Below are 288,358 nucleotides of genomic sequence, written 5' to 3'. Positions count from 1 at the left end.
AGCACATGGACCAACTGTTTTCAGTAGTGCTAACCGTGCCGCTCCAATATTGAACTATTTTTAAAATCTGTCTTTTTCATTCTTTGTCATTTTTCATTTACACTGTGATCTTACTACAGATGCTTTCTTCTCTGCTTGTGTGCTAGTCTATCATTTTCATTATAAACTACACAAACACATCTTGAGAAGGAGACACTTTTGACCTTTCAAAATTTATTCACCCACAAATAAATCATTCCCCATTGCAGCAGCTAGCTGCTTCTAAAATGACTTTTGGCTTTTAGTGCACTGCCCTCTGCCATGGAGGTCTTGGAGGAAAAAGAGCAGAATCTGAACATACCACTAACTCTCGATGGGTTGATTAAGTCCATCGCATCCTTTGAGAAAAGTAAAACTCCTTGAAGCGGTGTTGTACAAAAACAGAAAATGCTGCAAAATATCAGCAGGTCTGTCGGCATCTTTGGAGAGAGAATGGAGCTGATGATTTGACACTGGATGACCCTTTGTCAGAGCTTAAAACAAAAGAAAATAGGACAAGATTTATTTACTGAAGGTTGGGGTGGGGTGGCATGGGCTGTAATTGATAGGAAAACCATAGACAAAAGGCAATGGGAATGTAAATGATGATGATAAAGGCTAGCAATGGTACTAAGAGCATCCATTGGGAGATCCAATGATCATTTCGGTCTATAGCAGAGATATCGACAACAGTCAATATCTCCGCTATAGGTGCCACTTTGTCTAGCTGTTGATTCTGCAGATGCATATTTGATCTCATTTGCTGGAATATTTGTTTAATCTGGGCAAATCAGTTTCTTAGTTTAATGTTTCCCCTGGGGATTTTCTAAGTAGGACCTGATTAGATTGTTTGACAAGAAAAATCATGTGACTTTGTGGGACTAGGCTTGCAAAGAGAAATAAGCTCCGTTGCTGCTTGGAATTATTAGAAACAAGTGTCTCTGTCTGTCTGGATTTGGAGACTGGGATCCACCAGGAAATAAGTTTTTTCCCTGGAGGCTGCTGTATGGGAATCAGAAGACACACATCTTTCTGTATTTGTCCAGAGGAATTAAAAGGCTAGAAATCTGGCATCCACATGAACTGATTTTATTTTGGTGCTAACCTGTACTGAAGAAATATTTATGTCTGTGGGGATATTGCTTACATTGGAACTACTGAGATAGTTAGCTGTACCTTGTACCTTGTCATATTTAAGTATTTCAATTGGCAAAAGTTATCCTAATTATTTTTGTTATACTTTAAATGTGTTGTTAAATAAGGTTGGTTTTAGTAAAAACATTCTAGTGGGTCAATCGAATCATACCTGGAACAAAACATCTTACGCTTGCCATAATGTCAAAATCAAAAAAGTCGAGGCTAACTTAATAATATCCCTTGGAGTTTCTGAGCTGGTCCCTAACAGGAGCTTTTCAGTGTATTTTTGCTGAGATATTTGTTTTGCTCTATGGGCACTATATTATCATTTTGATTATAAGTGTTGGGTAGTCTTGAAACTGGGAGTGTTTCAGATCTGACTTTAAGACCTGTCCTGAGGTGCCCCCATACTCTGAAAAAAAATCAGCGAGCCTGAATTGCACTGCGTAAGCCCGTGGGCCTGAAATCCTGCAGCTCTGAATGGCACCTCCAACTGCGCATGTGCAGACAAAAATGATAGAGTGTCGCTTCCCTGCCAGTTGCTCCTGGGCCAGATAATGCCTCTCCTGGTTCTCACAGACATTGCCCCACCCCCACAACTTTACCGACTCTGGTATCCCCCCCCACTCCCTCGTCACCCAGACCGATCGTGTGCCACTCCCCCTTCCCCTCTACTGATCACGGGCAGAGTGGCAGTGGACCCCCTCCCTTCACACCCCCCACGATCTCAAGCAGAGAGCCATCACACGCTGGGCGCTTACCTCCTCACTAATTCTCATTGTTGGAGTGCCCGAATTGGACATATATGGAACATGTCTGTTTCCCGCCGATTCTGGATGGGCGAATGTGATGATAAAGGGGGAAGTGCTGGTAAAGTTGGGCATGCAGCCCATCCAGTCAATTTAAATGCATGCAAATGCATTTAAATGGCCACTGCCTATGTTTCAGGCGCAGTCCCAAACATGACCATTTTGGGGTCTTGATAAAGAGGGAACTAGTGCGGAGGTGGACGCAGATCGCGTTACTCGCCTCACGCCCGACTTTACCAAGGTTTTCCATCTTGAAGCGAGTGCAACGCAATGTTACAGTTGGGCCTTGTACGTTTTTGTTCCTTGATAAATGTCAGTTAAACTTACAGAATAGGTTTGCAAAACTTCCAATGTTTCAGCAATTGCACAAAGTCTATATGAAATACGTACCAGTGCTTGAAAGCTAGCGACATGTTTCCCTTATGTATGTGGGATGCATAGCCCTTTAAGGAAGCAACACATGTGACCCTTTGGAGGATGCTGCATTAAGGTGTGCATAGATCCTCGTTACACAAACATCAAATGTCACTTTGTACTGTGGTTCTACCTGTCTCCGGTATTGTGAAGGATGGGTCTGGCTACACTGCTACAGAATGCTCCAAGGAGTTGTACAATGCCTCCCACCTGTTCTCTGTGGAAAAATGTACATGGAAAAATACCTTTGACCACAAGTTCTAGAGGATCTACGGGGAAAGAAGGTGGTGGATCCTGTTGGATGGTTCCCTGAGCAGACAGTCAGAGTAATCTGGCAAATGCCTCATCGTCAGAACTTTCAAACATGCACCAAGATCTAGCTTGGCTGGTGGTGCGAAAAACCCTCCCCATCAGATTCTTCCACAATGCCCGGAGTATCATTCTTCCTTTGCCCTAGAGGTGACTGTGGTGTGGAATGAGCCTTTGCAAAGAAGGTCTGGAGAGACATGGGGTATTTTAGTGGAAGTTCATCCTGAACAGCTCTGTGATGCAGAACTCTGTTATCTACAGGCCATTCCCAGGGATGCACACCAAAACAAACATCTGATGTTGCTGGAAGGTCATCAACCTGGTGAAAAATGCTTTTTGACCTGCCTGAAGCCTGATGGTCTTCCAGTAAAAGCAGTTGTTCCTGACTGAGTGTTGCAGACTGGCACATTCCAAAGCCAAAGACCACGTGCTGAGGGACACACTAAAGCTTGGGGCAGCTGCTGCAGAGACGCAATGAAGGTCACTGTCTAAGACCTTTCAACCACCATGAACTGAGGGGCGCAGAACCTCCTTGGACCAAATGACTCACTGAATGCATGCAGTAAATATTACATGTCGTAAAGCACCTTGGAGTGCAACTTTTTCTATGTAGACATTCTTTAAAATAACTGCAACATTTCAAAGACCATTGTGAAATGTCAGAAGCATTTTCTTTAATGTATTGAAGCATCTCAGAATGTTACTTGATGTATGTAAAGAACCTGAATATTATTGCTTCTTGTGTGATTTTGGAATACAAAGAACAAAGGAAATTACAGTGCAGGGACAGGCCCTTTGGCCCGCCAAGCCTGCACCATGCTACCCGATTTAACTAAACCACCTTCCCTTCCAGGAACCATATCCCTCTATTCTCATACTATTCATATATATGTCAAGATGCTCCTTAAAAGTCACTATCGTATCCGCTTCCAGTTCTCCCCTGGCAGCGAGTTCCAGGCATCCACCACCCTTTCTGTAAAAAGTCTGGCTTGTACATCTCCTTTAAATCTTGCCCCTTGCATCTTAAATCTGTGCCCCCTAGTAATTGACTTTTCCATCCTGGGAAAGATCTTCTGACTATCCACTCTATCTGTGCCTCTCATAACCTTGTAGATTTCTATCAGATCACCCCTCAACCTCCATCGTTCCAGTGAGAGCAAACTAAGTTTCTCCCACCTCTTCTCATAGTTAATGTCCTTCATACCAGGCAACATCCTGGTAAATCTTTTCTGGTAGTGTGGTGACCAGAATTGAACATTATATCCCAAATGTGGCCTAACTAAGGTTCTATAAAGCTGCAATATGACTCACCAATTTTTAAACTCAATGCCCTGGCCGATGAAGGCAAGCATGCCACATGCCTTCTTGACTACCTTCTCCACCTGCATTGCCACTTTCAATGATCTGTGTACCTGTACACCTTTGCCTATCAATACTCTTAAGGGTTCTGCCATTTACTGTATATTTCTTATTTGTGTTAGCCCTTTGAAAATGCATTGCTTCACATTTGTTCGGATTAAACTCCATCTGCCATCTCTCCACCCAAGCCTCCAATTGACCTATATCCTGCTGTATCCTCTGATGGTCCTCATTGCTATCTGCAAATCCACCAACCTTTGTGTCGTCCGCAAACTTACTAATCAATCCAGTCACATTTTCCTCCAAATCATTTCTATATATTACAAACAGCAAAGATCCCAGCACTGATCCCTGAGGAACGCCACTTGTCACAGCCCTCCATTCAGAAATGCATCCTTCCACTGCTATCTTCTGTCTTCTTTGACTGATCCAGTTTTGTGTCACCTCTAATCCCATCGACTTCACCTTCTGCACCAGTCTGCCATGAGGGGCCTTGTCAAAGGCCTTACTAAGTCCACGTAGACAACATCCACTGCCCGACCCTCATCAATCATCTTTGTCACTTCCTTGAAAAACTCGATCAAGTTAGTGAGATACGACTTTCCCTTCACAAAACCATATTGTCTTTCACCAATACATCCACTTACTGTGATGATGATGGTGATTATGTTTCACTTATTCTGATAATGATTGTAATGTTTTCACAGATTTATGAATAAAGTATATTTTTGGAAAGAAAATGTGCCCAGGGACTGCCCTGGAGCAGCGGAGTTGGAGTGTGAAGCCTGCAAGACAAATAAAGTACTTGCTGCATTTTCCTGCTGTCTGGCTAGAGATTAAGTTCTATGAGTCCAAGGAAGGAGTCCAAGAATACATTAAAAAAGCGACAAAGATGGTAAGCAACGGTTTGTAGGATCACGGACTGTGTGCCGTGATCCACTGTAAGGGAATAACAAACCCCAAGAAGATCAGTACCATTAAAAGAAAACAGACTGATCGCTATTAACATTTGCAGGGTCCTGTCTCCACGGTTGGGGCTGTCAGGTCTCATGCTTAGTTTCTTGGAGTGGGAGAAACCCTGCCGGCGGCAAAAACAAAATATCTGGGTAAATGAACTGGGCACCATCAACATTTACAATGTCTTGCCTCCATTGTTGCCACAGGCAGGCTTTGGGCCTAGGTATTTGAGAGCCAGAGAAACCCTGCTGGCAGCAAAAGTAAAGGAAAATGGCAGGCCAGTTCAGCTCAATGGGTGCATTGAATGGGGAAGCCGAGTCAAGGACAGACTTTACGTTTTTACAAGTGGGACCAGGGCAAGAAAAGACTAGAGTATTTTGAAATTGGGACCTTCTTTCAGGATATCCTGCGGGATAGGCTTGTATTGTTTCAAACAGGAAGCAATTCAGTGAAGACTACTGGCAGAGGTGTAACTGGTTTTCAAAAAGGCTCTGGAAATTGTGATCTCAATGGAATGCACTACTCACGGGGCAGCACAGGTAAGAACTAGCATGAGAGTACACAAGTTGATGGAAACTCCAAAGAGGCAATCATGGCCTGAGAAATGCCACCATGTGGCCGTGTGGCTCACAGCAGGCCAGTTGTTGGATGTGGGATGCTCAGTGTTGGAACTGTAGCAAAGTGGGCCATATTGCCCAGAACTGCAAAGTGCTAGTGCCCTAGGAGTAGGGGAACTCAAAGCGTCCAGTGTGGAAACTGAGGAAGAAATGGCAAGTGGCAGGTGCAATTGAGGACAAGGAATCCTTGGGATCTGCAGATGAAACAGAGCAGATTGAGAAGATGCAGTTTTGAATGTGCATGGAGAAGCAAACTATTTCTGGACGATAGTTTGCTGGAGCAGACGAGTGAAGGAGCAGAGAGCCAGATAAGAAATTACCTGTTAAAAACCTGTTTAAATAAGTTTAAAGCATTTTCGTAGTAAGAACTTACCTTGTAGAACAGTTTAAATCATTTAAAAGCATTTTTGCGGGCTTTTTGTATCTACCGCTTTAAGAATTCTAAGGGAGTGGATAGTAGGGATTTGTGGGGGAGCAGGCTTTAAAACAGCGCCAGGTTTAAAAGGAGGCCTGGTGTAGACAGAGGGCAGCGTCGGAGCGGGCAGCGGAGTGAGTGGGAAGCAGAGTGAGCTATTAGGGCTTAGGATCAAAAGGGCTTGGGAGAAAAAGGGCCAGGTAAGTTCGTGTTGAAATTTTCAATACTACTACAGTGAATAATGGAGGGGCATGTGATGTGTTGTTTCTGTATGATGTGGGAGCTGGTGGACCCCAGGGTCCTTCCCAGTGCCATGTCTGCATTATGTGCAGGTTGCTGGAGGAGCTCCAGCTCAAGGTAGATGAGCTGGCCTCTGAGCTACAGACACTGAGGCTCATCAGGGGGAGAGAGGGTGCCATTGTCAATGGGGTGCAAGTGACATCCAGCCCCCCTAGACTGGCTAACTCTAAGGGTCAGGAACAAGAGGGGGCTGCTGAGAGGAGGAAGGAGGGTGGGGAGCAGAGGAAGGAGGGTGGGGAGCGGAGGAAGGAGGGTGGGGAGAGGATGCCTCAGCCTCTCAATCTGCATAACAGGTTTGAGGTTCTTGCTTCCAGTCTGGACGAGAACGAGGGAGGTGAGGTTGGTGAGCAAACTGCACACAGTACAGTGATGCAACAGGACATAGGCAAAGAGAAGGTGAAAAGGAATGTAGTAGTAATTGGGGATAGTGGGGTTAAGGGTATTGACACTGTCCTTTGTCACAATGACAAAGTGCACAGAAGGGTGTGTTGTCTGCCTGGTGCTCGGGTCCAGGATGTCGCATCTGGGCTGCAGAGGAACCTGGAGTGGGAGAGTGAGAATCTGGTCGTTGTGGTACATGTGGGTGCCAACGACGTAGGCAAAATGCGAACTGAGGACCTGGGGAGGGAGTATGAAAAGCTGGGAATGGAATTAAAAAGTAGAACCGACAAGGTGGTTATCTCTGGGCTACTGCCTGAACTGAGTGCAGACGGACGTAAGGTTGATAAGATTAAGGAAGTGAATGGGTGGCTCAGGGATTGTGTGGGAGGAATGGGTTTGAATTTATGGGGTGTTTATAGGGGATGGGGTAGTATTGGGGTAGGTGGGACCTGTTCGGGTGGGATGGGATTGGTCTGAACCGTGCTGGGACCAGAGTCCTGGTGAATTGTGTAAATAGGACTGGAGACAGGGCTTTCAACTAATTAGTGGGGGAGAGGGTGCGAGGGTAGGTGACATTACGGGGTCTAAAGTTAAGGAGAGGGTACAGGTAAGGGAAGAGGCCGAGGATGTCCCAATAATAAAGGGAGTAGGGGGCGTGAGTATGGTTGGTGGCATTCTGGCAAATAGGGTCCAGGTGAAGGCTGGGATGAAGGCAGTTTATCTGAATGCACAAAGCATTCGGAATAAAGTGGATGAGCTGGTGGCGCAGATCAGCACAAATGGATATGATCTGGTGGCCATTACAGAGACGTGGCTGTAAGGTGACAGGGACTGGGAGCTGAATGTCCAGGGGTATCAAGTGTTTAGGAAGGATAGGCGGGAGGAAAAAAGGGGGTGCGTAGCTCTGCTGATTAAGGATAGCATCAGGGTGGTAGCAAGGGATGATATAGGAACCAAAGAGCAGAACGTGGAATCGTTGTGGGTGGACATTAGGAACAGCAAAGGGAGGAAGACGCTGGTGGGTGTCATCTATAGGCCCCCAAATAATGATCTGGAGGTTGGGCGGGCTGTTAACGCGCAAATAAGTGCGGCGTGCAGGAACGGAACGGCCATAATTATGGGAGATTTCAATCTACATATTGATCGGTCGATCCATGTTGGACGCGGTGGGCTCGAGGAGGAGTTCTTGGAATGCTGCCAGGATAGTTTCCTTGAGCAGTGTGTGTTGGAGCTGACGAGGGAGCGAGCTATCTTGGATCTGGTGTTATGTAATGAGGCGGGTAGAATTAGGGACCTTGCGGTGAAGGATCCTCTTGGGGAGAGTGATCATTGTATGGTGGAGTTTCTGGTGCAGATGGAGGAGGAGAAAGTGGGTTCCCGGACACGCGTCCTTTGTTTGAACAGAGGGGAGTATGGTAGGATGAGAGAAGAATTGGCGAATGTTGACTGGGGGAGCACGTTGGAAGGTAGGTCTGCTGAGGAGCAGTGGAGGATCTTTAAGGAGATCTTTCTTGGTGCTCAGCAGAAATTTATTCCGATGGTTAAAAAGGACCGTAGGAGGAGAGGTAATAAGCCGTGGATAACGAAGGAGGTGAAGGAAAGTGTTAAATTAAAAGCGGAGGTGTTTAGAGTAGCAAAGAGTAGTGGGCGAGAAGAGGATTGGGAGAGGTTTAAATGTCAACAAAGATTGACAAAGAAGTTGATAAAGAAGAGTAGGAGAAACTATGAAGCTGGGCTAGCGCTTAATATAAAAAAGAATAGCAAGAGTTTTTATAAATATATAAAAAGGAAGAGGCTGGCTAGGGTGAACGTTGGACCCTTAGAGGATGAGAGGGGGGACTTAGTGGTAGGGGATGGGGAAATGGCTGAGCTCTTGAATAACTTTTTTGTTTCTGTCTTCACTGAGGAAGACGTGAATGATTTGCCGGGTGTTAGCGATGGAAAGGTGGTAGGACTGGAGGGTCTCAATGACATTATTGTTACTAGAGAGGCGGTGCTCGACAGACTGGAGGGACTGATTGTGGACAAGTCCTCAGGACCGGATGGAATGCATCCGAGGGTTCTGAAAGAAATGGCGGAGGTGATAGTGGATGCCTTGGTGGTTATTTTCCAAACGTCGCTGGATTCCGGGGAAGTGCCAGAAGATTGGAAAACGGCTAATGTCACGTCATTGTTTAAGAAGGGTGGCAGGCAAAAGGCGGGGAATTATAGGCCTGTTAGTTTAACGTCTGTTGTAGGTAAAATGTTAGAATCCGTCATCAAGGAGGAAATAGCGAGGCATCTTGAGGGGAATTGCTTGATAGAGCAGACGCAGCACGGTTTTGTTAAGGGGAAGTCGTGTCTGACAAATTTACTGGAGTTCTATGAGGATGTGTCTAGGGCGGTGGATAGAGGAGAGCCAGTGGATGTGGTCTTTCTTGATTTTCAGAAGGCGTTTGACAAGGTGCCTCACAAGAGGTTATTGCAGAAGGTTAGGGGGCATGGAGTTGGGGGTAGGGTGTTAGCGTGGATAGAGGATTGGTTGTCAAATAGGAGGCAGAGAGTGGGGGTTAATGGTTGCTATTCGGATTGGCGGTTGGTGACTAGTGGAGTGCCCCAGGGGTCGGTGCTGGGGCCTCAGCTATTTACCATTTATATAGATGATCTGGAGGAGGGAACCGAGTGTAGGGCGTCGAAATTTGCTGATGACACCAAGATTGGGGGAACGGCAAATTGCGTGGAGGGTGTGGAGAGTCTACAGAAGGATCTAGATAGGCTGGGCGAATGGGCCAGGAACTGGCAAATGGAATTTAATGTTGGCAAGTGCAAGGTGGTCCACTTTGGTAGGAATAATGGTAGGAAGGACTATTACTTACATGGCGAAAAACTGCAGCAGGCGACGGTGCAGAGGGACCTCGGGGTCCCTGTGCATGAGTCGCAAAAACCCAGGCTGCAGGTGCAGCAGGTGGTCAGGAAGGCGAATGGGATGCTGGCCTTCATAGCGAGGGAGATTGAATATAAAAGTAGGGAGGTCTTGCTGCGGCTGTATAGGGCATTGGTGAGGCCGCAGCTGGAGTACTGTGTGCAGTTTTGGTCACCGTAGTTACGCAAGGATATTTTGGCCTTGGAGGTAGTGCAGAGGAGGTTTACTTGGCTGATACCAGAGTTGAGGAGGTTGAGCTATGAGGAGAGGCTGAATAAACTAGGCTTGTACTTGTTAGAGTGTAGAAGAATGAGGGGAGATCTCATTGAGACGTATAAGATGATGAATGGGATTGGTAGGATAGAGGTGGAGAGACTCTTCCCGCTCAGAAAGGACAGTAGGACAAGGGGGCACAGCCTCAAGATAAGGGGGGGCGGTTTAGAACGGAATTGAGGAGGAACTTCTTCACTCATAGGGTGGTGAATCTCTGGAATTCTCTGCCCATTGAGGTGGTGGAGGCTGCCTTGCTAAATATTTTTAAGACGCAGGTTGATGGGCTTTTGATAAGCGAGGGGATTAAGGGTTATGGGGAGAGGGCGGGAATGTGGAACTGAGCCACCACAGATCAGCCATGATCTTATTGAATGGCGGGGCAGGCTCGAAGGGCTAGATGGCCTACTCCTGCTCCTATTTCTTATGTTCTTATGACTAAAGTGAAAGGGAAACTGGTGAAGATGGAGATAGACATGGATGTGGCAGTATCGCTGATCCCAGAATCCTTATATAGAAAAACGTTGAGTCATCTACTCCTGAAGCCAGCAGACATCACTCTGAGGACATACATGGAACAATGGTCACTCTTAAAGACTAAGACTTGGCCAAGATGCAGCTGAAAGCCCAGTGCACTGAATTATTTTTGTTGTAAAAGGTGAATATCCCATTTTGTTCGGATGATCCTGGCTGAAAATGTTGAAATTGACCTGGGAGGTAGTTAGTTAACATGGGTCTCAATCAATGGGTCTGAGGCTTGGGAACAGATCCATTTTGATTTCGCAGGTGCACCATAAAGCCATTTACTGCTGGTGGCTGTTGACCCATACTCAAAGTGGCCGGAAGTGATTTGCCTGAGGTGGATGACCACAGAAAGGAGCCTTGATAAGCTTGATGACATGTTCATCATGCCCCAGGTTTGGATATCCAGACCAGGTTGTAAGCAACAAGAGATGAGGTGGTTTTTGTTGAAGTCCAGCCCAAATAGCTCCATGGTGTAGGATCTGTGTACTCTACGGGGCTGATCCCAGGGACGCACGCACTCCAAGACAAATATCAGATGTTGCTGGAGGTTCATCGACTCGGTGAAAGATGCAATGGGCTAGCCTGAGCCTGGGCAAACTAGTTTTTTTTTGAGAAGAGTGGTGGACAATTAAAAAACTAAGTTGAGAATGAGGCAGCATGAACATTCCATCCTTAACTGACAGGGAAGCCTAGCAGATTTGCAATTATACAAGCTTGAAAAATTTGTAACCATTTTCAGCCAGAAGTGCCAAATGAATGATTAACCTCAGTCTTCTTCTGATACTCCCAGCATCAGAGATCTCCATCTTACATCAATTCAATTTACTCTACAATATATCAAGAAACAGCTGAAGATACTGGGTATAACAAAGGCTATGGACTCTGACAACATTCCAGCAATAGTATTGAAGACTTGGCTCAAAACCTAGCCATGATTTCAACTAAGCTGCTCCAGTACAACTATAACACTGGCATCTAGCCAACAATGTGGAAACCTGATCAGATATGTCTTGTCCAAAAGAAGCAGGACAATCCAGTCCAGCCAGTTGAACCCTTCCAGATGCCTGGAGGCAGGACTTGGGTAGTGCCCCTTGGGAACCCAGCACCAGGAGCAATCAACGGCAGAACCCCATGTCTGTAGGGGAGAGGTGGGACAGTGACAGGAGATCTCTAAGTGCCATGTACATGTGGACACAGTACACTGGGAGATTGCAGTGCCTGTGCAGCGGCATCCGTAAAGCTCAGCAGCCGACTTCCTGGTGAGATTAGGCTCTGCTCCGTCTCCCTGCTTTTTTTTTGAAACTAAGTGCCATAAGATTGCATTTCTCAACTCACTGAAAAACAAGTCTGAAATTCTTCTGTTTTTCGCTTGTCCAGGACTTAGAATTTTTTTGGTAAGGTTGTCCCTGAAAGAGGACCTTTGGCCCATCATGTCTGCCCTGACCATCACTAATTCTATTTGCAGCACTTGACTGTCACTTTGTATGCTGTAGAGTTTCTAAATAGTTCTTAAATGTTGTGAGGGTTCCCGCCTCCACCAACATTTCAAGAAGTGAGTTCCAGATTCCCACCGCATTCTGGGTGAAAAAGTTTTCCCTCAAATTCCATTACCCTTCCTGTTTATTTTCTGTACCTGTTCATGATATTTTAATGATCTATACATCCTCAAGTCTCTTTGGACTTCCACTTTGTTTATTTTTACTATTTAGAATACACCCTTGTCTATTATTTTTAAGCCCAAAGTGAATAACCTCACATTTACCTTCATTGAATTCCTTTTGTCACATTTTGCCCATTCACTAAACCCATCAACATATCTTTGTAATTTTATATTTGCATTTGCTCCTTACAATTCTGTCTTCTCTGTCATTAGCAAAATTGGGCAAGTGGGCTATTTCATCATCTAAATCATTAATAAAAACAATGAACATTTGTAGAAATGTAACAGGCGCAAATATTATGGTATATGGGGTATAGAACTAAGACATTTTATCACTTTGAATATTGTATCACACAGTAATAATCAGACTCATTGGCAAACTTAAGATTTGAGGTTCATAAAATAAGTGCATACAGTGTAAGTCTCTGCGCATTAAAATAAATGCACTCACAGTTCAATGCTGAACAAACCTTCTTGGTTTCTGCTGTTGTTAACACTGTGAGTTTAGCACTTTCTGCTGGAAGACACTCACAGGAATGACTGCCCTGAAGTGATTATTCAAAACAAAACTTGGTTCCCATAACAAATCTTTATTGCAAAGAAATGAAACTTGTTGGGCTATAACTTTCGTAAAGTGGCACTTAATGTCGAATTTGGTGGTGGTGGTTGGGGAGGGAGTGAGGGGGGTAAGTAGGGAGGAGGGTCCGGTGCAGCGCTTGGGACAGAGGGGTGCAGATAGTGTTACACAACATCGCTTGGGGGCTTGGAGGAGAGGGGGAGGCGTGGGAAGGGGGTGTGGTGCAGGCTCATGTTCTCAATTTTGATATAAAAATTCTACGCTGTGCCCTACTGTCCCAAGTATTCATTACTACTCCCCATTTATTTTTCCATCAGTGATAAATGAGTGCAAGGACCAGAACAACACAGTAAGGGGAGTGACCTGGACACGCATTCACATTTGATACAAGTTCTGCTGAGGATAGCTCGTACGTTGTATTAGCAGATGTGAATAAATTGAACCTAACTCCTCAGCATGACCCTTCACTCCTGTTGTGACCAGAACTTGGAGCCTAGTCTCTCTCTTGCTTCTTACGCAAAGTTTTTATTAGCTCTGTTTTTAGCATTTTTGTTAGTGATTTTTTTTAATTGATCAATTTGTTGCTTTGACATTGAATTTTTTTTGATCATCAAGCTCATAGTTAATTTTTTTTTAGGAAAGTCGTTTTTAATATTGTGCCAGTCTGGATCTGAGGCTGCTAAGTATCTTGCTGAGAGGAGTGGCACGGTGGTTAGCACTGCCGCCTCACAGCGCCTGGGACCTGGATTTAATTCCAGCCTTGGAGTTTGCATGTTCTCCCCGTGCCTGCATGGGTTTCCTCCCACAGTCCAAAGATATGTGGGTTAGGTGGATTGGCCATGTTAAATTGCCCCTTAGTGGCAGAGGGGATTAGCTAGGGTAAAAGCTTGGAGTTATGAGGATAGGGCCTGGCTAGATTGTGGTCAGTGCAGAGTTGATGGGCTGAATGGCCTCCTTCTGCACTCTAGGTTTCTATGATTCTAGAATGAAAGGCTCATTGGAGTCTGCTTGCTGTTAGAGACGAGCAAAATGTGTTATTTTTGTTCGTGTAGAAACAGGAAGTATTAGAAATGCTCAGCACATCTTTTGACATCTGTGCAGAGAGAAAAAGGTCAGTGGCCCTTCGTTGGAACTAGTAAGGGGAGTGAAACCTGGACCTGAAACACTGAAACATTGGCTGGGAGTTTAGAAGCTCGCTCTGCTTATCGATGGGCAGAGCAAGCCAGTAAAATTGTGCAGGAGCTGAGAATCATGAATGATGCTTTGGAGAAATTCAAGAGTGTGTTCATTGGACCTTTGTTGAGATGAAGGGAGTGAAATTGAGTCTGCAGCTGAAGCCAAATGCATACCCATAAGCATGAAGGCAGGTCTCGACAAGCCTGATGACATGTTAGCTAGGTTTGAATTTCCAAACCAGTTTGGATTTCTTTCTAGAACAGGTTGAAAGCGACAATGGACTGCATTTCAGTTTGCAGGACTTTGCGGGTTGCTTGAATGGAACTGCATGGAATTTGTCATGTTCTGTCTGTGCCCTAACATCCAGAGCCCAATGGCTTAGCAGAGTGCTGTATACAGTTTGTTAAACCCTCCCTGAAGTTCTCATGTGCAGATATGTGACACTTTTTTAAATGGCTATAGCAACACTCACCACGCAACCAAATGCTCCCTAATAGCATTAATGTTTGGAAGTCACTTGCATACAGACGCTAGATGAGACAAGAAGAGTAGCGAGAGGAGCAAAGAGGCACAGATGTCCTGTCGACCTGAGCATGCCAAAATGAGGGAATCCCAGAAGGGCAAGTTGGTACTTGCCAGGAACTACTTTTTCGAGGTAAAAGTGTGTTCCCACCACAGTTATTGCCAAGAAAAGGCCATTGTCCTATAGTGAAAACACGGAATGAGTTGGTTTGGCGACGGCATTTGGATCAGCTGCTTTCAGCCCCACATTAAATGGTAGAAACCTCACCAACTATTTCAGAGGCGATCAGGATGGTGTCAGCAAGAGTTCCAGAAGAGGGAGGCATGGAGCCCATAGTCACCAATTTGATGTCCCTACCTCTTCAAGAAGACAACCATCTTCCCTGTACCAAAGAAAATCGAGGCTGCATGCTTTACTGACTATCACCCAGTGGCTGTGACATCCATCTTTGAAAGGTTAGTCATGGCATTGGATCAATTTCAACCTCCCAGCTTGCCTGGATCCACTATAGTTCGCCTATCGCTGCAATAAGTCCACAGCAGGCACAATCTCCCTGGCCCTACACTCTATCCTGGAACACCTGGATAACAAAGACACTTAGATTGGACTCCTACTTATTGACCAGCTCAGCCGTGTACACCATTATTTCTATGAAACTCATCGCCAAACTCCATGACAGAGGAGTCGGCTTCTCGTTCTCTGACTGCATCCTAGATTTCCTAACCCACAGACCGCAATCAGTAGGAAAGCAACATGCCTCCTCCCTGATTGTCCTCAACATTGGCACCTCTCCATGCCATCGTTCAGCCCTTACTATTCTCCTTATAAACCTCTGACTGTGACCAAATTCCCCTCCAACTAGATTTTCAAGTTTGCTGATGACACCGCCGTAGGGGTTGGATCTCAAACAGTGATGAGACAGAGTACAGGAAAGAGATAAGAGAATCTGATTAAATAGTGTGATGAAGATAACCTCTGCCTCAGTGTCAGTAAAATGAAGCCGACAGTCATCAACCTCAGGAAGCATAGTGGAGGACATGCTTGTATGGTAACAGATAAATAGAAATAGTCGAGAACTTCAAGTTTCTAGGTATCCAGATCACGAACAACCTGTCCACCGATGCTATAGTTAAGGAAGCCCACCACCTCTACTATCTCAAGCAGCTCACGAAATTCAGCATGTTTGCTATGACTTTCACCAACTTTTACAGATGCACCATCCTTACTGGATGTATCATAGCTTGGTATGGCTCTTGCTGTGACCAAGAATGCAAGAAACTACAAAGGGTCATGAATGAATCCCAGTCCATCATGCAAACCAGCCTCCATTGACTCTGTCTACACTTTCCGCTACCTTGGAAAACCAGCCAGCATAGTCAAAGACCCATGTATCCTGGACATACTCTCTTCTACCCTCTGTTGGGAAAAAGATACAAAAGTCTGAGGTTATGTCCAAACCGACTCAAGAACAGTTTCTTCCTTGCTGCCATCAGACTTTTGAAATGGACCTACCTCACACTAAGTTGATCTATCTCTACTACCTCACACCCTAGCTATGACTGTAGCACTACATTCTGCACTCTGTCCTTTCCTTCGCTAAGAATGGTATGTTTTGTCAGTACAGCACGCAAGAAACAATGCTTTTTATTGTATACTAATATATATGACAATAATAAATCAAACTAAAGACCTACTCATGAATCTCTGTCTTTCTCCTAACGTTAATCAATCTGGGGGCGCTATATCAACTTTTTTCTTACTAAAGGGGACAAATATTTTTCAGAATCATATAGAATGATTGCCGAGTCATGGATGGCCTACATTGAACGATTTGTTATCTTTGTGAGAGCAAAGTAACACTCTTTTTCACTGGATTTGGAGACTGGGACCCACCAGGAAATGAGTATTTTCTCTGGAGCTGCTGTATGGGATTCAGAAGACAGGTGTCCGTCTGCAACTATCTAGAGGAACTAAAAGGCTGGAAATGTAGCATCCACGTCAGCCGATTTTTAAAAAAATTCTAACTTCTGAAGAAGGATTTATGTTTGGGGATATTGCTTACATTGGAACTACAGAGATAGCTAGCTGTTAAGAACTACACATTGTCATCTTTAAGTATTTCAATTGGTAGAAGTTATGCTAATTCTTTTTGTTATATTTTAAATGTGTTGTTAAATAAAGTGTGCTTTAATAAAAGCATTCTAATGGGTAAATCGAATCATACCTGGAGCAAAACATCTTATGATCGCCTGAATGCCAAAATCAAAAAAGTCTAGGCTAACTTAATAATATCTCCTGGAATTCCTGATCTCGTCCCTGACAAGATAACTTTGTTGAAACAGGAGCTTTTTAATGTGTTTTTGCTGAGATATTTGTTTCACTCTTTATGTTTTTGTTGCTTTCTATTAGTCAATTAAACTTACAGAATAAGTTTGCAAAAATTACAATGTTATAGCAATTGCATAAAGTCAAATACACATCAATGCTTGAAAGCTACCAACTCAAAGATCATGAAATCGAGTGGCTTCCCTTATGATATGTATATGGGGCGCATAGACCGTTAAGAGAGCAACTCGTGACCCTTCGGGGGGGTGCTGCATTTAGTTCTTGTATTTGCCGATAAGGAATGATCAATAAAAATTCATTTATTTTGAAAGTGGGGAATTATTTTATGAGGCCTTGCCCCAATGCATTAATTTCACAAAGTATTATACTTGACTATTATACTTGACTATTTCAAATATAAGGTGCAAGCTGCTGCATCAAGGTGTGCCTAAATATGCAAACATCAAATGTCACTACGTACTGAGGCTTTACCTGCCCCAGTGTTGTGAAGGATGGGTCTGGCTACACTGCTGCAGAATGCTCCAAGGAGTTGCACAATGCCTTCCCACTGTCCCACTTGTGGAAAGATTTACATGGAAAAATAGCATTGACCACAAGTCTTCTCATAATGTCTCAGAGGACTTATGGGGAAAGAAGTTGGTGATCATGTCAGATGGCTCCCTGAGCTGACTAAGTTATCTGGCAAAATCCCTCATCATCAGAGCTTTCAAACAAGCTTCAAGACCTAACTTCGCTGGTGATGAGAAAAGCCCTCCTGTCAGATCCTTCCTACACGTCTGGAGTATCATCCCATTTGCAAGCTGCCCTAATGGTGGGGAAGAGACTGTTGTTTACCTCCTTGTGCAATGAACGTCTGGAGAGAGATGAGGTAGTTTTTGTGGAAGTTCATCCTGAACAGCTCTGTGACGCAGGACTCTGTGCTCTATGGACTGTTCCCAGGGATGCACACCAAGACAAACATCTCATGTTGCTGGATGGTCATCAACCTGGTGAAAGACGCTATGTGGTCTGCCCCAAACCTGCTAGTTCTCCATACAAGGCGTTGTCCCCGACTAAGTGTTGCAGACTGGCACATTCCAAAGCCCAGAACTAATTGCTGAGGGACATATCAAAGCTTGGGGCAACTGTTGCAGAGGCTCAATGGAGAAGGTTGCTGTCTTTCAACCACCATGAACTGAAGGGAGCAGAACCTCTTTGGGCCAAATGATTCACTGAATGCATACACTAAATATTGCATGTATCTTAGTTGTACTAAAGCATCTTGGAGTGCAACCTTTTCTACGTAGACAACCTTGAAATAACTGCAACATTTCTAAAACCACTGTGGAATGACTGAACCGTTTTTTTTTACTTGTACTGAAGTATCTCAGAATGTTACTTAATGTATGTAAAGAACCTAAATATTATTGCTTTTTGTGTGATGGTTCTTTTGGAATGATTGTAATGTTCTCACAAATTTATGAATAAATTTTGGAAAAAGAAATCTGTCCAGGAACTACCCTGAGGCAGTGGTGTTGGAGTTTGAAGCCTGCAAGACATAATAAGTAAAATACCTGCTGAATTTTCCCACTGTCAGGCTGCAGATTGAGTTCTATGAGTCCAAGGAAGCAGAATGCATAAAACTGGCGACAAAAATGATGCCCAGCGGTTTGTAGGATCATGGACTATCTGTTGAGACCCACATTACACAAAGAAGAAGATCTCTAGAAGGGCAGATAAGACCACTAAAATAAACCCGGGGCAGTCGCCATCAGCATTTAACGGTTCCGTCTCCATGGTCAGGAAGTGAGGTCTCATCTAGCTTTTCAGAGGTGGGAGAAACCATGTTGGCAGCAAAAGCTGGACCAACAGCTAGTTAAATGAACCAGGCGCCGTCAATATTTACAAGGTCCTGTCTCCACTGTTTGGGAAGGTAGCTGCGGGCTTAGGTATTCGGGGGCTGGCAAAACCCTGTTGGCAGCAAAAGTGAAGGAAAATTGCGGCCAATTCAGCTCAATGGGCGCATTGAATGGAGAAGGCAAGTCATGGATGGCCTACGTTGAACAATTTGTTATCCTTCTGAGAGCAAATCAGGTGGCGGACAACCTCATTGTGCCAGTTTCTTTGAGCACGGTTGGGAGCAAAAGATTCGGCGTTCTGAGGAGTTTAATGCAGGCGGAGAAACCAGCTGAGAAATCTTTTCAGGAGCTGTGTCGTGATGTACCAGTATGGCATTTCACACCAAGACAACTTATGATCACGGAGCATTTCTGTTTTTACAAGTGGGACCAGGATGAGACCATTATCCAAGTAACAAACAAAGATCAACCCAGCACGGGAAACAGGCCCTTTGGCCCAACGAGCCTGCGCCGCCGCATCCTCCTACACCTACCCTGCCCTGCGTGTATGCGAGTGGAACCCCTAACTTAGCCAGATTCAGGGGAGAATAGTGTCAATTTGGTATACCAGTCAGCCTAAGAGCACATCTTTGGGGTGTGGGAGGAAACCGGAGCGTCCGGAGGAAACCCACGCAACTACAGGGAGAATGCGCAAACTCCCACAGACACAGGCCCAAATCCATGTATCTGCACAGCTAGCAGTGCTGGTCACTGAGCTGTTGCGGCGCCCGTCTACTGGTCCAGGATCAAGCACACACACCGACACGAAGTACTAGGCCACTCCCGGAACCTCCAAGAGCAGCCCACGCACGACCCACCGTGTGCATGCTTCTTGTTTGACAAGAAGGTGGACCGCCACCTGCGGAATAAAAAGACAAAAACGTTAACATGTAAGTCTGCATTTCCGGTGTCTCCCGAGGCTCTGACCCTATTTAATACTCCCTACTATAACCCTACATCCTTGTTTCGCTCATGTGTCTATCTAAGTAAACCTTAAACAAGTCCAACGTGCCTGCCTCCACCACCCTACTCGGTAGCGCGTTCCATACCCCCACGACCCTCTGCGTGAAGAACCTTCCTCTCATATCCAAATTATACATAGAACATAGAACATTAGAACATAGAACATTACAGCGCAGAACAGGCCCTTCGGCCCACGATGTTGCGCCGACCAGTTAAAAAAAAACAACAACAATGACCCACTAACCTAAACCAATCCCTTATCGTCCATAAACCTGTCCACAGACCTCTTAAACGCCCCCAAACTAGGCGCATTTACAACTTCTCCTTCCTCACCCTTAGATCATGACCTCTCGTAATTGTACCCAATTTAGGGAGCCGCCTATCACTATTGACTCTTATCTATTCCCTTCAGTATCTTATATACCTCTATCATGTCTCCCCTTAATCTCCGTCTTTCCAAGGAGAAAAGTCCCAGTTTCTCCGACCTTTCCTCGTAACTCAGTCCTTCCATGCCAGGCAACATTCTGGTAAACCTCCTCTGCACCCTCTCCAGAGTCTCCACGTCCTTCCGGTAGTAAGGTGACCAGAACTGGACGCAGTACTCCAAATGCGGTCTAACCAACGTTCTGTACAACTGAAGCATTAGACGGCAGCTCCTATACTCTAGACCCCTTCTATAAAGGCTAGCATTCCATAAGCTTTCCTCACAACCTTCTCTACTTGTGTCGCAGCCTTCATAGACTTGTGAACCTGCACTCACAGGTCCCTCTGTATTTCTATACTCCTAATCGGTCTACCTTTTATCACATAGCTCCTCTCTGCATTATTCCTTCCAAAATGCATCACCTCGCATTTGTCAGGATTAAATTCCATCTGCCACCTATCTGCCCAATGTACCAACCTATCTATATCCTGCTGTATCACCTGACATTCCACTTCAGTATCCGCCAATCCTGCCATCTTGGTGTCATCCGCAAACTTGCTGATCACACCACGTACGCTCTCTTCGAAGTCGTTTATGTATACTACAAAGAGGAGAGGTCCCAGTATTGAGCCCTGCGGCACACCACTGGTCACTGGCCTCCAGCCCGAAAAGGTCCCCTCAACAACTACCCTCTGTCTCCTATTGCCCAGGCAGTTCTCAATCCACCTAGCTACCTGCCCTTGTAGCCCATGTGCCTTAACCTTTTCTACCAGCCTACCATGAGGGACTTTGTCAAATGCCTTACTGAAATCCATATAGATGACATCAACAGCTCGCCCATCGTCAACCGTTTTTGTCACCTCCTCAAAGAATTCTACCAGATTCGTAAGGCAAGACCTCCCTCTAATAAAGCCACGTTGCATATCCCTAATCAGATCGCAATGCTCCAAATGCTCATACATCCTACCCCTAAGTATTTTTTCCATTAATTTTCCTACCACTGATGTCAAACTCACTGGTCTATAATTTCCAGGGTTATCCCTACTACCTTTTTTAAACAGCGGTACTTCATTAGCTACCCTCCAGTCTTCTGGGACCTCACCTGTGTCCAAAGAAGAGACAAAGATTTGCGCCAGAGGCCCAGCAATTTCATCTTTCACCTCCCTAAGCAGCCTGGGATAAATACCATCAGGCCCCGGAGCTTTATCCGTCTTTACGCTACCTAAAAGCCTTAGCACTTCCTCCCTAGTAATGGATATTTCCTGCCACTGATCTACAGCTCCCTCCAAGACACTGCACGACACCGATCCCCTCTCCTTCGTGAATACCGGCACAAAGTATTCATTCAGGATCTCCCCCATTCCCTCCGACTCAGTACATAACTCCCCTCCTTTGTCCCTAAGAGGACCAATTTTCCCTCTAACTACTCTCTTGCTCCTAATATAGGAGTAAAATGTCTTTGGATTTTCCTTAATCCTATCAGCCAAAGCCATTTCATGCCCTCTCTTCACCCTTCTAATTCCTCTTTTTAGCTCCCTCCTACTCTCTCTATATTCCTCCAGTGCACTCTCCGTACCCAGTTGTTTTGACCTAACATATGCCTCCCTCTTCTTCCTAACCAAGTCTTCGATACCCCCTGTAATCCACAGCTCTCTAATCCTACCTTTCCCATCCTTCCGCTTAACCGGCACATGCCTTTCCTGCAACATTTTCAGTTTGCCCTTAAAAGCCTCCCACTTGCCAACCGTGGACTTGCCAGCTAACAGTCCCTCCCAATCAGTGTCCTTCAGCTCCCTCCTAATCTGGCCATAGCGCGCCTTCCCCCAGTTCAGCACCCTCCCCTTCGGACGGCACTCATCCCTTTCCATTTTTATCCTAAAGTAGGCGGACTTGTGGTCACTGTTAGCCACATGTTCGCCTATCTCAACCTCAACCACCTGCCCCAGCTCATTACCCAACACTAAATCCAGTATAGAGTAGTGGAGATTGTACAAAGACTAGAGGAGTATTGTGCCTCCAGAAGCGGTGCAGCCACCCTTCTTTGGGGAATAAGAATGTCAAAAGCAGAACATGTGGCAGTATCTGCCTCATGGCCAGCAGGTGTCGGGGGCAAGGCACGCACACCATGACCCCTGTTGCATTTCACTGCAACTGCACCACTTGGTCAGGGTGATTGTTATGACGTGCGCAGCAAGATGCATGTGAAAGATGGTGGCTAAGGAAGTGAGGGTAGCCAAGTGGAAGTTTAGGGGCTATTGCTTCTGGACCTTTTAGTTAAGATCAAATGTATGGTCAAAGCCAAGAGCTGAGATTTTGCAAAGAGCTATCGAATTTTGATGGGGACTGTGGATTGAAGAAGCAGATGGCATATGACCTACTACACAGAAGAAGACAACACTTGAGCTCTGCTGATACTGGTAGATCTTTATGCTGGTTTCAAGCCCCTGGCTTGGACCTGATGCCGATACAGTTAGACTCAGTGTTTTCGAGCTATGGCTGCAGTTGCTCCGAGAGCTACAGGCCAAGGGTTGTCCAACACCATCCAGGTTAAAGCCTTCAGGAGGAGGCTCACCTGTGAGTTGTGATTACCTCGTGAAAATGTTGTTTCCAAGCAGCAGATTTCTAAGGTGTGGCTGAGGACAACAACCAGCCGTATGTGGATGTCAGCTTCAGAAGCCTGTCAGGATGTGTCAAGTTCCTGACAGTGTTGAAAGAGGAAGGCAAAGAGGGAAGCCTCTCTATCCTGATGGCGGAGCCCCTGTTCACGATGCCATTGCAGCGGAACCAGGTTATCACATTCCAAATGTATAAACCCTACGTCCCTGCGGCTGATGTGCTGATGTTCCTCTCTGGGTATGTGGAGGTGAAGGGAGAGAACGTGGACGTGGTAGACAAATAGAGAGTCTGGACTTGTAAAAGGCAGGTGTGAGTCATCCTGAAACAGACCGTAAGGGAGGCCTTCTGTATCCGCTCTCCAATATTGCCATCAGAGGAAATCAAGGCTTCCTGTATTACACAGAACAGCCACGAATGTGCCGCATGTGCGGGAAAACTGGCCATTTTGCCGCAAGCTGCAGCACCACCTACTGCAGAAATTGCTTGAAGGACAGGCGCTCGACCAATGACTGCAAAGAGAGCAAATATTGCAACCTGTGCGGGGAGGCTGGCCATGTCTACAAAGTCTACCCCAAGCAAATGGTAACCTATGCCCAGATCACCAATGATGGAGCGAGGAAGGCAAGTACTCCTGTCGCCTCCAAGAACAAGAAATCCACCGCAAAAGAAGCTGGCACAGAGAAGGCTTCTGACATAAAGGTGGATTCCCCAGCACAGCAGGATAACACATCTGCACCACCAGCAGAGGACGCAGAGGCCATGGAGCAGGAGGGTGGAGATCCCGAGGGCCCCTGACAAGACATAACCTCCCAAGAAAAACACCCGCAAAAGAAAGTCCCTCGTAGCTAGAGCCTCCAGTGGCGACACGTCCTCAGGTAAGGAAAAAAAAATTGGCAGCCGATAGAACATCAAGAGGCTTAACATAAAAGTGGCACGGGAACCACAGCAGGCACAGACCACGGACATCGAAACAGCCAGGGACCATCCAGCTGATGGATGCAGCAGTGCGGCCAAGGCTCCTCTGAACCCGGAAAATAGAAACGAGGACACTAACAGCAGCAGCAGCGTCCAAGGTGGAGGCCGGCCTGCAACCGTGGCACTAACTGAGGGCTGCACAACACCGCCGATGTCACCCAGTCGCAGTCAGGTATCTGAGGCAGTGTTGGACTGCTACCTCAGCCCTGCAGCCCTGCAGAACTTTATCAGCACCACTGGCATGCAGCAACTGGAACATGCTGACTGAAAGACGTATAAGAACTGTCAAATCTTTTAAATTTTAAAATGTCTGAAGTTTGCATCCATAAATGCACGCAGCATTAAAGATGGTTTGAGATGTGCGGCCAACTTATCCTATCTGGCCAATTTCAAGGCTGACCTGCAGGAGTGTGGGATACCTCACCTCAGCAGCTAAGGTGTTTGTTGAGTGTGTGGTCCCACGGACTGTCCAGCTGGTCAGGTGGGAACGACTGCCGTTCCTCCGGCCCAGGCATTCTGCTGTGAAGAAGCAACTTCACCATCTCCGAAGTTAAGGAGGTGGTGGGAGGACGCCTCCTCTTAGCAGACATCACCTACAAGAACTGCCCTCTCAGGCTGATCAACGTGTATGCCCCTACTGTCAAGAGCGAGCAGCTGGCAGTTTTTGAACAGCTGCCACTGTTGTTCGCCATCTCCAGGCCAGTCATTTTGGGTAGGGACTTTAACTGCATTATAGACATGGCTGGCTGAATCAGCTGAAAACAAACTGGACGCTATGTCCAGACTCCTGCTGGAAACAGTCAAAGATGCCAAGTTGCATGACATCTTCAGCAACACTGCAGACGGAGCACAGTGCAGATACACATGGTCGTGGCCAGACGGGTCTGTCTGCTGCAGGATTGACTTCACATTTGTATCCCGCGCGCTCACGGTCAGGTCCACCGATGTCAAGCGGTGTTTTTTTCTGACCAGTGCTGCCTGACTGTCAGCTAGAGGAAAACCAGAAAGTGGCAGGAGGTCCTGGAAGCTAAATGTAGAACTGTTGACTCCAGAGAATCTTGAGGTTGGAGAACCATGAAACCCTTCTTTGAGCTTCCATCGCTCTGGTGGGAAACCATCAAGGATAACATCAAGAGATTCTTCATTCGCAAAGGGGTTCAGAAGGCCAGGGAGAGAAAGGGGAAATGTCCTGACTCCAGAAAAGCATGCAGAATCTCCTCCAACTGCAGTCAGTGGGGGTTGATGCAAAGGAGGATCTCTGGGAGGTAAAGAACCAGCCAGCCTCGCTGCAAGGTCATCTTCCGATCCAGGTTCCACTCCATGGAGCAGGATGGAACATGCTCGCAGAGAAATCTCTGTGATCAGCAGGCTGAAGGAAGAAGATGGCTCTGTAACGTCATCGCAGTCTGACATTCTGAGGATCTGCAAATCCTTCTATGCCGGAATGTATGACCTGAAGCCAACAGACAGCACAGCCTCCCAGTCTGTCCTGTTGTCGATCACGCAGGTTTTAAACAACGGCTAGCGGGAGAGTCTGAACAGACTATTATCTCTGGATGAGCTGACAGAGGCCATCGAGTCCTTTCAGAGGGGTAAAACTCCTGGAAGCAATGGCTTACCGGCTGAGATTTACTTACTGTCGTGGAACTTGACGAGCCCGGTTCAGCTGGAAGTATATGAGAGCATGCTTCTGAAAGGCAGCATGTCAGAATCCATGAGGAAAAGCATCATTATTCTCATCTATAAGCAGAAGGGGGAAAGGGAAGAAATTAGAAATTGGCCACCCATTTCACTATTGAACGTGCACTATAAAATCCAAGCCAAGGTCGTTGCCAACCGGGTTAAGTCTGCTCTGGGGTCAGTGATCCATACTGATCAAATCTGTGCTGTATCCGGCAGGAAGATCTCTGATAGCCTTGCGCTACTCAGGGATATGTTCGCCTACGTGCAGAACAGCCAGGTGGATATCTGCCTCATCAGCCTAGTGAAAAGTCTGACAACACCAGGTTTTAGTCCAACCTATTTATTTGATAATATACTCACAAGCTTTCGGGTTAGTCCCTTCGTCAGGTGAATGGAGAGTTCTGGCCTCAGACAGAGCATATAAAGCACAGACAGTTTAGAGATTACTGATTAGAATGCGAATCCTTACACCTAACCTGATGTTCAAGACCTGAAGTGGCTGATAATGTGAGTGGAAGGAGCACTGATCACAGTTTAAAGAGATGTGTATTGTCTCCAGACAGTACAGTAAGTGAGGTTTTGCAAACCCAGGCAAGTCACGGGGGTTACAGATAGTGCGACATGAACCCAAGATCCCTGTTGAGACCGTCCTCATGTGTGCGGAACTTGGCTATCAGTCTCTGTTCAGCGACTCTGCGCTGTCGTGTGTCGTGAAGGCCGCCTTGGAGAATGCTTACCCGAAGGTCAGAGGCTGAATGCCCGTGACCACTGAAGTGTTCGCCAACAGGAAGGGAACAGTCTTGCCTGGTGACTGTCGAGCGATGTTCATTCATCCGTTGTCGTAGCGTCTGCATGGTCTCCCCAATGTACCATGCTTCGGGACATCCTTTCTTGCAACGTATCAGGTAGACAATGTTGGCCGAGTTGCAAGAGTATTTACCATGTACCTGGTGGACGGTATTCTCACGTGTGATGATGGTATCCATGTCGATGATCCGGCATGTCTTGCAGAGGTTGCTGTGGCAGGGTTGTGTGGTATTGTGGTCACTGTTCTCCTGAAGGCTGGGTAGTTTGCTGCGAACAATGGTCTGTTTGAGGTTGTGTGGTTGTCTGAAAGCAAGAAGTGGGGGTGTGGGAATAGCCCTGGCGAGATGTTCGTCTTCATCAATGATATATTGAAGACTCCGGAGAAGATGTCGTAGCTTCTCCGCTCCGGGGAAGTACTGGACGACGAAGGGTACTCTGTCCACTGTGTCACGTGTTTGCCTTCTGAGGAGATTGGTGCGGTTTTTCGCTGTGGCGCATCGGAACTGCCGATCTATGAGCCGAGCACCATATCCTGTTCTTATGAGGGCATCTTTCAGGGTCTGGAGGTGTCTGTCACGATCCTCCTCATCTGAGCAAATCCTGTGTATACGGAGGGCTTGTCCATAGGGAATGGCTTCTTTAACATGTTTAGGGTGGAAACTGGAGAAGTGGAGCATTGTGAGATTGTCTATGGGCTTGTGGTGCAGTGAGGTGCTGAGGTGACCGTCCTTAATGGAGATGCGTGTGTCCAAGAATGCAACTGATTCTGGGGAATAGTCCGTGGTGAGTCTGATGGTGGGGTGGAATTTGTTGATATCATCATATAGTTGTTTCAGTGATTGTTCACCATGAGGCCAAAGGAAGAAAATGTCATCGATGTATCTAGTGTATAGCATCGGTTGAAGATTCTGTGCAGTGAAGAAGTCTTGTTCGAACCTGTGCATGAAGATGTTGGCATATTGAGGTGCAAATTTGGTCCCCATGGCTGTTCCGTGTGTCTGGATGAAAAACTGGCTGTTGAAGGTGAAGACATTGTGGTCCAGGATAAAGCGGATGAGTTGTAAAATTGCATCAGGAAACTGGCAGTTGTCAGCATTGAGTACTGAGGCAGTTGCAGCAGTGCCATCGTTGTGGGGGATGTTGGTGTAGAGCGCTGAGACATCCATTGTGACGAGGAGTGTCCCTGGTTCAACTGCTCCGTGTGTGCTGAGTTTCAGTAGGAAGTCCGTAGTGTTGCGACAAAAGCTGGGGGTTCTTTGTACAATGGGTTTCAGGATGCCCTCGACGTAGCCGGAGAGGTTCTCAAACAGAGTTCCATTGCCCGATACGATGGGACGGCCAGGTGTGTTTGCCTTGTGTATCTTTGGGAGGCAGTAGAGATCTCCAATGCGGGGAGTACGTGGAATGAGAGCACAGAGGGTGCTCTGAAGGTCCAGATCAAAGGTCTTGATCAGATTGTTGAGTTGACGAGTGTGTTCTTTGGTCGGATCTGTGGGTAATTGTCTGTAGTGTTCCTCATTGTTTAGTTGTCGGTACACTTCTTTACAGTAATCCGTTCTGTTCAGTATGACGATGGCCCCTCCTTTGTCTGCTGGTTTGATGACAATGTTGCGGTTTGTCTTGAGAGCGTGGATGGCGTTGCGTTGTGCTTGGGTGATGTTTGGGGCTGTCTTGTGAGTGCGGCTGATGAATCTGGTGTTAACGCACCTCCTGATGGTTTGGGCATACAAGTCCAGTCGAGGGCAGCGGTCTTCCGGAGGAGTCCAATTGGATTCCTTCCTCTTAGGCTGTTGCACTGCGGATCTCTCTGTCGGCTGTTCTGGTTCATCGACTGTCTCATTGTGTTTGTTGCTGGCTTCTTGGGGTTTGTGGAAAAACTCCCGCAGCCTCATTCGCCTGATGAATTCCTCTGTGTCTGCTGCGAGACTGATGGGGTCCATTTTGGTGGTGGGGCAGAAATTGAGCCCTCGGCTGAGAACTTCGATTTCATCTGGTTGAAGTGTGTAGTCCGACAAGTTGACAATAGACCTCCCTGCGGTAGTGCTGTTTTCTACTGTGGTGCCGGGGGAGGCTTGGTTGTTGCTGGCGGCGATGCTGAGTTTCTCTAGTTTCCTATTCTTGGTGTGCATGTAGGTGGTGTAGTTTCTTTGTCTCATCTGCTTGGCAGAGTTTCGCAGTTGGTCTGCATCCTGAGCACAAGTTGAGAAAATGTATTCCATTTTAGTTTCCAGGGTGCGGCGTTTGCTGTAAAGCTGGTGTATGAGGTGGTTGAGAAGTGTGAGAGAGGTGCGACGGCACAGTCTCTCAGCGTAGTCTGTGTTATAGGTTGCCCTGAGTGGGTTCGTGATCTGTAGTCCTTTTGGTATTTTGTCTGCTTTCTTGCATCTCTGTAAAAACTTGATGTCTGTGTCGATATGCGCAATCTTCTTGGAGATCCCCTCCACTTGGATCCGGCAGTTTGTGGTGTCGATAGTAGTCATGATGTGGGTATGCCGGCGTCGGACTGGCGTAAACACAGTGAAAAGTCTGACAACACCAGGTTTTAGTCCAACCTATTTATTTGATAATATACTCACAAGCTTTCGGGTTAGTCCCTTCGTCAGGTGAATGGAGAGTTCTGGCCTCAGACAGAGCATATAAAGCACAGACAGTTTAGAGATTACTGATTAGAATGCGAATCCTTACACCTAACCTGCTGTTCAAGACCTGAAGTGGCTGATAATGTGAGTGGAAGGAGCACTGGGGCGGTTTAGAACGGAGTTGAGGAGGAACTTCTTCACTCAAAGGGTGGTGAATCTCTGGAATTCTCTGCCCGTTGAAGTGGTGGAGGCTACCTCGCTAAATATTTTTAAGACGCGGGTTGATGGGTTTTTGATAAGAGAGGGGATTAAGGGTTATGGGGAGAGGGCGGGAATGTGGAACTGAGCCACGACAGATCAGTCATGATCTTATTGAATGGCGGGGCAGGCTCGAAGGGCTAGATGGCCTACTCCTGCTCCTATTTCTTATGTTCTTATGTACACGATGGATGTGCTCTCTAAAATGGGCTTGGGGAGGGAATCCACAATCGGATCCAACTGCTCTGCACAGACATCAGTAGTGCAGTTTCAATCAATGGGTGGAATCAGATAGGTTTCACATCAGGTCTGGAGTCAGGCAGTCCTGCCCTTTTTCTTCTGTCCTTTTTGTGTGTTGCATTGAACACTTTGCTGAGGCCCTCAGAAGGGACCCAAGTATCAACGGGGTTACAATCCTAGGCAGCAGAGGCACGCAGGTCAAAGCTTCCCTGTACGTGGATGATGTGGCTGTCTTCTGTTTGGACCTGTTGTCTGTTTACAGGCTCTTCCAAGCCTGTGAGCAGTTCGAGCTGGCCTTGGGAGCCAAAGTCAAGCCGGGCAAGAGCGAGGTTCTTTGGGAACTGGCTGACAGATCCTTTATCCCGTTCACCGTCAGGGCAGACTACCTTAAAGAGCTGGGGATATGGTTTGGAGCGGCAGGGGGCATGTGCCAAAAACTGAGAAGAACGCATCGCCAATGCAAGGCAAAAATTGGGCTTGTGGGAGCAACGTTTCCTGCCTATCACCGGAAAAAACCTGATCATCCAGTGCGAGGTACTGTCCGCATTATTGTATGTGGCGCAGGTATGGCCTATCCCCAAATCCTGCGCAGTAGCAGTGACCCAGGCCATCTTCAAATTTATCTGGAGATCAAAGCTGGATTGTGTCCTGAGGGAAGCGATGCACAAATCTCTAGAGGACGAAGGGAAAAATGTTCCGAATGCTGCCCTCATCCTGACGGCCACCTTTATGTGCGGCTGCATCAAGCTGTATGTAGATCCTTGGTACGCTAACAGCAAGTGCCACTACTTTTAGAGGTTCTACCTGTCCCAAGTGTTGCAGAGGACGGGTGTGGCCACACTGCCATGGAACGCTCCAAGTAGTTGGATCGTACTACAGCACTTGTCCTTTGTGGAGGAATTTTTCCGGAAACACACCTTTAACCATATGGCGATCAAGCAGTGGTTAGCACGTAACGCCCTTGAGGCACTGAGAAAATGGAGATGATGGATCCTATTGGATGGTTCCCTGAGCAGACTGTCAGTGTCATCTGGCAGAATGCTTCATCACCAGAACTTACAAACAAGCACCAAGACCTGGCTTGGCTGGTGGTGACGGCACTTCCGGTCAGATCCTTCATGCATGCTCGAGGTCTTAACACCACCGCATGCTGCTGTTGATGTGGTTGCAGGGATGATGAGAAGGCCGCACACCTCCTTGCGGCATGTGCCTTTGCAAAGAAGGTCTGGAGTGTGGTGCAGTGGTATTTGTCGAGGTTTATCCTGAGCAGCTCGGTGAAACTCTGTCTCTACAAGCTGTTTCAAGGGACGGGCACTGAGACACACGTCACTTGCTGCTGGAGGGTCATCAGCTAGGTGAAGGATGCACTTTGGTCCGCCTGAAATTTGCTGATCTTCCAGTGTAAAGATTTGTCCTCGACCAATTTTTTTTTTAAACTTTATTCCAATCCAATCAAGTCAAATTAAAGCCAATTCAGAGTCCCAACAAGTTGAGACATTCCCGATCCAAGCTGACAAGACAGGGCTCTCACCTCCTGTCTTGGGCTTGACCTACATGATCCCAGCTGATTGAAGGAGGTGTAGCTCCACCTCCAAGGCTTGATCTAATTTGCATCTTAGCCAAAAGGCCGAAATGCCGCTTTAAAAAATTGCTTCAAATGAAGTTGAAATGTAACCTAATGACTTCAACCAAGTACAGCATGTCGATACTACATTTGATCTGCAGACTGGCACATTCCAAGGTCCAGGACTACGGGCTGAGGGACGCGCTGAAGTTTGGGGCAGCTGCCGCAAAGACACAATAGGGAAAGGCCACCATGTGAAGCCTTTCAACTGAGGCAGACCGAGGACCTGGTAAGTGCAGAACACCCTCAGACTGCGTAACTGTGTCCTAACCTGAAAAAACGACAGAACACAGAGAAATCTGACAAATGTATATAGTTTAAAGAACTGAAATGTAATAAACATAATGTCTTGTAACTAAGCATTGTGTAGTATTGTAAAAATGAATTTTTTCGCACTGTAATTATCCGATATGTCATTTGCAATAATTTATTTTGGAGTTTTTTTTATGAATAAAGTGTGTATTTTTGAAGTAAGTGCAGTATCAACATGCTGCACTTGGTTGAAGTCATTAGGTTTCATTTTAGCTTCATTTGAAGCAATTTTTAAAAGCGGCATCTTGGCCTTTTGGCTAAGATGCAAATGAGATCAAGCCTTGAAGGAGGTACAATGCGTACTCCAATTAGCTTGGATGATGTAGATCAAGCCCAAGACAGGAGATGAGAGCCCCGTCTTCTCAGCTTGGATCGGGAATGTCTCACTTGTTGAGAATTGGACTTGATTGGATTGAATTGGATTAAAAAAAAGGTGGTTTGCCCAGGATGAGGCTAGCCCACTGCACTTCGGTGCTGATGCCACGATGTTCCCACATTCGGGATATTCGACTGCAAAATTTTTGTTAGTGGGGGACTGTGTTCAACTCTCCCCTGATTTGCAAATCAAAAATAGAAGTTGTCTTTTTGCTTGTTCCTGAAGAGGGTGCTACTGCTTTGTTCAGCAGTTTTTATGTAGTCCTATGTGTGGAGGGGCACTTTTCAGTCTAGTGTGGCCCTTTCTTTGCTTCACGAGGTCATTAAAATATGCAGTAGTTTATTTTCATTTTAATATTCAATATTCTTTCATGTTCTGTCTTTTGCACTCTGTCATTTTTCATTGTTTGATTTATTTGTGTCACACGTATTCGTATACAATGAAAAGCATTGTTTCTTGCATGCTAAACAGACAAAAAAAATACTGTACATAGGGAAGGAAAGGAGATAGTGCAGAATGTGGTGTTGCAGTCACAGCTGAGGTGTAGAGAAAGATCAGATAAGATAGGTGCATTCAAAAGTTTGATGTCAACATTAGAAGAAACTGTTTTTGACTCGCTTGGTATGTATCCTCAGACTTTTGTATTTTTTTCCTGGCGGAAAAAGGTGCAAGAGAGTATGTCTGGGTGCGTTAGGTCCTTGATTATGCTGGTTGCTTCTCTGAGGCAACGGGAATGTTGACAGTGTCAATGGATGGGAGGCTTGTTTGAGCGATGGATTGGGCTTCATTCGCAGCACTTTGTAGTTTATTGCATTGATGGACAGAGCAGGAGCCATACCAAGCTGTGATACACCTAGAAAGAATGTTTTCCATGTACATCTGCAGAAGTTGGTGAGAGTTGTAACAGAATGCGAAATTTCCTTCGTCTCCTGAGAAAGTAGAGGCGTCAGCTTGCTTTCTTAGCTGTAGAGTCCAAATGGAGGGACCAGAATGGGTTGTTGGTGATCTGGACACCTAAAAATCCGAAGTTCTCGACCATTTCAAGTTTGTCCCCATTGATGTAGACAGTGGCATGCCCTCCACTATGCTCCACTATGACTATCTCCTTCACTTTGATGAAATTGAAGGAGCAAGTATTGTCATAGCACCAGTCTACCATGTTCTCTATCTCTTTCCTGTACTATGTTTCCTCTCTAATCCACAATGGTGGTGTCATTAACAAACTTAAAATTCCAATTGAAAGAGACACACAATCAGAGATATAACAGGAGTATAGTAAGGGGTTGAGGACACAGCTTTGAGGAGCAGCGGTGTTGAGGATGATCATTGAGGAGGTGTTGTTGCCTAGCCATGCTGACTGTGGTTTGTGAGTTTGAAGCCTAGGATCCAGTTGCAGAGGGGGGAGCAAAGCCCCAGGCTATGAAGCTTGGAGATGTGTTTTGTAGGAATACTAATGTTAAAGGCTATGCTTCAGTCTATGAATAGGAGTCTGACATCAGTGTTTTTGTTATCTAGGTATTTCAGAGCTGAGTGTAGGGCCAGGGATACGGTATCTGCTGTGTACCTGTTGTGGCGATAGGTAACTGTAGTGGATCCAGGCAGTCTGGGAGGCAGGAATTAATTTGTGCCATGACTAACCTTTCGAAGCACTTCATGGCTGTCAGAGCCACCAGATGATAGTCAATAAGGCATGCTGCCTGGCTTTTCATTGATACTGGGATGATGGTTGTCTTCTTGAAGCAGCTGGTGAACTCAGATTGCTGTAAAGAGACGTTGCAGATTCTGCGAATACTCCGTCACCTGATCCACACAATACCTAAGTGCTCATCTGGGTACCCAACCTAGGTCAATTGCATTCCCTGGGTTGACGTTTGAGAAGGCTGCTTTGACGTCAGCAATGGTTTCCTTGGATACAGGTTCATCCAAGACCAAGAAAATAGGACAAGATTTATACAGTGAAGGATGTGTTGTGGCTGGGGGGAAGTGGAGGAGGGGAGGGGGACAGTGATAATTGATAGAAAAATCATTGACAACAGTACAAAGGGAATGTAAATGTGATTATGATGGCTAGCAATGGTGCTTGGAGCATCTATTAAGTGATCCTATGGTCATGTGGTTCTATAGCAACGGTATTAACGATAGTGTGCCTTTAATAATGTATTTGTGGATTTATCTTAGCAATATGTTCTATTCATCCAGTGAGACTTTGTCTGTGACCAGCAGCCTGGATGTTGTTTTGGTAGATGCATAATTCTTTTCAATTGCTGTAATATTTGTTTTAATCTGGGCAAATCAGTTTGTTATTTTAGCGTTTTCTCCTGGGAGTTTTCTGAGTAGGAGTTAGAAACATAGAAAAACTACAGTACAAACAGGCCCTTCGGCCCATAGGTTGCGCTGAACATGTCCCTACCTACTAGGCTTACCTATAACCCTCTATCTTACTAAGTTCCATGTACTTATCCAAAAGTCTCTTAAAAGACCCTATTGAATCCATCTTCACCACCACTGCCGGCAGCCGATTCCACGCACCCACCACCCTCTGAGTGAAAAACTTACTCTTGACATCTCCTCTATACCTACTCCCCAGCACCCTAAACCTGTCTCCTCTCGTGGTAACCATTTCAGCCCTGGGAAAAAGCCTCTGAGAATCCACTCGATCAATGCCTCATCATCTCATACACCTCTATCAGGTCACCCCTCATCTTTCGTTTCTTCAAGGAGAAAAGACCGAGCTCTTTCAACCTATCCTCATAAGGCATGCCACGCAATCTCCTGTGCACCCTTTCTATGACTTCCACATCCTTTCTGTAATGAGGCAACCAGAACCAAGTGCAGTCCTCCAATTTGGGTCTGACCAGGGTCTTATACAGCTGCAGCATTATCTCCCGACTCCTAAACTCAATTCCTCGATTGATGAATGCCTGTACACCATACGCCTTCCTAACCACAGCCTCTACCTGTGAAGCTGCTTTGAGCGACCTGTGAACCCGGACCCCAAGATCCTTCTGATCTTCTACACTGCCAAGAGTCTTGCCCTTAATATTATAATCTGTCATCCTATTTGACCTGCCAAAATGAACCACCACACACTTATCTGGGTTGAAGTCCATCTGCCACTTCTCTGCCCAGTCTTGCATCCTGTCAATGTCTTGTTGCAACTTCTGACATCCCTCCACACTATCCACAACATCTCCAACCTTTGTGTCATCAGCAAACTTACCAACCCATCCCACTACTTCCTCATCCAGGTCATTTATAAAAATCACAAAGAGCAAGGGTCCCAGAACAGATCCCTGGGGCACTCCACTGGTGACCGACCTCCATGCAAAAAAAGACCCATCTACAACCACTCTTTGCCTTCTGTGGGCAAACCAGTTCTGAATCCACAAAGCAATGTCCCCTTGGATCCCATGCCCCCTCACTTTCTCAATAAGCCTTGCATGGGGCACCTTATCAAACACCTTGCTGAAATCCATTTCAACTGTATCTACTGCTCTCCCTTCGTCAATGTGTTTAGACACATTCTGAAAACATTCAATCAAGCTCATAAGGCATGATCTGCTTTTGACAAAGCCGTGCTGACTATTCTTGATAACACTGTACCTCTCCAAATGTTCATAAATCCTGCCTCTCAAGATCTTCAGCAACTTACCAACTACTGAGGTCAGACTCACTGATCTATAATTTCCTGGGCTATCTCTTCTCCCTTTCTTGAGTAAACGAACCACATCTGCAAACCTCAGGAACCTCTCCCGTCTCCACTGATGATGCAAAGATATCGCCAGAGGCTCAGCAATCTCTTCCCTCACCTCCCACAGTAACCTGGGGTACGTCTCATCCGGTCCCAGCAACTTATCTAATGATGCTTTTCAAAAGCTCCAACACATCCTCTTTCTTAATGTCTACATGCTCAAGCTTTTCAGTCTGCTGCAAGTCTGCACTACAACCACCAAGATTTTTTTCCACTGTGAATACTGAAGTAAAGTATCCACTGAGTACCTCTGCTATTTCTACCGGTTCTATACACACAGGTCCTATTCTTTCATGTCTTAGCCTCTTGCTCTTCACATACTTGTAGAATGCCTTGGGGTTTTCCTTAATCTTGCCTGCCAAGGCCTTCTCATGACCCCTTCTGGCTCTCCTAATTTCCTTATGTTCCTTCCTACTAGTGTATACTCTTCTAGATTTCTAACATTACCGAGCTCCCTGAACCTTTTGTAAGCTTTTCTTTTCTTCTTGACTAAATTCATTACAGCTTTTGTGCACCATGGTTCCTGTAACCTACCATAACTTCCCTGTCTCATTGGAACGTTGCTTTGCAGAACTCCAGACAAATATTCCTTGAAAATTTGCCACATTTCTTCTGTATATTTCCCTGAGAAAACCTCTTTCCAATTTATGACTCTAATTTCCTGTCTGATAGCCTCATAATTCCCCTTACTCAATTAAACACTTTCTTAGCTTATTTGATCCTATCTCTCTCCAATGCTAATGTAAAGGAGATAGAGTTATGATCACTGTCCCCAAAATGCTATCCCACTGAGAGATCTGACACCTGTCCAGGTTCATTTCCCAATATCAAATCAAGTACAGCCTTTCCTCTTGTAGGCTTGCAATTTTTTTTGTTGTAACTTGTTCTGAACTTGTCTTGCAACATGACATCCTGACTCTTGTACTCAATGCCCTGACCAGTAAAGGCAAATATGTCACTTCTAGAGAGCTATGGACTTGGATCCCAAGATCCATCTGTATATAAATGCTGTTAAGGGTTCTGCCACTAACTATACTTATCCTTAACCTTTGATCTCCTGAAATGTAGCACCTCACACTTGCCCGGATTAAACTCCATCTGCCATTTCTCCACCCGTATCCTTGTGTCATCTACAAACTTACTAACCCACCCATCTACATTTTCATCCAAGTCACTTACATATACCACAAACATCATCATATATTTGTTGTATCTGCCAGTCCTTGGCATAAGTCAATTAAATTAACAGTATATATTGCAAAACTCCCAATGTTATAGTAGTTACACAAACTATATAACATCAATGCTTGAAAGTTAAAAAATCAAAGATGGTTAATTACTGTGAAATAAAGTGACTTCCCTTTTGTTTTGTATGTGGGCTGTATAGTCCTTTAAGGGAGCAACTCATGACCCTCCTGGGGGTGTTGCATCAAGCAGTGCATAGTTGGAGTTTTATGTTTAAGTTTGTTTATTAGTGTCACAAGTAGGTTATATTAACAATTACGTGAAGTTACTGTGAAAATCCCAGGTCGCCACACTCCAGCACCTGTTCTGGTACATTCAGGGAGAATTTATCATGGTAAATGCAACTAATCAACACATTTTTTGGACTGGGAAGAAATTGGAGCACCCGGAGGAAACTCAGGCAGACACAAGGAGAATGTGCAAATTCTGCACAGTCACTCAAATCTGGAATTCAATCAGGGTCCCTGGCGCTGTAAGACAGTCATGCTAAAGCCTGCAAAACATAAGCCAAATACCTGCTGCATTTTCCCAACGTCTGGCTGGAGATTGGGTTCTGTGAGACCAAGAGGTCAGTATACATCAAACTAGCAACCAAGTTGGCAACTGGCGATTTATAGAATCACAGACCGTCTGCCAAGTCCCACAGAAATAGAAACTCCTAGGAGGAGAGGTAGGACCACTACAAAAAAGATGTTATGGCCTGTGGTCAGGGGCAGGGCTGGCATTGCCCCTCAGGCAGTGCCAGCCTGGCAGTGCCCATCAGGCATTCTGGCACTTCACAGTAGCACCCTGGCAGCCAATGGGGCCTGAGAAAGCCGAGAGCAATGATGGGGGGGAAGGAGTGAAGAGTGGGTTGATCAGTTGGAATGGCAGTTGGGGGAGGTGGAGTGAATTCTGCAGGGGTGGTGATCGGGTGGTGGAGGGAGTGAGGGCAATGTCTGGGGAGGCTGTCAGCTTTCGCAGGTAATCTGAGGTAGCCACACATCGCACAGTGGATTTAACATTTATGCACATTAATGGAACCGATCTTTGTCCCCATTTTAACATGTTTTATTGCTTACTAGATCTGTTATTGTTGACAGTTTCCGTCCTTTGGTGAGCTCATCCATGTCCATAGCATCTGCAAATTGTTTCACTGTGGATGGTCCAAGGAATCTGCCCTGAAACCTCACATTGGGGTTGTTCCATCTTGGTGGTGTCACTTCCTCTCTGGGATCTCTCTCCTATCCGTCTCTCTCCAGGAGGATTTCTGTTCCCGATTTCTGGAATTGGGATGTGCGGTTGCCTTCATTTTGGGGTTGGTATGGCTCCTGGTCTGCTCATGACCACAAGGAACTACAAAAGATCATGAATGTAGCCCAATCCATCACACAAACCAGCCTCCCATCCATTGACGCTGTCTACACTTCCTGCTGCCTTGGCAAAGCAGTCAGCATAATTAAGGACCCCATGCATCCAGGACATTCTCTCTTCCATCTTCTTCCTTCCGGAAAAAGATACAAAAATCTGAGGTCATGTACCAACTGACTCAAGAGCAGCTTTTTTCCCTGCTGCTGTCACACTTCTGAATGGACTTACCTTGCATTAAGTTAACCTTTCTCTACACCCTAGCTATGACTGTAACAGTACATTCTACACTCTCTCGTTTTCTTCTCTATGATCAGTATGTTTTGTCTGCATAGTGCACGAGAAACAATACTTTTTACTATATGTTAATACATGTGACAATAATAAATCAAATCAAAATAACCACTGAAACATCCAAGGATAACGCAAAACTGGAAGACCTTTCCAATCGATAAGGGGATCAATAAGTTGATTCCTCCTTTACAAGTTATGCTTTGAAATTGTTTATAGCCTCAGTGTAGTCCATTGTAATTGTTTCACCCCACCCAGTAATTGTAACTAAAATCTCTTACGTGCTGCCACCCGACATCATCCACTAGTTTTCACAGTTGCACACACTTGATTTGTGATTGCTCAAACTCTGCTGCTGTTTGAAATTATTGTATGTTGGCCGAAAATGCTGCTTGGATAAAGTCCATAGTGCTCATTTACATTTTTCCCTTGGAAGAAAACGAAGCCTACCGTTTTTCTTCAAACTGTGGGTCCAAAGATGTGTGGGCTTAAGTTTATTGGCCATCTAAATTGATCCTAGTGTCAGGGGAATTAGCAAGGTAAATGTGTGGAGTTATGGGAGTAGAGCCTGGATGGGATTGTGGTCAGTACAGACTTGATGGGCCGAATGATGTCCTTCTGTACTGTAAGGATTCTGTTTTTTTTGTTCCAGAATTAGCTGTGCATCTCTGTTTGAAACACCCTTCAGAATTTCATGTGTTTGAAAAAAATAGCACTTTGAAAGATTTCATTTGTTTGAATCATTTCACCAATTTCCCAGCAATTATCCCACAGAACAAAGCAAAACTTCCTCTGTATAACTATGGCTCCCAGAGGGAAAACTCAGTAAAGCTTGGAAATAGCTGGTACTGTTCTGCTGCAGTCTTTGCAGGAGGGTCATTTCCTCATTAGTGACATAAGAGAAAGCCACATTAAAAGATGTTAAGTGATAGTTATTTCTCGTCAGCTTTTAACATGACTTCTCAAAGAACAAAGAACAGTACGGGACAAAAAGAGGCCCTTTGGCCCTCCAAGCCTACACTGATCGCGTTGTCCTATTAGACCAGCCGCCTGTATCCCTCTATTCCCCGTCTGTTCATTTGTCTAACCAGACAAATTGTAAAGGTTGCTAACATTTCTGCCTCTACCACCTCCCTTGGCAGTGCATTCCAGGCCACCACCACCCTCCGTGTAAAAAAACTTCCCCAACATATCTCCATTGAACCTTCCCCCCCATGTCATTTCTGCCCTGGGAAAAAGCTTCCAACTGTTCACCCTATCTATACCCCTCATAATTTTATGAACTTCTATCAGTGTCCGTCTTTCCAGGGAGAACGATCCCAGTTTATTCAATTTCTGTCAGAGGTAATGCCCTCCATACCAGGCAACATCCTAGTAAACCTTTTCTGTAATCTCTCTCCAAAGCCCCCACATCCTTCTGGTAGTGTGGTGACCAGAATTGGACACAATGTGGTGTAACCAGTGTGTTATATAACTTTAACATAATTTGCCAACTTTAATACTCAATGCCCCATCCGATGAAGGCAGCAGGCCACATGCTTTCTTCACTATCTTTTCCAGCTGTGCTGCCACTTTTAAGGATAGATGGATTTGCATGCCCACATCTGTGTGTGTGTGTTCATAGCTAGTTCATCCCTGATCCCCTGTGATTTAATCTTTTGCACAAGCTTGCCATAAGGGACCTTGTCAAATGCTTTACTAAAGTCCATGTAGACAACATCCACAGCCCTTTCCTCATCAATCATTTTTGTCATCTGCTCAAAAACTCAATTAAATTAATGAGACATGACCTCCCTCATACAAAACCATGCTGCCTGACACTAATAAGTTCATTCAGTTCCAAATGTGTATAAATCCTATCTCGAAGAATCTTCTCCAGGAGTTAGCTAAGAATGTTGGAAGTAACTTTTTAATGTACAAGAAATCTGGGGTCTGTTCGGGTACACTGAGGGAGAATTTAGCATGGCCAATGCACCTAACCATTATGTATTTTGTTCTGTGGGAGGAAACTGGAGCACCCGAAGGAAACCCACACAGACATGTAATGTAAGCTGCCTTGCATTCCTAATAAATAAACTTTAAAGTGAAAGGGAGATGATTTGGACATGGTCATGTCTAACACTTGAGTGGCACTAATGTTGCTTTACAAACTTTACATGGACATAGGTATGCTCACCCAGAGGCGACATGACAGAATTAACACTGATTCACTCCAGGTCTGTCACTGAAACACTCTACTCCCAAATTACTACTCATCTAACCAGCTCACAGATACTACCTCCTGAAATCAACCTTCCCCAGGCATGAGACATCAAGATTAATGTATGTGAAACTGGGGGAGAAATCTTGTCATGTGCCAGGGCAGCACTGTGGTACAGTGGTTAGCACTGCTGTCTCACAGCGCCAGGGACCCAGGTTTGATTCCCAGCTTGGGTCACTGCGAAGTTTGCACATTCTCCCTATGTCTGCGTGAGTTTTCTCTGGTGCTCCGGTTTCCCCCCACAGTCCAAAATATATGCTGGTTAGGTGCATCGGCAATGCTAAATTCTCAGCATACCCAAAACAGGTGTTGGAGTGTGGCGACTAGGGGATTTTCACAGTATCTTCATTTCAGTGTTAACGTAAGCCTTCCTGTGTCACCAATAAATAAATAAGGCTTTCTCTCTCTCTTCCTTCCCTTATCCCAGATCATTGACAATGGAATGCAGAAAAGCTGCAATTTCAAAATGTCGGCAGCCCAATTAGTCTTTGGAGACAGCTGGGTTTGTATCAGGATTACCAGTTGAACTAAGAAGGCTGCACTGCAAGTTTGACCGATAATGTTAAATTGGTTTTCAGTGTAATTCTTAGCACAATCAGGATTGCTTAGCAAGTGCTGTCCACTTGCAGTGTGGCTCACTTATGCAAGCTAGAAGTTGCACATATTCACACATAGGGCCCTCTCCTTTGCAAAGAGAAGGAACTTTTCCACACACTTTATTCATTTAACTAAAGCTTGGGGTCAGCCATTCCCTGATACATTCCCCACATCAATGCCCCGACCAATCAGAAACTACTTGCCTGATTTGATCTTGAACAAGGGTTTGGAAGTTAACTGTTCCCTGGTACATCCTCAGTCTCAGTGCCTCTAGCAATCGGGAGTCCACTTGCTTACCAATTAGCATTCTCTTCTCATGCAGTATTAAGTGTTGTTCCCTTGACTTGGCATCCTTGCAAAATGTTCCGCTGAGTGCAAGATGGAAAACTTTTTGACAGTGAGTCTCTTTTTTTCCCTGCAACCCTCAAATTTCTATGCAACTAAAACAACCATTTTACAAGATATTTAAATGGACTGTTCTTCCCACAACTGAGGAACATACCTGTGGCTCAATAAATCAGGCAGCTTGACTCTCTCCGCTTGGACAGGCAGGATTTTGAGGAGGTTTCTGTTGGGTGGTGAGATGGTTGAAGACAAGCCTCTTTTTTTAATCTCCCAAAAATATACTTTATTCATTAAAAAATCATAAAGTACACAACATGACCATTCAAACTTTACATTACATCAGGGGAAACAAACAGGTCAGTTTCCTCCAATACTCACTAACATTTACAGTTAATGTTGGACAAGACAAATCATTGTCTATCAAAGAGCTGAGTAACACCATGACAAGGATTCTATGCCCCTGCTGCCCAACTATATTACAGACCGGCCAAACTGAATGGAAAATTAAATAGATCACTGTGTTGGCTGGTGAGAGGGTGGTGGATGGGGTGGTAAACACACCAAACCAGACAGATGCCACAACAATGACATTTCTAACCATCCCAATCATGGTGTCCACAGGAAGGATGCTTGTCTGCATAAATGTTTGGGTGCGTTCCCTTGAAATTGGTCATTGTTTTGATGCATCAGCCTAGCTGCTTTCCAAAATTCTTCCCACTGTGAGTCTCCCATTTTTAAAGGCTCAGATGTTCTGTGGCTCCACAAAAGCAATTGAACTGAGTCCCTGAATTGCTCATCCAGTGACATTATTGCTACACCACTATCTTAGAAATTTGTATCAATGCGGACCGTTTCAATATGGGCAAAATACTGCAGGATGCTGGAATCGGAAACAAGAACAGAGGAGGCTGGAAAAACTCAGCAGGTCTGCAGGGAGACAGAAGAGTTAACATTTCGAGCCCGTTTGACTCTTCATCAGAACCTCTTTTAATCCACAGGTGTGTCGGTCCTCCTTGTTATCAAACGAGGGGCATGCATACGGTGGGTTGTGCGTGGGCTGCTCTTGGATGTTTCAAGTGGCCTAGTACTTTGCGTCGTGGTGTGTGCTTAAACCTGGACCAGCAGACGGCTGGACCAACAGCTCAGTGACTATCACTGCTAGCTGTGTAGATACATGGATTTGGGCCAGTGTCTGTGGGAGTTTGTGCATTCTCCCTGTGGTTGTGTGGGTTTCCTCCAGGTGCTCCGGTTTCCTCCCACACCCCAAAGATGTGCCCTTAGGGTGATTGGTGTACCAAATTGACCCTACACTATTCTCCCCTGAATCTGGTTACAATAGGGGTACCATTCGCATACACACGGGGCAAGGTAGGTGTAGGAAAATGCTTTGTTAAGATGGTGGCATGGGCTCGTTGGGCCGAAGGGCCTGTTTCCCATGCTGGGTTGTTCTTTGTTCAAACAGAGGGAATGTCTTGGATATTTTACTGTGACTGGTAGAGATTGCAACCAAGATGCAACAAAATTCGGAACAAGAGACAGATGGCCCATTGTGGGAAGGGTGAGAAAGGGTTTTTACATCAAGACAAAAAATGTATGGGATCTATTAAAAAAGGGCAGTTAAGATGAGAGGAAAGTTCACAGTCTAAAGTTGTCAAACTTAATGTTAAAGTTTATTTATTAGTCACAAGTAAGGCTTACATTAACACTGCAGTGAAGTTACTGTGAAATTCCCCTAGTTGCCACAATCTGGTGCCTGTTTCTGTCAATGTATCTAACCAGCATGTCTTTCAGACTGTGGGAGGAAACCAGAGCACCCGGAGGAAACCCAAGCAGACACAGGGAGAACTTGCAAACTCCACACAGATAGTGACCCACGCTGGGAAGCGAACCCAGGTCCCTAGAGCTGTGAAGCAGCAGTGCTAACCACTGTGCCACCCAGTGTTGAGTCCTGAGGGATGTAATGTGCTAAATTGGAAGATGAGATGCTACTCCTCCAGTTTGCTTGATTGAACATTGCAGTAGGCCAAGGATGGACACATGGGCATTAGAGCAAGATGCTGAGATGAAATGACATATGACAGGAAGGTTGTAATTAAGGCTGGGGACTGAATGAAGATGTTCCACAAACCGGTCACCCAGTCTGCGTTTAGTGTCCCCAGTGTAGAAACAACACTGGGAGGAGTGAGTACAGTGGGCCAAATCGAAGGAGGTGCAAGTGAAATGCTGCTGCACCTGAAATGAGTGTTTGGGCTCTTGAGCAGTGAGGATGTAAAGGGGGATCCTTCTACAATGGTAAGAGAAGGTGCCATGAGAAGGAAATGAGGGATTGGGGCTGGCGGAGGAATTGACCAGGTTGTCACTGAGAACTGGTCCCTGTGGAATGCTGGGTGAATGAATTAAGAAAGGGTCAGATCAGATCGTCTCTCCCTCATCTCTATCTCTGGCTTGTGATTAAAATGATGTGATCCCACCCTTTGCTGGAGGACATGCACTACTATATGTAGAGGAAATCAATCAGGAATTCAAGAGGAGGACAAGGAGCAAAATCTGAAAAGGACAGCAACATAGTCACAAGTTCCACATGGAGGTAGCGGTGAACTATGAAAACAACTTGTAAACACTTTGATCAAAACTTTCTGGAGGAGCGGATTGGTCAGTCTGCAAAAAAAACTGAGGAAAGCAAAATAAAAAGTTTTTAAATAACAGATAAAGCACGAAGTAATGAACCAAACAGTAAAAAAAAATGGGGTAAGTGAGAGGAGATGTTACACAAGATTAGGGATGATGGCCTCAACCCACTCCTCAATGAGGTGGTGGTGAAGCATCTGCAGATTGTCGTCCATACGATATTGCAAACAGCGTGGGAGGTGATATGGGCTGAGTGTGCTAACAGTGTCCCCACTACCGAGCGCAGATCACTGCCAGTGTAAATCCAATGATTTGATATACAAGCTGCTTGGGATCCTCACACAGATCTTTTAACACCTTCAATTTCGGGGTTCTTGAAATGATCCTGATGAAATGAGTAGAGGTTGCTTTGTGGCTGGTGTGTTCAGGACCAAGTGAGCTCAAACACATTCTTAGCTTTGCTGCGTGGAGTCCAAGATGTGAGATTGCTTCCAGAGAATGTTACCCAGTCTCCAAAATCACCTGACACATCCCTCTCGCATCTACCCTTCCAGTAATCCCTTACTCCCTTATCTATCAGAAATCTATCTAACCCTGCCTTGTATATATTCAATGACCAAGCCTCCACTGCTCTCTGGGAGAGAGAATTCCACAGACCAACAACCCTCATTGACAGAGGAAAAAAATCTCATCGCAGTCTTAATAGGGAGACCTCATTCTTAAACTGTGTCCCCTAGTTCTGCATTTTCCCACAAGGGGGGGAACTTCTTCCTGGTATCCATCTGATCCAAGTCCCCTCAGGGTTTTATATGTTTCGATAAGGTTGCTTCTCATTCTTCCAAATTCCAGTGGGTATAGACTCAACCTTTCTTTATAAGCCTTTCATCCCAGCAAACAGTTGAGTGAACTTCTCTGAACTGCTTCTAAGACATTTTATTTTCAAATAAGGAGACCAAAACTGTACATAGTACTCCAGATGTGGTTTCACCAACCCTATACAGCAGCAGTAAACATTCCATTACCCTTGTAGTAAACACCATTCTATAAATCTTCCTAATGGCTTGTAGTATTCATGTACTAACTTGTTGTGATTCATGCATCAAGACACCCAGATCCCTCTGTAGCACTGAGTTCTGCAGTCTTCCTTCATTTAAGTAGTATACTGCTTTTCTAGTCTTTCTGCCAAAGTGGATGAGTTCTCATTTTCTAACTTCAGTTGCAAATATTTGCCCACACACTTTCTCCTGTCTACATCGCTTTGCAAATATAATAAATCTCTTGGGAACTTACTTTTCTACCTATCTTGGTGTCATTGGCAAATTTAGCTACCATACATTTGGTTCTTTCATTCAAATCATTGATGTAGATTGTAACTGAGGCACAAGCATTGATCCGTTTGCTGCAGCTTGCAAACCCAAAATAAAGACACTTAGCCCCACTCTTAGTTTCCTGATAGATAACCAATTTGTTATCCATGTTAATATTAGTCCTCCACCCCATACTCTCTTACCTCATGATTAATCTTTGATATGGCACTTTATCAAATCCAAGTACACCACATCTACAGGTTCTCCTTTACCCACATTGCTGAACAAAGTAGCATTTGTTCCATGCTGGTCTTGTTCAATCCAGAGCGTGGGGAGCTATCTTAATCATCAGATACCAAAACTGCCTCACCTTCAGTTCTCCTGGTATCCTGTCCAAAATATATCCCTCAATCAAAATCACTAAAATCTATAATCTGATCATTTGCACTGGTTATTTGGGAGTTTGCCATGCACAAATTGGCTGCCCCCTTCCCTTCATTACAACAGTGACTACAATTGGCTATTGAGTGTTAGGGAACCTCCTGAGGTCAGGAACGGACCATTAGACTTTCCTCAATACATCAATCCTTAGTATTACAAAGTGTGCATGTCGAAGATTAATATAGGAAAGGCTTATACAAGTGCTTGGAGCCATCATTCTGCACAAGATGTGAATGCTATTCTAGTGTTTCTCCCAGTTTCAACAGGAGGAGTGTAGGGTCTGCAGCTGTCAGTCGGGTTTGAAGAAATGTTCATGGTCTGCGATCTCTCAGAGGTCGAGCTTTGAGGGGCTTAGCTGCATGCTGCACAATCATTGCTGTCATGTCCGCAGGCTGGTCTTGCTGTCTGCCTGGTCGTGAGGCAGGTGCTGGTTGAGGAATGGCCTTGGGAATCAACGTGCCATCACCCTGGGAGAGGGCAGAATCTGCCACCCTTTCAGTGTCATCCCTAGAGCATGGATGTGGCTGGGCACTGGCCAGCGGGGTTGTGGACTGCAGGAGGTGGACAACACGGCCAAATCCCCTTTCAATATGCATCCCCAACCTTTCCAAACTGGAGGAGACAGTGCAGGCCAGAGCCTGAATGGCACCTGTCTGAGCTTCAATCAAAGGCGCCAGTGCAACTGGCTCCTGAGCAGAGGTTGCTGTGGCAGCATCAGCCGAGTTGACCATGCGCTCCATGGTGGTCTGCAGAGTGCCGAGGCCTTGTGGCAGGAGGTCACCCAGACTGGCAACAGACTCCTCCATCCTCTCGGATAGAGTGAGGCAGCTCCGGGACAGGCTGTCCAACGCCTCGAGCAACTGGTGGTGCACATGGAAGATCTTCCTCTTGAAGGCTGGCCCGCTGAACTCCACGTCCTCCGTCACCCCATCTGCGGTGCTTGAGTCCGAGCTGCCCCTGCGACTGACCCTGCCCGCTGCTGTCCTTCCCAGCAGACTCGGCTTCTGGTCACTGTCTATGAATGGATCGCCCTGGGTGAACCCCATCGAATGGCCAATCCGGTCGCCATCAAAGCCCCCATCGACGTATTGAAAGGCCACAGCGGGAGGCAGTGCATTTTCTGCGAGGTGAGGATCACCTTCCATCTCTGGCATGCTGGAGCCCATAAAATGGTACAAACCTGGAACAGAGAGAGGGGGTAGATGAGGCAAGCATCAGTGCATAAGGGGAAGGTTAGGCAGCTAGCAAAAAAAACAGCAAGGGGGAAGAGGGAGCATACCACCCTGTGTGATTGGTTTTAGGAAGAGAGGAGATAAAAATAGATCCCCACCAGGCACTAATGGCCCTCCAGCAATATCACTCTGTGCCCGTCTCCTGCTGCCTGTCCACATGATCTCCAAAGCTTCCTGCTCCATCTGGGTGAGATCTTGAATGCAGCTCTTCTTTCTTGGTTTGTGGGCCAGCTTGTCCTGTGGGGGAAGAGGGTGAAGAGGGAGTTAGTGCCTCATTTATGGAGGTGGCATAAAGCAAGAGATTCACAAATGAACTGTGTGGACAGCAATTTACAATGCCCCCCCTCCCCCCGGGCTGGTAGGTTTGCAGGCTAGGTAGGGGTGCAAAGGGTAGGTGGGAGGGGCATGAAGTTCTCTAGATGGTGCATCAGGTGCTTAGAGACAAATAGCATGCTGGCTTTCATTCTTTGAGTATTTAATTAATAGAGTTGACTGAAGACAACCGGTGTGACAAGAGGCTAGAGAAGCTAGTCTTTTCTTCTGCTGGGCAGATCAGGATGAGTAGAGGTTTAATAGAGGCTGTCATTCAAAATTATTCATTAGGAGATGAGCAAATCTAAAGGGAAAATATTTATCCTGCTCCTCTTCAAAACTGGCAAGGGGATATTTCTCACATCCTGGTGATTTGTTTTAATGGGTCATGAGGAAAATGCACTTCAGACTTTGTGACACTCCCTCGGTGGGGGAATATTTAAAAAAAAATTTGTTCATGAGGTATGGGTGTCACTAGTTATGCCAGTGTTCACTGCCCACCCCTAATTGCGCTTGATAAGTGGTGGCTAGGCACCTTCTTGATCTGCTGAGCACCACAGTGCTGTTAGAGAAATTCTAGGATTCTGACCCAGCCACAATGAAGAAATGGCTTCCTAAGGGAAGGGGGAGAGGTAAATTTTCCAGTCCTGCTTGCCACAAGAATCATCGCAGGTAGGACTGGAAAATCTGACAAACCATTTAAAGGTCTGCCAGAGGCAGGACCAGAAAATCTGACAGACTGGTTAAAGATCCACTGCTGGCAGAAGAGGAAAATCTTACAAATCATTTAAAAGGTCTGCCGCGGGCGGGATCGGAAAATCTGACAGACCATTTAAATTCCGCTGCGGGCGGACCGGAAAATCCCAGCCACTTGGCAGGGAGTCACACAGCTCGGTGTCACTTACCCTCGCTGTCCTGGTAAGGTCATTGAACTTCTTGCGGCACTGCAGTCCCGTCCTGATGATCTCGGTCCTGGCATTCACGTTGAGGGCGACCTCGTCCCAAGCCTGGCGGAGGGTCTGCCGGGGCATCCTTCTCCCGTCCGAGGGATAAAAGATCTCCTGCCTCGACCTGACTTGCTGTACTAAAATTTCCACCGCCTCATCACTGAATCGCGGAGCTTTGGCTTCGGACATTGCCAATTTCCTGCGGGCGGGATGCGGAGAGACAAGATGGCCAAAAATTGCAATTACCTCCGACTGAAAGGAGCGCGAGAGAGAAAGTGGTTTAAAGAGCGTCCTGGCCGCCGGAAATCCCAAAGCCGCCGGAAATTCCCAGCCTTTTGCAGAGCCGGGCGAGCGGCCCGCCCGTCAGCGCACCGCTCGCCCCGCCCGCCCAATCCGGCCGCCACGCCGCCCGCCACTCAATGCCGTCCCTGCCAATGGGTAGACGTTTCCGACGCTACCGCCCGATATCCGCCCGCAGTGAAAATGTTCCCTTTTAGGCAGGCGGTGGGTGTAGCCGCTGTCGTTGAGATTGGAAGCTTTACAACAACACACCACGCTTGCAAAATTGTAAAACAAAAATAGAATAATCTCTCCCCGTTTTTGTTGTAATGTTCCACACCAGCATTGATGTTAAAATGCAAAAAAAACTCTCCCCGTTCTGGCTGAAATGTTCCACACCAGCGCTAATGTTAAAATGCAAAAAATAAATCTCCCAGTTTTTACTGAAATGTTCCACACGGGTGCTCATATCAAAACGCAAAAAAGAAATCTCTCCCAGTTTTTACTGATATGTTCCAGAATTAGCTTAAAATCCCTCCCAAGTTCTTCTGAAATGTTCCACGCTAGCACTCATGTGAAAATGCAAAAACTCCCGCAGCTCTGATTGAAATTTTCAATTCCTATGGTTGAACATTTTTTCAGGACTTTATCATACACTCAGCGTTCCAACCGTCCGCGGACAAACTGCTGAGTCCAAACTGATAGATCGAATCCTAGTGTGAGCAGTTAAAATCCGCGATGCAGCAATTCTCCAGTACTGTGCTGCATTGTCCTTCTCTTACTCTTGTGTATGAATATGCGGCTAGTTTTGTGTCTCATTCTTTGGTGTGCTGTGTGTCGGTATGGGTGTGCATGTGAGGGGTGGCTGAGAGTGAGTATGAATGGGTGTGTGAGAATGAGTGTAAGTGTATATATGTGTGGATGAGACAATGTGGGAATGTATGTGTTGGGATGGATCTGTGGGGTGTGAGTTTGGGTGCGTATGAGAGTGTGGACGTGAGTTAGGATGTGTGTGAAAATGTGGGTGTGAGATAAGGTGTGAGTGTGAAAATGTGGGTGTGAGTTTGTGTGGGTGTATATGTGTGGGTGTGATAGTCTGGGTGTGAGTTTGGGTGTGTGTGGGTATTAGAATGTGAATTTGGATGTGTGTGTGTGTGGGTTTGAGTTTGGATGTGTGTCATAGAACATAGAACACTACAGCACCATCAGGCCCTTTGGCCCACAAGTTGCGCCGATCATATCCATGCCTACCAGGCCTATTTATAACTCTCAATCCCATTAAATCCCACGTACTCATCCAGAAGTCTCTTAAAAGACCCCAGCGAGTTCACCTCTACCACCACCAACGGCAGCCGATTCCACTCACTCACCACCCTCTGAGTGAAAAACTTACTCCTGACATCTCCTCTGTACCTGCTCCCCAGCACCTTAAACCTGTGTCCTCTCATAGCAACCATTTCAGACCTGGGAAATAGCCTCCGAGAATCCACCCTATCCTTACCTCTCAACATTTTATAAACCTCTATCAGGTCGCCTCTCAATCTTTGTCTCTCCTGGGAGAAGAGACCTAGCTCCCTCAACCTATCCTCATAAGACATTCCTCCCAATCCAGGCAACATCCTTGTAAATCTCCTCTGCACCCTCTCAATGGCTTCCACATTCTTCTTGTAGTGAGGCGACCAGAACTGCGCATAGTACTCCAAGTGGGGTCTGACAAGGGTCTTATAAAGGTGTTGGTGTGAGAGCATATGAGGTGGGTGTAGAATGTGGTTGTGAGTTGTCTGTGCGTGTGTGTGTGTGTGAATATCAGTTTAGTGTCACTCATTCTGCATAGGGGTCTGTGTTACATCCTCTGTAGATTGCAGTACTGTATGTGTGCGATCAGTTCTATATCTGGTGGTTCCACCGCCCTTCCCCACTGTCCTGTCCCAATTCAGTACAGTGTGCTTGTATCTGGTTGTCAAACTCTGGCACAGTATGTCAGCATTCATTCTGGAACTGTCAGTGTTTATTGGTGCTGCAGGTTGTCATTGTGGGAACTGTGTATCTGTCAGTCTCGTACTGTTAGCGTGTGGGAGCCAGTCTAACTGTGTGATGTTGATATTAGTTCCTGATACTGTGTAAGGGCATTCTGGATCTCTCAGTCTCTGCTGTTGTGTGTGAGTATGGGGATTTAATCTGTCCCTCTTGGAAGTGTGGGATTAATTCTGTACCTAACGCAGTATGTGGACTGGGTTATATTTTTTCCATATCCAACTGTTTCTGGTTCTACCTGTAACTCAGATTATTTCAGCCAGAGTACACTGAAGGGCTAGAAACTGACACTACGGTAGAAGATAAACCATGACCTTAATGAGTGGTAGAACAGGTTTGAGGGGCCCACTCCTGCTCTTATGTCCCTAATCTGTGTAGAACCCCTTACCTCAGGCTGTGTATCACACATAGAATGTACACTGTGAATATTAAGAGTAATGAAATCTCAGAGCGGAACATGGAGAAAAATGGAATCTTATTGCACTTGCTGTAAGATTCAAGTTGGAAAGTGCTTCCACAAATTTTATGAATAAAGTAGTTTGAGAAATAAAAGAGTCAGAGTTTTACAGAACAAAATGAGGCTCTTTGTCCCATTGTGTCTGCACCAGCCATTAAGTACCTAGCTGTTCTAATCCCATTTTCCAGCATTTCATATTTCAAGTGCTCACCTCAAATAAAAGAGCAGTGTGTCATTCATCGGGTTGTTGATACTCCAGCCGAAGTTGCTACTTATCTTGGGGTGCATCCCTGGGAACAGCCAGGGTGCACAGAGCCATGCGTTGCGGAGTTGCTCGGGGTGAAGCTTGGCAAAAAAAAGCTCAGTGCACCTATATCCAGACCTGTTTTTGAACAGATGTATTCCAGAAGGAAATGGGCAATGGTCTCTTTCCCACCACCTCGAGAGCAATGCATGTTTCTTTTTCGGTTGGGAAAAGGATATATAGTGATTACAATGAGGAGCTGGTTAAAATCCCTCCCTACTCTCCCCTCTCCACATGACAGTGTGGATGCTGAGAGGTTGCTTCCCCTTGTGGGGGAGTCTAGGGCCAGAGGGCATCATCCTAGTGTTTAGGGTCACCCAATTAATACATTAATGTGGAGGGGTTGTGAACTTGTTGAATTCTTTACTGCAGAGAGCTGTAGAGGTTGGATCATTAAGTAAATTCAAGACTGAGATAGACAGATTCTTAATCAGTAAGGGAATTGAGGGGCGTGGAGGTAAGGCGGGAAAGTGGAGTTGAGGATTGGATCAGTCATAATTTGATCAGTGGTGGAGTAGACTTGATGGGCCAAAGGGCTCGTACATCTTAGGACGTAAGGAATTCTTCCAAATGCAATCATGCATTTCTGGCATGCATTCATCACAGCTTTTGCTTCCAGCTCAACAGCATGAAAATATGTGTAAAATGTCTGCATGGCTTGCTGATTTAGATCATAGAAACAATAGGAGGAAAAGGATATGACAGGGCTCAAACTGAACTCACGTGATAAATTCCCCAGGCATTCAGCAAGTTCATTCTCTGATCAGCTGAAAATTGCGTCACAGAGAAGCTCTCAGCAGACAAGACCTCTCTGTGACCAAGACTTTTTGATTTTTGAGAGTGACCAGGAAAAGCGCAAAATATACATTTCTTTACAGGAAGTAGTGCCATAATTGAAGGCAGTAACTGAGGAGGAAGACAGTACAGGCATTGGCTCTTTCCTCACATGCTTAGCTGTGGTTTGGTTGGTGGTGCTCACACCTCTCAGTTGCGAGCTCTCATGATGTTATATCCAGTAGAAAAAGAATCAGTGATGGCACACCAATGCAGTGCTGAGGGAGTGCTGTACTGCCAGAGGTGCAGTCTTTCAGATGAGATGGCTCCACCTCCTGCTCAAGTGGGTATAAAAAGACCCCACAGCACTATTTCGAAGAACAATAGGCTAATTCTCCCAGTATCCTGGTCGTCAATCCACGTTGGAAATACAGATGACCCAATTACATTGCTGTTTGCGGTAGCTTACTAAGTGCATATTGGCTGCTGCATCGCCACACTACAACAGTGACCGCGCTTCAAGTGAAAGTACTTTACAAGCTGCAAAGTGCTTTGGAGTTATCCAGTGGTCGCGAAAGGCATCATATAAATGCAAGTTGGCAAAAAGAAAATGTACATCCAGACCTGTTTTTGAAAAGGTGTATCCCAGGTAGAGATGCACAATGGTCTTTTCCCCACCACAGTTGCCTTTTTCAAAAGAGGCACTGTAGTCATTACAATGAGGAGCTGGTTAAAATGTTTACAATGAACTTTTTGGAGCTAATGTTGGATGCCTTGTGTGGTATGGTGACTTGGGTTTCAATGTAAAACCGGTCAAACATGCTTGCATTCAGCACTGTGATATAATCCCCTCTCCCACACAACCCTGCACCCCGCCCCGTGCCCAGATGCTGTGAGGCTCTTTCCCCTTGTAGGAGAGTGTAGGACTAGAGGGCGCATACATAATCTCAGAATAAAGGGTTGCCCCTTTAAGACAGAGAGGAGGAGGAATTTCTCTCAGGGGGTAATGAATGTGTGAAATTCTTTACCACAGAGGGCTGTAGAGATGGGGTCGTTAATTGTGTTCAAGGCTGAGATAGACAGATTTTTAATTAATAAGAAAATCAAGGGTTATAGAGCTAATGTGGGAAAGCGGAGTTGGGGATCATCACTTCAGATCAGACATGATCTCATTGAATTGAGCAGACTTGATGGACCAAATGGCCTACTTCTGCTCCTATATCTTAGGCAGAATCTTCTGGCCATTCATGGCAGGATTCTCTGGTCCCACTGCAGTGAATGAAGATTTGGCTGAGCACCAAATTCTCCGTCCTCGCTTGTAGAAACCCGGAAAGTGAATGGCTGGTACGATCGCGCTTTATTTTTCTCTAGAAAAGAAAAGGTGTACAGATGACCCAATAGAACATAAGAAAATAAGAAATAGGAGCAGAAGTAGGCCATCTAGCCCTTCAAGCCTGCCCCACCATTCAATAAGATCATGGCTGATCTGTCGTGTCTCAGTTCCACCTTCCCGCCCTCTCCCCAAACCCTTAATCCCCTTGCCTATCAAAAACGTATCAACCCGCGTCTTAAATATATTTAGCGAGGCAGCCTCCACCACTTCAACGGGCAGAGAATTCCAGAGATTCACCACCCTTTGAGTGAAGTTCCTCCTCAACTCCGTTCTAAACCGCCCCCCCTTTATCTTGAGGCTGTGCCCTCTAGTCCTACTGTCCTTTCAGAGCGGGAAGAGCCTCTCCACCTCTATCCTATCCATCCCATTCATCATCTTATATGTCTCAATGAGATCTCTCCTCATTCTTCTAAACTCTAACAAGTACAAGCCTAGTTTATTCAGCCTCTCCTCATAGTTCAACCCCCTCAACTCTGGTATCAGCCTAGTAAACCTCCTCTGCACTCCCTCCAAGGCCAAAATATCCTTGCGTCAGTGTGGCGACCAAAACTGCACATAATACTCCAGCTGTGGCCTCACCAGTGCCCTGTACAGTTGCAGCAAGACCTCCCTACTTTTATATTCAATCCCCCTCGCTATGAAGGCCAGCATCCCATTTGCCTTCCTGACCACCTGCTACACCTGCAGGCTGGGTTTTTGCGACTCATGCACAAGGACCCCGAGGTCCCTCTGCACCGCTGCATGCTGCAGTTTTTCGCCATGTAAGTAATAGTCCTTCCTACCAAAGTGGACAACTTCACACTTGCCAACATTAAATTCCATTTGCCAGTTGCTGGCCCATTTGCCCAGCCTATCTAGATCCTTCTGCAGACTTTCCACACCCTCTGCACAATTTGCCGTTCCACCAATCTTGGTGTCATCAGCAAATTTCGACACCATACACTCGGTTCCCTCCTCCAGATCATCTATATAAATGGTAAATAGCTGAGGCCCCAGCACTGACCCCTGGGGCACTCCACTAGTCACCAACCGCCAATCCGAATAGCACCCATTGACCCCCACTCTTTGCCTCCTATTTGACAGCCAATCCTCTATCCACGCTAACACCCTACCCACAGCTCCATGCCCCCTGACCTTCTGTATTATGTTCAAGGCTGAGACAGTCAGATCTTTAATTAGTAAGAAAATCAAGGGTTATAGAGCTAATGTGGGAAAGCAGCCACATAAAATTAATGGTTAATAAAATTATGGAATGATTGCCGTGGCCCTTTCGTATCTACAGCCAGGAGTTCATGATTGGGTTTTTGCATGGGGTACCAGATACAGGTAGGGAGGATTTTGATTCTGGAACATAGTAACATTGGAATTGGGAGCAGAAATAGGTTAATTCAATCTTTCGAGCCTGCTCCGCCAGAGTTGTTGGCTAATGTCACCAAGCAAGTTGCTCAGTGGAAGAACATTTCAGCTTGAGAAAGCAGCTTTTTAAATGGTGGAATTATGTAAAGATAGTTAAAAATAAACCAAGTCCGAATAATCAGCAAGAGAACAAGTTCCATGATTGTCACTTTAGTAGTTTAATAACCATAATTCTAGAAAAAATACAATCTTTCTGGGTGTATCTCAAAATAAGAAGCCGCACAATGCTGGGTTAAAGTCCAACAGGTTTATTTAGTAGCACAAGCCACAAGCTTTTGGAGTGCTGCCCCTTCAGCAGGTGAGAGGGAGTTCTGTTCTCAAACAGGGCATATAAAGACACAAACTCAATTTACAGAATAACGATTAGAATGCAAGTCTTTACAGCTTATCAAGTCTTAAAGGTACAGACAATGTGAGTGGAGAGAGCATTAAGCACAGGTTAAAGAGATGTGTATTATCTCCAGCCAGGACAGTTAGTGAGATTTTGCAAGCCCAGGCAAGTCGTGGGGGTTGCAGATAGTGTGACATGAACCCAAGATCCCAGTTGAGGCCGTCCTCATGCATGCGGAACTTGGCTATCAGTCTCTGCTCAGCAACTCTGCGTTGTCGTGTGTCGTGAAGGCTGCCTTGGAGAACGCTTACCCAAAGATCAGAGGCCGAATGCCCATGACACTGAAGTGTTTCCCAGCAGGAAGAGAACATTTCTGCCTGGTGATTGTCGAGAGGTGTTCATTCATCCATTATTGTAGCGCCTGCATGGTCTCCCCAATGTACCATGCTTGCAGCGTATCAGTTAGACAACGTTGGCCAAGTTGTAAGTGTATTTACCGCGTACCTGGTGGATGGTGTTCTCACGTGAGATGATGGCATCCGTGTCGATGATCCGGCACATTTTGCAGAGGTTGCTGTGGCAGGGCTGTGTGGTGTTGTGGTCACTGTTCTCCTGAAGGCTGGTTAATTTGCTGCAGTTAATGGTCTGTTTGAGGTTGTGTGGTGTTTGAAAGCAAAAAAATGGGGGAGATGTTCATCTTCATCGACGACATGTTTAAGGCTCCGGGGAAGATGTTGTAGCTTCTCCACTCCGGGGAAGTACTGGACGTTGAAGGATACTCTGTCTGCTGTGTTCCCTGTTTGTCTTCTGAAGAGGTCGGTTTGGTTTTTCGCTGTGGCGCATCGGAACTGTCGATCGATGAGTCGAATGCCATATCCTGTTCTTATGAGGGCATCTTTCGGTGTCTGGAGGTGTTTGTTGCGATCCTCCTCATCTGAGCAGATCTGATCAGAGGGTTTGTCCATAGGGAATAGCTTCTTTAATGTGTTTAGTATGGAAGCTGGAGAAGTGGAGCATTGTGAATTATTCCTTGGGCTTGCTGAGTGAAGTGCTGAGGTGACCGTCCTTGATGGAGATGGAGATGCGTGTGTCCAAGAATGCATCTGATTCCGGAGAATAATCCATGGTGAGTCTGATAGTGGGATGGAACTTGTTGATATCATCACATAGTTGTTTCAGTGATTGTTCACCATGAGTTGCATTCCAATCATTATTTTGTAAATTGAGTTTGAGGTTTATATGCCCTATCTCTGAAGAGAACTCCCACTCACCTGATGAAGGGGCAGCCCTCCCAAAGTTTGTGGCTTGTGCTACAAATAAATCTGTTGGATTTTAACCTGGTGTTGTGGGACTTACTGTGCTTACCCCAGTCCAACGCAACAGCTCCACATCATGTATTTCAAAATACATGCACAATTACACAAGGTAACCTGGACCCAATTCATAATCACAGTGCAGACTTGAAACAAAAGTCATGAACAGGTTAATCATTTTATCCAACATTATTCTATTGACATTGTAGTAAAATATCTTAAAATTATTTATCCTGAATGTTTAAATTTCACTGCTTTTCCGGCTGATGTTTGAGTCTGCAGTGGACAGCTTTAATCTGCTTAAAACAAGAGAAAATGTATCAATGATATGACAATTGAACAACTATATTCTGCAGAGACATCCTGAAACACTCAGCAGTAATGACACAGGCCTTAAAACCAATAATAGTGCTTATATCAAGCTAATGGATTTTTTTTTCATTCATTCATATGATTTGGGCCTGCTGGTTAGTCCAGCATTATGTTACCCATTCCAACTTGGCCTGAAGAAGGCGGTGATGAGCTGCCTTGTTGGACCGCTGCAGTCCAAGTGGTGTAGGTATATCCACAATGCTGCTAGGAATGGAGTTCCAGGATTTTGACCTAGCTACAGTGAAGGAATGGCCGATACATTTTCAAATCAGGATTGGAGGGGAACTTGCAGGCGGTGGTGCTCCCATGTATAGACCATTTAGAATCATAGGGCGGAATTTGACGAGAAAAAGTCTAAGTGTCCAGCTTGCATAAAATTGGGAGAGTTGCAGATCTGTTTTTTGGGGCAGGTTTTTACTCCCACTCTTATTAAATCGTGGGGGTTGCAGATGGTGTGACATGAACCCAAGATCCCAGTTGAGGCCGTCCTCATGCATGCGGAACTTGGCTATCAGTCTCTGCTCAGCAACTCTGCGTTGTCGTGTGTCGTGAAGGCTGCCTTGGAGAACGCTTACCCAAAGATCAGAGGCCGAATGCCCATGACACTGAAGTGTTTCCCAGCAGGAAGAGAACATTTCTGCCTGGTGATTGTCGAGAGGTGTTCATTCATCCATTATTGTAGCGCCTGCATGGTCTCCCCAATGTACCATGCTTGCAGCGTATCAGTTAGACAACGTTGGCCAAGTTGCAAGTGTATTTACTGCGTACCTGGTGGATGGTGTTCTCACATGAGATGATGGCATCCGTGTCGATGATCCGGCACAGTTTGCAGAGGTTGCTGTGGCAGGCACTTAATTCATGAAAAAATGGGCCGGACTGTTTCTAGCTATGAGAGGCAGTGGGCAGGGCTTAACTCACCAGCCAGCCTCATCAGGTAGCAGAGGGAGCTATTGTGCATGTGAGACCTCTATGAGTGCAAATGAACAATGGCAACAGCAAAGGGTGACAGCAAGAGATCCAGCACGCCTGTGTTGATGCAGCTGGCCTCAACTTAGCCCTCCCAAAATCATAGCCAATCACGAGCCCTACACTGCCTGAAACTATAATCTCTGCTGACCTGCCCCTCTGCCCAGATCGATTGCGCCTCCTCCCTCCTCATACCGATCACATGCAGAATGTGCAGTGGGACCCCCCCATCCCCACCCGTGCTCTTCGACAGAGTGTGCAGTGGGACTACCCCTTCCTTCCCACCGATCATAGCTGCAGAGGGGCAGCAGGCCCCCCCATCCTTCCTCACCGATCGCAGCTACAGAGTGCACAGTGCCCTCCTTCCCCAACGACCCCCCTCTCCCTGATCAGGCCACCCCAAACTGCCCCTGCTGTCATTGGCCTTGCCACATAGTCTCTGTCATTATAGGCTCTGTCCGCTCCTGCCCCTACCCCCATAGACTCTGCACCCTTCAGGCTCTGCCCTGGTGCAGTGCCAAGGTGGGCATTGCATTGCCAAGCTGCCAGGCTGCCAGGAGAACCTCTCCCATGAGGATGCAAAGGCAAGTCTGCCCGAATGATTGAGCAGCATCTGTTAAATAGATGCAAAGGTGACTTAAATAAATTTAAATAATATATTCAACCTCGTCAGAAATGGGCGAGAGGCTGACTGTGCTGGAAGCCCAGTGTTGATATGATCGCGAGAGCTGAGGCTTGATTACAGAATCCCTACAGTGCAGAAAGAGGTCATTTGGCATATTGAGCCTGCACTGACAAAAATCCACCCAGGCTATATCCCCATAACCCCACATATTTACCCTGTTAATCTCCCTGACACTGAGGCTCAATTTAGTATGGTCAATCCACCTAACCCACACATCTTAGGATTGTGGGAGGAAACCAGAGCATCCAGAGGAAACCCACACAGACACAGGAAGAACATGCAAACTCCACATAGTCACTCAAAACCAGAATTGAACCCGGCGCCTTGGCTTGGTGCTAACCACTGTGCCACTGTGCCGCCCAAGCAAGACAGAAATGAGGAAAAGTTTGTTCACTCAAGAGGTAGTGAATCTGTGGAAATCTCTACCACAGAAGACTGTGGAGCACAAGTCACTGCATATATTCAATAAAGAGATAGATGTTTCAGATTTTAATGGCATCAAGGGGTATGGGAGCAAATAGGAATGTGGCATTGAGATAGAGGATCAACCATGATCATATTGCATAGTGGAGCTGAAGGGCCGAATGCCTACTCCGAGTTTCTATGTTTCTATGTACCATTTTATTCTGTACTTTTATTGCTTGTTTGATGCTTTGTGATTGTACACAAGGTTTGCTTAAAACAAATGCACTATCATTTATGTTTAGAAATCACGATGATTATAATATAAATGACTCATACCTTCTCAGTCAGCCTACAACAGTTGTCCTTGTAACCTGAAACAGATCAGATAAAAGGATCAGCTGAAGGATAATTAATGGCACTGAAACATATCAGATAGAACAAGCGTTCATAATTTAACACACAACTGCAGCATTATGGCCTAAATTCTTTCCATTTTACCAAGAATGATATTTAAAGTGAACTTATTACTGCCTCAGAGTAGAATTAATTTTGACCAATTGTACTGAAGTCGAGAAGCCAAGCCACCCAATCAGGATATCTGACAGTTTTAAAGCATCGCTAGCCAATACTTTTCTCTATATTTGACTCCCTCCTCCCCTATTTGTTGCTTTTTGCCCATTAACTCCCCACCATCTCCCTCTCTCTCTACCTCTTGCAGAATTATTTGATCCCAGAAAGATTACAGCATAGAAAGAAACCATTGGGCCAGTCATCTTCATGCTGGCTCTATGTGAAAGCAATTCAACTGGCAATCTGCACTGTAGGGATCTATGATTCTAAAGGTCACAGACCATTAGCCCCATTTATGTCTCTTTCCGCAGATACTGCTGGATATTGGGGAATTTCACAGTAACTTCATTGCAGTGTTAATGTAAGCCTTACTTATGACTAATAAATAAACTTACTTTTTGTTACCTTGCTGTTTACTGGATTCTGCGTTTTCTGTCAGATTCCCACATTCCTTTTGAGTAAAAGATAATTATGGACTGAACTCACCTCTCTGTCTCCTCTTTGTTGCGAAACTGCAAAACAAAGCAACATTGACACCAGTTTAAGAGATGGTTACAGAGTTGGTGAAACATTTTGCAAGCTTTCATTGACTATGTCAATAAATATCTGGGATAACACGTCATTCCTGTTGGGTTTCTTTAAGGAAAGGGGAATGGCCAGATAGAGGCCTTTAAAATAATGAAGGATGGTGGCAGGTATAAATATGAAACAGTCACCAATAAATCCATTTAGGAGCTCAGGAGAAACCTCTTTATCCACAGGTGATAATGCAGAACTTGCTAGCACAGGGGAGTAGTCAACATGAAGAGTACAAATGCATTTATTGAGATGCTGGACGAGCATCTGAAGGAAAAAGGAATAGAAGACGATGTTGATAGGGTGAGATGAAGAGGTATGGGATAAAGCCTGTGAAAAGTATAAACCTGCTGGTCTGAATGGCCCATTTCCATTTCTGTAATGTTGATAATGTAATAACTTCAAAGGTGACTTGTGGTTCAAGTTATAAAGGGTTTATTACAAACAATAGTTATATATGTACAAGCGATGGTCCAACGGAACTGCAATGCACTTCTACTTTCTTCTGGTCCCTGATTCCAACTGAGGTGGGACAGCACAGTGCTTATCACTGCTGCCTCATAGCACCAGGGACCCGGGTTCAGTTCTGGCCTAGGGTAACTGTGGAGTTTGCATGTCTGCATGGATTTCCTTTGGGTGCTCCAGTTCCCTCCCTTAGTCCAAGGATGTGCAGGTTAGGTGGATTGGCCATGGTAAATTGCCCTTTAGTGTCCCAAGATGTGTAGGCTAGGGGAACTAGCGGTGTAAATATGTGTAGTTACTGGGATAGAGTCTGAGTAAGATGTTTGTCAGAGTGTTGGTGCAGATTCATTGGGCCAAATGGCCACATTCTGCATTGTGGGGATTCTATGTTCTTCTCTGACCCAGGATTCTATGTTCCTCTCCGATCCTTGCACCCAATTGGCTCAACTTCCTGCATTGCCTTTCCACAGGGTCCTGTCTGGTCACATGGCCCTCAATGATTGTCCCCTTAAAGGGGCCATGCTACCACAGATAATTCAATGTGATTCCTAGCGATTATGGTAGGTCCATTTTGAAAATGGAAAAGACATATTTGTAAATACTTACCTCTAGTTCTTCTCAAAATGAAAATTGCTGTGACAATTACCAATGCTGTTAACACTGCAGTCACAATGATGATAATACCAGTCATTTCAAAGCCACCGTGTGGTCCAGCTACAAATCAGAAAACATCCGAGATTTCAAAATCCATTTTAAAATTGTGCTGAATCACACTTGGATGGTAAACAATCTGGATTTTTCCTCTTAAACGGGAAGAGGTGTCATAGGTTTGGAGAACAGGAGACTCTCCTGCTCACCCTTCATATCAGAAACCAGCTTGCATATGTACATCTCCTGCACAACTGAGTGGATAGTGAGGGAGGTGTGTGTGTGTGTGTGTGTGTGGTGGTGGGGAGGTGCATTTGGCAGAGGGGTGGGTGGATGTAAGTGGTCAACACAATATAACCACCCGCTGACAGTATATTCCAAGTTGAACACAATGCTAACTGAGAATATAGTTCTTCACTGAAGAAAAGATATGATTCCTCATAAGAAGGGATGGACAGAGGATTTCCCAGGTATGGGGGAAGCCCAAAAATAATTGGATTCAAGGCCTGGGGTGGGAAGTGGGGAGGAAGACTTGTCTCCATCAGAAGTCCCAGTTTTAACTTTGGCCATGCACTCCTTAAGGTCTAGTAACTGCTGGATGACCCCCTCAGCCCCACCCCCCCCACCACTCCCCTCCCGCGATACCCCAATCCCCCACTGTGCAGCAACCCCATCCCCCCCACCCCTCGAACCCCCAGAAAGTCTCCCCTACCTCCCCCTGAGACTCCCAAAACTGACCTTTTCACAGAATCTCTGGGCATTAGGCTCTGGGCACTGCATGTAATTCCATTCCTGACCTCTGCACCTTTTGGCGCTGCAGGGGCCAGCCGTTTAGATTGACCGGTTTCTTTCCATGGGAGGACTTTCTTCTGAGTGAAGGGTAGAATCCTGCCTACAATGTCAGAGTGCCCTGTGCCCAATGGAGTTTAGAAGAATGAGACGTGATCTTATTAAAACATGTAAGATCTTGAGGGACTTGACAGGGTGGATGCTGAGAGGATGTGTCCTCTTGAGGGGGAAATCTAGAAATAAGGGAAACGATTTAAATATTAGGGTCTACTATTTAAGATTGAGCTGAGGAGAAATATTTTTCTCTCAGAAGGTCGTTGGTTTTGGCTTTCTGCATCCCAGAGAGCAGCAGAGGTTGGGTCATGGAATATATTCAACACTGAGTGAGGAAAAATTTTGATTGGTGAGGGTGTCTAGGGTTATAGGGGTGGTGGTGGTGGTGATGGGGAATGGTGGGTGGGGAACAGTCAAGAAAGTGAAGTGCAGGCCACAGACTGTAATTTTAGTGAATGGGATTAGCGCTCTTTAGTGGAGTTATTGTTGATCCAGACTCGATAGCTGTTTCTGCACTGTATGAATTTATGGGGCGGTCTTACCAGCTCGTCATGCCAGTTATCAGTGTGGCAAGCCAATAAGATTGGGTGAAAGCTGAAAAATCAGGTTCATGACCAATTTTTCACCTCTCACTATGTTACCAGCCCCGTTCTGCCAGTGAAATTAGCTTTGTATCCCTTATGGTTTCAATACTCCCGGGGTGGTTGGGGGCAGGGCCAGGTAGTACCCCTTTGGCCTGGCACTCTGGCAGTGCCTACTGGACACTGGGCAGTGCCAAGGGAGCAGGGCCTGAGTGGAGAGAGTGGGGCCTGAAAGGGATGGGCCTGAAAGGACAGGTCCATAACAGTGGTGGGGCCATGACAGGATGGTGGTGGGGAGCTTCTTAGGGGGAAGAAAGGCAGGAGGCCTAGTCTATATGGGGAGGAGGGGGAATGGGGAACAACCAGGCAGCGATCGGTGGGGTAATGGCGATTAGCTGGGGTGCCAAATGATGTGGGGGGTGGGGCAGCAATCAGCCAAGCAGTGATCAGGGAGGGTGGGGCTGTGATTTGCCAGGCAGCAACTGGGGGAGGGGGTTGGGAGGAAATGACAGATCTCCAATTGCGTTGCATGCACACTGTACACAGTGCACTGGGAGATTGGGGTGCCTGCACAGTGGCACCCCTACAGCTTAGCAGCCTGCTTCCTGGCATGGGATAGCTCCGCCCATTCCCTCTACTTTTGAGAATCAAATTTGTGTTCTTTTATTTTCTATGTGCCTTATGATTGTGTCTGAGAGCTGAGGTTGGCATACATCAGCCATTGTTGTATTGAATGGCGAGGCAGACTTGAAGGGCCCAGTAGCTTCTATTTCTTGTGTTTTGTGTGTTCAGTAGGCTGACTATCAAGGCTGCAGCAGTACAGCGGGGAGCGACTGATTCAGCCTATTTTGGGAGCCTCAACCATTTCCCCTTGGCTCTGCCAGACCCAAATCCAAATTCATCCTTGCTCTTATTCACACTTGAGCAAGGGCGCTACATATTTATCCTTCATCATCTGTTGAATCCCCTCACTCCCGTGTTTAAGGACTTCACCCCAAGGCTTGATATGTCAATGAAGGGCAACAGAAGCATGAGCCACCAAACCTCAGAACCTTCGTTTCATTAGGATTAATTCAATAATTTATGCAACCTCATGGGGTGGGGGAGATATGGGAACACTGCAAGGATTCTTACAAAACGCACCTGTTGGTTTCTGGCACCACAAAAATGAGCAATAGGCTAATCAAAATGCAAAGGTTTGATGTTAATAGTGGGGATGTGTGCTGGTGATTGCATAGCATCCAGTACCATTCACTCCTGGACTGATTATGGCAAGTAACATTTGTGCCACATAAGCACCAGGCGATGACCATCTCCAACAGGAGAGAATCCCATCATCTCCCCTAGTCATTTGATGGCATTATTTATTATTACTGAATCTCCCATCATCAACTACTGACTGTGGCTACAAGAGCAGGTCAGAGACCGGGTATTCTGTGGTCAGTGATTCACCTCCTGACCCCCCAAACCCAGTCCATTATCTACAAGGCACAAATGGAGAGTGTTGGAATACTGTCCAGAATGTGTGTCACTCCCATTCTGACTTATAGGAAATATATTGTCGTTCCTTCATCACCACTGTGTCTAAATCCTGGAACTCCCTTCCCAACAACACTGTGGATGCACCTGCATGACGTAGACTGCAGTGATTCAGGTAAATAAGAACATAAGAACATAAGAAATAGGAGCAGGAGTAGGCCATCCAGCCCTTCGAGCCTGCCCCGCCATTCAATAAGATCATGGCTGATCTGTCGCTGCTCAGTTCCACTTTCCTGCCCTCTCCCCATAACCCTTAATCCCCTCTCCTATCAAAAACCCATCAACCCGCGTCTTAAAAATATTTAGCGAGGCAGCCTCCACCACTTCAATGGGCAGAGAATTCCAGAGATTCACCACCCTTTGAGTGAAGAAGCTCCTCCTCAACTCCGTTCTAAACCGCCCCCCTTTTATCTTGAGGCTGTGCCCCCTAGTCCTGCTGTCTTTTTTGAGCGGGAAGAGTCTTTCCACCTCTATCCTATCCATCCCATTCATCATCTTATACGTCTCAATGAGATCTCCCCTCATTCTTCTAAACTCTAACGAGTACAAGCCCAGTTTATTCAGCCTCTCCTCATAGCTCAACCCCCTCAATTCCGGTATCAGCCTAGTAAACCTCCTCTGCACTCTCTCCAAGGCCAAAATATCTTTGCGCAGGTGCGGCGCCCAAAACTGCACACAGTACTCCAGCTGCGGCCTAACCAATGCCCTATACAGCTGCAGCAAGACCTCCCTATTTTTATATTCAATCCCCCTCGCTATGGTTCACCATGAGCTCCTCATGAGCAATTAGAGGTGGGCAAAAAAGACTGACCTTGTCCTAGTGCTCACATCCAATGAATGAATTAAAGCAGAAAGTAGTGTTGGAAGCACAAGTGTCATATCCACTGTACTCTAGCTTTCAATAGGCATCACTTTCAGACTGAATGTTTTTTTGTAGCTCTGTCTCAACTAGATCACGAATGACAATGAAGTCCACACATGGGTTGTTACCCACACCTTTTGACACTAACCTTGCTTGGAAGAGTCACTGGGCGTTGAGTTTGTCATTGCTTGTATGGAGTTGGTTGTGAAGGCTGAAAGTAGAGTTTTCATTTCTGTCATCTTTCAATCTATAAGACAGTAGCATTTGGAATAATATGATCCTACTGTATAGAAGTAGGCTATTTCACTCATCATTCCTTTACCAGCTCTTAGGAGGAGCTCTCCAATTAGTTCCATTTCCCTTGTTCTTTGACCATAGCCCTGCAATATTTCCCCATCAAGCATTTCCTTTTCAGCATTATTTCTGAATCTATAGCAATGTGGACCATCAATACGATGCTCTGTAGCAACTCAGTAAGGCCCCTTCAACAGCACCTTTCAAACCTGAGACCTCTGCTGTGGTGCTCCAGGGTTGCAGGCAACCTCCATAGTGATCTTGGAAAGCAGCCCCCGGAATTGTTCAGGTGAGTCCTGACATCTGCATGTCTCACTGTTTCAAATGCATTTTCCATTGGCGTGTTTTCCCATTGGCGCCCTAGAGAAAGGTGCGTGTGTGTTCAGGCCTTCTTCTGCACCCCATTAGAGGGAAGCAAATGAGATGCCAGCCTCCAGCGGATTTCTTGGTCCATCATAGTGGGCAACAGCAGAAGACAACACTGTAAATTCATGCCAGCTTAAAACATGAGGTTTGGGTCCCCAACCATATCCTTCACCTCTGACAGCCATTGAACTTGGAAGAATTCTGCTGAATATAACATGGATAAGTATGAAATTACCTACTTCAGTAAGGAAAACAGAAAGGCAGAATATTATTTAAATGGTGTTAAATTGGAAAATGTTAATGTATAAAGGAATCATGGCATCCTTACACATCTATCATTGAAAGCAAATATGTAGGCCCAGCAAGCGGTTCGGAAGGCAAGTAGTGTGTTGGCCTTCATTGCAAGATGATTTGAGTACTGGAGTGAGGATGTCTTAGTGCAGTTGTACAGGGCTTAGTGAGACCACAACTGGAGTATTGTGTGCAGTTTTGGTCTCCTTATCTAAGAAAGGATATCTTTGCCACAGAGAGAGTACAACGAACGTTCACCAGATTGATCCCTGAGATGGCAGGATTGTCATGTGAAGAGAGATTGGGTCAACTGAGCCTGTATTCACTGGAGCTCAGGAGAATGAGAGGGGATCTCACTGAAATGTATAAAATTTAGACAGGACGAGTCAGGCTGCACACAGGAATGTTATTTTCTCTAATTGGGATGTATACAGAACATGGGTCACAGTCTCAGGATAAGGATTTAAGACCTAAATGAAGAGAAGCCCCTCAACTCAGAGGGTGGTGAACCTGTGGAATTCTCTACCACAGAAGGTTGTGGAGGCCAAGGGAGCAATCTTACCATTGTGTCCTGCTGGGCATTGAGTGGGGCGAGTCGGTAAAATCGGGAGAGAGGCAAGAAATCAGATTTCTCGCCCCTCGTGATCTTATCCGCACTGGATACCCAGTGTGATCTGCTTTGTGCCCATTTCCGGTGAGAAGCTGAATAATTTATTTAGATTATATTCAAATACTTTTTTCCATTGAATTAATGATCCCAGGGCATTATTGTCCAGGCTCACTTGCCTGTGCGGCCTCGCCGGGAGAGGTTCTCTTTGGTGAGGATCGCAATTCACTGATCGCAACCACGCTGGCCTCACTGGTAGAACCAGATGCCATAGACTGCGCCCCCCCCGGGAGGCCAGGGAATGGGGGTGCCTCTTGGTCAGTGCTGGCCTGGCACTGCCAGCCTGGCACCCTACTATTGGCAACTGTTTTTGGTACATTCCCCCCAATGTCACTGAATATATTGAAGAAAGAAATAGATTTCTAGACGCTAAAAGTGCCAAGGGATATGGACAGAATGCAGGAGTGTGGCACTGAGTTAGAGGATAAGCCAGGATCATATTGAATGGCGTAGCAAGCTGGGATGGTCGAATTGTGTTCCACTGTCCCATCAAACTGTACTCCCTTCCTCCCATCCATCCACCAACCCATATCCTTATCTTTCTTTTATAAGATTGGGAGGATGTAGGTAGCTAGCCAATGATTCATGGAATGAGCAACCTGAGCTCTGTTTGTTTAACTTGTGCTTTCTAAGTGAAATGGGTGGCACTCTCACTCCGATGCTGCGTTTCTTGAAACTGGCTAATGGTGGTGCTGCTGTATTGTGGTTCACTCAGGGTGTCAGTTTTGCTGTGGCATCAGGCACTTTTACAGACATGCTTTAGCTAGGAGCTGCAGATAAGTAATGATAGAGGCTCCAGGCATGGGCCACTAGGAATCTCTCCCTCACTTACCAACTGCCTTTGGTGTGCTTTGGAAAGATTTGTAGCATAATACTCAATCTGCTTTGTAGCATAATACTCAATCTGCTTGGCTATGTTATGTGTTACCAGCAGCTTCCAATGAATTTACATCCTTCCAATACTGTATCCAGTAGTGGTCTCACTAATGCCATGTATAACAGAAGTACAACCTCCCTACTTTTGTATTTAATTCTCCTTGCAATAACATTCTGTTGTTAGCTTCCCTGATTACTTGCTTACCTGCCTGTCAGCTTTGGCAATTCATAGCACTAGGACATCCAGATCCCTCTACATCTCAAGGTCTTAGAAGTCTCTCATCAGATAGTTGTTTTTTATTCTTCATATTCTTTCACATTATACTTCATTTGCCAGGTATTTGCCCACTCACTTAAACTATCTCTGTCCATTTGCAGCCTCTTTATGTCCTCTACGCAGCTTACTTCCCTACCTATCTTTGTGTCATCAGCAAATTTAGCAACCATACCTTCCATCCCTTCATCAAAATCATTTATATAAATTTGTAAAAAGTTAAGGCCCCGGCACTGATTCCTCTGGCACACTAATCGTTACATCTTCCAACCAGGAAATGACCCACTTATGCCAACTCACTGTTTTATGTTTGCTAGCCAACCTTCTATTCATGCCAATATTATTCCTACACCATGAGCTTTTATTTTCTGCAATAACCTTTGATGTGGCACCTTATCAAATGCCTCCTGTGAATTTAAATGCAGTACATCCACCGGTTCCCCTTTATCCACATGTGACTTCTTCAATTAACTACAACAAATTGATTAAACATGATTTCCCTTTCACAAAACCATATTAACTCTGCTATAAGATCTTCAATAATAACTTCTAACATTTTTCCTATGACAGATGTTAAGCAAACTAGCTTGTAGTTTCCTGCTTTCTGCCTCCCTTTTTGAATATTCATAGAAAGTTGTTGCGGTCAGGAACAAACTGACAAAGAAGAAATTCAATAAGAGATGGTGGCATAACATGATGTCACTGGATCAGGAGTCCAGGCTAATTCTCTGGGGACATGGGTTCAAATTGTACCATGGCAACTGATAGAACTTAAATTTATGTTAGTTAATCCAAAAAAAAAATCTGGAGTGAGTGAAAGTTAGTCTCAGTGATACTGACGATGAAACCAGCATTGATTGTTGTAAAAACCTGTCTGGTTCATTAATGTTGTTTTAGGGAAGGGAAATCTGCTGTGCTGACCTGGTCTGGCCTACATGCGGCTCCAGATCCACAGCAATGTTGTTGATTCTTAACTACCCTTTTAAATGCTCTAGAGATCCACTGAATTCAAGGGCATTTGAGGATGGGCAATAAATGATGGCTTTTCCAGTGACACCCACCAGAATAATGAAAAAAACACTGAAAATAGCATTGTTTAAATATTTAAAGGTAAGGTGGGGATGAATTAGAGAGCTATTGGGGAAAGGCAGGGGAGTGGGACTAATTGGATAGCCATTTCGAAGCGGCACAGACAAGGGCTTCTTTCTGCAGTATGCTGGACTTGGATCATGAGGCGACATTGTACAACTTAGGTTAGCAGTTCCTGCAACCTAGACAATTGAGGGGTAATGTGTTTGAAGTTTTCAAAACGTTAAGGGGAGTAGATAGGAAGAAACTATACCAGGAATTGTCTAATGAGGAAAGGATGAAGAGTTTGGAAGTATAAGAGCTGATTTGATCAAAACTTTTAGAATCCCAAAGGGTTTTGACAGGGTAGATATGGAGAGGATGGTTCCTGTTGTGACAGAATCTAAAACCAGGGGTCACTGTTTAAAAATAACGAATCACCCATTTAAGACAGAGATGAAGAGAAATCTATTCTTTCAGAGGGTCAGGACTCTCTGGAACTCTTCCTCAAAAGTCAGCCGAAGCACAAGGGCGATTCTCTCATCCTGCTGCGCTGATTTTTTTAGCGCAGCAGGCCGGGAGATTCAAGCAGCAACCGATTTGCATGATTCGTGCTGGACACGGATCTCTGAGCATAGATCCACGCTGAAAATTAGTGTTACGGATATTAGCATGCATTTACATACCTTACCACCTAAATTAGCGTGTCCGCAATGAGAATCTCTGCCCTCACAAGCGTCTCCCCACCCACTCTAGCATGACATCACACTGGTGGGGATTACAACAGCTGTATAAAAGTCAGGACCTGGCATGGCAGTGTTGAACAGAAATAAGGAGGTAAGTTTTATGGAGCTGCAACCCCCAGAGTGCAGGGGAGGTTGGAGGAATGACCTCGAAAATTTCTGCTTGCTGTGGGATGGTCCCTGGAGAGCTAGAAGTGCTGTCCCCAGGCCCAGGGATATTTCATGTAGTCTCTGGTGAGGGACTGGACTGACTGCTGGGGTTTTAGAGAAGGGTTTGGGGTGGGTGGGGGGGTGAGGAGTGCACCATGTGCTGCTTGAGAGCTCATCAGTTCAGGCAGCTGGTGCTCCAAGCAGGGCTGTTCTGGTGAACAGAGACACTCATACTGCTTGTACTCGGCAGTGAAGGGGAAACCATCTTGTGATTGGAAGGAATCTGTCCCGGCCCTGTGTGCCTGACCTGCCTGGAAGGGAAGGCTGTAATTGCACTCATGGCAATGGCTTAAGGGAGTGAGTGCAATAATCATGCCCACACACCAACCTGCATACTCTCCCTGTTTAACGATACCACTGGCAGGTAACCTGATCAGGTGATGCATGACACCACAGATTGTGTTCTGTTGCCAGCATCCACATGAAGCGGTATTGGATCCAGTGAGGGATGGGGGGGCAATGAGGGGTGAAGGGCTGCAGAGAGTTGTGCTACTGTAGTTATAAGCAATGATATGTATCTATCAATCTCTCTAACCCCCACCGTGCAGAATGGATCTTGGTCTTATTGATCTAGAGTGGACCATCATGGTGATGGCTGAGAAGGAGGAGGCAGCTCAGGCAGTGCAGGGCATAGGTAGGCCATCCAGGAGCAGCCAGTGGCAGGCCCTCAGAAACAAGGGCAGAGGGCTGCTGCTGATGTCCATGAGGTGGGAGAGCAGTCTCCCGAGAGGGTGGCCAGGAGAAGGAGGATGCGGAAGCGTAGGTGGTACTGGACCAGAATGTCATTCAAGGGGCTGTCGGAGGTCATGTGCCATCACCAGTTCGGTCCAGTACTTTATGGGCGGATGAAGTGTGGTTAGAAGCCAGTAATTTCCATGGTGGGGGAGGGGGGGCAGGGATGGGACCAGCAATATCCATAGGCCAATCACGTCTATACTGGGAGAACTTGTTTCGTGATCTCCCAAGGATATGCGCAGGTGTGGGGCCCACTCAGCGCGCTGATTGTAGCCTCTTTAATGGGAATATTTTTGGCTGTATTTTTAGTATGATTCACACTACTGTCCTCTCCTTTTCATTTTGAAAACGTTGCTGAAAAAACCAGTGGGATTTACTCTGGTTTTCATGCGAATTCGACACATAGAATAGTTTTGGGAGAATCGCCCTCACTTTCTTAGAATACTTTTAGATTCTAGGTTAATAATGGAGCAAAAGGTTATGGGAAAAGGCAGGAATATGGGGTCTCATTCCCGGCCTTTCACCCTCCCCTCCCCCACCACCATGGACATTAATGGCCTCTGATCTCATTTCCCTCCCCACAAGAAAATCCCTGGCCTCCCCATCTCCCACTGCCCCCCCCCCCCCCCCCCCCCCCCCCATCCCCCACTGACCTGGACCTTGCTGGCATCCCCTGACTCCCCATCCCCCACTAACCCCAACCTCGCTGGCCTCCCCATCCCCCACTGACCCAGACCTCCCTGGAGTCCCGCCCTCCCCATCCCCCACTGACCCAGACATCACTGGTCTCCCCATCCCTGACTGACGCCGACCTCGCTGGTCTCCCCATACCCCATTGACCCGGACATCACTGGCCTCCCCAACCCCCACTGACCCTGACATTGCTGACCTTCCAGCTTCCCCATTCCCCGCTGACCTGGAATTTGCTGGTCTCCCCATTGCCCCACTGACCCTGACCTCATTGGCCTCCTGGCCTTCCCATCCCTCACTGACCCTGACAGCGCTGGCCTCCTGCGGTTGAAGTTACAGTCATGATCTTATTGAATGGCGGAGCAGGCTTGAGGGACCGAATGGCCTACTCTTGTTTCTAATTCGGCTGCTTATAATTAAAGGGGCATCTCTGATGGGTGTCTAAAATTTGGAGCCTGCCCTTTCAGGAGTGAATTAAGAAAGAATTCTTCATCCAATGGGTGGGAGTGGTTTGGAACTGTATTCCACATGTGGCACTTGTTAAGAGTCATTGATCCTATGGTGCTGGATCAATTGCTAATTTTAAACCTGAGATTGATACATCAAAGGAATTCGAGATTATGAGGCAGAGAAAGGTATTTGGAGTTAGGTGTCAAACCACCATTACGTTGAAGTGCAGAACACAACCAGGATTAAATTGCCTCTTCCTGTTCCTTAGCTTTAACTGTTCTTTAATGCTTTGATTACGGCAGACTCTTAACAGTACTTCATTTGCAAGTTTTCTTCTTTCTCCTTATATAATGAAAGCCACTCACTCAGCCAGCCATCAGTTGGGGAGATGGTGATGAGGTAGAAATGTCAGTGGGTTAGTAATATGGAAGCCCTGGCTAATGTGCTGGGGAACATGGGTTTAAATCCCACCTCAGCAGCAGGTGGAATTGAAATTCAAAGTTCTGGAATATAAAGCCAATCCTCAGTAATGGTGACCTTGACAACTATCATCAGTTGTTTTTTTTAATTCATTCACTGATGCTGTTTAGGGAAGGAAATCTGCCTTCCTTACCTTGACTGGCCTACATCTATCCTCTGAAATGGCTGAAACAAGCCACTCAGTTGCCACGAAAGAATCAAAAAGGTATACCAGCTGGATTGCGGAGGTTCAAGAATTGGCAGCTCACTCCCATCGTCTCAAGGTAAATGCTGGCCTTGACAGCAATGTCGTCATCCCATGAAAGAATAAACAAAAAGCATGCAACTCACCCCAATCCTTCAGACATTCATGAATACCAAACGATGCTACATCTATAGCCACTGCAACTGCAGTATCGCTCTCCTATACTCTGCTCTGTTGATCAGGGTGTGTAATGGGGATATCGTGCTGCAATCAGATGTGGTTTTGCACCACACCTCTCTAATGAAAAGAAAATTAACTCTCTGAGGGTTTCAAATGCGCTTCTCTCACTTGCTGAGTAGGTACATCTATCATTCTTAAATTTGAAGGGTTAACTTGCCAGGCTGACCAAACTAAAATCTTCCTAGGCCATTTTTTCAATGTGATCAGCCTCGCAGCAGGGAACACCACGAAGCAGACTACAATATGCAAACAGCGATTTGTATCTATTTAGCAAACCCGGGACTCAATTCCCCAGGCTCGCTAATGTTTCTGACCCCGCCTGTGGAGGTCCACACCTGCAGGGGTCACATATCGTCCCCACCAATGGGAACCAGGCATGATACCTTGCTTGTGGGCCCGGAGGCCATTGAGGCCCTCCGGGAGGTCAGGGATGAGGGGTGGGTGGGGGGGGTGGGGGTGGGGGGTGTGGAATGCCCCTTGAATAGTGCCAACCTGGCACTGGCACTCCAGCAGTAGCAGCCTCGAACCCAGACAATGCTGGCCTAGCACCTTGACGCTGTCCACTAAGCTTCTGGCACTGCCAGGATGGCACACTAGCAATGCATGTCAAGGTGGGTAGGGCCTAATGGGGCATGGAGCCAGACTGGAGCAGAGCCAGATCAGGACATGGGAGGTAGGTCAGTGATAGGGGAGGGGGGGCAGGGGGAAGCTGTAGTGATGGTTGGTGCCGGTGGTCATTGAGGGTGGGAGGGTGCAGATGGGGCAAGTGATGGAGAGGTTGGCTACCGGTGGGGGAGGCGCATGTCAACCAATCTCCTGATAGACTGGGTGATCAGCACATGCGCAGTGGCCCCCTCAACAAACTGATTTTGTCCTCTTGGGTAGGATTAGCCTCTGCCTTCCCTACTGGCGTAAATCCCCTGATGGCCTCTGTGCTGCAAACAGACTGCCAGAAATTCATTGCACTAAGCCCATTTTCCCACCCATTGAGCGCAGAGTCATAGAGGTATACAGCATGGAAACTGGCCCTTTGGCCCAACTTGTCTATTTAACTCCTTTTTAACCCTTTTTAACTCCTAAGCTTGGCCCGTGTCTGGCCCATATCCCTCTATAGACGACTTATCCATGTAACTGTGTAACGCATTTTAAAAGACAAAATTGCACCTGCCGCTACTACTATCTTTGGCAGCTTGTTCCAGTCACTCACCACCCTCTGTGTGAAACAATTGCCTCTCTGGACCCTTTTGTATCTCTCCCCACTCACCTTAAACATGTGTCCTCTAGTTTTAGACTCCCTTATCTCTTCGAAAAGATATTCACTATCTAGCTGATCTGTCCTCCTCTTTATTTTGTAGACCTCTATAAGATCACCCCTAAGCCTCCTACACTCAAACGAAAAAAGTCATAGTCTCTCCAGCTTCTCCTTATAACTCATATTATCAAGTCCTGGTAGCATCCTAGTAAATCTTTTCTGCAGTCTTTCTAGTTTAATTATATCCTTTCTATAATAGGGTGGCCAGAACTGTATACAGTATTCCAAGTGCAGCCTTACCAACGTCTTGTACAACTTCAACAAGACGCCCCAACTCCTGTATTCAGTGTCCTGACCGATGAAGCCAAGCATGCCGAATGCCTTCTTTACCACTCTGTCCACCTGTGACTCCACTTTCAAGGAGCAATGAACCTGTACCCATAGGTCTCTTTATTCTACAGCTCTCCCCAAAGCAGTACCTTTAACTGCGAGAGTCCTGCCCTGGTTCGATCGACCAAATTGAATCGCCTCGCATTTATCTAAATTAAACTCCATCTGCCATTCATTAGCCCAATTGATCAAGATCCCATTGCAATCCTTGATAACCTTCTTCACTGTCCACTATGCCACCAATCTTGGTGTCATCTGCAAATTTACTAACCATGCCTACTAAATTCTCATCCAAATCATTAATATAAATGACAAATAACAGTGGACTCAGCACTGATCCCTGAGGCACACCGCTGGTCACAGGCCTCCAGTTTGAAAAACAATCCTTTACAACCACCCTATCTTCTGTCAAGAAGCCAATTTTGTATCCATTTGGCTACCTCACCCTGGATCCTGTGAGATTTAACCTTATGCAACAATCTACCATGTGGTACCTTATCAAAGGCCTTGCTAAAGTCCTTGTAGACTTTCTTGGTCACCCCTTCATAAAACTCAATCAAACTTGTGAGACATGACATTCCACTCACAAAGCCATGCTGACTGCCCCTAATCAGTCCTTGTATATCTAAATGCCTGTAAATCTTTTCTCTCATAATACCTTCTAACAACGTACCCACTAGAGATGCGAGGCTCCCCAGGCAGATGCAGTTCCCAGGCATTTCCCTACAGCCCTTCTTAAACAAAGGCACCAATTTGCCACCCTCCAATCTTCAGGCAGCTCACCCGTGACTATCGATGACTCAAATACCTTTGCTAGGGGATCTGCAATTTCCTCCCTAGCCTCCCACAGTGTCCTGGGATACACTCCATCAAGTCCCGGGTATTTATCTACTTTGATGCGCTTTAAGACTTCCAGTACCTCCTTCTCTGTTATAAATACACTCCTTAAGACATCACGATTTATTTCTCCAAGTTCCCTAATATCCATGCTTTTCTCAACAGTGAATACTGATGAGAAGTATTCATTTAGGATCTTACCCATCTCTTGTGGATCCGCACCTAGATGACCTTGTTGATCCTTAAGATGTCCTACTCTCTCCCTAGTTTTTCTTTTGCTCTTTATGTATTTTTAGAAGCTCTTTAGATTTTCCTTTGCCTTTTCTGTCAAAACAATCTTATGTCCCCTTTTTGCTCTCCTGATTTCTCTCTTAACTCTACTCCTACACCTCTTATACTCTTCAAGGGATTCACTTGATCCCAGCTGCATAGGCATGTAATGTGCCCCCTTCTGCTTCTTGACCAGCACTTTAGTTTTTATTTTTATTTTCGGAAAATCACACCCAAGATCTCAGTGAATGTGATGGATCAAGGAAAATTAGAACTGTCATTTTGAGAGAAAAGCTGAACAACTATTTTTTAAATTTGTTCAGGTCACTGTTGGTCAAGTTAGTATTTTGCTGAGCTGCCTTCTTGAACCAAGGCTGTCCCTGAGGTGTGAGTACACCCACAGTGCTGTTCGGGATAGAGTTCCAAGATTTTGACCCAGCGACAGTGGAGGAATGGCAATTCATTTCCAAGTCATGATTGTGAGTGACTTGGAGGTGAACTTGCAGGTGGTGGTGTTCTCATGTTCTCGTGCTGCCCTTGTCCTTCGAGATGGTAAAGGTCATGTGTTTGGAAGGAACCTTGGCGAGTTGCTACAGTAGATGGAACACATGGCTGCCACTGTGCATTGATGGTGGGTGTGACTGTTTGCAGTGGTGGATCGAATGCCAATTGAGCAGGTTGCTTTGTCCTGGATGGTGTTGAGCTTCTTGAGTGTTGGAGGTGCACTCATTCAGGCTAGTGAAGAGAATTCCATCGTAGTCCTGACTAGTGCCTTGTAGATGGTGGACAGGCTTTGGGGAGTCAGGATGTGAGTTACTCACTATAGAATAGCTAGGAATTATTGTGAAGTCTTGCTTGGTGTAATTTAATGGGAGATAGCCCCTTTTCAAATGAGGAAGAAAGGTTGGCTGAAGCAGGCAAAATGTCAGCAATCTCAGGCTGTCTATGCCTAAGGGAAGGATAAAAAAGCTGGGATTGTATATTCTTTGAAACATCACATCCAAGGAGATGGACTGAGGAAGATCTCTTCCTGGCCAAAGGATCTGATTGCCTCATTCTCCTGATTGCCGTACAACCCAGTCAAGATAGTGTTTGCCTAACCTGTTAAAGTTGAATGAACTGTCCAGTAACATACTCCATTGAGTATTACAGTTCTTAAAGCAAAAGGTGTTGTGACAGCAATTGAATTTGTTTGAAATTTAATATTTCACTAAGTATATTTTGATAGGTGCATAATGTTGGATTTTATATGCTTCTCTTGTGGGACTATGCATTCATTTCAATGTGTGGGATTCTCTGGTCTTGTCTGTGGCGAGTGTGAACGTGGAATTTGGCATTCCAGCCAAAATCCCATTCATTTTCAGCGGTGCTGGAAAATCCCAGCTGCAAATGAGGTGGAAGATTTTGGCCAATTTGAATTTTGGAGCAAGCAACAAGGTGGATTAATTGCCCCATCCACTTTGCACTCCTGTGGCTGTGAAGATATGCTAAAAAAAGATTGGTTTAAAATGGACAGTTGAACGATTAGTTCAAGTTGAGGGGGAAAAAATCTTTGCACCCACACAGTGGTTGGGGTCTCCAATGGTGGGCTGCCTATGCTAACGCAAAGCATGGAAACTCCCACCTCCTATCTCTGTAATCTCTTCTAGCCTCACACATCCCTCAGGTGCCAACATTCCTCTAATTGTCTTTCACTAGAAATGATCTCCAATTTTTTTTTGCGTTCTGATGGCCTTAATAATATCTCTGGCACATTCTTAAGTTCGCCAAGCCACGTTATGGCCTATCTGAGATTCTCACATTGGTGCTAATTTATACGGGAATAAACAACAGTTAGCACTGCTGCCTTGCAGCGCCAAGGACCAGGTTCAATCTCGGTCTTGGGTGATTGTGTGGAGTTTGTATGTTATCCTCATGTCTCTGAGTTTCCACCAACTCTTGACCTCTCCTGAACCTCTTTAGCAAGAACCATTCTAGTCGTGGTAGGTCAGAGCCTGCCAGCTGGGCTTTTTCACAAGGAACATGTTAGCAACTTTCCTGTGCTTTCCCTTTGAAAGAAATTATATAGACTCAGGAGCATATTTTGTCTATTTTGTATTACTGATTACAGGTTATTTTCCTGAATAATGCCTTAGCTGTAGTGGTTTTGATCTTTGTCATTCAATGTCACCCTGGTTCTGCATGACTAAACTGTGCAACTCTTTATGCATACTCAGTGCATAGTTTGTCATCAAGATTTGAATTTTGAGTTGCATACATGACAAAATATGTAAAGTACTATGTAAATAAGCAAAACACTGAGAAGCAGCATGCAATAACACCTATAAACAGACATGTTGCTCATTTTAGAATGGAATTCAAAAAGACTTGCTCCCTCAAAAGTGTAGTCCTCCACCATACACAAAAATTGTGACCAGTCACCTGTTACTTTATTCTGTCTGAGCAGCAACTTCACATTCATTGACTTGGGAGTGAGGGGGTCAGAATATAAGATATGGAGAAAATATAGCAGGAGTAAGCCATTCTGCCCCTCAAGCCTTGTCCGCTATTCAATGAGATAACTAATTCCATTTCACTGCTGCTAACCCCCCCATATCCCCCCTCCCACCACTTCCTCCATAACCCTCGATTCCGTTGTGGATCAAAAACCTGTCTAACTTGGTCTTGAATATATCCAGTGACTTCCATTGTTCTTAGCGAAGAGAGTTCCAAAGAAACACCCCCCCCCACATATCTTAAATGATTAAATAAGATCACCCCTCGTTCGGAGTTGAGGGGATTGAGCTATGAGGAGAGGCTGAATAAACTAGGCTTGTACTCGTTAGAGTTTAGAAGAATGAGGGGAGATCTCATTGAGACGTATAAGATGATGAATGGGATGGATAGGATAGAGGTGGAGAGACTCTTCCCGCTCAAAAAAGACAGTAGGACTAGGGGGCACAGCCTCAAGATAAAGGGGAGGCGGTTTAGAACGGAGTTGAGGAGGAACTTCTTCACTCAAAGGGTGGTGAATCTCTGGAATTCTCTGCCCGTTGAAGTGGTGGAGGCTGCCTCGCTAAATATTTTTAAGAAGCGGGTTGATGGGTTCTTGATAAGAGAGGGGATTAAGGGTTATGGGGAGAGGGCGGGAAAGTGGAACTGAGCCACGACAGATCAGCCATGATCTTATTGAATGGCGGGGCAGGCTCGAAGGGCTAGATGGCCTACTCCTGCTCCTATTTCTTATGTTCTTATGTTCTTCTAAACTCCCATAAGCATAGACCAACTGTTCCAAATTTCCTCATGAGACAACCCCTCCAAGCAGAGTACTGCAGTGGCTGGAAAACATGATGTGAAGATGTCAGCATTAGACTGGGGTAGGCACAGTAAGACGTCTCACAACACCAGGTTAAAGTCCAACAGGTTTATTTGGTAGCATGAGCTTTCAGTGCGCTGCGCCTTCATCAGGTGAGTTCACTTTAACCTGGTGTGTGAGACTTTAACCTGGTGTTGCGAGACTTCTTACTGTGGCTGGAAGAGGTACTGCAGTGCTGTGCCCAGCTGCTCGGAACCAGGGGTCCTGGATAGAGGAGGGAAAGGGGCATCCTGGGAGGGTAGGTTTTGGGGGATGATTTTGGAGTGGTGGGGCAATCTCAGTGTTGATGGGTAGGGGGGTGGCTGGAGCTCTCAGGTCCCTCAAGAGAGAGCACTCCCAATCTGAAGGGACTTTCCAATTGAGGCAGTCCACTGAATCCCCCTCCCCCTTACTGTCAAGATCAAGGATGAAAACATCTTCAGTTTCCCACCCGTAGTCAACGGGCGCTTGCCAACCTAACTATGGCTGGAAGGAATGAGCTCTGAAAAATGCATTAAATGGCCAGTTAAAGACCTTAATAGGAGTATGGGGCGGGCTTCTCATCTGAGGCTTGGCCCGCCACACTGGTTTGGGGATGGGAGTGGAGTGGGGGGAGCTTATAATTCTGCCAAAGTGTCTTTAACAAATCTCAAGACATCTCAAAATTCTTCACAACCAGAGAGTGGTTAGCATGTGGATCTAGTTACCACAGGGAGTAGTTGAGGTGAATAGTGTGGAAGCCTTTTAGAGGAGGCATGAGGAGAAAGCAATAGAAGGATGGTATTAGATGAAAAAGGGTGAGAGAAGTACAGACGCTGGCATGGATGCAATGATCAATTTCTGTCCTGTACATGATATGCAATTCTACCTGGTTCTCTGAATCTAATGCCATATCTCTTAACAGTTATTTAGTTGTTTCATTACTGTAAGGTCCAAGGGATTGAGGACTCATTCTGACTAAGAATTGATCTTGACATTTTACAGGCACAAACAAAATAAAATAAAGGTTTACATTCATATTCACTTATGAAGGGTAGTCGCTGTTGTACTGCTGGAAACATGGCCATCAGTTTGCACAGAGCAGGCTCCTGTAGACAGCATTGTGGGAGGGGGATGGGTAGTTGTATTTCCTCTCCCCTTTAAAGGACAAGTGTTGGAAGGGTCATGTGATGTGATCACGCAATGAGGAATAAGCAGAAGGTCTTTGTGAATGAACGTGAGGTTTTTGCGGCCAAAGTGGTCCTGGTGCTGTGGAATGAATACATCTATTATTGTGCTCTGCAAACAGTGTAAATAGTAATGCACCCATTTTTGTTCGTTCACTAATTGATGGCTGCCAAGTATTGAATTTACAAGTCCGTCCTTGGCCTTTTGCAATGTTCCAGTGAAGCCCAATGAAAACTGGAGGAACAGCACTTAATCTCCCAATTAGGCACTTTACAGCTTTCTGGACTGAACATTGAGTTCAACAACTTCAGAGCATGACCTCTGTTCTCCCCCTCCACTCCCTTTCCCTTTATTTTGTTTCATTTCTTCTTTTGATCTTATTAATCCATTTTAATTACTTTATATTCTAATTTTTCCACTGCTAAAATCTCATTTTCTATCTTGTTTCCCCCCTCCCCCTCCCCACTAGGGCCAACTGCTATATTCCTGCACTCTGCACCTTTGTTCTGTCATTTACACATTCCAGTCTCTAATGGACGCTGTTAACACCATTAAAATCTAGCCTTTATAATCACCGCTTACATTCCTTTTGTCTTTATGTCTATGCTACCCAATCAGTTGCAGTCCCGTTCCCCTTATCCTTACTGTACAAATCTTGTCCTATTTTTCTTGTCTTCAGCTCTGATGAAGGGTCATCGTGACTCAAAACATTGGCTCTATTCTCTCTCCACAAATGCTGTCAGACCTGCTGAGGTTTTTCCAGCACTTTCTGTTTTTATTGCACTTACTACAGTGGAAGTAATGCTTTGATATCTCAAGCGAAAAGCGTTAAGTTTAACACTCCCTTAGCACTGCACCAGGATTGAGAATGTGGGACATTTGTGCCCATGTCTCAGGGAGTGGGACTTGATCCAAGAACTATCTGGCTTAGGAGAAAGCATCTCATACACACCAAGGATGGAACAGTTAATAATAACACACCCTCCAAGCATCTTTTATTTTCAAAAGTCAAAGGGAACTTTATTACAAATGCCTAAAAAATGCAAGCATGAGAGGGATCTACAGAGAAGCTCCAAAGTGATTTCATATATATTACCGTAAAAATCTCTTTGTAAAATATGTACACATCCTCAACAGAATTCAGGACATTTTCAATCCAGCGTAAAACAAAAGGATTAGGGAAAAAAATCTCCATCAACATCTCACAATAACCAATATCTGTTAAACATCTACACTACACAAATATTTACTCACTGTCAATAACTTTTAACATCCGGATTACCTATTCATGATTTAAGAACCACGTTCCTATCTTCCAGGTCAAATGTCTATGATCAAGTGTCTAAAGGTCAAGTGTCTAAGGTTTAATTTGATCAGTAGTTGAGTTCACAGGCAGCTCAGTATGGCCTGTCAGCGAAGTATTGAGGGTCAACAACGTTAGACACGATAATTGCCATATAGACAGGGCCAAGTGTTTAAAAACACTGCATCTACACGAGAAAGGTTGTGAAGGAATCAGTATTCACAAAGCAGCAGAGGTCTTGCCCCTAAAAACAGGTTTTTAGGTATCTCCTAAAAAATACTTTGCACCAATGATTTCCAAAAGGTTAAATTTAAGCAAGAGTCAACCTCCTTTTTTTAATAATCTGCTGCATTTGATATTCCACAGAGGCAAATGCAGAGGTAAATAGGAGAACATAGGAAGAGGAGGAGGATGCCATTTAGCACCCTCCCTCCCACCCGAATCATTTAATGAGATCATGATTGAGTTGTGCCTTGACCCTTTGCTTGGATCCATTTGCCTTGGCGAATGAAAATCTAGCAAATCTTAAATAATTAACCAGGAACTGTTTCCTGCCTTTTCTCCTCAATGACATGGCTCCAATTTTAAGATTATATGTCTCCTTGTCTTGGATTTCCCCACCCAGCCAGCAGAAAATCTCTCCCTGAATTTACACTCAATTTCTTTTGAAATTCTAAAATCCTTCATCAGATTGCCCCTTAACATTCTAAACCCCAATATAAATGCCCAGTGGGATTCGGGAATTGGGGTTGGGTGGAGGGGTGCAGTGGTGCAGTGTGATTGACCCAGTTCCCCCATTTGGTTAAGATTGCTTTATGGAGTTGCCTCAAGATAAATGTTCATGCTTGCAAAACATTACCCAAATTCCGCGTTTAGGACAAGAGAAGCTCTCAAAGGTAATTGTGCGTCATCTTTAATTCCCCCCCATTGACACTGGCCCGCTGCTTGTCCACACCAATGCAGCATGTCTTGGAGGCCAGGGAGATGCAAGACCATTGGCAGGCCAGGTTTTAAATTGCTGCACGAGCCAGCCCAGACTCGACGGGCTGTGTGGCCACTTCCTCTTTTTCTCATTAACTGGATTCTACTTGCCCCCTTAAAGTTGGTGCCGACGATGAAGTGGATGTCTTGCTAGCCCGTTCCAGAGGGCAGTTAGAAATCTGGAAAGGCAAGGCCAGGTAAGGCCTGGCAGATTTCGTTCCCCAAGAGGGCCCCAGTGAACTAGGTGGATTTTTAACACCAACCTGATAATTTCATGATCCCACTACCGATTCTAATGTTTTGCTCCTGACTTTATTGCATTAACTGGATTTACAATCGCTGTCACATGCTGATCTGAACTCCCGTCTCCAGGTTATCAATCCGTCCATCTCTGGATTACTAATCCAGGAAGTAGCATCGTAGGAGGTCTTGTGGTGCAGTGAGTAATGTTCCTGCCTGTGAGCCAGGAGCTCCGGATTTGAGTCCCATCTCAGGACTTGATGGTCAAAGAAAGTTATGTTCATAATGTGGTCAAACAGGTTGAGTGTGTCAGCCTGAAAAATGGCTGGCGGTAAGAGCAGGAGATCAGCTATGATCAGCCATACTTGATATGGAGTGGCACCCCCTCAAGCTGTAAGACTCTGGTGACCGACTAGTGACCTAGTCAGTGAATTACTAACTATGGAAATGGACAAAAGTCTGCCTTAGTGCACCACTAGGTGCGGGAAGGCAATTGGAATTGAAGGTAGTATAACCACTACAGCAGTGTATCTCTGGACCTTATACAATGTGTGCTTAGTTGATAAGATTTCCCTCATCCTGCAACAAGGGACTAGTGACATCCTCAAGATAGCATCACATTTAGTGACCAAGATTATAATAGGGGATATCTCATTCAAACATCAGCATACACATTATATAGATATATGTGAAGTCTTCAATTCAATAATACTTTGTTGGTTTAGCTCACAGTGAAGCAGGGAGAAACCTGCAAAACACTGGGGAATTGAATGAGCTCACTCCTCCATTGAAAGGCTGGGGAAAGTGAGGAGGAATCCAAACACAAGCATTTGCCCTTTATGTTGTTTCTAGCCCACAGGTTGTAATCAACAGGAATAAGGCAAAGTTAGACAAGCACGCGAGGCAGGAAGGAATTGAAGGATGTGCTAACAGGGTGAGATGAAGAGCGGTAGCAGGATGCTCATGTGGAGCATCAGAGGGTGGGGAGAGAACACAGATCTGTTGGCCCGAATGGTCTATTTTTGCATTGCTCAAAGTTAAGCTTGTGCAATTCTGAATGGTAAATAGTGCGAGACACCAGGGGCAACAGTGAAGTGTTCTTTTTGTTGCGGGGTTGGGGGAAGGTACAAAAAAAGAAACAAACGCAATTAATGTTGAAAGTCAGAAAATGGCATTTCAGTGTAATCTTCAACCTAATGTGACAAGTGAGACTTTTAATCATGGGAAGAAGCCCACTAATCTCTGTCACCTTCAGCAGGGTTAAAATTGAGTGGTTTACAAAACCAGGGTGGCACCTGTTTCCATGGATTCCTCAATCCCTTTCCCACTCCAATTAAACCCACAGCCCAATCCCAGAGATTCGCCCAATGAAACTGAAACAAAAACAAAATGCCAGACAAAATCACCAGGTCTGGCAGCATCTGTGTAGAGAGAGAAACAAAGTTAACATTTTGGATCTAAGTGACCCGTCTACATAATAGTACTGTAGAAGAGTCATTTAGATCTGAAATGTTAACTCTGTTTCTCTCTCTCTCCACAGATGCTTCCAGACCTGGTGGTGATTTTCATCAGCATTTTCTGTATTTGTTGTAGCTTTCCAGCATCTGCATCATTTTGCATTCAACAAAACTGATGATGGAAGGCCAGCAGTGTCCTGTTTAATCCCAGGCTGCCAATTGTGTTTTCAGCTGCTGTGGGGAAACAGGCGATCAGGAATGGGATCATATGAAGGTGAAGCACTGGAACAACGGAAACAATGCTACATGTAATTTGCAATTTAAACTCCGGTTGCCTTTATGTCCAGTAATCAAAAGACATTCATTCAATCAGTAGTTGGTCGGCATCTAGCAGGTTTGTCAGATGCTTTTCAGCATGGAGCTAGGTCCTCTCAGTAGTTTGGTGGCTCTCACCGATGTTGTCCGGACTCCTGCTATTGAAGGCAACCTCCGGCATTTGGGGGCCAGGCCTATGATAGTCACCACAGCTTTTGGCAGCACTTCTAACCAATCATTATGCCGTCTTCTGGCTCTTTAGTTTTGCCGTTTCACCATAAGGAGTCTTGTCTGAATTCATGTCTGTGTCCAAAGCAGTTAACCATGTAAACAGCAAGAAAATAAATCACCAATTCCAATTTATGGTTCCTTTTATGTGCCTAATAGAAGAGATCATGTCCCAAAGCAGTGGTTGAAGGTCCAACCTCTTGACAGTACAGTCACTCAGTTTCTCCACTGAGTACAACTGCCTCTTAATTAGTAAGTCTCATTGCTAGCTAAGGAGTGAAGAGTCACCAATTAACAAATTGCCCATTGGTTGTAACAGTGAACCCTCAGGTCTTGAACTCTGTCCTCAGTGTGGGGTGATGGTCGAGTTATTTACACAGTCGTTCCAAAGTCGACCCACATAGGGGAACTGATGCTGCATGAGTTCCACAACCCCATCAGAAACTCATCCTGAAGTTCCTGCTGATCTGCCTGGGGGAGGGAGAAGGGTGACCACACTTCAGTAGTTGTGTTCTAGATAAGCCAAGCTCGTAAGGCAGATCATACTCGACAGAGTTGCCATCACAATCCAATTAATTTTCCCACTGGCGATTGTAGTAAACGTATAACAGTAGCTTTTTCGCTCGTTCTGATGCACAGGCACACATGATCTGCCGTCCATGGAGTTTGAATGGTTGGCCAATCTATCCCACTCTGCCTTGCTTTCCCTGTTCATTAATACAGACACACACACACACACACGCACACACATATGGCAGCACATATATACTTCCTGTGCACTGTATCCATTTTTTTTCCCTTCCTCTAATGGTCATTTGTCTTGTAGTAGTCAAAAAGGTAAAATTCTATGTCACAGCTAAACAAGGCTTGGGAAAGGTGAGACGTTGGTGCAAAAAATAAAAGAAATCGTCCCACCAAGGACCTTAGAATTGGGGTGAAGCTGAGATGAAATGGCGCTGTGAGCTGTAAAGGGGAGAGATCTCATGGAACATGTTCTCACCCATTCTGAAGCATAAAATTCCAGTGTTTTCCCCAAGGCGAAGTGATCGCCATTTGCGATCATTTCTCAGCAGGTATTTACCCTGGCCTTCCCCAGCATTTAGTTGGGGAAAATTGTCTCCTGAGTTTAACTTAGCAGATTATCGACAGGCCAGTGAGGGAACAGAGTTGAGCTGGGGGCTTGAGGGGGGGAGGTTTCAGGGCAGCGGATCTGAGGTGATAATCGTAGGCCAGTGTATGGATGTCTTTGGAAACTAAGTTGGCTTCAACCCTGGGAAATGACATGAATTGTTACGAGGCTTAAGTGCATATGTTTTGGATTTCAGTTAAGTTCCATTTGGATGTCCATGTCAGAATGAAAGAACAGTGACCTGCAAGCACCACCCCTTCCCCTCCACCCTGCGCCTTTCCCAGCCCCCAAAGGAAAATTCCAGCAGAATTGTCGCCCACAACCCCCCACCCCCTATCCCAGCAAAAGGCCCTTTTCCTCCACCATGATCTTTTTCAACTTGGTTGTCCCAGGGATTGTGCCTTCTGTCAGGAGTCCCTTTACACCATGTTTGTCGCGTCCTCCATTAGGAATCGGTGGATCTGCTGAAATGTTGGCCGATCTTTCGAATCACGGCACCAGCAGCGGACCATAACGTCGTAGAGGGCATGAGGGCAGATTTGCGGGCAGGGGAGATAGACCTGCAGGAACAGACGAGACGGTGAGTATGGGAGAGTTAAGACAATTGTCCAAATGGAATCAAAGGTTGTTGGGGACCGCGGTGGAGAGGTGGGTACACATAGATTATGGAAAAAGCAGTTGATGTAAAAGTTCAGTCACCATCTTAATGAATGGCAACACATGCTTGAGGGGCCGAATGGCTGGCTCCTACAGCTAAGTCTTATGCTTTAAGGCTGAGTGGCCACCACAGTATATGTTAAAAATTGAATACAGTAAAAATCTGGAATTAAAAGTCCGATAACAACCATGAAATCATTGTCAAATGTTGTAAAATAAATCTTGTTCACTAATGCCTTTAGGCAGGAAATCTGCCACCCTTACCTGGTCTGGCCTACATGTGACTCCAGAGCCACAGCAATATGATTAATTCTTAAATGGCCCATCAAGGGCAATTGGGGATGGGCAGTAAATGCTGGCTCAGCCAGCAATGCCCACATCCCATGAAAGAATAAAAAAAATTGGTTACAGCACAGAAGGGGCCCATTAGGTCTGTTAACTCCATGCTGCTTCTGTGCAGGAGCAATTTTGTTAGGCCCAGTTCTGCCCTTCCTTGTAGCCCAACATGCATTCTCTCCTCAGGTCCTTACACAATTCCTCAATTGAAACTGCCTACTCCACCAACACTCTTGGGCAAGATCTTCCAGATCCTACCCACCTTTCCGTGTTTAATAAGTTTCTTTTGCTTCATTTCACCTCTGGTACTTTTGCCATTCCTTTTAAACTTGTGCCCACTGGCTTACAACCCTTATGCGGATGGGAACTGTTTCTCCTCGTTAATTTGTCCAGATAGAACCCCCTCATGATTTTGAACGCCTCTAACAAATCTCCTTGTCTTCTCCAAGGATAACAATCCCAGCTTCTATCATGGTAACTGAAGATACTCATCTCTGGAACCATTCTCATAATCTTTTCTTCTTAAGTGAGGCCATATGGGTAGAACTCAGGAACAGGACAGTGCAGTCACACTGTTAGGGTTGTACTACAGACCTCCCAATAGCCAGCGTGATGTGGAGGAGCTGATATGTCAGCTGATTATGGGAATAAGGTTGTTGCGATGGGCGATTTTAATTTTCTCACCATAGATTGGGATTCCTTCAGTGCCAGAGGCTTGGATTGGGCAGAGTTTGTCTAGTGTGTCTTTGAAACAATATTTAGATAGTCCAACTCGGGAAGGGACTATCTTAGACCTGGTTCTGGGAAATGAGGCCGGACAGGTGATTGACGTCTAAATGGGGGACCATTTTGGGAACTGTGGTCACAATTCAATAAGTTTCAAGATTTTGTAGAAAAGGATAGAAGTAGTCCCAGAGCAAAAGTACTAAACTGGGGAAAGGCTAACTATGACAGTAGAAGCAGGAGCTAGGGAATGTACACTGGGGGTTGGCTGTTTGAGAATAAATCCACATCCAATATGTGGGAGTTTTAAAAGTCAGTTGTTAACAACTTAGGACAAGTATATCCCTGTAAAAATGAAGGATATAGATGTCAAGATTCGGGAACCTTGGATGACAAGACAGATTGTGAGCTTAGTGAAAAAGAAGGAGACATACTTAAATTTCAGGAAATTGAAAACTGATAAGGCTCTTGAGGAATACAAAAATAGCAGGAAAGAGCTTAACAGGGACTTAGAAGGGCAAAAAGGGACCATGAAATGTCCTTGGTAGTGGGGATTAAGGAGATTCCCAAGGCTTTTTATGCATATAAAAGGAGGAAGAGGTAGCTAAGGAAAGGGTAGGTCCACTAAGGATAGTGCAGGGAATTTGTGTGGAGCCAGATGAGGTGGGTTAGGTCCTTAATGTGTACTTTGCATCAGTATTCACAAAGGATAAGGATGTGGTGTATTATGAGCATAGAAAGGAGGATGTTGACATTCTAGGACATGTTGAAATAAAAAGGGAGAAGGTATTGGAGATTTTGACAAGTTGTCAGGGTCAGATAATGTCAGTCCCAGAAACTAAAAGAGATAACAGATGAAATTGCTGAAGCCTTGGCCAAAATCTTTGTTTCCTCTTTAGCCATGGGCAAGGTACTAGAGGATTGGAGAGTAGCTAACATCTTTTTTTGTATTTCTTATTCATGGGATGTGCGCATTGCTGGCTGACCAGCATTTAATGCCACAGCTAATTGCTCTTGAACAGAATGCCTTGATAGATCATTTCAGAGGACATTCCATGCATTGTTTTGGATCTGGAATCACCTGTAGGCCTGAAGATGGCAACCTTCCTTCCTTAAAGGGGCATTATTGAACTAGACAATCAATAGTGGTTTCATGAGACTTTGAAGTTCAGTTTTTCATTCAGTTCAAATTTCTGGTGAGATTTGAACCCAAGTCTCTAGATTACCCTGGGTCTCTGAATTACTAGTCCAATGACAATACTACTTCATGAGACTTTGAAGTTCAGTTTTTCATTCAATTCAAATTTCTGGTGAGATTTGAACCCAAGTCTCTAGATTACCCTGGGTCTCTGAATTACTAGTCCAATGACAATACTACTTCAACTCCTAAATTCTCTTGAACAGGTTTGAAGGGATGAATTGTCTACTGTTCTCTCTAACCTCCTGTCCAAAACCCCTTTCCTAAGGACCATTCAGCCCCTCATACCTGCTCCGCCATTTAATGAAATCATGGTTGATTGGACACTTCAAAGCCTTTTACACCGACTATCCCCATAACTCTTTATGTTATTGTTAATCAGAAATCTGTCAATCTTGCTTTAAACATATTCAATGACTCCAACTTCCAACTTCCAGCCTCTGGCTAGAGAATTCCACAAATACACAACCCTCTGTGTAAAATTTCTCTTCATCTCGGTTCTATGTAGTTTCCCCCTTATTTTGAAATTGTCACCCCTTGTTCTAGACTCCCCCATCCAGGGGAAACGTCTTATTTTCATCTACCTTGTCTGCTCCTTTAAGTATTTTGTAAATTTCAATGAAATCACCTCTCATTCTTCAAAACTCTTGAGAATACAGGCCCAGTTTGCCTAATTTTTCTTCATAAGACAGTCCCAACAACCCTAGAACAAGTCTGGTGAACCTTTGTTACACTCTCTCTGTGGCAATGATATCTTTTCTGAGGTAAGGGAATTGAAACTGCACACAGGTGTGGTCTAACCAAACTCCTATACGATTGAAGCAAGACCTCATTACTCCTGTACTCAAATCCTCTTATAACAAAAGGGCAACATTCCATTAGCCTTCCTAATTGTTTGCTGCACTTTTATGTTAGCCTTCACTGACTTATGAACAAGGACACCTAGATCCCTGGATATCAACACTTTCTAATTTCTTCATTGACTCTATCTACATTTCCTGCTGCCTCGGAAAAGCAGCCAGCATGATCAAAGATCCCGCGCACCCCAGACATTCTCTCTTCCACCTTCTTCCATCAGGAAAAAGATACAGAAGTCTGAGAATACACACCGACCAACTCAAGTTTCTTCTCTGCTGCCATCTGACTTTTGAATGATCCTACCTTATGTTAAGCTGATCTTTCTCTACATCCAGTTGGTAACTGCAACACTATATTCTGCACCAGCACCTTTCCTTCTCCCCAATGTACTATATGAATGGGATGAAACAATACTTTTCACTGCATCCCAATACATGTGACAATAATAAATCAAGTCAAAATGGATTACCTCACATTTTTCCTTAGTATTACCTGTTTGCCCTGCTCCCTGAAGAACTCTCCAGCGTTCTCAATGACTAGTTCATCTGTGAGATGGTAGTAGGGCTGTTCTTTACACAGCATTAGGATCTCCCACAAAGTGACACCAAATGCCCAGACGTCGCTGCCAGTGGTAAATTTTCCCTGAAAGAGGAAGGGAATCAAATGGAAAAATGAGAAACCCCTTTCTCATCAGTAGCACTACTGCAGCAGCGCGTACAAACAACAGCAGCTCAAGATGTTCTTTCAGGCTCTGCGAGGTACATTCCAGGGTGTGCATGATTCAGAGCACGAATCCGACCCAGTCAAATCCTACTGGGAAGAATTAATGGTCCAGTTTGTAACATCGACCAACACATTCAGAGGTCAGTGGGATAACTCACGAGTTATAAATGTTCAAAACTTGATGGCTGATTTATACTGTTAGCCCCATTGCTTTTTGCAAATGTTGCCTCAATGTCCAAATTAGTTTTACTAATGTGCTCCATTTGCACATGATGTTTCTAATAAATTTATCCTAAAAAGGTTATGTCTGGTAATTAAGAGCATATGTACTTTTTTTTGGGAGCTATGTGACTTTTGTTCATGTAGTCCCAATCACTAGCCATTATTCTCTGATTTTGTTCACCTCACCACCCCTGCCAGCGAGAATGGAGAATTTGGTACACAGCCAAATCTCCATTCACTGCAGTGGCACCGGAGAATCCCAGTTTCAGGTGAGGTTGGAGAATCTGGCCAATGTCTCTGGCCCAGAAGGGAACAAATTAAACTGTTCAATCTTACTCCTGTTGCTGAAGATGTAAAGAACACCAATTATTTTATTTTATTCTTTTTCTTTCTTTTCCTTTAAATCCATTTTACCTTTCTCTCTCTCTCTCTCCCTCAGTCCATTCTTCTTTCCCTCTCCCTCTATTTGTTTGTATCTTATTTGGCTGTGATACCTGGAAACACTACCAAGATACCCACTACCCCGACTTGGAAATATCTCGGCCACTCTTTCACTGTCACTGGGTCAAAATCCTGAAATTATCTTTTGAATAGCGCTGTGGGTGTGACTACACCACATGGACTTCAGCAGTTCAAGAAGGCAGTTCACCACCATCTTCTCAAGGGGAAAGTAGGGATGAGCAATAAATGTTGGCCTTGCACTCAACATCTGATCTGAAGGTCAGGGCATCTGGACAACAAAGGTCAGGCAGAGACAGGAGCAACAGCCGATTTCAGCATTGTCGCTGCTTACCAGCAGGATGCTTTCCCAAGCCATCCATCGAATGGGAAGCACAGCCCTCCCCTGGATCCGGTAGTAATCCCCTGCATAAAGGTTCCGGCTCATTCCAAAGTCGGCGATCTTGATGGTGTAGTTTTCTCCAACCAGGCAGTTGCGGGTTGCGAGGTCACGGTGCACAAAGTTCATCGAGGCAAGGTACTTCATCCCCGAGGCTATCTGACTGGCCAGGTGCACCAGACTGGGGTAACTGAGGAGAGAGAGAGAGAGAGAGAGAAGTGCAGTTATGGTGAACTTAATTCTTGGCAAATGGAATTTTGGCATTGATTGCTAATGGAGTAGAACTATGAAAAGTTACAGCACAGAAGGTGGCCATTCAGCCCATCTTGTCCATGCTAGTCCGAGAACACCTACCTGCTCTTCTAATCCCACCTTCTTGCACCCAGCCTAACGAAACCATAGATAAAGTAGGGAAGTTTTGTTGCTGTTGTATAGGGAATTGGTGAAACCGTATCTGGAGTGTTGCGCATGGTTTTAGTTCCCTTCAAGAAAGACATTAGGTTCACTGGACTGATTTTAGATTGATTCTAGGGATGAAGGGTTTGTCTTGTGAAAAGCGCTTCTACAATTTAGACCTATACACGCTAGAGTTTAGAAGAATGAGAGGCGATCTAATTGAGGTACTAAGATGCTAAGCGGGTTTGACAAGATAGACATGGAGATGATGTTTCACCTTGTTGGACATTGACGGGGGCACATTCAAAACAGAAATGAGGAGAAATTACTTCACCCAAAGGGTCATGAATCTGTAGAATTCTCTACCCAGAGGACGCCGGAACACTAAACAAATTTAAGGAGGGAATAGATAGGTTTTTAATTAGTAGTGGGATGAAGAGTTATGGGGAGCAGGCAGGAAGGTGGAGATGAGGCCAAGATGAGATCATTCATGATCATATTGAATGGCAGAACAGGCTTGAGGGACTGAACTGCCTACTTCTGGTCCTAGTTTTTATGATCCTTTCCAGAACTGAAAGCAAAGATGTTACCTTAGACTTGTAGGGACCTTGGTTAGACCATGCAGTACCATGCACTGTTTTATATAAAGGAAAATACAGACAGTAGAGGTGGTGCAAAAATAGATTTGCCTGAAAGATATGTGACATCAAAGTTCTAACTATTGGGCAGAGTTGAGCAGCCTGGGTTGTTTTCTCTTGAAAAGATGAGAATATCATGGGGAATGACGTGATAAGAATTGTTGTGATATTAAAGGGTTTTGACACGGTAAATATGGAGAAGGTGCTTCCACCACTTGTGGACAAGACCAGAAACTAAGGATTATACAAATGAGACTGTCCCCATAAATCCAAACATAGAATCATAGAATCCTACAGTGCAGAAGGAGACCGTTCGGCCCATCAAGTCTGCGCTGACAACAATCCCAGCCAGGCTCTATCCCACAACCTCACTTATTTAATCTGATAATCGCCCTGCACTAAGGAACAATTTTAGCATGGCCAATCAACCTAACCTGCACATCTGTCGACTGTGGGAGGAAACTGGAGCATCCAGAGGAAACCCAAGCAGATAGGGGGAGAATGTGCAAACTCTGCACAGACAGTGACCTGAGGCCAGAATTGAACCCAGGCCCCTGGAGCTGTGAGGCAGCAGTGTTAACCATTGCGCCACTGTGCTGCCTAATAAATCAGGCAAAACCTCTTTAATGTTTGAATGAATGGTGCGTATTCATTTGAATGGAGGCTCACGTGCCATGTATTAATTGAAAAGACAGAATTTGGATTGCAAAGATCTATTGATCTCAGATTTAAGACTGATATTTCATCCAGCATTAAGTCCATTTGTAGTAGAGAGTTCCGGACTTTTACCCCACTTGGGGGCTGGATTTTGGGAAGAATGCTGGAGTGGGAAAGATGATGGATAAGTGCAGAGAACTGTCCAGGAAAACCACATCAGACTCCTGGCAGCAGAGAAAATGCACATGATTAAAACAACGGTGGGAAGCTCATTGCTGTACATATTTGCATTATTGTGATTCGATGCAACATAATTCTGCTTCCCCGGTTCGGTGGAATTCAATAAACTTTCAGTAGCCCACTGAGCAAAACTTGTACTTGGCTTCCTTGACTCACTTTGACAGTCCCTGTGGATTTCCAGGAAGCTGAGTCACACAACTGAGCATCGGATTGATCTTGGAAAAAAAAGCGCACTGTGTTGAGACTCTTGCGAGGTTGTGCCTCAGACAGGGAGTTCAGGACTGAGTAGTACTGGCATAACTGACATGCAGGGAAAGGCATTTGAGGAAGGGGAGGGCAAGCTTTTAAGTTGGCATCACAGATCTGAGTCCCTCAGTCAGTGGTGGTGCAACCTGCATACAGCCCATCTGGGTTCTGAGTGCAGCCCATGAGACATTCTGTTGACCGTTGTTCACATGCAGGGTTGCCACATTCCACTAATTTCTGACCCATAGTGTTCTCCTACCGATATGACTGAAGTAAAACGCATGTAAAGCAAGGGCAAATGCAGTGAGGTGTTGCTAATTGCTCACAACATTAACGATGAGAGGAGTGCCTTCAAAGTATAAATATTCTTTTGTTTTCACATTTGAAGTTGATGACAGTTCTATTAATATATAAATGATTAAGTATTTTCTATAACTCATTATGAAATATTTGGTGTGTATTAAATAAAGTTAATCTTAATCATGGGGGGTCATGGCTCGTGAACAAGCCTGATTTCAAGCCTGAGGTTGCCTATTGCTGCCCAGAGCGGTGGACATGTGGCAGGCTGCCAGCAAGGAAAGGGAACAGTAGGGAAAGCGAGTGAATCATCGGCCCTTTCTGTTTTCATAAGAACTTAAGAACTAGGGGCAGGAGTAGGCATTTCAGCCTTCGAATCTGCTCCGTCATTAAATATGATCATTGCTGATCTCATCTCAGCCTCAACTACACTTCCTTGCCTGTTCACCATGGCCCTTCAATCCATTGCTAAATAAAATTCTGTCCACCTCTCCCTTCAATTTGGTCAGTGTCCCAGTATCCACTGCACTCTGAGATAGTGAATTCCACAAACTCCCGACCCTTTTGTAAGTAATTTCTCCTCATCCCTGTTTTAAGCCTGCTATCCTGAGAATGACCTTTCATTTTAGATTGCCTCACAAGTGAAAACATCCTCTCCACGTCTACCCCGTTAATCCCTTTTAGCATCTTATCTACCTCAATTGAAGACTGGTTTCACTGGGCCTGTGTTCATGAAAGTTTAGAAGGAATAGAGGAGATCTGTTTGAAACATATAAAATTTTAACAGGGCTGGATAGACTAGATGCAGGGAGCATGTTTTCCCTGGTTGTGGAATCCAGAATAGGGGTCACAGTCTCAGCATATGGAGTAGACCATTTAGGACTGAGATGAAGGTTAATTTCTTCACTCGGAGGGTGGTGGACCTGTGGTTTTCTTTGCCACAGAAGTCTGAGGAAGGCAAGTCACTGAATGTATCTGACAAAGTGATAAATGTTTTAGATTTTAATGACATTAAGGTCTATGGGAGAAAGCAGGAACATGACATTGAGATAAAGGATCAGCCATGACTGTATTGAATGGTGGAGCAGACTCAAGGGGCTAAATGGACTACTCCTGCTTTTTGTTTCTATGCCAACTTGATGTCGTGGCAAGCATCTTGTCACTCCCATTCATGAGTTTGCCCCCATTCAATTGGCCTCACCCAAGCACCACGAACCTGCACCTGATCTTCGGCAGGCCTGTTGGCAGATTGCCGTGATGGTAGAACTAAACCCAGCCTTTGGCGTGTGTGGATGATTTTCTTAATTTTCACTCCTGAAAGGTCTGGCTCCAATTTATAGACTCTCCACCCACCCCCTCCTCCTTATCCCCACTCTTGCCCAACCCCCAAAATCAGCAGAAACATCATTGCTTGCCACCCATGCCGGCTCCCCTCAAATATCCCAAAAATATTGAGCAAGCCACCCCCTTAACTTCCTAAATTTCAAAGGACACAGGCCTAGTAGGTTTTAAAAATCTCCTCATAACGTAATCCTTGGGAGTCTAGGTAGCGTTCCTTGTTGGGAGTGCTAGGCAATGGAACTTGCCCTCCCCCCAGTGACCAGAGGAAAGTGTCTGCCTTGGTTTAAGGTCACTGATCAGTCACCATGGAGTGGCTCAGTCTCTCTTAACACACGTGGGGCTGCTGTTCTCCTCACTGTACAACTGCATTCACTCACTCGGCAGGCTAAGGGTTGGGGACCACCTGTGGTGGATTTTACTCTTGTAATCTCGAGGAAGAATCATTTCTCTCAGCCATTTTTGACCTGGAATAGTTTTGTAAAGTAATTTATCTTGAATGGAGAGAGACTGCAGACCTCTGGGGCACAAAGGGATCTGGGTTGTTCTGCTACATGAATCTTAAAGGGTAGGTACAGTGAGTGGTTAGGAAAGCAACTGGGATGTTGCCCAACAGGGAATGGAATATCAAAATGGGGAAGCTTTGCTACAATCATTCTGAAACCACAAAAATCCAGGACTACACCTGGATTTTTGTGATTTCAGGATTTGGGCAAGGGGAGGCAAAGGCGACTCAGGGCTTTGTTCCTCAGTGACCTGGAAATGCACTGCCTACCAGAGTGAAGGAATGGGAGGCGATGAATGATTTCAAAGGAAGATTGGAATGTCTCTTGAAGTGTGGTGTATGTGGTGCCTGTCTCTTTAAGAAGATGTGGCACAACTGAGTCACCTGACTTGAGAGACCAATGGGAACTGAGAGTGAGTAATCACAGCAGAGAGAATTTTCTCTCAGGTATTTTATTTCTGGGACCATGTAGTAAGCATATGGAACTGCGGCTGTGCCCCAGGCCAGCCTAAGCCTAAGAGGGTGCATAAACCTCCTATACCTAATTTTCTCTTATCAATAAATATCTTTTGTCCCAAACAAAGTCACAACATAACATGAGGGTGCTGAACTTTTAGGGGCATGGCTGGGAGTTTGGGGGGGTTGTCATTGGGAGACCATGGTGGGTAATTGGGTAATGAGACTGATTCAATTGCTTAACAGTGAACCAACCCAGACTTGATTAGCCGAATGCCTTCTTTCTGCGCTGTGATGGCTCTTTTTAATTGACTGCACACAAAGCAAGGCTGCTCAATAAGAAGCAGGGTTACAATGCCACTGCTGAGCGACAAAGTGTTCGCTTCTTTTTCTGCCGCTGGTTCAAACCTGATGCTCGGGACATCACTTGCGCCAGCAATCTTTTCTTCTAGCTCATGGTTGGCTAGGAACTGGTTGAGGTCCCCATTCTCCATGTACTCGGTGATCATGCAGAGGGGGTCATCACGCACACACACACCCAGCAAGCGAATAATGTTAGGATCCTTGAGCCGCGACATAATCTTCACCTCCTTTAGAAAGTCGTTCCTGTTGGGGGAAAGATAAAAGGTCAAGCATGGACCAAGGACTTGTCATCTTAGGAGATCTATACACAGCGACGAAACCAACAACTGGCTTTTCTGTACCACTTTTACATTGTTAAACATCTCAAAGCATCACGCTGAGGGGGTTTTTGGATCACTAACTGACCATGAGCCACATGAGGTGATATTAAGATGGGTGCCCAAAGTTTTGTTGACAGGTAGGGTTTGAGAAAGATCTAGAAAAGACTAGTGACAGAGGGCAGAAGAGAGGTAATTCCAGAGTTTGGGCAAAGGCTGTTGAAAACAGGTCTGAAGAGGCCTTGGAGAGCTTTGAAGCTGGGGGAGCTTACAGAGATTTGGACTGTGATTCTCCCAGAAAAGTTCTAAATGTTGAATTTACGGGAAAACTGTTGTAAACCATGCAGGTTTTTTCAATGTGACTTCAGACAAGAATCTCCCACATTCTATGCAATGCAACGTCACAATTGGGAATATCATTAAAAATGCAGGGAATGGAGCTGTTTCACGCTGGGAGGCTGATAACTCCAGGTCTCTGCACATGGTCAGTGGCCCTGAACTGTCAGCCTGCAGTTTGCTAGCCAGCTCGATTGCTCACCAGCCCAGGACCTTTGCAGTGCTGCCCCTCCACCCAATGCCCGATCTCCAGCCCACCCCACAACCCTCCTCCCAGACAGATCCTTGAATCCCTTTCCCCCCCAGAAAGCAGAACCCCACCCTGTCAGACCACCCCAGCTGACCACTCCCCCCAGAAAGCAGAACCCCGACTCCCAGCCCATCCCGATCACTGGCCTCCTTCCTGTCCCCATCAATTGTAATGGCAGAGTGGCAGTGGAAGCCCCTACTGATCATGCCCTAGGTCCTGCCCTCAAGAGGCCCCAGCCCCCTTGGCCCTGCCCCCTTGGCACTACCCCATGCCTGATGGGCTGTGCCAAGGTGCCCCATGGGCATGGGTACTTGGCCCCTTGAGCAGTGCTAGAGGGCCCAGGGGTCACCCACCCCAAGTCCGACCCCTGCGGGGCCCCACTTGCCCCCCCTTCACTCCAGTGGGGTCGTCCTGGTAGTTCCCTGAAAGTGAGGAGCTAATCTGAACCCCCCGGAGTGAAATACTCCTGATGGGCTGGGAGATGCTAGCAGCTCAGGAAATTCAGTTCCGGGCCTGCTAATCAGATTTAAGTTGCATTAAAAGTAGATTTAAATCACTTACCTGGTGTTCCTGCTCGTTTCCAGCACAGTTCAGATGCATAGGTTTTCCAGTGCTGGGAGATGCGCGCATGGCGGGAACATGTGATTCCCCCAGCCTGCTGCACTAAAAGATTAGTGCAACAGGATGGGAAAATCGCCCCCTTGATTTGGGAGAGGGGAGTGCATGAAGCCACGGGGGAACATGGAGGAGAGATTTGAGAACAAGGATTTTAAAATAGAGACATTACTGGATTGGGAGCCAGTGTTGGTCAGGGCAAGCACAGGGGTGAATGGGACTTAATGCGGGTTAGGATACAGGTGGCAAAAACTTTGGATGAGATCAGGGTGACGGAGGTTGGAAGGTAGTTCATTGGCACCCTGTGTGATTTGAGAGGATATGGGTGATGGAAGTTCAGTAAAGGCCAACTCCTCAATCTAAAACTGCCAAGTGCAGTTAAGCTTGAAGATCCAGAAATGGTGATTGAGAAGCGGGTGCAGCGGTTGGAGAGTCAAGGATGGAAGATACAAATTAAAATCGGAGCAAGATGTTTTGTGAGTGACAAGAGGCTAGAACTTTCTTCCATAAATGGTAATTGATGCTCAGATTTCTGATATCAAAAGGGTATTAAGTTAGAAATGAGGTCTCCGATCAACCATGATTGCACGATTGACAAAATAGATTTGAGTGCTAAAAGGACTGGCCCTGTTGCAGAGATTACTTGTGCATTTCAATTCAGCGAAAGGAGATTACTGCATAGTATTGTAACTGCTTCATTTCCTTGCCAAGAAATAGCATTCATGCACATAAACATGCGCACACAAAAACATGGATACACGTGCAATCACACATGTGCAGGCGCACGTACAAACACACACACATGCACACAAGTATGCACACATGCGCACATACACACAAGCGCACATGAGCATGTGCTTTCAACTGCCGATTTCCCCACCTGGCATTCTTAGTGGCATCTGAGCGCAGCATTTTCACTGCCACCATCAGGGGGCGACCTTTGCGGACATTGAGGGGGAATCCCAGGCTCTCCAAATCCTGAGGACTGTCCACTTCACACAGGTGAACCTAGAGGAAAGTTGGGGAGAGAATGTATTGGCTTTAGTGTGTTCCTCCACCACTGATTTCTTAAAGAATTCTGTAAGTTCTAATGAGGGAGCGAAGTCCAGGGCACTCTGCAATCCCCTCGAATCAGCCACTTGTCTCTGTTGTGAAGCCATGGATTCCTATAGCAAAAAGCAAGGCAATGTGGCCCATCCTGTCCATGGAAACTCCACCCTCATTCTTTCCCCATAGCTCTGCAAATCTTATTTTTCTCTTTATTCGAATCCAATGCTGTTCCCTTTCTAAAATTTATTACTGAATCACCCTTTCAGGCAGTGCATTTTGAATCACAACAACTTGCTGTGCAAGAGGAAATTCTCCTCATTCCCACAGCTAGCTAGTTTGCCTATTATCTCTAATCCTCTGGCTCACAACTAAAATAACTTTTGAGGCCAGTGTTTGCTTCTCTAAACTTTAGATTTATTTACATAGTCAGCAACAGTCAGACAGGTACTTCCTCATATAAACCCTGACACTTATCATAGAAATGCTCATCATAGAATCCCTACAGTGCAGAAGGAGGTCATTTGTCTCATCAAATCTGCACCGATGACAGTCCCATCCAGGCCCTCTCCCTGTAACCCCACGTATTTACCCTGCTAATCCCCCTGATAATAAGGGGAAATCTATCATGGCCAGTGAACCTAAACTGCACATCTTTGGACTGGAAGGAAACCGGAGCACCCAAAGGAAACCCATGCAGACATGGGGAGAATGTGCAAACTCCACATACACAGTCGCCCAAGGCTGGAATTGAACCCAAGCCCGTGGTTCTACCAACCACTATGCAACCGTGCTGCCCCATATTATATACACAGGCAGGGCTCCCTGATTGGACAAGCCATCACTGCCTTAATCGGGAAGGTCCACATTGTGGGTATTGTTAAAGTCATTACAAGGAACCTCTATGAAATTGGCCAGCAGAGATTGCACACCTGAATTCAGAACTGGCCTGGTATCTATCCTTTGTTTTAAAGTAAAGTTTAAAGTTTATTTATTTATTAGTCACAAGTAAGGCTTACGCACTGCAGTGAAGTTACTGTGAAATTCTCCTAGTTACTACTCTCCGGCACCTGTTTGGGTTAATCCACCTAATCATCATGTCTTTCAGACTGTGGGAAGAAATTGGAGCTCCCAGAGGAAACCCACACAGACACGGGGAGAAACTCAACACCGACAGTGATCCAAGCCGGCAATCGAACCCGGGTCCTTAGTGCTATGAGGCAGCAGTGCTAATCACTGTGCTACCGTGCTGCCCAGTATTTTCATTTATGTGGGGGGGGCATCAGACAGCTTCACTCATTGGCATGGCACTGTCGCCCACATGCCAATGGGTGAGGCCTGCTCTAAGGATAAATACCAAAATCTACGGAATTTAATGTAGAGAGATGGAGGAAGAATGAAGAAAGATAATACAAAATTAGAAGCACAATTTTAAAGGTGTTGTAGGAACAGAGAGACGTGCAGGTGTACATGAGAACGTGCAAACTCCACACACTGACAGTCACCCAAGGCCGGAATTGAACCCAGGTATTTGGCGCTGAGGCGGCAGTGCTAACCACCATGCCATCCCTGACGTTACCACTGTGCCACCATCTCCCCAGTAATTGCATTGAATTCTGAGCACCATACTTTTGGAAGGACAACAAGGCCTTAGGAGAGAGAGTGCTCAGAAGGGATTTATCAAAATGATACCAAGAGGGGCAATGGAGAAGCTGGGGTTGTTCTACTTGCAGCAGAACAGGTCCAGGAGGAAATTGAATGGTGATGTTAAAAATTGCAAAGGGTTTTAACAGCAAATAAGGAGAAACTGTTTCTGGTGGTAGGTGGTGCTGGTAGCTGAAGAGCACAGAGTCACCGTGGCAAGAGAACCGGAAGGGAGATGAGAAAGACTTTTTGGTGCAGTGAGATAATACAGCCCACAAAGGCGGAGGAAGCAGATTCAATGAAAACTTTCCAATGGGAACACTTGAAGGGAAAAATTTATGTGCTCCATTGAGAAAGGGTAAGGAATGTGACCAGCTGGACAGCCCCTTTTCAAGAGCCAATGGAGACAGCCTCCTTTGCTCTTTAGCGTTTTGCATATTTGCCACGGCAGGTCAGTTCATCGGTTGGTTCTGGCTCAATTGTGCACAATGCCTGCCCATTGCTGACTCAGCAGAGACTCTCTGCCCAATTTCACCCAACTACATTCAAGTCACCATCCGCTGTTTGAATGGTTGCCACTTGGAGCTTGGGACTATTTTAAATGATCAACAGGCAATAGTTTATTCACAAGTCCTTTCGTAAAGGCTTCAAATTGATTTTTAAAATATCTCCCTGCCACCATCCTTACAACTTACCTCCCCAAACTGCCCCTCCCCCAGTTTCTCTCGGAAAACAAGCCGTTGTCGTGGAAATTCACCGACAGCAATGTCCTTCCCGGCCAACGCATCGATGGTGATGGCTGGTACAGCATAGGTGTTATTCCCGGTCACTCCCTGCAGGTTGATGATATCTGCCTCAGCGTAGTGTGGCACATTGTTCTGGAATCCAGTTTGGAAGGCCACCTTGGTGAGGTCAGGCTCTGCGTACTCCCCATTGCAGGCTGAAAGAGAAAGGAGAGAATGAATAATCTATCCCCGTAATGTCAGTCGCCTCTGCCTTAGTCCATCAACTTTTTAAAAAATTCATTCAGCGACATGGATGTCGCTGGCTGGCCAGCATTTATTGTCCATTCTTAGTTACCCTTGGAGGGCAGTTGAAAGTCAACTACATTGCTTTGGGTCTGGATCAGACCGGATATGGACTTCTTTCCCTAAAGGACAGTCATGAACCAGATGTGTTTTTCCGGCAGTCAACAATAGTTTCATAACCATTAGTAGATTTTTCATTCCAGATGTTTTTATTGAATTCAGATTCCAACATCTGCCATAGCAGGATTCAAACCTGGATCCCCAGAACATTTGCTGAGTTTTGGGATTAATAGTCTAGTGATAATACCACTAGGCTGCCGAATATCTCCTCATTTGTACCACTGTACCACCCTGGCAAACAGGGTGGTACAGTGGTTACTTGGCAGGGACCTGGGTTCAATTCCAGCCTTGGGTGACTGTCTAACCTGCACATCTTTGGATTGTGGAGGAAACCGGAGAAAACCCACACAGACATAGAGAGAACGTGCAAACTCCACACAGACAGTTATCCAAGGCTGGCATCAAACCTGGGTCCCTGGCGCTGTGAGGCAGCAGTGCTAATCACTGTGCCACTATAGTGTAAACATGAAGGTGTAATCACTGTATACATGAATGAATATTGATTGGGTAACCGTATTAAAGTACTAAATCATGTTAATTTGTGACTGGTAAATGTAACTGAACTATAACAGTATAAGAATACTGTAGCTGATTGGGAAGCTTATACTTCATCTTGTGTGGGTATAGGTTCCCTTGTCTGCACAAATAAATCAAAGAAACTTCAGGCTCATCTGGTCTCTGTGGAATTGGAGGGTACTGATTCTCTCCCTTTCAATTCTAACAAGTAAGAAAAAGTAAAGGGGATAGAGACACCATCCATTAACTAGAAAGGTTAAAAACAGCATCAAACTTAAAAAAGCATATAATCATGCAAAAACAGGTGGAAGGACGGTAAGAAGATTGGAGGAATAGAAGGAACAGCAAAGGTTGAGTGAAATCAATAAGGAGGGAAAGGTTATAGTACAAGCAAAAGCTAGCCAGAAGTATAAAAACAGACAGTAAAAGTTTCTCTCATATTAACTAAGTGAGAATTAATATTATGGAAACTGAGTCTGGAGAGCCGATCATGGAAAACAAGGAAGTAGCAGATGAATTGAACAGGTATTTTGCATCAGTCTTCACTGTTGTGGATACAAGTAACACCTCAGAAACTGCTATAAACCAGGAAATAGAGGGGAGGAACTCAGGAAAATTATAGTCATCAGTGAACTAAGTAGGACTGAGTGAATTGTTGGGGCTGACAAATCCTTGCATCCTGATGGACTTCATCCTAGAATCTTTGAAGAAGTGTCTAATGAAATAGTTGGTGCACTGGTTTTAATTATCCAAAATCCCAAATTCCAGAAAGGTCCATTGGATTGGAAATTGGCAAATGTAATTCCATTATTCAGAAAAGGAGGGAGACAGAAGGCAGGAAACAACAGACCAATTAGCTGTTGTTGGGAAAATATTCAAAGCTATTACTAAAGAATCTATGGCAGGACACTTGGATAAATTCAAGGTAATCTGACAGAGTCAACATGGTTTTGTGAAAGATAAATCATGTTTAACCAATTTATTGGAGTTTTTTGAGGAAGCAATGTGCTGTGGATAAAGAGATAAAGTGGATGTATTATACTTAGATTTGCAGAGGGCATTTTATAAAGTGCCACATCAAAGGTTATTGCAGAAAATGGTATAGGGGTAACGTATTGGCATAGATAAAACATTGGCTGGTGAACAGGAAGCAGAGAGTAAGCAGAAATGTGTATTTTTCGAATTGGCAAGATGTAACAAGTGTGCCACAAGGATCAGTGCTGGGGCCGCAACTGTTTCCAGTTTGTGTAAATCACTTGAAGGAAGGGATTGAAGGGATGGTGGCTAAATTTGCTGATGACACAACGATAATAAGGAATGTAAGTTGTGACGAGGATATAAGGAGGCTTCAAAGAGATATAGATAGGTTGAGTGAGTGGGAAGATATCTTTAAATTTGCTGATGTCACAAAGAAAAGTAGGAGGACATAAGGAGGCTACAAAAAGATAGGTTAAGTGAGTGGGTAAAAATCCAGCAAGTGGAGCATAATGCGGGTAAAATGTGAAGTTGTCCATTTTCGCAGGAAGAATAAAAAAGCATATTATCTAAATGGTGAGAAGTTACAGAGATATGAGATGCAGAGAGATCTGGGTATCTAGTGCATGAATCAAAAGGCCAATATGCAAGTACAGCAAATAATTAGGAACGCTAATAGAATGTTATCAGTTATGGTGATGGGAAGTAAATACAAAAATAGGGAAGTTATGCTCCAGTTTTTCAGAGCACTGGTGAAACCACATTTGGAGTGCTGTGTACAATATTGATCACCTTATTACAGGAAGGATATAAATGCATTAGAAGCAGTTTAGAGAAGGTTTCCCAGACTAATGTCATGAATGGGAGGTTGTCTTCTGCTGAAAGATTGAACAGGCTAGGCATTTATCTGCTGAAGTTGACAAGAGGAAGAGACAACTTGATTGAAACAAGATACTGAGGGAACTGGATAGAGTGGATGTGGAGATTCCTCATGTGGCAGAACCTACAACTAGGGGGTCAAGGTTTAATATGAAGATGTCACTCATTTAAAATTGAGATTAGGTGATATTTATTCCCTGAGAGAGTTACAAGTCTCTGGAGCTCTCTTCCTGAAAAGGTGGTGGAAGCAAAATCTTTGAATTTTTTTAAGGCTGAGGTGGATAGATTCTTGAGAAGCCAGGGGGAGCGACAGGTTATCGGGGGTAGGTGGGATGCAGATTTGAGGATACTGTCAGATTAACCGTGATTTTATTAAATTGCGGAACAGGCTTAAGGGGGCCAAATGGCCTAACTCCTGCTCCATGCTTTATGTGTTCACAAACTGATATTTCTTTCTCCTTCATATATTTCTCTAACCTACCATTAACCATATCTATGTAGAAGAATGAGGGAACCTAATCGTAAAATGTGTACTTGGTTGTTTGAGGAGCGAAATAAATGTATTATCCTCCCACACAGTAAAGGTGCTTTAAGCAAAGCACAAATCAAACTACTCTGGACATGGAAGCATGGTGATTACGTTGCTGGACCAGTAATCCAGAGACCCAGGCTAATGCTTTGAGGGACAAGGGTTCAAAACTCACAGCAGCTGGTGAAGCTTTCCAGAAGTGAGGCGAGGGTAATTGGCCTTGACATCAAGGCAGCATTTGACCAAGTGTGGCATCAAGGAGCCCGAGCAAAGCTGGAATTGATGGAAATCAGGGAAAAAAATCTCTGCTGGTTTGTGTCATGCATGGAAAAAAGGAAGGGGTCAATCATCCCAGTCCGAGGACATCACTGTAGGTTAGTATCCTAGGCCCAATCATCTTCAGTTGCTTCATTAATTTTTTTCTCCATAACAAAGTTAGAAGTGGGGATATTTCCTGATGACAGCACAACGTTTAGCACCACTCATGACTCCTCAGATACTGAAAGCAGTCCATTCGCATATGCAGCAAAACCTAGGTGATATTTAGGCTTGGGCTGACAAGTGGTACTTATCATCTGTGCGCATAAGTGCCAGGCAATTACCTTCTCCATTAAGGGAGAATCCAATCGTCTCCCTGTAACAGTCAATGTCATTACTATGACTGAACCCCGCACTATCAACATCCTGGAGGTTAACATTGATCAGAAACTGAACTGGACGAGCCACATAAATGCTGGGACTACAAGAGCAGACACAGTAAGAAGTCTCACAACACCAGATTAAAGTCCAACAAGTTTATTTGGTAGCAAAAGCCTTCTGAGCTTTTGAGATTTCACTAACTGTCCTTAAAATCTCACTAACTGTCTGGCTGGAGACAATACACATCTCTTTAACCTGTGCTTAACCCTCTCTCCACTCACATTGTTTGTACCTTTAAGACTTGATTATCTGTAGAGACTCGCATTCCAACCATTATTTTATAAATTGATTTTATGTCTTTATATGCCCTGTTTGTGAACTGAAATCCCACTCACCTAATGAAGGAGCAGCGCTTCGGAAGCTAGTGGCTTTTACTACCAAATAAACCTGTTGGATTTTAACTTGGTGTTTTGAGACTTCTTACTATGTTTACCCCAGTCCAGCACCAGCATCTCCACATCATGGCTACAAGAGCAGGTCAGAGGCTGGGAATTTTGCTGTTACTAACTCACCTCCTGATTCCCCAAAGCCTGTCCACCATCAACAAGGCACAAGTCAGGAGTGTGATAAAATACTCTCCACTTGCCTAGATGAGTGCAGCTCCAACAACACTCAAGAAGCTTGACATCATCCAGGACAAAGCAGCCTGCTTGATCTCGATACCCCATTCAACCACTTTTAACATCTACTCCCTCCACCACCGACAGTAGTGGCAATGTGTACCAATGTGTATGCATTGCAGCAACTCAGTGCTCAAAAGCTGGAGCAGACGAGTGAAGGAGCAGAGAGACAGGTAAGAAATTACCTGTTAAAAACCTGTTTAAATAAGTTTAAAGCACTTTCGTAGTAAGAACTTACCTTGTAGAACTGTTTAAATCATTTAAAAGCATTTTTGCGGGCTTTTTGTATTTACCGCTTTAAGAATTCTAAGGGAGTGGATAGCAGGGATTTGTGGGGGAGCAGGCTTTAAAACAGCGCCAGGTTTAAAAGGAGGCCTGGTGTAGACAGAGGGCAGCGTCGGAGTGGACAGCGGAGTGAGATGGAAGCAGAGTGAGCTACTAGGGCTTAAGAGCAAAAGGGCTGGGGAGAAAAAGGGCCAGGTAAGTTCGTGTTGAAATTTTCAATATTACTACAGTGAATAATGGAGGGGCATGTGATGTGTTGTTTCTGTATGATGTGGGAGCTGGTGGACCCCAGGGTCCATCCCAGTGACCATGTCTGCAGTAAGTGCAGGTTGCTGGAGGAGCTCCAGCTCAAGGTAGATGAGCTGGCCTCTGAGCTACAGACACTGAGGCTCATCAGGGGGAGAGAGGGTGCCATTGTCAATGGGGTGCAAGTGACATCCAGCCCCCCTAGACTGGCTAACTCTAAGGGTCAGGAACAAGAGGGGGCTGCTGAGAGAAGGAAGGAGGGTGGAGAGCGGAGGAAGGAGGGTGGGGAGCGGAGGAAGGAGGGTGGGGAGCGGAGGAAGGAGGGTGGGGAGCGGAGGAAGGAGGGTGGGGAGCGGAGGAAGGAGGGTGGGAGCAGATGCCTCAGCCTCTCAATCTGCATAACAGGGTTGAGGTTCTTGCTTCCAGTCTGGACGAGAACGAGGGAGGTGAGGTTGGTGAGCAAACTGCACACAGTACAGTGATGCAGACGCAGGACATAGGCAAAGAGAAGGTGAAAAGGAACGTAGTAGTAATTGGGGATAGTGGTGTTAAGGGTATTGACACTGTCCTTTGTCACAATGACAAAGTGCACAGAAGGGTGTGTTGTCTGCCTGGTGCTCGGGTCCGGGATGTCACATCTGGGCTGCAGAGGAACCTGGAATGGGAGGGTGAGAATCTGGTCGTTGTGGTACATGTGGGTGCCAACGACGTAGGCAAAATGCAAACTGAGGATCTGGGGAGGGAGTATGAAAAGCTGGGAATGGAATTAAAAAGTAGAACCAACAAGGTGGTTATCTCTGGGCTACTGCCTGAACCGAGTGCAGACGGGCGTAAGGTTGATAAGATTAAGGAAGTGAATGGGTGGCTCAGGGATTGGTGTGGGAGGAATGGGTTTGAATTTATGGGGCATTGGCATCAGTATTGGGGTAGGTGGGACTTGTTCAGGTGGGATGGGGTTGGTCTGAACTGTGCTGGGACCAGAGTCCTGGCGAATCATGTAAATAGGACTGTAGACAGGGCTTTAAACTAATTGGGGGTGGGGGGGGAGGGTGCAAGGGTAGGTGACATTACGGGGTCTAAAGTTAAGGAGAGGGTACAGGTAAGGGAAGAGGCCGAGGATGTCCCAATAATAAAGGGAGTAGGGGGCGTGAGTATGGTTGGTGGTGTTCTGGCAAATAGGGTCCAGGTGAAGGCTGGGATGAAGGCACTTTATCTGAATGCACGAAGCATTCGGAATAAAGTGGATGAGCTGGTGGTGCAGATCAGCACAAATGGATATGATCTGGTGGCCATTACAGAGACGTGGCTGCAAGGTGACAGGGACTGGGAGCTGAATGTCCAGGGGTATCAAGTGTTTAGGAAGGATAGGTGGGAGGAAAAAGGGGGGTGCGTAGCTCTGCTGATTAAGGATAGCATCAGGGTGGTAGCAAGGGATGATATAGGAACCAAAGAGCAGAACGTGGAATCATTGTGGGTGGAGATTAGGAACAGCAAAGGGAGGAAGACGCTGGTGGGTGTCGTCTATAGGCCCCCGAATAATGATCTGGAGGTGGGGCGGGCTGTTAACGCGCAAACAAGTGCGGTGTGCAGGAATGGAACGGCAATAATTATGGGGGATTTCAATCTACATATTGATTGGTCGACCCATGTTGGACGCGGTGGGCTCGAGGAGGAGTTCTTGGAATGCTGCTGGGATAGTTTCCTTGAACAGTGTGTGTTGGAGCCGACGAGGGAGCGAGCTATCTTGGATCTGGTGTTATGTAATGAGGCGGGTAGAATTAGGGACCTTGTGGTGAAGGATCCTCTTGGGGAGAGTGATCATTGTATGGTGGAGTTTCTGGTGCAGATGGAGGAGGAGAAAGTGGGTTCCTGGACACGCGTCCTTTGTTTGAACAGAGGATGAGAGAAGAATTGGCGAATGTTGACTGGGGGAGCGCGTTGGAAGGTAGGTCTGCTGAGGAGCAGTGGAGGATCTTTAAGGAGATCTTTCTTGGTGCTCAGCAGAAATTTATTCCGATGGTTAAAAAGGACCGTAGGAGGAGAGGTAATGAGCCGTGGATAACGAAGGAGGTAAAGGAAAGTGTTAAATTAAAAGCAGAGGCGTTTAGAGTAGCTAAGACTAGTGGGCGAGAAGAGGATTGGGAGAGGTTTAAAGAGGTTTAAAGATTGACAAAGAAGTTGATAAAGAAGAGTAGGAGAAACTATGAAGCTGGGCTAGCGCTTAATATAAAAAAGGATAGCAAGAGTTTTTATAAATATATAAAAAGGAAGAGGCTGGCTAGGGTGAACGTTGGACCCTTAGAGGATGAGAGGGGGGACTTAGTGGTAAGGGATGGGGAAATGGCTGAGGTCTTGAATAACTTTTTTGTTTCGGTCTTCACGGAGGAGGACGTGAATAATTTGTCGGGTGTTAGCGATGGAAAGGTGGTAGGACTGGAGGGTCTCAATGACATTATTGTTACTAGAGAGGCGGTGCTCGACAGACTGGAGGGACTGATTGTGGACAAGTCCCCAGGACTGGATGGAATGCATCCAAGGGTTCTGAAAGAAATGGCGGAGGTGATAGTGGATGCCTTGGTGGTTATTTTCCAAACGTCGCTGGATTCCGGGGAAGTGCCGGAAGATTGGAAAACGGCTAATGTTACGCCGTTGTTTAAGAAGGGTGGCAAGCAAAAGGCAGGGAATTATAGGCCGGTTAGTTTAACGTCTGTTGTAGGTAAAATGTTAGAATCCGTCATCAAGGAGGAAATAGCGAGGCATCTTGAGGGGAATTGCTTGATAGAGCAGACGCAGCATGGTTTTGTTAAGGGGAAGTCGTTTCTGACAAATTTATTGGAGTTCTATGAGGATGTGTCTAGGGCGGTAGATAGAGGAGAGCCGGTGGATGTGGTCTTTCTTGATTTTCAGAAGGCGTTTGACAAGGTACCTCACAAGAGGTTATTGCAGAAGGTAAGGGGGCATGGAGTTGAATGCCCCGCCATTCAATAAGATCATGGCTGATCTGTCGTGGCTCAGTTCCACATTCCCGCCTTCTCCCCATAACCCTTAATCCCCTTGCCTATCAAAAACCTATCAACCCGCGTCTTAAAAATATTGAGCGAGGCAGCCTCCACCACTTCAACGGGCAGAGAATTCCAGAGATTCACCACCCTTTGAGTGAAGAAGTTCCTCCTCAACTCCGTTCTAAACTGCCCCCCCTTTATCCTGAGGCTGTGCCCTCTAGTCCTACTGTCCTTTCTGCATGGGAAGAGCCTCTCCACCTCTATCCTATCTATCCCATTCAACATCTTATACGTCTCAATGAGATCTCCCCTCATTCTTCTAAACTCTAACGAGTACAAGCCTAGTTTATTCAGCCTCTCCTCATAGCTCAACCCCCTCAACTCCGGTATCAGCCTAGTAAACCTCCTCTGCACTCCCTCCAAGGCCAAAATATCCTTGCGTAAGTGCGGCGACCAAAACTGCACATAGTACTCCAGCTGCGGCCTCACCAGTGCCCTGTACAGTTGCAGCAAGACCTCCCTACTTTTATATTCAATCCCCTTTGCTATGAAGGCCAGCATCCCATTCGCCTTCCTGACCACCTGCTGCACTTGCAGCCTGGGTTTTTGCGACTCATGCACAAGGACCCCGAGGTCCCTCTGCACCGTTGCATGCTGCAGTTTTTCGCCACATAAGTAATAGTCCTTCCTACCATTATTCCTGCCAAAGTGGACGACCTCACATTTGCCAACATTAAATTCCATTTGCCAGTTCCTGGCCCATTCGCCCAGCCTATCTAGATCCCTCTGCAGAATCTGCACACCCTCCGCACAATTTGCCGTTCCACCAGTCTTGGTGTCATCAGCAAATTTTGACACCATACACTCAGTTCCCTCCTCCAGATCATCTATATAAATGGTAAATAGCTGAGACCCCAGCACCGACCCCTGGGGCACTCCACTCGTCACCAACCGCCAATCCGAATAGCACCCATTGACCCCCACTCTCTGCCTCCTATTTGACAGCCAATCCTCTATCCACGCTAACACCCTACCCCCAACTCCATGTCCCCTGACCTTCTGCAATAACCTCTTGTGAGGCACCTTGTCAAACGCCTTCTGAAAATCAAGAAAGACCACATCCACCGGCTCTCCTCTATCCACCGCCCTAGACACATCCTCATAGAACTCCAACAAATTTGTCAGACGCGACTTCCCCTTAACGAAACCGTGCTGCGTCTGCTCTACCAAACAATTCTCCTCAAGATGCCTCGCTATTTTCTCCTTGATCACGGATTCTAACATTTTACCTACAACAGACGTTAAACTAACCGGCCTATAATTCCCTGCCTTTTGCCTGGCACCCTTCTTAAACAACGGCGTAACATTAGCCGTTTTCCAATCTTCCGGCACTTCCCCGGAATCCAGCGACGTTTGGAAAATAATTAGGGATTAAAGTAATTAGTAATTAGGGATGGACAGTAAATGCTGGGCCCAGCCAGTGTCACCCACATCCCTTGAACAAATAAATATTAAAAAATAATATCATGTATATACACATGTGGGCTCTACATTCCTTGCCCTAGGTACTAAGATAAAAATCGGGTGGTAACACGTGGTATGTGAAGTTATGTGTAGTCCAGTTTTTAAGATACCTTACCCTTCCAGGGGCAATTCCAACCAGCACCCTTTTTCTCATGCAGTATAAATTGTTCTCTCTAAAATTTGGTATTCTAGCTTCTGCCCTGATGAGTTACAGATGAAAAGGTGTGACATCATGGCTGTTTTTACAGTGATACTCAAGTTCTGTGCTACCAAGCATCTATTTATAAGTCAAGTTAAGGTTTTTCTTTAACACCCATTCTTTATAGCATGAGAGTCAACAACAGTTACACTATGGGCAATTTTCACCTAATTCCCTGGGTGGGTTTCCGTGAGATTTCTGGTTTGATACACCTGCTTAGTAATACTCTACTACTAACTATGTCAGAGGCAGGTCAAAAGGGAACCAGCTTTGTCCCTGCTCCTCCCACTCCTGCCATCCCTTCAATTTCATAATGAGTGGGTGGGAATAAAATAGATCCAATAGTGTGTAAATAGTGTGCAAACTGCCCTTGTCTAATAGTACCAAAAGGGATAGTGTTGCATCATCTTTCCTCATCTAAATTGACCATTATGACCCTCTACCCTTCTCCCTTGTTCCTGGTCTAGCTTCCCCTCAAATGTATCCATACTATTTACTTCTGTGGTATCGAGTTCCACAATTCTCATCACTCTTTACATAAAGTAGTTTCTTCTGGATTGGATTTCTTGCTATTTTACATTGATGGACTCTAGTTACCCTCTTCCCCATGAGAGGAAACATTCTTCAGCCTCTCATAATTTAAAAATCTCTCTAATAGGTTGCCCCTTAGTTTTTTGTTTTTCAATGATAAAAGAGACCCAGTCCGTTAATCCTGTCCTGATATGCATAGCCACCCACTTCTTGCATCATTTTGCTAAATATTCTTTGCATCCTCTACATCCTCTTTAATAATATTGCGGCTAGAACTGCTCACAGTACTCTATCTGTGGTCTAACCAGAATTCTGTATGGGTCTAGCATAATTCTGTGCTAGAGAATTCTAGAACTTGGGGACATAGATTCAAGATAAGTGGCAGTAGGTGTAGAGGAAACATGAGGAAGAACTTCTTTATGCAGAGGGTGGTAGCGTCTGGAATTTGTTGCCCGAGTTGGTAGTGGAGGCAGAAACCCTAAACTTTTTCAAGAAGTCCCTGGATTTGCACCTTAAGTCCTGTAAGAGCTATGGGCCAGGTGCAGGAAGGTGGGATTAGAAAGAGCACTTGGGTGTCATCAGGATGCATGGACAAGACAGACTGAATGACCTCCTTCTATGCTGTAACTTTTTTGTGGTTCTAATTGCCTTTTCTTTCAATTTTTGTCCTCCAAAAGTAAAGCCTGGAGCTTGTGTTTTTTTGATTGTCTTGCTAAAAATGAAGAGGGGGGGCATTTACCGCCCCCACTTTTAGTGGACGGGAATGATGGAGGGAGTGGAGAATTGAGGGGGAGTCCCAAAACAGGCTTTTGTACCGACAGGATTTCCACACTGTATTGTCTGCCCGTACTCCCATTCGGGCTAGTGATGTAGACTGACGGGGAGCCCATTTGAATATATTTTAATATAATTAGTGGGTCTCCCCTACGTAACACGTAGGAAAGCATCTCCCCTCCCCTGCCACCCCGACCTCTCCCCACTTGGGCAGTGTGATGTCATGTCAGCAAGGTTTGCAAAAGGTTTTTAAAAATGGGGAGCTGGTGAACAGAATGTGCAGGGTTGCACAGGTAAGCCCAGCCCCCCAGCCGGGTGAGGGACATGCCCAGGCAATATCTTGGCAGTGCCCCCTTATAGTGGTCCTGTGGGGGATTGGGGCGGGGAGGGGGGAAATTCTTCAATTCTTTAAAAAATGGCACCCGGATCTATCAGGAGCTGATGTTGCTAGCAGGGCAGGCACCAATGTTAAATATTGGGAAGATTTGAAGCCACTGTTCTTGGTCCCCCATTCCAAACTTCCTGCCTCAGTTACTGACTCTATTCCTCTCCCTGATTGCAGTCTGAGATCAAACTTCGGTGCCACATCCTAAGAAAGGCTACCGCCCTCAGGTTCAGGTCATCACAAAGACCTCCTGTTTCCACTTCTGTAACATGGCTCAAATTTACCTGTCTCGGTCCTCTGCTGCTGAAACACTCAGCCATGCCTTTGCGACCACAGGACTAGCCAGTGTACTCCTGGCTGAGCTTCCACATTCTACCCTCTGTAAACCGGAGCTCACCCAAAACTCTGCTGCCCATATTGTAACTCACAGTGAGAGTCCTGTTTCCTTGTAGCTCCTGTACTCGCTGACCTACGTGAGCTCCCGTTTGAGCAATGTCTTAATTTTAAAATTCTCATCCAGGTTTTCAAATCCCTCCATGGCATCACAATCTCTGCAATCCTCTCTGCCTGTCTCACCTCCCAACCCTCTAAGATGTCTGCGCTCCTGCAATTCTGGCTACTGTGCATTCCAAGTTATAATCCTTTCACCATTGGTGGCCACGCCTTCATAAAACCATTAGAAATAGAAACAGGAGGAGGCATTCAGCACTTCCAGCCTGCTCCACCATTTAATAAGATCACGGCTGATCTAACACTCGCTAAGTCCACTTTCCTGCCGTCTCTCCGCAACTTGTGATTCCCCTACTGATTAAAAACCTATCAAATCTCAGCCTTGAAAATGTTCAAGGATTCGACCTCCACAGCTTCCTGGGATAAAGAATTCCAAAGATTCACCACTCTTTGAGAGTGGAAATTCTTCCTCAAATCTGTCTTAAAGCAGCACCCTTTTATTCTACAACTATGTCCCTGGGTCCTACACTTTCCCATGAATATTCTCCCAACATTTGCCTTGTTTAATTCCCTTAGAATCTGTTTCAGTCATATCACTTCTCAGTCTCCTGAACTCCAAGGAACACAACCTGTTTAATCTTTCCTTGCGTGACAGTCTGTCCATATCCAGGGTCATCTTAGTAAACCTCCTCTGCACTGTTTCCAATGATAATATATCTTTCCTTAAATAAAGGGACCAAAGGTGCACGCAGTTGCTCAAAGCTCTGGGATTCCCTGACTATGCCTCTCCATCTCTCTATCTTGCTTTCCTCCCTCAAGACACTAATTAAAATCTATCTGGTTGACCAAACTTTTGGTCATCTGACACTTATATGTGGCTCAAAGTCATATCTTGTTTTATAATGAAGCAGCTTTGGATCCTTCCTTTTGTTAAGGGGAGCTTTATAAATACAAGTTATTGTATGATCTAAGGGTCAATGCAGCTTGAGCATAAATTCCCTATTTTTCCAATTCAATCCCTCTCGTAATAAAGCCCTGCTATAAAGCTTTAAAAACAGAAAGTGCCTGAAATACCCAGCAGGTCAGGCAGTTTCTGCTTGGGCAGAATGCGAGTTAACATTTCAAGTCTGTGACCTTCCATCAGAACTGGAAAGAGATGTAACAGCGCATTGGGACCAAGACACAAGGAAGGTCTGTGTCAGGCTGGAAGGGTGGAGAGATTGAACAATGGGAATGTAAGATTAAAGGGCAAATGGAATGGCAATGAGGCAAGAGGAGAAACAATAGATGTGCCAAGAGCAGGTGTGCTGCTGCCTGAAAGAACTAAATAATAGCAGAGCTAAAACATTCAAGGAAAAGGTGAAAAAAAAACTAAGTGGGAGGGTGACAAGAGTTAATAGTCTGCAATGATTGAACTTAAATGTTGAGTCCGCAAGGCCGCAAAGTGCCTATCTAAAGTTGAGGTGCCATTCCTCAGATTTATGTTCAGCTTCATTGGGACAGTGCTGCAGAACAAGGACAGAGATGTCACTATGAGAGCATTGTAGAGAATTGAAATGAGAGATCGTCAGGAGCTCAGGGTCACGTTTGCAGACTATACAAGAGGTGCTCCACAAGGAGATCACCCAAATCTGAACTTGGTTTCACCAACACATAGGAGATCACACTGTGAGAAGTGATTGGGGAGTGGACCAGGATAATAGGTAAAGTCGTCATAGTCTCAGATGACCATAGGCTGCTCTCCCCTTTTGAAGGAGAGAGTTAACTGGTGGTGATTTTAACTTGAGGGTCACCACACTGCAGATGAGGGGCAAGCTTGAGAATGAGGGGTCTTCGTGGATAACCTCAACCGATAGGGGAATTGAACCAACACTATTGGCATTACTCCAGTCAACTGAGCTAAACCAACCAGGGTAATTTGGCAGGAATGGTCCCTTCGGAATGCTGAAAACTGGGGAGAGGGAGTATTTAATGGTGGAGGTGGTGGAGCGGATGGAAAGTGATCTGCCTAATTTGGAGGTGGGTGGGGTGGATGGTGAGGACAAGGGGAACCCAATCTTGGTTCTCGGAAGGAAGGAAGGGTTGGGAGCAGAGGTGCAGGAGATATGGTGGACACTGTTGAGGGCCCTGTCAACCAATGTGGAGCAGGAGAAGGTGGAATCCTTGGTTGAGGAGAAAGCTCAGAAAGGCTGGTTGGGAAAGTTGCACCATCACAACAAATAATGGAGATGGAAGAACTGGGAGAATCGTTTGGAGCCCTTAAAGAGTGCAGGGTGCAAGGAATTTGTTCCTGTGGGAGAGTGCCGCCCATTACTCCTCCCTTGCTCGAAATACATTACATCTCTACTTTCTCCTGGTTATGACAAAAGGTCATTGATCTGAAACATTAACTCTGTTTCTCTCTCTCCACAGATGGCACCAGTGCTGCTCAGTTTATCTAGCATTTTCTGTTTAATTTCAGATTTCTAGCACCTGCATTATTTTGCTTTTTGACTGGCGCTTAATTTGATTTTTTTTAAGCAATGTTCTTGCTAACCAGTGGTGCAACCTTAGGGATTGATGTACTCTGAAATCCCTTTGCTCTCCACCACAGCTAGATTTGAATGACCTGCCTATCCTTCCTACCAAACTGTACTACCTCACTTTAGTTCACCTCAGTTCTTCACTTCCTTTGCCAATTATTTGCCCTTTCTTTGAGGGATTGGTAGCTTAGTTGGCTGAATGGGTGGTTAGCGATGCCAACAGCGTTGGTTCAATTCCTATACTGGTGAGGTTATTCAAGCTCTGCCTTCTCAACCTTGCCTCTCGCTTGAGGTGTGATGACCCTCAAGTTAAATCACCACCAGTTAGCCTATGGTCCTCTGTGATTATGCTGACTTTTATTTGCCCTTTCTGCAAGTTTATTAACATCCTCTTGTAACTCCTTGCAGTCGGTCTTGACTTTCCAGCCCATTTTGGCATCATTTGCAAATTTAGAAATTGTATGTTTGATTCCAATGTTCAAATCTTTAATATAAATTATAAGTTATCTGCGACAGTCTCGGTACTTGGATTTGCTCTGAAGTGGTAGTGAAGAACCAGTTAGGATCAGCTCTGTGTTAAGCTTAAAAAATGTAACTTGACACTTATAGCATGGTTCTAAGCAAGTACAGGTTTCAGGGTAGCAGGGTCATCGGTCTTTGTATAGATACACTGCCTATTAACTGCTCATTGTAACCTAACCATCTAATCCCATGGGTGGTCCTCCAAAAGTAGAAACTTTAGTCTTACACAACCCCTGCCATGCCCCCCCCCCCCCCCCCCCCACCCCGACCCACCCCCCCAAGACCACCACCACACCCCACTGACTTGGAGTGTAAAATAAAATTGAGTTGGGGCATAAAAACTGACCCCTTACCCACCACCTCCCCCCCTTCCCCCCGATCCTATCAGTTTCCAGGTGGTTGAGTTAGTGATAGATCAGTGATGGAATTGAGGGATATGGAAATAAGGTGGGAAAGTGGAGTTGAGGATTATTGCATCTGATCAGTCATGATCTCATTGAATGGTGGAGCAGAGTTGATGGGCCAAATAGCCTGCTCCTGCTCATTTGTCTTATGGTCTTATGATTCTTCAATTCCCCAGCATGTCAGGAACATTTCAGAAGTCAAGGGGCCATTCCTTAATGGGGTGGGTATCTGCAACATTTTGCCCCCCCCAAACCCCCTTCCCCTTCCCCTCCCCTCCGAACTACAATCACCACTCCCAATCCAGTACTACCTTCCCCCCACCCACCCACTCAACCCAACCCAATCCAATCGCCATCCCAAGTTGGTGAGGTCCTTACCATCAGTGTTGATTGGCTTAACCTGGTCCAAAGTGCAGCCAGGGCCTCCAATCAGGTGACGGTTTGCAGAGAGTATAAGGTGATAGGCTGGGTTGTTTAACAGAAGAGCTGTCGGAGAGGAGGGAAGACAACAGGGTGGATGAACAACAGGATGGATGAGCACAAACAACAGGATGGAATAGCACAAACGCAGGATGGGCAAGGGAGGTGGGGGGATGTGGATGGGGTGGGGTGGGAGTTGGGGAAGGGGAGAAGGACACTGGGAGAACAACACAATGATACGGAAGTCCCATGGAGCTGTGTCTTCTGCAACACCTACCCCATCCCAATCTGAACACTGCACCTCTTGTGATCCTTTCTTGGGACACTACCACTTCCATTCCTATCAGCTACCAAACTCAGTGTGCCTCAAATGGCTCTGGAGGCAGAAACTAACTATTACACATCCAAAAGATTAATACCATGAATGTTATTGCATTCAGTGACATATAGCAGACAGCACTGTTGGTCCATGGTGGTGTTGTTGACCCATAATGAGCCTCCTCCCACTCTTCCCTCTTATCAGTCCATCCATTGATTAGATAACAAAGAACAGATCACAAAGCAATGGGTGTCAATCGCAAAGACACATTGAGGGTGAAATTGGACATGTGTGAGGAAGTAAAACTGTCCAGCCAGCCACCTGTTGCCTGCGCACTCCTGCATGGAGACCCACTGACTTCAGTGACACTTGATAATGAGTAGTTGACTTATTTTGCGCCCATGCCTAATTTCCTGTCACTGCCCCCCCACCCATCACTCCCAAACCTTCCTTAACCCACTTGAAAAGTACAAGCTGTCTATCTCTCTACAGTGGCAACAACTCTCTGGGTGGAAATTCATTGTGGGTATTACTTTGTCTGCCCATTTACATCCTGGCCAATATTCAGGTACATTGACTTCAATCAGCATCAGATGTTGCACTGGGCAGACAACAAAGCAGCCAATGTGATATTACCCATTTTATGCCCAAATATATTCTTCCCCTCATGAGTTGAATGAAAAAAAACCTCAGATTTTACTAGTGGTTTGTCAAAAGAAGTAATTTTGCATCGCAGCCTGCTTTTTTTGGAAATGCCACTCACTTGAAAGCAATCGTGCTGGGTTATTTACGGATTCAGACACAGTTTCAAGTGGCGAGACAGGTATCAGATAAATAATTAGCCCCTGCAATGTTCAGGGTGCTTTGACTGACAGCTGAAAGAGATTATGAAAAGATAAGCTGTCTCTGATGTGGGGTTATAAATACAAGTCTGTTTGCTTTTATAAGGAATTAAGTACTTGAGATATAAAAGTTTTAAATGGGCTTTCATGAATGGGATTTTTTGTAATGTAGTGACAGCTGTGATAGATAGTTATACCTTTATTTCATTTTGACAGATGAATCACTGGACAGTGGGAGTGTCTGATGAGGAGAGATTGAGAAAAATGGGTCCGTATTCCCTCAAGTTTTGAAGAATAAGGTGTGACCTCATTGAAACTTACAAAATTCTTGGTGTGATAGGGTAGATGTAGATAAGATGTTTCCCCTGGCTGTGTTGAGGGTCAGAACAGTCATGAAGTAACTGAAGGGCCAAATGTATGCAAGGGGCTGAATGGCCTGCTCCTGTTACTATGTTCCTATGTACTTATGAGCTTGTGCAGTTAAATATCACATGTCAATCATGCAAGGAGGCGTAATTTCTAGCTGATTTGACCAGTTAAATAAGTAGCGAAGATGAATGAAGAGAAACACCCTCTTCTCTGCATCCTGCACCCCATCCCCCTTGATAGGATCAAAGAGTAGGAGGTTAAAGTGAGTTATTCAGATTGGTTAGAAGCAGGAAATTCCACAGGATTAGTGCTGGAAGCCCTAATGTTTGCCATTTACATTAACGAGTTGAATCCTTGGGAATTTCAAGGTCTGCAGAAGATATCAAATCATGGAATATGGTTACTACAAAGCGCAAAATATAGGGTTCATTAAGAAGCTTTCAGAATGCTAACATTAGCTGGAAGTTCCAGTCAACACCCTGACTTGAAAATGTATCGGCGTTCCTTCATTGCTACTGGGTCAAGATCCTGGAACTCCCTCCCTAACAGCACAATACTAAAACGGTATGGACTGCAGTGGTTCAAGAATCCATACAATTTATAGAATCCCTACAGTGCAGAAGGATGCCTTTCGGCCAACCAAGTGTGCACCAATACTCTGAAAGAGCATTTCACCCAGGCCCATCCCCACTCTAATCCCCAAACCCTGTGCATTTACCATGCCAATCCATCTGACCTACACATCTTAGGATACTTAGGGACAATTTAGCATGGCCAATCCACCTGACCTATGGGAGAAAACTGGAACACCCAGAGGAAATCCATGCAGGCACAGGCAGAACATGCAAACTCCACACAGTAACCAAGGCTGGAATCGAATCCAGGTCTCTGGTGCTGTGAAGCAGCAGTGTTACCCACTGTGCCACCGTACCGCCCACTGTTCCGCTCACCATCACCTTCTCAATAGTAATTAAGGACAGGCAATAAATGATGGTCTTGTGATGCAGTGAGTGGGATCTCTGCCTCTGAGCCAGAAGCTTCAGGTTTCAGTCTCACTCCAGGACTTGATGGCCAAAAATTGTGTGTTCAGCTCACATTCAAACAGATTAAGTGGGTGAGACTCCTGGTCAGCCACACTCGATGTGGAGTGTTCTCCCCCCACCCCTGCCTCTCAAGCAATAAGCCTTCTGGCGACAGACTAGCGACTTGTTCCAGGAATTACTAGCTATAGAAATAGACAAAAGTCTGCCTTAGTGCATCACTAGGTGTGGGAAGAGGATTGGATGGAATAAATGCTGTCCTAGCCAGTTATGCTCATGTTCCATAAATTAATATAAAAGAAGAATCAGCTTTAATGTGGTGGCCCGTAGACGGTGATAATTGTCGATGCCTCAGAATGAAGGCCCCTGCCAATGCAGCTGGCATTCACTGGCCATGATGCTCTGTGCACAGTTACAAGCTACTCCATTTTATGGCGTTGGGCATTTATGGGACCTATAATCGCGATAGAGGAACAGGAGGGTCTGGGGATTATAGATACACAAAACAAGGGAGACGGCGGTATAGTGGTAATGTCACAAGGCTAGTAATCATGATGTGGGTATGCCGGCGTTGGACTGGCGTAAACACAGTAAAAAGTCTGACAACACCAGGTTTTAGTCCAACCTATTTATTTGATAATATACTCACAAACTTTCGGGTTAGCCCCTTCGTCAGGTGAATGGAGAGTTCTGGCCTCAGACAGAGCATATAAAGCACAGACAGTTTAGAGATTACTGATTAGAATGCAAATCCTTACACCTAACCTGCTGTTCAAGACCTGAAGTGGCTGATAATGTGAGTGGAAGGAGCACTGATCACAGTTTAAAGAGATGTGTATTGTCTCCAGACAGTACAGTAAGTGAGGTTTTGCAAACCCAGGCAAGTCACGGGGGTTACAGATAGTGCGACATGAACCCAAGATCCCTGTTGAGACCGTCCTCATGTGTGCGGAACTTGGCTATCAGTCTCTGTTCAGCGACTCTGCGCTGTCGTGTGTCGTGAAGGCCGCCTTGGAGAGTGCTTACCCGAAGGTCAGAGGCTGAATGCCCGTGACCACTGAAGTGTTCGCCAACAGGAAGGTAGTTTGCAAACTACCCAGCCTTCAGGAGAACAGTGACCACAATACCACACAACCCTGCCACAGCAACCTCTGCAAGACATGCCGGATCATCGACATGGATACCATCATCACACGTGAGAATACCGTCCACCAGGTACATGGTAAATACTCTTGCAACTCGGCCAACATTGTCTACCTGATACGTTGCAAGAAAGGATGTCCCGAAGCATGGTACATTGGGGAGACCATGCAGACGCTACGACAACGGATGAATGAACATCGCTCGACAGTCACCAGGCAAGACTGTTCCCTTCCTGTTGGCGAACACTTCAGTGGTCACGGGCATTCAGCCTCTGACCTTCGGGTAAGCATTCTCCAAGGCGGCCTTCACGACACACGACAGCGCAGAGTCGCTGAACAGAGACTGATAGCCAAGTTCCGCACACATGAGGACGGTCTCAACAGGGATCTTGGGTTCATGTCGCACTATCTGTAACCCCCGTGACTTGCCTGGGTTTGCAAAACCTCACTTACTGTACTGTCTGGAGACAATACACATCTCTTTAAACTGTGATCAGTGCTCCTTCCACTCACATTATCAGCCACTTCAGGTCTTGAACAGCAGGTTAGGTGTAAGGATTTGCATTCTAATCAGTAATCTCTAAACTGTCTGTGCTTTATATGCTCTGTCTGAGGCCAGAACTCTCCATTCACCTGACGAAGGGGCTAACCCGAAAGCTTGTGAGTATATTATCAAATAAATAGGTTGGACTAAAACCTGGTGTTGTCAGACTTTTTACTGTGTTTACAAGGCTAGTAATCCAGAGGTGTATGGTAATACTCCGAGGACATGGGTTCCAATTCACTATGTGGAGATGCTGGCATTGGACTGGGGTACAAACAGAAAGAAGCCTCACAACACTAGCTTAAAGTCCAACAGGTTTATTTGTGGCAAACGCCACAAGCTTTTGGAACAGGCTGTCCCTTCATCAGGTGGGTGGGAGTTCTGATCACAAACAGGGCACAAAGACACAAACTCAATTTACACAAGTAATGATTGGAATGTGAGTCTTTACAGCTAATCAAGTCTTAAAGGTACAGACAATGTGAGTGGCGAGAGCATTAAGCACAGGTTAAAGAGATGTGTATTGTCTCCAGCCAGGACAGTTAGTGAGATTTTGCAAGTCCAGGCAAGTTGTGGGGTTACAGATAGTGTGACATGAACTCAAGGGACTTGCAAAATCTCACTAACTTTCCTGTCTGGAAACAAACTACATCCTTTTAACCTGTGCTTAATGCTCTCTGCACTCACATTGTCTGTACCTTTAAGACTTGATTAGCTATAAAGACTCACATTCCAATCATTATTCATGTAAATTGAGTTTGTGTCTTTGTGCCCTGTTTGTGATCAGAACTCCCACTCACCTGACAAAGGGACAGTCTGATCCAAAAGCTTGTGGTGTTTGCTACAAATAAACCTATTGGACTTTAAGCTGGTGTTGTGAGACTTCTTTCTGTTCAAATTCACTCCCATGGCAACTGGTAGAGTTTAAATTCAGTTAACACATCTGGAATACAAAGCTCATCACTGCAATGATGGTTGTGAAAACTGCTTTTCGTTTTTGTAAAAACCTATCTGGTTCGCTAATATTCCCTTCAGGGAAGGAAATCTGCCATCCTTACCTGGTCTGGCCTACTTGTGGCTTTAGATCCACGGCAATGTGGTTGACTCTTAGTTGCCCTGGAAGTGACCCTAGCAAGGCACTGAGGCAATTATGTATGAGCAACAAATGGTGGCCCAGCAAGTGACACCCACATCCCCATGAGAGAATAAAGAAAATCCGTTGAAAGAAAAGACCCAAACAGGCTAATAAGGCAACAACAAAACAAGTTTGAGTGCTGGGGTTCATTTCTAGAGGGATAGAATTAAAAAGCATAAGAAGCTATGTTAACTTGCATAGGATCTTGGTTAGGTCACGCAGTTCTAGTCTCATGTTATAACAAAGAATCATGGGAAAGTGTACACAAAAGAACAATATGAGAACTTACACCCATCAAAATTGGGCTAGGGTTCTTTTCACTGGAAGAAGGAATAAAAGGTAACCTGATAGTTGGCAGGGTAATAAGTGTGGGTAGCTACTTAAGAATCTAATCATGAATTCTGGAGAGACCACTTTACCCAGTGACTAGTGGAGAATGTAGAAATCACTATCACAAGTTTCAATTCAGGCACTTGGCTTAGATGCATTTTTACATCTTTTACAGGATGTGGGCATTGCAGCATTTATTGCCATCCTTAATTAGAATCATAGAATAGAATCATAGAATCCCTACAGTGCATAAGGAGGACATTTCAGCTCACTGAGCCTGCACTGACAATTATCTCTATCCCTGTAACCTCATGTATTTACCCTGTTAATTCCCCTGATGCTAAGGGGCAATTTATCATGGCCAATCAACCAAACCTGCACATCTTTGGCATATGGGAGGAAACCGGAGCACCTGGAGGAAACCCATGCAGGCAAATTCCACACAGTCACTTAGGATTGGAATTGAACCTGGATCCCTGGAGCTGTGATACAGCAGTGCAAACCACTGTGCCACCATACCACCCGTTGAAATTGCTGCAGTCCACGTGGTGTAGAGATACCCACAGTGTTGTTGGGGAAGGAGTTCCAGGATTTGGATCCATCGACTGAAGATACAACAATATAGTTCTAAGTCAGGGTGGTGTTTGACTTGTGGAAAGTGGAGGTGGGTGGGGGAAGTGAGTCGATGAGCTTGCAGGTGGTGGAGGGGATTACCAAGCATCTGCTGCTTTTGTCCTTGTAGTTGCTAGAGGTCGGGTTTTGAAGGTGCTGTCGAAGGAGGTCAGTTGCTGCAATGCATCTCATAGGTGACACAGACTGCAGCCACTGTGTGTTGGTGGTATAAGGAGTGAATATTTAAGGGGATGAATGGTGTGTCAATCAAGCGGGGCTGCTTTATCCTGGGTGGTATCGAGCTTCTAGAATTTTTCTGGAGCTGCACTCATCCAGGAAAAGTGAAGAGTTTTACGTCACATTCCTGACTGGTGACTTGTAGATGATGGACAGGATTTGTATGGCTGGCCCAGTTCAATTTCTAGTCAATGGTAACTCCCATAATGATGCATTTAAAGAAAAGCTAGATAAATATATTATAGAGACAGGAACAGAAAGAGATGTTGATGGGTTAGATGAAGTAAGATGTCAACATATAACAAAGTTATGTTAGGAGAACATGGTAGAAGCTTCTGTTCATATCTTTTCCATGTGACGTTGTGAACACACATAAATGCCTGGTGTAAAATTCACCAGAAGACAAGGATCTCTATGTTTGAGAGGCTGATCACAGCTTATTTGTCACTTCATTACTCATTTGGTCAGCTGAGATTTTTCAATCCCACCAAGATGCCCAACAGTGCAAAACCTCTGTACAGTCAGCACTAACGTAGCAATATTCCAGGAAAGACTACATTGGATCGAATGAATTACAACACATTTGCACTACATCAAAAGGCCAAGAACGCATATGGTTCCTAAATTAATTGGCATACAAAACTGCAGCAAAGGGTCCCTACTTTTTTATGCCATTCTCTTTCCAAGACAACATTGCATTTGCCTTCCTAATCACTTCCTGCATGAACTTACTGAGATTCGTGTATCAGGATACCCAGGCCCTTCTGCATCTCTCTTCTGCGATCTCTCTCCATTTAAATAATATTCTATTCTTCCCGTCAAAGTGGACAAGTTCACAATTTCGCACATTCCTCATCTGCCAAATTTTTTTGCCAACTTGTTTAACCGTCCTCTATATCTCTTTGTAGCTCCTTAAATCCTCTTCACAACTTACTTTCCTGCCTATCTTTGTGTCATCAGCAAATTTAGCCACCATCCCTTCATCCAAATCATTTATATAGATTGTCAATATCATTTATATCAATACTCAGCTTCCTGTTAGCTAATCAATCCATGCCAGTATATTACCTCTACACCATGGGCTCTTAATTTGTGTAGTAACCTTTGATCTGGTACCTTATCTAATGCCTTCTGGATATCTCCTGCCTTTGCCCTGTACTCCTGCACATTGTTTCTATTCAAATGATTCTCTCGCTTGAACCTGCCTCCATCACACTTCCAAGCAGTATATTCCAGACCCCAGTCACTTGTTTTGTGAAAAAGATTTTTCTCACAAGAACGCAACATAAGACATAGAAACAGGAGCAGGCCACCAGGCCCTTCCAGCCTGCTCTGCCATTTAATATGATCATGGCTGGTCTATGCTGGCCTCCACCCTTCTCTGTGCCATTTCCTCATAGCTTTCTGTTCCTCAATCCATCAAATATTTATCCACCTCCATTTTGAATACTTCTAATGATCCAGCCTCCACTATACTTTGGATCAAAGAATTTCAGAGATTCACCACCCTCTGTGAGAAGAAATTTCTATGCACTTCAGTTTTAAATGATTGACCCTTTATCTTGTAGCTATGTCCCCTTGTTCGAGACTCTTCCACTAGTGAAAACATCTCACCATCTACCCTGGCAAGCTCTCTCAGAATCTTATGTTTGAATAAGGTCATCCCTCACTCTTCTAAACTCCAAGGAATATAGACCCAGACTATTCACTCTTTCCTGATAGGAATTAGCCTGGTGAATCTCCTTTAGATAGCCTCCAATTTTACTATATTTTTTTTAGGTAAGGGAACTGAAATTCTTTGCAGTATTTCAGATAGGCTTCACCTACACTCTACACAATTGCAACAAAGCCTCCCTATTTTTAAACTCCAATCCCTTTGCAATAAAGGCTAAAATGCCATTTGCCTTCTTAACTACTTGTTGGATCGGCCTGCTAGCTTTTTCTTGCAGCGCATTTGCTTCTTTTTCAAATTACTTTAAATCTGTGCTTTCTCATTCTCGATCCTGTTACCAGCAAGACAGTTTCTCCCCATCTACCCTGTCCAGCCCCATCATGATTTTGAATATCTCTATCAAGCCTCTTCTTAGCCTTCTTAGCCTCGGCGCAACATCGTGGGCCGAAGGGCCTGTTCTGCGCTGTAATGTTCTATGTTCTATGTTCTTCTCTCCAAGGAGAACAGTCCCAAGTTTTCCAATCTATCCTCATAACTGAAGTTTCTCATCCTCGGAATCATTCTTGTAAACATCTTCTGCACTCTCACCAATGCGTTCACATCCTTCCTATAGTGTGGCACCTAAAACTGGACAAAATATTCCAGCTGAGATTTAACGAGTGTCTTGTATAAGTTCAGCATAGTCCCCTTGGTTTTGTACTCTATGTCCCTATTAACAAAGCCCAGAATGTCAAATGCTCTCTTTACCCTTCCTGCTAACTTCAATTATCTATTCACATGTGCACCCAGGTCCCACTGCTCCGGCCCCCTACTATTTGCTCTCTCTTCTAGATATCTCCCCACCAGAGGAAACAATTTTTGTACAGACAAACTATCAAATGGTCCAAGAATCTTAAATATCCTTTACAGGTGCAAGGTCCATTTGTCAAGTGAATATAAAGTTTCCCATGGCATTACTGCAAAAAGAATAGGCCAGATCCATCAAAGACCAGACCAGCATTTGCCCTTTGAACGACACCATCTAAACAGATTGGCTGACTGGTCGCTGATCTTCTCCTTTTCTTCCTAACAGCACAATTGTGAGAGGACAATTTCTTTCCATGGCTGGGCCTGGCAACTGAAGCCCTCCCTCACACCTTACCTGAGTTCTCAGCCCCTTGCGGTAGGTCGGGGAGCTTCATGCGAAGCCGGTTGGGCTCCTGGTACTCAAGGTCGCTGGAGCTGATGCGCTCATACAGGTTGGAATGGTGGTTTGTGGAGGAGCTGGGCTGTGTGTTGTTGATGACGATTGTGTCGCCAGGCACTGAGAGCCGGACGGTGAGGTCGTCATCCAAGATCCGGCGCTGTGCCTACAAGAAAGAGAGGAGCACATTAGTTAATGGGAAAGGGTGGAACTTGGAGAGGGGGTGAGTTGCAAACTCCCATTTGGGCACACACCTGCCCGGTTAAACAGTCACGCCACACACATGTCAGGCATTGACCATCTCCAACAAGAGAGAATCTAACCATCTTCTCTTTACATTCAATAGCATTACCATCATTGAACTCCCCCCCCCCCCCCCCAACCACCTTTCCTATGGTTTGATCCTTTTGCATTCCAGGTATCAATCCGGCAAATCAAAGCTGTATTTCCTCCAAGGTCTCTATATCTACCCGAGGTGTGATGCCAGTATTCCATGTGCAGTCTAAGCAAAGCTTTGGAAAGTTGAAGCACCTCATTCGCTGCTCCTGTAGATTTATAAGCCCCTGGCTTTGAGACTGTCCCAGAGGGAGAAGAATCTTCTCCATTTCTACCCTGTCCAACTGCTGAATAAGCAAATAACTTCTCCCTCAGCCTTCTGTTTTTCTATATTAATGAGCCTCAGCCAGTTTAATCTTGGCCAACTGCTATAACCATTCTTAGAATCATAGGCCAGAATTTTACCACTGCCCACGTCGGCTGGATTTCCCATCCTAGCGGCCAACTTCTTCAACTTCACTGCAGTGGGAGCATGCTCTGAATGGCAGGTAAGATCGTGCCCATAAAATCATCGAATCCCTACAAAGCCCATCGATTCTCCATTGACAACAATTTCTATCACTGTAACCCCATGTATTTACCCTGCTAATCACTCTGACACTAAGGGGCAATTTAGCATAGCCAATCAACCTAATCTGCATATCTTTGGACTGTAGGAGCACCCAGAGGAAACCCATGCAGACACAGGGAGAGCATGCAAACTCCCCACAGTCACCTGAGGCTGGAACTGAACCCAGGTCTTTGGCACTATGAGGCAGTAGTACTAACCACTGTGCCACCGTGTCGCCCTAAAGCTGTTTTTTTTTTCTTTTTGCAGCTTCTGCAATGCCCTGCAAGGCCAGACCTGGTCACAGGATGCCAAGTTGTGGCCTACATGGCCTCTCCAACTACCCCTTACCCCAGCTGGGCCCTGAGATCTTACCTTGCCAAGGATCTTCTTCCAGTATTGTCTCCAGAGGATGATGAAGATAACAATTAGCAGGAGGAGAATGATGGCCACCAGGCAGCCAATCAGGATGGCAGTGTTGCTGCTGTCAGCCTTGGGGACAGGCCGGCCTGCATTCGGGGAGAGGTAGACAGATGAATCAAGATCTGGGGTGGGAAGAGAAGACACTGTACACGTTAGTGCAACTAGAAGAAAAGCCTGAAACATCAGTAGTGTGTGCCTGACCTCACAGTTCATTGGTAAGTCACTCTTGTCTCTGACTCAGATGTTGTGGGTTCAAATCTCAGGGGATGGGCATGAGGGAGATGGTGGTGAAATGGCAACATCACTGGACTAATGATACAGAAGCTAAAGCTTTGGAGACTTGGGTTCAAATTCCACCACACCAGTTGGTGGACATTAAATTCAATTAATAAAATCCAAAATTAAAAGTTTATCTCATTAATGGTGACCCCAAAACTATTATTGACTGTTGTAAAAAATGCATCTGGTTCGCTAGTGCCTGTAGGTGTTCTGCCAGCTGCTTTCCTTACCCAGTTCGGCTTGTATGTGACTCCAGGCCCACAGCAATGGGTTGACTCTTAAATGCCCCTCTGAAATGGCCTGGGGAGGCTCTCAGTTTAAGGGCAATTAGAGATGGGCAATAAATGCTGGCTCAGCAACATCCATATCCCATTAATTAATGGAAAAAAAAGATGATAAGCAGAAGGTCCCTTTCTGCCCTCTTAGGGGGCTGATAAAGAGCCCAATGTATTTTAAAGAAGAGTATGGAAATCGTCCAAGGTGTTAATCCTTGGATTTGAATTCAATTTGAAGGTTGTGGGTTTGAGCCCCACTCCAGAGACATGAATACAGGAACTGAGTGCCAGATTCTCTGGTCCTGCTGCAATGAACGGAGATTTGGCTGAGCGTCAAATTCTCTGTCTCTCTGAGGCGTGAACAGCCAGAAAATTCCGGTCCTAATCTGCCACTTCAAGTTCATTACAGATGGAGGGCAACACTGTGAGGGGTACCGTCGTTTGGATGAAACATTAAGCCTAGACTCTCTCAGCTGGGTGGTTAAGATCCCACTTTCTGAATAAGAGCAGGGGAGTTATTCCTGATGTCCTGACCAATATTTGTTCCTCAGCTGGGAATACTACTGTCCACAAGTTGGCTGTAACTATAACTGCGGAAAGTACTTGAATAGCAATCGAGCACTCTGGGACGTTCCAAGGTCACAGCAGGCACTGACGTATCTGTCTAGTTTTTGCACTCAATCTTTTAATACTGTGTAATGTCCTAACTATATTTGGGGTTGTGGGTTTTACACGAAGAGAAAAAAAGATACGGTTTGCATCTGTAAGGGCAGGCCCTGCATACCTCAAATGGACTCCAGCTGCCTCCAAGGCAAGTAAATGTCTCCTTACATCAGGGGAACTGAACTGTGCACAGCACCCTCCTATGCAAGTGCAGTATCACCAACACAGTGGTAGCAATGACTTTACCTGGGTTACTGAGGGTTCCTGTTATGGCCTCTGTGAGCTGATAACCAACAGTTGCTGTTCCTGCCGAAGGAGTGAATGGTTCCCTTTGCCTTGGAGCAGGACCTCGTGGCTGTAGGCCAGGGATGAGGGGGGTTGTGGGACTGATGCCTAGAAGAACAGAAACATATAAGTGAAGTGTGCGGAATGACCATTGAAGGAAGTTCCACTTGCTCAACTTGACCTCCCACAGGGTTGCCAATCCCCTTCTCTATTGATCCTGAAGTCACTGTGAATGACAGCCTAACCTTCAGGATACTGCCTGGAGCAAAACTAACACAAAAAATGTTAAGAAAAGTATTCTTTGCCCACTTTTGTTCATTATTTGTGAATGTTTAAGGTGAAAAAAAACCATGCTTGATTACAAGCCTAGAATCATAGAATCACTATAATAAAGAAGGGGGCCATTTGGCCCATCGAGTCTGCACCCACTCTCCAAGAGAACACCTTACCCAGGCCCTCTCTCTGTAACCCCATGCATTTACCATGACTAATCCCCCTAACGTATAAATCTCAGGGGTAAATTACCATGATCAATCCACCTAACCTGTATATCTTTGCAGTGTGTGAGGAAACTGGAGCAACTGCAGAAAACTCAGGCAGACACGAGGAGAATGTGCAAACTTCAGACAGATGAGGCTGGAATTGAACCCGTATCCTGGCACTGTAAAGCAGCTGTGCTATCCACTATGCCACCCTCACTGTGCCGCTATAACTATCCAATCAGGAAAGCACAGCCTATTCCCCAATTGGCTTAGGAAGGTGACACACCATGAGGATGGACATGTTGTTTGATCGGTGATGTGGAGACGTTGAGGGTGGGGGGGGGAGATGTTATTTGATTGGTGATGTGGAGACGTTGAGGGCGGGGGGCTGTTGTTTGATCGGTGATGTGGAGACGTTGAGGGTGGTGGGGAGGCAGGGGGAACCTCCAGAAATGGTGTTGAGCCAGAGTTGGCAACTCAAACAAGTAGGAACAACTGAATATACTCAGGCCCCTTTGTTGAGCTGCCGTTGCAACTGCAAACAGAAAACGATGCTCATGTTCCGGCTTCTGTCTTGCAGCCGAAGAACATCCCTCACTAGCAAACTGGACTGCCGTTTTGGCCATTTTTTGTTGTGATCCTGGCTGGAGGGGTGAGGGAAAGGCAGCGATTATCTGCTGCTGCAACATCCAGCGATCCTTTGCCTTTTGACCAATTGGATAAGGCAAGTTGTCACCGCCCTCCCCACCCTAGATGTATGGGTTTAAGTTAGATGTCCCCTGCTGTTCCTGAACTGCATGGAGCCTCATGGTCCCCACAGAGAGAACTGACCCTCATCAAGTCCATTTGAAACAGGACGTGAGTGGTGCCCCCACTGGGGATGCACAAGAGGTCAGAATTTGTCAGAGGGCAGAGAGTGCATAGGTTTTTTAAATTGACGGAGGTTATGGAGATCTAGGGTGGAGGTGGTGAGGCTCTGTGAGGAAGAGAATTACAAACAGGAATGAGAATTTTATCATGGTTCCTACATATATAATATAGATATATATACCAAGAACTAGGTTAGGAAGGAGGTGAGGAGCGAGCCGGGTGGGGAGTGCTTAACGTATGAGGCCGAACCCACAGCAGAGATCGGGACCAGATATGGATCGGGCAGCCATGGATAGGGGTTCAGCTGATACTGTGCTGAAGTCTGGGTGAGATATTCTCCCTCTCCATTCACCACCCCCCAAACCATTCCTCCCCCTCCTCAATTTAAACCCCCATTACCCCCAACTTACCCCCTTTTCTCCTCCCCATTCTCCCCCCAACTCCATTCTCTCCCACACCCCATTCTCTCCACATTCTCCCGCCAACAACCCATTCCCACTACCCTCTCACAACCTCCTCCCCCGCCCTCCCCACCGCTACCTGACTGGAAGGTGATCTCGCTGAACATCATCCAGGAATCCGCAAAGTGAAAGCGACATCGTATGCTCTGGGCGGCACGGTGATTCAGCGGCACCGTGACGTAGCGGGCGCTGGGGTTTTTATTGTCCAGAACCATGGTGGTGCTGACAGACTCGGCCTCCCAGGGAACCAAGGGGCTTGCTTTAAAGAAGCAGTCCACTAATTTGAAGATCTTCACCTGCCTGGAGAACATGTTGTTGCAATGGACCTGGGGACAGATTCGGGCAAAATTGTTAGTTACTTGAATAGTTAAATAAGAGTAAAAGAGATGGGGAGAGTGGGGTGGCCGAATTGGGGGAAAGGAAAGGTAGGCCATTCAGCCCCTCAAGCTGCCCCCTACCATTCGGTAAGATCAGCGCCTCAAGTCCACTTTCCCCCTTGCCTCCTCACTGCATTCCCCTCTCCCCTCACCACAATAACCCTGCACTTTATTGTTCAAAAACCTGTCTAACTCAGCTTTCGATTCATTTAATGACCCAGCCTCCACTGCTCTCTGGGGGTGAGAATTCCAAAGATTTACAACTCTCTTGAGCAATGATGGGCAAACCCCAGGCGAGTGAGTGGACCCCATGAGTAGGCCTCCTTCATCTCCAGTGTGCCTCAAGCTTGAAATCGGGTTTGTTTACTAACCACAACCCATGAATAAGATTAACTGCATATTTCATAACAAGTTAAATAAAATGCTTAATTGTTTATATACTAACAGAACCATCATCAACTTCAAAAGGTAAAAAGAAAATAAATACTTAGACTTTGGACACAGAGGGAGCACACTGCTCTTCACTTCATAGAATGCCTGCTGTTCAGAAGGAGGCCATTTGGTCCATCAGGTCTGCACTGACTCTCTGAGGGCATCCCGGCCTCCCCGTATCCCTATATATTTCCCTAATCTACACATTTTGGGACACCAAGTAGCAATTTAGCATGGTCAAACCACCTAACCTGCACACCTTTGGACTATGAGAGGAAACAAAGCACCCAGAGTTAGACGCTCGTATAATTCAGCCTTGAATATATCCAAATCCCCCAACCTTCACTACTATAATGGGTGGACAATACCAAGGACTAATGACCAGTTGAGGAAAGAAATTCCTCCTCAATTCTGACTTTAAAAGATGCCCCCTTATGCTGAACTTATTTGCCGAGTCTGCATACCCGCCGCCATCCTCTCCACATCCATCCTTTCGAGTTCCCGTCAGAATCTGATATGTTTCAGCATGATTACCTCTCGTTCTTCTAAACTCCAACTTGCTGCAACTTTCCTCATAACAAATTCCTTCATCCCAGGAATCAGCCCATGAACCTTCTCCAAACTGCCTGCAATGAAGGTATATACCTCCTTAATTAAGGAGATCAAAACTGAACGCAGTACTCAAGGTGTGGTCACACAATTGCTCTGTTGTAGCAAGATTTCTGTACCTCCATGCTAACTGAAGGGTCCTTGACACAATAGATGCTGAGAGGATGTTTTCCCTCATGGCCAGGGGGTGGGCAGGGGGCAGAGGGGTGAGGGATGGGACTCTAGAACGAGGGAGCACAGTTTCAGAATAAGAGACGCACGTTTATGATTGAGGAATTCTTTTTCTCAAGAGCAGCGATGAGCAACATGCAGCCCTTCGGGTACTGAATGCGGCCCCTTGAGACATTTTGTTGACCGTTGCCCATGCACAGGGTTGTCCCATTCTGCTGACTTTTGTCGTGTAGTTTTTTTTTTGGTTACCAGTATAACTGAAGTGATATATGTATCTTACTTGGGTCACTCCTCTTTGTGAAGTTTGCACATTCTCCCTGTGTCTGCATGGGTTTCCTTTGGGTGCTCTGCTTTACTTCCACAGTCCAAAGATGTGTAGGTTAGGTGGATTATCCAGGGGAAATATGTGGGATCGGAGGGATAGGGCAGGGGAGAGGGTAAGATACTCTGTCAGAGAGTCCGTGCAGACTCAATGGGCTAAATGGTCTCTTCTGCACTGTAGGGATTCTGTGAATCTCTGCTGGGTGCCCGATGCTGCTGACCATATGGCAGCCACCATCTTACCTTCATAGAGCTGAACACAAAGACTTGCTCGAATTCAAACTCAATCTCCACAAAGCCGCTACTCATGGTCCGGTTGTGCCAGCCCACATAGTCGTAGCCGGGGCGGACCCACAGCTCGTGGCTCTTGGTGAAGTCGTCCATGCCCAGGACACCATCTGTAAGCTGGCCCAGTCCCCCATATTGAATGCTGAGGAAAGGAGGGGATAAGGCTGCAGTTAGAGTTCGGCTGCTCCACAGAAAGAGGGGAACAGGATTTTCTATTTTTTAGTTTTGTGCACACGATGGAGTGTGGCAATATGGAAAGTCTCCTGTAACCTTCGCCCAGCCCACCAGTCCTCCATCTTCCTCTCTCCATCTCCCTCCCTCCCTCTTTGAGTGGTCTGTGGGATGTTGAGGGCCAGTTGAAATGTGCAAGACTGAGAACCATAGGACATGTGTTGGATAACTTTTTTAAGAGACATTGGTCATTTGCATGTACTATTGTCTACGTGTTTTTGTGCATTTGTGTGTGTTCAAGTAAGTGTTTATGTTAGCACATATGTTTGTCTCAGTCCATTTACATGTGCTGTATGTATTTATGTGTTTGTGTGTGTGCTTTTGTCTCTACACTGGCTGTATCTTTACACTGGTGTGTGTGTGTGTGTGTGTGTGTATCTGTGTGCATGTGTTTGTTAGTGTGTGTGTGTGTGTGTGTGTGTGTGTGTGTATGTGTGTTTGGAGAATTTACTACTGCTGTGCTATTTCATTTGCATTTTGAGAGATTGAGGTTCTGGCCCACAGAGTACACAAGCTAAATGATCTGCAGTTCCTAATCATGTTTACTGCGGCTTCCCTCTCCACACACGAAGGGTATACCTTGAAATTCGATGTCCATCATAAGTAGAGTCGTTCAGGTACACCAAGGGCAGCCCGGACACGTTCATTGTCTGGCCCATGGGAATCTTGTACGACTTCAACCCATCTGCCAGGGAGAGAAAAGGAGAGTCTCGGATTAAGCCAGGTGCAGCTTGGCTGAGTAGGGAGTCTGTCAGTTATTTTGGGTTGGCGAGTGCGCAGGTTGGCGAGTGTGCTGCTATGTCATTAAATCATTAACCGAGCAAGTGTTTGCTCGGTTACATCAGTTTTTCAGAGAGATTGAAGTAGCTGCAACTGTTTTTAGATTGTGCACAAGTGGTGAACCTTGAAATACTCCACCACAGAAGTCTGTGGAGATCAAGTCACTGGGTGGGATTTTTCTCCACCTCCGTGGTGTGTCCCATGGCAGCGGGAGGCAGCACGTCACTCACTGTCAGTGGCATCTTGTGATCCTGCCACTATCAATGGGGTCTCCCGATGAACGCTCCCCTTGCTACTGGGAAACCCACACCATCATCTACACTACTTGAAGATCTTGTGCATTTGCGTGTGGGCTTTACTGGGTAGGCCCAGCATTTTTATTGCCCGTCCCAAACTGCCCCTTGAGAAAGTGGTGGTGAGCTGCCTTCTTGAACCACTACAGTCCCTGTGGTGCAGGTGCACCCACACAGCACAATCGGAGAGGGAGTTGCAAGGTTTTGGCCCCAGTGACGATGAAGTTTTAGCGTCTGCCCTTGGATATCTCCTGACCACAATTGCAAAACTGATTTGAGTAACTCTGGTGATTAGGGCCGGGCGTGGCTTTGCAGCACTTTTTTCTGGAAAACCTGCAACGGGTTGCATTTGGTCCTTTGTCGGTGGTTTGAGAGTAGGTGGGTGGGGATGTTGCAAGCTTGGGGATGGGTGGGGGTGTCACACAAAATTCAGTGAGTCACCTGCCCGTCACCTGCCTGTCAATCACTTCACCTTCTGCAAATTTAGCAGCGACAGGGGCAGTGCTGGGAGGCCAACCACCACTGGGCCAATTGAGGCCCTTAAGTGGCCATTATTAAGGGCTGCATTCTGCCACCATTTAAAATGTGGTAGGAGAGGCCCATAATGTCCGCTAAAGGGCCTCAATCCACACAATGCCATGCAGCCAGCCCCTGGTAAGTTTCCCTGTGCATGGGCTGGGAGCAGGTAGGGGGCAGTCCCTTGTTATTGTCCTCCCTGCACCCATGGGAGGGTTCCTTACCTCCCTGCCATCTCCTCCCACTCCACCTTCCCCTCCCCACCATGGAGGTATTACCCCCTCATTGACACCCCCAATTGGCTTCTCAACCCCCAAACTCTCCAAATCCTTCACAGGGTCTGGCAAGAAATTGCCTTCCCTGCACACATCAGATGCACTGGACAGGATTTTCTGCGCTCTCCCACAGTATGTTTTATGCCAGGGAAGGTGGCTTGTCATTGGCTAACGGCAGGATTGGGGGAGGGGGTGGTTCTGCTTCGTCATCGTCGGGACCATAACATCCAGCAGGTGGGAACGGCCAGGGTCAGCCAAGGTCATGATCCAGCGTAGCTGGCCTCCTCAAACCCCAGATACATCACCAACAGTGTCCACCAATCCCAGTGGCACTGCTGCTTCTGGAGAGTTTCATTTCTCTGATTATATTGATGCAAGAATTTAATTTCATAAGAATGTCCAAAGAAGATGTTATAAAATAACATTTGATAGTAAGCCATGTAGGGAAACATTAGCTCAGGCTTGGTCAGTAGGTTTGAAGGAGGCTCTAGAAGGAGGAGTTGAACCCACGGCCTTCTGACTCACAAAAAAGAGTATCCAACTTGTTTTGCTGATGACACCACCATTGTGGGTTGGATTTCAAATAATGATGAGACAGAGTACAGGGAATAGATAGAGAATCTGGCGAACTGGTGTGATGACAATAACCTCTGCCTCAACGTCAGTAAAATGAAGGAGATAGTCATCAACTTCAGGAAGCAGAGCAAAGGACATTCCCCTGTTTACATCAGTGCGTTGAGGTGGAAATTTTCAAGTGCTTCAAGTTTCTAGGTGTCCAGATTACCAAAAACCTGTCCTGGTCCCTCCATGCTGACACTATAGTTAAGAAAGCCTACCAATTCTCTACTTTGATGCTCTGACGAAGGGTCATCTAGACTCAACGTTGGTTCTGTTCTCTCCCCACAGATGCTATGAGACCTGCTGAGATTTTCCAGTATTTTCTGTTAATGTCTCTACTTTCTCAGGAGGCTAGGGAAATTTGGCATGTTTGCTATGAAGCTCACCAACTTTTATAGATACACCATATAAAATATCTTTTCTGGTTGTGTCACAGCTTGATATGGCCTCTGCTCTGTCCAAGACTGCAAGAAACTACAAAGAGTTGTGAACATAGCTCAGTCCGTCACGCAAACCAGCCTCCCATCCATTGACTCTGTCCACACTTCTCGCTGCCTCAGAAAAGCAACCAGTATAGTTAGAGACTCCGCACTCCCCAGACATACTCTCTTCTACTTTCTTCCATCGGGAAAAAAATACAAAAGTCTAAGGTCACGTCCAAACTGACTCAAGAACAGCTTCTTCCCTGCTGCCATCAGACTGTTGAACGGACCTGTCTTATATTAAGTTGACCTTTCTCTACACCGTAGTTATGACTGTAACACTACATTTTACAACATCTCCTTTCCTTCTCTGTGAATGGTATGTATTGTCTGTATAGCGTGCAAGAAACAATACATTTCACTGTATACTAAGACGTGACAATATAAATCAAATCAAATAAAATCACCCACTTTGCCACAACTGAGCCAGCAGGCTGGGGAGCTGGAAAAGAATTGAATTTTCACTTACCCGGCCAGGGGCAGCCGTACAATTCTACCCTCATGCACACACTCATTACACGGTCCGCCATTGGGTAAAATCGCACAAAGCGGGCAATGATCGGGGGGCCCAGGTCCTTCAGCACAATATCATAAGGGTTCTCATTCCCTTTAATAGTCTGGAGGAGGGAAGAAAGGGAAAGTTAATGCACAGAAACTCAATTAAGGTACTCGAGAAGGCTATCATCCACTGGAAACACCAGAACTAACAACTAAGAGTTGTGAGCATCAGCGGCATTTGTTGCCCATCCTGCATTGAACTGATGGTCTTGCTAGGGCTATTTCAGAGGGCAGTTAAGGGTCAACTACATTGCTGTGGGTCAGGAGTTATGTGTAGGCCTAGACCAGATTAGGATGGTAGATTTCCCCTCCTTCAAGTGAGCCCAACAAATTTTTCTGATAATCGATAATCGGGAAAGTGGAACTGAGCCACTTCAGATCAGCCATGATCTTATTGAATGGCGGGGCAGGCTCGAAGGGCTAGATGGTCTACTCCTGCTCCTATTTCTTATGTTCGATGATAGTTGTCATGGTCACCATTGGTCACCATGATTATGAAGACTGGGCTTTAAAGACCAAATTTATCAATTCAGTTTAAATCCCCCTGCAGGGAAACTTGCCTGACAACCACGTGGGATTTGAACCACTGCTCCCCAGAGGATAAGAGGTTTATTTCAAATTCAGATTTGGAATTTTATGACCTTAGTTCTGGACTTCACTCACAGGTGGAAGCACCTTCTCTGAGTGTGCCGTATTGAACTCTGTCCTAGTTTTAGAGGCCTTTAAAACTAGGACAGAGATCAATACGGCAAACTCAGAGAAGGTGCTTCCACCTGTGAGTGAAGTCTAGAACGAAGGGCCATAAAATTCCAAATCTGAATTTGAAATGAACCTTCTTGACCACAGTTGAGGCCAACACATTGTGTGATTTCAAGAATAAATTAGATATAGCTTTTGGAGCTAAAGGGATCAAAGAGTTTGAGGGGAAGGTGGGTTTATGCTGTTGATCAGTCTATGTTCATTGTATTGCTGGGAAGTTTGTCCATATTCACTACACTGGCTGACAATCCTCTCATCCAAAAGCACGAACCAGTGCACTGATTGGCTGATTCACTGTACTGTGGGCAGTCTATTAAACTACATAACCCATTTATCAGGCAGATCTATGATCTATTCGAGAGCTGGATTCACTGGTCGCAAGGCAGTTTGTTCGCCCAGCCCCCACACATTGCTGTGGATCTGGAGTCACATGAGGTGGTAGTACAATGGTGTTGTTGCTGAATTGGTAACCAACTAACCCAGGGTAATGCTCTGGGGACTTGGGTTCAAATCGTGTCAAGGCAGATGGTAAAATTTAAATGCAATAAAAATTTGTAAATCTGTCATCCTTACCTGGTCTGGCTTACATGTGACTCCATAGCTATGTGGTTGACTCTGTTGGTTCTCAGCCAGTGATGCCCACATCACATTAATGAATAAAAGAAATGTCAGCTAGACTCGGTAAGAATGGCTGACCTACTTCCCTAAAGCAGCATTAGTGAACCAGATGGATTTTTTTTTGTACAATAATTGACAATGGTTTCAGGGGCACTATTACTAAGACTGGCTTTTCAACTCTGGGGGCAGGATTTTCTGGCCACGCTCGCCCCAAGTTTGGAAAATCCTGCCCGAGGTCAACACACCTTTGCATGGTCCATCTCCTGCCCGACACGGACAATGGGAAAATTCTGCCCCTGATGTTTTTATCTATTAATTGAATTTAAATTCCACCAACTGCCCAGGTTGGATTTAAACCTGTGTCCCCTCCACCTGTTCCCTGGGTTACCAATTTCCCCAAGTCCAAGGATGTGCACGTAAGGTGATTTGATCATGGTAAATGTGCTGGGTTATAGGGATAGGACGGAGAAAAGGGCTTGAGTGGGATGCTGTTTCAGACTTGATGGGCTGAATGGCCTTGTTCTGCAGTGTAGGGATTCTATGATGCTATGGACTATTAGTAACAGACAACGGCGTGGCTAAGACAACATCTCTCCATCATCTTGTCTATCAAAGTGCTGCCTCCGTCCAGAACCAATATGGGTGAAGTTGCACTTCATCCTTACAACTGTACTCCTCACAGTACAAGAAAGACTTGCACAACCTCCATGCACCCCAAAGTTCTTCACAGACGATGAAGTACATGTGAAGTGCAGTGTCTCGTAATGTAGGACAGAGGGAAGCCAAATTGTATACAGCAAGCTCCCACAAACAGCAATGGCCAGCTAACCTGTTTTTCTGATATTGAGAGATAAATATCGTGATGTGGATAGTTGTCAGACTTCTTACTGAGATAAATATCGGCCAGGGTACTGAGGACAGCTATCCTGCCTGTCCTCAGAGTGGTAACATTACACCAAGCTGAGGGGACAGAAAGGGCCTCAGTTTAATAGCCCGCTGGAAACAAAATGACACAACTGACAGTGCAGCACTTCCTCAGCACTGCTCTGCAGTGTCGGCCTAAGATTTTTTAGACTCAATTCTCTAGAGAGGGACTCCAATCCACAATCTGCTCATTCATGAATTAATGAGCTTCCCAGGAAGCCACAACTACTATCTCAGATAGGTATTTGTACTGAGATGTATATACACACACATATACACACACATATACTTAAACACACACAAACACCACACACACAAAACACAGGCTTATACACAGACATAACACACACACAGATACTCACACTGCACAAAGATACTACACACACACAACACATGTACAACACACACACACAGACACACACTTTCACACACAAAACATGTTGACACATATGCACTCAAAACACAGATTGTTTTTCAGTTCAGTGATCTCTTTACCTCTTCTCCTCTCCGATCTTTCCAGGTCATCCACCGCTGACCATTGCGGCTGTACTGCAGCCTGTAGAAACGTGCATATTCATTGCCGTGCCCATTGGAATGGCGGCCCTGGGTGCCAACCAAGGTAATGAAGCAGAGCTTGCGCAGGTCAATCTGCAGGAACTCTGTACTATCGCGAAACACAGACTTGGCCGGGCACCAGGCCCCATCCCCGTGCTCTGTATCCAACCTGCAGATTCCGATTCAGACAGACAGATACAAGAGTCAGTGTGAATACAGATACTCAGTGTGTCTCCCTCCAACTCACTAATTTACATTGTAAGAGGACATTGGAAGTGGCATGGTGGTACAATGGTTAGCACTGCTGCCTCACAGCACCAGGGATCTGGGTTTAATTCCGGCCTAGGGTGACCATCTATGTGCAGTTCGCGCGTTCGTCCCACGTCTGCATGGGTTTCCTCCTGGTGCTCCGGTTTCCTCCCACAGTCCAAAGATGTGCAGATTAGATGCATTTGCCACGAGAACATAAGAACTAGGAGCAGGAGTAGGCCATTCTGGCCCCTCGAGCCTGCTCCACCATTCAGTAAGATCAGGGCTGGTCTTTCCTTGGACTCAGCTCCACTCACCTGCCTGCTCACCATAACCCTTTATCTATCCTTGCCTTAAAAACATTCAATGAGGTAGCCTCAACTGCTTCACTGGGCAGGGACTTTCACAGATTCACAACTCTTTGTGTGAAGAAGTTCCTCCTCTACTCTGTCCTAAATCTGCTTCCCCTTATTTTGAGGCTATGCCCCCTAGTTCTAGTTTCATCCACCAACAGAAACAACTTCCCTGCTGTCTTATCTATTCCCTTCATAATCTTTTATGTTTCTATAAGATCTCCCCTCATTCTTCTAAATTCCAATGATTATAGCCCCAGACTACTCGGTCTCTCCTCATAAGCCAAACCTCTCAACTCTGGAATCAACCTAATGAATCTCATCTGCACCCCCTCCAGTGCCAGTATATGCTTTTTCAAATAAGGAGACCAAAACTGTACACAGTACTCCAGGTGTGGCCTCACCAGCACCTTATACAGCTGCAACAGAATTTCACTGTTTTTAAACTCCATCCCTCTAGCAATGAAGGCCAAAATTCCATTTGCCTTCTTAATTAACTGCTGCACCTCAAGCCAACTCCTTGAGATTTCTGCACAAGGATACCCAGGTCCCTCTGCACAGCAGCATGTGCAATTTTTTAGCATTTAAATAATAGTCCATTTTGCTGTTATTCCGACCAAAATGGATGACCTCACATTTATCAACATTGTACTTAATCTGCCAGACCCTCGCCCACTCACTTAGACTATCTATATCCTTTTACAGACTTTCAACATCCTCTGTACACTTTGCTCTTCCACCCATCTTAGTGTCATCTGTGACATTTGACATACTACACTTGATCCCCAACTCCAAATCATCTATATAAATCGTAAACAATTGCAGTCCCAACACTGATCCCTGAGGCACAGTACTCGTCACTGATCGCCAACCAGAAAAACACCCATTTACCCCCACTCTTTGCTTTCTATTAGTTAACCAACCTCTACCCATGTTAATACATTACCCCTAACACAGCACCTTTATCTCATGTAGCAGTCTTTGGTGCGGCACCTTGTCAAATGCCTTCTGGAAATCCAGATACACCACATCCACAGGCCATGCTAAAATTATTCATAGATATTTAGGTTAGGGGGATTAGCCATGGGAAATGTATGGGATTACGGAGATAGGATGGGAGAGAGGGCCTCGGTAAGATACTCTGTCAGACAGTCGGTGCAGACTTGAAGGGTTGAACGTGTAGTTCAACTGCAGTGTAGGGATTCTATGGTTCTATAAGACTGACATGATTCATCTCTTTCATGAAAAACAATTTAGTCCAGTGGATTTGTTTGAACTCAGTGGTGCAAATCGGTGGGGTGTGGGGGCTGGGAGTGGGGGGGAAGGTGTTGGATCAGTCCTAGTTATATATCTCCCTTGATTTTCCTTCCATGGTGTTGGCAAGACCATCGATTCCGGAGGTTGATTCTGGAGTTGAGAGGGTTGGCTTATGAGGATGGACTGAGTTGGCTAGACTCATTGGAATTCAGAAGAATGAGGGGAGATCTTATAGAAACACATAAGATTATGAAGGGAATAGATGAGATAGAAGCAAGGAAGTTGTTTCCACTGGCAGGTCAAACTAGAACTCGGGGGTCATAGTCTCAAAATAAGGGAAAGCAGGTTTAGCACTGAGCTGAGGAGGAACTTCTTCACACAAAGGGTTGTGAATCTGTGGAATTCCCTGCCCAGTGAAGCAGTTGAGGCTACCTCATTGAATGTTTTTAAGGCAAGGCTAGATAAATTTTTGAACAGTAAAGGAAGTAAGGGTTGTGGTGAGCGGGTGGGTAAGTGGAGCTGAGTCCACGGAAAGATCAGCCATGATCTTATTGAATGGCGGAGTAGGCTCGAGGGGCCAGAACGGCCTACTCCTGCTATTAGTTCTTATGTTCTTATTCAGCCTACCATGCGTCTGCAAAAGAATATCTCATTTTTTCCTTCTGAGTTTAACAGTAACTTCCCATTCCACCTTAACCACACCATCCTTGCTCACCCCTTAGTTGTCAGTTGCTATTTCTCACCCTTCCTCTACATGGCCATTTGCTCCCATTTACACATTCTGCTCTGTAATGTTTTGTCACTCTTAGCATTCTTCATCCCTTAATGGGATGCTGCTCCATTGATGCTGCCAGACCTGCTGAGTTTATCCAGAATTTTCTGTGTTTATATAATTTTTTTAAAAATTACATGGGTTTCACCTGGCGTCATCTGGGAAGGGCATTTGTTGCCCACCCATAATTGTCCTTGAACTGAGAGATTTGCAAGGGCTTCTTCAGTTAAGGATCAAGCACATTGCCGTGGAGTCTGGAGTCACACACAGGCAAAACCGGGTTGATTTCCTTCCATTACTGAACCAGATGGGTTCTTAGAACAGTTGGTGATAGTTGTTATGGACAGTGGCTAGCTTTATATTCTGGTTTTATTGATCGGATTTAAGTTCCGACTTCTGCCTTGATGGGATTTGAACCCATGTCCCTGGAACATTAATTATGCTGTGCTTCTGGGCTGCTCATCCAGTGATAGTACCATTAGGCCACATAAAACCTTTTAAGAAATAGGAACAGGAGTAGGCCGTTGGGCCCCTCAAGCCTGTTCTGCCATTCATCAGTAGGATTATGGCTGATCTGAACACATTCCTAACATCTACTTTTCAGTCCTTTCTACGTATCCCTTGATTCCCTTAATGATCAAAAATCTATCTATCTCCACCTTAAGTATACACAAGGACCCTGCCCCCACAGCTCTCTGTGGCAAGTAGTTCCAAAGATTCACAACCCTGTTAGAGAAGAAGTTTCTCCTAATCTCAGTTTTAAATTGGTGCCCCTTTATTCTGAAACTATACCCTCTGGTCCTAGACTGTCCTATGAGGGGAAACATTCTCTCAGCATTTACCCTGTCAGACCCATTAAGAATCCAATGTATTTCATATTATGTCTCCCCTTAAATTAGTTCCACTCCCCCACAATGCTGAAAATGTTAGCTTTTCCAATATTTAACCAACTCCTATTTGGAGGATACTGCTGAATCTGCTTCCATCGCACTTTTAAGCTTTGTATTCCAAGTCACATCAACTCTCTGTTCAAGAAGAAGAGTTCCCTGCATCTCATCTCTGGCCTTTCTATCTGATTAGTTCCAGTCCATCCTCTCCTGTCTGCTTATCAACTCAGCTACCGGTCAAAACGCCCTCATTAAATACATCCTTAGGATGCAGGGTCGCTGACCGGGCTGACATTTAATGCGCATCCCTAATTGTGCCTGAAACTGAGTGTCTCACTCAGCCATTTCAGAGGGTGGTTAAGCATTGACCACATAGCTGAGGTGTCTGGGGACAGTTTAAGGGACAAATCAGGGATGTGTAATAAATGCTAATCTCCACATGTCACAAAAGCATGAAACAGTTCAAAGATGATTTAGGCCTAATCGAACTCAGTGGGAAGTTATGCCAGCTGGCCCAATCACAATGAAAACTTGACTTGTGTGTTTCCATAGAAACTAGAAGCAGGAGTAGGTTCACTGCACATCTTTGCCCATCCCCCAGTTGGCCACAGACATGCGACAAACTGACACTGAGAGTTGTTAATGGTGCCATTAGGGACTGGAGAGTAAGGTTGGATAACAGAATGTGTTAATAGAAGAACAGAGGTCAGTGCTCAGTGGAGGCAAAACTTTTACATTGCTACTCACACAGCTTAATGCTGTGTGGTAATTAGTCACTCCAACCGAAACTATCTTTTTTTGACAGGGGCTGCTAGTACAAGAGCCGCTCACTGCTTGCCCTGCCTCTTAATCCCACTCTTTTGAGATGGTTATCAGATTCACCCTCCTCCTTTGCAATGTATGCAGTGGGTGCGCCACAAACATGGGTGACCACCGCATGTTCAACAATCACTAAAATCCTCCTGGATGACACTGTCCTGGAATCAGGAATGGGGCAACTGGCCTCCAGCTCACCCAGATTCTTGCTGGAGAGCCCGGGGCTTAAATGTCCAGCTTCTGGCTGGGAGAGGGAGTGTGTGGGGGAGCCTATTACTCTGTGGATAGCTGGACATGACATGGCCCTAGGGCTAAAATGTCATACAGGACCATGGAGCAAAGAAGTTGAGGACCAGAGTGAGAGTTAGAGCCCCAGGCTAGAGTAAGGAGTTGGGGTGGGGGGGCATTACCTGCCATGCTTTGCTGCTGTTGATTCGGACCACATACTGGAAGCAATAATATCTTCGTCAGGGATGACAGAGTCCTGCATGCCCAGTGCAAATCTGCAGCGCTCTGTGGAGAGAGACAGAGAAAGAAAAATAGAAAGAGGGATCAGTTAGATAGTCTTATTGCCTCACTGTGGATTTCTTGGTCTGACAAACCATACATTGCATAGAAGGATCACCAAATTCACAAAGACCAATGCACATCTAGTTTAACTCACAGGAACATGGGACTTAGGAGCGGGAGTAGGGCCATTCAGCCCTTCGAGCCTGCTCTGAAATTTAATAAGATCATGGCTTATCTGCCCAGCCCCCACGGATAACTTGAGGCTTCCTTGCTTAACAAAAATCTGTGTAATTCTGTGGGAAAAAAATTCCACATACGAACGGCCCTTTGAGAGACTAGCATTCTCCTCATTTCCATCTTAAATGGTAGACGTCTTATTCTTAAACAGTGCCCCCCTCCCTGGGTTCTAGTCCCTCCCACAAGCATCTTCTCGGTATCTACCCTGTCAAGTCCCTTCAGGATCTTAATTCCAATAAGATCACCTTTCATTTTTTTTAACTACAAGGGATGGCCCGAACTGTTCTCCAGATGATAAGTCCTTCATCCCAGCAATGTGTCAAATGAGTCTTCTCTGGACTCTTTCGAATACAATTATATTTTTTTTCAAATAAGAAGTCCAAAAATGTACACAGTGCTCCAACTGAGGTCTCACCAAGGCCTTGAATAGTTGTAGTCAAACTTCCAACTTCTAGTTTCCATTCCCATTGCAATAAACAGAAACAGTCCATTTGCTATGCTACCTTTAAACAAAAGATAAGTAAGCTCACGAGGGAAAAAGAATCAGGAGAATACGCTGATACAATGAATCACAGAATTGTTACAGCACAGCAGTCAGCCATTCAGCCCATCATGTGTGCACCAGTTCTCTGGATATGATTTAGTACGATGGGAAAAGGCTGATGTGGAGTTTAACCATCAGTTGGATCAGTTGTCCGGTTTACAAACTTTTTAAAATTCTACTTGGGACTAAGGTATTGTTGGCTAACCCAACATTTTGTTGCCCATTCCTAATTGCTCCTGGAGAAGGTGGGAGTAAGCTGCCTTTTTGAACCGCTGCAGTCCATGTGGTAGTAGGTAACACCCACAGTGCTGTCAGGGAGAGAGTTCTAGGACTTTAACTAAGCCGTAGTGAAGAAATGATGATATATTTTCAAATCATGATGATGAGTAGCTGGGAAGGTGACCTGCAGGTGATAGTGTTCCCATGTGTCTGCTGAGAGGTTGTGGGTTTGAAAGGTGCTGCCTAAGGAGCTTTGGTGAGTTCCTCTAGTAGATGATGCACACGGCTGCCACTGACGTCAGTGGTGGAGAGAGTGAATGTTGTAGAAGGGATGGTAATCATTTAGGTTGCTCTGTCCTGGATTATATAGAGCTTCTTGAGTGTTTTTGGAACTGCACCCATCCAGGGAAGTGGAGAGTGTTCCATCATATTTCTGACTTGTGCATTGAGGCTGGTGGACAGGCCTTGGGGAATTAGGTGACTTACTCTCTGCATTCCCAACATCTGACTTGCTCTTATCAACATAGTATTTATATGCACATTCAATGTAATGTAGTTTGGTTAGATACTAAAGTGATTGGAATGGGAGGAAATGAAGGGGGTTGTCTTATGAGGAAAGTTAGAGCAGGTAGGGCCTTACTCATTGGAGTTTAGTAGAACAAGAGGCAATCTTAACATATAAGATTCTGAGGAAGTTCGACAGGGTGGATGCTGAGAGGGTGTTTCCCTTTCATGAGGAAATTTAGAACAAGAATTACAGTTTCCAGGTAAGGGGGCTTCCATTTAAGATGAGATGAGAAGGAATTATCTTCTCTCAGAGAGGTCTTCTACAGAATTCTATTCCATAAGGAGCAGTGGAGGCTGGGTCACTGAAAGGCCCAGTTAGATTTTTGAATGACATGGTCAATGAGTATAGACGGGAAAGTGGATTTGAACTCACAATCAGTTCGGCCGCGATTTTCACCGTTTAAAAATCAGGGGCCATTTATTTAAGATAAGAGCTGAGGAAACTTTTTTTTGTCAGAACGTGGTGAGTCTCTGGAACTCACTTCCTCAAAAGTAAGTGGAAGCAGAGTTTTTGAATATTTTTTAAGGCAATGCTAGATAGATTTTTGATTAATGAGGGGTGAAAGATTATCAGAGTAGCAGGAACATGGGGTTGAGGTTGCAATCAGATCAGCCATAATCTTATAGAATGGTGAAGCAGGCTTGAAGTGCCAAGTAGCCTACTGCTGCTCCTAATTCATATGATGTGGAGATGCCGGCGTTGGACTGGGGTAAACACAGTAAGAAGTCTCACAACACCAGGTTAAAGTCCAACAGGTTTATTTGGTAGCAAACACCACTAGCTTTCGGGGCTTTGCCGCTTTGTCAGGTGAGTGGGGAGTTCCGATCACGAACAGGGCATATAAAGGCACGCACTCAGTTTACAGAATAATGATTAGAATGCGAGTCTTTACAGCTAATCAAGTCTTAAAGGTGCAAACAATGTGAGTGGAGATAGCATTAAGTACAGGTTAAAGAGATGGTATTGTCTCCAGACAGGACAGTAAGTGAGATGTTGCAAGCCCAGGCACGTCATGGGGGTTACAAATAGTGTGACATGAACCCAAGATCCCGGTTGAGGCCGTCTTCATGTGTGTGGAACTTGGCTATCAGTTTTTGCTCAGCGACTCTGCATTGTCGTATGTCGTGAAGGCTGCCTTGGAGAATGTTTACCCGAAAACCAGAGGCCAAATGCCCGTGACCACTGAAGTGTTCGCCAACAGGAAGAGAACGGTCTTGCCTGGTGATTGTCGAGTGGTGTTCGTTCATCCGTTGTCTTGGCGTCTGCACGGTACCATGCCTCAGGACATCCTTTCCTGCAGCGTATCAGGTAGACAACATTGGCCGAGTTGCAAGAGTGAGACTTCTTACTTAATTCATAGGTCAGACATGTTAATTCCTTCGATGAGCAGGAATCCATCAGCTCCGAATTAATACTCACAACTGATTGGGCATCAGCTACTGTTTACAGAAGAGTGTTCCAAACTTCTACCTCGCTTTTGCATGTAGAAGCTTTTCCTGAAAAATCCAGCTTGAAATTCTTGGACTATGTCCCCCTAGCCCTAGGTTCTTCAGTTGCGATAAGCAATGACTAAGAAAACCACCCCCAGTGCTCGGGTGCTTGACACAAGCGCTGTTTGGACTGACTAATTAGGTTGATTGGCTGTGCTAAGAAATTGCCCCTTAGTGTCCAGGGATGCGTAGGTTGGAGAGATTGGTGGGTGTAATGTGTGGGAATGGGGTTAGGGCCTGGGTGGGATTACGTTCAGTGCAGACTCGATGGGCTGAAGGGCCTCTTTCTGCACTGTAGGGTTCTATGGTTCTATGGTTCAGAGAAGGAAGGAGGATTTCAGCAAGGCAAGAGATGGCCACTAGAGGGCAATGCAGAAAAATGTTGGTCACAACTTGAAAGGACTTCTGGCAAAAAATGTCAAAATTGTTCTTGTTTAAAGAGAAGGGGGAGTGGACATCAAAACCTGTCTCAGGGGCGGGGCGGGGAATGTGGATTGCACAACTCCTGTGAAGGCCTGGGAGAGAAGGATAGGAGAAAGTGACAATGCCATTTCAAATTGAGGTGCAGCACTAATTGGCCCATCAAATTTCAATTTAAAACAAACACAATGAAACTCTTGTTTGGCCACATGGCAAACCTAACAACTATGCACTAACGTGCAATGAGCTGTTCAAGCTTGCTGTTAAAACCATCAAAAATTTCAATCCCGCATGGACACCTCTTACAAGCTCAAGGGGCTGTACGTTAGCAGAAAAATGGTTTCCTGTTTCCTCCCCTCCCAACCCCACAGGCATTTGCCACATGTGTGTGTGTGTCTGTCACTGACTTCCTCCATGTGTGTCTCTGCTTAAGTATGTCTGACAACACCAGGTTTTAGTCCAACCTATTTATTTGAACCTGGGTCCCTGGTATTGTGAGGCAGCCATGCTAACCACTGTGCCACTGTGCTACCCTGGTGCTGTGCCGTGCTGCCAGTCCTAATGACTTCTTCTTTGGTTTGATGTTAAATATTGTTCGTTATTGATGTTAAACATTTTAATGGTTTCTAGATGCTATATAAATGCAGGTTCTTGTTATCAAAAAAAAACAAAAAAAAAGTGAGAATATTATCAAATAAATAGGTTGGACTAAAACCTGGTGTTGTCAGACTTTTTACTGTGTTTACGCCAGTCCAACGCCGGCATACCCACATCATAAGTATGTCTGTCCATCTGGGTGAGTGAATGTGTGTGAGAGAGTGTGCATAAGAGAGAAAACATGCGCTTGTGTGTGAAAGATTGTTTAAAAGAATGTGTGTGAAAAAAAGTGCGTGTGAAACAGTGTATATGAGAGTGCCTGTGAAAGAAAGTGTGTGTGTATATGCGTGTGTGTAAAAGAGTGAGTGTGTGTGAAAAATGAGTGAGTGTATGTGACAGTGTGTGTGATAAAGAAATGTGGGTGTATCTGTGAGACAGTGTATGAGAGACTATTAAAGTAAAAGTTTATTTATTAGTCCCTCGGTACACTAACAGCAAGTGCCACTACTTCTTGAGGTTCTACCTGTCCCGAGTGTTGCGAAGGATGGGTCTGGCCACACAGCCGCGGAACGCTCCGAGTAGTTGGACTGTGCCGCAGCACCTGTTCTTCGTGGAGAAATTCTTCCGCAAACACACTTTTGACCACATGGCGATTAAGCAGTGGTCAGCACATAACGTCCTTGGGGCCCTGAGAGAAAAGGAGATGGCGGATCCTGTCGGATGGTTCCCTGAGCAGACTGTCAGTGTCATCTGGCAGAATGCCTCATCACCGGAACTCACAAACAAGCACCAAGATCTGGCTTGGCTGGTGGTGAGAAGGGCACTCCCCGTCAGATCCTTTATGCACGCTCGAGGTCTCAACAGCACCGCACGCTGCCCTTGAAGCGGCTGCGGGGCTGATGAGACAGTCACACACCTCCTTGTGGAATGTGCCTTTGCAAAGAAGGCCTGGAGTGAGATGCAGTGGTATTTGTCGAGGTTCGTCCCGAGCAGCTCAGTGACGCAGGACTCTTGTGCTCTATGGGCTGTTTCCGGGGACGCACACCGAGACAAATATCAACTGCTGCTGGAAGGTCATCAACTCAGTGAAGGACGCACTTTGGTCCGCCCGATACTTGCTGACCTTCCAGCTGAAAGATCTGTCCTCGACCGAGTGTTGCAGACTGGCACATTCCAAGGTCCAGGACTACGTGCTGAGGGACGCGCTAAAGCTTGGGGCAGCCGCCACAAAGGCACAATGGGGAAAGGCCACACTATAAGGCCTTTTAACGGAGGCAGACCGAGGGCCCGGGAACTGCAGAATACCCTCGACCTGCGTAACTGTGTGCCAATCTGAGCAATAACGGCACACAGTAATTTATTGAGGCATGTATATAGCTTTAAGTATTGAACTGTATTGACTGTAATTTGTATAAAAATGTATTGATTCTGCACTGTTCGCAATTCAAAGCCATGTATATTTGCAACAGTTTATTTGAAATTTTTATGAATGAAGTATATTTTTGAGAAAAAAAAGTTTATTTATAAGTCACAAATAGGCTTACATTAACACTGCAATGAAGTTACTGTGAAAATTCCATAGTCGCCACACTCCGGCACCTGTTCGGGTACACGGAGATTTTAACATGGCCAATGCACCGAACCTGGCACGTCTTTCTGATTATGAGAGGAAACCAGAGTACCCAGAGGAAACCCACACAGACACAAGGAGAACATACAAACTCCACACAGCCAGTGACCCAAGCCAGGAATCGAACCCAAGTCCCTGGTGCTGTGAGGCAGCAGTGCCAGCCACTGTGCCAAGTATGTGTGAAAGTGAGAATGAGAGTGCGTGCAAAAGAGTGTGAGAGTTAATGTGTGTGATAAAAGAGTGTGTGAAAGAGAGGGGTTTTTGTGAAATGTGTACACGTGTGTGAAAGAATGCGAGAATGAGTAAAAATCGAGTGTTTGTATGAAAGAGTGTGAGAGAGCATATGATTTGATTTTGATTTGATTTATTATTGTCACATGTATTAGTATACAGTGAAAAGTATTGTTTCTTGCACGCTATGCAGACAAAGCATACCTTACCAGAGAAGGAAACGAGAGAGTGCAGAAGGTAGCATTACAGTCATAGCTGGGGTGTAGAGAAAAATCAACTAAATGCAAGGTAAGTCCATTCAGAAGTCTGACAACAACAGGGAAGAAGCTGTTCTTGAGTCGATTGGTATGTGACCTCAGACTTTTGTATCTTTTTCCCGATGGAAGAAGGTGGAAAAGAACGTCCAGTGTGCGTGGGGTCCTTAATTATGCCTAATTATGTTTATGAAAAGTGAATGTGTGTGAAAGAGAGTGTGAGAGAGTGTATGCATTAAAAGACAGTGTGTGAGTGAAAGAATGTGAGAAAATGTATGTGCATTGAAAGTGAGAGAGTGTGTGTCTGTTAATTTATCTTTGTCTCTCTCAGTGCCTCTCTCTATGTGGGCATTTTTCCCTGGCATGCATTGCATATTCACAAAACATTCACCTGGGCAAAACAGGTCTTTGAGGGAAGGAGCTCTACTTGCTCATGCCAAATGGCCTCATTCTGCACTGTACATAGAACATAGATCATATAGAACATTACAGCGCAGTTCAGGTCCTTCAGCCCTCGATGTTGCGCCAACCTGTGAAACCAATCTAAAGCCTATCTAACCTACACTATTCCAAAATCATCCATATGTTTATCCAATGACCATTTAAATGCCCTTAATGTTGGCAAGTCCACTACTGTTGCAGGCAGGGTATTCCACACCCTTACTACTCTCTGAGTAAAGAACCTACCTCTGACATCTGTTCTATATCTATCACCCCCTCAATTTAAAGCTATGTCCCCTCATGCTAGCCACCTCCATCCGAGGAAAAGGGCTCTCACTGTCCACCCTATCTAATCCTCTGACCATCTTATATGCCTCTATTAAGTCACCTCTTAACCTTCTTCTCTCTAATGAAAACAGCCTTAAGTCCCTCAGCCTTTCCTCGTAAGACCTTCCCACCATACCAGGCAACATTCTGATAAATCTCCTCTGCATCCTTTACAATGCTTCCACATCCTTCCTATAATGCAGCAACCAGAACTGTACACAATACTCCAAGTGCGGCCGCACCAGAGTTTTGTACAGCTGCAATATGACCTCATGGCTCTGAAGCTCAATCCCTCTATCAATAAAAGCTGACACACCATACGCCTTCTTAACAACCCTATCAACCTAGGTGCCAACTTTCAGGGATCTATGCACATGGACATTGAGATCTCTCTGCTCATCCACACTGCCAAGTAACTTACCATTAGCTCAGTACTCTGTATTCCTATTACTCCTTCCAAAGTGAATCACTTCACACATTTCTGCATTAAACTCCATTTGCCACCTCTCAGCCCAGCTCTGCAGCTTATCTATGTCCCTCTGTAACCTGCAACCTCCTTACGCGCTGTCCACAACTCCACCGACTTTAGTGTCATCCGCAAATTTACTAACCCATCCTTCTACGCCCTCATCCAGGTCATTTATAAAAACGACAAACAGCAATGGCCCCAAAACAGATCCTTACGGTACACCACTCGTTACTGAACTCCAGGATGAACATTTCCCATTAACCGCCACTCTCTGTCTTCTTACAGCTAGACAATTTCTGATCCAAACCGCTAAATCACTGTCAATCCCATGCCTCCGTATCTTCTGCAATACCATGGGGAACCTTATCAAACGCTTTACTGAAATCCATATACATCACATCAACTGCTTTACCCTCATCCACCTCTTTGGTCACCTTCTCAAAGAACTCAATAAGGTTTGTGAGGCATGACCTACCCTTCACAAAATCTTGTTGACTATTCTTAATCAAATTATTCGTTTCTAGATGGTTATAAATCCTATCTGTTATAATCCTTTCCCTGTAGGGATTCTGTGATTCTACGCGGATCCCCTGAGAGAGTATGTGAAAGAGAATGTGAGAGAGTGAGTTTGTATTAAAAGTGAGAGTGTGCGTGTGAGGGAGTGTGAGAATGTGTGTGAAAATTGAGCGTGTGAATGAGAGTGAGTTTGTGTGCAAGTGTGAGTGTTAAAAGTGAGAGAGTGTGTGTGCGTATGTGTGTGCGAATGTGAGAGTGTGTGTTAAAAGTGAGAGTGTGTGTCTCTCATCTTGGATACTATAAGCAAATTCCCCTCAAATCGCCTCCCCCTCCCCCCCCAGCCCCCATCCCCCTCTCTCCCCTCCTCCTTTCATCCTCCCTCCTTCCCCCTCTTAACCCCCTCCCCCCTCAAACCCCCTTCACCCTCACCCCCTTCCCCCTCACCCCTCCTCCTTCCCCCTCTCACCCACCTTCCCCTTCCCCCTTTTACCCCGCTCCCCTTCCCCCTCACTTCCTTCCCCCTCCATCCTCCCCCTCCCTTACCTCCTCTCTCTCACTGCCCCTCCTTACCCCACTCACCCCCTCTCCCCTTCCCCCCTCCCCTGCCTTCCACTTCCCCCTCTCACCCCATGGATGGGGGGCGGATGGGTGGACGGGGTGGGAGTGGATGGGGGAGTGGGGGGGGGTTTGAGAAGGGGCGAGGGGGAGTGTGGACAGGGGGGGCGAACGGGGGTTGAGGGGAGGGTGGAAGGCAGGGTGGGGGGGTGGACGGGAGGGTGAGGGGGATGTTCGGGAGGGGGTGAGGGAGCAGACAGGCGGTGAGAGGTTGGACGGGGAGGGTGGGTCAGGTGGAGGGGGGTGGACGGGGGAGATGAGGGAGTGGATGGGTGGGTGAGGGGGTGGACAGGGGGGTGAGGGGGGGTGGATGGGAGGGTGCGGGGGAGTGGCAGATGTGAGGTGGTGGACAGAGGGGTGAGTAGGTGTGGGGCTGGGGGAAATAGGGTGGTGAGGGGGTTGAGAGGGTAGTGGGGGGGGGTGAGGGTAGTGTGAAGGGTGAGGGGGTGGGTCAGAGGGGGTTGGGATGGGGAGAAGTGAGGGGGTGAGGTGGGGGTGAGTGAGAGGGAAGTGTCGTGAGGGGGGATGGGGTGAGAGGAGGAAGGGGGTGAGAGGGGGAAAGGGGGTTAGAGGAGGAAGGGGGTGTGAGAAGAAGAAGGGGGGTGGGGGGAAAGGGAAGGCAGGGTGAGAGAGGGAAGGGGAGAGAGGTTTAGTGGGATAAGGAGGGGCAGTGAGAGAGAGGAGGTAAGGGAGGGGAAGGATGGGAGGGGGAAGGGAGTGAGTTGGGAAGGGGAACAGGGGTGAAAGGGAAGGGGAATGTGGATGAGGGGGGAAGGGGGATGAGAGGGGGAAGAATGGGGTCTGAGAGGAAAGCGGGGTTGAGAGGGGGAAGGAGGAGGGGTGAGGGCGAAGGGGGCTGAGGATGAAAGGGATTTGAGAGGGGGAAGGAGGGGGGTGAGAGGGGGGAGGGGGGATGAAAGGTGGAGGGGGAGGGGGGAAGGTGGGTGAGAGAGGGAAGGAGGGGAAGGCGATTTGAGGGGGAAGGAGGGGTGGATGAGAGGGGGAAGGAGGGGTGGTGAGGGGGGAAGGAGAGGGGGGTGAAAGGGGGAAGGAGGGGGGCGTGAGAGGGGGAAGGAGGGGTAAGGGGGGTGAGGGGGGAAGAGGGTACGAGAGGGCGAAGGGGGAAGAAAGGGGGAAGGTTGGGGTGAGGGGGGAAGGAGGGGTGAGAGGGGGAAGGAAGGGGGTGAGAGAGGGTGAGGGGGGAAGGAAGGAGGTGAGGGGGGAAGGAGGGGATGAGAGGGGGAAGGAAGTGGTGAGAGGGAAAGGGGGGGTTGAGAGGGGAAAGGAGAGGGGTGAGTGGGAGAAGGAGGAGGGGTGTCAGAGGGAGAAGGCTGTGGGCATCAGAATGGGAGGGGTGTGAGAGGAGGATGGGGAGTGACAGGGGATGGGGAATGAGAGGGGGAGGAGGGCTGATGGGAGATGGAAGGAGGGCAGGAGGGGGGATGAGAGGGGGAAGGAGGATGAGAGGGGAATAGAGGAGGAGGTGAGGGGGGAAGGTGGTGATTGGGGGAGTGAGGGGGGAAGGAGGAGGATGAGAGGGGTAACAGTTTGTCAGGAGCTGGACAACAATTTTACCTCAGGATACTATTTCTTTTTAAATGAAAAATAATGTCAAACCTGCAGCACAGAAAAGGGCTATTCAGCCCCACTTAGCCATACTTTTGTCTAAGAACCACATGAGCCTCCTGCCAACTCCCTTCATCCACCAGTGAAGCAGCCCCTGCCCATGTGCAACAAGACCTGGACGATATTTGTTTCAGGCTTGGGCTGATGTGGCAAACATAATCCATTGTCACACAAGTGTCAAGAATTGACCTTTTCCAGGATGAGCAAATCTAACTACTTCATTTGAAATTCAACCGCATTACCATTGCTGAATCCTTTGTCAGCCAATCTTTCTATTCCTTTTCCTCTCAAGTGTATATCCAGCTTCCCCTTAGTTCCATCTGTTTTCTTACATCCATTGTCACAGTGGTTAGCGCTGTTCCCTCATAGCTCCAGGGACCTGGGTTCAATTCCAGCCTCGGGTCACTGTCTGTGTGGAGTTTGCACGTTCTCCCCAGTCTGAGTGTTTCCTCTGGGTGCTCCAATTTCCTCCCACAGTCCAATGATGTACAGGTTAGATGGATTAGTCATGGTAAACTCTAAATTGGTTACAGGGGTAGGATGCAGGGTGGCTCTGGATAAGATGCTGTTTTGGAGAGTCGTTGCAGACGCAATAGATTCTATGATTCTATTCCTCCCAGCCACTCCCTGTGGTAATCAAGTTCCACATTTTCACCACTCCCTGGGTAAAGGAGTTTCTACTGATTGGAATCATTAGTGAGCAACTTATATTTGTATTCTCCCCCAAAGTTTTGAACTCCAACAAACGGAACCACCAGACCGCAAACGTCTGATCGATCAAATCCCTTCAATATTTGAAACATCAGGTCCATGCTTAGCCTCTGCATCCGAAGGAAAAAAAGTGACAACCTCTTAGCCTTTTCAGTCACAAACTTTGATGTGGGACCTCCAGCCAGCAATAGCGTGCGGCCAGGCTCTGGCAAGGGCTGCCCAGCACAGCAGGGTGAGGTAAGCCAAGACATATTGAATCGGATTTGTGTCCAATTTGCCAGGCAAAGCCTGCCACCCTTGGGAAATAAGTATTTCTGGTCAGAACTGGTCTTTTATACCTGTTCAGACCAGTACCGACCATATCCCTTGTTATACTGGTTTATCCCGCTGTTGCTAACTGGATAGTGCTGCTGTGTTAAGAGGTGGGGCCTTCAAGTCCCACGACAGGCACTTGAGCACATGATCTAGGACAGCGATGGGCAACATGCTGCCTGTGGGCCACTTGCGGCTCATCAGGATACTGAATGAGGCCCACAAGACATTTTGTTGACCGTTGCACACACTCATGGTTGCCAGATGCTGCTGGCTTTCATCTGCATAGTTTTGTCCTGCCAGTATGACTGAAGTGATGTGCATGTAAAGCAAGGACAAGTGAAGTGCATGTTGTTTGCTCACAACATTGACTGTGAGAGCTGTGCGCTTGCTCTGTGTCCAATGAAAGTGTAAATACAATTTTCTTTTTACCATTTGAAGTTGATGACAGTTCTTTTAGTGTATAAATGATTGTGCATTTTTTATAACTCATTATGAAATCTTCGGCATGTATTAAATTTATTTAATCTTATTCATGGAGCCATGGCCCAATTTCAATCTTGTAGCCCACTAAGTAGTTACTACTGCTGCTTCACAGCGCCAGGGACCTCAGTTGGATTCCAGCCTTGGGTGACTGTGTGGAGTTTGCCCATTTTCCCTGTGTCTGCGTTTTTTTTTCTCTGGGTGCTCCAGTTTCCTCCGGGTGCTCCCACACTCCAAAGATGTACAGGTTATGTGGGTTAGCCATGGTAAATGCACCGGCTTACAGGATAGGATGGAGGGGAGTGCCATGGTGGGACGCTATTTCGGAGAGTTGGTGCAGACTCAATGGGCCGAAAGGCCTCCTTCTGTAGGGATTATATGGTTAAAAAAAGTCCATCCATGAAAACCCATTCAAAACTTTTAAATTCCTCTTAATTTTTACATGAACAGAGTACCTTCCTCTGCCATTCAAATGGCTGATCATATTCCCTGACGCCATTTTCCTGAACTATCTCCATATCCTTTCATGTCATTAGTCCACAGAAATTTCTGCCTTGAATATGCTTAATTGTTTGGCTTCCACCGCCCTCTGAGGTAGAGAATTCCAGAAACTCACCACCCTCTGAGTGTAGAAATTCCACCTCATCTCAGTCTTAAATAGCCTGGCCCCTTAATTACGCCGTATTTACGCAAGGATATTTTGGCATTGGAGGGAGTGCAGAGGAGGTTTACTAGGCTGATACCGGAGTTGAGGGGGTTGAGCTATGAGGAGAGGCTGAATAAACTAGGCTTGTACTCGTTAGAGTTTAGAAGAATGAGGGGAGATCTCATTGATAAGATGATGAATGGGATGGATAGGATAGAGGTGGAGAGGCTCTTCCCGCTCAGAAAGGACAGTAGGACTAGGGGGCACAGCCTCAAGATAAAGGGGGGGCCGTTTAGAACGGAGTTGAGGAGGAACTTCTTCACTCAAAGGGTGGTGAATCTCTGGAATTCTCTGCCCGTTGAAGTGGTGGAGGCTGCCTCGCTAAATATTTTAAGACGCGGGTTGATGGGTTTTTGATAAGCGAGGGGATTAAGGGTTATGGGGAGAGGGCGGGAATGTGGAACTGAGCCACGACAGATCAGCCATGATCTTATTGAATGGCGGGGCAGGCTCGAAGGGCTGGATGGCCTACTCCTGCTCCTATTTCTTATGTTCTTATGTTATCCTGAGACTGTGTCCCCTGGTTCTAGACTCACCAGGGAGGAGGAAAACATCCTATCCTCATTTCCCTGTTGAGCCCTGTCAGAGTCTTCTAAGTTTCAATGAGAACATCTCTCATTCTTCAAAACTCTGTAAAGAATACAGACCCAGTTTTCTCAATCCTCCTTGTAAAACAACGTTATCCCCATGGATTACAGAATTGTAAAATCCCTGCAGTGCGGAAGAAGACCATTCGGTCCATCAAGTCTACACTGACATCAGCCCCACCCAGGCCCCATCCTCTTAGCCTCACCTCTTTACCCTGCTAATCCCTAACACCAAGGGGCAATTTAGCATGGCCAAAATCAACCTAACCTCTACATTATTGGCACATGGGAGGAAACTGGAGCACCTGGAGGAAATCCACCCAGACACAGGGAGAATTTTCAAACTCCACACAGACAGTGACCCTCAGCCAAAATTGAAACCAGGTCCCTGGCACTGTGAGACAGCGGATCTGAGGGGACTACCTAAAAAGAGGATTGCTGAATATCTGTGGCGCAGTATTATCCTGGATGCAAGAGATTTATTGACCCAAGTCATATGAAGGTTGACCAAGTTCATTTCCTCTGTTGATTGGAGGTTTTGAAGGGGCATTTGTCCCTGTCTTTGTGACGAATCTTCCTTCAGAAAAGCTTCACAAACTCCAGACTCTAATGCTGATCCCTCCAACGTGCAGCACTTCATCACTAAGGTGACCATGGCCAGCTAACGCCTGACCCGTCTTGCTTTACAAAAGATGCATAATGGACCTGTCAAGCATTTGTTCCTGCTGACACTGTCCCTTCAATCCAGCTAGTGAACCATGATTTAACCCACAAAAGGAAGGCAGGAAATTGAAACCCAAGATTCATTGCAGAGTTGAGCTGGGGGAGGTGGGGGGGTGAGATGGGAGCTGGGGGGAGGGGGTGAGCAGCAGGATGCAAGGTTGGGAGAAACCCATTTTGTCCTAGCTATGAGTAAAAAGATCTCACTGGTATGGCCATTGCTGAATTCCCCACTATCAACAAGCTGAGTAGGTGAGGGTAAGGGATGTTGGTTATCATTGACCAGAAACTGAATGCGGCTACAAGAGCAGGTCAAAGACTAGGAATTCTGCAGTGACTAATTCGCCTTCTCCAAAATCTGTCCGCAATCTACAAGGCACAAGTCAGGAGCGTGATGGAATACTTTCCACTTGCCTATATGAGTGCAGATCCCACAACACTGAAGAAGCTTGACACCATCCAGGACAATGCTGCCCACTTGATTGGCATCCCTTGCATAAACATACACTCCCTCCACCACTAACAGTGGAAGCAGTGTGTGCCAACTACAAGATGTACTGCAGAACTCACCAAGGCTCCTTAGGCAGCACCTTCCAAACCCATGACTACTACCATTTAGAAGGACAGGGGCAATAGATATCTGGGAACACCATCATCTGGAGGTCCCCTCCAAATCACTCACCATCCTGACTTAGAAATACATTGGCTGTTTCTTCACTGTTGCTGGGTCAAAATCCTGAACTCCATCCCTAATAGCACTTCGGTCTACCTACACCCAGGGACTATAGGGGTTCAAGAAGGCAGCTCACCACATCTTCTCTAGGACAAATAGGAATGGACAATAAATGCTGTGCCTAGCCAGCAATGCACAGATCCTGCAAATTAATTTTTTAAAAAGTTTCACCCTAGGATCTGATACTCCCAGTGCGGTAGTGAAAGGAGTACCTGAGATGCTGATTTTCAGATGAGGTATTAAACCGAGGCATAGTGTTATTGACACTGAACTAGTCCCTCTTTTTAATTCTCTCATTGCTGCTTCTGGGAGATGGTGTGGGCAAATTGGCTGTTGCCTCATCCACATTATTATGGTAACCGAATTACAATGTCTAAAGTGCAACCTTGGGTTTATCAAAGCATGTTGAGATGTCATGAGGCTTTGAAAGGTGCTAAACAGTTGCATGTCTGTTATAATAATGGCATTGTGCCAATGATCCTACTGAAGCCTCGGCCTTAGGGCCAAGATTGGCTGGAGGACATTCAGGCATGATAACTTGGAGCAGCTTCAGTTGTTCAGTCAGGGTTAGTGGCGCAGACGGGCTGGGTGGGTGATGTGGGGGTGGTAAGGGACAGGGAGGGTGGGTGGGGTGGGTGGTGAATGTGTCTGCATAGATCATCCAGCTCAGCAGCAACCACGGGGGGGTAAAGTTCAGGCGGCTGAGCATTCCAGAGGATGAGATTCCTGGGAACTTGATTGAACAGGGCAGCCAGTCTTCCATAACTGAGATATGATCTTCAATAAAATAGGTAAATGAAATTGCTCCACCGCACTCTGCCCTACCTACAACCATGTATAGGCTCAAACATTCTGCGTGCAATCATGGACACTGACAACATTGTAATGTTCACTGAGGCAACACTTTCTCCATAGAACCATAGAAACACTGCAGGTCAGAAGGAGGTCATTCTGCCCATTGAGTTTCCACTGTCCCTCCGAAACTGCATCTTACCCAGGCCCACCAGTCCCGGCCTATCCCTGTAAACCCGTACACTTCTCACGGCTAATCCACTTAACCGACAAATCTTTGGAGACTAAGGAGCAATATATCATGACTAACCTTCACATCTTTGGACTGTGGGAGGAAACCTCCACACAGACATGAGGAGAATGTGCAAACTCCACACAGACAAGACACCCGAGTCTGGAACCAAACCCAGGTTCACTGCGTTATAACACAGCAGTGCTAAGTATTGTGCCACTGTGCTGCACCACACTATAACACATGCTGGTACATTCCATGCTCTGCACTGTAACACTCTCTGTTACACTCACTGTAACACGCTGACATAACTCAGCCAAAATGTAACACCCTGATATAACACAGCCCTCAATGTAAAACATTGATATAACATAGCCCTCAGTGTAACTCACTGATATAACACAGCCCTCAGTGTAACTCACTGATATAACACAGCCCTCAGTGTAACTCACTGATATAACACAGCCCTCAGTGTAACTCACTGATATGACACAGCCCTCAGTGTAACTGACTGATATGACACAGTCCTCAGTGTAACACGCTGATATATTGCAGCCCTCATTGTCACATACCCTAGTTTTGGGTACCTTGTTTGTATGAGAGATTCCTATGTAATAAAGTATAAATTCCAATGAAGTCCTCTTAAGGTTAAATCACTTTTATGAATGGATGGATGACTAGGTGTAGCATGCTTTGACAAATGCAATGATAAACCACAGGACCACAAAAACCTCCAGTCGGTCTCCCAGAACAATGAGGTGACTGTACCACAGGTAAGAAATATCTTGGGAATTCTATGTGTGTTTGATACAATAGCAACATGGCTTCCGATGCAGTGCTTCCCCAGATCACATGATTATGTGAGGGAATCAGTAGGGCTTTCCCCCTAATTCAGGACCTACTCAGAGAGAAACAGGTAAATCATGCTGGGCAGTCAACCAAACGTACAAGTATATTCAGTATACTCAGTGGGTGATGTGGGGGTGGTAAGGGACGGGGAGGGTGGGTGGGGTGGGTGGTGAATGTGTCTGCATAGATCATCCAGCTCAGCAGCAACCATGGGGGGGTAAAGTTCAGGCGGCTGAGTATTCCAGAGGATGAGATTCCTGGGAACTTGATTGAACAGGGCAGCCAGTCTTCCATAACTGAGATATGATCTTCAATAAAATAGGTGCTGTTTCCTTACAGTGTTGTGTGTGTCAGCGGTAAAAGCTCCTCTTTCATTGTTTCTTTCATATTACAATGCTCAGTGTAACTCACAAAATTACAAAATCAAAAATAAAAGAGAGGGTACGAGCGCAGGTTAATGTTGAGGACATTCCACTAATTAAAGGAGTAGACGGCACGGGAGAGGTTAGTAGCGTTTCTACAAATCAGGTCCAGAGAAAGGCTGACATAAAGACACTTTACCTGAATGCACGAAGCATTCGAAACAAAATGAATGAGTTGATGGCACAAATCAGCACAAATGGGTATGGTCTAGTGGCCATTACAGAAACATGGTTGCGGGGTGACCAGAACTGGGAACTGAATATCCAGGGGGTATCAGACATTTAGGAAGGATAGACAGGAAGAAAAAGGAGGTGGGGTAACACTGTTAATAAAGGATAATATCAGAGCGGTAGTGAGAGATGATATAGGCTCCAAAGAGCAAAACGTGAAATCGTTGTGGGTGGAGATAAGGAATAGTAGGGGGAGAAAGTCACTGGTGGGTGTGGTCTATAGGCCCCCAAATAATAACTTTGAAGTGGGGCGGGCTATAAACAAGCAAATAATTGATGCGTGCAAAAACGGAACAGCAATAATCATGGGGATTTTAACCTGCATATTGATTTGTTGACTCAAGTCTGATGCGGTGGACTTGAGGAAGAGTTCTTAGAATGCTGTCAGGATAGTTTCCTTGAACAGTATGTTACAGAACCTATGAGGAAGCGAGTTATGTTAGATCTGGTACTGTATAACGAGGCAGGTAGAATTAGGGATCTTCTTGTGAGGGATCCTCTTGGGACGAGTGATCACAATATGGTTGAATTTCTGATACAGATGGAGGGTGAGAAAGTAGGGTCCCAAACCAGTGTCTGCTGCTTGAACAGAGGGGAGTATGATAAGATGAGGGCAGAATTGGCTAATGTAGACTGGGGGTGCAGACTGATTGGTAGGACAGCTGAGGAACAATGGAGGATTTTTAAGGCAATCTTTTTCAGTACTCAGCAAAAATATATTCTGGTGATAAAGAAGGACTGTAAGAAAAGGGATAACCAGCCATGGATATAGAAGGAAATAAGGGACAGTATTACATTAAAAACAGATGCGTACAGAGCGGCTAAAAATAATGGGGAATTAGAAGATTGGGAAAGATTTAAAAAACAAAAAATGACTAAGAAAGTGACAAAGAAAGGAAAGACTAGCTCTAAATATAAAAAAAAGTATAAGTTTTTACAAATATATAAAGAAGAAGAGAGTGGCTAGAGTGAATGTTGCACCCTTGGAGGACGAGAGGGGGGATTTAATGGTGGGAAACAAGGAAATGGCTGAGACTTTAAATAAGTTTTTTGTGTCGGTCTTCACGGTGGAGGACACAAATAGCTTACTGAATATTAAATATAGAGGGTTGGTAGGAATGAGGTCTTTAATACAATTACTGTTACTAGAAAGGTAGTGCTTGGTAGACTAATGGGACTGAAGATAGACAAGTCCACGGGACCGGATGGAATGCATCCCAGGGTTCTGAAAGAAATGGCAGAAGTAATAGCAGATGCGTTAGTAGTTATTTATCAAAATTCGCTGGACTCTGGGGAGGTGCCGGTGGATTGGAAAACAGCTACTGTTACGCCGCTGTTTAAAAAAGATAGCAGACAAAAGGCGGGTAACTACAGGCCGGTTAGCTTAAGGTCCGTAGTTGGGAAAATGCTAGAATGCATCATTAAAGAAGAAATAGCAGGACACCTAGAAAAGAACGGTTCAATCAAGCAGACGGGGAAGTTGTGTTTGACGAATTTACTGGATTTTTATGAAGATGTGACTAGTGCAGTAGACAGAGGGGAACTGGTGGGTGTGATGTTTTTAGATTTCCAGAAGGCGTTTGATAAGGTGCCTCACAAACAGTTGCTGCAGAAGGTTAGGGTACACGGAGTTGGGGGTAAAGTGTTAGCGTGGATAGAGGACTGGCTATCTAACAGGAAGCAGAGAGTTGGACTAAATGGGTGCTTTTCTGGTTGGCAGTTGGTGACTAGTGGCGTACCGCAGGGATCGATGCTGGGGCCTCAACTGTTTACCATATACATAGATGATCTGGAGGAGGGGGCTGAGTATAGGCTAACAAAATTTGCTGATGACACAAAGATGAGTGGAAAAGCGAATTGCGTGGAGGACGTGGAAGGTCTCCAGAGAGATTTGGATAGGCTGAGTGAGTGGGCGAGGACCTGGCAGATGGAGTATAACATTAGCAAATGTGAAGTTATCCACTTTGGAAGAAATAATAGTAGGATGGAATATTATTTAAATGGTGAAAAGTTGCAGCATGCTGCTGTGCAGAGGGACCTGAGGGTCCTTGTGCACGAATCGCAAAAACTCAGTCTGCAGGTGCAGCAGGTGATCAAGAAGGTGAATGGAATGTTGCACCTTTTTCCTCTAATAAAAAGCTTGGGGGTTACAACCATTTCCTGATTCATTCCCCAGGGCAATATCTTCCATCAATTTGAGTTGACCTGCTTGGTTTGAATGGGAACAAAGCTGGGCTGTCAACTGTTCTGTGTCACATTCTGCATGGCAACACCTCCAATCAGGGTCCACTTGCCAAAAAATAAGCACTGACTTCACATGAAGTATAAATTGTTGTTTGCCCCCTTAGGTTAGAGGTTGGATAGGCTTGGGTTGTTTTCATTGGAGAGTAGAAGACTGAGGAGCAATCTGATCGAGGTGTACAAGATTATGAGGGACATGGAAAGAGTGGATAAGTAGCAGCTGTTTCAAGTTCAAGGTGAGAGGCAAGAGATTTAGAAGGGAAGTGAGAAAAACCTTTTTTACCCAGGGGGTGGTGATGGTTTGGAATGCACTGCCTGGGAGAGTAGTGGAGGCGAGTTGCCTCACATCCTTTAATAAATGAGCATCTGGCACACCTTAAAATTCAAGGCAAATGGTAAATGGGATTAGGTGGGAGGTCAGGCATTTCTCACATGTTGCTGCAGACACAATGTGCCAAAGGGCCTCTTCTGCACCATATGATTTAATGCTTCTTTACTGCTGGTAATCTGTTGTGATGAGTGCAAGATGAAAAACTTTGACAGCATGTCTCTTTTTTTTCAGGAATACTTAAAATTTGATTCAAAGCGTTGGACTGTCACGTGATAACATGTGATGTTTAAGTCTTTCACTTTTAATGTGCAGGGAACAACTCCTATGTAGCTTTGATTGAAGTTGTGATGTTTCCTTTGCAATGGTGTAGACTATAAATGGAAGGTGTGTGCATATATCTTAAAGAGAGTGTTAAAAGAGTTACAATACGTGGGGTGGGAAGTGTGTGGGTGGGAGGACCTTGGATAGCAGGTGCTGGTTTATTTAACCCAGGGTGTTTGTCCGTGGCAGTTTTGCAGTCCTAATCCTCGAGACCACCAACCACCACTTTCATCGATGCTGTGCCTTTACATTGTAAAATATCCCAAGGCAGGCCACAGGAGCGTAATGAAATGAAGTTTGACACCAAGCCAAACCGAATGTTACTAGGTCAGAAGCCTAGTAACATGGTTTGAAGAGGCCTTGTTTTAAGGAGCATCTTAAAGGAGCAGGGAGGATTGGGAAAGGAATTCCAGAGCCCAGCGCACCAAAGAAAGCCGAGAGCATGGCTTACCATGGTGGGGCGGTGGAAACCCAGGATGCTTGAGAGGCTGGAATTGGAGGATAGCGGATATCTCAGAGGGAATTTTCTTTTTTAGTTTTCATGGGGATGTGATGTTACTAGCTGGGCCAGAATTTGTTATTCAACCTAATTATCCTTTACCTCAAGAGGTTGGCTGGGCCATTTCAGAGAGGTAGTTAAATAGTCAACGACATTGTTGTGGGTTGGGAGTCAGATGCAGGCCAGATTAGGCAAGGATGGCAGATTTTAATAGTAAACCCATGATCAATAACATGTGGGTTACCATTGACCAGAAACTTAACTGGATTAGCCATATATATACTCTGGCCATAAGAATATGTCTGGCCACAAGAGTAGATCAAAGGCTAGGAATCCTATGGTGAGTAACTCCCCTTCTGACTCCCCAAGTCCTGTCCATCATCTACAAGGCACAAGTCAGGGTGTGCTGGAATATTCCCCACTTGCCTGGATAGGAGTAACACTCAAGAAGTTCAACACCCAGGACAAAGCAGCCCACTCGATTGGCACCCCTTCCAAAAACATTCACTCCCTCCACCACTGATGCACAGTGTGTACCATCTGCAAAATGCAATACCTTCTAAACCATTTAGAAGGAGAAGGTCAGCAGATATATAGGAACTCCGCCACCTGCAGGTTCTCCTCCAAATCACTCAACATCCTGACTTGGAAATATATCACTGTTCCTTCCCTGTTGCTGGATCAAAATTCTCTCTAACAGCGCTGTGGATGTACCTACACCACATGGACTTCAACAGTTCAATCTCAAGGGCAATTAGGGATGGGCAATAATACTGGTCTAGCCAGCAAAGACCACATCCCTTGAATTATTTAAGAAAATCACAGCAAGCTCTCACAGACAACAATGTGAGAACGATCTGATCACCTTTTTCTTACAGTGATGTTGGCTGAGGGATGAACATTGGCTCAGGACATGGAGGATAACTTCTCTGTTCTGCTGTGGAATAGTGTGGGGGTGAGTGGTGGAGGGTGTGAGTGGAACTTTTTACACCCACTCAAGAGAGCTAGTGGGGGGTTAGCATCTTCAGTCCAACTCAGATCAGCATTGCTCTTATTGAATAATGGAGCAGGCCCGAGGCACTGGATAATCTACTTGTGTTCCTGTTTCTTGCAACCTTTTATACTTTTACCCCTCAAGCTTCCTCTTAAACCAATCGATCCTGACTGCTCCTCGTGGTAAAGCCTCCACATTTTCAGCATTCTCTGGATAAAAAGTCAGGAGCCCTGTGCTGTATTTACTGGTAACTTACTTATCTTTATGGTCAATGGTTTCCAGTCTCTGGCACATTATCTCTGTGTTTGTACCCTTTCATGATTTTAATGTTTTCTATCAGGTCATCCCTCAGCCTCCCTTATTTGAGAAAAAAAAGAACCCCAACCCACTGAGTTTGGCATGATATTAATAATCTAAGTTCTGGTATTATCTTTTTCTTTTGCATTTTCAATGGTTCTCCCATATCCTTTTATTTTTAACAAATGCAACCAAAGCTGTGCACACTTGGTTCTCAAATCAGGATCTAACCAAAATCTTCCGTTTACTTTGCCGAGAATTTCAGATTCCTGGCAGGTTACAGGAAGGTCAAGGACCACAGATGGGGCGGGCAGGCAGGCAGGATGCAGTCATAGAGGCTCGGGAGCTAAGAGCTCAGTAAATATATCAAGATGGGAGGGTCTTAATCGACAGTGCAGGGGGCGGGGAGTGTTGGGAAGCGTCCCATTATCGGTTGCTTGATAGACTGAGAGACTCTGTCTGAAAGATTAAGAGAGTGGGGAGAGAGATAGAGACAGAAAAATTCTGTACAAAGCAGGGAGATAGCATCAGGGAAGACCAGAAAAGGGGGCTGGAATTTCATCGGCCGGCCACTGCACTCCTCGCCCGGATAACATGATCCATTGACTTCAGTGGGATCCAGAAGCTATGATGCCACCAAGCGTTTCCAAAGAATACAGGGCACCAATGGTTTAAACTCAGAGAGGAGCCTTAGTTACAATATGGCTAGCATCCCTCTCAATTTCTCAATAGTTTCTCTATGCTTTCCCTTGTTGGTGGCACAGTGGTTAGCACTGCTGCCTCATAGACCCTGAGGTCCAGGTTCAATTCCAGCCTTGGATGACTGTCTGTGTGGAGCTCACATGTCCTTCCCCGTGTCTGCATGGGTTTCCTCTGGGTGCTCCAGTCTTCTCCCACAGTCCAAAGATGTGCAGGTTAGGTTGTTTGGCTATGCTAAATTGACCCTATTGTCAGGGGGATTTGCAGGGTAAATACGTGGGGTTACAGGGATAGGCCATGGGTGAGATTATTGTCAGTGCAGACTCAATGGGCCGAATGGCCTCCATCTGTTACTGTAGGGATTCTATGTTGCCTGTGCTTTTTGCAGGCAGCAGGGTGGGGTCTGAAGACTTAGTGCCACAGTGTGAAACAGGTGTTAGACCACTTCCCGACCTTTCCCCAGTTTTATTTACAATTGATTTAAGTCTCTCAGAAGGCTAAGTAAATTCAGCACATCCACTATGACTCTCACCAACTTTTATAGATGCACCATAGAAAACATCCTTTCTGGTTGTATCACAGCTTGGTATGGCTCCTGCTCTGTCCAAGACTGCAAGAAACTACAAGGGTTGTGAATGTAGCCAAGTTCATCACACAAACTAGCCTCCCATCCATTGACTCCGTCTACACTTCCCACTGCCTCAAGAAAGCAGCCAGCATAATCAAGGACCTCACGCATCCTGGACATACTCCCTCCCACCTTCTTCCGTCAGGAAAAAAAATACAAAAGTCTGAGATCATGCAGTAACCAACTCATGCTTTTTCCCTGCTGCCATCAGACTTCTGAATGGTCCTATCATACATTAAGCTGATCTTTCTCTTCATCTTATCAATAACTGCAATGCTATATTTTGCACCCTCTCCTCCGTACTCTGTGAATGGTATACTTTTTACTGTATCCCAATACAATTTCACGGTATGCCAATTCAATTTAAGTCACTTGGAAAGATGTACATCAGGTTCCCCACTTGCACCAGTTTTACACCTTCACACAGATCCCATGAAGTAGGTGATTCCTCAGATATGTCTTGAAATTGAGGAGTGAGATTAGGGTTTCGACAGAACTTCATTCTGTTGAGCTCTGTTCCTCTGTCCATGCCTCTGCATGTCTGTCGCATGTTTCTATCTCCATCTTTCTCACTGTCCCTCTCCCACATTCTTCATAGCCTTCCAAACACATGGCCTTTGCCGCTGAGAAGGGCAAGGGCAGCAGACACATGCAAGTTCCTGTCCAAGCCACTCACCATCCTAACTTGGAAATATATCGGCTGTTCCTTCACTGTCGGTGGGCTAAAAACCTGGAACTCCCTCACTAACAGCTCTGTGGATATACTCACACCACACGAACTGGAATGGTTAAGAATGTAACTTACCACCATCTCCTGAAGGGCAATTAGTCAGTGATGCCCAAATCCCGTGTTAGAATATTAAAACAATCTTCCTCAGTTTCTCCTCTCTCTGTCCAGCACTTGCAACGATGTTGATTCCTCTGACTGGGGAAGGACTAGATGAAGGGGTCACAGTCTCAGGATCAGGGTAGGCCATTTAGGACTGAGATGAGGAGAAACTTCTTCACTTGGGGGTGGGGGATTGAACCTGTGGAATTCTCTTCCACAGAAGTCACCGAATATATTTAAGAAGGAACTGGATAGATTTATAGACTTGAAAGGTGTCAAGGGGTTTTGGGAAAGAGCTGGACTATGGCATTGAGATAGAGGATTAATCATGTTCATATTGAATGGTGGAACACGCTCAAAGGGCTTACTCCTGCTCCTTTCTATGCCATTCGAATGCACACCTCTGAGGCAATCTGTGAGGCCTTCACACCCTCCATCCAGAAACTCATCCAGTCATCAGATAACTTGCATGTGGGAGATTTATTTAGTGGAGGAGGGAATCATTCAAGCAATCGAAGTATTGACACCAAAAAGGATGAAACTAATTTCTAGCACAGTGCCAGTTGGGGTCAGCTGGAAGAATGCTGGCCTTTCACTTAGGAAAGCTATGGATTCAACTCCCTCGCATACCACCCACTCCCAATTTCCTCCCCACTTGGTCCCAGATCTTGACGGCAACCTGGGCTGATTTTCATCAGAGAGAGTGCAGAAGGGATGTTAATACGGTATAAACCTGAGTGTTGCAGCTTGAACCGGAAAGGTTCCTGGTTCAGGTCCCAGTCCGGCTCAATTATTCCAGGCTGAAGCTCCAACACGGTACCGTGGGCAGAGGCACTGTCTTTCAGCCAGGACACGAGATGGAGGCTCCTGTCAGGCAGGCATGAAAAGACCTCAAGGAACTGTTGCAAAGGAAAAGGAGCCGGGGAGGGCGGGGGGGACGGGGGTGGGGAGGAGCTAATCCTGACAGTGGTGGCTGATATTTATTCCTCAATCAGAAGATTATCAACTCAAGATCGAATTGCTGTTTGTGGGATCTTGCTGTGCATATGCTGATTGCCAGGTTTCCTACATTTCAATGGTGGCTGCAATCCTAAAGTACCTTGGTTTAATGCAAAGTTGCTCTGCGGTGACCCAAGGCCTTGTGACAGGCGCTAAGGCAATGGAAGTAGAACTATAGAATCCCCACAGCATGAAAGGAGGCCATTTGGTCCATCGAGCTTGCATCGACTACAATCCCATCCAGGCCCTATCCCCATAACCCCATGTATTTACCCTGCTAATCTCCCTGACGCTAAGGGGCAATTTAGCATGGCCAATCTACCTAACCCACACATGTTTGGACTGTGGAAGGAAACCAGGATCCCTGGTGCTGTGAGGCAGCAGTACTAACCACTGTGCCAGCACGCTGCCCAAATCTCCTATTGCTTGAAGTCACAAACTGGTGCTGTTAAAGATTGAAACAACACGTTCTTATTTGCCCTACCTCCTCTCCCCCAACAAAAAAAAGCACAATAATTCTCCCCTAAATTGTATATATCTGCAAATGGATTTAATGGTCTGTGAGGAGATTCGGGCTGTGTGCAATGGTGGCTGAACTGCTTTGCACAGTCAAGTCTCTGCTGTAAACGCCAATTATTTTCTGTGGGTTAAAGGTCAGTTCTGTGATTGTTACCTGGTATGCGGAGGCTTGAAGTGCTGGGTGAAGGATGGAGAGACATTGGGGGAAGGGAGGAAGAAGGCAGCAGGAAGGGGGAGGTTTCTGTGCAGTCCTGTGGAACTTCTAATTTAAACTCAGAGAAAGATGTATCATGTTTTACCCTTCACTTTGAAACTAGGCAACCTATTCCCAGTGGGAGGGGGAATTAACCCTCACACCCGCCCCCCCCCCACCCCATTCACAGTCAGACACTGGCACCCCATTCCTAGTGGGAGGGGGATTAATCTCTCACCCTCCTCTTCCCCCCATTTACAGTCAGACACTGGGCAGCCTGTTCCCAGTGGAGGGAATTGAATTATTTACTCTCTCGCACACCTCTCCCCCATTAACAATCAGACAGACCAAATTAACCCTTTCCACTTCGTAGTGCATGGATGACCAAAACAGCTTATTTTCCATTACAGTCATCAGTCATTCCAGGGAAAGTCTGATCTTTTACCAAGAGATGTGCTTTTGTTTGCAACAGAGAAAGGCCATTCAGACAGAAAGTTTGCTTGTGGCTGTGTATTGTTCCTGCCCTCTGCTCCAGTAATGATTAATGCTGTAATCAGCATTGAAAAACATTGACTGGAATTTCCACCTCGCTAGCTCCTTGGGTGCCTAATCCTTTCCCTGTTTAGTGGCTTGCAAGAGTTAATGTGTAACCTGAGTACTCAGTAGCTCTGGGGTTCAAGGATGTGTTACCAAGTTCTTGCTGCAGACAATAGGTGGGGTCTACTGTTCTGCTTCTCCTGAGGTGAACTGCTTAGTATAAGGTATGAGGCAATCATAGAATTCCTACAGTGCAGAAGGAGGCCATTTGGCCCAACAAGTCTGTACCAACTCTTCCATAGAATATCCTACCCAGGGTCTCTCCCCATAACCCTGTGCATTTACCACGGCTAATCCCCCTAACCAACACATCTTTGGGCACTAAGGGGCAATTCAGCATGGCCAATCCAGCTAACCTGTGCATATCTGAAGTGTGGCAGAGTGATTAGCACTGCTGCCTAACAGCGCCAGGGACCCTGGTTAAATTCCAGCCTTGGGTGATTGTGCGGACTCTGCACTTTCTCCCCGTGTCCACTTGGGTTCCTTCCGGGTGCTCCGGTTTCCTCCCACTGTCCAAAGATAAGGTTAAAGTTTATTTATTAGTCACGAATAAGACTTACATTAACACTGCAATTAAGCTATTGTGACGACGCGCAGGTTAGATGGATTGGCCATGCTAAATTGCCCCTTAGTGTAAGGGGACTTGCAGGGTAAATATGTGGGGTTATGGGATAGACCCTGGGTGGGGTTGTTGTCGATGCAGGCTCAATGGGCCAAATGGCCTCTTTTGCATTGTACGGATTCTATTATCTGTGATCCAAACAGTCACCTGAGGCCGGAATTGAAACTGGGTCTATGGCACTGTGAGGCAGCAATGCTTGCCACTGTGCTACCTGTTGTGCAAGGCTGAGGTCTGTTCTCTAAAGCTAAGGGGAAAGACTTACATTTCAGCAGATCGTTCCAACACCTCAGGACATCCCTCCCTATATAGTGCCTCAAGGCTAACTTAAGTACGGTGTGTGTCATAATGCGGGAAGTGCCGATTTGTGCACAGGATGATTCCACAGTTATGGCTGGTCCTGTGGCTTAGTGGATAGGCTTCCTGCCTCTGAGCCAGGGTTCGAAACCCACCGGGACTTGATGGCCAAGGAAAGTGTGTTCATGACCTGGTCAAAGTGACCGTCATCTTGCCAAAGTTTTCAACTTGCCAATATTTGTCGGTAAGAGCGGGAAAGATTCCTGGTCAGCCACTGCTTGATGTGGAGTGGCACCCCCTCAAGCTATAAGCTCTGGCAACAGACTTAGTGACCCTGTTCCAGGAAATGGGAACTGATGACTGTCTACCTTACATAACTCTAGGTGCCAGAAGAGAAACAACAGTAGCAAAAAACTCCCATAGGCAGCAACCTGGTTTCGATGTTGGTTGAGGGATAACGTTAGGCTAGCATACTGGAGGAAAACCTGGCAATTCTTTCTCTGAAATTGTGAATCTTCTATATCAAGTGGAGAGTGTGGGACAGACCTTGCTTCAGCTCCCACCTAAAAAGAATGTAATACGTTACCTCCCAACACTGAAGCGCTCCCTTAGTTCCGCTCTGGTGTGTCAGTTCAGCGTTTGAGCTTTGGTCGTCGGAGTGGTAATCGAACCCTCAGCATGAGGTGAGGGTGTGACCTGAGCTCAAATAGCATTCATATTTCAGCCAATGTTACCAAGCCAAATGATCAGTTCATTCTCATTGGGCTATTTATGGGAGCTTGCTGTGCTTTGGAAATGGATTTCCATTTTTCCTATGCTGCGACAGTGACTACAAGGCACATGAAGTGTTTCATTGGCTGTGAAGCATTCTAGAATGTCCTGGGGCAGAGTGCTACATAAATGTCAGTGGGTTGTTCAGCCATGGGGAGGGTCATTACAATCAAAGTTGGCACTGGTTTTGCCAACCTTAGAGGCTGGCAGTAGCATGATCTCCATTGGGTGTCAGATAATGGGGGAGACAAGAGGAGAGCGAAGGTTTAGGCCAGTGGTGGACAACCTGAAGCACGAAAATCACATACGACTAATCTGGGTTCCAAGTGTGGCCCACAAGACATTTTGCTGACTTGCCCATGCGCAGGGTTGCCACATTCCACTGCCCTCCATCCGCATAGCTTTTTTCCTACTGATATGACCAAAGTGATACACACATAAAGCAAGGGTAAACGAAGTGAGGTGTTTGCTGAATGCTCACAACAGAGCTGTGTGTTCCCTCTGAATCCAATCAAAGTATAAATTTTTATCTTGTTTTTATCTTATGAAGTTGATGATAGTTCTATTAATATATGAATGATTAAGCATTTTTTATAACTTGTTATGAGACAGAAGTGTGAGGGGAATAGGAGGCCGGGGCACTGAGAAGTGGATTTCAGAATGCGGTGGAAACTGCAAGATGGGGAGAGTTAGGATGACGAGCGGGGGTAAGAGGGTAGGAAAGTTAGGACATTGGGTGGAAAGTTTAAGTCACAACTAGGTTTACATTAACACTACAATGAAGTTTCTGTGAAATTTCCCTATTTGCAACACAAGCACTTATTTGGGTACACTGAGAGAGAATTTAACATGACCAATACACCTAACCAGCACATCTTTTGGACTGTGGGAGGAAACCGGAGCACCCGGAGGAAACCCATGCAGACGCAGTGACCCAAGCTGGGAGTCGAAACAGAGTCCCTGGCGCTGTGAGGCAGCAGTGGTTGGGGAGGGGGTGGTGGGGTGTGCGCTGTGATGGGCAATGTTGTCAAAATGGGATTGGGGACTGAGCTTTTCCAATACCCCCTGCTGAAACATTGTTGGAATGTTGGGACTCCAGCTATGATTGGGTACATTACTAGAAGTTTCAGCACTCTGCCTCCAACTTCCTCATGCAGCCAAAAAGCGTTATTCCCACCTGACCATTCCATTACCCATGGATTCAATCTGGTCTCCCTATTGGAGGGCTATGTTAATCATAATATGCTGCTGATGTTCTCCCACTTCACTGACAGTCTCTCACTCCCAGGACAGTTACAGCACGGGGTTAGCTACAGAGTAAAGCTCCCTCTATACTGTCCCTGTCAGACACTCCCAGGACAGACACAGCACGGGATTAAATACATAAATTTAGCTGTTTTATACCCCACCTTGATATTATACTCCACCCAAGTTAAATAATGTCTGAGTTTTTTTTAATGCATTCTTGGGATGTGGGCAGGGCTGGCAAGGCCATTGCTTATTGCCTATTCTTAATTGGCCTTCAAACATATTGGCTTACCAGGCCATTTTAGAGAGGCAATTAAGAGTAAATCACATTGCTGTGGGTCTGGAGTCACATGTAGGCCAGACCAGGTAAGGATGGCAGATTTCCTTCCCTGAAGGACATGAATGAAGCAGATAGGGTTTAAAAAAAAACCATTTCATGGCTGTTATTACATTTTCTCACATTTAGTTTCAGAGTTACTTGAATTTATGTTCCCTCACCTGCTGTTGTTGGATTTGAACCCACATGTCTGGAAAATTGGTCTGGGCCTTGGTGCGTGACTGGTCCGCCTATATTCCCACTATGTTTGTCTGCTAAAAAACTGGCCTTTCACCCAATTCCTTAGGATTTCTGCCCAGATATTTGGGTTTAAAATTGCCACCATTTATTTCTGTCGTAGGTTTTGCTGTGCCGTATTGCCGATACAACTCTTGAACGTAGAGAAGAGTTCTAAAATAGATAAGTGAGAACAGCTTTCGAACTCTAGTCAGGTTACTACTTGCCTCACGTGCGATTTGTCATTCTTTGCAAAATGAACTAAAAGTCAAAGCTCGGATCCTGAGGCGCCGAGGCACATTAAAGATGGCAGACATGCCCTGGCCTGTTTTGAATGGCTGCAAACACTCTTCGTTCTTCATCTGCTGCTCGGATTTATGATGAGTTTGTGAAGGGAGCCACATTCGAGTGATGCTATGTAAGCAGTGTCTCTGCTCTCTTGTTACAAAGCACAAAGATCAGAGAAAAGTACAGCGCAGGAAAAGGTCCTTTGGCCCTCCAAGTCCGTGCTGATCATGATGCCCTGACTAAACTGAAAATAAAAACCTTCTGAGCCCTTACTCAGTGCGTACCTCTCTATTCCCTCCCTATTCATGTACCCATCCAGGTGCCACTTAAATATTGCTCATGTACCTGCTTTTTTTTACGAGCGGGAGCAATTTATGCCCAACCTCCTCATGATTTTGTAAATCTTTTATCAACTTTCTTTTAAGCCTTCTCTCCAAGGAGAACAGTCCTAACCTCTCTAATCTACCCTTAAAACCGAAGTGTCTCGTTCATGGAACCATTCTTTAAACTATAATAACTCAGGAAGCCCGACTGGAAAGGAATGGAATTCATTGTTAGACACAAAATAAGGGCACTACTCCATGGCGTAGATCACAAGTCCCAAAGTTCTTTTTGTGAAAATTAAATGAAATTAAACAAACTAAGGGACAAAGCAAGGTGGGTAGCCCCTTATAAGGGGACTGCCTGAAATTAAAAAAAACAAGCGTGAAGGAATCTTGAAACATTAAGCAAAGATGTGATTAAAGAGATTGCTATTATACCTTGCTGCCCTCCTTGCTTTGTCCCTTAGTTTGTTTAATTTCATTTAATTGTTTTCACAAAAAGGACTTTGGGACTTGTGTATCTATGCCACGGAGTAGTGGCTTTATTTTGTGTTTAACAATGAATTCAATTTCTTTCCAAATGGGCTTCCTGAGTTAATATAGTTTACAAGAATAGTTCTACGAATGAGATACTTTAGTTTTGAGGGCAGATTAGAGAGTTTGGAACTGTTCGCCTTGGAGAGAAGGCTGAGAGGAAATTTGATAAAAGATTTACAAAATCATGAGGAAGCTGGGTATAAGTTGTTCCCGCTCGTAAAACAAAGCAGATGCATTAGCAACATTTAAGTGGCATCTGGATGGGTACATGAATAGGGAGGGAATAGAGGGATATGGACTGAGCAAGAGCTGAAGATTTTTATTTTCAGTTTAGTCAGGGCATCATGCTAATACACCCCAGCACCTGTGGTGTCCAACAAGCTTTGAAGGCATCAATTGTGCCAATGGACACGACATACTCCCTCTCCAGAGACATTCTCCCGTGGATATAGCCGCGATGGAGGGGCAGATCCCTATGTGAGCCATGCCCTTTATCAACACTTAGCAAACACCAGCTGGCAATCAGGTGAGTGAATGAGACTTTGTCTGAGAGAAGGGAAATGGAAATCTTTATCATGTTTACAACTGAATTTGCAAGCATCTCAGGGTGAGCTGAGGTGCACACGTCTGAATTAGGAGCAAGGGTAGGCTGCTCAGCCCCTCCAGCCTGCTCCGCCATTTGATGGCTGAGCAAATTTTAATCTTGGCTCCACATTATTACCTACCCCTGATAACCTTTCACCCTCACCATCTAGCTTGCTTAAATAGAATCTACCTACTTTTCCCTTGAAGATGTGCAAGGTCTCTGACTTAACCATCTTTTGAGGAAGAGAAATTCAACACTCTGAGAGAAAGAAAACTAGTCCTTCTGTTTTAAATGGATAATTCCTTATTTTTAAACAGTGACCCCCAATTCTAGATTCCCCTGTAAGAGGAAACATCCAAGAGGACCTCTCAAGATGAGATACAAAACCATCAGGATTCAGGGGTGGCAGGTTGTAGGGGAGGGTGGTTTCTTAAGAAGGATAGAACTGCTGCCTCACAGTGCTGGGGGCTAGGTTCCATTCTGGCCTTGGGTGACTGACTGTGAGGAGTTTGCATGTTCTCCCCATGTCTGCATAGGTTTCTTCCAGGTGCTCCGATTTCTTCCCACAGTCCAAAGATGTGCAGGTTAGGTGCATTGACCATGCTAAATTGCCCATTAGTGTCCCAAGATGTGTAGGTCAGGGGGATTAGCAGGTAAATAGTTGGGGTTACAGGAATAGGGACTGAGTTAGATGCTCTGTCGGAGTGTCATTGCAGACTCAATGGGCTGAATGGCCTCTTTCTGCACTGTAAGGAATCTAAGATTCTAGAGAAAGGATGTTATTGCACTAGAAAGAGTGCAGAGGAGATTTACCAGGATGTTGGCTGGGCTGGAGCATTTCAGCTATTAAAAGTGGCTGGTTAGGCTGGTGTTGTTCTCCTCGAGGCAGAGAAGGCTGAGGGGGAACCTCATTGAGGTGTACAGAATTATGAGGGACATAGATAGGGTAGTTAAGGAAAAATGTTTCTCTGTTGTAGAAGAGTTATTAACAAGAGGACACAGATTTAAGGTAAGGAGCAGGAGATTTAGAAGGGATTTGTGAAAAACATTTTTACCCAGAGGGTGGTGGGAATCTGGAACTCACTGCCTGAAAGGGTGGTAGAGGAGGGAACCCTGACAACATTTCAGAAGTATTTAGATGAGTACTTAAAACGCCATAGTATACAAGGGTATGAAGCAGGTGCTGGAAAATGGAATTAGAATGGATAGTACTTGATGGCTGGTGCAAACATGGAGGACTGAAGGGCCTTTTTTGGTGCTGTAAAATTCAAAAGGCTGATTTTCCTTCCGCTCCTTGGCGTGTTTCGTGGCGACAGGAGCCATGCACCGCTCACTGGTGACAGGATCTTACTGACCCGCCCTTGTCAGCAGAATTTCAGGTTGAACGTACTCCTTGCTGCTGGGAAACCACGGTGGAGGTGCGCCGTCAGCAGCACCGTAAGATCCTGCCAGTGTAATGGCATCAAGATTTTGGCTCTAAGACTGTATGGGTGGAATCTTCCAGCCTCACCAGCCACGAGAATCATGATGGGTGGGACATGAATCATTGCAAAGATCTGTTGACTTCGGATGGGATTCTATGAACTTGGAGTGAGCGCGACCAGAAAATCCCGCCCTTTGAGATGCTTGATGGCTGGCACAGATGCAAGGGGTTGAAGGGCCTCTTTTTCTATTACCCTATAATACGAAAGAGGGATGTGATAGGGAGATTTTTTTTCCCTGGAACATTTGTTGGCATGAGAAAGGGAATTAAAATACTTGAGTTTATATCGTGCCTTACATTATGCACTGTACAAAATTCAGCAATCTGTTTGTACGCAGCAACCTGCCACAATGTGATAAACTGAGGGTTATTGAAATTGATCAGCACGTTGCGGGGTGGGGGTGCTAGGTGGGCAGGGGACACAGTGAACTGACCACTGACTTCCATTTGCACCACTTTAAAAAGTGCAGTAACCTCCCTTGTCCCATCTCGCTTCAGCAATGAAAGAGTTAATATTGTGAAACAGTAAAGCCCTGTGGGAACTCCACCCTTTGTTGCACCTCGCACTGTAGACACAGGGATTGTTTTCTCTGCCAAGCAGCAATAAGACATCCAAACACAGCTGCGATTGTGTGTGTCTGTCTGGACATACATATCGAGAGTGCTTGAAATTCCAGTCACAGAGACTGGGGGCAGAGTGTGAAAATTGACATACTGGTGCCAGTCTTTCTAACCCAGGGTAGCTTCCAAAAATAAGTGAGATTCAGGACTGACCTCAGGAGTGAGAAGGAGGGTGGGGAGTTTGGATAGAAAGCGAGAAGGAGCAAGAGAAAAAGAGGATATGCATTTTTATAGAACTGTAGTCACCATCATCAAGCAGCAGCCAATTTCAAATTTGCTTTCAAATTTTCAAATTTGTCTACTGTTTTGAGCTGGGACCTTTTTAAAATGTAGAATGTCAAAGGCAAGGAATAGGAACAGGAGTAGGCTCCACAGGCCCCCTCGAACCTGCTCTGCCATTCGGTATGGTTATTTTCTGATCCCTTATCTCACGTCCACTTTCCCACTCCATTCCACGATCCCTTCAGTCTTCAAACATCCAGCAGTCCCAGACTTCTGCAGCTCACTGGGAAAGAAAATTCCAAAGATTCCCAACCCTCTGAGTGAAAAGAAATTTCTCCTCATTCTCAGGTCCTGAAACAGCACGTTAACTCTCTGAGATTGGTACAAGTCGGGCAGTGGAGGAGTGAATTGGAATATCTTATTCAAACAGGGAAGTTTTGTGGCATCGTGGATAGCGTCCCTGTCTCTGACCCAGAAGCTCCAGTTCCAGTCCCACCCCAGGGCTTGATGTCCAGGAAGATGTGATCATAATGCGGCCAAAAAGTGTGTCAACCTGCAAAATACTTCCAAACATGCCAATGGCTGGCTGTAAGAACAGGAGAGACTCCTGGTCAACCACGCTTGATGTGGAGTGGTTTATATCTCAAGATATAAACCTCTGGTGACAGCTTAGCGACCTGTTTCTGGAATTACTAGGTATGGAAGCAGCCAAAAATCTGCCTTAGTACAACACTAGGTGCAGAAAGCGAATTTGAATAGTATTTGAATGCACATGTTATAGTATATATTGTAAGCAGAGATGGATCCCCAGTTAATGCCCACAATCCAAATACAATTAAATATCCAATTCATGGTAATGAATGATTAATTGGTGTTTTTTTAGACTGGGGGAATGTATACATGGGGCTTCCCTAGAGTTCACTACTAACATATATCCAAGACGTGGATAGATGAGAGAAGCTGGGACAATTTTCCTTAGAGAGACAAGATAGAGAAGGAAATTTGCTAGATGTGGTCAGAATCACGAGGGTTTTAGACCATTGGTGGGCAACTTATGGTCCATTAGGGTTTGAGACATTTTGTTGACTACTACCCATACACAGGGTTGCCACATTCCGCTGATTTTCATCTGCATTTTTTTTTCCTACCAGTATGACTGAAACAATATGCATGTAAAGCAAGGACAAGTGAAGTGAGATGCATGCTGATTTCTCACAACATCACTGTGAGAGCTGTGCGCTCCTTCTGCATCCAAAGTGTAAATATTTATTTTGTTTTTACCATTAGAAGTTGATGACAGTTTTATTAATATATGAATGATTAAGCATTTTCTATAACTTGTTATTAAATATATGATGTGTATTAAATGTATTTAATCTTATTCATAGGATGATGGTAAGTGAACAAGCCTGATTTCAATCTTGCAACCCATTGGAGATGAAGACGAGTCACTCACATGGTCCACTCACTAGTCTAGGTCGCCCATCACTATACTAGACAGTAGATCCGGGAGAAACATTACCTCGGTGGCAAGTTCTAGAACCAAAGGACACTGATTTAAGGTGAGTGGCAAAGGAACAGCAAAATGAAGACCTTTTTTAAAAATTGCAGCGAGTGGATAGTGTCTGGAATGGGCATACCCATTGCTGGAGGCAGGAAAAATAATTGGACCTTTCAAAAGAAATTTGGATGAAAATTGAAACAGAAAAGAAAATTCAGGGTTCTGGGGAAAGAGTGGGGTAGGAGGGCTCACTGATTTGCTCTTGCAGTGAGCCAGCATAGATGCAGTGGGGCTGAATGGCCTTCTTTTGAGGTGTGATCATTTTGTGATTCAATAACGCACAATACTTGGTAAATACGTGGGATTATGGATATAGGGCCTTGGTGGGATTGTTATCAGTAGAGGCTTGATGGGCCGAATGACCTCCTTCTGCACTGAAGAGATTCTATGATTTTATGAATTGTTTAGAATTCTAGACTCGCTGGCCGGAGTTCAGGTTGGGGATGGGGAGCACGGAAATCTGCCCTGTCAAACCTGCTAAGAATTTTGTACCTTTCAATGAGAGTACTTCTCATTCTTCTGAACTCCAGGGAATATAGGCACCTCCAGACACACACATACACACACTCCCCCAACCCCCGCCAACAAGTCTACTCAATTTCAACAGTGGAGCTTGCAAGTTCACTCCTTGATTTAAGTAGGTTAAGGAGTTTGTTCAATGAAATATTCCTCTGTGTGTGTCGGATGGTGGGGGGGGTTGGGGGCTGCACAGGGCCTTGCCAGTGGATTACTGCTAACTCCCGATGGCTTGACAAAATCTCTGTGTCATGTGAGAAGCTTGTGGCGAGAGAGAGAAAGAAAGCAAGAAGGCCTGCACTCATTAACCTCGAAGATCAGCCGATGCACCCTCCCTCCAATCTCCCCCCACATAATCCCACCGTGTCTGAGGAATGTTGTAATGGGCTTCTGTAGAATCTGGAATTAAAAACTGGATTACTGTCAAGGGATGATGGCAGTAGCAACCGATGAAACGTGGCAATGGAGTGCCTTTAGCCGTATTAGCCTCAAATACCTGTCTCCCCCTCCTACACACACACACACTTACCCTTGCCCCACACCCCTTCTGAATCCCCAGCTCACTCGAATCCGTGCAGGTTTTGACCAAGGTGCTCAACGTTTTGAAAGGCTTTGATAGGATAGGTACAGAGAAGTTGCTTCAGTGAGTGGTGGGGGATTGGGAAAACACCAGGCACAATCACTTAAAATAATTGGCAAAGGAGAAGAATAAAAAAACCCAGAAATTGTGAACAGGAGACCATTTTAATTAAGGTGGCAGCTTCCTCCTATTGCACGGGTGGTGCGATCAGATTCAATAATATCTGAATTCGATATGTAATTAGTCAAAGAGTGAAGAAGGAAAACAGCTGTAGGGACACAAAGGACAGAGCATGGAGGAGCGGCGGAAACGATTGGGTAGCTCTTTCAAATAAGCCAGCCCAGGTAAGATGGACCAAATGGCCTTCTGTTGTTCATGACTATGAGCGCCTTCTCCTTTCTCCTGCTGCCATAACCTGAGATATTGAGTAGGTTGGGCTTGTACTCATTAGAGTCTAGAAGAATGAGAGGTGACCTCATTTAGAGGGCTCTCAGAGGTTTGACAGGATAGATACTGAGAGGTTGTTTGCCCATGTGGGAGAGTCTAGGACCAGAAGGCCTCACCTCAGAGTAAGGGGGTGGTCCTTTTAAGACAGAGAGGAGGAGAATTTCTTCTCTCGGGGGGAGTGAATGTGTGGAATTTTTTACTGCAGAGAGCTGTGGAGGCTGGGTCGTTAATTACGATTTTTAATCAGTAAGGGAATCAACGGTTATGGGGATAAGGCAGGAAAGTGGAGTTGAGGATTATCATATCAGATCAGCCATGATCTCATTGAATGGTGGAGCAGACTCAATGAGCTGAATGGCTTACTTCTGCTCCTGTGTGTTAAGTTCAGCACCAGGCACAAGTTTCCCTGTTACCATCACCACGTCTCACACACTGACCTGAATCACAAGATATTTATGTAATGGAGTCACTGAGATTGAACCATCATGGCAGATATTCAAAGAATAATATTCTCTGCCATGTCTGAGAATGATATTCACTCCTCAGGCAACATGTAAGAACAGAAGAAATAACTCCTTTAGTACCCAAAAATGTAAAAGCCTCTATCTTAAATATACACAATAACGAAACATCCACAGTCCTCTGGGGTAGAGAACTCCAAAGATTCACAACCCTTTGAGTGAAGGAGTTTCTCCTCACCTTAGTCCAAAATGGCCCATCCCTTAAACTGAGGCCATGGCCCTATGGGGTCTAGATTCCAGAACTCAGGGTAACATTTGCTCAGCATCTACCCTGAAACCTTATACACGTTTCAAATAGATCATTTCAGGTTCTTCTAAACTTCAGACTGAATCTACCCCGCTCCCCCACCCCCCCATTCTCCCATTCATAGGACCATCTCCTCATCCCAGGAACAGTCTGCTAAACTTCCATTAAACTCCCTTGAGGGGAAATACATCCTACATCCAGTGAGGAGACCAAAACTGTGCACCGTATTCCAAATGTGCTCCAGCCCCACCACACACCAATGCCTGGTACAATCCTAACTCCGCCAAAGCCCGTCCACATTCTTTCTGATTGTATCACATCTTGGTATGGCTTCTGCTCTGACCAAGACCACAAGAAACTACGAAGAGTCATGGATGTACCCCAGTCCATCATGCAAATCAGGCTCCCATTCATTGACTCTGTCTACACTTCCCACTGCCTTGGAAAAGCAGCCAGCATAATCAAAGACCCCAACCTCCCTCCTGGGGATATTCTCTTCCACATTCTTCTGTTGGGAAAAAGATACAGAAGTCTGAGGACACATACCAACCAATTCAAGAACAGCCTCTTCTCTGCTGCCATCTGACCTTTGAATGGACTGACCTCATATTAAGTTGATCTTTCTCTACACCCTAGCTATGACTGTAACACTACATGCTGCACTCTCTTCTTTCCTTCTCTATGTAGGGTATGCTTTGTCTGTATAGCGTGCAAGAAACAATACTTTTCACTGTATAGCAATACATATAACAATAATGAATCAAATCAAATCATCCTCCCACTAGCTGTGTGTAGACTGGTTAACTGGCACCACTGCAGTGAATGACACTTGGGCAGAAAAGGGGTCATGGCTGTGAGAGCATGGAGAAGGTATCATGATAAAGATGCAGAATCTTATTCCTCACGCGGCGTGAGCCAACCGACACTTACCGAGATTCACCTGCGCTTCCAATAGGATGACAGACATCCCCAGCAACAGGACGAAGAATGGCACTGTGGGTCCCATGATTCCGACGTGGTGCAGACTTGGCCAGATTTAGTTAAGAACTCCTCATTTCTGCAAACAGAAGAGACATTTGGCATCATTCATATCAGCGACAGAGGCTGTGCAGCTGTTTGAGCCCATTCTGTCACTCTGACAGATGCAGTGGCGGGGGAGGTGGTTGCAGGGACCACTTTTAACCTTACCTGCCCTTCTGAACTCAAAGCTGGGTGCAATCCCGGTTTTAGAACCATAGAATCCCTACAGTGCACAAGGAGGCCTTTCAGTCCATCAAGCCTACACCCACTCTCCGACAGAGCTTCTCACTCAGGCCCTAACCTGTAACCCCACATATTTACCCCACTAATCTGCCTGACATTGGGATATTAAGAGGAAATTTGGGATGACCAAACCACCTAAACTGAACAGCTTTGGACTGTGGGAGGTAACCGGAGCACCCAGAGGAAACCCAGGCCACTGAAAATCAACTCAAAGCTACACTGCGCACTGCTTTAGAACAGATATGGCGTTTAATCCTATGGAGGTTACCCCATGTAAAAAGTCTGACAACACCAGGTTTTAGTCCAACCGATTTATTTGATAATACTCACAAGCTTTCGAGGCTTCCCTCTTCGTCAGGTGAATCACCTGACGAAGAGGGAAGCCTTGAAAGCTTGTGAGTATTATCAAATAAATCGGTTGGACTAAAACCTGGTGTTGTCAGACTTTTTACTGTGTTTACGCCAGTCCAACGCCGGCATACCCACATCATGGTTACCCCATGAGCAGCGCAGGTCAGAACAACCTCCACTGTGGCCCTCAACACCCACATTACTTATCAAGCACTTTTTAACAATCAAAGACACGGAAGTTTTTAAATGTGGTTTCTTTGACAACTAGCTGATTCATAACAGGCAGACGGGGTTAGGTGCCTTAATTATGAGAACCATTTAGAAACAAGTTTGAAATCTCTCTCCTCCCCCACCCCTGTTAATTCTGGGTGGTTCAATGGATTTGCTGCTTGCTCAGTAACACTTTCCCATGGCTAGCTGCAGCTTCCAGATGAAGCAGAAGCTGAGACCAGACTGGGTGTCAACTGCTTGGGGCAGAATGAGTCAAGCAGGCATGCTGGGCTATATTAGCCTTACAAAATATCCCAGGAAAAATCTGATGAATAAAACATTGACAAGTGTAGCACAGGTGTGCGGTTGCACCATGGGGAGTATGACAGTATTAATTCATTGGATATGGATGTCGCTGGCTGGACCAGCATTTGTTGCCCATCCCATTAGCCCCTTAAACTTGCTAGGTCATGGGTAGCACGGCGGTTAGTAGTGTTGGCTCACAGCGCTCGGGACCAGGGTTCAAATCCGGCCTTGGGTGATTCTCAGTGTGGAATTTGTACATTCTCCCCATGTCTGAGTGAGCGCTGTGATTTCCTCCTATCATCCAAAGCTGTGTGGGTTAGGTTGATTGGCCATGCAAAATTGTCCCTTAGTGTCCCGAGACGTGCAGCCTAGTGTAATAGTGGAGTAAATACGTGAGGCTACCTACCCCCTTAACCCCATATATTAACTCCACTAGTTCTGCTAATCTACACATCTTGGGACACTAAGGGACTGTTTAGCATAGGCAATCCACCTAACCTGCACATCTTTGGACTTTGGGAGGAAATTGAAGGAAATCCACATAGGCACAGGAAGAATGTGCGAACTTCACACAATCACTCAAGGTTGGAATTGAACCTAGGTCCCTGGCAATGTGATACAGCAATACTAAGCATTGTGACACTGTGCCTTCCTTAAACTGGCAGGTGACACAGTGGCACAGTGCCGCATTACTGGAGGTGTTGAGGTGCAGTGGGTAGAGTCCCTACCTCTGAGTCAGAAGCTCTGGGTTTGAGTGCCACCCCAGGGCTTGATGGCCAAAGAAAATATGGCCAAAGCACAGTCGAACAGGTTGAGTGTCAACCTGTAAAATCCTTCATAACATGCCAATAACTGGTGGTAAGAGTGGGACAGACTCCTGGTCAGCCATGCTTGATGTGGAGTGGTGTCTCCTCAAGCTAAAAGCCCTTGGTTATAGACTAGCAACTTGTTTCAAGAATTGCAAGCTATGAAAACAGACAAAAGTCTGCCTTAGTGCACTAGGTGCGAGAAGAGAACTGGATTGGAATAGGCACCAATGAAGTTAAGGGGCAGCAGTGGCATAGTGGACTAATCACTTGACTAGTAATCTAGAGACCTGGGATAATGTTCTTGCCATGGAAGATGTTGAAATTTGAATTCAGTAACTATCTGGAATTAAAAGTCTAATAATGAAAAGTCTAATAACTATTGTGGATTGTTGTGAAAAAAAATGTAGGCAGCTAATGTCCTTTAGGGAAGGAAATCTGCTGTCTTTACCTGGTCTGGCCTACATGTGACTCCAGATCCATAGCAATGTGGTTGATTCTTAAATGCCGTCTGAAAGGGCAATTAAGATGGGCAATGAATGCAGACCCAGCCAGTGATGCTAACATAAATGAACAAAAATAAAACCAGCTGAGTTAAAAACTGCTGCAACTCTTCCTACCTTATGAACAGTGACTGAACTTCTAAAGTATGTTTAGTTACCTGTAAGGGGCTTCAGTCATGAAGGGAGGGGGTTAAATGAATGCAAATCTGCCTGTCTTTTCCTCTTCAGGCACCTGAGTCGTATGCAGACACATGAATATAATTGCCTCAGCGGCTGCAAAATTAGAGAGTTTGGGAACAACATTAAATGGGAAGTGAAGCCTTTCATCATCCTTGGCAGATCCATGCCAAGCACAGGATCAGAGATGAGCACAGACTTCCCGGCTCCAATCCCAGATCCCTGTTGAATCTGCCCTTGGCTTGCAAATGCTGCAGGGGATTCAGCAGGAACCATACCCAGATTACTGGGAGCCACGGAAAAATTCTTCTGCGAGATCGCCTCAAATTCTGTAGGATTCCACCCACCAAGCATAACATCACACACCTCTCACTTCACCAAATGCAACCACAGGCACTTAAGGAATGGATTGGCAAATAGTGATCTTATCAGCTCAATTACAACCACACCATTTGCCGGAATTCTCCAGACTCATGTGCCCCACTGCTGCTGCCAGTGAGAATGGAGAATTTGGCGCACAACTAAATCTCCATTCACTGCAGCGGGACCAGAGAATCTGAGCCACAGAGACAAAATGGCAGAATTTTGTTGTTATTTCTGTTTGGCTGCATATTCTTTGTGGGAGGGCAGCAGCCCTGGTCGGAAGACAGGCTGCATGACTTGGAAGAACCTTAACATACTTTCCCTATGTGTGTAGTTTTAAACCCTCAAATGGGGAATACCTTGTACAAACGCTGCATCTCATCACACTGAGTGATGACTTCAGATGCAGTGGGGAGCTTAGGTGAAGTAAAATGGATGGAGGCTCATGTGGAGTATAAACCCTGGTGTTGACTGGTTGGCCTGAATAGCCAGTTTTTCTATGCCAAATTCGACAAGTTTAAAAGATGGCCACTGGGAGGTCTTATGGCACGATGGGTTAGTGTCCCTGCCTCTGAGCCAGAAGCTTCAGGTTCAAGTCCTACCCCAGGGCTTGATGGACAAACAGGGTGAGAGTGTCAACCTGTAAAATCCTTCCAAAGATGCCAATGACTGGCCATAAATGTGGGAGAGACTCCTGTTCTGCCTTGCTTGGTGTGGAGGGGAGACCCTAAGCTATAAGCCCCCTGGCAACAGACTAGTTTAGTTTGTTTGTTTATTAGTCGTAAGTAGGCTTACATTAACACTGCAAATTCCTGAGTCGCCACACTTTGGCTCCTGTTTGGGTACACTAAGGGAAAATTTAGCATGGCCAATGCACCTAAGCAGCACATGTTTTGGACTGTTGGAGGAAACCACAGAACTCAGAAGAAACCACGCAGACCGAGGGAGAATGTGTGGACTCCGCACAGTCAGTGAACCAGATTCAGGACTAGTGACTTGTTCTTGGAAGTACTAGATATGGAAACAGATAAAATCTGCCTTAGTGCACCACTAGGTGCAGGAAGAGAATTGGAATTGGAATTGGAATAGATGGCCAAAACAAAGGAAGAGATAAATGTGGAAAAATGCTATAAACTGAACTGAGCGATCAGTCCAAAAGATTGCCAGGTTCAACCTAAGCAAGTGTGAATGTAGGGCAAATCAATGAATTTTTCATGCACTGGTGTTAAATTTTGATTTGCTGTGATAAATGGGAAATGTCCTGTTCCGCAAGAGAAGGAGCCGAACAAAATCTGGTTAACTAGTCATTCGTTCCAATGTGGTTTGTGGTACAGAGTAGCTGCTGCATCTGTCTGCAATTTTTTCTCTTTAATCTTTTGCGGGATGTGCGTGTCACTGGCTGGGCCAACATTTATTGCCCAATTTAATTGCCCTTAGACTGAATGACTTGCTCGGTCATTTCAGGGAGTCGACCACATTGCTATGGATCTGGAGTCACATGTAGGCCAAACCAGGTAAGGAAAGCAGATTTCCTTCCCTAAATGTTGCCAAGGCTAGAAAAGTATAGCTATGAGAAGAGATTGAATAGGTTGGGATTATTTTCCTTGGAAGAGAGAAAGCTGAGGGGTGACTTGAAAGAGGTGTACAAAATTATGAACGGAAGAGATAGAGTGGACAGGTAAGATTCTTACCTTCAGTGGAGAATTCTAGAACCAGGGGACATTAGATTCAAGATAAGTGGCAGAAGATGTATAGGGGATATGAGGAAGAGCTTTTTTATTCAAAAGATGGTGGTTGTCTAGAATTCACTGCCCAAGTTAGTGGTGGAGGAGGCAGAGACCTAAACTCTTTTAGAAACTACGTGAATCTGCACCATAAGTGCTGTAAGCTATGGGGCTGTAGGCCTGGTCCAGGACTAGTGACCTGTTCCGGGCAGTACTAGTTATGGAAACAGACAAAATCTGCCTTAGTGCACCATTAGGTGCAGGAAGAGAATTGGAATTGGAATTGGAATAGGTGATCAAAACAAAGGAAGAGATAAATGCGGAAAAATGCTATAAACTGAACTGAGAGATCAGTCCAAAGGGTTGCCAGGTTCAAGGTGGGATTAGAAAAGGCACCTGGGTGTCCTCAGGCTGGCATAGGCAAGATGAGCAAATTGACTCCTTCTGTGCTGTAATTTTTTTGTGGTTCTATGAGTGAAACAGATGGGTTTTGTAACACTGATAATAGTTTCATGGTCACCATTAGTGAGATTAAATTTCAGTTCCAGATATCATTAAATCATCCAGGGTGGGATTTGAACCCATTTCCCAGAGTATTAGCCTTGGCCTCTGGATTACTAGTCTAGTGACTTCACCACTCTGCCACGATCTCACCATAGTAATGATTCTGAGCACACATATTCTCAGCTAACATTGTAAGGCAGTGCTGAAGGAATGCTGCACTGTATCAAGTGCTGTCTTATGGATGAGGCTTAATGCCCCATCTGTCCTCTCAAGTGGTCCCAAATAATGGAGCAGTTTTCCTTGGTGTCTTGGCCAGTGCTTCTCATTCAGATATTGGTTTCTTGATTGGTAAGGAAATCAAAGGTTAAGGGGAAAAGGCAGAAGAATGGGATTGAGAAATACATCAGCTGTGATCGAACTGCAGAGCAGATTCAATGGGCCAAATGGCCTAATTCTGCTTCTGTATCTTATGGTTTTATGGTCTCAGTGTCACTAAACTATGGATCATTATCACAGTGTCAGAGGCCTTCCTGTGAGCAAATTGGCTGTCTTGTTCCTTGAATTGCAAGAAATACCAGGAGAGCCCATGTGTAGCTTTCCACTCTCTAACATCTACCCAATTTGTGCACAGTGAGATCCCACAGTCAGTATTGAGATTGAGGGAATCTACTTTTAGTGATGTTGATCAGGGCTTAATGCTCATTATACAAAGAACAAAGAACAAAAACAGTCTGGGAAACAGGCCCTTCAGCCCAATGAGCCTGCGCCACCATTTTAACATTACCAGTACCCCCCTCCACCCATGACCCTTATCTATTGTTTATGGCATTTCACATTGAGGGAAACTAATTTAGGGACAATTTATTACCTCCAATGAGCCTAATAGCACATCTTTGGGGTGTGGGAGGAAACCAGAGCACCCGGAGAAAACCCACACAAGCATGGGGAGAATGCGCAAACTCCCACAGACACTGGCCCAAAGCCATGTGTCTGCACAGCAAACAGTGATAGTCACTGAGCTGTTGTGCTGCCCAACTGGTCCAGTTTAAGCACACACTAATGACATGAAGCACTAGGCTACTCTTGAACATTCAAGAGCAGCCCAAATACGACCCATTGCGTGTATGCCCCTCGTTGGACAACAAGGCGGACCGACTTAAAACCTGTGAATTAAAAGAGAAAAACATTATTATCATACCACATCCTTTTACATTAGCAGGGACGTCCCAATGCTAATGAACCTTATTTAAAACAATCTCCTATATCCTCCCATCTCCAACCCAGTCATGTGCCTGTCTAAGTTACTCTTAAACAACTCTAGCGTGCTTGCCTCCACCACCTTACTTGGCAGAGCATTCCATACCCCCACTACCCTCTGTGTGAAAAACCTCCCTCTAATATCTGTGCTATACCTCTCCCCCCTCACCTTAAGCCCGTGGCCCCTCATACTGTGTGTCTCTAACATAGGAAATAGCTTACCTCTGTTTACTCTATCTATACCCTTCATAATCTTCTATACCTCTATTAGATCCCCCCTCAGTTGCCGTCTTTCAAGGGGAAACAGCCCCAATTTGCTCAATCTTTCCTCATAACCCAGTCCTTCCGTACCAGGCAACATCCTGGTAAACCTCCTCTGCACTCTCTCCAGAGTCTCCACATCCTTCCGGTAGTGAGGCGACCAGAACTGGACACAGTACTCTAAATGCGGCCTAACCAACGTTCTATACAGCTGCAACATTAGACTCCAGCTCTTATACTCTATACCCCTTCCTATAAAGGCTAACCTACCATAGGCTTTCTTCACAACCTTCTCCACTTGTACTGCCACCTTCAAAGACTTGTGCACTTGCACCCCCAGGTCTCGCTGCGTTTCTATACTCTTTATAGGCTTACCCTTTGTTATATAACTCCCCCCTACATTATTCCGGCCAAAATGCATCACCTCACGTTTATCCGGATTAAACTCCATTTGCTATATATCTTCCCAATTTACCAGCCTATCAATATCCCATTGTATTGCCAGACACTGCTCCTCACTGCCCGCCAATCCAGCCATCTTAGTGTCATCTGCAAATTTGCTGATCACACCACTTACTCCCTCTTCCAAGTCATTTATATATACTACAAAGAGAAGAGGACCCAGTACTGAGCCCTGCGGCACACCACTAGTGACAGATCTCCAGCTAGAAAAGGACCCCTCCATTACTACTCTCTGTTTCCTCTTAGCAAGCCAGTTCTCAACCCATCTAGATACCTGGCCTTGTACCCCATGAGCCTTAATCTTTTCTACCAACCTACCATGAGGGACTTTGTCAAACGCCTTACTGAAATCCATATCGTCGACATCAACGGCTCGTCCTTTGTCGACCGTTTTTGTCACCTCCTCAAAAAATTCTACCAGATTTGTAAGGCAAGACTTTCCCTTTACAAAGCCATGCTGCGTATCCTTAATCAGATTGCAATGCTCTAAGTGCTCATGCGTCCTATCCCTAAAAATCCTCTCCATCAACTTGCCTACCACTGACGTCAAATTCACCGGCCTATAGTTACCTGGGTTATCCCTCCTACCCTTTTTAAACAACGGTACCACGTTCGCTATCCTCCAGTCCTCTGGGACCTCTCCTGTGTCCAAAGAAGAGACAAAGATTCGCGTCAGAGGCCCAGCAATTTCACCTCTCGCCTCCCTAAGCAGCCTAGGATAAATGCCGTCAGGCCCCGGAGATTTATCAGTTTTAATGCTACCTAAAAGCCCTAACACTTCTTCCCTCGTAATCAATAGTTCCTTCAATTGGTCATTATACCATCTTAATGTCTGCTGCTGTGGTTAACAGAATACCATGGGGTCTTTCGTGGCCCCATGGGAGGTCATAGAGGGCCTTCTTTTATTTTACTCATTCACAGGATGTGGGCGTTGCTGGCAAGGCTATTATTGCCCATCCCTATCTGCCCTCCAACTGACTATTTCGCTCAGCCATTTAAAGAAGCACTTAAGAGTCAGCCACATTGCTGTGGGTCTGGAGTCACACGTAGGTCAGATGGGGTAAGGACAGCAGATTTCCTTCCCAAAAGGATATTAGTGAACTAGGAGGGCTTTTATGACAATCGACAATGGCTTCTTGGTCATCATCAGATTTTTAATTCCAAGATTTTAATTCAATTCAAATTTCACCATCTACCTTGGTGGGATCTGAACCCACTTCTCCAGAGTATGACCCTAGGTCTCTGGATTATAATCCTGTGATAATACCAAGCCACTATTTCTGTTTAACATTTCAGTTGCTGTTGTCACCTCTGACAGTGCGGTATTCTCACAGCACTGCACCAGGACAGGTCTGGATTTTACCCCAGAGAGGGTCTCAAACGGATGGCACGGTGGTACAATGGTTCGCACTGCTGCCTCACAGTGCTAGGTTTGGGTCACTGTCTGTGTAGGGTCTGCATGCTCTCCCAGTGTCTGCATGGGTTTCCTCTGGGTGCTCTAGTTTCCTTCCACAGTCCAAAGATGTGTGGGTTAGGTGGATTGGCCATGCTAAATTGCCCCTTAATGTCAGGGGAACTACCTAGGGTAAATGCATAGGATTATGGGGATAGGGCCTGGGTGGGATTGTGTTCGGTGCACACTCGAAGGGCTGAATGATCTCTTTCTGCACTGTAGGGATTCTATGGATTTTATGGAAACCTACGACCTACTAACCTAAGAGGTGAGAGTGACACTCACTGGATCATGGCTGGCGTCAAATTATCTGTCATGGTCGTGGAAGGAACCCCAACTGGCTCACTGATAGAGGGCAGGGAATACTGCTGCCTGTGCCTACAGTGGCCTTTGGGTCACAAAGGCCAGATTGACTCTCTGCTGTGGCCCCTTCCAGGTCACTGAAGTAGTATCCAGACATAGGGAATAAATGGAGGGCTTTTACAGTGATGTCATTTACATTCACAGCCCCTCCTCTCCCGAGTCCCCCTCAACCCCATATTCCCCCATTCACTCTCAATTATCCGTGATATCCCCCCATTCTCCCACCCCCCCCCATATTCCCCCATTCCGTCTCAATGATCCACATATTCTCCCATTCCCTCTTAATGATCCTCCATATTCCCCCATTACCTCTCAATGTCCACCTATATTCTCCCCAATTTCCTCAACCCAACATTCTTCCCAATTCCCCCATACTTCTGCCATTCCTTCTCAATGTTCCCCCCATATTCTCCCTAATTGCCCCACCCCATATTCCTCACATTCTCTCCCAATTTTCCCCATCTACCCCCTAATGATCCCCCATTCCCCTCATGTTCCCCAAACCTCTCCCACCATAATTCCACCCCCCCTGCATTCCCTCACCACATCCATTCCCAGACCGCAATTCCTCCCCACCCCCACAACCCAAGAATTTATTTGAGCGAAACTTGAACCCGGGGTTGTGGAAAGGCCAGCTGGGAAACTCCCTCAACAATGGACAGCTGTGAAGATGCAGGTCTTGGTCGCCAACCAGCAGTTGTTACAAGAGTGTCCAGCTGGTGAGGATTACAAACTGGGAATGGCGGGGGTGGGGATTGGGCAGCCAGGCCCTTTCACTCCCGAGTGAAAAAGAAGAGAGATTTGTGTTTGCATAGTACCTTTCAACAACCCGCAGGACTTCCCAAAGTGCTTGACAGCCAATGACGCCATCGTAGAATGAAATCATTGGTGTGATGTAGGAAAACGCAACTGTCGATGTGCACAGGGCAAGGTCCTGCAAAAGGCAGTGTGATAATGATCAGATGATCTGTCTTTTTTAAAAGGGGTGTTGGTTGAAGGCTAAATATTGTCCAGGACACTCAGGAGAAAACCCTCCCTTTGAAATAGTGGTTATGGAATATTCTGCATCCACCTGAGTGGGTGGTTAGGGCCTCAGATTAGCACAGTGGTGGGCAACCTGCTGTCCGGGGGCCACATGCAGTCCATCTGGATTCAGAGTGTTGCCCTGTGAGACATTTTGTTGACTGTTGCCCACACACAGGGTTGCCACATTCTACTGATTTCCATCCATGTTGTTTTTTCCTACCAGTATGACTGAAGTGATACGCATTTAAAGCAAGGGCAGTGAAATGAGGTGCATGCTGATTGCTCACAACATTAACTATGAGACCCGTGCACTCCCCCTGAGTCCAAAACGTAAATGTTACCTTTCTTTTCATCATAACAATTCTATTAATATACTTTCTATAACTTATTAGGAAATATTTGGTGTGTATTAAATGTATTTAATCTTATTCATGGGTCATGGTTAGTGAAGAAGTCCACTTCCAATCCTTCAGTCCACTGGAGATGAAGACAGCCGACTCACTAGCTTGGGGATGCCCATCATTGGTTTAATGGCTGATGTGAAAAAACAGTATCTGCAACAATGCTGTGTTCCCTCAGTCCTGCAATGGGAGTGTCAGCCTAAATGAGCATCTCGGGAAGGGAAAAGTAACCCAAGAGTGGATCTGATCCTTACCACTCCATCCCCAGTTTTGGTTAAATCTGTCTTCTTGCTTCTCTCTCTCTGTCTCTCCCTTTCCACTCCCCATTCCAAAAGATCAAACGTCTTAAATTAGCTATGACGATGATGTTTGAAACAGTATTCATAGTGCTGTGGAAGTAATCAAGCTGTGTGCCTGACTGTGAGGTCCACAGCCCTACCCCAACTAACAGATTCTTCAGGGCATCAAAAACCCTGCTGCCTGCAACTGAACTTGCACCCCATCCCGCTCACCTATCAAAACCGTGTCCTCCTCCCCCTCACCACCTTGAGTTCAAAACTGCAGGATCACACCGCAGGGCAGATTTCCAAGAATGTTGCCAGGGTCTGAAAATTGTCACCATGAGGAGAGATCGGATAGGCTGGGGCTGTTTTCCTTAAAACAGAGGGGTGATCTTAATCGAGTTGTACAAAATCATGAGGGGCCTAGACCTGATAGTCAGTTTACCTTAACTGAAGGGGTCAATTTCCAGCTGGCAAAGATTTAATGTGATTGGTAGGAGGGTTAGCGAGGGAAAATGTTTCTGTCCTTGGTCAGTTGCAGTGTTTTAATGAAGCTCAATGCAAGTTCCGGGAACATCATCTCATCTTCCAATTTGGTACCTTTTAGAACTCAGTATGGAGGTCAATCATTGCAGACCATGAATTCTGTCCATCCATCTGGATTCTGATATTTTTTCCTCCTTTCTGAATCTCGTTTTTCATGACTTTTGATTGCTCGTGATTTTCGCTGACTCACACTAGCTCCCATCCTTGTTTTCTAGTCTCGTCATCTGGCATCGTCCTATTGCCACTCTCTAATCGTTTCCAGAAGCCACTGAGATATCTGGCATATGGGTGTCCTTCAGGCTGCCTGGGCTCCGAACTCTGGAATTTCCTCCCAAAGCCTCTCTGCCTCTCCTTATCCCTTTAAGTCAGTGATGGGCAACCTAGGCTAATGAGTGAGCCACGAGATTCAAATCAGTCTTGTTCCCTAACCACAGCACCATGAATAAGATTAAATATATGAATACACACCGAATATTTTATAAGGAGTTATTGAAAGTGCTTAATCATTAATATATAGGCTAGATAAGCTTGGATTGTTATCTTTAGAGCAGAGAAGGCTAAGGCGGGGAGTTCCAAAGATGTGCAGGTTAGGTTGATTGGCCGTGCTAAATTAACCTTTGTGTCAGGGGATTAGCAGGGTAAATATGAGGGGTTGTGGGAATAGGGCCTGGGTGGGATTGTGGTTGGCTCCTTCTTCACTGTAGAGATTCTATCATTCTAGATTGATTATGATTGATAAGATTATGAGGGGTATAGGCAGGGTGAGCTGTTCCCTTTGGTTGAGGGGTCAATCATGAGGGGGCACTGTTTTAGGGTAAGGGGCAGTAGATTCAGAGGGGACTTCAGAAAAATCCTCACACATGGGGGTGGGAATCTGGAATGCAATGCCTGGGAAGGTAGTAGAGGCCAGAAACTTTACAACCTTAAAAAAACATTTAGATGAGCACTGAACTATCACAACATTCAAGGATATGGGATAAGTGCAGGAAAATGGGATTAGCATGACTTCAGTGGTAGTTATTGACAGTGCTGACTTGAAGGGCCGAAGGGCCTTTTCTGCACTATATGTCTGTTTGACTCTATATATTGATAGAACTGCATTCAACTTCAAATGCGAAAAATAAAAGAATATTTGGACGCAGAGGGAGTGCCTGGCTTTCACAGTTGCCTGGGGAGGTTATGGCACAGTTGTTTTGTCACCTGATTACCAATTAGGGATGGGCAATAAATGCTGGTCCAGCCAGTGACACCCACATCCCATAAAATAATAATTTTTAAAAGTCAGCATGCTCCTCATTTCAGTTTATGTGTATATCACTTCAGTTGTATCTGTAGGAGAAAAGCTATATAGACGGAAATGGGTGGAATGTGGCAGCCCTGTGCATGGGCAACAGTCAACAAGATGTCCAGTGAATTGCACTCAGAATCTAGCTGTGTTATATGTGGCCCCTGGGTCACAGGTCGTCCACCACTGGTTTAGGTTCCTTGTTTTCCAATTGCTAAAACTCTCATCATTGACATCCTGAACTAATATCTCCTGAGATATGTAGTTCACAGTGAAATGGCTGACCACATTAGCTACACAATACAAATGCAAGTTTTTTTTGTCAGAGTTGCAGATCAGTAGGTTCAGGCGCTTGGAGCTTTATTGCCCTGGGATTAACCCTGCGGCTGCCAGAGGGCCTGAGAATTTAGTGGCGTGGCAGTAGTGTCACTGGGCTTGTAATCTACATCAATCCAGAGGGGCCCAGGCTAATGTGCCAGGGGTACAGGGTTCAAGTTCCACCACAGCTGCTAGTGGAATTTAAATCCAGTTAATAAAACCTGAAATCAAAAGCCAGTCTCAGTAATAGTGACCATAAAATTAGCATTGATTGACGTAAAAACTCATTTGCTTCATTGATGTCCCTTTAGGGAAGAAATTTGCCATACTTGCCCAGTGGCTCCAGATCTGCAGAAATGTGGTCAACTCTTCACTGCCCCTCTGAAATGGGTGAGTGAGCCTCTCACTCAGCTCAAGGGCAGTTAGGGATGGGCAACAAATGCTCACCCAGCCAGAGATGCCCATATCCCAAGAAAGATGGAAAAAGTATTTTGGCCTGCCAGGAATCTTGGGGTTTAACTTTGGAACTGCTGATACCCAAGGTTATGTTTCTACCAGATCTTCATCAGGAGATCAGTGAACACACTTCCCCATCCCCTCTTTCCTACCCACAACCCACCCCCACAAGGGAATCAGATTAATTGCTCGTTCATTCCAGCCAGTTCAGTTGTATCATGGGAACAGGAGTAGAGCATTCATGCCTGCTCTGCCATTCAGTTAGATCATGGCTGATCATCGACCTTAATGCTATTTTCCTGCAGTATACCTGTATCCCTTGATGTCATTAGTGTCCGGAAATGTCTGTCTTGAAATGCTGAATGATTTGGCATCTGCAGCCCTCTGGGTAGAGATTCCAGAGATTCACCAACTACTGAGAGAAGAAATTTCTCCTCATCTTAGTCCTAAATGGCCTATCCCTCATTCTGAGACTGTATACTGTGGTTCCAGACTCACCAGCCAAGGAAAAACATCCTTTCCTCATCTACCCAGTCATGCTCTGTGAGAGCCTTGTAAGTTTCAATGAGATTGCCTCTCATTCTTCCAGAGAATAAGGCCCAGTTTCCTCAATCTCTCCTCTTAAAACAATCCCAACATTGCAGAGACCAGTCTGGTGAAATTCTGTTGCTCTCTTTCTATGGCAAATATATCCTTCCTTAGATAAAGAGATCAAAACTGTGCACAATACTTCCAGTGTGGTCTCATCAAGGCTCTGAACAATTGCAGGGAAGACATCTTTACTCCTGTACTCAAACGTCCTTGTGATGAAAAGCTATCATTTTCCTTCCTAACTGCTTTTGCACCTTCAGGCTAGCTTTCAGTTCTACCTAGCACTCTGCCTTTCTGTTTTTTCGGTACCAAGGTGGTAACTTAACACGTGTTCACATCATATTCCATTGTCATGTTCTTGCCCATTCACTTAACCTGTCTTGGTCCCCTCAAAGCCTCCTTTGCATCCTTCTCACCAGTGTGGAGGTGCCAGCTTTCTGGTAAGATGTTAAACCGAGGCTGTGTCTGCCCTCTTGGAGGTTTGGAAAAGATTCTACAGCTACTATTTTGAAAAAAAAAGAGCTGCGGTATTGTCCCTGGTGTCCAGGGCCATCTTTCATTCCTCGTTTCCAACATCACTAAAGTAAGGGAACTGGGCATCATCAGTCTGTTTATCTGTGGGAGCTCACTCCTGCCTTTCCTATATCACAACAGTGGCTCACTTCACACACATAAGGGTTTATTTCTGAATTGGAAATTAGAGAACAAGTTATGCTTAACTCATGCAAGACTTGCCATCTCGCATGTTCAAAGATCCTGTAGGCAGCAGGACAGGTAGATGAGGTGGTTAAGAATGCATATGGGATACCTGACATTATTAGCCAAGGCATAGAATATAAGAGCAAGGGGGTTGCAATGGAACTGTATAAAACACTCGCAAGGCAACAGCTACAGCATTGTGTGGTGTTCTGGTCACCACAATATAGGAAGGATGCAGAGGACATTCACCAGGATGTTGCCTAGGCTAGAGCGTTTGAGCTATGAAGAGAGGCTGATTAGGCTGGGGTTGTTCTTTTCAGAGCAGAGAAGGCTGGGGCGGGACCCTGATTGAGGCGAACAGAATTATGAGGATCACAAATAGGGTAGATCGAAGGAACTTCTCCCCTTAGTAGAGGGATCAATAACCAGGAGGAGGGGGCATGGATTTAAAAAAAGGAGCAGGAGATTTAGAGGGAATTTGAGGAAAATTCTTTTCATCCAGAGGGTGGTGGGAATCTGGAACTCATTGCCAGAAAGAGGTGGGAACCCCTCACAAATTTAAGAAACATTTAAATTAGCACTTGAAACAGCATAGCGTACAAGGCTATAGAGTAGGGGCTGGAAAATGAGATTAGATAAGTGCTTGATGGCCGGCACAGACTCGATGGGTCAAAAGGACTCATTCTAAAACTCTGTAACTCTATGAATTTGTAAACTGGACCTGCCAAATTTCTATGACCCATTTTACACACTTGAACCAAATCAAGATCGACCACTCTGATTCCAGTGGAAAATATCATCAGGTGGGTTGCTAAATAGGGCTGCTGAAAAAGATTCATGTAGACTCAAACTCTAACTCTGTTTTTCTCTCTGTCTCTCTCTCTCCATCGATGCTACCAGACCTGCTGAGTGCATTTTCAATTTATATTTCAGATTTCCAGCTCTGCAATATTTTTACTTTTTAATATGTCTGTTTAATTGCTGAGTCACTACTGTACAGTTGCCTTGCCACTATTCACCAACCACCCCGCAACACACACACACACACACACACTCACTCACTCATGCATTCATACGTCCTCACACACACACCACACACACACACTCACTCACTCACGCACTCACATGCACTCACGCACTCTCACACACACTCACACACACACCACACCACCAATCCCTCTTTGCCTCCTGATGGGACCATGGCTTCTTTCAGATTATTGGCCGTTTTCCACTTGTCTTGTTCCATCCTGTATGGGCCTGGGGACATTCAGGCCAGAATTCTCCGGCTATTCATGTCTATCACCACCGCCAGCAAGAGCGGAGAATTTGGCGCTCAGTCAAATCTGCCTTCATTGGTGCGGGACTGGAGTCTCCCAGCCGTGGGGCAACGTCGGGGAGTTCTGGCCCCCAATCACCGTGGGCTAAAGTCCATCAAAAAGCTTGCCTCAAATGCAATCCAACCGCTCTTGCCAGCAATAAATGGAAATGACACACAGGTATAGAGCGGGGAATCCTTTACCCTGCTGAACTCAACACTAACTCCGTAAGTAGGACATGTTGGGTGGTTCTGCCTTTGTAAATAGATATCAACAATAATCCACCACCATAGGACTGGCTGTAAAATCAACGGGTAATACTAACCACAGCAATTAAGTTTGTACATTTTTTTTAACAACAGCAAGCCACCCTTACCGGGCTGAACAAACTCCAAACACAGTTGCTCCCAACAATTCTGACCCCGCAGAACAATTAATTTTGTAAATTTATAACTGCAAGTTATCCTCTTACCCTGCTGAACAAGCGTCCCATTCCATACAGTTCAGACACTGGACAGCTCTGCGCACACCAGACAAAACATGTACTTTGTATTCTTCTCCGGAGGGAGTGGGGGCTGGGTGAGGGTGGGAAGAGGGGAAAAAAAACACTGTTGCTCGGGTGAATAAACGGCTTAAAAGAAATATTTCTTACCCTGGCTGCAGTAATGTTAACTCTGTGGCCTCATTCACACTGCCTGAAGTGGCTTCTCTCCCTCTTGAACAAACAGCAATGCTGGCCCACTTAGAAAACAACAGAGACTCTGAGCGAATTCCACCTCTGGCACTTTGCCCCGTCTCTCTCTCGCTCTCTCAGGCAAAATAGATAAAGGAGGATGGTCTCCTGGTGTGTGATTGTGTGAGTGTGCATAACTTCAGCACTGAAGGAGTTAACACAGTCAGTCAGTCTCCTTTGGACAGGTGCAGGCTGAATTGAAATGAATAGCTTTGGGCTTGGGTTTGAACAGTGAGCTTTGTACTGTCTCCTTGCCTTTGAGCACTCTGCCCCCAAGCTGAGTGTATGTGTGTGTGTGTGTGTGCGTGTGTGTGAGAGAGAGAGAGAAAACACTTGTTTATTCTGGGAACAGAAGACTTTTCTTTGTTATCCTCCTGTACGAGCCTGTCGTTCCTTGCCACCGTCCAGAGTCAGCCAGCGCAGAGACGGGAATTATCTTCCCAATTGAACAGTGCAAACCGAGCAAGGGTTGTCTTTTTAAGAGTGAAAGTCATCACAAGGAAATTTTCGCGAAGTGGGGAGGGACCAAATTGAGACTTAACATGCTTGGGCAGGTCCGTGGGTGAGCTGCAGGAGCGGAGACAAATCTGATCCCAGCAGCAAGTCCACCGCCCACCTATAAGGTATTCGCTCCTCGTAGATCCCAGGGTTAACCCTTGAGCAGCAGGAGCAGAAATAGGCCATTCAGACCATTGAGCCTTCTCCGCCGTTCAATGAGATTGTGACTGATCTGATGTGATAATCTTCAACTCCACTTTCCTGCCTTATCCCCATAACTTTTGATTCCCTTTCTGATTAAAAATCTCTCTAGCTCAACCTTGAACATACTTCAGGACACAGCCTCTACAGCCCTCTGCGGTAAAGAATTCACTACTCTCTATGAGAAGAAATTCCTCCTCATCTCTTTAATGGGCGACTCCTTAATCTAAGATTCTTTCCTCTGGTCCTAGGCTCTCCCACAAGGGGAAATAACATCTCAGCATTGACCCTGTAAAACCCCCTGAGAATCTGATATATCTCAATAAGGCCATCTCTCATTCTTCTAAACTCCAATGAGTACTGGCCCAACCTACTCAACCTCTTCTCAGTGCAATATGACTCCCCCAAAGGAAAGCAGAAGTGCGCTGGGTTTTATGTCGTTGACGGAAGGAGAGGGGAGGAAGAATTGAAAGGAAGGTAGAGTGGGCGGGGGGAGGTGGGAAGGATGGTAAGAGAAATTAAATGATGAAAGGCAAAGGGAGTGTATTGGTTATAGTAAAGAAACAAAGCATTGGTCCAGACCGTGTGTCAATGGCAGAATAACAAACACCAAAAGCAAAAACATGGAAAACAAGATTCAGCTCCAGCACGTGGGATTCCACACCACCACCCCCCCTCCGCCACCCACCCCAACCTTCAGCTTGTTTTACCGAGGCGGGGACGGCTTAACATTGGCCTCCGGTGCAATCCTGTGGTCCTGCTGATATCTATAGTGTTTTGCATGGCTTGCCCACTCCGCCACTACAGAACTCACCACCACGAGTATGGTGCTTGCCTTCAGTGGGACTAGAAGATCCTGCTGGCAGGAAAAGCGAGAGGGCAGATGGGATTTCGGTTTAGGCTCACACCCAAGAGACAGTGCATCCAACAGCACAGTAGTGAAACTGTGCTGGAGGGCGATCCTGGCTTTTGATGCTCAAGGAGCGAGATCAGGCACCAGAACTCCCGGAACCCAAGACGTGAGGGCACCACCAACTGCACCTACAATTCCAAAGTTGCATGTTGAGGAAAGTGAATCTGAAGCGAGCCTGCACTGTAAAACAGGTTTAATTTCCAAGACACTGGCTGTTCACACCATGCTCCAGCTACAGCGAGCTGGAAAATTTGATGTCCAGCCAAATCTCTGTTCACTGCAGTGGGATGGGAAAATCCACTGGGATGAACGTGTGTAATGTTCCAGCCACAGACTCTCCCAGTTCTTCCCGACATCCAGATTGAACTGGTTCACATACTCTCGCAATGATTCCCTTAATCCTTCCCAACCAAATTGATGACAGTTGTACATAAGCATTTATTGAATTGCGGCACAACATTGAGCTTGAACACAGCTGACACCTTTCTGGGTTCCAGCATTCCTGGGTGAATATTCACAGCACCCGCAGGACAGCTAACATTGGTCTTGTTGGTTCGTGAGGCATGGATGGACAGGATTCCAGTTCAGCGTGCCCTGGCAACGTCCCACTGGCCCTCTTCCCCAAAGCTGCCCTCCCTTGTTGTTCTGACTGCAGGAAGGCTGTGGCTCAACATAAGAACATAAGAAATAGGAGCAGGAGTAGGCCAACTAGCCCTTCGAGCCTGCCCCGCCATTCAATAAGATCATGGCTGATCTGAAGTGGATCAGTTCCACTTTCCCGCTTTCTCCCCATAACCCTTAATTCCCTTGTCTATCAAAAACCTATCTACCCGTGACTTAAATATGTTTAGCGAGGTAGCTTCCACCACTTCAACAGGCAGAGAATTCCAGAGATTCACCACCCTTTGAGTGAAGAAGTTCCTCCTCAACTCTGATCTAAACTGCCCCCCCCCACCCCTTATCTTGAGGCTGTGCCCTCTCGTCCTGCTATCCTTTCTAAGCGGGAAGAATCTCTCTACCTCTACCCTATCCATCCCCTTCATTATCTTATACGTCTCTATAAGATCCCCCCTCATCCTTCTAAACTCCAACGAGTACAAACCCAGTCTATTTAGTCTCTCTTCATAGTCCAACCCCCTCATCTCCGGTATCAGCCTAGTGACCTCCTCTGCACTCCCTCCAAGGCCGATATATCCTTGCGCAAGTGCAGCAACCAAAACTGCACACGGCAGTCAACATTTCCAGGGCCTGAGGCAGGGAGGGTTGGGAGTGGTGGACAACGGGGCAGACCTCTCATTGGGAGAGGGGGCTACCACCCTAACACACCCCTCTCTCCTGACTGCTCGAAACAATATTACTTGCATCATAGAAACAGGTCCTTTGGCCCATTCTGGATGCCTCCACATAAGTCTCCTCCTTTATCACACCCCATCTGCAAGTGCTTCTATTCCGTTCTCCTTCATGTACTTACTCAGGTTCCCTTTAAATGCATCAATGCTATTCTCCTCAACTACTCTCCATAATAGCAGAGTCCAGATTCAGACCACTCTCTGGTTTCCCTGTGGGATTTATTAGCGACTATTTTATACTGATCATCTACCCCACATCCCTAGTTACTCTGCTCCACAAGTGGAAACAACGGCTGGAATTCTCTGACGTCGCCCACGCCTGGGATACTTCAGTCCTACTGCAGCAAATGGAGTTCTGGCTGAGCACTAAAATCCCTGTTCTCGCTGGCAACAACAGTGGGGCATACGAGATCAGAGAAATTCCAGCCAATATCTCTACATCTGCAGTGTTAAACCCCTTTACAACCCCCCTCTCCATCCCCCCACCAACACTTAGCTCCCCCCTCAGTCTTCTCCATGTGTTCCCCAACTGAAAACCACGGATGAACAGGGATATCCACTTCTTGCTGAAGTTCAGGTCTGAGGCATTCAAGGTCAGACGACACTGACCTATACAAGAAAGCCAGATACAATCTAAGAGATCCATCAAAGATGCCAAAAGACAATACTGGACCAAGCTAGAGTCCCAGGCTAGCCACACTGACCCCTGCCAACTATGGAAAGGTCTGCACAGAGTTTGAAGATGAGATTTGTGAGAATAATGTTGTTGAAGGCTGAGCTGTAGTCAATAAATAGGAGTCTGACATAGGTGTCCTTGTTATGTAGGTGTTCCAGGGTTGAATGTATGGCCAGGGAAATGGTGTCTGCTGTGGACCTGTTCTGGTGATAGACAAACTGTAGTGGATCCAGGTAGTCCGGGAGGCTGGAATTGATTCATGCCATAATTAACCTTTCGAAGTATGTCGTAACGATGGATGTTAGAGCCACGGCCGATAGTCACTAAGGCATGCTGCTTGGTTTTTCTTAGATACCGGGATGCTGGTCATCTTCTTGAAACAGATAGGGACCTCAGATTGTTGTAAAGAGAGGCTGAAGATGTCTGTGAATACCTCTGCCAGCTGATCCGCGCAGGGTCTGAGTGCACGTCCGGGTACCCCATCCGGGCCAGTTGCTTTCCATGGGTTGACCTTCGAGAAAGCTGCTCTGACATCTGCAATGGTTACCTCAGATACAGGTTCATCCAGGGCTTTCAGGGTGGAGGGTATGCTCTCGCTCAAAATGGGCATTGAGCTCATCTGAGAGGGGGGCTTTGGAGTTGGCGATTTTACATGTCTGTTCTGCATGTCTGGATCCTAAGTCTTATTTATTGACTACAGCTCAGCCTTCAACACCATTATTCCCACGAAATTCATCTCCAAACTCTGTGGCCTGGGCCTTGGCATCTCCCTCTGCGACTGGATCCTGAACTTCATAACTCACAGACCACAATCAGTAAGGATAGGCACCAGCACCTCCTCCACGATCATCCTCAACATCAGTGCCCCACAACGCTGTGTTCTCAGCCCCCTACTATACTCTTTATATGCCTATGACTATGCAACCAAATTCCCCTTCAGTTCGATTTTCAAGTTCGCTGACCATAGTGGGTTGGATCCCAAACAATGATGAGACAGAGTACAGGAATGAGATAGAGAATATGGTGAACTGGTGCAGCAACAATAATCTCTCCCTCAATGTCAACAAAATGAAGGAGAGTGTCATCAACTTCAGGAAGCATAAAGGAGAAATTGCCCCTGTTTACATCAGTGGGGACAAAGTAGAAAGGGTCGAGAGCTTCAAGTTTTTAGCTGTCCAGATCACCAACAACCTGTCCTGGCCCCCCCATGTTGACACTATAGTTAAGAAAGTCCACCAACACCTCTACTTTCTCAGAAGATTGAGGAAATTTGACATGCCAGCTACAATTCTCACCAACTTTTACAGATGCACCTTAGGAAGCATTCTCTCTGGTTGTATCACAGCTTGGTATGGCTCCTGATTTGCCCAAGACTGCAAGGAACTACAAAAGGTCATGAATGTAGCCCAATCCATCACGCAAACCAACCTCCCATCCATTGGCTCTGTCAACATTTCTTGCTGCCTCAGCAAAGCAGCCAGCATAATTAAGGACCCCACGCACCTCAGATATTCTCTTTTCCACCTTCTTCCTTTGGGAAAAAGATACAAAAGTCTGAGGTTATGTACCAACCAATTCAAGAACAGCTTCTTCCCTGCTGCTGTCAGTCTTTTGAATGGACTTACCTTGCATTAAGGTGATCTTTCTTTACATCCTAGCTATGACTGTAACACTACATTCTGCACTCTCTCTATTCCTTCTCTATGAACGGTATTTTTTTTTGTATAGCCCGCAAGAAACAATTCTTTTCACTGTATGTTAATACATGACAATAATAAATCAAATCAAATCAAAATCTTGAGAGAATTTGAGAGTTTTCAGCCTGTTCAATCTTTCTTGTTGCCCTTGTGAATCTCATTTTCTCCACAATGCCCACAGATTCCTTTCTATGAAGGAAGGAGGCCAGAGCTGTTCACGGGCGCTCAAAGTGCGGTCTAAGCAGAAGGCAAATATTTTTCCAGGTGCTCTCTGCATCTTCACCTGATGCTGTGGAAGGGGCCCATCCCCAAATCGTGGAAATAAGTAGGGCAAAAGTAATCCCGAAGTAGAGATCCATCAACAAGTTTCTTCACTCTGCCACACAGTAGCTTGTCAAAGCAGCTTTAAAGCTTGCAATGACCAAAACCTTTCACTCAGTCTCATTAACTGCACATATATCACTTGGAGTAGTTGGAGCCCACAACTGAGAGGTGCCCCACCCCTGACCTCACACCCCCATCCACGGCCCTCACCCCCTACCCCCATCCAGCCTCCCTCCCCAGACCTCTCATGCACATATTCGTAAAGAAACCAAAAGTCCCAAAACGCCTGCCCCTCAGATATCGTTTCATAGAAAGAGTGGGGGGATGGGGAAGCAGAGATTGGGAGGAGTCACCTCTGGTGCTCCAACCGGCACTTATCCCTCAACCAGCTTCAGCAATAACAGGTAAGGTGCTGGTTATTAGTCCTAGTCACTGGAGTTTCGAAGGATGAAAGGGGATCTCACTAACTGGGCTGGACAGATTGGATGCAGGAGGGACGTTTTCCGTGGTTGGGAAATCTAGAACCAGAAGTTGCAGTCTCCGGGTACAGGGGAGATGTGGAAAAGTTTTTTCACTCAGAGGGTGGCGAACTTGTGGAATTCTCTACCACAGAAGGCTGTGGAGGCCAAGTCACTGATTAGAGATAGATGATATTTTTTAGATTTTAATGACTTCAAGGAGTATGGGCAGAAAGTGGGAAAATGGCATTGAGATCGAGGGTTAGCCATGATCGTATTGAATGTTGGAGCAAGCTTGAAGGGCCAAATGACCTTCTCCTAGTATCAATATTTCTATGATTGTATTGCTGTCTGTGGAACATTGCTGTGCTCAAAATAGGCCGCCCACATTTCCAGCATCACAACAGAGTTTACGATTCAAGAGCACTTGATTGGCCATAAAGCACTTTGAGGTTGCAAAAGGCATAACTGTAAGTTTTTCCTTTTCTTAATTTCCTCGTTCTCTCTCTCTTCCTTCATTTCTTCCTCTGCATTTTTTTTCTCTTTTCTCACTCCCTCCTTTATCTTTCACTTCAACTTGTTGAAATTCGCCCCTTACAGGTTGCACTGTGTGTACTGCTGCAGGTGCAGGAGCTGTGGTGGAATTCTCAGTTAGTGTTGAGCGGGCTGTTCAGTACAAAGGGCCCTTCACGAAAGGCTGACATCATTCCCTGACTCATGCCAGCCTATCATGAATACCACTCAGTGAGAAATTATCAAACCCGCGCCACGTGAGAGTGACTTCAATAACTGGCACCTGTGAATCAGTGGCTTTTGCTCACAGAGTCCCTTAAAACCATTTCTTTGTTTCCCATCGTGCTGATGATCTCATTGCTTGACAGATTCATTAAAAGGACAGAGAGAGAGAGAAAGAGAATGATGAAGTGAGAGATAAGATAGAGAGCTCTAGTCCCAGACTGGGGAAAAGTACAGCGTCTGACCCATTGCACCACCCAGTCCCAAGTGGGGGAAAGGGCAGTGTCTGACCCACTGTCCTACCCAGTCCCAGAGGGGGAAAGGACAGTGTCTGACCCACTGTCCCACCAGTCCCAGAGGGGGGCAAGGACAGTGTCTGACCCACTGTCCCACCAGTCCCAGAGGGGGAAAGGACAGTGTCTGACCCACTGTCCCACCCAGTCCCAGAGGGGGAAAGGACAGTGTCTGACCCACTGTCCCACCCAGTCCCAGAGGGGGATAGGACAGTGTCTGACCCGCTGTCCCATCCAGTCCCAGAGGGGGAAAAGGACAGCGTCTGACCCACTGTCTCATCCAATCCCAGAGGGGGAAAAGGACAGCGTCTGACCCACTGTCCCACCCAGTCCCAGAAGGGGAAAGGACAGTGTCTGACCCACTGTCCCACCCAGTCCCAGAGGGGGAAAGGACAGTGTCTGACCCGCTGTCCCATCCAGTCCCAGAGGGGGAAAAGGACAGCGTCTGACCCACTGTCTCATCCAATCCCAGAGGGGGAAAAGGACAGCGTCTGACCCACTGTCCCACCCAGTCCCAGAAGGGGAAAGGACAGTGTCTGACCCACTGTCCCACCCAGTCCCAGAGGGGGAAAGGACAGCGTCTGACCCACTGACCCATCCAATCCCAGAGGGGGAAAAGGACAGTGTCTGACCCACTGTCCCACCCAGCCCCGGGGAGGGAGAGGACAGCGTCTGACCCACTGCCCCACCCAGTCCCAAGTGGGGGAAAGGGCAGTGTCTGACCCACTGTCCCACCCAGTCCCAGAGGGGGGCAAGGACAGTGTCTGACCCACTGTCCCACCCAGTCCCAGAGGGGGGCAAGGACAGTGTCTGACCCACTGTCCCACCCAGTCCCAGAGGGGGGGAAAGGACAGTGTCTGACCCACTGTCCCACCCAGTCCCAGAGGGGGGAAAGGACAGTGTCTGACCCACTGTCCCACCCAGCCCCGGGGCGGGGGAGAGGACAGTGTCTGACCCACTGTCCCACCCAGTCCCAGAGGGGGAAAGGACAGTGTTTGACCCACTGTCCCACGCAGTCCCAGAGGGGGAAAGGACACTGTCTGACCCTCTGTCCCACCCACTCCCAGTGGGGTAACCCGGCAGAAATTACTATAAGCGCGCTAGGGACATCAGAGATTTCCGGCAGGTGGTGGTGAAGACTTAAATAAATCCCATGTGACAATTGAGATTAATATGTCACTCCTTTAATGACATTAAAGTAAATACTGTTGGGCTATGTCAATCCTGCAATTGTGTCAAATGGAGCTTCCCAGATTGAGGTCGAAAGACCTTTGTTAAATGAGGAGATAAGGGACACAGAGTAAAGGTGGAAAAGTTCACTTGTGAAGTAGGACCCACTGGAGGTGCAGCAAGGTTCATTGGGCTGACACTGGGATTGACAGAACTGTCCACTGAAGAGAGATTTGTTTGAAAGGGTTTGTATTCACTGGAGTTTAGAAGGATGAGAGGGGAACTGATTGATACATATAAAATTCTAACAGGGCTGGACAAACATGATGCAGGGAAGATTTTTCCCCTGGTTGGGGAATCTAGAACCAGGGGACACAGTCTCAGGATATGGGGGAGACCATTTAGATTTTAAAGTTTATTTATTAGTGTCACAAGTATGCTGATGTTAACACTGCAATGAAGTTACTGTGAAAATCTCCTCATCACCACACTCCAGCATCTATTCAGGTTCACTGAGGGAGAATTTAGCATGGCCAATGCACCTAACCAGCATGTCTTTTAGACTGTGGGATGAAACCGGAGCACCGGAAGAAACACACACAGACATGGGAGAACGGGCAAACTCTGCACAGACAATGGCCGAAACTATGAATCTAACCCAAATCGCCGGTGCTGTGAGCCAGCAGTGCTAACCACTGTGTTGTCGCATCGCCCACAGGTCTGAGATGAGGAAAGATTTCTTCACTCAAAAGGTAGTGAATTTGTGGAATTCTCTACCACAGAAGGCTGGGGAGCTCAAGTTACTGAATGTTTTCAAGAAAGAGATTGATAATGTTTTATATTTTAATCAAATGGCATTGGGAGAAAGCAGGAATATGGCATTGAGATAGAGGGTCAGCCATGATCATTTGAATAGTGGAGCAGGCTCGAAGGGCCGAATGGCCTACTCTTGCTCCTAGTTGCTATGTCTCTATGTGACATACAGTCGACTGGTTAATAGTGAGACCTGAGGCAACTTAATTGCTTTTTCCACTTGGAAGCAACTTGTTCGAAAAAGAGATGTCCATTGAAGTGGCAATATTTAATCTTGGGCAATGTTATTATTTTAACGCTATGGCCCAGGGTGACCTCAGGGAGCAACAAGGACACAGGGTGGCTAACAAACCCTCTATTTCCATGGCAACAGCCAGGCTTCCAAGTCCTGTCTATTCATGCGGTCGACAGGGTCCTCATTACTAGCAGAAAAGGGGGATGCCAGAATAGGGTGGGGAGCATGGGTGGGTGGAGGAAAACAGGAGCAGCCACTCAAAGGTTAAACATTAAATTTATCTAAGAAAAGAAAAATGAGACAATTCAAGGCCACTCGCCAACGTTGAGCAAACAAGGCATTCTTTTATCAGTTGAGGCTGTTTATTCACATTGTGAACTGTTTAATAAAATAACAGCAGCTGAGTTGAGGGAAACTCTTTCGAGATGACCCTCCTCAGGCTGCTAAATGGGTTGGATATACAACAACATATTAAGGGATTCCTGGGCACAGCTGGAAGCTTGTCCCTTTTCCTCTACTTCTGCGCCTTATGATGGTGAAGAATTAATTATTAATCCACTGGAGTGAATATTGACAATAGCAAACCTCACAACCTGGTTCCCATTCTCTCTACCAAACCTCACCCCTCCCCTGCTTCCCCATCCTGTGGAATTCCTCCACTGCTGTACTCCATTTCTGCTTTGAGGGTACTCTAAACTTTGAATGGGCTGGTGCAAACTTCATGATTAATCCTAGGGGTCCTATTGAGGAAGTGCCACAGAGTCTGCAGGGGCGGGTGGAAGGGGAGGGGTGTGGGGGAGCACTGTATTTTGGATGAACTGTAATGCAAGGTCCACCTGCCTTGTCAGGTGAACGTAAAGGATCCCACAAAGGCAGGATTGAAGAGGTCCGCCAAGAACATTGGGCCAACATTTATCGGTCAGGATAAGTGTTTTCCCAGGGTGGAAGAGTCAATTACTGGGGGCGGGGGGGGGCACAGGTTTAAGGTGCGAGGGGCAAGGTTTAAAGAAAATGCACGAGACAGATATTTTGCACAGAGGTTGGTGGGTGCTTGAAATTCGCTATCGGAGGAGGTAGTGGAGACAGATATGGTTCTTTTAAGGGTATCTTGACAAATACATGAATAGGATGGGGATAGAGGGATATAGTCCCTGGAAGGATAGAGGGTTTTAATTAAGTTGGGCAGCGTTACTAAAAATAATGAGTTTTTGGAAACAGGCTGCCCAGTGTCCGATTATGAATGGGGTAGAGGTGGGTGAGAGGGTTAATCCCCTCCCACTGGGAATGGGCTGCCCAGTGTCTGACTGTGAATGGAGGGAGTGCTGGAAAGGAGAGGGGCATTGGGAGAACTTAAAGGGAACGCAGTGAATCTGCTGATTTCCTGTGGGCAGGTTGTCAAATTTGCAATTAGCTTGAACCAGGTCACCTTGAATGGCACAGGCAAGGGAAATGAGTTGCTAGGCAGCTGGGCTGATTGCGCTCCTTTTCCAATCTGGCAGGCAGGGCACTGTCCCGACATAGAGACTTAACAAAAGCAAGAATCTGCCAAAAGGAAGCAGGGAAAGTTCTGGAAAGTACCAGTGTTCTGCTGGAACATGCAAAATGAAGTCCACCGTTCTCTGCGAAAACGCTGGAGAGAGAAACAGACAGACAGACAGAAAATCAAAAAGGCTGAATCCTAATACTGCAATGTGATAGTACTGGTGGGAACGAAGGAAAGGTTTGCATTTGAATGGTGCCTTTCACAATCTCGGGTCACTTCAAGGTGCTTTGCAACTGATGAAGCACTTTCTGATTATTATAGAGTGGGAAGTATGGTGGGCAATCTGGGCACAGGAAGCTCTTACAAATAGCAGTGAGGCGGTGGCTAGATTTCCCCTTTTGATAATTGTCTTTGAGGGGCAGCTATTGGCCCATGACCCCCGCCCCCCCCACCCTACTCTACTAAACACAGGCTGTGGGGCAGTTGGGCAGCCCTTTATTTGACATCTCTTCTGGGGTAACGGCACCACTAACAGCACAGCGGTCCCTCAGATCTGCATCAGAGAGTTAACCATCCACTTGTTCAGCTAAGGATACCTTTTGCCTCTGCGTCCCCATCACCCCCCCAATTGCCCCGGCTCACTGAAGTGGCAGCCATCTCTCCCCCCTCACACCCCCTTCCGTCTTCCGCCTGTCTCCGATTGAGACCTCTGTATGGTTTCCATAAGGCAGGATGCTGTTGGGCCCATATTTGCTGAGGCCCATGGATAGGCACTGGGGAGACGCCTGCGAAATCAGGCCCAACCACTGCTCTTCCATACACGCAGGTATTAACAGAAAGTGGATTGCTAGCAAACGTGTGTGATATGCTTGAATAAGTGGCGGTGGGAGACAAAATCCCAAAGTAATGGCTTTAATATAGCCAAACGGCGCAGGGCACTCCATGGGCTCCTTAGCACAACTCATATTAGCAATAGTCGGACAGGTAGCCACATACTTGGCCAAAGAGACACATTTTAAAGAAAGTTTTAAAGGAAGCGAGGGAGAGGTGGAGTGGTTGGGGAAGGGGGGGTGGGGTGCAGTGAGGGGGCAGTGAAATTCCCAAGCAGCAAATCCTTCAGGAACTTTCTAAACCACGAGAAACTGAAATTTTGTGAATTTCTCTGCCCTTCCTTAATTTTTGCTGCAAATGGTCCCAATCTGAGGCAGACTGGTTGATTTGCTGCCTTACTCTGAGGTTGACTCTCCCACCGAGCTTTGCCTTGCCAGGTTGTGCCTTTTGTTCCCCTGTTCTCACAGAGGTGCTAAGTCTCACTGTGCTGATGTGAATCTCTCTCCCCTCTTTGGCCATTGCTGCAGCCTCACACAATGAGCCTCCAAGACCCACTCTAGAAACCTGAGCACAAAAGACCACTCAGGGAGTGCTGCATGGTCAGAGGATCAGTGCTGAGGGAGTGCTACACTGTCAGAGGGTCAGTACTGAGGGAGTGCTACACTGTCAGAGGGTCAGACTGAGGGAGTGCTGCACTGTCAGAGGGTCAGTGCTGAGGGAGTGCTACACTGTCAGAGGTCAGTGCTGAGGGAGTGCTGCACTGTCAGAGGGTCAGACTGAGGGAGTGCTGCACTGTCAGAGGTCAGTGCTGGGGGAGTGCTGCACTGTCAGAGGGTCAGGACTGAGGGAGTGCCGCACTGTCAAAAAGCCTGTTTTGAATCTCCATGGGCTCTTCCCTAAATTGATGCCTTATTTTAACAACCTTGGTTTAGGTTCCTGGCCGGGGGTGGGGGTGTGTGTTGGGGGCTCATAACCTTTTACAGCGTTCTCTTGATGTTTCACATGAAGAGACGCTCAGTCTATATTTTCTTTCCACGTAGGATGGAAATCCACCCTGGCGGCAATGTTAAGCCTGATGTATCACATTGGGCAAAACTGGACCCAATGTTCATTGCTGTTGATGTTAACTGACCTGAATGGCAAGCAGGGTAGATAATGGGGAAGGGAGAGGCAATGGGAAGCTGCCTGTTTTACTATTTTGATTCATAACAAATTTCTGATCCAGCACCTGTTAAATATTATATCCTCTGCTTGTGCAGATATAATGTTCTGTTTAACTTCAGCCATTGTCAACCAAAGCAGAATCTTACTGCATTATTAAATCTGCCACCTCCTCAACAAATAATAAAAACAAATTATTGTAGATGCTGGAATCTGAAACCAAAAGAGAAAATGCTGGAAAATCTCAGCAGGTCTGGCAGCATCTGTAAGGAGAGAAAAGAGCTGAAGTTTTGAGTCCAAATGACTTTTTGTCAAAGCTAGACATAGAGGAATAGACAAAGCGTCATCGAGGAAACCCACACAGAAATGGGGAGAACATACAAACTCCACACAATCAGCCAAGGCTGGAATTGAACCCGGGTCCCTGACATTGTGAGGCAGCAATGCTAATCACTGTGCCACCGTGTATTAAAAAAATTCAGTTGGTGAAAAAAGTCCTTCTTTTGTCCATCCAGTTCTACCCCCGCCCCACCCCCCGACTACTCCAAAAAAAGTATTTCATTCATAAAATATCTAAAAACAAGGCACATTTCAGATTGGATGATATCCACCTCCTTTCCATACTTAACTCTTTTGTGTTTTTATACATCTAATTAATAAAAGCACAGCTTTTAATTGTTTCAACCCTGCCAAGTGAAGAGTGGAACAAACAATTTATAACAATGTGCTCCACCAGTGAGATTCTGAGGCAAATTGAGGTGACTACAGTGGGGAATTCATTCCAGGAATCTTCATACCCCCGTCTCTTGCTAAACCTCGGGGAGAGTTAGTGGGGGAGAGAGAAAGCATAACAGCAATCAGACAAATAAAGCTTTAGGCAAAGTTAGGCATGAGATTACCTGGCAGTGAATCCAGAGGGTATAGTAGCAACAGGCACTCCCTCTCTGCTAAGAACCTGTGTACAAATTAATCCCAAGTCTCTTTGCTCTGCAGTCTTGGGGGTTGGTGAGAAGCAGCTGACGATCACCCTCTGACTTTAATCCTCCTCTCTGGACTTTCTCTGCACGTCTGTGTGTTTCTGCCCCCTCCTGTTACTCATTTCACTGTGGGTGGTGTTGGAACGACGGAGGATTTGAAGGTGATCTGGTGCGAGGGCAGACTCTATCTCTAGCACACAGTTAAACTGTTTGTTGCTGATTAACGTAATGTAGGCTAGCTGGGCACCGTGGTGGAGGGGTGGGGAGAAGGAGCAGGGAGCAAGCTATAGGTGCTCTCCGCCCTGGAACACCGCCCTGAATCTGCCACTCAGCTCCAAGCAAGGTGGCCTTAACCTCTTGGCAGTAAGGAGAGAGGTGGGGAAGGAAAATAGAGAGAAGGGGGGAGGAATGAGGGAATGAGGAAGGAGGAAGAAAGGAATGAGGGAGAAAGGGGGAAGCAATGAGGGAGGCAGGGATGGGAATGAAGGAGAGGAAGGGATGAGGGAAGGGGTAGGAATAAAGGAGAGCAGGAGTGGGAGGGAATGAGGGAGAGAGGGAAACAAATGATTAAGGAAGGGGGGAGGGAGGTAATGAGGGAGGAAGAAGAAAGAATGAGGGAGGGGAATGAATGAGGGAGGCAGAGGAGGAATAATAGAGGGAGGGGATTGAGGGGAAATGAATGAGGGAACAAGGGTGTGGAATGAGAGGGGGAAGGAGGAAAGGGAATGACGAGAGCAGAATAAATGAGGAATGTAAAGGGAAGGTGGAGGAATGAGGCGGAGTGGAAGGAGCAGAGAAGGAATGACGGAGGGAAGGAGAGAGGAAGGGAAAGAATGGCAGAAGGAGGGAAGGAATGAGGGACGCAATGGAATGAGGAAATGAGAAATCGAAAGAAATGAGGGAGGGAGGGGAAGAAGGAGTGAAGGAAGGTAGGGAGAGGGAGAGGAGGGTGGAGGAAGCAGGGAGAGAGATGGAGGAAGGAGGGGGAGGCAGCAAGGCAGGGATGCAGGGGAGCAGAGGAAGGAAGATGGGCTCAGTCCCTTTCCATACAGTTTCAATGGAAGGAATTCCTATGGCCCCGCCTGACCATTCGGCGATCTGTTGACCCTGTTGCCAGTTTAGCGTTCGATTCCTCAGCAGACATTGTAGAAAGAGTTAGTGGCATGTATCACATGACACTGTCAATCGGTCACGCTGGTGGTTGTGGGAGTTGGGGTGGGATGGGGTTTGCTTTCCGTCACAGTATGCCTGTTGCTGTGTCTCCCTTCCCGCCACCTGTATGTGGCATTAATTGGTTCATGGCAGCACTGCAGACACCATTGTGAGATCCAAGTATCCACAGTGTTGGACATCATTCACCTTTACAGGTGATGGGATTGAAGATGGAGGCCAGAAACAGAAAGGCACTTGACTAGTTACACAGCGGCTTATCCGACATTCTTCCCATGGAGGTTGAGTTTCCATGTCAAAGTTGTCTTCCTCGCTGGCAAACAGGTAGAGTGCAAAAGGAAGGAAGATATGATGGGCATTGGACTTTGGGAAGGATGTGAAGACATTATGAGTGCGTATGGAAAGATTCATGAGGATGGTTTTTTGGGATGAAGGAGTTGAGCTATGTGGATAGGTTGGAGTTGTTTGAAGGAGAGATGATTGAAGAGATTTGATAGAGGAATTCAGAGTAAGGGGGTTGCCCATTGAAGATAGACGTGAGGAGGAATTTCTTCTCAGTGGGTAGTAAATACGTGGAATTCTTTACTGCAGAGGGTTGTAGGGCCTGGATCATTAAGCATTTTCAAGGCTGAGATAGAGAGATTTTTAATCAGTAAGGGAATCGAGGGTTATGGGGATAAGGCGAGAAAGTGGAGTTGAGGCCGGGTGTTAGCGATGGAAAGATGGTAGGAGTGGAGGGCCTGAATGACATTATTGTTACTAGAGAGGCAGTGCTCGAAAGACTGGAGGGACTGATTGTGGACAAGTCCCCAGGACCGGATGGAATGCATCCAAGGGTTCTGAAAGAAATGGCGGAGGTGATAGTGGATGCCTTGGTGATTATTTTCCAAACGTCGCTGGATTCCGGGCAAGTGCCGGAAGATTGGAAAACGGCTAATGTCACGCCGTTGTTTAAGAAGAGTGGCAGGCAAAAGGCAGGGAGTTATAGGCCGGTTAGTTTAACGTCTGTTGTAGGTAAAATGTTACAATCCGTGATCAAGGAGAAAATAGCGAGGCATCTTGAGGAGAATTGTTTGATAGAGCAGACGCAGCACGGTTTCGTTAAGGGGAAGTCGTGTCTGACGAATTTATTGGAGTTCTATGAGGATGTGTCTAGGGCAGTATAGAGGAGAGCCGGTGGATGTGGTGTTTCTTGATTTTCAGAAGGCGTTTGATAAGGTGCCGCACAAGAGTTTATTACAGAAGGTCAGGGGGCATGGAGTTGGGGGTAGGGTGTTAGCGTGGATAGGGGATTGGCTGTCAAATAGGAGGCAGAGAGTGGGGGTCAACGGGTGCTATTCGGATTGGCGGTTGGTGACTAGTGGAGTGCCCCAGGGGTCGGTGCTGGGGCCTCAGCTATTTACCATTTATATAGATGATCTGGAGGAGGGAACCGAGTGTATGGTGTCGAAATTTGCTGCTGACACCAAGATTGGTGGAACGGCAAATTGTGCGGAAGGTGTGGAAAGTCTGCAGAAGGATCTAGATAGGCTGGGCGAATGGGCCAGGAACTGGCAAATGGAATTTAATGTTGGCAAGTGTGAAGTTGTCCACTTTGGTAGGAATAATGGTAGGAAGGACTATTACTTGCATGGCGAAAAACTGCAGCATGCAACGGTGCAGAGGGACCTCGGGGTCCTTGTGCATGAGTCGCAAAAACCCAGCCTGCAGGTGCGGCAAGTGGTCAGGAAGGCGAATGGGATGCTGGCCTTCATAGTGAGGGGGATTGAATATAAAAGTAGGGAGGTCTTGCTGCAACTGTACAGGGCACTGGTGAGGCCGCAGCTGGAGTACTGTGTGCAGTTTTGGGCGCCGTACTTACGCAAGGATATTTTGGCCTTGGAGGGAGTGCAGAGGAGGTTTACTAGGCTGATACCGGAGTTGAGGGGGTTGAACTATGAGGAAAGGCTGAATAAACTAGGCTTGTACTCGTTAGAGTTTAGAAGAATGAGGGGAGATCTCATTGAGACGTATAAGATGATGAATGGGATGGATAGGATAGAGGTGGAGAGGCTCTTCCCGCTCTGAAAGGACAGTAGGACTAGGGGGCACAGCCTCAAGATAAAGGGGGGGCGGTTTAGAACGGAGTTGAGGAGGAACTCCTTCACTCAAAGGGTGGTGAATCTCTGGAATTCTCTGCCCGTTGAAGTGGCGGAGGCTGCCTCGCTAAATATATTTAAGACGCGGGTTGATAGGTTTTTGATAGGCAAGGGGATTAAGGGTTATGAGGAGAGGGTGGGAAGGTGGAACTGAGACACGACAGATCAGCCATGATCTTATTGAATGGCGGGGCAGGCTCGAAGGGCTAGATGGCCTACTCCTGCTCCTATTTCTTATGTTCTTATGTTCTTATGTTATCAAATTAGTCATGATCACATTGAATAATAGAGCAGACTCGGTAGGCTGAATGGCATATTTCTGTTACTAAGGTTTATGGCCTTATAATCATGACAGATCAGAAACTGTTCATATTGCTGGGCTATTTACACCTCAGGGATTGCACAGGGTGTAGAAGATAGCTCATCACCTTCTGAAGGCAACTTGGGGCGGGCAATAAATGCTGGACCTAATCAGTGACATATGCATCCCATGAATGATTTTTTCAAAAAGGATATCAACTTGAGGTAATTGGCAAAAGGAACAATGATGTCACGAGGTAAAACTTTTTATGTAAAGAGAGTAAGGTTAGGATCTGGACTGTACTGTCTGAGAGTGTCTTGGAGGTCGGTTCAACTGTGGCTCTCCAAAGGGAATCAGAAAGTTACTTGAAATGAAAGCTTGCAGGGAAATGGATGGACAGTGGGACCAAGCGAGTTGACATCACCAAGAGCTGGCATGGAAAGAATGAGCTGAATGGCCTTTTGCATTACAACCATTCTGTGACTCAGATCTGTGATTAGAAAGTCGATTGGCGATGGCAGGTGTGGGGAAGAGGGAGAGATTCAATATCCAGGAACTGAAGTAAACATTCTCACTGTGACATAAGTGACCTGCTGCGTTTCCCTGTCTGGAACTAGCATCTCCACCTACCAATCTCTCTCCACTCCTCCCACCACCCCTCCCTGCCCCACCCCCGCCAGCAAATCCCCTTCAAGCACTCAGCTCACTCTCTCTATCTCTCTTCCTTTGAGGCCCTTCTTAGAACCCATCTCCTCATCTCTTCGAATCTTTGGTTGATCATCTCCTCCAACGCCACATTGCTTTCCTACTATATTTAGCAACGGCAGGTTGCGGGACGAGTATGGGGCCCAGGACACCGGGGCAGAGTTTTGGGAGTTGGGAAGGTAGTTCTCAGGCAACTTTAAAATGTGGTCGCTGGTGTAAGGTGGGAGTCAGCAGCAGAACTTGGAACATTACAGCACAGTACAGGCCCTTCAGCCTTCAATGTTGCCCCAACCAGTGGAACCAATCTAATGACCCTCTAACCTAAACTATTCCAATATTATCCATATGCCTATCCAATGACCATTTGAACGCCCTTAAAGTTGGCGAGTCCACAACTGCTGCAGGCAGGGCATTCCACGCCCTTACTACCCTCTGAGTAAAGAACCTACCTCTGACATCCGTCCTATAATTATCACCCCTCTATTTAAAGCAATGTCCCCTCGTGTTAGCCATCACCATCCAAGGAAAAAGGCTCTCACTATCCACCCTATCTAATCCTCTGATCATCTTGTATGTCTCAATTAGGTCACCTCTTAACCTTCTTCTCTCTAACGAAAACAACCTCAAGTCCCTCAGCATTTCCTCATAAGACCTTCCCACCATACCAGGCAACATCCTGGTAAACCTCTTCTGCACCCTTTCCAATGCTTCCACATCTTTCTTATAATACGGTGACCAGAACTGTACACAATACTCCAAGTGTGGCCGCACCAGAGTTTTGTCCAGTTGCAACATGATCTCACGGCTCCGAAATTCAATCCCTCTACCAATAAAAGCGAACACACTGTAGGCCTTCTTCACAACCTTATCAACCTGGGTGCCAACTTTCAGGGATCTATGCACATGTACACTGAGATTTCTCTGCTCATCGACACTACCAAGAGTCCTTCCATTAGCCCCATATTCTGCAATCCTGTTACTCCTTCCAAAGTGAATCACCTCACACTTTTCTGCATTAAACTCCATTTGCCACCTCTGAGCCCAGCTCTGCAGCATATCTATGTTCCTCTGCATACTGTAATATCCATCCTCACTGTCTACAACTCCTCCGACTTTAGTGTCATCCGCAAATTTACTAACGCATCCTTCTATACCCTCATCTAGTTCATTTATAAAAATGACAAACAGCAGTGGCCCCAAAACGGATCACTGCAGTATACCACTAGTAACTGAACTCCAGGTTGAATATTTCCCATCAACCACCATCCTCTGTCTTCTATCAGCTAGCCAATTCCTGATCCAAACTGCTAGATCACCCTTAATCCTATGCATCTGTATTTTCTGCAGAGGCGGCAGGTGGAGTGTGGGATGGGGGCGTGGTGTGATTCCCCCATGCAAAAAGTTTCATCAAAACACTAGCCTGCCAATGAACAGAAATCTCATTGTTCCTGATGGCCCAGCACCAGGATGCCTCCTGGTTCTTGTAACTCTTCTGCCAAAGTCTTGGCAAAAGAATGGGTGACACCCTCTCACTGCCTTTACCCACCCCCAACCTCCCACCCCCATCCCCATCCTTTTCCCTAAGGGGACCATTTGGCTTTCACGTGACTCCTTTCTTTAGAAAGGTGGCACTGACTGATGTTCTGAGAAAGCAAATGTTTAGAGAATCTGTCCCAGCTGTTCCGTTGTTTACTCACACGATTACTAAGCTCAATGGAGGAGCTCTCCCAATTTTCAGCATGGCCTTAGCTGGGTGGTTTGTTGTTTCTCGAGGATTTCAAATGGCCAGGAGGTGTCAGGGAGGGGAACAAGGTGAGGGCTCTGGGTTGCTGCTTGTGTGATCTTATTATTGTTTAAAGTGGTTAAACACTGGTAATGAAGTCCTATTTCTCAAGCCACTTGGAGTTGTTTTCACACCTAGACAGCTGTTGCACACATATGGCCATTTTCTGTCTGGATTAGTGCTGGCTACAACAAATGTTCATTGGGTCACATTCTCACACTCAGGAGATCATCAAATTCAAATCACACTCCAGGCATGAAAATGCACAGTTTAGGTTAGTGTAGTACTGAGGAAGCACTGCACTGTCCAACTTCTTGACTTTAAATCTACAACCTGTTTCATCTAATTGAAATGTATAAAATTCTGACAGGGCTGGAAGACTGGATGCAGGGAGAATGTTTCCCATGGCTGCAGGTGGTCAAGGACACAGAGTCACAGTCTCAGGATACGGGGTTGACCATTTAGGACTGAGATACAAGGGACAATTTCTTCTGCCGGAGAGTGATGAATCTGTGGAATCCTCTACCACAGGAAGGAATTAGATTTCAAGACATTATAGGCATTAAGGACTTTAGGGAAAGGGCAGGAATATTAATGTTGAGATAAAGGGTCAGCCATGATCATATTGAGTTGAAATGTCTAATACCAGGGGATATGCACTTAAGTCGAGAGGGGGAAAGTTCAAAGGAGATGTGAGGGATAAGTTTTTTACACAGAAAGTGATAAGTGTCTGGAATGTGTCGCCAGGGGTAGTGGTACAGGCTGATACAATAGGGGTGTTTAAGGGCTTTCGGATAAGCACATGAATATGCAAGGAATAGAAGGATATGGACCAAAGGCATGCAGAAGGGATTTGTTTAATTTGTCATCATGTTTAGCACAACACTGTGGGCTGAAGATCCTGTTCCTGTGCTGTACTATTCTATGTTCTATATTGAATGGCAGAGCAGGCTTCAAGGGCTGAATGGCCTACTCCTTCTCCTATGTTCTATGCTTCTACATTTCTTTACCCAGACAGTGGTGAGAAAGTGGAACATCGTGTGGGTTTGGCAGGAACCCATTGGGCCAAATGGCTCGTTTCAGTCCTGCAAACCTTTTGTCATACTTTACAATGCAAAGGGCAGAGGGTAAAGGTTAGAGAAGCAGGCAAAAAAAAGTTCTTTTCAAGAACATAAGAACTAAGAGCAGGAGTAGGCCATTTGGCCCCACGAGTCTGCTCTGCCCTTCAATAAAATTATGGCTGATTTTTTTCATGGACTCAACTCCACTTACCCACATGCTCACCGTAAGTCTTAATTCCTTCACTGTTCAAAAATGTATCTATCCTTGCCTTAGAAGCATTTAATGAGGTAGCCTCAACTGCTTCACTGAGCAGGGAATTCCACAGATTCACAACCCTTTGGGTGAAGAAGTTCCTCCTCAACTCAGTTATAAATCTGCTCCCCCTTATTTTGAGGCTATGCCCCCTAGTTCTTGTTTCACCCACCAGTGGAAACAAGCTCGCTGCTTCTCTCTTATCTATTCCCTTCATAATTTTATATGTTTCTATAAGTTCCCCCCCTCATTCTTCTAAATTCCAATGAGTATAGCCCCAGTCTATTCAGTCTCCCCTCATAAGCCAGCCCTCTCAACTCCAGAATCAACCTAGTGAATCTCCTCTGCACCTCCTCCAATGCCAGTTTATCCTTTCTTAAGTAAGGAGACCAAATCTGTACGCAGTACTCCAGGTGTGGCCTCACCAGCACCTTATACAGCTGCAACATAACCTCCCTGCTTATTTTTGTCAGCAACCCCAAGGGACATAAATCTCTGTGTGACCAACCGCAAACCTGACAGGAGCTGTTGAACGGTTGGGTTTCAGGGTGAGGAGGAACAACCAGCTTCAGAGCAGGAAGAGAAAGAGAGGGTCGGAAAGAGAAAGGAGGAGAAAGAGAGAGAGAAAAAGAGGGAGAGAGAAAAAAAAGTCAAGGCACAGATAGATATAAATAGCCTGGAGGCAGACAACTAAGAGCTGTAAAGAATAAAATTGCTGGACGGTTAACAGGGAATCACAAGATATTCATTCAGTCGAGGCTTCTGCATGACATCATGAGCTACAAGAGTGAGATGAGAAAGATTTAATATTCACCCTGTGCACCCCAACCCATCTGCAATGCGCCAAAAGCTATGTATGGCATGTGTAGTACAGAGTTGGGAAGAGATTCCAATGTATCAGGTTAATGGTGGCAGACTCCACAATAGGATTTATTAAACTCCTCCAGTTCCACCTGGTATGCACCGGTAGACCCATGGGGGAGGGTGTGGGGGGGTGGGGGTTGGTGGTGCAAGGGAGGGCTGTACATGATTAGTTGAATAGAGGAAGGAGAGATCAATGGAAGGGAAGAAAGGAGAGAATTCATTTATCTAGTGCCTTACATGACTACCAGGTGCCTACACCCCTCAAAAAGCTTTATGTAAAAATATAGAAAATAGTAGACCATTCAACCCAATGAGCCTACAATACCATTCAATGTGCTCACGGATGATCATCCGTCTCCTAACTGAGGTGTACTAAATCATGAGGGACATAGGGTATTTGGGAATGAACTTTTCCCCTTAGTAGAGGAATCAATAATCAGGGGCATAAATTTAAGGTAAGGGGCAGGTCATTTAGAGGGGATTTGAGGAAACACTTTTTCCCCCAAAGGGTGTTGGGAATCTGAACTCACTGCCTGAAAGGGTGTTAGAGACAAGAACCCTCACAGCATTTAAGAAGCATTTAGTTGAGCACTTGAAATGCCATAGCATACAAGACTATGGTTCAAGTGCTGAAAAATGGAACCATAACAGATCGGCACTTGATGGCTGGCGCAGATACAATGTCCTGAAGGGCTTCTTTTTATGCTTTAAAAGTGTTTGACTTTATGACTCCCACTCTCTCTCCATACCCCTTGGCGCCTTTAGCATCTAGAAATCTATTTCTGAGTGAAGAAATTTCTCCTCATCTCAAGTTTCTCCTGAATTACCCATTAGATTTATTAATGGCTACTTTACGTTTCAGGCCCCAAGGTCTGGATTTCCCCATAAGTGAAAACAATTCCCCAATCAAACTGTTCTGCTATCTTAAAAACCTTTATTGGCTCATCCTGCAGTTCGAACACTTCTCTTCCACACGCAAAGAGCCCAGTTCCTCTTAAATCTCTCCTAATGTTTATAACCTCACGGTTCTGGGATCTTTCTTTCAAATCCTGTCTTCACCTTCTCTGGTGTCTCTATATCCTTTCTGCAGTAATGAGACCGGAGCTGTACACAGCTCTCCGAGTGTGCTCTAACTTTAACCTCTGCTTTTCAGTTCTATCATTTTTGAATAATGTGCGCACGTTTGGTTTAATTTTCAAAAAAAAATTACCCTTGTATCTCTATCTCAATTCCCTTTTCCACCTCTGAGGACTGACCTCTTGGTTCCCTTATCCCAGTGGTGTCCCTGCTTGAGGCTATCCACCTGGTTACATGAGGTAGAGTAACTGGAAACTTATTCCATTCCTCCCATGCAGTCCACTCTGAAGCTGCCGCCTGAATAACAGATGGAATGACTGACTCTGTGAAAACAGTGACAGTGCTTAAGTATGCAATAAATAATATATCAGCACTGCATCTCTGCAGCACAACATGGTCCATCTTTGTCTCTGCCTTTTAGCTAATGTACTGATGAAAGCCTGAGCTGCATTTTAAGTGCTCCTGCCCAAATTTGAAAACAATTACTTTAAAGCAAGGGAAGGTTCCAACTCCGGGGGCTTTCTCTGTAGAGATTGAGGATTGCCTTCCTTTTAAGATGGAACTATCCCTCCTCCACTTTCTTCCTACCCATCTGCAGTCTTAAACTCAACCACTGTTCCCCACTTCCCTGACCTGCCCAAGCCCTCACTCCATACTTAACCACTTCCAGGAATCCACTGGTCTTCTTCCCCTTGCAGTTCAGGTGGCAGCCATTAATATTTCTTTGGCATGCTGAGATTGATGGAGCGCATTATTTGTTTTTCTATTCATTCATGGGATTTGGGCATCAATGGCTGGATGGCAGATTTCATAGAAACATAGAAAATAGGAGCAGGAGTAGACCATTTGGCCCTTCAAGCCTGCTGCACCATTCATTATGATCATGACCAGTCATCCAGCTCAGTAGCCTGATCCCCCCAATATCCTTTATCCCTTCCACCCCGAGAGCTATGTTTAACTCCTTCTTGAAAACATACAATGTTTTGGCTTCAACTGCTTTCTGTGTAGTGAATTCCACGGGCTCACCACTGTCTGGGTGAAGAAATTGCTCCTCATCTTAAAGGTTATCCTCAAACTGTGACCCATAGTTCTGGACATCCCCACCAGGGAGAACATCCTTCCTGCATTTGCTGTCTAGTCCTATTAGAATTTTATTAGTTTCTATGAGATTCCCACCCCCCCATCATTCTGCTGAACTCTGCTGAATACAATCCTAATCAACTCAATCTTTCCTCATACGTCAATCCTGCCATCCCAGGAATCAGTCTGGTAAAATTTCTCTGCGTTCCCTTCATAGCAAGAATATCCTTTTTCAGATAAGGAGACCAAAACTGTACACACTAGTTCAGATGTGGCTTCACTAAGGTCCTGTATAATTGCAGCAAAACATCCCCGTTCCAATACTCATTAGCCAACCAAGTGGGTTTTTACGACAATAGTTTGATTTAACTTTTTAATTCCACATTTTTTATTGAACTCAAAATTCACCGTTGGATGAACCTGGATTACTAGTACGGTGACAATACCACTGTGCCACCACTGCGTCCCCATATTATGGCATATTACAGCTGTGAGGCAGGCTAGTGTGTAGTGGGTGAGTTCCACACTGACTTTACCTCTGGTGGAATGGTAGGGGCGCTATCGAGGCATCCCTGCCCATATCTTATTCAACTCTTATATCCTTGTTATCGCTTATTCATCAATTTTAGCCAACCTTATATCCACTACTGTCTTGAAATCATCCAGAAGACTGGAGTCTGTGTCCTAACTTGTAACAAAACACATACACCTGCCTTGAAATTTCTTATGGTGCTTAACACAAATGATTATCAAATAGACTTATTTAATATGGAACTGCAGGTGCAAATGCTTGTTTTAAGGGATTAAGTGATTGAAGGAATTTAAATGCAGGGAATGGGCATCTATGGTTGAGAGTTTTTTAAAAAGCTAGTGAATTCATCAATAGACGCTTAAGAATTTTATTTTATTTCCTCTCAGCATAGGTCCTCAGATCGCAGATACAGGGTGAGTAAAGGAAAAAGGCAGTGGGTGGATGGGGCATGGGTTGGCATGAGTTGGCATTGTTGGCAGAGGGGCTGTAAAGGGCCATGGAGGTTGGAGGGGCACATGTTGCTATAGTGGGTATGTGAATGGGTGGAATGCGTGAGGTGGAATGGGTTGGCATGATGGAGCATGGGGAGTGTGAGGACTGTGGGCTTTAGTGTGTTTTTTTATCTTATTGGGTTTTCACCCATGAGGGCTTTTGCCCAGTCCATCTTCGTACCCTGCAACCCTTGTGGTACTTCCAAACTGTTTGTGGGGTCAGGGGGCTCGACTGCCATTGAACACTGTCCACCATCTCCCCCCCACCCCCCAACTTCCCCACCCCAACATCACCCAGAAGGAAAATCAGAACTTGCAGGGCTGTTTTTTTCAGGAGTTAGGTTGGTGGAATCAGGAATTCTCCCAATTCTGCAGTCTCTGAACTAGGAGCAAAAACTTGCGCCCTACTCTGTTCATTCTCTTCCTGGTAACTGTCCCCCTACACCCTCCCCTGTGTCCCAGTATTAACCTTGTAAACCTTCCTTGCAACTCCTCCAAATCTTGCTTGGAATTTTTTCTTCTTATAGTGGCTGAAATTGATTAGCAGGATTAACTATTGCCTTTTTTAGCCATCCAATGGGACTGACAAATTGCGCCACCTTTTGCTTCTCTCAATTTCCTAACACACCATTGTGACCGCTTCACGACCCAACTTGTGGAAGGGCTTTTTAAAAGCAAGATATGTAGGTGTAAACATGGGCGATGCTTAGGCAGAGTTCAGCGGAATTTCTTATCTGAAGGAGTGGCTTTCACAGCGTGCTTGTTTGCAAACCCCAAATTAGAACTCTATCAAACCACCAGGCATTAAGTTCAAATGTTCTATTTATACAGCTCCCAAGCAGGTCACGAGGCTTTGGTATCATATCAACAACACACAGGATTCTGCAGCAACCTCACTGACGGAGGAATAATTTCACCAATCAGAACAACAAAAGACTTGAATTCGCTATGTAACAATAGATTTCACAACCTCTAGAGGGCCCAAAGTGCCTCGCAACAAAGCAAACATTTATGCCTTCCAATTGGCCTCTTGGCCCCCTACCTCATCTTTCCACCCCCACCTCCAATTTTGATTGCTCTACTTTCCCGGGGCGAGTGGGGATGGGGGAGTGGGGTTGGGGAGGGGGCGGTTTGTGGGGCATGGTGATGCCTTCCTCTGCACCCTAAACTCTGGAATACACTCCCCAAACCTGTCCACATCTCTTACTCCTCTCTCCTCCTTTAAGTTGGCCCTCCTTAACTGTTTTCTCGGTCACCTGTCCTGATATCCTGATATCTCTTGACTTGACCCGAAGGATGTTCTGTCCGATATCTCCAGTAAAGCAGCTTGGGATCTTTTTGCTAGCTTACAGGAACAGTATTAGCGCAGGTCTCTGCTGTTTTAACAGAGGGAGTTGAGCAGCCAATCCCCCACTATTAACATCCTGGGGGTTACCAATGACAAGAAACTGAACTAGTCTAGCCATATAAATACTGCGGCAGGATTTTATGGCTTCGCCTGTCCCGAAACCATAAAATCCATAGTCTGCCCCTTGCCCGCTCTGATTCCAATGTGCATCTACAAGAGCAGGTCAAAGGCTTGGAATCTTGCGGTGAGTAACTCACCTTCTGACTCTCCAAAGCCAATCCACCATCTACAAGGTACAAGTTTGGAGTTTGATGGAATATTCTCCACTTACCCGGGTGACTGCAGCTTCAACAACATTAAAGAAGCCCAACACCATCCAAGTCTAAACAGCCCATTTGATTGTCCACCTATCCACAAACAATCACCCCCTGCACCACCGATGCACAGTGGCAGCAGTGTGTACCACCTACAAGGTGTGCTGGAGGAACTCACCAAGGTTTCTTAGGCGTGACCTTCGGAACCCATGACCACTACTGTCTAGAAGGACAAGAGCAGCATTTACCTGGGAACACCACCACCTGGAGGTTTCCTTCCAAGTCACTCACTATTCTGACTTGGAAGTATATCACCATTCCTTCACTGTCGCTGGGTCAAAACCCTGGAACACCCTCACTAACAGCACTGTGGATATACCTACATCAGGGACTATAGCCGTTCAGGAAGGCAGCTCACCCACAGCCTTTGCAATGGGCAATTAGGGATGGGAAATAAATGCTGGGCCTAACTAGCATTTCCCTTATCCTACACTTCCCTTAAATTTTTTTTTAAAAAGCGCACAGTAATTTTATAATGACTGGATAATCTGTTTTTAAGTGAGGTTTGCTGGAGATGTAGAGGCCAGAACTATAATATTTGGTTGGTATTATAACAGAGGATGAAAGATGATATGAAACTTCCCTGAGAGTTCATTCTGGATCCCCTTCCCAATTACACTCTTCAAACTTTCTTCTGCAGAGTGATTGTTTGTAATTGTTCAGGCAAGAACCAAACCTGTTCTTTCAGTTTGCGAGCTTTGAGATTTGACATTGGCAGTAGACAAGAGAGCATTGTTTTCTGAAAAGCCGAGTTTTGAATGAGCTCCACGTCCCCTTGGTTCAACCAATCAGCACCTCTGATCGGGGCAACTTGCTTTTCATATCGTGTGGTTGGGGGGCGCGGGGGTTATGGTAGTGCAGTGCTTATGGTTATGAGACCGATGCAGTTTGAATCTTCACCATGGCAGGCTGTTTATTAACTCTTGTCCCCTGCAGCAAAAAAATCATCCCAAAACCTGCCTGCTTTGTGACAAGACCTGACTCGTTAAAGAATTTATTAATGATTGGGATTAAAAACAGAAGATGCTGTAAAAACTCAGCAGGTTTACTCGCCTTTGTGGAGAGAGGAAAAAACAGAATTAATGAAAGGGAATTTTCAGCCCCGTCGACTGTTGGGATGTTCCAGTCCCGCCAAAATCAATGGGAATTTAAGTGGGTCATGGCACCCACTGCGGGATAACAAATTATAGCGGGGCCGAAGATTCACGCTTTATAGGTGTGATCTTACTGGCTATTCACACCATGCTCCTACTTCAGCAAGGCCAGGGAATTTGGCACCCAGCCAAATCCCGCCAGCAGGAATGTCGGTAAGATTCTGACCTATGGTTTGAGTCCAGTATAATCGCTGGAACTTTCCAGCTATTCATGCTGGCAGGATCTCCTGGTGCACTCCAGCAGGAAACCCTGCTGACAGCAGCAGGACTGGACCATCCCGCTGCCGGCCAATGGCAGGCTGCCACCACTGCCACATAACATGTGGCGGGTTGCATGGAAAATCCGGCCTGAAATTTTTATTTCTAGATCTCCAGCGTCTGCAGTATGTTGGTTTAGCTTTTATTCCTTACATAACTCAACTTGCGATTGATTTAATTTTGATATGTCATCCCCATCCTTCCATCTCTGCCGCACATATCCCAATATTCATCCCACCACCAAATAGTCAATGTAACAAACAATGAGATGCCAACTGCGCCATACTTTACCCTGCAGATAGCATGTCATATGCCCAAACCTACAGAAGGTTCTAGCTTGAAAATTCAGTGTCTGGAGCTGGTAAGCCCCCTGCCCATAGACCTGTAATGGGCAACCTAGACTAGTGAGTTCACTGCATGGATTGCCCTACATCATGTCTACAAGATTGAAATCAGGCTTGTTCACTAACCATGACCCATGGATAATAAAAAATACATTTAACATGCACAAAACATTTATTAACAATTATAGAAAATGCTTAATCATTCATATATTAATAGAACTATCATCAACTTCAAAATCAGAATAAATACTTAGACTTTTATTGGATATAGAGGGAGCACACAGCTCTCCAGTCAATGTTGTAATCAATCAGCATGCACCTCATTTCACTTGACCTTGCTTTACACTCTTCTTACACTCAAGAACTTCTTCTTCCCTGTTGCTGTCAGACTTTTGAATGGACTTACCTTGCATTAAATTGATCTTTCTCTACACCCTAGCTATGACTGTAACACTACATTCTGCACTCTCTCGTTTCCTCCTCTATGAACGGTATGTTTGTATAGCTTGCAAGAAACAATACTTTTCACTGTATGTTAATACGTGACAATAATAAATCAAATCAAAATCTGTGTATCATAGAATGCCTACAGTTCACAAAGAAGCCATTCAGCCCATCGAGTCTGCACCAGCAACAATCCCACCCAAGCCCCATTCCCGTAACCCTACATATGTACCCTCCTAATCCTCTTGACACTAAGAGGCAATTTTATCATGGCCTATCAACCTAATCCACACATCTTTGGAGTGTGTGAGAAGACGGAGCATCCGGAGGAAACCCATGCAGACACAGGGAGAACGTGCAAACTCTGCACAGTCATCCAAGGCTGGAATTGAAGCTGGGTCCCTATAGAGGCAGCAACGCTAACCACTGTGCCACCGAACTACTTCGACTTGATTTATTATTGTGACATGTATCGGGTTACAGTGAAAAGTATTGTTTTTTGCACACTATAGAAAGCGCCCCATTCATAGAATACATAGGAAAGGAGGAAAGGAGACGATGCAGAATGCAATGTTACAGTCATAGCTAGGGTGTAGAGAATGAGCAACTTAATATAAGGTAGGTCCATTCAAAAGTCTGATGTCAGTAGGGAAGGAGCTGTTCTTGAATCAGTTGGTACGTGACCTCAGACTTTTGTGTCCTTTTCCCGACTGAAGAAGGTGCAAGAGAATATGACTGGGGTGTGTGGGGTCCTTGATTATATTGGCTGCTTTGCCGAGGCAGCGAGAAGTGTAGACAGGGTCAATGGATGGGAGGCTGGCTTGCATGATGGATTGGGCTACATTCACAACCTTTAGTGGTCTCATGCGGCCTTGGGCAGAACAGGAGTCATACCAAGCTGTGATACCATCAGAAAGAATGCTTTTTATTGTGCATCTGTAAAAGCTGGTGAGAGTCGTAGCTGACATGTCAAATTTTCTTTGTCTTCTGAGAAAGTAAAGGCGTTGGTGGGATAATAAACATGGATGCAAATCCAGAGGAATCATGGGCAACGATCAACAGAATGTCTCACACTTAGAACCAGGTAGGCCGCATATAATCTATGGGTTGAACGTTGCCTGCCGTTGCATTGACACTCGGGATGGTTGTGGCTAAGTCCTTTTAACTTGGCCTTTTATCATTGAGGGAGTGTCCATCAAGGTAAAGACTGAGGATTACTTGGAATGGTTTTGTGCCAAGGAGCAAATATTCTGACGCTGTGGTGTGCAGGCCTTGCTGCTGAAAACAAGATATAAATATTGCCTTCAAGTCTGGATCTGCTCTGCATGTGGAAGAAGGCCCAATGTAAATTTGAACCCTATTTAACTATTAATCAAGCGCTAGCCATCTGTCGGCACTGCTCCATCAACTTGAGCCTCAGGTGTGTGTCTTTCCATGGTTAAGAAAAACGAGCATAGGATACTTCCACCTTTATAGATGAGCACCTAGAATCAGACCCTATGATCACAGTCTCATATTCCAACTCTGCCCCATTGAAAGGTATTTTCTTTTCATAGCGCACTCCAAAGGATACAGGCACAAAAAATATAGAAACTAGGATCAGGTGTAGGCCATTTGGCCCTTTTGAGCCTGTCCACTATTCAATATGATCATGGCTGATCTTCTATCTCAATGCCATATTCCCGCTTTCTCCTCCATGCCCAAATCTAAAGCATTATCTATCTCTTGAATATATTCAGTGACTTGACCTCCACAGCATTTTGAAGTAGAAAAGTCCGCTGGTTCATCTCCCTCTGAGTAAAGGATTTTCTCCTCATCTCAATCCTAAATGGCCTACCGCATATCCTGAGACTGTGACCCCTAGTTCTAGACCCCCTAAACAAGGAAAACATCCTCCCTGCATCTAGTTTGTCCAGCCCTGTTAGAATTTTATACATTCCAATCAGATCTCCTCTCATCCTTCTACGTTCTAGTGAATACAGGCCCTGTCAAACCAATCTCTCCTCACAAGAGAGTCCTGCCAACCCCAGTATCAGTCGAGTGAATCTCTGCTGCACTCCCTATATGGCAAGTATATTCTTTCTGAGGTGGGGAGAGCAAAACTGCATGCAATACTCCAAGTGTGGTCTCACCAAGGCCAGGCATATAACCACCTAGGATGCAAAGGACTCATATCAGGATTCAAAACTCCAAGAGGTTTCCTACTAACCTGTGGAATGGTGGCACAGTGGTTAGCACTGCTGCCTCACTCAAAGTGCCAGGGACCCTGCTCCAATTAAAATCCTTTGCAAAAGGGATGTGGTTGCACCCATCTGTGCAAAGAGTTGAGGAGAAGGGGAGGGGGTGCTCCAGTTTCACTCACTTCAGGATTATTACTCAGAATACCTAGCACCAGGTAGGTACCACGGGTGTGGAGGCAGAGTTTCCAGGTCTTAGAATATAAGTCTAATATTGTAAGCAGCATTCTTTAACTTTAAAACATGCCCATTGCCCCAGCGTACACATACAAACTTCAAGAGGTCTCCATGAATATGTCTATTAATAACTCCCAAAATTCCTGGGCCTGAAAGGGTAGAGGATAGAATGAGGACAATGGTTATGATGGGAAAAAGTGAGGAGGTTTGGTGGGGGCACAGTGTTGCATTTGACCCCGACTCAGTTCTGACATTGGAAAGGTTCTGCTTAAAAATGTCTGAGGGTAATGTGATGGGCAATGACACTGATATTGCTTGTGCCTTTCTTTATTTCAAAGGGTCACATGTCAGCTGGAAACTGGAGATGTCCCCTAGAGGACATATAAAATCCCTGCCCTGAATGATCTTGCAGAAACTTGGCAACTCTTACGATGGCTTCATACATGGTGGAGAATCAACTCATCAGCCATATTTATCCATTTGTCAACTCAGGTAAACTTTCATTCATGGTGGGAATTAATTTCAGTAAGAAGTCTCACAACACCAGATTAAAGTCCAACCAGTTTATTTGATAGTAAAACCACAAGCTTTCGGAAACACTGTTCCTTCGTCAGGTGTGTGGAAAATTCTTTCACGACACACCTGACGAAGGAACAGCATTTCCGAAAGCTTGTGGGTTTTCTATCAAATAAACTGGTTGGACTTTAATCTGGTGTTGTGAGACTTCTTGCTGTGTTTATCCCAGTCCAATGCTGGTATCTCCACATCGGGAATTAATTCCCCATCTCTAATTACTTTCGGGAAAGTGGTAATGAGCCACTCTCTTAGTAAAGAGAGTTCCCGCCAAGTGGTTAGCACTGCTGCCTCGCAGCACCAGGGACCTTGGTTCGATTCCGGCCTTGGGTAACTGTCTGTATGGTGTTTGAATGTCCTCCCTGTGTCTGCATGAGTTTCCTCTGGGTGCTCCAGTTTCTTCCCACAACCTAAAGATGTGCAGATTAGGTTGATTGACCATGATAAATTGTTGCTTAATGTCAGGGGATTAACAGGGTAAATACGTGGGGTTAAGGGGATAGGGCCTGGTGGGATTGTTGTCAGTGTAGCTCTACATGCCAAACGGCCTCCTTCTGCATTGTAGGGATTCTATGATTTTATGAAATCTCTGTGCCCTCCTGAATGAACCTTCTCCATTGTGGTCGGTCACAAGCTGAGGACCATACATCTGCCCCACCCCAACCCTCACCCCACCACTCCCCCATGAGTCAGCGGGGGTGTTTGACTTCTTTTGGTGTTATTATGACCCAAACCGGTTGTTGAAGCTGAGACAAAGACACAGAGTTTTTCTTTTACTGAGAGAATTTCCTGTTCATTATCATAGCTCTCCTGTCATTCCGCCCAGTGTCCCAGCTGTCCCCTTTTATATGTGTTTAATTAACACCCATCAGCTATTACTTAACCTCAACAGTGTAACAGATAAATGCCAACTTAAGACCAGAAGATGGTGGTGAAGAAGCAGGCCATTCAGTCTATCAAATTTGTTCCATCATTCAATGAGATCATGACTGATCTGATGTGTAATCCTCAACATCACTTTCTCACTTTATCACCGCACCCCTTGATTCCGTTAATGATTAAAAATCTGTGTCTACCTCAGTCTTGAACATACTTAACGATGTGGATATGCCAGCGTTGGACTGGGGTAAACACAGTAAAAAGTCTGACAACACCAGGTTTAAGTCCAACCGATTTATTTGATAGTAAACTCACAAGCTTTCGGGGTTTGTCCCTTCATCAGGTGAATGGAGAGTTCTGGCCTCAGACAGAGCATACAAAGCACAGACAGTTTACAGATTACTGATTAGAATGCGAATCTTTACACCTAACCTGCTGTTCAAGTCCCAAAGTAGCCGACAATGTGAGCGGAAGGAGCACTGATCACAGGTTAAAGAGATGTGTATTGTCTCCAGACAGTACAGTAAGTGAGGTTTTGCAAACCCAGGCAAGTCACGGGGGTTACAGATAGTGCGACATGATCCCAAGATCCCTGTTGAAACCGTCCTCATGTGTGCGGAACTTGGCTATCAGTCTCTGCTCAGCGACTCTGCGCTGTCGTGTGTCGTGAAGGCCGCCTTAACCCCCGTGACTTGCCTGGGTTTGCAAAACCTCACTTACTGTACTGTCTGGAGACAATACACATCTCTTTAACCTGTGATCAGTGCTCCTTCCACTCACATTGTCGGCCACTTTAGGACTTGAACAGCAGGTTAGGTGTAAAGATTCGCATTCTAATCAGTAATCTGTAAACTGTCTGTGCTTTACATGCTCTGTCTGAGGCCAGAGCTCTCCATTCACCTGACTGAGGGACAAACCCTGAAGCTTGTAAGTTTACTATCAAATAAATCGGTTGGACTTAAACCTGGTGTTGTCAGACTTTTTACCGTACTTAACAACCCAGCCTCTACAGCACTCTGCGGTAAAGAATTCCCCATATTCACTACATTCTGAGAGAAGAAATTCCTTCTCATCTCAGTCTTAAACAATATAATTTGACAAGACATTAACACTGGGATAACACGGATAACATGAGGATACCCTGAAAGCCTTTCCATTGCCCTCCTGGGTGTCTCCAGGTGTGGGTGAGTTCCGAGCAGGGCAGTTGAGCCCGGTTTCAGGTGTAGGAGTGACACGTCCTGCCCAATGGAGCTGCTTTTGAGTGATTATCAGCAGAGGTACAGCAGATCAAAGGCGACAATGCAGATGCGCATTGCATTAAACCATCACATGACACTCACAGATATGGCAGTGTCTTGACAGAAGCCAGTACTTCGGATTCCTTCACTGACTCAGACACCAACTCACACAACCTCTGCTTTGCATTACTGTTAAGTGCTGCATTCCAGTGTAACACAGCACATAAACAACATCACCCATGCCCCCAAATCCCACACACTGTAAAGTGGCTTGGAATGACAAAGCAGCTGTTTGTGGTGCTCCCAGCGCATTGCATTCTGCAGGAGAGTTACTTTAAAAGCAAAATATAAACCTATCCGAGGAATGACAAGGGGTTGATGGGCAGAGCTGCAATCCTTTTGAGATGACCACCTTGTAAGAATTAGTTGTGGAGTGTAGAATCTGCCTGACAGATGATAACCATGTGCTTCCTCCCCCTAAACCCCCCCCGGGCCCCCCAACACACACACACACACACACACACACACACACACACACACACACGTGCACACACACATGCACAGTCTTTCACATACATATACACACACACGCACACACACACATGGACGTGCACACTTGTACATACACAGACTCACACACACACGCACACATGTATACACACATTCACGTATGCACGCACATGCAAGTTCTTATGCATGCACATGTACAACACACATACGCACACGTGCATACATCACACACTCACATACACATGTGCACACACACATGCACATTCTCTCATACACACACACATGCAGGCACAGACACACAGATGTGCACGCACAGACGCGCACAGGTGCATGCACACAAAAACACATGCATGCACAGACAGACATGAACACAAACATATACGCACACATGCACATGCGCGCGCGCGCGCACACACACACACACACACACACACACACACACATACACACGTACACACACACAATCAAGCCGCTCCAACAATGCTTGAAAAGCTCAGCGCCATCCACTTTACAGTGTGTGATTTGCACTCTGCCCGCCAACCTTCAGTCTTCACTCCTCCCACCAAGCAGCACACCGTGAGGCGTAAGATGGGTGGGCACAGATTTAGGGTAAGTGGCACAATGGTTAGCACTGCTGCCTCACAGCGCCAGGGACCCGAGTTCGATTCCTGTTTTGTGCCACTGTCTGTGGAGTTCGCACAATCTGTCCTTGTCTGCATGGGTTTCCTTTGGGTGCTCCAGTTTCCTCCCACAGTCTAAAGATGTACAGGCTAGGTGGATTGGCTATGCTAAATTGCCCTTTAGTGTCAGAAAGATTAGGGTAAATACGTGGGGTTACAGGGATAGATACTGGGTGGGATTGTTCTCGGTGCGGACTTGATGGGCTGAATGGTATCCTTCTGCTCTGTAGGAATTCTAAGATTCAATGGCCCCTTCTGCCATGAGGGCAATATTTTTCACGTAGTGAGTGGTTAGGATCTGGAATGCAGGGCCTGAGAGTGCAGTGGAGGCAGAATCACTGGGCACTTTTAAAAGAGAATTGAACAATGATCTGAATGGGGTAAAAAATATATGTTGATGGGCAAAAGGGGAAGGAGGCGAGACAAGATAATTTGCCCTTGCAGAGAGGCGGAGTAGATGAGTTGAACGGCCTCCATCTCTATGGTTCTATTAATGACCAGCTTCTGTGTTGTAGAGCACGGATTGGGATGGGATGGGGACACAGATGTGGGGGGCTAGTGTTTGAATTCTTTACGGGCAGTAACAGACACATGGAACTCATTGGAATCTGACTGCTGAGTTTAAATGCTGAAGCAGGAATTTACTAACTTGTAACCTCCAGGCTCCAGCTCCCCCCCACCTCCTCCCCGTCCACGTTAAATAGTGATTAGGTCTGACTGATTTATGCACATACAATGTGGATATTGCTGTAAAAGCAGAGCCTGTCTACTCACTTGCCCCCCTGTGGCTAATAAAGCAACTCCAGCATATGAACACAACACTGAAGGCTGACACTCGCGTGTAGCACTGAGAGAGCACTGCACTGTCAGATGTACTACCTTTCAGACAAGGGCACAAGTCTGGAGTGTGATAGAATACTCTCCACTTGCCTGTATGGGTGCAACTCCAACAAAACTTAAGAAACTCAACACCATCCAGTACAAAGCAGCCTCACTTGATTGGCACTCCATTCACAAATATCCACTCCCTCCATCACCGACGCATAGTGGCAGCATGTGTATCATCTATAAGATGCACTTCAGGAACTCGCTAATGTTCCTTAGGCAGCACCTTCCAAACCCATGACCACTACCATCTAGAACAAGAGCAGCAGATACCTGGGAGCACCACCAACTGGAGATTTCCCTGCAAGTCACTCACCATTCCCCCCGCTGACACTATAATTAAGAAAGCCCACCAATGTCTCTACTTTCTCAGAAGACTAAGGAAATTTTGCATGTCAGCTATGATTCTCACCAGCTTTTACAGATGCACCATAGAAAGCATTCTTTCTGGTTGTATCACAGCTTGGTATGGCTCCTGCTCTGCCCAAGACTGCAAGGAACTACAACGGGTCGTGAATGTAACCCAATCCATGACACAAACCAGCCTCCCATCCATTGATTCTGTCTACACTTCCCGCTGCCTCAGCAAAGCAGCCAGCATGCACCATGGACATTCTGTCTTCCATCTTCTTCCGTCAGGAAAAAGATACAAAAGTCTGAGGTCACTTACCAACCGACTCAAGAACAGCTTCTTCCCTGCTGCTGTCAGACCTTGCATTAAGTTGATCTTTCTCTACACCCTAGCTATGATTATAACACTACATTCTGCACTCTCTCGTTTCCTTGTCTATGAATGGTATGTTTTGTCTGTATAGCATGCAAGAAACAATACTTTTCACTCTATATTAATACTTGTGGCAATAATAAATCAAATCAGACTAAATCAAAGATTTGGAAATATATCAGCTGTTCCTTCACTGTTGCTGGATAAAAATACTGGATCTCCCTCCCTGGCAGCACTGTGGGTGTACCTACATCTCAAGAACTGCAGCACTTCAAGAGGCAGCTGACCACTATCTTCCCAAAGGGCAATTAGGAGTGGGAAAATGTTGGCCTAACCGGTGATGCCAATATTCCATGTAAAAATTTAAATATAAAAATCTTTGGCGGCCTGTCCAATGTTCATGAGTGACTCATGTCCAGTGACAAGACCCACAGTTATCTCTACAGGTGCCAAGCATATCACAGTCAGGGAACTTGGCACCTGTGACATGACACAGACTGGCATTTGGTGAGTGATGCCAACCAGATTTGAAGTAAAATGAAGCTGGTAGGAACTTATTGCGCAACCAGCCAAAGATTATGGAGTGTGAGCTCAGTTCACGCAGCACATTGCTCAACGGGCTAAGCCCATTGTGCTCAGTCCACTCCACAGAAACCACTCCCCTCAATGCTTGCCAACCAATCTCACCCGTCCTATCCCCTCCCCCAACACCACCACCACACACACCCCACTGCTGACACTAATTAAAAGCCACCCCAGTCCACCACATCACCCTGAAGACTCAATTGCATCCCCCACCTCTCCAAGACCCCAGCCCTGAAACCCATCAACTTGCCTCCCAAATACATAGGCCGGAATTTTCCAACCTCGCCCACGGCTGGGATTATTTGGTCCAAGTCTACTGTGAACGGAGACTTGGCTGAGTACCAAATTCTTCGTTACCATGGGCAGCGGTAGCAGGGCATACAAGACCGGAGAATCCCGGCCATATTGTTGGACGAAATTGATTTTCTTCAGGTGGGAAGTGGAGAGAATACTGTGGAAAGTTGAGAGGTCCAGGAGACAGAAACACAGGCAAAGCATCTTGCTGATTTGGAAGAAAGGCATTAATATCACAGTGTTTCTCACAATTTCATACGAATCAGGAGCAGGAGTAGGCCAGTCAGCCCAACAAATCTTCTCCATCATTCAATGAGTCTTAAATCAACATCCCTGCCGGTCCCAAAAACAAACACTTCACAATCAATGAAGTACTTCTGTGATGAGTAGTCACTATTGTTGTGTAGGAGAAGCAACGCTCAATCTATGCACAGCAAGAGCCCACAAACAGCTTTAGTGACTTGAGGACTTGCCATTTTTTGTAAGTGATTGTTCAGGGATTAAATTCTGCGCAGATAACCACAATTAGTGGTGTGAGTTTTTTTCAACTCTGCCTAATGGGGCCTTAGTTATAATAACCTCTTCACCTGAAAGGTGTCAGCTCTGACAGCAGTGCAGCACTCCCTTAGTACTGACCCTCTGACAGTGCAGCACTCACTCAATACTTCATTGGGAGTGTTGGACTATGATCTTTAAGCTTCAGCTGGATTTGAGGGAAACCTTGAGTGAGAGATCAGTCCCCATGGAACAGCACACTAATGTAAAATGGTGTTTCGGAAAGCAGCGACAACAACAAAGACCATATAATGTCTTTAACATAATATAATATTGCAAGGCACTTCACAAAATCATTACCAAATAAATTTTACACTTATCCCAGGAGAGAGATTAAATTTTTTGGCCCTTCCTGCCTACAGAATATTACATTCCTGCCAATGGTGACCCTCTATCCCGTCCCCATGCTGCATTCCCTGACAGCGAAGTGTGTGGGGCATGCAAAATCCCATCGACGTCAGAGGGACGAAAAGATCCTGCTCCAGCCAATTGCAGACTTTCTCTGCTTCTGAAAAGTACACTGGCAGTGGGGTACCGCAGGATCTGGAAAGTTCCACCCATTAGGACGGGTGACCAAAGTCTTGGACAAAGGGGTACGTTTTAAGGAGCATCTTAAAAGTAGAGAGAGAGAGAGAGAGAGAGATGGGCAGACGGCTGAAAGTAGGTATAGTAGGCCGTGAAGAAGGCAGATGGTTTGGTGGCCTTCATAGCAAGAAGATTTGAGTATAGGGATTGGGATATTATACTGCAATTGTATAGGGCGCTGATGAGGCCACATCTGGACTATTAAGCGCACTTTTGGTGTCCTTAACTGAAGAAGGATGTCTTGCTATAGAGGGAGTACAACGAAGGTTTACCAGACTGATTCCTGGGATGGCAGGTCTGTCATATGAGGAGAAACTAAATTGGTGAGGATTATATTCACTGGAGTTTAGAAGAGTGAGAGGCGATTTCATAGAAACTTATAAAGATTCTAGCAGGCTTAGACAGGGTAGATTCAGTAAAAATGTTCTCAGTGGTGGGGGAGTCCAGAGCTAGGGGTCATAGTCTGAGAATAAGGGGTAAACCTTTTAGAACTGAGGAGAGGAGAAATTTCTTTACCCAGAGGGTGGTGAATGTGTGGAATTCACTACCACAGAAAGTAGTTGAGGCCAAACATTGTCTGATTTCAAGAAGAAATTTGATATAACTTTTGGGGCTAAAAAGATCAAGTGATATGGGGGAAGGGGGTTCAAGATATTGAACTTGATGGTCAACCATGATCAAAATGAATGGCGGAGCAGGCTTGAAGGGCCAAATGACCTCCTCCTGCTTCTAGTTTTATGACTATGGAGGGAATCACAGTAGGAATGTAGGGTGGTCATTATAGATTTTTGGCAACTCCTTGAAGCTGAATCTGCAAAAATTTTAACCATGGATCAGAAATCAGATCAATTTGGAAATGTCCAAGGCCCAAACAAATCACAAAATTGGAGAAAGAGATTACCTAGATACCTGATTACTTCGGGCCTAGACAAAAAGGTAGAAGGTGAACAAGTTAACATACTGCTTTATTCAGTAAGCCCACTAACCAACAATATAATAGCTAGACAAGGAATCAATGAGACATCTGCAAAATTTGAAGTTGCAAAATCATTCAACATTAATTTTGACCTCAGGAGTAACAAAATCCTTGAAAGGGCTAAATTTAATAAATGTGTTCTGCAACCAGAAGAACTGTCGACTTGATAATGAATGAGCTGCTGAGAATGGCTGAAAGTTATGAATGCGGTGACTTGAAATCTGAGCTAATCAGGGATAGAGTGATCAGAGAAGCGGAAGACAATGCATACTCAGACAAGTAGCAGAAGATCTAACCCTTGAGAAAGCCATCCAGATGGTCAGGTAATCTGATGTCCTTTGGCAACACTGATCCATGGTACAAAGTATACGGCACTGTTCCGTTAGTGAAACAGTACAGAAACAGGGACATGTCAGGCCAAAGGAAGCAACACCCAGTTTGAGTGACCATGCCAGTGCTGTGGAGCAAAGTGTCCCCACAGGCAAGATCAATATCTGACAATCTCAGCCCAGTGCTTTCAATGCAATTGAATAGGATATTTTGAGAAGCTAGGCAAAGCCAAAGTATCAAAATACACAGAGATCCCAAGAGGATTCACAAGGTTCAGACAACAAGAGGATGCACTGTCATGCTTCTTGGATGAGGTCAAACTTCCTGGATCTTTGATCTAGAATGCATCTTGGTTAACAGCCACATACCTTTAACTTGGACATGGGAGGTGGTGTTGGACACATTTGCCATCCTGCATTGGCTCCTGGTCTAGCAATATCTCAACTTTAAAATACTAGTTCTGTTTTTTTTTCAAATCCTTCTCTAATTCAACTTTCTCTCAACTTCCTCCAGCCTCACAAGCCCTTGAGAATTCTGGCACCTCACCTATCCCGGTTTTAAATCCTACACACTTGACAGCTATGCTTTTGGCTGCCTTGGATGTATGCTTTGGATTCCTCTTCTAAGTCTTTCCTCTTTTTTGAGTTTTTAAACACCAATACCTTTGACCAGGCTTTCTTTCATCTGTCCTTATATTGCTTGCCATGGTTTGACATTGACTCTTTTTCTTGGGAGGTGCCTTTGTGTATTTTATCATACGAAAGGTGCTATATAAATACCTTTAACTTAGTCATGGGAGCCAGTGTTACAGTCCTATAGGACAAAGAACCAAGGCTGAGACACCTCTGGGCATGAACAACAGTCATATCACTTTAGGGGCTTGAAGGAATCCAGCCCACAGTCACAGGCTTGATTCTAGACCCAATAAGGTTCGGCAGCAAATAAATCTCCGAGCTGATGTATGTCACCCACAACTAGTTTTTTTCAGTGCCAAAGAATGGAAAAAGATGACGACAAGATATTCAAACCCAGAATAACCTCCAATTCAACAATATTTACCAGCAGTGCAGACCCTACCACTCCTCCAACAGTAGTGAGGACAAAGGATGGAACGTTCTTCAGGAAGAAAAAGGCCTGAACCTCTGGGGAGAGTTGGGGTAACAATAATAATGTAAGTACATGGGGCAAACTGAGATTACTTGTAAACACTTTGGATCAAGACATGGGGGAGGTGTAATGTGAGGATTAATAAACATAAACAGTTAAGATGAAGCTGAGTACAGTGCCATCCATACAGTGATGTAAGAGAAGACATGATCTGCACCTAGGGATCAGTGTAGTTTTGGAGAGAGCTGTGTGTAAAAGCAAGCATGGAGACAGCTCCTAGCTTGGACCTTTACTGTACCTATGTATATAGTTTCTAGTACTTAATACTTACTGTTAAACTATCTGAGATTATGAACACCTTAACCAGACCTACTGAAATCTAGTCAACACTGGAATGCATCCGAGGGTTCTGAAAGAAATGGTGGAGGTGATAGTGGATGCCTTGGTGATTATTTTCCAGACGTCGCTGGATTCTGGGGAAGTGCCGGAAGATTGGAAAACGGCTAATGTTACACCGTTGTTTAAGAAGGGTGCCAGGCAAAAGGCAGGGAATTATAGGCCGGTTAGTTTAACGTCTGTTATGGGTAAAGTGTTAGAATCCGTCATCAAGGAGGAAATAGCGAGGCATCTTGAGGGGAATTGCTTGATAGAGCAGATGCAGCATGGTTTCGTTAAGGGGAAGTCGTGTCTGACAAATTTACTGGAGTTCTATGAGGATGTGTCTAGGGCGGTGGATAGAGGAGAGCCGGTGGATGTGGTCTTTCTTGATTTTCAGCAGGCGTTTGACAAGGTACCTCACAAGAGGTTATTGCAGAAGGTTAGGGGACATGGGGTTGGGGGTAGGGTGTCAGCGTGGATAGAGGATTGGTTGTCAAATAGGAGGCAGAGAGTGGGGGTCAATGGGTGCTATTCGGATTGGCGGTTGATGACTAGCGGAGTGCCCCAGGGGTCAGTACTGGGGCCTCAGCTATTTACCATTTATATAGATGATCTGGAGGAGGGAACCGAGTGTATGGTGTCGAAATTTGCTGATGACACCAAGATTGGTGGAACAGCAAATTGTGTGGAGGGTGTGGAGAGTCTGCAGAAGGATCTAGATAGGCTGGGCGAATGGGCCAGGAACTGGCAAATGGAATTTAATGTTGGCAAGTGCAAGGTGGTCCACTTTGGTAGGAATAATGGTAGGAAGGATTATTACTTACTTGGCGAAAAACTGCAACAGGCGACGGTGCAGAGGGACCTCGGGGTGCTTGTGCATGAGTCGCAAAAACCCAGCTTGCAGGTGCAGCAGGTGGTCAGGAAGGCGAATGGGATGCTGGCCTTCATAGCGAGGGGGATTGAATATAAAAGTAGGGAGGTCTTGCTGTGGCTACATAGGGCATTGGTGAGGCCACAGCTGGAGTACTGTGTGCAGTTTTGGGCGCCGTACTTATGCCAGGATATTTTGGCCTTGGAGGGAGTGCAGAGGAGGTTTACTAGGCTGATGCCGGAGTTGAGGGGGTTGAGCTATGAGGAGAGGCTGAATAAACTAGGCTTGTACTCGTTAGAGTTTAGAAGAATGAGGGGAGATCTCATTGAGACATATAAGATGATGAATGGGATGGATAGGATAGAGGTGGAGAGACTCTTCCTGCTCATAAAGGACAGTAGGACTAGGGGGCACAGCCTCAAGATAAAGGGTTTAGAACGGAGTTGAGGAAGAACTTCTTCACTCAAAGGGTGGTGAATCTCTAGAATTCTCTGCCCGTTGAAGTGGTGGAGGCTGCCTCGCTAAATATTTTTAAGACGCAGGTTGATGGGTTTTTGATAAGAGAGGGGATTAAGGGTTATGGGGAGAGGGCGGGAATGTGGAACTGAGCCACGTCAGATCAGCCATGATCTTATTGAATGGCGGGGCAGGCTCGAAGGGCTAGATGGCCTACTCCTGCTCCTATTTCTTATGTTCTTAAGACGTCTCACAACACCAGGTTAAAGTCCAACAGGTTTATTTGGTAGCACAAGCCACAAGTTTTCGGAGCACTGCCCCTTCATCAGGTGAGTGGGATTTATGTTCACAAATAGGGCATATATAGACACAAACTCAATTTACAAGACAGTGGTTGGAATGCGAGTCTTTACAGATAATCAAGTCTTAAAGATACAGACAATGTGAGTGGAGAGAGAGAGTTAAGCACAGGTTAAAGAGATGTGTATTGTCTCCAGCTCGGACAGTCAGTGAGATTTTGCAAGCCCAGGCAAGTCACGGGGGTTACAGATAGTGTGACATGAGCCCAAGCTACCGGTTGAGTCCTTGTGTGCTGAACTTGGCTATCAGTTTCTGCTCAGTGATTCCATGTTGTGTGTCATGAAGACCGCCTTGGAGAATGCTTACCCGAAAGTCAGAGGCTGAATGCCCGTGACTGCTGAAGTGTTCCCCAACAGAAAGAGAACACTCCTGCCTGGTGATTGTCGAGTGGTATTCATTCATTCGTTGTTGTAGCATCTGCATGGTCTCCCCAATGTACAATGCTTCGGGACATCCTTTCCTGCAGCGCATCAGGTAGACAATGTTGGCCGAGTTGCAAGAGTATGTACCTGGTGGATGGTGATCTCATGTGAGATGATGGCATGCGTGTCGCTAATCCGGTATGTCTTGCAGAGGTTGCTGTAGCAGGGTTGTGTGGTGTCATGGTCACTGTTCTTCTGAAGGCTGGGGAGTTTCCTGCGGACAATGGTCTGTTTGAGGTTGTGTGGTTGTTTGAAGGCAAGAAGTAGGGGTGTGGAGATGGCCTTGGTGAGATGTTTGTCTTCATCGATGTTGAAGGCTCCGGAGAAGATGTCATAGCTTCTCTGCTCCAGGGAAGTACTGGACGACAAGGGTACTCTGTCTGCTGTGTCCTGTGTTTGCCTTCTGAGGAGGTCGGTGCAGTTTTTCATTGTGGCGCGTCAGAACTGTCGATCGATAAGTCAAGCGCCATATCCTGTACTTATGAGGGCATCTTTCAGCGTCTGGAGATGTCTGATATGATCCTCCTCATCTGAGCAGATTCTATGAATATGGGGGGCCTGCCCATAGGGGATGGCTTCTTTAACATGTAAAGAAGCCATCCCCTATGGACAAGCCTTCCGTATACACAGGATCTGTTCAGATGAGGAACAGCGCCACAGATACCTCCAGATGCTGAATGATGCCTTCATAAGAACAGGATATGACGCTCGACTCATCAATCGACAGTTCCGACACGCCACAGCAAAAAACCGCACTGACCTCCTCAGAAGACAAACACGGGACGCAGCAGACAGAGTACCCTTCGTCATCCAGTACTTCCCGGAGCGGAGAAGCTATGACATCTTCTCCGGAGCCTTCAATGTGTCATCAGTGAAGACGAATATCTCGCCAAGGCCATCCCCACACCTCCACTTCTTGCCTTCAAACAACCGCATAACCTCAAACAGACCATTGCACACAGCAATCTACCCAGCCTTCAGGAGAATAGTGACCACGACACACACAACCCTGCCACAGCAACCTCTGCAAAACATGCCGGATCATCAACATGGATGCCATCATCTCACATGAGAATGCCATCCACCAAGTACATACTCTTGCAATTCGGTCAACTTTGTCTATCTGCTATGCTGCAGGAAAGGATATCCCGAGGCATGGCACATTGGAGAGACCATGCAGATGCTACGACAATAGATGAATGAACACCGCTCAACAATCTCCAGGCAGGAGTATTCTGTTCCTGTTGGGGAACATTTCAGCAGTCATGGGCATTCAGCCTCTGATCTTCAATAAGCGTTCTCCAAGGCGGACTTCATGACACATGACAATGCAGAATTGCTGAGCAGAAACTGGTAGCCAAATTCCGCACACATGAGGACTGCTTCAACCGGGATCTTGGGTTCATGTTACACTATCTGTAACCCCCACGACTTGCCTGGGCTTGCAAAATCTCACCAACTGTCTCAGCTGGAAACAATACACACCTCTTTAACCTGTGCTTAACCCTCTCTTCACTCATATTGTCTGTACCTTTACGACTTGATTACCTGTAAAGACTCGCATTCCAACCATTAGCTTGTAAATTGAGTTTGTGTCTATATATGCCCTGTTTGTGAACACAACTCCCACTCACCTGATAAAGGGGCAGTTCTCCGAAAGCTTGTGGCTTGTGTTACCAAATAAACCTTTTGTACTTTAACCTGGTGCTGTGAGACTTCTTACTGTGCTCACCCCAGTCCAACGCCAGCATGTCCATATCATAGGGAAGGAATACCAGCGCCTGTGCCCTCTATGACTAAATAATGACAGGCCACCAATAGTGGGGCAATTTAAAATCACTTGGGGGGGTGCGTAGTTGGGAGGCTAGAATTGAAGGAATGTAGATACATAGAAAGGTCAGTGCTGGAGCTGGTAGCAGTGAGAAAACTGAGAATCCAGTTAGGTTTGTGAACAAGTCTGTGACTTTCGATGACATTGAAGGTGAGTGCAAACGAGGAAGTCGGTGTCACCGGAACACAGGAATTTAAGATGGGAAAAAATATTGACGTGACAGCACTCCATCACATTTCTTTCCATCATCTGGAACGATCAGTTGTTTAAAACTATTCCCCTTGGAACTGCCTAGCAACCGGCAACTTGTGCACTCCAGTATGTGCTGACCATCTGGAGTGGGCTCAGTCTATTATCCTTAAACACTGGGTTCATTAGCTGCAGACGAAAAGACACAGCCCAGTGATTACTGTCCCTGGTAATGAGGGGCCATTTTCAGCACTCGTTTTCAGCTTTGTGTGTGTGTGTGTGTGTGTGTGTGTGTGTGTGTGTGTGTGTGTGTGTGTGTGTGTGTGTGTGTGTGTGTGTGTTTGCATATATTGTGCATGTGCTTCTGTTTCTGCGTGTGCATGCATTCAATGGGTGTGTGTGTGCACGTGCATGTGTGTCTGTGTGTTTGCACACATATTTGTCTGTCTGCATGTGTGCATGCACATGTGTCTGGCTGTATGTGTGTGTTTGTGTTTGCATGTGTGCCTGCTGTCTGCGTGTGTGTTTTTGTGTGTGATGTGACATGTATTCGGAGTCCCAGAGGCCCCAGGCAGTAATGAACTTAGATGACCTGTCTCTTGCGCTCTCTCAACGGCAGACAGAGTGGGTTCGTCCATCTGGCCTTATGAGAGAACAACTCATGATGCACTCTCCACCCTCTCGCTGCCTTCTGTTTTTGTGTATTATGAAGAGGACTCTTCAGAAAAGAGGAGGCTGCAATGTAACCTGATAGAGGTCTTTGAAGTGACAAAGCTGCTTGCTACTATAAGCACAGAGAAAAATATTCCACTTCTCCAGGGGGTCTAAACTTGGGGCTATAGATATAGGTAGTCACTATTAAATCCAATCAGGAACTGAAGAGAAACTCCTTTATCCAGATAGCAGTGAGAGTGTGGAACTGGTAAACACCAAGGGGTTAATTGAGATGAATAGCTTTAAGGGGAAGCTGGATGAGGCCATGAGGGAGAAAGGACTCGAAGGCTTTTGCTGCTAGGATTAGGTGAAAGAGTGAAACGCAGAAACCAACATGGTCCAGTGGGGCCAAACGGTCATCTCCAGCATGAAATTTTGTAAATGTTGTCTCAGCCAGATCTGTCAAATCCCATGAGGGGAGATTATGAGAGGGTATGAACAGGGTGAGTAGGAGTAGCTGCTCCCCTTTGTTGAGGGGTCAATCATGAGGGGCCATAGTTTTAGCGTAAGGGGCAGGAGATTCAGAGAGGATTTGAGACAATAAATGTTCACTTAGAGAGTGGTGGGAATCTAGAATGCACTGCCTGGGAAGAAAGTGGAGACTGGAAACCTTACAACCTTGAAAAAATATTTGGATGAGCACTTGAAATATCACAACATTCAAGGATATGGGACAAGTGCAGGAAAATGGGATTAGCGCGTCTTTAGTGGTAGCTATTGTCGGTGCAGACTCAATGATCCAAATGGCTTTTTTGGCACTGTATGACTCTATTGCCATAATGTTACCACCGTTGATGCTGGTGGGATTTTCTCATGCCACAGCAGTGAATGGAGATTCATGGTGTGAACGACTGGTAAGATTGCACCCTTTGGCTCTATGGCTCAGTTCTGAAGAAGAGCAGGTATCTGGCATAGAAGGGTTAATGTGGGAAGGTAAAGACACAGGTGACCTGAGGTGAGGGTCAACCGTTGACTCAACAGGAAGATTTGGAGAGCTGTTTGACTTTTTGTGGCTCCAGATTTTCCCATCTTAAGAATATTTAATCGACTCGGCATTGCTATGGAGTATCCAAAGATTGTGAAAGCTTGCCTTTTCTGTCTTTCGTTAATTTGATTTATCATCGACTGCTCTGGTTTCAAATTTGTGAATGGAGATGAGGGGGTTGGGAGTGGGGGTGTTGAACCCAGGTTTTTCCTGCCTTGAGGCCCAGTGGGTCTAAGAATAGCTGCCAGGGACTGTCGTGTTAAGGGGTTAATGGGGCTGTCAGCAAGTGTACCTTCACCATCTTCCCATTTCATTAAACTTTAATTGGCTGTCGGAGCCAGACTATTGATCAGGGCCACTGAGCATCATTGGGGTGGATAGCGAGGGGGTGGGTGGATGGGAGCAGGAGGAGGGAGGGAGGGGGTGGTGTGGTCCTGCTGTGGAGAGATTGCTGCTGCACTTTATTGCCAGTCTGTGGCTGCCTGGAGAGTGAAGGACTTGATCCATTTCACAGAATCCCTACAGTGCAGACAGAGGCCATTTGGCCCACCAAGACTGCACTGACCACAAACCCTCCCAGGCCCTATTCCTATAACCCCACATATTTACCCTGTTAATCCCCCTGATAGTAAGGGACAATTTAGCATACCCAATCCACCTAAACTGCACATTCTTAGACTGTAGGAGGAAACAGGAACACCTGAAGGAAACCCACTCAGACATGGGGAGAACCTGCAAACTCCATACATACAGTCACCCAAAGCTGGAATCGAACCCGGGCCCCTGGTGCTGTGAGACAGCCATGCTAACCACAGTGCTGCCCTGCATTTCAACACTGCGTTGGGTGCTCGCTGTCAATCCTGCAAAGAAGTGCAAAAAGGGTGGCACAGTGGCACTGTTGCATCACAGTGCCAGGGTCCCAGGTTCGATTCTGGCCTTGGGTGACTGTCTGTGCGGAGTTAACACTTTTTTCCTGTGACTGCGTGGGTTTCCTCTGGGTGCTCTGGTTTCCTCCTACAGCCCAAAGATGTGCAAGTTAGATGGGTTGGTCACACTAAATTCTCCCTAATTGCCCCAAGACTGAGGGAATTAGGGGAGGAGGTTTATGGGGTTACTGGGACAGGGCTCAGGTAAGATACTCTGTCAGAGAGTTGCGCAGACTCGATTGGCCAAATAACCTCCTTCTGTGCTATAGGGACTCTATAATTCTAGAAAGCCTCCAGAGATCAAAGAACTCATTGTCACGGCGATGTGTCCCAATTGTTCCGAAGCTTTGCATATGCTAAGTGACAAGGCCAGCCTAATGCTTGAATGATTTCTGAACTGAGAATCTGCTACAGCGCTGGAAATTCTGCCGGTCACATCAGCTTCAATTCCACCAGGCAGTTTGTTATTGCTGCAAACTGCTTCAATGCGCTCCTGCCCTGTTCACTTTCTCTCATGATATAGATGCTCAGACCACAGTGGGTGCTCCTACAAATGGGTTCCACCCTGCTGTTGTGACATCCTATTGGCAAGGTTTACCACAGGTATTCAAAAGCAGGCCCAGGAGTGGGTTCCCTGGCCCTCTCTCTCTCTCTCTCTCTTATTTTAAGGATGGCACATTTCCTTCTCTAAAGGGGCATCAGTGACCCAGATGGGTTTTCACTATCTGTTAGCGAGGAAGACTTTGCAGGGTTGACAGTGCTGTTTGTTTTGCTGTATCTTTTCCAGTGCCTAAGTTGATGCCAGGAGGTCCGTCTGGTTTTGTTTCTTTGTTTAGACTGCAATGATTGACACAATTGAGTGGCTTGCTAGGCCATTTCAGAGGCAGTTGAGAGTGAACCACATTTCAGTGGCTCTGGAGTCATAGTAAGGCAAGTCATGGGGGTTACAGATAGGGGGCCTTGGACATGCATCTCCATCAAGGACGGTCACCTCAGCACCTCACTGTACCGCAAGCCCACAGACAACGTCACAATGCTTCACTTCTCCAGCTTCCACCATAAACCCGTTAAAGAAGCTATCCCCTATGGACAATCCCTCCATATACACAGGATCTGTTCAGATGAGGAGGATCGTGACAGACACCTCCAGACGTTGAAAGATCCCCTCATAAGAACAGGATATGGCGCTCGACTCATCGATCGACACTTCTGATGCGCCACAGCGAAAAACCGCACTGACCTCCTCAGAAGACAAACACGGGACACGGTGGACAGAGTACCCTTTGTCATCCAGTACTTCCCCAGAGCGGAGAAGCTACAACAGCTTTTCCCCATTCTTCAACATATCATTGATGAAGGCGAACATCTCGCCAGGGCCATCCCCACACCCCCACTTCTTGACTTCAAACAACCACACAACCTCAAACAGACCATTGATTGCAGCAAACTACCCAGCCTTCAGGAGAACAGTGACCACAATACCACACAACCCTGCCACAGCAACCTCTGCAAGACATGCCGGATCATCGACATGGATGACATCATCACACGCGAGAACACCATCCACCAGGTACACGGCACATACTCTTGCAACTCGGCCAACGTTGTTTACCTGATACACCGCAGGAAAGGATGTCCCGAGGCATGGTACATTGGGGAGACCATGCAGACGCTACGACAACGGATGAATGAACATCGCTTGACAATCACCAGGCAAGACTGTTCCCTTCCTGTTGAGGAACACTTCAGTGGTCACGGGCATTCGGCCGCTAACCTTCGGGTAAGCATTCTCCAAGGTGGCCTTCACGACACACGACAGCGCAGAGTCGCTGAGCAGAGACTGATAGCCAAGTTCCGCACACATGAGGACGGTCTCAACAAGGATCTTGGATTCATGTCGCACTATCTATAACTCCCATGACTTGCCTGGGTTTGCAAAACCTCTCTTACTGTACTGTCTGGAGTCAATACACATCTCTTTAACCTGTGCTTAATGCTCTTTCCACTCACATTGTCGGCACCTTTAAGACTTGAATAGCAGGTTAGTTGTAAAGACTTGCATTCTAATCAGTAATCTGTAAACTGTTTGTGCTATTATATGCTCTGTCTGAGGCCAGAACTCTCCATTCACCTGACGAAGGGACAAAGCCCGAAAGCTTGTGAGTTTACTATCAAATAAATCGGTTGGACTTAAACCTGGTGTTGTCAGACTTCTTACTGTGTTTACCCCAGTCCAACGCCAGCATCTCCACTTCATGCTCTGGAGTCACACATAGGCCACAGCAGGTAAGGACGGCAGATTTCCTTCCCTAAAGGACATTAGTGAACCAGATGGGTTTTTCCGACAATCAACAATGCTTTCATGGCTATCAGTAGATTCTTAATTCCAGATTTTTTTTATTGAGTTCAAGTTCCACCATCTGCCATGACGGGATTTGAACCCAGGTCCTCAGAACATTATCTGGGTTTCTAGATTAATAGTCGAGTGATAATACCATTAGGTCATAGCCTCCCCCAGTTTATCTGCCCTTATTTGACTCCTGCTCAAGGATTTTGTAGGGTACATACGAATTTACAGCAGAAGTAGACCAAATGGCTGCTCGAGCCTGCTCCATTATTCTATTAGATTATGGTTGATCTGATTGTAACCTCAACCCCACATTCCTGCCGAGCCCCGATAACCTTTCACCCCCTTGTTCATCAAGAATCTATCCAGCTCTGCCTTAAAAATGCTCAAAAGCTTCCACTGCCTTCTGAGAAAGAGAGTCCCAGAGACTCAAGACCCTTGGAGAAAAAACATTTCTCCTCATCTCTGCCTTAAATGAGCGACCCCATATTTTTAATCAGTCACCCTTAGTCCTAGATTCTCCCAAAAGAGGAAACATCCTCTCCACATCCACCCTTTCAAGACCCCTCAGGATCTAAACGGTTTTGATCAAGTCGCCTTCTTACTTTTCTAAACTCTACTGTTTAGCAAAATAACCTCTCATAAGACAACATTCCATTCATGTTGGGTGCGGGAGGGTGGGGGAATGATAAGCATTTCTTCACATTAAGAGTAGTGGGCACGCTCTTCTCCCAGAAAACTACTGAGGCTGGAAGGTCAATTAAAGATGTTAATCCTGTGACTGTGATGTATTTTTGATGGACAAGACTATTGAATCAAGGCATGAGTGGATGGAGCTAAGATACTGATCAACCACCATAAAACTGAATGGTGGAACAGGCTCAAGGGATTGAATGACTTCCTCCCACCTCAACGTTCCTCATTCTAATACTGGCAAAAACAACAACATGCATTCATATATCACACCATTATCATATTAGACTGTCCCTCAGGCTATCTGCAGAAGAACAAGACTTGACACTGAGCTACAAGGTGAAGTTTTAATAAAGGATTTACAAAGGAGAGAGAGAGAGGCAGAGTAAAAGAGAGAGCGAGAGACAGAGTGAGAGAGACAGAGTGAGAAAGAGGAGAATGTGTGAGAAAGAGTCAGAGAGAGGGGGGAGAATTTCTGATTGCGCTCGTCCCAAAATTGGAAAATCCCACCCAAGATCAGTGGACTTTTGCATGGTCTGCCCACTGCCTGCTACGATTTCCATGGCAGGAGGCCAGGACAGGAAAATTCTGCCCTGTGTGTGTGTGAGAGAGAGAGAGAGAGAGAGAGAGTGAAAGAAAGTGTGAGTGAGTGAGTGAGAGTGAGTAAGAGAAAGTGAGAGAGAAAGTGAGAGTGAAAGAGAGTGAGAGTGAGAGAGAGTGAAAGAGAGAAAGAGAGTGAGAGAGAGATTGAGAGAGAGGGTGAGAAAGAGAGTGAGAAATAGTGAGTGAGAAAGAGAGGTAGGGTGAGGTAGAAAGGTTTAAGGAGGGACTTCCAGAGTTTGGGGCTTGGGTAGGTGAAAGCGGGGCTGCCAATGGTGGAGTGATGAAAATAAGGAGCTGCACAAGGATGGGATTAGAGGAAGGATGGGCCAGATTTAGCCTGGATTTTACTCCTGTCTGGCACGCCATGATTCCGGAACCAGACAAAGAAGGAAAAACAGAAAAAGGTGGTTGATTCTGATCAAAATGTACCTTACCGGTAATCATTGTTCTGCGACAATGCAAAGCCTGTGTGCGATGATTGGTTTGTATGGTCATGTTAATCACAACGGCCAATGGTTTAGTGCGGGAGTGGCGGGAAAATAAGTCACGTGCTGGTTTTCAGTTTTACTGGGATGCGCTGCACTTCAGCAAAGGGATTTGAGGAGGAGGGGGGGTGGGTGAGGGGCTGGGGCTGAGGCCTGTCAAAATGGCTCATGGATTGAGGGTAACTCACTGTTGGGATTCAGACAGAGCTGGGAACAATCAGGCAGTGTGTTGCTGTAAATCCTGGGAGAGATGAAGCCCAGATTTATGATCAAGCACAAGACTCAATCCAAACGATTCAATTCCAATCAGCTTCAGCTCGGCTGTGAATAGTGATGAATCAGCAGCCATTACCAGCACAATCCTGGCCTCACAGATAGGCTTCTTATTGATTTCCCCTCATTGCCCAGGGGAGGCCTTGTGATGCGGGAAAAGCCTGGTCAGGTTGAATCTGGGATTGATATACCCCCTTGGAATTAACCCGTTCACTGCCCAAGCATTATTCTGGCCCTGAAATGCACCCCCATTTTCCATTTGCCTCCTCAACTGCTTCCTGGGGGAAAAATAAAGCACAGCTTCTTCACAGAACTCAAAATCCTCCATCTGCTGAACTGTTCTTACAAATCAAGATCTCTAAGGTCCTGACGTCCTCCCTGAAAAGTGCTGCCCAAGAATTGGCCACGATACTCCACTTGGGACCTAACTGGTGAGGAGAAGGGTCGGCAACCCACCAATATTCATACAAGCCCATCAACTCCCACAGCTACCTCGGCCGCACTTCTTCAACCTCCTGCTTCTTATAAGGACTCCATTCCATTCTCCCAGCTTCTCCATCCCATCCTCTCTCATAGTGCAAACATCTACAACGGCATTTCTGATCCTTCTTTTTGCTCGACTGAGGATTTCTCCCTCAGCCTTCAACTGCGTCTGACCCATTTCCTGCAGGCCTTACTGAAATAACTCTGAAAGGCTGGTGGCCCTTCACCAGATTCTTTTATTTACGAACTCAATTCCATTCCTGAGAGTGTGTTAGATACAAAGTCAGAATCCAGAGAGTCAGTAGCCTTGACACTCCTCATTATTTATACAAGTGAGACTCCCTGATTGGGCAATCATTATCTCAGCCAGGGAGCTCATACACCAAGAATCTCACCTCATGGGCCTCATTGAGGTCAATACACTCACCCCTTCTCTTCCAGTCCCTCACAGACAGGCACTGCTAGGGTTCTCCATGTGCTCACTTTCCAACCTGCAGTATAAAGGATTATCCTCTGCCATTTCCATCATCTTCAATACATAACACCACACCTTCCCCCTCCTCCACCCTGCTCCTGTAAACATCTGCAAAGGGACTACTCCCTCCATGGAACCCTGCTCCAACCTGCAATACCTTCTCCCTTTTCCTGTGGCACCTTTCCAGGCAACTGCAATTTTTGGATCCTCTCTCCTCATCACCCAAGAACTCATTCACTCTCACTGGACAAAGCAGCAATTTACCTGTACTTATTGCCAATTTAGCCTACTCATTGGCCTGCATGGATCATGTTGGGCCCAGTAGCATGGGGTTTAACCTCCACAGCAGCTCGGGTGGACGTGCAGGCTTGCATCCATGATGGAGGATGTGTTGCTGTCCATTAGACTTGTCTTCTGGCAGCAAGTGGACCCTAGAATGATTCATCCACAAGTGATGTACTGGTTAGGTTGATTAGCCATGCTAAATTGCCCCTTGGTATCAGGGCGATTAGCAGGGTAAATACATGAGATTATAGGAATAGGGCCCGGGTGGGCTTGTTGTCAATACAGTTTCAGTGGGACAAAGGGCCTCGTTCTGCACTGTAGGCATTCTAGGATTCCATGAAAAATGCATTTACTTTATTAAAAACCCTCTATAAATTTCAAAAGAAAGAAAGACTTGAATTCAGACAAAGCTTTTTACAACTTCCAGGAGCCCCAAGTGCTTTCTTTCATCTAACTGAGTACATCGCAAAATTTGAGTGGAACACAGCAGCCATTTTTCACAGGACGCAGTAGTATTGTTGCTAGACTAGTAATCCAGAGAATCAGGGTAATACTTTGGACAATTAAGGATCACAGAGATAAGGCAGGAAAGTTGATTTAGTGAGTGTCAGATCAGCCACGATCTATTATAAGACGCAGCAAGTTCAAAGAGCTGAATGGCCTACTCTAGTTCCTATTTCTTGTGGTCTTAAGGGACCCGGGTTCAAATCCTACCTCAGCAAATGGTGAAATGCGAATTCATTGAAAATCTGGAATTAGAAGTCAAATGATGACGTGAAATCATTGTCAATTGCCGGAAAAACCCATCTGGCTCACTAATGTCTTTTAGGCAAGGAGATCTGCCATCTTTAGCCAATCTGGCCTACATTTGACTCCAGCTCCGATGGCAATAAATGCTGGCCCAGCTAGCAATGTCCAAATCCCATGAATGAATAAAACTAAAGGTCCCACAATGTGATAAACGGTCAGAGAATTTATTTTTGAGATTTGGTGGAGGGGGTAAATATTGACCAGAGCACTAGAGACTTGTGTGTTCAAGACTTGGGAGTGGGACTGGAACCTAGAACCTTGGGACTCAGAAGCTACTAATGGAGCCTCAGCTGATACTCAAACTGAGGGAGCTTCCCCCTTAGTTCCAGATGAAAGTGTCGCATCTTGTTTATTTTTTCCCTGATGCTTGGGACTTCTCAGTTCTGGTATCATCATAAAATTCCTACGGTGCAGGAGGCTATTTGGCCCATTGAGTCTGCACTGACTCTCTGACAGAGCATCCCACCCAGGCCCTGTCCTCATAATCCCACATATTTACTCCACTAATCTCCCTAACCCACACATCTTGGGACACTTAGGTTCAATTTAACATGGCCAATCCACCGAACCTGCACATCTTTGGACTCCGGGAGGAAACCAGAGCACGTGGAGGAAACCCATGTAGACACGGGGAGAATGTGCAGACTCCACACAGACAGTAACCCAAGGCTGGAATTGAGGCAGCCGTGCTAACTACTGGCGCTGTGACTGTGCTGCTATCGTGAATCTTTACTGCACCTTCCCTTTTCCTTACAACAGGGCCTCTATCTATATTGTTTTTGTAGCATGGAGTTCAGAAGTATCCATAATTCTGCAAGAGTGGCCTGACCAAAATCCTATGCAAGCTCAGCATACACCCTGCTACCTCAGACATGTGTTTCCGAGAGGCAGGAGAGACATTTTGCAGCTCCAGGAGAGTGTTCTGTTTCCCTTTGCACCAGTTGCTCTGGTTAGTCTTACTGGGGCAGGATCTGTCAGCCACACATTCCTCCTTGAACACGCTCTCCTTGACAGTAAATTAATCCGTCGGGTGTGTGACTGAGAGAGAGAGAGACTCCTTGTCGAAGCAGGCTGGATGATGGATTCAGTCTGTTGTGGCCCAGGGTTATTTTTAACCTTGCATTGTTTCACCTCTGCAGTAGACGAAGGGGAGTCTGAAGACTTGACAGGTCACGCGAGATGATAAATGGGTTAACGAAAGGCTTGGACAGGAGGCTAGGCTCATGTTGCGTTTCCTCGAGTATAGGGGTCGAACCAATGAGGTTCTTTTGGAGGCTTAAAGGATTTGATGGGGTGGATAGAGAAACTATTTCCTCTGTTGTGGGGAGTGAGGTCCAGAAGAAGTGGGTCATAACCTTAAAATTCAAGTTAGGCTGTTTAGGCCTGATGTCTTCCTCACACAAGAGGCAGTGGAAGCCTGGAACATTTTCCCTCAAATCAGGACGGGGAAGCACTCAAGTGAAAAAGTTCAAGGTTGAGATTGAAAGGTAGTGAGGATGGGGTAAGTGGGGGGTAGATGGAAATAAAATGCAGATTAGCCATGATTGAATCAAGCTGGCTGGGAAGAAGATGTCTTCTTCCACTTGTCCCTAGAAGCCAAGAATATATATCTGGACTTAGTGTGAAATTCCATTACTGCTGGTCAACACCAATGTGAGTATCATCTGATAGCAGGTCATGATGTCCTCCCCCTATAACTCCTATCCTCTCCCATCACAACCCCCTAAACACCACCTCCCCACCTCCAAATATGAATACACTGTTTTCTTCCTGTGCGTGGATCGATTGGAGGGTCTAGGTCACCTCATTACAGGAAGAACACAATTGCTCCAGATAGGCTCCAGAGAAGGAAATTTATAAGAGTGTTGCCAGAGCTTGAAGGTTGCAGCTATGAGGAGAGATTGGATTGGCTGGGCTTGTTTTCCTTCTGCTGCAGGGATCATCATGGGGCGGGACTGGAAAATTTGACTGTCTATGGCACATTGGCACAGTGGTTAGCATTGATGTCTCAGTGCCAGGGACCCTGGTTCAATTCCGGCCTCAGGTGACTGTGTGGAATCTGCATATTCTCCCCATGGCTGCAGGGGGTTTCTCCTGGTGCTCCAGTTTTCTTCCACACTCCAAAGATCTGCGGGTTAGGTGGATTGGCCATGCTAAATTGCACTTAGTGTCAGGGGGACCAGCTAGGGTAAATAGGTGGGGTTGTGGGGTTAGAGCCTGGGTGGGATTGTGGTGGTGCAGATGCGATGGGTTGAATGGCCTCTTTCTGCATTGTAGGGATTCCACGACCATTGAAAGGTCTGTTGTCCTCGGTGGATTGGGTGTGGGTGGGGGATGAGGGGTTGCTGGTAAACCCTGCCCTTCACATCAGAAAGAAAGCTATTTATTTCACGTGTGTTACATAGTACTGCATCCAATCAATAGTTCTGCACTGGCTGATCACTGGAATTCTGATCTTAGCTGTGATAGAAGTGTAACCGAATTGGGCATCTCTGTCATCAGGACCAAAAAAAACCCAGAATCATCCAAAATCAGGGGGACATAGGTTCATGAGAGACAAAGAATGCAAGAAGAACATTTTTTATTTTCATGACTATTATTATTAATATTTTACAGCTCTTTGTCCCTCTTCTTGGTGACAAGAATTTAGTAACCCAGTTAAAAATAGGAAGGATACTACCCAGTGACCCATGCCGAGGACACGACGACCACCTTTCTCTCTCATAAAACAAGTAGGTCTTCCTGTGGCTGGGAGTTCACCGATTCCTTCCACAAGCTCCATGGGATAGTGTGGATACAGTTCTGTTCTCTGGCTGCCTTAGCCTACTTGGCCACTGAAAGTGAGAAGTAATTAAGCCATGGATCTGGTCCAAAACCTCAAGGCCACTGAAGCTGCCTGTGCAAGAACCTGTAGTATGATACCGAGTGTATGTGGAACTATAGGTTCACCCTGGAATTATCTTCTCTGATTTTTAGGCCGGCCCCAAGGAATGATGCACCCCTCTGTGTACAGCTTACACATCCATCAACACTGTCGCAGCAGGGGGCGGGGGGTGGGGTGGGGAAAGGGCAGGGCATTCTACACTATAACACCTTTTTCTTCCCTGTGGTTGAATCGATCAGCTTTTTTCTGCTCCCCTTCCCAATTTCCCAGGAGGACGGGAAAAGGGTCAGGGAGAAGAAGGGAATTTTCCTTCCATTCCCCAAGGTTGGAGGAACCTTGCAGCATGATGGCGGAAAATTAGGAACACCTCGTGGCAAATTGCAGAATTAGCAAGTGTGAGCCGATCGAGTGGTCTGTTAGATGGGAGTGAGTTCTTCACTTCCGCAGGGAGAGAGAGGAATAAATGGTATGTTGCCTTTTGGGATTATAGTGATGGAAAATGAGAGACTTAATCCCCTTTCTATATTGCGCCAGTCCCTGAAATCTGAATCCCAGGTGGATCACCACTTCCCAGACGATATTCCCGATCAAAAACACTCCATTTGGAATTCTCTTTCCCTACTCTGGGACTCGATGCTGGTTGGCGATTTGCATAATCCAAGTTGATGGACATTGATGGTCAGGTGGATCCCGATAGTCTCACCAATCACCTGATGGCCCCCTCCCTATAGCTCCAACCCTGTCCACAGGGTATATGAACAAAGTGGACAAAAATGAGAATGGATTTTACCAGCTCTTGGGAGGAGGAGGCGGGAGGGGAAGGAGGAAAAGATCTGGGAGGCATAGGTTGGGGGATGGCGCATTAGATAGCACAGAGAGGCAGAGTGACATTCCCATTATCTTCCTGCCTCCATGCCATCTTACCACTGACTGGGAAGTTGACTGATGGCTGTCCCCCACCACCTCCTAACCCCCTGCTCCCTGTCACCCTTCCAGACCCGATTTCAATGTTCAAATAAAGGGTTTCATCACATATCTGCAGGCATTTCTGCGTGGGGGTAAAACGTACTGGCATGATCATCATTCATTGTTGTATAAAAACTCCATCTGGTTCACTAATGTCTCCACTAGGGAAGGAAATCTGTCGTCCTTAATTGATCTGGCCTACGTCTGACTCCAGACTCCCACAGCGATGCTGTTGACTCTTAACTGCCCGTGCCCCCACTACCTCTAGTACGTCACCCAGTTCAAGAGAAAACTAGGGATAGGCAACCAATGCAGGCCTTGCCAGTAACACCCACATCTCATAAAAAAATGAAAAAATAGGATCCAAGCAAGAAAGGGTCTTCCTATTCTGGGGGCAGTTCTTTGAGGCATGGTCGATCACCCTGATCGCAATGCTGTCTCTCACTCTCTCCCCTTACCGGGATAGGTCCAAAAGCAGAAAGGGCAAAGGAGAGAATTAGCGTGGGTTTGGAAAGAGTAAATAAGGCATAACTTTTCCTCCTGGCAGGAAGGTAGGTAAACAGAGGCCACAGACTGAAGATAATTAGAGATTTCCATCGTAACTATCAAAAGTGAATTAGACGGGAATGTTTTTTCCAGGGTTAAATGGCAGGGTTGTGGGCGGCATGGGGTGGGGGGGGAGGGGGGGGGGTGAGTAGGGGAAGTTTGGCTGGGGGATGGGGGGGGAGGGCAATCCACCTAATCTGCATACCTTTGGAATGTGAGAGGAATCAAGACCACTTGGAGGAAACCCACGCAGACATGGAGTGAACATACAAACTCCACACAGACAGTGACCCAAGGCCGGAACCTGGGTCCCTTGAGCTGTGAGGCAGCAGTGATTGAGGGAGTTCTCCTGGGTTGGGGGTGTGGGCGTGGGGATGGCGGTCATTGTCCATATTCATCTCTGCCAATCAACGCTGTGAAAGCACACCACGGTTTCATCATCATGGTGCCATTTGTGGGATCTTGCTACCACTCTCTCTTACATTGTGAAGGTGACTGCACCTCACAAAAAAACTGAGGAAGTTCGCTGGCTGTACAGTGCTTCCAGACATGGAGTTGGGGTACAGGTTGTGCAGTGGATGTTGTGGAATGTGCTATGCCGCTGCGAGTCTTTGAAATAGTTGGTGGTGGGTGGAATGGGTGGGGGGGGAGCGGGGGCAGGACAAGGGGTGGCACTAATTTGATCACTCTTCTTAAGGGTTACCTGAAGGCATGTTGGACTGAATGGCCTCCTGTTGTGGAAGTGAGGTTTATGAGGAAATAATCATGACGGCGACGCTAATCGCTGGATTGCAGAGATCCATGTCGGTGCTGCAGTCTTAACTATCCCTCTCACTCATCTAAAGCAGCTACATCGCCACTCCCCACGCCTCCATCCCAGACCCCAGCATGGCTTCCTAAACACTCCCCACCCACTTCTCACCCTCCCACAGGCGGGGGAGCAGATATGAGGCAAAAAAAACCCGACAGTCAGCCCTGCTGTGCCAAACATGATCGAGATGCAGAACTGGATCGTGGGGGAGAGTAGGTGCCCCGTGCCTCCTCGTGCCACCTCTATGACAGCTTACCCTCATTCATGGGAAGTTTACAATCAACTGTCCAGTCGGACTGACCTCTGAGTGGATTGGCTGAGACACCACCGACACCGTTTCCAGGCTCCCTTGAGCGTTCTCTCTCTTCTCTCTTCTCCGTTCCTTCTTCAGGAAGAGACAAATCCCACCAAAAATCACGATTATCCCAACTTAGCAACAGCGACCTTTGGTATGCTTTCCTGCCTCCATGGCGACCCTGTGGCAAAACCTCCGGAATAGAGGGGGCACAAAGTAAAACAAAAGAAACAATCGTTTACTCCTTCCCTCACACCAGTGAAATAAAATAAATGCTGTCCCCCACTTCCAGGGCTAATCAGTGTGGAGAGTGGGATTTTGGTTCTTATTGCAACAAGAGCCTTGAAGGAGGAGGAGGGGAACGCAAAGAATTGTAATAGTTACTCCAATCCCACGAGTCAGAGAATGCACAGCTGATCGTAAGAGTTTTCGTCTCTGTACTCCTGCCTCTGACCGACTGATCTCCTTTTCCTCTTTGTCTCGTTCCCTCTCTCGCCTCTCTCTCTTCTGGTTGATGTCGACTAACTGGCAGAATTTTATATTCAAGGTGGTTTTTATGCCAGAGTAACAGACTTTAACACTGCAGCATCTCCTTTGTATTTGTCCTTTGTCTGTGTGTGTGTGTCTGTGTGTCTCTCTCTCTCCCCCCCCTCTCGCAGTCTGAACAAACGTAACCCTTCAAACTGCAGTCTCACCAGCCGATTGCTCCCATGGGCATATGTTGGAATGGATTAATGTGCTATTTACTATACTCGCCCCCCACCCCCCCCCCTTCTCTCTCTCTCCCTCTCTCCTCCCACCCTCATTAAGATGCCTCTTGGCTCCATCAATCAGTGACATCAGCAGAGAGCAGGCAGGATGAGTTAAAAGCACTGATCTCACCATCCCTGAGAAAGGCAGACATTGAAGATTCTTTAAACCAGGTGACAGTTGTCCCCTTGAGGGACAAGAGCTGACACCGCCACGCAGCACCTCCCACCACCACCACCTGCCAACCTTTTACCCACTCATCCCTTGGTTTCTTCTTGGTGGGGGGGCACGGTTTGGGAGTAGGTGTGTGGTTTGCTCGGACATCTCACGAAGCACCTTACAGCCGATGTACGAAATGCTACCCTCGAAGTGCAGCTGGTTTTGTGAACACGGGAAAGGTGGCAGCCGAGTCATGCACAGCAAGACTTCACAAGCAGAGTGATGCTGAGGATATAATGTGTTTTTAGAATGTCAGTGGATGGATCAGTATTGGCCAGGTTGGGGTGGGGGAGCAGGAGTTGGGGTGGTGATGGGATGGGGAGTCATACAATGGTTTGCAGAAAAGAGGAGGCTATTCAGCCCATTGTCTCCCACCTGCTGCCTATGCAACAGCAACTCAGCTATTCCTACATCCTATGGTCTTGTCTACTCCTCAGATTCTTCTCCATTTCCCTTTTGAAGGCCCCTCCAACATCTTCCTCCCCCATTAACTGAATCTGCCATCACTCCACTCTCATGCAGTGTATCCCAGAATCTAAACACCCACAGCACCAAGATGAAAAGTTTTTCCTTGCATCACCTTTTTCGGTTCTGTTCCTGATCACCTTAGATTGGTTGGTCTGGTTTTTAACCCTCCTCTGCCAGTGGGAAACAATTCCACCCCGTTCACTTTGTCCAGACCCCTTGTGATTTTGAACAGCTCTGTTGGATCTCCTTGCAACCTTCTCCCCTCTCAGCAGAGCAGTTCCAGTTTCTGCACTCTTTCTGTGTAACTGAAGTCTCTCATCTCCGAAATCCAATCTGTGCTGCACCTTTGCCTCCGAAAGAACGACCATTTTGTTTCTCTCTGTCTCCCTGTTGACTTCTGTTACCCTGCTGAAGGTTAAATGTCAGGCACAATTCCCCCTGGCTGTATAGGTGCCAAGCTTCTCTCCAGGCAACTAGGAGGCTGGATTCTCCTTCTGCAACACCAACAGCAGGAAGATCAGTAACCAGAGGGGACACAGGGTTAAGGTAACCAGGTTAAGGTGACCAACAAAAGCGTTTGAGGCAAAACAAAGGAAATCATACCCTTTCTGTAGCCAGATGTGGTCAGGAATGCACTGCCCGGAAGAGAATTGTAGCACTGCAAGGAAAGAACAAGAGCGTTGGATTATTTGGACGATTCCAGTTCTGTGTTCCATCCCTCAGGATATATTGGCCTTGCTCGGGACTGATCATGACCACCTTCAATCAGTGTCACCTGGTTCTTGACCCTCTGCCAGTGGGAAACAATTCTGCCTTGTCCAATTTGTCCAGACCCCTCATGACTTTGAACAGGTCTGTAGGATCTCCTTGTAACCTGTTCCCCTCTTGGCAGCAATGATGCCAGGGATTAATGGTTAGATTGGGAGGCCTGTGCCTCTGATAAAAGAGCCGAAGCAAGAGGATTGATTTAGGGTAGCTTTTCCAGTATAGATGTGATGGGCTGAATGGCTTTCAATGCTGTATGATTGATTTATGATTGAGAAAAATCCCCCACCCCCCCATTCTATCCAACAAAGCAAGCTGGCCAAAGGGCAAAGTGGCTGCTGGGTGAGGGAGGATGTGGGGGGGTGGGGGGAGGAGGGTGGGGGGTGGGGTAGGACTATGCGGATATTTCAGTGTTTGGTGCACTAATGACTCCATGTTTTCCTCTCACTGCTGGAGGATGGAATATGGTCTATGAGCACTCCACTTCTGGGTTTGAAATGGACTCCTGTGCAGGGTTTTCTAATCCTGGCTGGGGATCGAGTCAGTAAAGGGGGTGGCTGACTGGATACACCTTCCTCCCAGATTAAAATCACGTGCAGTTAGCGACTGAGCATGCAAAAAGCTCCAGTGCCCAAAAGCTGAACAGGGAGGCCTGTACTACATGGACTACAGTGATTCAAGATGGCAGCTCACCACCATAACCACTTTCTCAGGGGCGATTAGGGCAATAAAAGTATTGGCCGAGCCAGCCAGGCCCACATCCCATGGAAGAATTCCCAGATGTTCCTCTCTAGATAATTGCATTTTGGGAGGGTGTGAAGGTGGAGCTGAATTCTGTTCTCCCTGACGTGTTCTCATTCTCAACTTGAAGCAAATGTCATCGTGCAGCGAGAACTCTGGAGCGACATTTCCCCTCTAAGTCTTGCTGAGCCGGAAAGTAATTTTAGTTTGCCTAACAATATTACACCCCCCCTACCTCCCTGCTGTACCACCCCCCAACACTGCAATCCTTCCAAACCAATATTGCCCCATTCTGATCGTGCTTAAGGGGATAAAAGACTTGCGTTTACACTGCACCTTTCGCTGCCTCAGTGGTCCCAAAGCACCTTCCACCCAATTACTTTCAATATGTAATTGTGAGATGGGAATTGCAGCAGTCAATTTGTGCATAGCAAGATCCCACACACAATGATCAGACTTTTTTTTAACGTGATGTTGAGTGACAGATAAATATCGCCTATCATTAAATATTTAACGTGATGTCGAGTGACATAAATATCGCCTCAGGACACCAGGGGGAAGTCGGCTGTTCTGCTTGGAAACAATCCCATGAAATTGTTCACATGAGATCTGTTGGGGTCTCTGTTTAACCCAAACCCTGCTGCTGAAGAGAATGAAGAATTTGCCACTCAGCCAAACTTCATTCACCGCAGCAGCACTGGAGAATCCTAGCCAGGGGCGAGACCAGAGAATTCCAGCCATGTTTTGGATGATGTCAGTGTTAGTGGGTGTGGGGGAGAAGCTATCATTGAATGGTTACAAGTGGCAAGCGTATAGGTGGCCATTCAGCCCATTGTCTCCCCGTACACCACCCTTGCCTTCTCCCTGGCTGGCTCTAAAATAGAACAACACAGCTATTCCCATCTTCTCCAAGCCCAGCAGAGATCAGCTGGGGCCTTGGTTTAACATCTCAGCTGGAAGGCGACAATCCCAACTTTGCAGCACTCTCTGGATTTCATCTTGAAATCTCTGGAGTGGGATTTGAACCACTCCTCACCATTGGACATAAGAGCAAGCAAGCCATATCCACAGCTGGCATTGTGACAGCAGATACCCATTTGCCATTCCAGGTGGGAAAATGTGCCCACTGGCAACTCCTTTTGGGAAAATACAGACATATCATCCCAATGTGCTCCTAACCGATGTGATTCCATGGAAATATTATACAATGATCCTCATCATGGGTTGGAGGGGTGTGGTTACTGGTAACAGCAAATGGTTGATGGCAAAATCCCAACTACTGATGCCTCTGAACTGAGAGAAAAATGTTGCAATGATGTTACATCCAGGGGTTGAACATAGCGACAGTGAAGGAGTGTGCCCAAGTGTAATGGTGTGTAACTTCAGAGGAACCCTGAAGATAATGGTCTTCCCCTGCTATTGCTGCTTTTGCCTTATCCTTGTTCTTTCTGGCAGATCACTAACATTCTTCCTTGTTTTCACTCCCTCCATTGGCCCCTCCTCCCTTCCTGTCTCTGTAATCCCCTCCAGCTTTGCAATGTTCTGAGATCTTTGCACCCCATGAATCCTGTGCTGCAGTTTTCAAGACAATAAGGATTCCTTGCAATAAGACAGTAAGGATTCCTTATTCAAGACAATAAGGACTCTGGGGAGTCGGTGGGGAACATATCCCTGCTGACTCTGATCGACGCCACTTCCATTTTGCACCTAATTGAATGTTCTTAGAATCACAGAATCATAGATTTGGATGGCACGGTGGCACAGTGGTTATCAGTGCTGCCTCATAGCTTCAGGGACCCGGGTTCAATTCCCAGCTTGGGTCACTGCCTGTGTGGAGTCTGCATGTTATCCCCATAACTGCATGGATTTCTCCAGGTGCTCTGGTTTCCTCCCACAATCCGAAAGATGTGCTGGTTAGGTCATTAGCCATGCTAAATTCTCCTTCAGTGTACCCAAACAGGTGCCAGAATGTGGCAACTAGGAGATATTCACAGTAACTTTATTGCAGTGTTAATGTAAGCTTATTTGTGACACTAATAAATAAACTTTAAACTTTAAAGAATCATAAAAGCCCTGCAGTGCAGAAAGACGCCATTTGGCACATCAAGCACATACTGACGATATCCCACCCAGGCCCCATCCCTGTAACCTTACATATTTACCCTGCTAATCCCTCTAAAGGTCAATTTAGCATGGCCAATGCACCTAACCAGCACATCTTTCAGGTTGGACTCATAATACAGAGACTCGGGGGTGCTATGGTGTCACAGGGTTAGCACTCTGCTTCACAGCGCCAGGGGCTTAGGTTAAATTCCAGCCTTGTATGATTATCTGTGTGGAGTTTACACTTTCTCCCCGTGTCTGCGTGGGTTTCCTCCAGGTGTCCGGTTTCCTCCCACATGCCAAAGATGTGCAAGCTAGGTGGATTGGCCATGCTAAATTGACTCTTAGGTTAGGAAGATTAGCAGTGTAAATATGTGGGGATACAGGGTTAGGCCTGTGTATGGTACTCTGTCAGACAGTCGATGCAGACTCGATGGGCCGAATGGCCTCCTTCTGTAATATAGGGATTCTACAAACACTCTGGGAACCCAGGTTCAAATCCCACCATGGCAGAATATAACATCTGAATTCAATAAGGACCCTTCACTAAAGACCTTTAGGGAAGGAAATCTGCCATCCATACATGGTTTGGCCCACATTTGATTCCAGACCCACAGCGCAGAGTTGCCCTCTGAAATGGCTGAACAAGTCACTCAGCTGAAAGGTAATTAGGGATGGGCAATAAATGCTCCAGCCAGCAATGCTCATATCCCCTGAACAGATGGAAAAAAGTGAACCCCCCACCTCCCTGGAGTCTTGAGCTGTTTCCAGTTCCAAATGGAGCTGTACTTGTACAGTTCCATTTGCGAAGTGACTCTTTAATCTGTTTCCACCGCTCTTTCAGGCAGCGCATTCCAGAAAAGCCAGAAACACTCTGGAAGTGACTGACACTTGTTCGAATTGGTCTTGTATACATTAAAATGAGAACTCCCATTCTGACCAGTGCTGGTCATTTTCCAAGTGTTTTTCATTGGTTTTTGCCTTCTGGGGAGATCGTGACAACTTGCTGCATCCACAAAACAGTTCTCCTCATCTTTCCCTGGGCTCTTTTGCCAGTTAGATCTATGTTCTCTGATGAACAAGCCTCCTGCCGCTGGAAGCTGTTATCTCCTTCCCTATTATTTCATAGCCTGTCATGAGCTTGAACACAGCAAATGAACCTCCCCTTAACCTTCCCTGCTATACGGGGAGCATATGTTGATAGTAGTCATGATGTGGAGATGCCAGCATTGGACTGGGGTAAACACAGTAAGAAATCTGACAACTCCAGGTTAAGTCCAACTGATTTATTTGATAGTAAACTCACAAGCTTTTGGGGTTTCTCCCTTCATCAGGCAAATGGAGAAACCCCGAAAGCTTGTGAGTTTACTATCAAATAAATTGGTTGGACTTAACCTGGTGTTGTCAGATTTCATACTGTAAGGGGAGCAGCCAGAGACTGTGGACTGCGGCTGCACAAATGGAATTCCTTATCTTCCTTCCAAATACGGCCAAAGATTGGGCTCTCCTTCCCCTCTCTGGTGTGTCAGGGATCATGCCTGCAGCTGCAAGGCCAGAGGTCAGAGATCAGTGACCATTTTGTGTGCAACCAGAGCTCTGAAATTCCTAAGGGCTGGAAGTAACAGAGTATGGAGGGGAAGGGGAGGGGGAGGGGAAGGGGAGGGGGAGGGGGAGGGGAGGGGAAAGGGGAGGGGAGGGGGAGGGGAGGAGGAGGGGAACGTGACAAAGGGCTTGATTTTTCAGGTAGTGATGGATGGGTGGGTGCGTAGTTGGGCCCAGATGATGGATGGAAAGAGCCCAAACAGAAGCAAGAAAGAATTTTCCACAGGTAAGGAATCACCGGAAATCATTTGTTTCACTGCGGGACCTTTTCTCAGTATGCAGGACAGTCTTTTGCTTAGCAAGGAAAGCAAGTCTAGAATGGGAGTAAGGCCTACCTGGGGCAGTCGGGAGTTGTTGAAGGCGAGGGAGTGAAGCTATTCTAGGAATCAGGAATCCAAGATGAACAGAATTTTCCAGAATTCCCATGACACATGCTGGCCTAACAACTCATCCAGGCTCCTCACCTTCCAGACCCGTAATTTCCACTGCTTGGAAGAGCGTGGGACAACTGAGTCCATGACAACACCACCATCTGTCTGTTCTTCTCCCAGTTACTCACCATCCTGACTCGGAAATATATTGGCTGTTCACTTGTCACCACTCTGGCTGTTCCTTCACTGTCACTGGGTCAAAATTCTGAAATCCTTTCCCTAACAATACACTGAGTTTACCCACAGTGGTTCAAGAAGGGGGTTCACTACTGCCACTCTCTCAAGGGCATTTAGGGATGGGCATCGGCGAGTTTTGCCAGCGACGCCTAAAATCCATGAACAAAAATATAAAAGCCTGCTCCCCCCTCCCCATATCCCATCTTTGGTGTCAACGGACAACTGGAAAAGTTCCGGATCTACTGTCCCATAGCCATTGGCTGACAGAAGAATACTTTGAGGGACTAATGGAACTCTGCGTTATCTGAGAGAATGGGTGGTGGTGAGGGATGCAAAACAAAAGGATGGAAGTTATGTAGCTGTATGGACATGGGCCAGCTCCCTCCCACCCCACCCCAATACCCCATCCTACTTCAGCAGTGACTGTTTCAGGAACGACAGCTCAGAAAAACCCTATTGGCCTTAACTGGCAGAGTGTGGCATGGGATCACAAGAACAAGCTGCATCATGAAATTATAAGGACAGGCCACACAGACTATTGAAGATTAATGGGTTGTCTAATTGAGGGACTTAAGGTAAATGAAGGAGATGAGAGAGTCAACGGAGAGAAAATGGGTTAGATTCTCTGGCACCACCCCTGGCAGTGTATTTCTCAGGTGGGAGATGGCCCATTTTGGCTCGCGTTGGGATCTTCTGGGATCTTCACATTGAATCCACCCCATCCCACTTAGAAGCTTGTGGTTGGGGTGCGTCATTGGCGGGACCCCAATGGGAAGGTTAGGAATATTCCATCCACTGTTTGCTCTGTTGGGAGAAATCCAGAACCTAGGGTGGGTATAATTTTTCCATTGGAGGTGAGCCGTTTTGGGAGGGATAGGGACATAGGACTGAGGCCGAGAAACACCTAGCACTACTTAATTCCCAACCTCATCCAGAACTATGTGACTTCCAACAAGATCTTCTGGCGATGATCTTTGCATTGTCAATGGAGATGGGAGAGGTTCTGGAGGATTGGAGGATTGCGGATATGGTTCCTATTTTCAAGAAAGGGAACAGGGATAGCCCGGGAAATTACCGATCATTGAGTCTGACCTCAGTGGTTGGTAAATTGATGGAGAGGATTCTGAGGGACAAAATTTATGAGCATTTAGAGAAGTTTAGCATGATCAGAAATAGTCAGCAAGGCTTTGTCAAGGGCAGGTCGTGCCTTACAAGCCTAGTTGAGTTCTTTGAAAATGTGACTGAACACATTGACGAAGGAAGAGCAGTGGACGTGGTTTACATGGACTTCAGCAAGGTGTTTGATAAAGTCCCCCATGCAAGACTTCTTGAGAAGGTGAGAGGGCATGGGATCCAAGGGGCTTTGGCCTTGTGGATCCAGAACTGGCTTGCCTGCAGAAGGCAGAGAGTAGTTGTGGATGGGTCTTTCTCTGCATGGAGGTCGGTCACCAGTGGAGTGCACCAGGGATCTGTTCTAAGATCCTTGCTGTTTGTCATTTTCACAAATGACCTGGATGAGGAAGTGGAGGGATGGGTTAGTAAGCTCACTGATGATACGAAGGTTGGTGGTGTTGTGGGTAGTCTGGAGGGATGTCAGAAGTTGCAGCGTGACATGTAACAGATGCAAGACTAGGCGGAGAAGTGGCAGATGGACTTCAACGCGGATAAATGTGTAGTGGTCCATTTTGGCAGGACCAATGGGATGCAGGAGTACAATATCAAGGATAGGAGTCTTAGCTGTGTTGAAGAGCAGAAGGATCTTGGGGTCTGGGTCTATAGGACTCTTAAATCGGCCTCGCAGGTGGAAGATGTGGTCAAGAAGGCGTATGGTGTACTGGCCTTCATTAATTGAGGGATTGAGTTTAGGAGTCGGGAGGTAATGCTGCAACTTTATAGGACCCTTGTCAGACCCCACTTGGAGTACTGTGCGCAGTTCTGGTCTCCTCACTACAGGAAGGATATGGAAGCTATTGAGAGGGTGCAGAGGAGATTTACAAGGATGTTGCCTGGATTGAGAGGCATGCCTTATGAAGATAGGTTGAGGGAGCTAAAAACAAAAACAAAGAAGAACAAAGAACAATCCAGCTCGGGAAACAGGCCATTCGGCCCAACGAGCCTGCGCTGCCATCTTAACAAAGCATTTTCCTACACCTACCTTGCCCTGTGTGTAAGCTAATGGTACCCCTATTGTAACCAGATTCAGGGGAGAATAGTGTAGGGTCAATTTGGTACACCAATCAGCCTAAAAGCACATCTTTGGGGTGTGGGAGAAACCGGAGCACCCGGAGGAAACCTACGCAACCACAGGGAGAATGCGCAAACTCCCACAGACACTGGCCCAAATCCATGTATCTGCACAGCTAGCAGTGATAATCACTGAGCTGTTGTGGTGCCCATCTGCTGGTCCAGGTTTAAGCACACACCACAACGCGAAGTACTAGGCCACTCTTGAAACATCCAAGAGCAGCCCATGCACGACCCACCGTGTGCATGCCCCTCATTTGACAACAAGGTGGTCTCTTCTCCCTGGAGAGACGAAGGTTGAGAGGCGACCTGATAGAGGTTTATAAAATGTTGAGAGGAATAGATAGGGTGGATTCTCGGAGGCTACTTCCCAGGGCTGAAATGGACGCTACGAGAGGACACAGGTTTAAGGTGCTGGGAAGCAAGTACGGAGGAGATGTTAGGGGTAAGTTTTTCACTCAGAGGGTGGTGAGTGAGTGGAATCGGTTGCTGTCGGTGGTGGTAGAGGCGAACTCACTGGGGTCTTTTAAAAGACTTCTGGATGAGTATATGGGATCTAATGGGATTGGGAGTTACAGATAGTTCTATGGCTTGGTAGGTATAGATGTGATCGGTGCAACTTGTGGGCCGAAGGGCCTGTTTGTGCTGTAGTGTTCTATGTTCTATTTTCTATGTTTAAGAGGGAAAAGAATTTAATTAAAATCCTCAGGCTAATTCAGTGAAAATAAACTGGGAAAAACCCCTTGCAAATCTCTTTTTATAATAGAACTGAGTCCAGGCGATCACACTGGGCCTGGTTAATCTTCCAATAGATCACAATGGGTCTAATTGACATGCCCACTAAATCGCACTGGGTCTGATTAATCAGACCACTGGATCACACTGGGTTTGATTAATCTTTCTAATGGATCACATAGGGTCTGATTAACCAATCCAACAGATCACAGTGGGTCTCATTAATTGATTCAATAGATCACACTGGGTCTGTGTAATCAGTCAAATGGATTTCACATGGCCTAATTAATCCAGCAGCTCACACTATTTCTGATTACCTGATTGAATAGATCACACCTGGTCTGATCAATGCATCCAATTAATCACACTGGTTCTGAATGACCAATTGATTAGATTACACAGGGTCTGAACTATCTGTCAAAGAGATCACATTGGATCTGATAGATAACTTCTGATTAATCCACGGGGAAAGGCCTTGGGTTGGTGCAGACTCGATGGGTCGAACGACCTGCTTCTGTACTGTAGGGATTCTTTGATTCTATGATCCATCCAATAGATCACATTAGTTCTAATGAATCAGTTCAATAGATCATACTGGGTCTGAGCTCCAACAGACCATACTAGCTTTGTAATGAGAATTGCAATCCCCCTATTTCTAACAATTGTTGTCTCTGCTCCGGATAGAAACAAATCCCTGTCTCCTTCAAAGGAATGATGTGAGATGCCAGCGTTGGACTGGGGTAAACACAGTAAAAAGTCTGACAACACCAGGTTTAAGTCCAACCAGTTTATTTGATAGTAAACTCACAAGCTTTCAGGGTTTGCCCTTCATTGGGTGAAACACAGTAAGAAGTCTCACAACACCAGGTTACAGTCCAACAGGTTTACTTGTAGCAAATACCACTGGCTTTAGCTCACGTGAGAACAGCATCCACCAGGTACGTACATACTCTTGCAACTCGGCCAACGTTGTTTACCTGATACACTGCAGGAAAGGATGTCCCGAGGCATGGTACATCGAGGAGACCATGCAGATGCTACGACAACGGATGAATGAACACCGCTCAACAATCACCAGGCAAGACTGTTCTCTTCCTGTTGGGGAATACTTCAGTGGTCACAGGCATTCAGCCTCTGATCTTTGGGTAAATGTTCTCCAAGGTGACCTTCACGACACACGACAGCGCAGAGTCGCTGAGCAGAGACTGATAGCCAAGTTCCGCACACAGGAGGATGGCCTCAATCAGGATCTTGGGTTCATGTCGCACTATCTGTAATCCCCACAACTTGTCTGGACTTGCAAAATCTCACTAACCTGTCTGGAAACAATACACATCTTTTTAACCTGTGCTCAATGCTCTCTCCACTCACATTATCTGTACCTTTAAGACTTGATTAACTGTAGAGACTCACATTCCAATCATTATTCATTGAGTTTGTGTCTTTATATGCCCTGTTTGTGATTAGAACTCCTACCCACCTGACGAAGGAACAGCCAGTTCCGAAAGCTAGTGGTGTTTGCTACAAATAAACATGTTGGACTTTAACCTGGCATTGTGAGACTTCTTACTGCATCTACCCCAGTCCAATGCCGGCATCTCCACATCCTTCGAAGGAATCCAGTTAATTGTTACCCTTCTTAAGAACCAATGCTGTCTTCCTTGGTTCACCTTTCTCTTCGAAGTGAAGAGAGTTAACTAACCATCTAACCTGGACCTGGCCTGCGCATCTGTGGAATTTAAGACCCTAACGCTTCCCCTGTTCCCCACTGCCCCGAGGCCTCCCTAACCTATTTCACAGAAGGAACATTGTTATTGATATGCCCATGGGTTTTGCAAGCATGCCCACTCTCCTTAATTGCGTTCATTGGATGTCATCTGGGCAACCATCCCAACCTATTTTAAGTTTGCTAATTCTATTTAGGGCTCATCTATTTTAACATATACATTTTGTTTCTGTTAACACTGCAATTTCCTGTTGCCGGATGTTTATCAGAAGATCGTACAGCACAGCAGGAGATTATTTGGCCCAATATGTCTTTGATGGCTCTTTGAAAGACCTGTTCCGTGTTTTGTCCCCATTGCTATGCCAAGTTTGTCTCTTTTTGAAGTATTTATCTGAATCTGGCCTTCTAACTTTATATTTCTGACATTATGAAGCCAATTCAAATTCCACATGCTGCTGTGGTGGAATTTCAACCCATGTTTCCAGAGCTTTTGAGAATGTTGCAAGCAGGGTCGACAAGGGGGACTCAGTAGATCTGGTATATTTGGATTTCCAGAAGGTATTTAATAAGATACTACATAAAAGGTTATTTATCACACATGGTAAGAGATCATGCTGTTGGTTGATATATTTGCTTGGATAGATTGGCTAACTAACAGAAGCCAAAGAGTTGTGTTTAATGCGCCCATTTCAACGTGGCAAACTGTAACTAGCAGTTTAACATAGGGATCAGTGCTGGGCCTGAACTACATATGATCTATATTCATGATTTGAATGAAAGGATGGATGGCATTGCAATCAAATTTGCTGATGATGCAAAGATGGATAGTGAAGTAAGTTGTGAGGAGGATACAATGGGTGCAATATTCCGGCTTTTCTCATCAGTGGGAGCTTCTGGTCTAGTCTGGTCAAGATCTTCCTGGCGGTGTTTGGTGGGGGGAGGGAGGGTGGGTGTGGGGAGATCAGATCGATAATGGCAGGACCAGAAGATCCTGCTGCTGGCCAATGGCGTGCCGCCTCCCACCAACAGGGGAAGGCCTGAAAATCCCAGTCATCAGACGGGATTTTCCAGCCATGCACACCCCAAGACTGGAAGTTCCCACCTGAGATCAACAGACCTTTAAAAATCTGCTGAATGTTTTGCCCCGCCTGTTATGATTCCCATGGTGGGCAGGATGGCAAAATTCTGCCCAAAAAGTCTGCAAAGACTTATAGCTCAGTTAAATGAGTGGGCAAAAATTTGGCAGATAGAACGTAATGGGAAAATATGAGGTCCATTTTGGTGGGGTGAATGGGAAAAGAGGATATTATGTAAATGGAGAGAGACTGCAGAATGCTGCAGCACAGAGGGATCTGAGTGTCGATGTTCATGAATCATAAAAAGATAGCATACAGGTTCAACAAGTGATAAGGAATGCAAATAGATTACTGCTGGGGTGGGGGTGGGGTGCGTGAGTGAGTATAAAAGTAGAGAAATCTGGCTTCAACTTCAGGGGGCCAGAAGTGTCAAGCGGTTGATCCGTCTCAATGTCCGCATAAGGTCCTGAGCAATACAAATGCCAATCTTCAGCCAATTCTATTCACTCCATGTGATATCAAGAAACAGTGAAGGTACTGGATACTGCAAATGCTATGGGCCCTGTCAATATTCCATCAACACTACTGAAGACTTGTGCTCCAAGACTTGCCAAGCCCCTAGCCAAGCTGTTCCAGTACAGCTACAGCACTGGCATCTATCCAGCAATGTGGAAAATTGCCCAGGTATGTTCTGTACACAAAAAGCAGGACAAATCCAACCCGACAAATTACCACCCAATCAGTCTACTATTGATCAAGAGCAAAGTGATGGAATGTGCCCTCAGCAGTACTGACAAGCTGCACTTACTCAGCAATAACTTGCTCACTGATGCTCAGTTTGGGTTCCTTAGTTGATTTTGAGCCTCATTACAGCCTTAGTTCAAAACATGGACAAAAGAGCTAAACTCAAGTGAAAGTGACTGCCCTGGACAACAAGGCAGCATTTAACTGAATGTGACATCAAGGAACACAGCAAAATTGAAGTCAATGGGAATCGGGCGTAAAATTCTCTGCTGGGTGGAGTCATACCTGCACGAAGGAAGACGGTTGTGTTCGTTGGAGATTAATCATCTCAGTCCCAAGACATGACTGCAGGAGTACTTCAGGGTGTGTCCTAGGCTGAACATTCTTCAGCTGCTTCATCAATGACCTTCCTTCAGTCATAAGGTCAGAAATTGGGATGTTCACTGATGATTTGCAACTTCTTAGATACAGAATCAATCCATGCCAATATGTAGCAAGACCTAGACAATGTTCAGGTTTAGGCTGATAAGTGGCAAGGAACATTTTGTCATAAAAGTGCCAAGCAATGACCCTCTCCAACAAGATAGAATCTAACCAGCTTCCTTCACATTCAATGGCATTACCAATGCTAAATTCCCTACTATCAACATCCCAGAAACTGACAGTAAATATTGTGGCAAAAAGAGTAGTTCAGAGGCTGGAAATCCTGTGGCGATTAACTCACCTTTGGATTCCCCAAAGCCTGTCCGCTATCTGCAAGGCACAAGTCAAGGGTGTGATGGAATATTCTCCACTTGAACAGATGAATGCAGCTCCAACAGCATGCAAGAAGCTCAACACCATCCAGAACAAAACAGTTCAATTGACCAAGCTTCCATCCACCACATTCATCATTCACCCCCTCCGCCACAAACATGAAACAGCAGCAGTGTGGACTATCTACAAGATGCACTGCAGCAACTCACCAGCGCATCTTTGACAGCACCTTCCAAACCAGTGATTCCTACCACCTAGCAGGACAAAGGCACCAGATGCATGGGAACACCACCTCCTGCAAGTTTTATTCCAAGCCACATACCATTCTAATCTACAACCATTCCTTTACTGTCACCGAATCAAGATCCTGGAACTTCATCCAGCACTTTGGGTGTACCTACATCAGATGGGATGAATGATATAAGCTTAAAGTGAACTTATATATATTAATATATGTAGCTGCTAGTATTAATAGACAAAGTCCTGTTTTTTGCAGATAGAAAGAACAGGTGGGATTTTCTAGCCTTGGTCACTGGAAAATCCCACCCAAGGTCAATGGACTTTAAATACTCTGCCAAATTTTCTGCCTTACTTGCTATGATTCCCCTGGCCGCGGGACAGAAAAAGTTTGCCCAACATGCATACAAATTGTACCTGTTTCAGACAAAAACAAGTAACAGCCATTCACTGATTCATTCCTCAGAGCAATGTCTTGATGAACCAAGGTAAATCTGTGTGGTTTAAATTTCAAACAATTGCTTGGCAGTTATCTGTCAGTCACTATCAACTGGTGCATTCTTCATCGGAACACCTCTACTAATCAGAGCCTATTTGCCAACCAGTCAGTATTTTATTCCCATACAGTATAATTTGTTGTTTTCCCCTGATGTTGGTATTCTTGCACAGTGTCCTGATGAGTGTAAAATGAAAAATGTTGCTGTGTCTCTTTTGACACCGTTACTTGAGTTCTGTACCTACCGAATTATTAACAGAGAAGTTTGTTTGTTGGTGGAGACGGTTTGTATCCCAGCTGCCTCTCAGAGACTTGTGAGCAGTGATCCTGACCATGCAGTGACAGGTCTGGTGTGAACTTAATGCATGATGGTGTTTTCTGCTGCCCTCTGCCCCTCCTTGGAGGGATATGTAAAAACTAAAGTATAGAGGCAGTTGAGTTGTCCACCTTGAAAAGAGGTAGTTAGTAAATATTGAAGGGTTAAAGTAGAGATTAGACAAACTGGAGTTGTATTTCTCAGAATTTAGAAGCAAAAGGAGTGATTCGATCGAAGTTATCTAAACTTGTTCATAAATTGAGGGATTAGGGGTGGAGATTTATGGACTCCTTGTAGTGGGGACAGGACTGTAAAATGCGACCAGCCATTCAAAAACCTATTGACTTTGACAGGACTGGAAAATCCTGTTGGTGGGAGTGGCCATATAAATTTCACCCTGAAGGGTAGATATCTGGAGAGAGAAACTAGAAGGTGGGATTGTGGAGGTGAGTGGTGGGGGGGGCGGGGTGTAATTTCAATAAAAATTGATGTTTAATCAAGGCATTCAAGAGAAGATTGGTTTATTATCTGAAAGAGAAGCATGGAACAGGGTCACATGGAGAAGGTGGGGGAATTGGCATGAGGTAAATTGTTCTTTTGGAGAGCAGGCAGAAACACGATGGGCCGTGCAACGGCAAGTCTCGGAAGAATGGATGTGATCCAAGAATTGGTGCCAAGAATTTCAGGAGTGAAGTGGGAATCATGCAAAGGGCAGAAAACAATGGGAACTCTTCCATAAAGAGTTCTGGAGGTTTGACCAGTTGTTATATTTTTGAATCCGTGAGCGGTAAGGTTTTTGTTAACCAGGTATTCAGGGATAACAGGCAACAGTGAGGCTATGGATTCAGATCACAGATCAGTCATAATCTCATTGAATAATGTTTGGGACAACTGGAGGAGGAGGTAGAATGAAGAGGTGGGGGGACACGGTAGAGACTTGGGAGAGTATAGACAGAGTGGGGATGCATCAGGGAGCATCAGGACAGATACAGGGCATATCGGGGTGCATCTGGGTGGAGAGGGAGAACATCAAAAGATGTATAGACAGAGATGGGAAGTGTCAGCACGTTTCCGGGTGGGTGGTAGAAGTGTCAGGGTGGATGCGGACAAAGAAGAGAATGGTCAAGGTGCATTCAGATAGAGAGGGGAATCAGGGGGTGTCAGATGGAGAATAGTAATGCTGAGGTGCGACGGATGAAGAGAGGAAATGTCAGTATGTATCCAGATAGAACCATGGGGAATATCCTTACAGTGAGGAGGATTACCGGGGAGGATCTGGAAGTATAGAATGACATACGGACTCCTCCTCTTGCTCCTATGCTCCTTAAGCAGTAAGTAAGTCTTTTTTGCAGAAGAAAAATCCAAATAGTTAAAAAAAAGACTCCTTTTGAAATGGAGTTCTCAGCAATCCTCCTCAATAAATGTCATCACTTCGTCATGGGAAAAGTGGGGGAATGATTGATCATCCACAGAGGTGTGTCAGTGTAAGGATGGGGTCGATGACATGGCTCTGTCAGCTGCTCACCATTGTTCTCCGTTCTGGAGAAGTTTTCTCTCTCTCTCTTTTGAGTTCATTGGCAGATTGTTCCCCTTGCTGCATGGACACAGGCGACCGTTGTACTCAACGCTGTACACACTGCTGTCGGGTTTCTGAAAAAGCCTGTTCCAGCGACAGCTGGGCACCCACAGCCATGCCAACTGATCCCGGCACTTGCAAAAATATAAGGAGAGCTGCAACGCTCAAAACTCCCAGCAGCAGCTGCTGCGGATTACAGGCCTGGACTCACACAGCGAGAGAGCGAGGCCGACTTTTTGAAAGGCTAGGTTTGCCCACAGTGGGATGAGAGGAAAATGGCAGCCATCCCACTTGGGGGCATTGAATTGGGAGCAATTTTAACCTCAACTGCTCTCATGTTCCTCTCCACTCCATTGAAGTCAGTAGGTGTTGAAATAGAAAGTGCTGGAAAAACCCCAATGGAGTGAGAAAGAGAATTAACATTTTGAGTCCAATATCACTCTTCTTTGAAACTTCAAAACAGAGTAAAAATCATATCCTGAGACTGTGGCCCCTGATTCTAGATCCATCCTTCCCCCGCAGCCACAGGAAAAAACATCTCTGCATCCATTCTGTCCCCAGACTGTAAATATATGCTGAGCATAAAAATTGATGTTCAATCAAGACATTCAAGAGAGGATTAGTTTATTACCAATACTCAATGTGAGTGTTTACTCAGTAAACACTTCCCTTCCCCACCTTCAAAATAATATCAGGGATCCTCTGTGCCCGTTTGAGAGGGTGGATCAGAGCCTTGCTTTTTCAACTCATTCAAAAGACAGCACCTCTGATACTTGGAACACTCCCTCAGTAGTACAGAAGTATCAACCTAGATTTTCACATCAGAGTGGGAATTGAACCCGTTAACCTTCAGAAACAAGAATGTTACTAATGGAACCACGCAGATTTATATAACTTACAGAATTTTAAAACTTTCCATGAGATCCCCTCTCATTCTTCTATATTCCAATGAATACAAACCGAATCGACCCAATCTCCCTTCATGCGGCAAGCCTGCCATTCCCAGGAATCAGACTGGTGAATCTTTGCTGCACTCCTTCTATGGCTAAAATGTTCTTTCTTGGATTAGGAGACCAAAATTGCACACACTATGCCAGGCTGGTCTCACCAAGGCTGTACACAGCTGCAGTAAGATATCCTTACTCCTGTACTCAAGACCTTTTGCAATGAAGGCCAACTTACCACTTGCCTTCCTCACTACTGCTGTACCTGCATGCTGGCTTTCAGTGACTGATGTACAAAAACGTCTGGATCCCTTTGTACATCAACATTTCTCAATTTATGTCCATTTAAGTAACATTCTACCTTTCTGTTTCTCTGTGCGAAGTGGATAACTTCATATTTATCCCCATTGTACTGCATTGTGATGTTGATTGAATGATAAGTATTAGACAGGAGACTAGGTAAACACTGCTGCCCCCCCCCCCCCCCCGCCACCTTCAAAGTAATATCAGTCCTGTGTGCCCGCTTGAGAGGGTGGATCAGAGCCTTGTTTTATATCTCTTTCAAAAGACAGCACCTCTGATACTTGGAGCACTCCTTCAGTAGTACAGAAGTATCAATCTAGATTTTCACATCAGAGTGGGAATTGAACCCGATAACCTTCATAGACAAGAATGTTACAAACGGAACCATGCAGATTTGTATATAACTTACAGCACACTAAAACATGCTGGCTGCAACCCAAGTCGTAGAGGCATAGAATGGTTTAGTCCTGAAGGACTAAACCATTCAGTCCACTCTACCTGCAACTTCTACCCCCTCCCAATTTTCCTCCCATAGCTCTGCAGATTTTTCTTTTTTAAAAAATCCCTTTTGAAAGTCATTGCTGAACTTGCTTCCACTGCACTTAGAGTTTTACAGCAGATGGGCCGAATCTGCTCTGACCACCGGGCACCTATCTATTCGAATCCCATTTTCTACCATTTGCTCTGTTGTCCAATATGCTATAGCATTTTGAGCGCTCATCAAAATGCTTCTGAAATGTTGTGTGGGTTCTTGCTTCTGCCACACTTTCAGGCAGTGAGTTCCAGATTCCCACCACCCTCTAGGTGAAAAGGTTTCTCCTCAAATTGCCTCAAAATCCCCTGCCCCTGACCTTAAATCTATGCTCCCTGGTTATTGACCCCTCTATGAAGGGGGAAAAGTTTCTATCTACCCTATCTATGTCCCTCATAATTTTGTATACCTCAATCAGATTCCCCCCTCAGCATACTGGCACAGTGATTAGCACTGCTGCCTCACAGCACCAGGGACCCAGTTTCGATTCTGGCCTTGAGTAACTGGCTGTGTGGAGTTTGCACATTTTCCCCATGGGTTTCCTCTGGGTGCTCCAATTTTCTTCTGCATGCCATAGATGTGCAGTTTATGTGGATTGGCCACGCAATATTCCCCCTTAATGTCAGTGGGACTAGCAGGATAAATACATGCGTTTACGGGTATAGGGCCTGGGTGGGATTGTTGCCGGTGCAGGCTCAATGGGCTGAATGGCCTCTTTCTGCAGTGTAGGGATTCTATAATTCTATTCTCTGCTCTGAGGAAAACAATCTCAGCCTAACCAGTCTCTATTTCAGGAAGTGCATTCCTGATCATTCCCTCCACTGAGCAAAGCAACATCTTAATGCTTTTCTCTCCGTGTCACAGGATGAGCCTTCTTAATTAAGTGAGTGCCTTCATGCACGCGCCCTGCAAATCTTCATCTTGACAGCAATCTATATTGCAGGCACAAAATGAAAAGGTTACCAGGCTGATTTCATCCCGCAGCATTCAATCAGCCTGCCATATTAAACATGATATCATTTCTGTTCAATTACTGGTCAATTCAGCCTTTGTGCCACTGGCCTCTGGCCAAAACAACCTGGAAAATATTTCTTTTAGTGACCGCGGCTGCTGCTTGTGGAATTATTCCTCCAGCCATCTTTTGGTTGAGATGTTAAGCCATGGCTCTGCCTGCCTTTCAAGTGGGAACTAAAGAACCCATGATCACTATTTTGAGGAAGAGCTGGGGATTTCTCCCACTCCCATGAGTGGGAGAAATATTCATTCCATAATCAGCAAACACAAGGCAGGTTATCTTGGCATTGCTGGGATCTAGCTGTGCCCAGAGAAGATCACTGTGTTTCCTCCATGATGACGCTTCAAAAGCTCTCCGGGACCACCTGAGGTCGTGGAAGACACCATACAAATGCAAACCTTTCTTCCTCATTCAAATTGCATCTTCAGGCTGTCTTTCAGCAGAGTAGGTTGCGTCTCAGGGCCAGAAGCTCCAGGTTCGAGTCCCAGCCAAGGACTTGATAGCTAAAGGAAAGTGCCTTTCTAATGTGGCCGAAACAGGTTGAGTGTGTTAACCTATAAATCCTTCTGAACACATCAATGGCTGGCAGTAAAAGCGGGAGAGACTCCTGGTTAGCCATCTTTAATATGGAATGGCATCCCTTCAAGCTATAGGCCCCTGACACCAGGCCCCAGACCTGTTCCAGGTAAAATCTTGTTATGGAAACTGATGAAAGTCTACCTTGGGCACGATTAGGTGTGGGAAATGAAACAAAACAAATTTATTTTTTATGTTCTCCTGGGAGAGATGGATAAACAGTGGGCAGGATGTACTGGGATTGGGACGGTGATAGGGATGGGGGCATGGTTGGGTTGAGGGTGGGGGGTGCGGTAGTTGAAAATTAATGCTGGGATGTCCCTCCCTGATTCCTGACTCCCACTTCACCATGGCAATGAATGTTAGCCTGACAGGTCAGTCCAACTCATTGATTCCATGCGGTGCCAACTTTTTGTTTTCATGAAGTGTTGGCCTGTCTCGGTTAGAAACAGATAGATGTTTTTGAATGCCTGGGAAAACACAGCAGGTCAGGCAGCATCTGTGGAGAGAAACAGAGGGCCGGATTTTCTCCCTTTCCACGGCATGTTTAGCAAAGGCCACAAATCATTTGTTGGTGGCGGGATCTTATGGACCCGCTGTTGCCAACAGGGTTTGCCGTTCGACGCAGCCCTCGTCACTGTTAGCTGGACGGTAAGGTCAAATTAGCGTGAACAGCAGCAAGATTTCAGCGAGAGTTAGCGTTTCATGTCGAGGTGACCTTCCATCATGAAGTCATTTAGCTTTTATTTCAGAATCCCAGCACCACCCTGCCCTACCCCGCTCCCCCCAGTCCCTCACTGACATTTGCTAACATTGCTCCCATTACTGGGTATTGCGAAGTCAAGCAGATTAAGGGATTTCCAGCAGCACAACCCAAACTGATCAACTCCAAATGTTACTACCACTGGGAACCCCCCTGGCAGGAAGGGCTGGAAAGTCCACCCTATGAGCAACTATGCAGCAGGTGGTCAGGAAAGCGAATGGGATGCTGGCCTTCATAGCGAAAGGGATTGAATATAAAAGTAGGGAGGTCTTGCTGCAGCTGTATAGGGCATTGGTGAGGCCGCAACTGGAGTACTGTGTGCATTTTTGGGCGCCGCACCTGCGCAAAGATATTTTGGCCTTGGAGGGAGTGCAGAGGAGGTTTACTAGGCTGATACCGGAGTTGAGGGGGTTGAGCTATGAGGAGAGGCTGAATAAACTGGGCTTGTACTCGTTAGAGTTTAGAAGAATGAGAGGAGATCTCATTGAGACGTATAAGATGATGAATGGGATGGATAGGATAGAGGTGGAAAGACTCTTCCCGCTCAAAAAAGACAATAGGACTAGGGGGCACAGCCTCAAGATAAAAGGGGGGCGGTTTAGAACGGAGTTGAGGAGGAACTTCTTCACTCAAAGGGTAGTGAATCTCTGGAATTCTCTGCCCGTTGAAGTGGTGGAGGCTGCCTCGCTAAATATTTTTAAGACGCGGGTTGATGGGTTTTTGATAGGAGAGGGGATTAAGGGTTATGGGGAGAGGGCGGGAAAGTGGAACTGAGCAGCGACAGATCAGCCATGATCTTATTGAATGGCGGGGCAGGCTCGAAGGGCTGGATGGCCTACTCCTGCTCCTATTTCTTATGTTCTTATGTTCTAACTTGGAGAGAGTCTGTACATAAGTTGTTCCATAAAACTATTCATTTACATCTGGGGTCTCATGACAAGTATGTTATTCTCTGGACACAGACCATTCAAGGCCTGGATAGAGTGGACTTGGGAAGATATTTCCATTAGTTGGAGAGACTAAGATCCAAGGACACAGCCTCAAAATGAAGGGATGACCCTTTAGAACTGAGATGAGGAGGAACTTCTTCAGCCAGAGGGTGGTGAATCTATGAAATTCATTGCTTCAGAAGGCTGTGGAAGCCAAGTCATTGAATGCATTTGAGACAGAGATAGGTTCTTGATTGATAAGGGGATCAAAGGTTACGGGGCAAAGGTGGAAGAATGAGGTTGAGAAAGTTACCAGCCCTGATTGAATGGTGGAGCAGACTCGATGGGCTGAAAGGTCTAATTCTGCTCTTATATTTTATGGTCTTGTTCTGTGTTTTACTGCCTTGGTCCTCTCCATCTGATGTCTTGCTTACATCATCATTGACACCATGGTCTCATTAACCCTTTGGGTAGGAATGGCAGCAGCCAATTTGTGCATAGCAAGCTCCCAGCAAGCAGCGGTGTGTGGATAAGCAGAAATAATCTGTTTTCTTTTTGTGACGTTGATTGACGGATAAATAATGGACAGGGAGAGCTCCAACTGTTTTTAGAGCCATTGAGCTTTACAGCACAGAAGAAGGTCCTTCAGCCCATCGTGTCTGCACCTGCCATCACGCACCTATTTATTCTAATCCCATTTGCCAGCACTTGGTCCATTGCTTTGCGTGCTATAGCGTTTCAGTGTTCATCTAAATATTTCTTAAACATTGTGAGGGTTTTCACTTCTATCACCTTTTCAGGCAGTGAATTTCAGATTCCCATATGCTCTGGGTGAAAAAACCCCCTCAAATCCCCTCTAAATTTTCTGCCCTTTACACTTTTGCTTGTGAAGCTGGCAGGCTCCAACCCCAATCCAGTATCTTAAGCACAGAAACCCAGGCTGACACTCTGGTGCCATACCAAAGGAGCACTGCTGTGTCTGATGAGCTGCTTAATGGAGGTACTGGTATCTGCCTTCTCAGATGGAAGTAGCAAATCTCTTGGCTGCTATTCGAAGAGGGACACAGGAAATTGGAATAGAGGCAGGCCATTTGGCCCTTCGAGCCTGCTCCGCCATTCAACCTGCTCATGGCTGATCCTCTATCTCAAAGCCACACTCCCACACTCTCTCCCTACTCCTTGGTGCCTTTAGAGCCCAGGAATCTATTTCCTTCTTAAATATGTTCAGCAACTTGGCCTCCACAGCCTTCTGTGGGTAGAGAATTCCACAGGTTCACTGCCCTCTGAGTGAAAAGATTTCTCCACATCTCAGTCTTAAATGGCCTATTCTGTACCCTGAGACTGTGACCATGTGTTCTACACCACCCCCCCACCCCCGCTCCCCCCCAAAACAGAGAAAACATCATTGCTTCTGATCATAACCTTCTTCCTTAACAGCATCACCCTGTATTATCCCCATAATCCTTAATGTCATTGGTGTATAGAAACTTATCCGCATCTGTTTCGAGCAGACACTGTGATCAAGCTTCCACAACCCATCCTGGGTAGAGAATTCCAAAGATTCACCATCTCCTGACTGAAAAAGTTTCTCCTCACCTCAGTACAAAACAGCCTCTTATCCTGAGACAGTGTCCACTCATTCTAGACAACCCCCCACCCAAAACCAGGGAAACATCCTTCCTACATCTACCCTGTTGAGTCCTGTAAGAAGCTGCAATGGCATCACCTCTCATTCTTCAAAACTCTAAGCAAAGACAGGCACACATCTTTTCAATCTTCCTTCATAGAACTACCTCGCCATCCCTGGGGATTAGTCTGCTGAACCTTCATCACCCTCCCCTCTTTGGCCAGTACATCCTTTAAGGGGAAGTGGGTGTAGTGGCATTGTCACTAGACTAGTAATCCTGAGACCCAGTGTAATGCTCTGGGAACCAGGGTTCGAATCTACTAAAGCAGATGGTGAAATTTGAATTCAATAAAAATCTGTAATTAAAAGTCTACTGATAACCATGAAACCATTGTCAATTGTTGTAAAAACCCCTCTGGCTCACTAATGCCCTTTAGGAAGGAAATCTGCTGTCCTTGTCCGATGTGGCCTACATGTGACCCCAGAGCCACGGCAACGTGGTTCTTAATTGCCCTCGGGGATGGGCAATAAACACTGGCCCAGCTACAATGCTCACAACCCATGAATGTGTAAAAAAAGGTCCTTCCTGAGGTAAGGAAGAGGAGCACTGTCACTTTACACTTTTTGGAATCTTCCTGTGCATAAAGTGGCTGCTCCGTTTCCCCTGCATTGTCTTAAAAAGAAGTGCTTTGTTGGCAAATAAATGCTCAAGAGGGGACCTGCAGTGGTGAAACGTGCTTTCGTTTGAAACAAAAATCTTTCTTTCTCAAGAATAGATGTGGAAAGAAACTTGGGAGTGACGCAATGGTTCAGGATGTAGAGTCTTGGCACCTGGGTAGTGGGTGGGTTGCGGTTTGGAGTTGGGATCCAGCAGTGGGGATATTGAGGGGATGGTGGGTTGTAGGTACTGATGGGTCCTATATATAACCTGAGCAGTTACAGATCACAGTTTGATTGCTGGATTATCTAATCACATTTGGGGTGTGTTGTAGACTGGGGGCGGGAGGGGAGGGGGCACTGCAATTATTTAGCAGCTCCCGATCACCATCTGGTCCTCATCTGCTCGATTGGCTGCTGGTATGAAGCTTGCAAACTGCGTTATTCACCCATCATTCTCCTAAACTCCAATGAGTATAGGCCATTGAGAACAGGGCATATAGACTCATGACCTCCACAACCTGGAAGGCAATGGCAGCAGAGGCATGGGGTCACCACCAGAATTGTTAAAGTACACAAGGAGGCCGCTTGGCCCATCGTGTCTGTGCCAGCTCTCTGAGCAAGCAGTAGTGCCATTCCCTTAACTTGCTATAGAACCATAAAAAAGTTACAGCACAGGAGGCCATTTGGCCCATCTTGTCCATGCCAGCCTGAGGACTCCCAGGTGCCCTTTCTATTCCTGCACCCAGCCCAAAGCCCTGTAGCTTACAGCACCTAAGGTACAGATTGAGTACACTAATCCTTGGCACAAAGAAGGCTGAGGGGTGACTTGTTAGAGGTGTACAAAATGATGAGCGGAAAAGATAGATAAAACCGGATAAAATTGTTTCACTTAGTGGTGAATTCTAGAACCAGGTGTAGAGGAGATATGAGGAAGAGCTTTTTTCCGCACAGCGGTGAATGTCTCCACCACCAACTTGGGGCAGCAAATTGCAGACATTCACCGCTGTGCGGAAAAAAGCTCTTCCTCATATCTCCTCTACACCTGGTTCTAGAATTCACCACTAAGTGAAACAATTTTATCCGGTTTTATCTATCTTTTCCGCTCATCATTTTGTACACCTCTAACAAGTCACCCCTCAGCCTTCTTTGTGCCAAGGATTAGTGTCCTCGGGCTGGCATGAAAAGACGGACTGAATGACCTCCTGTGTGGTGACTTTCCTATGGTTCTATACTGTGGGACAGTGAGAGCCGGTGGATGTGGTGTTTCTTGATTTTCAGAAGGCATTTGACAAGGTGCCTCACAAGATGTTATTACAGAAGGTCAGGGGGCATGGAGTTGGGGGTAGGGTGTTAGCGTGGATAGAGGATTGGCTGTCAAATAGGAGGCAGAGAATGGGGGTCAATGGGTGCTATTCGGATTGGCGGTTGGTGACTAGTGGAGTGCCCCAGGGGTCGGTGCTGGGGCCTCAGCTATTTACCATTTATATAGATGATCTGGAGGAGGGAACCGAATGTATGGTGTCGAAATTTGCTGATGACACCAAGATTGGTGGAACGGCAAATCGCGCGGAGGGTGTGGAGAGTCTGCAGAAGGATCTAGATAGGCTGGGCGAATGGGCCAGGAACTGGCAAATGGAATTTAATGTTGGCAAATGTGAGGTTGTCCACTTTGGTAGGAATAATGGTAGGAAGGACTATTACTTACATGGCGAAAAACTGCAACATGCGACAGTGCAGAGGGACCTCGGGGTCCTTGTGCATCAGTTGCAAAAACCCAGCCTGCAGGTGCAGCAGGTGGTCAGGAAGGCAAATGGGATGCTGGCCTTCATAGTGAGGGGGATTGAATATAAAAGTAGGGAGGTCTTGCTGCAGCTGTACAGGGCACTGGTGAGGCCGCAGCTGGAGTACTGTGTGCAGTTTTGGTCGCCACACTTACGCAAGGATATTTTGGCCTTGGAGGGAGTGCAGAGGAAGTTTACTAGGCTGATACCGGAGTTGAGGGGGTTGAACTATGAGGAGAGGCTGAATAAACTAGGCTTGTACTCGTTAGAGTTTAGAAGAATGAGGGGAGATCTCATTGAGACGTATAAGATGATGAATGGGATGGATAGGATAGAGGTGGAGAGGCTCTTCCCGCTCAGAAAGGACAGTAGGACTAGAGGGCACAGCCTCAAGATAAAGGGGGGGCGGTTTAGAACGGAGTTGAGGAGGAACTTCTTCACTCAAAGGGTGGTGAATCTCTGGAATTCTCTGCCCGTTGAAGTGGTGGAGGCTGCCTCGCTAAATATATTTAAGACGCGGGTTGATGGGTTTTTGATAAGCGAGGGGATTAAGGGTTATGGGGAGAGGGCGGGAGTGTGGAACTGAGCCACGACAGATCAGCCATGATCTTATTGAATGGCGGGGCAGGCTCGAAGGGCTAGATGGCCTACTCCTGCTCCTATTTCTTATGTTCTTATGTTATGTAGGAGGGAGGGGGGTGAGAGCAGTCTCATTTCAGTGAAGAAACTTCCCTGAAAGATCCCGTAAGTGCACCTTCAAGCGCAATAAGGGATGAGGAACAAATGTTGATCCTTGCACACAATTTCAGAATATATTCAAAGAGCATTTCCAAACGATGTAACATGTGGAAGGGGATGGAGTGGGGAAGGGTGATGTGAGGGTGAGGAGCTGGGAGAGAATGAGATCAGGGTTGCAACCTCCTGCCCATTGAGGCTTTAATTCACCCCCAACTTTCCCCGTGCCCACCCCCCCACCCCCGTCATACTCTCTCTCTCTCACCCACACACATACTTTAATCACAGCCTGTGGGAGAATTAAGGAATAAGACTGTCTCCAACTACGAACACTGCCAAACAGCTGTCGTGCCCTTGTTGCCAATGTTGCTGCCAAGACTCAACTGCTGGCAGGGCTCCAGGGGGATCAGGTTACGCTGACTCTGTTGGGGTGAGAGGCAGGGGTAGGTGGGGGAGGGAAAACAACAGCGAGGCAGTGCTGTTGGGAGCAGCTGTTCCTCCCTCCCCTCCCCCGGACACATTCCTGTGCTGACAGCTCACACGGCAGCTCTTCGCATTTTAAACCGTCCACATTCCTCCTTCACTCAAGCCGGCACCTCTTCTCATTTCAGCTGCATTCTGTTCCCACCACCCACCCCCTCCTTTTTACTATCCTCGTCCCTTCTCTCCATGTCATTGTACTTCCCCTCCTTCCTCATTGCTTCCCCTCCAACTCACTCTACTCCCTTCCAACCCATTCCTCTCCCCTCCTCTCACTCCCCCTCTTTTTACCTCCCACTCCTCTTCTCCCCCTCTCCTCTGCCTTTTTTCTCTTCCCTTCTCTCCTCCCCTCCTCCCCCCCACTTCTCCCCCTCCTCCTCTTCATTCCTTTCCTCCTCCTCCCCCTCCCTCCC

General features: G+C 45.9%; 2 protein-coding genes and 1 long non-coding RNA gene across 12 annotated transcripts; all 3 read right to left on the bottom strand.

The window, feature by feature from the left end:
• Positions 1-42,535: 42,535 nt before the first annotated feature.
• On the bottom strand, positions 42,536-48,428 carry LOC145348155 (uncharacterized). The gene is made up of 3 exons (XM_080196339.1): positions 48,091-48,428; positions 46,972-47,110; positions 42,536-46,821 (listed from the first exon to the last, which is right to left on the bottom strand). The coding sequence occupies exons 1-3, from the start codon at positions 48,319-48,321 to the stop codon at positions 45,953-45,955; spliced, it is 1,239 nt and encodes a 412-aa protein (XP_080052465.1). The 5' UTR covers positions 48,322-48,428; the 3' UTR covers positions 42,536-45,952.
• An 8,030-nt stretch (positions 48,429-56,458) lies between these two features.
• Positions 56,459-72,599, bottom strand: LOC145348514 (uncharacterized). 2 transcript variants are annotated; one of them, XR_013887944.1, is made up of 6 exons: positions 72,417-72,599; positions 65,091-65,189; positions 61,076-61,183; positions 59,918-59,943; positions 59,198-59,232; positions 56,459-56,729 (listed from the first exon to the last, which is right to left on the bottom strand). It is a non-coding gene; the product is annotated as an uncharacterized LOC145348514 (long non-coding RNA). The 2 variants fall into 2 exon arrangements; XR_013887945.1 differs by lacking the exon at positions 72,417-72,599 and adding an exon at positions 72,220-72,410.
• Positions 72,600-80,753: 8,154 nt separating this feature from the next.
• On the bottom strand, positions 80,754-261,123 carry LOC145348154 (discoidin domain-containing receptor 2-like). 9 transcript variants are annotated; one of them, XM_080196331.1, is made up of 19 exons: positions 213,561-213,861; positions 192,991-193,106; positions 183,100-183,226; positions 144,541-144,643; positions 139,737-139,965; positions 136,852-136,999; positions 133,998-134,103; positions 133,143-133,329; positions 131,069-131,315; positions 129,138-129,284; positions 127,627-127,796; positions 126,327-126,534; positions 116,902-117,009; positions 101,009-101,253; positions 98,503-98,630; positions 96,150-96,347; positions 90,924-91,158; positions 89,678-89,827; positions 80,754-85,973 (listed from the first exon to the last, which is right to left on the bottom strand). In XM_080196331.1, exons 3-19 carry the CDS (start codon positions 183,173-183,175, stop codon positions 85,833-85,835), a joined length of 2,826 nt encoding a protein of 941 aa, XP_080052457.1. In that variant the 5' UTR covers positions 183,176-183,226; positions 192,991-193,106; positions 213,561-213,861; the 3' UTR covers positions 80,754-85,832. The 9 variants fall into 9 exon arrangements, with proteins under 9 accessions (XP_080052457.1, XP_080052458.1, XP_080052461.1 ...); XM_080196332.1 differs by lacking the exons at positions 192,991-193,106; positions 213,561-213,861 and adding an exon at positions 260,445-261,123; XM_080196335.1 differs by lacking the exons at positions 192,991-193,106; positions 213,561-213,861 and adding an exon at positions 260,400-260,421.
• Between the last annotated feature and the right edge of the window lie 27,235 nt (positions 261,124-288,358).

This window comes from Carcharhinus amblyrhynchos, chromosome 9 (assembly GCF_965287045.1).
Source record: "Carcharhinus amblyrhynchos chromosome 9, sCarAmb.v2.hapA, whole genome shotgun sequence".
Lineage (NCBI taxonomy): Eukaryota > Metazoa > Chordata > Chondrichthyes > Carcharhiniformes > Carcharhinidae > Carcharhinus > Carcharhinus amblyrhynchos.
This window is presented reverse-complemented; position numbering and strand designations above follow the sequence as displayed.

Bases quoted from the DNA above. Each gene is read 5' to 3' on its own strand.
- LOC145348155 (XM_080196339.1), bottom strand. From the start codon at position 48,321: ATGTCCGAAGCCAAAGCTCCGCGATTCAGTGATGAGGCGGTGGAAATT. The intron at 47,111-48,090 runs GTAAGTGACACC...CTTCCCCCACAG, and splicing joins ACCTTACCAGGACAGCGAGG to GACAAGCTGGCCCACAAACC. The intron at 46,822-46,971 runs GTGGGGATCTAT...TCTCTGTTCCAG, and splicing joins TGGAGGGCCATTAGTGCCTG to GTTTGTACCATTTTATGGGC.
- LOC145348154 (XM_080196332.1), bottom strand. From the start codon at position 183,175: ATGGGACCCACAGTGCCATTCTTCGTCCTGTTGCTGGGGATGTCTGTC. The intron at 133,330-133,997 runs GTATACCCTTCG...TCCTTTCCTCAG, and splicing joins GATGGACATCGAATTTCAAG to CATTCAATATGGGGGACTGG. The intron at 91,159-96,149 runs GTTTGAACCAGC...CTCTCTCCTCAG, and splicing joins AGTGATGTCCCGAGCATCAG to TTACCCCAGTCTGGTGCACC.